Source organism: Trifolium pratense, linkage group LG6, assembly GCF_020283565.1.
Source record: "Trifolium pratense cultivar HEN17-A07 linkage group LG6, ARS_RC_1.1, whole genome shotgun sequence".
NCBI classification, from domain to species: domain Eukaryota; kingdom Viridiplantae; phylum Streptophyta; class Magnoliopsida; order Fabales; family Fabaceae; genus Trifolium; species Trifolium pratense.
Window position 1 is genome coordinate 1655292 of NC_060064.1, and position 244563 is coordinate 1899854.

The 244563-nt window shown below is 32.6% G+C and overlaps 30 protein-coding genes, 3 non-coding genes and 1 pseudogene across 51 annotated transcripts; 17 read left to right on the forward strand and 17 right to left on the reverse strand.

Moving 5' to 3' along the window:
* Nucleotides 1–510: 510 nt before the first annotated feature.
* LOC123890843 (benzyl alcohol O-benzoyltransferase-like) lies at nt 511–3295 on the reverse strand. Its single transcript, XM_045940547.1, has 2 exons — nt 2833–3295; nt 511–1689 (listed from the first exon to the last, which is right to left on the reverse strand). Exons 1-2 carry the CDS (start codon nt 3280–3282, stop codon nt 745–747), a joined length of 1395 nt encoding a protein of 464 aa, XP_045796503.1. The 5' UTR covers nt 3283–3295; the 3' UTR covers nt 511–744.
* A 1886-nt stretch (nt 3296–5181) lies between these two features.
* On the reverse strand, nt 5182–8556 carry LOC123890844 (benzyl alcohol O-benzoyltransferase-like). The gene is made up of 2 exons (XM_045940548.1): nt 7943–8556; nt 5182–6586 (listed from the first exon to the last, which is right to left on the reverse strand). Exons 1-2 carry the CDS (start codon nt 8381–8383, stop codon nt 5648–5650), a joined length of 1380 nt encoding a protein of 459 aa, XP_045796504.1. The 5' UTR covers nt 8384–8556; the 3' UTR covers nt 5182–5647.
* A 12569-nt stretch (nt 8557–21125) lies between these two features.
* LOC123890845 (benzyl alcohol O-benzoyltransferase-like) lies at nt 21126–25406 on the reverse strand. Its single transcript, XM_045940549.1, has 3 exons — nt 24868–25406; nt 22909–23884; nt 21126–21166 (listed from the first exon to the last, which is right to left on the reverse strand). Exons 1-2 carry the CDS (start codon nt 25306–25308, stop codon nt 22937–22939), a joined length of 1389 nt encoding a protein of 462 aa, XP_045796505.1. The 5' UTR covers nt 25309–25406; the 3' UTR covers nt 21126–21166; nt 22909–22936.
* Nucleotides 25407–27537: 2131 nt separating this feature from the next.
* LOC123890846 (uncharacterized N-acetyltransferase p20) lies at nt 27538–28395 on the reverse strand. Its single transcript, XM_045940550.1, is given in 1 exon segment — nt 27538–28395. A coding segment is annotated over 1 exon segment (546 nt). The 5' UTR covers nt 28223–28395; the 3' UTR covers nt 27538–27676.
* A 1966-nt stretch (nt 28396–30361) lies between these two features.
* LOC123893390 lies at nt 30362–30521 on the reverse strand. The gene has a single exon (XR_006803487.1). It is a non-coding gene; the product is annotated as a U1 spliceosomal RNA (small nuclear RNA).
* A 656-nt stretch (nt 30522–31177) lies between these two features.
* Nucleotides 31178–32033, reverse strand: LOC123890847 (perakine reductase-like). Its single transcript, XM_045940551.1, has 2 exons — nt 31604–32033; nt 31178–31481 (listed from the first exon to the last, which is right to left on the reverse strand). Exons 1-2 carry the CDS (start codon nt 31698–31700, stop codon nt 31303–31305), a joined length of 276 nt encoding a protein of 91 aa, XP_045796507.1. The 5' UTR covers nt 31701–32033; the 3' UTR covers nt 31178–31302.
* A 2439-nt stretch (nt 32034–34472) lies between these two features.
* On the reverse strand, nt 34473–34633 carry LOC123893378. Its single transcript, XR_006803479.1, has one exon. It is a non-coding gene; the product is annotated as a U1 spliceosomal RNA (small nuclear RNA).
* Nucleotides 34634–36309: 1676 nt separating this feature from the next.
* LOC123890848 (protein translocase subunit SecA) lies at nt 36310–39669 on the reverse strand. Its single transcript, XM_045940552.1, has 5 exons — nt 39328–39669; nt 39095–39243; nt 38727–38888; nt 37403–37518; nt 36310–36793 (listed from the first exon to the last, which is right to left on the reverse strand). The coding sequence occupies exons 1-5, from the start codon at nt 39536–39538 to the stop codon at nt 36775–36777; spliced, it is 657 nt and encodes a 218-aa protein (XP_045796508.1). The 5' UTR covers nt 39539–39669; the 3' UTR covers nt 36310–36774.
* A 1271-nt stretch (nt 39670–40940) lies between these two features.
* On the forward strand, nt 40941–51553 carry LOC123890849 (WD repeat-containing protein 48). 2 transcript variants are annotated; one of them, XM_045940553.1, is made up of 19 exons: nt 40941–41200; nt 42106–42212; nt 43229–43387; nt 43963–44028; nt 44143–44232; nt 44399–44704; nt 44890–44987; nt 45360–45395; nt 45479–45599; nt 45728–45964; nt 46770–46865; nt 46989–47054; nt 47184–47222; nt 47349–47483; nt 47939–48297; nt 49214–49307; nt 49532–49729; nt 50436–50558; nt 51037–51553. In XM_045940553.1, the coding sequence occupies exons 2-18, from the start codon at nt 42114–42116 to the stop codon at nt 50532–50534; spliced, it is 2298 nt and encodes a 765-aa protein (XP_045796509.1). In that variant the 5' UTR covers nt 40941–41200; nt 42106–42113; the 3' UTR covers nt 50535–50558; nt 51037–51553. The 2 variants fall into 2 exon arrangements, with proteins under 2 accessions (XP_045796509.1, XP_045796510.1); XM_045940554.1 differs by lacking the exons at nt 40941–41200; nt 42106–42212; nt 43229–43387; nt 43963–44028 and having other exon boundaries at nt 44145–44232; nt 44385–44704.
* A 1015-nt stretch (nt 51554–52568) lies between these two features.
* On the forward strand, nt 52569–58458 carry LOC123890850 (acyltransferase-like protein At1g54570, chloroplastic). The gene is made up of 13 exons (XM_045940555.1): nt 52569–53345; nt 54565–54616; nt 55240–55295; nt 55678–55836; nt 55935–56039; nt 56172–56278; nt 56376–56497; nt 56655–56763; nt 56940–57073; nt 57181–57550; nt 57649–57762; nt 57856–57941; nt 58037–58458. The coding sequence occupies exons 1-13, from the start codon at nt 52916–52918 to the stop codon at nt 58338–58340; spliced, it is 2148 nt and encodes a 715-aa protein (XP_045796511.1). The 5' UTR covers nt 52569–52915; the 3' UTR covers nt 58341–58458.
* Nucleotides 58459–67661: 9203 nt separating this feature from the next.
* On the forward strand, nt 67662–68759 carry LOC123889010 (aspartic proteinase nepenthesin-1-like). Its single transcript, XM_045938180.1, has one exon. The coding sequence runs from the start codon at nt 67662–67664 to the stop codon at nt 68757–68759; it is 1098 nt and encodes a 365-aa protein (XP_045794136.1).
* A 1385-nt stretch (nt 68760–70144) lies between these two features.
* Nucleotides 70145–74003, forward strand: LOC123890851 (double-stranded RNA-binding protein 2-like). 2 transcript variants are annotated; one of them, XM_045940557.1, is made up of 4 exons: nt 70145–70407; nt 71209–71487; nt 72195–72414; nt 72545–74003. In XM_045940557.1, exons 2-4 carry the CDS (start codon nt 71242–71244, stop codon nt 73633–73635), a joined length of 1557 nt encoding a protein of 518 aa, XP_045796513.1. In that variant the 5' UTR covers nt 70145–70407; nt 71209–71241; the 3' UTR covers nt 73636–74003. The 2 variants fall into 2 exon arrangements, with proteins under 2 accessions (XP_045796513.1, XP_045796512.1); XM_045940556.1 differs by having other exon boundaries at nt 70146–70407; nt 71240–71487.
* Nucleotides 74004–76314: 2311 nt separating this feature from the next.
* On the forward strand, nt 76315–81115 carry LOC123890852 (probable serine/threonine-protein kinase At1g54610). Of its 2 annotated transcripts, none has more exons than XM_045940558.1 (7): nt 76315–76982; nt 77373–77657; nt 77777–78094; nt 78488–78715; nt 79309–79409; nt 79811–79928; nt 80569–81115. In XM_045940558.1, exons 1-7 carry the CDS (start codon nt 76659–76661, stop codon nt 80893–80895), a joined length of 1701 nt encoding a protein of 566 aa, XP_045796514.1. In that variant the 5' UTR covers nt 76315–76658; the 3' UTR covers nt 80896–81115. The 2 variants fall into 2 exon arrangements, with proteins under 2 accessions (XP_045796514.1, XP_045796515.1); XM_045940559.1 differs by having other exon boundaries at nt 76400–76982; nt 80572–81115.
* A 1567-nt stretch (nt 81116–82682) lies between these two features.
* LOC123890853 (protein HASTY 1) lies at nt 82683–92680 on the forward strand. The gene is made up of 22 exons (XM_045940560.1): nt 82683–83138; nt 83564–83668; nt 83757–83900; nt 84007–84087; nt 84180–84249; nt 86104–86174; nt 86249–86412; nt 86513–86584; nt 86677–86914; nt 87332–87394; nt 87489–87764; nt 88250–88363; nt 88490–88616; nt 88704–88873; nt 88959–89060; nt 89488–89591; nt 89688–89982; nt 90385–90593; nt 90809–91312; nt 91421–91715; nt 91871–92054; nt 92272–92680. The coding sequence occupies exons 1-22, from the start codon at nt 83037–83039 to the stop codon at nt 92349–92351; spliced, it is 3570 nt and encodes a 1189-aa protein (XP_045796516.1). The 5' UTR covers nt 82683–83036; the 3' UTR covers nt 92352–92680.
* A 3063-nt stretch (nt 92681–95743) lies between these two features.
* LOC123889011 (putative E3 ubiquitin-protein ligase RF298) lies at nt 95744–97431 on the reverse strand. The gene is made up of 3 exons (XM_045938182.1): nt 96493–97431; nt 96025–96396; nt 95744–95953 (listed from the first exon to the last, which is right to left on the reverse strand). The coding sequence occupies exons 1-3, from the start codon at nt 97429–97431 to the stop codon at nt 95744–95746; spliced, it is 1521 nt and encodes a 506-aa protein (XP_045794138.1).
* Nucleotides 97432–105336: 7905 nt separating this feature from the next.
* LOC123890854 (sodium/hydrogen exchanger 2) lies at nt 105337–110426 on the forward strand. Of its 2 annotated transcripts, XM_045940562.1 has the most exons (15): nt 105337–105584; nt 106011–106304; nt 106531–106649; nt 106798–106895; nt 107044–107103; nt 107188–107234; nt 107329–107523; nt 107768–107814; nt 108023–108089; nt 108177–108277; nt 108382–108483; nt 108565–108703; nt 108798–108860; nt 109283–109369; nt 109555–110426. In XM_045940562.1, the coding sequence occupies exons 2-15, from the start codon at nt 106149–106151 to the stop codon at nt 109912–109914; spliced, it is 1641 nt and encodes a 546-aa protein (XP_045796518.1). In that variant the 5' UTR covers nt 105337–105584; nt 106011–106148; the 3' UTR covers nt 109915–110426. The 2 variants fall into 2 exon arrangements, with proteins under 2 accessions (XP_045796518.1, XP_045796517.1); XM_045940561.1 differs by having other exon boundaries at nt 105358–105584; nt 108023–108277.
* Nucleotides 110427–111394: 968 nt separating this feature from the next.
* Nucleotides 111395–114466, reverse strand: LOC123890855 (superoxide dismutase [Cu-Zn]). 2 transcript variants are annotated; one of them, XM_045940564.1, is made up of 8 exons: nt 114148–114466; nt 113191–113279; nt 112991–113092; nt 112608–112703; nt 112474–112505; nt 112294–112369; nt 111955–112008; nt 111395–111704 (listed from the first exon to the last, which is right to left on the reverse strand). In XM_045940564.1, the coding sequence occupies exons 2-8, from the start codon at nt 113264–113266 to the stop codon at nt 111682–111684; spliced, it is 459 nt and encodes a 152-aa protein (XP_045796520.1). In that variant the 5' UTR covers nt 113267–113279; nt 114148–114466; the 3' UTR covers nt 111395–111681. The 2 variants fall into 2 exon arrangements, with proteins under 2 accessions (XP_045796520.1, XP_045796519.1); XM_045940563.1 differs by having other exon boundaries at nt 113191–113292; nt 114148–114287.
* An 870-nt stretch (nt 114467–115336) lies between these two features.
* LOC123890856 (coiled-coil domain-containing protein SCD2-like) lies at nt 115337–123444 on the reverse strand. The gene is made up of 20 exons (XM_045940565.1): nt 123182–123444; nt 122775–123095; nt 122460–122513; nt 122299–122352; nt 122136–122201; nt 121231–121628; nt 120698–120779; nt 120241–120282; nt 119712–119774; nt 119314–119363; nt 118801–118828; nt 118313–118390; nt 118124–118192; nt 117982–118042; nt 117503–117610; nt 117118–117303; nt 116954–116995; nt 116698–116738; nt 116433–116559; nt 115337–116009 (listed from the first exon to the last, which is right to left on the reverse strand). The coding sequence occupies exons 2-20, from the start codon at nt 123093–123095 to the stop codon at nt 115891–115893; spliced, it is 1989 nt and encodes a 662-aa protein (XP_045796521.1). The 5' UTR covers nt 123182–123444; the 3' UTR covers nt 115337–115890.
* A 1321-nt stretch (nt 123445–124765) lies between these two features.
* Nucleotides 124766–127467, forward strand: LOC123890857 (trafficking protein particle complex subunit 6B). The gene is made up of 4 exons (XM_045940566.1): nt 124766–125096; nt 125382–125499; nt 125573–125804; nt 127065–127467. The coding sequence occupies exons 1-4, from the start codon at nt 124945–124947 to the stop codon at nt 127091–127093; spliced, it is 531 nt and encodes a 176-aa protein (XP_045796522.1). The 5' UTR covers nt 124766–124944; the 3' UTR covers nt 127094–127467.
* Nucleotides 127468–129324: 1857 nt separating this feature from the next.
* Nucleotides 129325–134914, forward strand: LOC123890858. The gene is made up of 2 exons (XM_045940567.1): nt 129325–129587; nt 131097–134914. Exon 2 carries the CDS (start codon nt 131212–131214, stop codon nt 134368–134370), a length of 3159 nt encoding a protein of 1052 aa, XP_045796523.1. The 5' UTR covers nt 129325–129587; nt 131097–131211; the 3' UTR covers nt 134371–134914.
* A 2576-nt stretch (nt 134915–137490) lies between these two features.
* LOC123890860 (protein BONZAI 3-like) lies at nt 137491–143593 on the forward strand. Of its 2 annotated transcripts, XM_045940574.1 has the most exons (16): nt 137491–138054; nt 139465–139512; nt 139656–139804; nt 139928–139973; nt 140171–140227; nt 140434–140613; nt 140731–140865; nt 140958–141019; nt 141143–141239; nt 141326–141440; nt 141527–141603; nt 141723–141860; nt 142394–142561; nt 142800–142913; nt 143016–143112; nt 143295–143593. In XM_045940574.1, the coding sequence occupies exons 1-16, from the start codon at nt 137914–137916 to the stop codon at nt 143417–143419; spliced, it is 1749 nt and encodes a 582-aa protein (XP_045796530.1). In that variant the 5' UTR covers nt 137491–137913; the 3' UTR covers nt 143420–143593. The 2 variants fall into 2 exon arrangements, with proteins under 2 accessions (XP_045796530.1, XP_045796531.1); XM_045940575.1 differs by lacking the exons at nt 143016–143112; nt 143295–143593 and having other exon boundaries at nt 137755–138054; nt 142779–142900.
* Nucleotides 143594–146720: 3127 nt separating this feature from the next.
* LOC123889012 (protein BONZAI 3-like) lies at nt 146721–153091 on the forward strand. Its single transcript, XM_045938183.1, has 16 exons — nt 146721–146858; nt 147861–147908; nt 148034–148182; nt 148292–148340; nt 148483–148539; nt 150106–150285; nt 150521–150655; nt 150891–150952; nt 151078–151174; nt 151382–151496; nt 151583–151659; nt 151850–152002; nt 152112–152279; nt 152360–152473; nt 152679–152772; nt 152979–153091. The coding sequence occupies exons 1-16, from the start codon at nt 146721–146723 to the stop codon at nt 153089–153091; spliced, it is 1749 nt and encodes a 582-aa protein (XP_045794139.1).
* A 1110-nt stretch (nt 153092–154201) lies between these two features.
* LOC123890859 (protein BONZAI 3-like) lies at nt 154202–171052 on the forward strand. 6 transcript variants are annotated; one of them, XM_045940569.1, is made up of 18 exons: nt 154224–154572; nt 156089–156136; nt 156237–156385; nt 156476–156524; nt 156670–156726; nt 156818–157000; nt 157117–157251; nt 157495–157556; nt 157686–157782; nt 157961–158075; nt 158164–158240; nt 158373–158525; nt 158612–158779; nt 158894–159007; nt 159190–159283; nt 159399–159514; nt 159742–159747; nt 170851–170882. In XM_045940569.1, the coding sequence occupies exons 1-16, from the start codon at nt 154432–154434 to the stop codon at nt 159509–159511; spliced, it is 1755 nt and encodes a 584-aa protein (XP_045796525.1). In that variant the 5' UTR covers nt 154224–154431; the 3' UTR covers nt 159512–159514; nt 159742–159747; nt 170851–170882. The 6 variants fall into 6 exon arrangements, with proteins under 6 accessions (XP_045796527.1, XP_045796525.1, XP_045796528.1 ...); XM_045940572.1 differs by lacking the exons at nt 159742–159747; nt 170851–170882 and adding an exon at nt 159545–159676 and having other exon boundaries at nt 159399–159494; XM_045940571.1 differs by lacking the exons at nt 156089–156136; nt 156237–156385; nt 156476–156524; ... (11 more) ...; nt 159399–159514; nt 159742–159747 and adding exons at nt 167072–167119; nt 167211–167359; nt 167445–167493; ... (9 more) ...; nt 170250–170363; nt 170500–170593 and having other exon boundaries at nt 154202–154572; nt 170715–170998.
* Nucleotides 171053–174854: 3802 nt separating this feature from the next.
* LOC123889013 (glycosyltransferase BC10-like) lies at nt 174855–177065 on the forward strand. The gene is made up of 3 exons (XM_045938184.1): nt 174855–174882; nt 174976–175565; nt 176424–177065. Exons 1-3 carry the CDS (start codon nt 174855–174857, stop codon nt 177063–177065), a joined length of 1260 nt encoding a protein of 419 aa, XP_045794140.1.
* Nucleotides 177066–178013: 948 nt separating this feature from the next.
* On the reverse strand, nt 178014–183029 carry LOC123890861 (probable protein S-acyltransferase 17). 2 transcript variants are annotated; one of them, XM_045940577.1, is made up of 10 exons: nt 182817–183029; nt 182638–182731; nt 182348–182442; nt 182088–182255; nt 181934–182006; nt 181788–181840; nt 179980–180071; nt 179836–179888; nt 179603–179728; nt 178014–178683 (listed from the first exon to the last, which is right to left on the reverse strand). In XM_045940577.1, the coding sequence occupies exons 1-10, from the start codon at nt 182939–182941 to the stop codon at nt 178402–178404; spliced, it is 1161 nt and encodes a 386-aa protein (XP_045796533.1). In that variant the 5' UTR covers nt 182942–183029; the 3' UTR covers nt 178014–178401. The 2 variants fall into 2 exon arrangements, with proteins under 2 accessions (XP_045796533.1, XP_045796532.1); XM_045940576.1 differs by having other exon boundaries at nt 182821–183027.
* Nucleotides 183030–183902: 873 nt separating this feature from the next.
* On the reverse strand, nt 183903–186679 carry LOC123890862. 2 transcript variants are annotated; one of them, XM_045940579.1, is made up of 8 exons: nt 186539–186679; nt 186257–186490; nt 185872–186090; nt 185460–185546; nt 185226–185372; nt 184871–184897; nt 184660–184755; nt 183903–184551 (listed from the first exon to the last, which is right to left on the reverse strand). In XM_045940579.1, exons 2-8 carry the CDS (start codon nt 186488–186490, stop codon nt 184531–184533), a joined length of 831 nt encoding a protein of 276 aa, XP_045796535.1. In that variant the 5' UTR covers nt 186539–186679; the 3' UTR covers nt 183903–184530. The 2 variants fall into 2 exon arrangements, with proteins under 2 accessions (XP_045796535.1, XP_045796534.1); XM_045940578.1 differs by having other exon boundaries at nt 183903–184555.
* Nucleotides 186680–193779: 7100 nt separating this feature from the next.
* LOC123890863 (histone H2AX-like) lies at nt 193780–194606 on the reverse strand. The gene is made up of 2 exons (XM_045940580.1): nt 194326–194606; nt 193780–194169 (listed from the first exon to the last, which is right to left on the reverse strand). Exons 1-2 carry the CDS (start codon nt 194521–194523, stop codon nt 193948–193950), a joined length of 420 nt encoding a protein of 139 aa, XP_045796536.1. The 5' UTR covers nt 194524–194606; the 3' UTR covers nt 193780–193947.
* A 4001-nt stretch (nt 194607–198607) lies between these two features.
* On the reverse strand, nt 198608–199405 carry LOC123890864 (histone H2AX). Its single transcript, XM_045940581.1, has 2 exons — nt 199134–199405; nt 198608–198976 (listed from the first exon to the last, which is right to left on the reverse strand). Exons 1-2 carry the CDS (start codon nt 199329–199331, stop codon nt 198755–198757), a joined length of 420 nt encoding a protein of 139 aa, XP_045796537.1. The 5' UTR covers nt 199332–199405; the 3' UTR covers nt 198608–198754.
* Nucleotides 199406–202505: 3100 nt separating this feature from the next.
* On the reverse strand, nt 202506–206252 carry LOC123889014 (receptor-like cytosolic serine/threonine-protein kinase RBK2). Its single transcript, XM_045938186.1, has 9 exons — nt 206022–206252; nt 205529–205620; nt 205106–205411; nt 204624–204875; nt 204202–204359; nt 203200–203279; nt 202951–203086; nt 202717–202866; nt 202506–202586 (listed from the first exon to the last, which is right to left on the reverse strand). Exons 1-9 carry the CDS (start codon nt 206057–206059, stop codon nt 202506–202508), a joined length of 1293 nt encoding a protein of 430 aa, XP_045794142.1. The 5' UTR covers nt 206060–206252.
* Nucleotides 206253–208197: 1945 nt separating this feature from the next.
* Nucleotides 208198–212978, forward strand: LOC123890865 (sugar transporter ERD6-like 5). Of its 2 annotated transcripts, XM_045940582.1 has the most exons (20): nt 208231–208411; nt 208500–208683; nt 208762–208824; nt 208926–209015; nt 209103–209162; nt 210015–210080; nt 210175–210240; nt 210382–210457; nt 210541–210605; nt 210713–210805; nt 210913–210993; nt 211078–211162; nt 211280–211323; nt 211436–211498; nt 211581–211640; nt 211727–211780; nt 212064–212123; nt 212220–212334; nt 212444–212584; nt 212648–212978. In XM_045940582.1, exons 1-19 carry the CDS (start codon nt 208338–208340, stop codon nt 212572–212574), a joined length of 1530 nt encoding a protein of 509 aa, XP_045796538.1. In that variant the 5' UTR covers nt 208231–208337; the 3' UTR covers nt 212575–212584; nt 212648–212978. The 2 variants fall into 2 exon arrangements, with proteins under 2 accessions (XP_045796539.1, XP_045796538.1); XM_045940583.1 differs by having other exon boundaries at nt 208198–208411; nt 212444–212978.
* A 508-nt stretch (nt 212979–213486) lies between these two features.
* Nucleotides 213487–218381, forward strand: LOC123890868 (annotated as a pseudogene).
* A 144-nt stretch (nt 218382–218525) lies between these two features.
* LOC123890867 (sugar transporter ERD6-like 5) lies at nt 218526–227948 on the forward strand. Of its 5 annotated transcripts, none has more exons than XM_045940586.1 (18): nt 218526–218871; nt 218966–219028; nt 219130–219219; nt 219324–219383; nt 219666–219731; nt 219814–219879; nt 220018–220093; nt 220181–220245; nt 220529–220621; nt 220750–220830; nt 220908–220992; nt 221230–221273; nt 221388–221450; nt 221532–221591; nt 221683–221736; nt 222063–222122; nt 222206–222320; nt 222406–223053. In XM_045940586.1, exons 1-18 carry the CDS (start codon nt 218740–218742, stop codon nt 222534–222536), a joined length of 1404 nt encoding a protein of 467 aa, XP_045796542.1. In that variant the 5' UTR covers nt 218526–218739; the 3' UTR covers nt 222537–223053. The 5 variants fall into 5 exon arrangements, 3 of the variants coding, with proteins under 3 accessions (XP_045796542.1, XP_045796540.1, XP_045796541.1); XM_045940584.1 differs by lacking the exon at nt 222406–223053 and adding an exon at nt 227250–227948 and having other exon boundaries at nt 218603–218871; XM_045940585.1 differs by lacking the exons at nt 218526–218871; nt 218966–219028; nt 219130–219219; ... (13 more) ...; nt 222206–222320; nt 222406–223053 and adding exons at nt 223141–223917; nt 224000–224062; nt 224274–224363; ... (13 more) ...; nt 227044–227158; nt 227250–227948.
* Nucleotides 227949–230051: 2103 nt separating this feature from the next.
* On the forward strand, nt 230052–231881 carry LOC123890869 (protein FANTASTIC FOUR 1-like). Its single transcript, XM_045940588.1, has one exon. The coding sequence runs from the start codon at nt 230194–230196 to the stop codon at nt 230950–230952; it is 759 nt and encodes a 252-aa protein (XP_045796544.1). The 5' UTR covers nt 230052–230193; the 3' UTR covers nt 230953–231881.
* A 2266-nt stretch (nt 231882–234147) lies between these two features.
* Nucleotides 234148–234229, reverse strand: TRNAS-UGA. Its single transcript has one exon. It is a non-coding gene; the product is annotated as a tRNA-Ser (tRNA).
* Between the last annotated feature and the right edge of the window lie 10334 nt (nt 234230–244563).

Genomic DNA, 244563 nt, shown 5'->3' on the forward strand with positions numbered 1-244563 from the left:
CAACAAGAGTAATTTCGTTAGCTTTCCATACATATAAGTAGTATTAAAAAATGAGCTACAGGGTGAGAGGCATGACGAAAATACCAGTAGTAGTTTCATACAATAATTAATTTGAACAGACTTTCACTAAAACGCTAATTAATCTCTCTCTGTAACTCCAAATTTAGTGGGGTTTGATTTTGTGGAAAGCTAACTCAATTACGGTCGTTTCGGTATCAGTTTTATTAATTATTGATCCAAATTGAGTTCTGTGCGAAGCTTTGAACTTGAGGCTCAGAAGCAGATTTTGTGCAAAATTTTGGTGGAGGGCAAAATCCAACAAATTATAAAATAGGGGGGGTAAAATTCCGCATTTTTCAAAATAGGGGGATAAAACTACATTTAAGCCAAATATTTATTAGAATATATCAACTTTTTAAATATAACTCAATTATTTCGAAGGATTAATTTCTTCAATTGAACGTCGAGAATATTTTAGTTTAAAAATAAAAGAGCATAGACCCTTTAAGCTTTGATCACAAACTTTTTGGACTATAGGGTTTGTGCTTAAAATTTAACAATAATACCCAAAAGCGTTTGGATGAGATTACGCGAGTCTCTTCTAGATTAACCAAAGTTTTGGGTTCAATTCCTGACTTAGACATGCCCATAATTATAAGCCCACAACTTTATTTAACTTGAATCACATTTGAGTATTTACTACAAAAATGTGATTTACTAATCTAATATGGGAACGTCTCCGAATTATAAAGTAGACATCACAAAACTAGGACCAATCGTTGTAGGTTGATTTTGGTTACCAAACATCTTATCTAACTCTTCAGCAAACCTTTTCATATCTTCATAGGGCAAGTAAGTTAGTAATATTAAACCTTCTTCTTCTTTTGCATTCTTATGTGAAACTATAAACGTTGCTCCAGGAAACGGTCCAGCCCCGCCTTTTACCACTCCGCCATACACAGCATCGCCCCACCCAAAATTCACATTTGTGTACTTAGCACGGATCATGTCTGATACAACACAAGACCTTATGGTTGTATCTAAATGTCTTTCTTTAATAACCATAAGATCCGCCAAAGAATGCATGTATTCTTCAGTAACTTGGCCTTTTGCTTTTTTTATCAATTCCACCGCATAACATGGGTTTCCACAAATTAGCTTTCCAACACTAGTAACAGCTGCTGGGAAAGCAAAACAGTTACCATAATATCCAACAAGTGACGAATGGTTAGCACTCAACCTAGAACGTGCATTAACAGCACACATCATTCGTACTTCGTCCTCTGGCTCTAACTGCAATGCTTTTGTGCGACAACACCAAAAGCATGCAGTGATAAGATCGAATGTAGTGCATTGACGAAGATGAAGTGGAACCAAACAACGAAGTGCAGCTACGTGAGCACGTGTAAATAAGAAAGATTGATGGACTATGGTACCAATAGTATCTTCTTTCTTGATGGTATTTGGAGGAAGTATAATTTGTTCGAATTCACGATGGTTGCATGTAACGCGTGGTGGGATTCTTGCCATTAAAAGCTCTCTATGCCAAATAGGTTGAATGGAAGGTTGATGTGCTCCTCGAGCCATTTCTGCCCAAGCATTCATGAATTGTTTCAAACCAGTTCCATCACAAATTGCATGGTTCATATTTAAGGACAGAATAAAACCACCACACTTGAGACGTGTCACCTGTCATTTTAATTCAAATGTGAAATAAAGATAAAGATTTATCGTAATCAACTCAATTTGGCATATGTAATATACTGTATTGACTTGTAAAAAGTATCCAAATCCTGGTTGTTTAGGCTCTGTTTGTTAAAACATTTTACATTTTTATTTCTTAAAATTTGTATTAATTTTACTTGATAATTAACATGTAGTGAATATTAGACTCTGATCTTGTGCATTTTAGAGTCTGGATAATTCGTTTCAAGAGTTTTATTAAAGGTTAAATATTACATTATATATGCTGAACTCGGAGCATTCCACTTATTCGATCACTTTTAAAATGTGAAATTTTAGTCGATAGCTAAGCTACTTAAAAAATGAAATCAAAATCATAAGGATTACATATGTTTTTAATCCTCTAAAAAATTTCTTCAAATTTTAGACCCTCTACATTTTCAGTTTTCAATTTTAATTCCTACTTTTTTCAAAAGTTCACTTATCATATTTTAAATGACTTTTCTTGAAAACATACCATTATTAAGACTTTAAATATGATTAGTTTGATTATTTAACTATTTAATTTTTAGTTTAACAATTAAATCTTTAATTTGAAGTTAAAGATAAATTAACAAAAATTAAAGACTAAGTAGTTAAATTATTAAACTAATTATTTTAAAGTATTAATAATTACGTTTCCAAAAAAAAGCCCCTTAAAACGTGATACGCGAACTTTTGAAAAAAATAAGGGACTAAAATTGAAAATCAGAAATTTAGAGGACTAAATTTCAAAGAAATTTTTTTTTTTTTGGTCAGGAATTTCAAAGAAAATTTTATAGGAACTAAAAACGAAATTTAGAAGGACCAAAAATATATTGTTTAGCAAGTATATTGTGAAGAAGATACACTAAAAAGGCAAGTAAATTTATAAAATTATTAAATGAAAATAAATGTGTACAATATGCTTCCTAAATCTGTATAATTTTTTAAAAATATATTCTTTATAAAAAGGATCGGAGTCAATATATTGTTTAGGGTGACATAACTTTCATGTCTCTCTTGGCAATTGACCCATTTGAATTAGTTTATTTTTTAGCTTATAATAAGTTTTATGTTAAAATGAGGCCTATAATATTTCAAGATAAGAGAAATATAACATAATTAGACCTGTATGAGTAAAATGGGATGATCAATAATTTGTTGGGTTCCATGAACATCATCATCTAAGAGTTGTTGAAACCAAGGGAATGGAGGATGCAGAGAGTCACCAAATTGATCAAGTGTTACATCAGCTTCAGCTTCGACGAACATGACACCTTCACCGGTACAATCCACCATCAACTCGCCCCCAGCTCCCTCCCTAATCCTTCCTGCAAATGGATAGTAATAAACAAGTGTTTTTGAGAGTGCATGTCTAAGAACTTTAACAAGATCTTTCCCTATGATTGATGATGGTTCATGACGATAGATAAATATGAAAGGAATATTGAAACGTAGGCATTCTTGATTATCTATGTCAGATAGTAGTTTTATTTCATGGGGAGTAGGTGCAGCTGGTTGCACCAATTCTGGTTGGCACCTCTGCACTTTGAAGTTGAACATTGATGATGAACTCATTAGTGTTGTGTTTAGTTTGAGTGAGTTGTTGTACATTGATTGTCTTTGTTTATAAAGAAGTTTTTGAAAAGTCTATAGTTGAGAGTCAGAGTTCAATTTTTAGTATTTTATAATTCTTCCCGTCATTATTATAAGAAAACGTTTACTTTTTAGATTTATAGAATGTTTGATGTATCTAGTTTATAATATGGTCTAGATACATCAAACATTCTACACATCTTAAAAAACAAATTTTTTTCTTATAATAATTAATGACTGGTGAAAGTATTTATAAATAATTCGGTGGGAAAAAGAGATAACTAATTTTTTATACTTTACAGATTGTAAATAAATATAAAACTCTTGGTAACTAAGACATTCGACTCTATTGGTTAATAAGTCATTTCTAGAACGAATTATTCTGAGAGTCCGAGTTCGATTTTTATGAGAATAATTCGTCTCGATAAATTTTTTAAAATATTAAATTTTTATAATTTTTACTATTATTTATATAATTAAAATGATTAATCGTCAAAATTATACATTGATATGCGTGAAATAATCAGTAGGAGGAGGGAATACATTTTTGCACCAAAATGAATTAGGAAGCAACGTGGTCGTATAAGAGGTTCTGACGATGAATCGCTGCTTTTGTACAGTTGTTGTAATGAGGAGTGTACGTATAATTAAGACACTCCAATGACAACAATAAGGTCGTAAAGTAAGAGGTTTCTATAAAGAGATTGGATACTTTGAATCTTTTGATTAAAGGTGTATGTATGTCCTTGATGCATAGTCACGGTCATTAATATGAACTATATATGAAGACGAATGTCACCACCTCGATCTTACTATCCGGACTTAAGATCGACTAATTTGACGAGCCAAATTTTTTTTTTTACTCTGTATGGACTACAACACCGAAATTGGCACAAAGGAGAATCAAATCTGAAACCTTGAGAAAAGCATACTCCAAAGACTCAAACCAATACCACTAGACCAACCCAAGTAGGTTAACAACTAGAATACATTGATTACCGTTAAGCTAATCATTTTGATGTCGGCCACTACAGAAAGTTGTCTTCTGTGACCGTTGGATAGATGGACCGACACATTTTGAGTCTTGACGTATCCAAAACAATTGTATTATGAGTCATGCTGATGTGTCCATGGCATAAATTAAAGAAAAAAAAATTGTAATTAAAATATCATTTTTTTGTCATTTTTTAAAAATTGACTATATAAGTTCTAACACAATTTTATCATATTTTCCCTAAATTTCAAGAAATAATCTTTTGAGAAGAAAGAACAAAATAAAATCAGAAAATTGGGGACGGAAAACATTGGCATCAAGAATAAGAAGTAATACGGAGAGAGATGTGCCCTTGGCCGTGGTTGAGCGAGGAAGATGATGACAAAATACACTCCATCAAAATAATGTATGACGGTCAAACGGTGATACAATTTATTTATTTTTGGATTGTGATTGTGGTGGCACGTTGGTAAATGACGGTATATCTCAAGTGGTCGGCAGTGTACCACCCTCTTTTAGTTTAACGGTAGGTCTTTTGGAAGAAAAAGAGGAAAGATAGTAACATATTGAAAGGTGAAGGTTAGGTTTGGGTGAGTGTGTGCGCTCTCAAATTTTTTTATTTAGAGACGCACCCATGCAAGTCTTTGTCCATATACTTTTTTATTTTACTAACTTTTTCCGTATACTTATTACTAAATATATTGAGTTTATAATCCTCTTAGCATAGCTTAGTTAACACAGACAACACATAGGATTGAAATTCAAACTACATCAACTTATTCACCTAAAGATAAAATTCTATAGCCACAATATTGAGTCTATGGAAAATTTATTCAAATATGAACCTTACCTTTTTAGTACAAAATATATTTTATAACAATATAAAATAGATAACATATGTAATTTATATATAATTTTACTATTGTACATCTTTGGACCATATCCAACTTCTTCTTTATTATTCTTGCACACAAACACAACTTTTTTCTATAGCAAAGAGGGCAAAAGCTTGTGCACACAAACACAATTTTTTTTTAAGTAGTCTAATTGATAGAAATTTTACTCTTAAGGTGGATAAGTGGGAAGAACGGGGTTCAAACTCCGACCCCTTACATATATAATATAATATTCTTATCAACTGAACGAAGCTCACGGGACAAACACAACTTTATTTAACTTGACTCATAGTGATTATTTAATACTTCAATTTTAAACATAAGTAAAAATTAGTAAAAAAATAATTGATGATTTGAATCAATTTTTGAATCAAATACATCAAAAAAATTTACCAACATTTCCTTATATTTAAGATTGGAGAGAGTAGTTATTTGTTGGAATATCACAAGTTGTAAACTATATAGCAGATGTGACAAAACTAGATCCACTTATTGTAGCATGATTTTGGCTAGCAAGAATTTCATCTAACTCTTTGGCAAACCTCTTCATATCTTCATATGGCAAGCAAATTGGTAATATCAAACCTTCTTCTCCTTTTGCATTCTTATGTGGGACAATAAAAGTTCCTCCAGAAAAAGATCCAAGTCCACCCTTAGCCGCGCCACTATACACCGGTCCGCCCCATCCAAAATCAACTTCTGCAAACTTAGCACGAGTCCAATCTGACACAATAGAAGACCTTAAGTCTGTAAATGAACATCTTTCTTTGATAACCATAAGATCTGCCACAGAATGCATGTATTCCTCTGTAACTTGAGCTTTTGCTTTTCTTATCAAATCTACTGCATAACCTAGTGGGTTTCCACAAAGTTTCCCTGCGGTAGTGACAGCCGCGGGGAAAGCAATACAGTTACCATAATATCCAACAAGTGACAAGCGATCAGTAAACCTCGAACGTGCATTAACGACGCACATAATTCGTACCTCTTCCTCTGGCCTTAACTGTAATGCTTTTGTGCGACAGTACCAATAACATGCAGCGATAAGATCGAATGCAGTGCATTGACGTAGATGAAGTGGTACCAAGCAACGAATTGCAACTACGTGAGCAGGTGTAAAGAAGAAAGATTGATGGACTGTGGTAGTAGTATCTTCTTCCTTGATGGTATTTGGAGGAAGTGTAATTTGTTCGTATTCACGATGGTTGCATGTAATTTGTGGCGGGTCTCTTGCCATTAGGATCTCTCTACACCACACAGGTTGAATGGAAGGTTGATTTGCTCCTTGAGCCATTTCTGTCCAGGCATGTATGAATTGCCTTAAACCAACTGCATCGCCCAATGTATGATTTAAACTCAAGGCCAATATGAAACCACCACATTTGAGACGTGTGACCTGTCATTTTAATTCTAATATTATGTAAAAGTATGTAGAAAAAAAAGGTAAGTACAGAATTTAGTGTAAGATATATATTCTCTATTTTAATTAATATACGGTTAAATATTTTTTTTACAGAATTTTCATGCACATGTTTTGGTCTTTGCAGTAAATTCATCATGTATTTTTTAATTATTATTTTTGTAGATATTTTAAAAATTATAAAAAGTTTCTTTGCAAAAAAGGTTCGAGATTTGATTTCTCGGTCCCGATTTTTGCCAATGAACTTTTAGTAATATTTTAAACATATCTGGAAAAAAAATCGATCAAAATTAAAAAATTTAAGGATAACTAAAGAATTATATTTTTAGGAGACTCCGGATAGAAAATTTTACAATAAAGTGCTAATTTTGTCTTTCACTATAAGCTTACTCATAAGCGCAGAGGCGGCTTGCAGGCATGTGCGAGGTGTGTGACGGCATAAGGTCTCAAAATTATAATATTACTTATATATTATTTATACCTATAAAATATCAGATGTATATTAATAGATTAATTTTTAGGCCCTAAAATAATAATTATATATTGTTAATGTTCATAAATATCATGAGTATCAATATATTAGTTATCTATACTCGTAAATATAGTTCTAGTCCATTTTAATCTTTGCATAAAATTTAATCTTAGATTATGATGTTCCTTTTTGACGTTATATTCAAAGATAATTATTTTGTATTTCTTGTTTTATTTAATTTAATGTAAGATTTAATATTGATAATTTATATGTTTACAAGAATGTTTTTTTTTTTTTTTTATATTATATGCAATTTAAATCGATAATTTTTTAAATTTTTTTTATTAAGGGGCCACTTTTATATTTTGCACAGAGCCTCCTAAAACTCAGAGACGCCCCTTCTCATAAGCTATGAGTCTTTTTATCTGCAAAATATAAGTACCAGATAGAATAGTACAGTACAGTACAAGACAGAAAAGCACAGGACCATTTGATCTGTAAATTATAAATACTGGACAGACCAATACTGGACAGTACAAGACAGAACAGCACAAGACAAACGTTTAAGGTATTGAACAAACTTTGTGTTGTACGATGTTTCGTGAATAAATGATTATTTTGGTATTTTAGACAACTTGTGCAGAGGACAAAAAGTTGTCCAGTGGTTCTGTGCAGGACAAGAATTTTAGTTTTGTCATGTCATTTGGCCCCCAGTTTGTCTGGTACTAGGAACCGTTTTGAAATCAAATACAGTCACACACCCTATAAGTTCATTCATTATAAACTAGTTTATCGGTTATCGGCTGTTTTTTGACAGACAGAATCTTATTCAAGAATGCCTTAAGTATTATAAACTAGACCTGAATGAGTCGAATGGGACGATCAATAATTTTTTCTGAGCCAGGAACATCGTGTAGAATTTCTTGGAAACAAGGGAATGGAGGTTGCAGAGCATCACCAAATTGATCAAGTGTTATATCAGCTTCAGCTTCAATGAACATGACACCTTCACCAGTACAATCCACCATCAACTTGCGCTCAGCTCCCTCCATAATCCTTCCTGCACCTGGATAGTAATAAACAAGTGTTTTTGAGAGTGCATCTTTAAGAACTTTAACAGGATTTTTCTTTGTCATTGATGGTTCGTGACGAAAGACAAATATGAATGGAAGATTGAAACGGAGGGCTTCTTGATCATCTATGTCAGATAGTAGTTTAACTTCGCGAGGAGTGGGTGCAGCTGGACGCACCAACTCTGGTTGGGACCTCCGGACTGTGAAAATCAATGGAGATGAAGCCATAATATCAGAAAAAGAAAGAAGGATATTATATGATGCAACCAAATATAGAGAGTTAAGAAGTGTTGTGTATTGTTTGAGTGAGATATATATTTATTGATTTTGTGCTTATTTATAGATGGATGATTGATAACCCCGTACCAACTAGATACGATGCATATGAATTATGTCAAGTCATGAAGGCAAATATCATGCATAGACTATAAATTTTTGTATGGAGCTATAGAGTGCTCCACTCTAAACCGGTGTTTACAATTATTAGAAATTCTATAATAATTATTCACAAAAAAAAAATTACAAAAAAAAAATCACAATTTTTATAGTCTGTGCACGTCTAAAATAAGGTGAGACAACCTATTCTAAAACAATGACATGATTGACGTCAGTTTATTTCAAGTTATATTTTTATTCTTTGTTTTTTTAGTCGAGTCGATATCCATCAATTCATTATTTCAACTGTTAAAATGAGGATGATTATTAACTTATAATTTAAAACAACGGCATTTGGCATTAAAATTTTCAATATTTTATATATATTGATCCACGATAGACCACTTGTAGAGGTGATTCATATTAGAATTTCCTTTAATGTTTTATATAAAAATATAGCAATACATAAATACGTGAATCGGTTGTCACCTCTTCCACGCATTTAGGTTACAGTAGTCATTCGATTGATCAACATCAAACTATTTAAATTCAAGTTCACTATTTTAATTTAAAACATAAATTTTGCTTTTCTTTAAACTGTTAGATTGAAATCAAGCCCATATATGAGTGTGTTCTCACATAACAGTGACCGAAAATTTTTAAGCCACACATCATCAGAATTCATCATCATGTAGTGAGTGACTTGGTACTTGTGAAAAACTTATCCAAAATTATAGCTTCTCTTCCGGTCCTAGGTTTCTTTTATACTTTTCAAAAATTTCATTCTGTCTTTGAAATTATTTTGGAAGAATCCAAAGTTTTTTCAAAGTTTTTCTAGTGTAAATTCAAGAAAAATTTGGAAGACAAAAGCCGAAGTTTTTTTTCAAGGTAAAAAAAATTCAATAAATAGAAATCAAAGTTTTTATTTAAAGGCAAAAAAAAATTCAAAGGGGAGAAAAAGAAAACATGGGGAGCTGGAAGAGAAGCTATCATCCAAAATGAGAGTGATATATATTTCTATAGCCACAACTATAATTTAAAAGATTTTGGGCCCATTTAGATTTTTTTTATAATAAATTAGGCTTATTTTTAAGCTTATGATAATAACTTATACAAATAAATAAATTTTGTGTTAATTCATTAATACATAAAAATTTATTGATTTGCATAATTTGTTTTACATCAACTCAAAAATAAGTCAATTCAAATGGATACAGAGTCAGACACACTTAGAGAAAAGTAAAAAGAAAAAAAAAATCAATTTATAATAATTATTATTATTATTATTGAAAGTATTGATAATGTGTATTTTTATATGCGTGTTTAAATGAGTTTGATTTGTAACAAAAAAAAAAAGAGTTTGATTTGTATTTGTGATCATATAAAAATTATCCCTAAAATGAATGATTACACTAATAATACTAGTACTTTAGTTAAAGGATAGCTCTATTTCATGTAGGTTTTTTTTTTTTTTTTATTGTTTTATGTTATTAAATGGCTTAACTACACATTTGGTCCCTTACTTTTATTTTAGGTTTCAATTTGGTCTCTTACGTTTAAAAAGTATCAATTTGGTCCCTTACGTTTATTTTAGGTTTCAAGTTAGTCCTTTCCGTTAGTTTTGTCACTAACACCGTTTGAACAGTACACGTGTTAGCGTGTCCAAGTGCCACGTGTCAGTCCACATATGCAAATTGACTGCCACATGTGACAAAATTGACGGAAAGAACTAACTTGAAACCTAAAATAAACGTAAGGGACCAAATAGATACTTTTTAAACGTAAGGGACCAAACTGAAACCTAAAATAAACGTAAGGGACCAAATGTATAGTTAAGCCTTATTAAATTGAATATTACAATTTTTTTCGGTAGATTCCTCTTTTTCAATTTTTGTGATGTTGAGTTTATGCTGATTTTTGTATATTCTACGAATTTAAATGTATTAACATTTTTTAATTAAATTTTGTCAAAAAAAATAATTAAAAAAACAATTATCACGTGTAACAATGTTTAATTATATTAATTTTGTGTCTTGAAATAAAAAACAAAATGTGTATATTGATTTCCTTCGCATTTAGGACTCGGTCGGACTAGGGGTGCTCAAATCCAAACCAATCCAAATAAAAACCGAAAATCGATCCAAAAAAACTGAAAATCGCAAAAAACTGAAGCTTTTTGGATGTGTTTGGATGTTCTTTTGTGGAAATCGCTGGATCGGATCGGATTTCGGATTGATTTCTTAAAACCGATCCAAACCGAACCAAACCGCATACATATATTTTAATATTTATTTATCTTTTTATTAGTATAAATATATATATATTGCATTAACATTTTTTTTTCATTTTAAATTTTGTTAATACTATATGTTAGTTTAATCTAATCTATTTTTTTTTTTTTACTTTTTACATGTTTCGAATATAATTGGTAATTGTCATTCCAAAATATTAATTTTTAATATATTATATGTTATATTTTACATCAAACTTAATATTTATTTTGTCAAAAATATCAAACTATTATTTTGTAGTATTTTTTATAATATTTATATTTATTAAAAAAAATTACAATTTATAATTTGGATATCCAAAAACCGATCCAAATTAAACCGCATAATATTGGATCGGATTGGATCAGATTTTTTTTTATTTGTCATCCAAAACCGAACCAAACCGAACCGCGAGCACCCCTCTGGACCCAATTGATAGGCTGCGCATATATGGACCAAGCAATTCTTAGTTAGCTCTATTTAATCCTCGTACATTTTGACAAGACCTTTTTCTTCTGAAATTTGTTTTTTATATAAAAAAAAAATTATGAAAAGAAAAAAGACAAAAAAGGCACTGCGCATTTTTATTTTAGGGTACATGATAATGATATTGGTATGAAATTTTTATCACCGTTGACGATGACATAAGGTGGGTTTTTCATCCCAACTGAAATTTTTTCATACGCGTAATTCTATTATTATTATTATTATTATTATTACATATAATTTATATATGTAATTAATTTTTTTTAAGTTCATCTAATTAAATCAATTCATAATATCATTTTTTTCTAATCCTAAAGAAGAAGACCAAAAATTGAAGATTAATCCTTCTGCAGACGTGGTTAGTCACGAAAATGATTTTGTACTCCGTCCGTCCCAAAATATAAGAATTCATTGACCACTGCATGTATGCCAATACATAATTTTGATTACGAATATTTTTAATTGTGTATTAGTAAAAATTATAGAAATTTGATATTTTAAAAATATTCATTTGAAACAAATCAAACAAGATCTTATATGATAATATTTATATTTATATACTTTTAAAAAATACGATCAAAACAAAATATATGAATAATGCATTTAGTCAAATGAAGTCTTATAAAATGGGACGGGGGAGTATTATGTAAGAATAAAATTGATAGTGAAGAAATATTATACTATTAAGTCAAAAAAAAAAGTGAAGAAATATCATACTCTAATCTTTATAGAAAGCTCATTTAAGTTTTCTTCATTGCATCAACTCTAATCTTTTATTAAATGCATTAGGAATTTATGTAGTTGTATATCTTTAAGAGAGTTTATAATTTTTCCATGTAAAAAATTGTGTGACAAAGTTTGCAATTTTCTTGTAAAAACTGCAAGTCAAGTAGTAAAATTTTGATTGTGAGAAATGTTGATGTATGGAATATGGATAGAGTGTTGAATTATGTTAAATTTGAGTTGTTTTTTCTTTCTTTTTGCTTTTCGTTAGTGTGTTTCTGTTAATTGTGTAGAGAACTAGAAATTTCCAACATGTTGATGACAATTATATATTTTTGGATTATTTGTCTCCAACTTGTCAAAAACAAAAATTAACTTGGCATCTGGAAACGGATCATGTCTAACATGAAAAGGTGTTGCAATATTGATTAAAGGTCTTGTTGACGAATTTAAAAAATTTAAAACGTCTCATCTTCTAAGAGCATCCACAATGGAGAAATCAAATTTTGGGTACTTAAGTGGGTCCCACATGTACACATCACTCATTTATAATTTTTTAAAAATAGTATCTAATAGGTACTCAATCTCTCCAACCCAGCACCTCTTAAAAAATTCTAAACCGGTCCCACAAATAACTACACATTTCATCAATAACTCTACATATTTATAAATGGGTCCCACAAATTCTATTAAGTACTATGAGAGAGAGGGTGCTTATTTGAGAAGTGGTACCTATTTGGTACTAAAATGTGTTGTGCTCCAATGGTAGTACCTAATAAGTACCATGAGTACCTAATAGGTACTACACCATTGGAGATGGCCTAATTTTGTTAAGTTGTAAAATAAATTATTTACCAAGATATTTTTTTTTATTAAAAAAAATGTGTTCATTCATTCAAATTGAAAATATATACATAGATCATTACAAAATCAAGATTGCTAAAAACTGAAAAAGATGAATCTACAAACAAACTTGCAGCACTTACGTTAATAGAATACAACGGCATCATGAAAGTGCATATAAATATGACAAAATAAAAGTAACCGGAATATTCATACTCCCGGATATGCAACGTTGACGTCTAAGTCTTCATCAGATCTGTAATAAGTTGATGTAGATATGTCAATTTGAATCAACGAAACACCGTACTAAAATGAAAAACCAACAAATGCCGCACAAGACGACGATAAACACAACGCCGCACAAGACGACCACAAACCAACGTCGCACAAGACGACCACAAACTTAAAAAGTAAGAAATAAAAAACCAAATCTACGTGAATAATCACTTATTTGAATGAAAAGAAAAGCAAAAACAATTTAGAGGAGTAATACCAAGATATGTTATAATTAAACAATCCTAATATTCCACTCTTACTATTTATTTTTTACACACTCTTAATAGATAAGATGACTAATTATTTGATCTAGCTTGCAACATGTTGATCATAAATAAGATTAAAAGAATTTTAACTTTGAACACATAGTTGGGACTGGACTTATATCTCCAACCTCACTCTTATATATTTGAAGAAAATTTGCACTTCAAATTAGATCTGTCAAAAATCACTTTGCAATCATTCGATTCTTGTTCAAATCTTAATTCAACATGTTGTGAAGGATCGATTCCTTCAACTAAAACTTGAACCCTTGTTGGTGAGAAGAGTCTTTTTTTTTTTTTTTTTAACATGAGATAAATTTACGATATAAGAGATGGTGTTCCAATCTAAAGCAGAGAAAACTTAAATGCTAAAATAATATTTATAAATGTATTTAAATTTGCCTCTGTCTAAGTGGAAAGAGTCTTAAAATAAATGGTATTGCATTAATCAAATAAACACTATATAATTAAGAAAATGTTGAAAGATTTGCTGATTAGCTTGTACAGTAGTATTTCTTTAGAGTAAAAATTGTTATATAATGTTTATAGGAAAGGACAAAACTTATATTCATTTCTTTAGATGATGTTTTTCCTGTTCTTCTCACAAAAAGGTAGTTATTTATATTTTTTAATTAAAAAAAGAAAAAGAAAAATGCTTTTAAATAAAAATAATTTCCCCCATGTATCTAGCACAGTAAAAACTGTGTATATGGAACTGTACATAAGTTTGGTCCTATAGGAAATGGATGATTCTTTTTTATATTTTGTGAAAATTGGATTTTCTCTTTTCATTTTTTGTGTATCATATTTCTTATTTTTATTTCTCTCTTAATCTCATTTTGTATTAACTATATTTTTTTATTTCTTAATGAGGAGAGATATTGAGATGGGTGTGTTTGATTCGCAAAACAGCAAGTACTTGACAGAACAGTACATAACAAAATAGTACATAACAGAACAAAACTATACCGGAGAAAAATAGAACGATAATATTCTTTATATTCGAAAATAAAATGGGTATTTTTCATATCTTTTATAGTTGTACTATGGACAAAAAGTTGTCCCGTGGTATAGTAGAGGACAAAAATTCTTATTTTTGTCATGTCTTTTGTTACCTATTTTGTCCAGTTCCATAACTAGTTTCTGAATCAAACAGAGTATAACAAAAATTATCAAATTCAGTCCCTTATTTTGACAGAAATCGAGGTGTCAACAATCACTCATCCATTTATTTCTCAGTAATGTTAAATGTCGTGAGGGATAAGTTTCATGAACATCACAAACGACATTTAGAGGGTGTGTCCCTCCTGTCTCATGCCACAACAAAATAGAAAAGAGAAAAAATCAAGTAATAAATTACTATGCAATAAGAGGTTAAATAATGAGTTTTTAGTCTAGTGACTACTTAACAAACAAAAATACTTTGCACATGACATTCATAGAGAAAAACATAAGTAGTCTCATCACTTTAATTTTGTCATATTTATATATACTCTTTATTTTATACTATAAAATTGAATATTGTAAATTTGCTCATAAATTTATCTTTTTATAATTTTTTTTGTTAGATATAGTTGCTAAAACCCCACACTTGAGAGAAATGAAGAATCCAAGTTTCGAATTTCTGCCTCCTTAATAATATTTCTCCCAATTAACTAAGTTATATTTTCGGGACAATTTTTTAACATTTTTTATTAAGAAAAACAATTATCACGTGTAACAAATGTGTAGATTGATTTCCTTCACATTTACAAATGTGTATATATGAGCCATACAATTTAATCCGCTTACGGTCTTTGTCTATGAACTTTGGTGCCTTACGCAACATTTTTAAAATGTGTTTGCAGTCATCAAATATTTTCTTGGTAGCCTGTCATCTTCTAATTTTGTTAAGTTGTAAATTCATTCATTTCTTGTCTCTCTTTCTCCTCACCTATCTATTTTGCTATATTTAGGATTTATATTATTTATTATTGATCAGGACTTATGTTTTTGTTTTTCTATTATCGAGATGACTTATAAATCTAATGTCTTAAGATTTTAGATGAATATATGGTGTTAGACTTATAGGGAGATAAATGAACTAGTAGTTGGGACTAGACTTATATCTCCAAACTTAGTCTTATATCATCAATACCATCAGGTCGCTTTTATATCTTGAAAAAATTTATAGTTCGAATTACATTTGTCGAGAAAAACTTTTCAACTCCTATTGGTAAGAAGCGTCATATTCATTATAACAAATAAATGTGTTGTATTGATTAAATAAACATGAGGTTGGATTGCTCAACTAGTTTGAGTTAAGAGTTAAAGGAGATAGAGGTTGATCAAAGTCTAAAATTTAATGAGGAGAAAATACTAAGCATTGCCTAACAACCCTAGTTATAATTGACTAGTGGTGCGATCATTATCATGAATTTTTTATATTATAAGCTTGTATACACCAGCAAACCCTAAACCCTAATTTGTTTTCCCTGTTTTCCCTCCATATTGTCTTGCAATTTTTATTAAAAAATACTACAATTTTGTCTTGACTAGTATTCGAACCCGCAACCCTTAAGTGCAAGACAATATTTCCAACCACTATGGCAAGTATACCAATTGTGATTAAAATTGTGTGCAATAATTGATAAGCACCATCAATTTTAAAAGTATATCATATCAAAATTATTGTTGACTATATTATTCATCACGAAATATTTTTATGTCTTTCCTGATCAATGATTTTTTATTTACCGAATCATAAATTTAGAGATTAATTATCATGTGAGATTTGGAAAGTTATTATCACGTATGATTTGGAAAGTTATTATCAAACTCAATTTTGAAGGATATTTTCTTTTGATATACACTATAGAGAGCTTACGGTTGAGCGGCTTAATTATCATCTTGAAGATAAGCACACTGTTTTATTTGAAGATAACGAGCGTATTGAAGACGTTCTAAACAAACTAAAGAGTCGCGCATCAAAATTTTTGGCATGGATGGATGCAAACAAGAAATTTCCAAAGGCAAAAAATTTAACATATAGTCAATTCCCAACTAAGTTTGTGTGGAAAGAAAATTTGCATCAGTGGGCTCCAAGACAAAGAGGTTTTTCAATTGGAAGAGTTCACTTTGCACCACCTGGTGCGGGTGAAAGGTTTTATTTGAGGACGTTGTTAAACTATGTCAAAGGTCCTACTTCTTTTGATGAATTAAAAACAGTGGATAATTTCAAATATGATAGTTTCAAGGAAGTCTGTTTTGCAAGAGATTTGCTGGATGATGATAAGGAGTATATAGAGGCAATAAAAGAGACAAGCCACAAAGACTTTTTTAAGAGTAATGTTTGCAACATTATTGGTGTCAGATGAGCTGATCAGGCCAGAAATAGTTTGGACAAGTACTTCACATTTTTTGATTGATGACATTTTGCACAAACAGATACGCTTTCTTGGTGCTTCGGGTATAAAATATTTTCACCTATTTCTATAAAACCATACTTATTAGTTGTTTATTTTTTTACTCATGTAACCTTGCTTATATCACTTTTTAAATTATTTATTATGCAGTTTATTAAATTGTAGTTTTTTAAAACTGGAAAAAGAATTTTGTTAAAAAAAAAAGGAAAAAGAATTGATATTTTTTATAAATACCCTTTATTTTTACGTTAATGTATCCAAACATAAATCAATTCTGTTTAACTCACTTTTAACCAAAATCAAATCTATCAAACTCAATTTTGCTAAATCAATTTTTTTTGCAATACAACCAAACACAACCATAGTCATGTCACTAATCACATTCATTATTTTGATTTTAACATTGCAGATTTAATATTATCCGATGATCAATTGATACAATATGCACTAGCAGATATTGAGATCATGTTACGTAGTTGTGGGAAGAGTTTAAAAGATTATCCTCCAATACCTAGAGCAGACACATCATTAGTTCCTGATATACAAAATAGTTTAATACACGACGAATTAAATTATTACAGACAATCATTAACTGAGGAACATGTTAGATTGATGTCAACTATGACTTCAAAGCAATGTAAAGTATATGACACAATCATGACAAGAGTTAACGAAAACAAACATGTTGTGTTTTTTCTTTATGGTTATGGCGGTACAGGGAATACATTTATTTGGAGGGTCATGTCAGCCGCATTACGCTCAAAAGGTGAGATAGTTTTAACAGTTGCCTTAAGTGGGATCGATGCATTGCTTATACCTGGCAGTAGAACAACACATTCAAGGTTTTGTATTCCTCTAAATGTTAACGAGTTTTCAACATGTACCATAGTTCCTAAAAGCCCTTTGGTGCTATTAATACAAAAAGCAAAGCTCATTATATGGGATGAAGCACCAATGATGCACAAACACTATTTCGAAGCTGTTGATCAAACTTTAAAAAATATTCTCAAGTCTGTTGATGAAAAAAATAAACACATTCCCTTCGGTGGAAAAATTGTTGTTTTTGGCGGAGATTTTAGACAAATTCTTCCAGTAATACCCAAAGGTACAAGGCCAAAAGTTGTTCATGCTACAATTAATCCTTCGGTTCTTTGGAATTTTTGTGAAGTTTTAACATTGAGTAAAAACATGAGGCTTCTCGGTGGTGCTTCAAGTGCAGACGTTGAACAAAGAAGATTGTTTTCTGAATGGGTTTTGGGTGTTGGCGATGGAGAAATTGGAGATGACAACGACGATGATTTAGAACTTGACATTCCATCAGATTTATTGATTCCAAATTCAGGTGATCCTCTTGCTTCTATCGTTGAAAGCACTTATCCCCAACTTTTACAAAAATGAACGATATAACGTGTTTCCAAAATAGAGCTATACTAGCTCCTAAAAATTCAATAGTCGACACAAAAAATGATTATATGTTGGATTTAATTCCTGATGAAGAAAAAACATATTTGAGTTATGATACTCCACTAACACAAAATGTAGACGGTTAAACAGTGGATGATGTTCATACTCCCGGATTTTTTAACACGATTTCTACGTCGGGACTTCCAAATCACAAGTTGAGATTTAAAGTTGGAGTTCCAGTTATGCTATTAAGGAATTTGAATAAAAAATTAGGATTATGCAATGGAACAAGACTTGTTATTACGAGATTGGAAAAACGTGCTCTGGAAGGAAAAATTATTTCAGGAAGTAATATTGGTGATCAGGTTTTCATACCTAGATTTTCTCTGACACCATCTGACGTGAGAATTCCTTTTAAATTTCAACGGAGACAATTTCCTATAATGATTTCTTTTGCGATGACTATTAATAAGAGTCAGGGACAATCTTTAAAGCATGTTGGGATATATATTCCATTGTCAGTGTTTTCACATGGTCAGTTGTATGTTGCAATTTCAAGAGTTACTTCTAGAAAATGATTAAAAATATTGATCATCGATGACGACGGTGAAGATACGACTAAGACTTCGAATGTGGTCTATAAGGAAGTATTCCGTAATATAACATAATTTTCTTTGTATGAATATTTATCCAAAATTATTGTTGAACTATCGTTTAATGTTACTCAACTTTTTTGATATACCTTACATTATTGGAATTATCATATCTTATTTAATCATTATATATCTTATAGTTAATCAGACTCGTGCACCGCACGGGTCGATGTTCTAGTTCATGATAATTTTTATATAAGTAAATATGTATTTTAGTTATTGAGATGGTGCGTATGTCGATTTAGTTTTTTAAATATGGAAAATAGCAATTTAATTAGTCCTTTTTTTTGTCAAACAGTTTAATTGTTAGAATTTCACTACTTAAAGTAAATAAAGGAAAAAATTCATATTCAAATCTCGACCCATGTATATTACAATATTTCTATCAATTGAGATACGCTCATGAGAACATTTTAATTAGTCATTTAATTTTAAAAATATCGATCATTTTAATTTATTTTCCAAATTTTTGGCCAAAATTTTAAATGTTTTATAATTTTTTTTCCAAGTTTTATACTCCCACCGTTTCTTTTTATTTGTCGTTTTAGAAAAAAAAAAAACAATAAATTAAGAAAGTGTATTCTTGCACCTTGTCTTCATATTATACCCTTATTTTAATTTATTTACCAATAAATTTTTTTTTGCGCGCACTCTCCTTTTCCAATAAATTTAATATATTATGTACAAAAAAAATTAATGTTATGTACCAAAAAAAAACTTTAATTTTTCAAATATATATTAAATCTTTTACGGTTTCAACAACTACTCCAAAAAATATTACAGGAAAGTATAATAAACAAAGTATAACCTTAAATTATCAAAACGACAAGTAATTGAAACAAAATTATTTTTCTAAAATGACAAATAAAAAGGAACGGAAGGAGTAATTTTTTTCCAAAGTAAGATATTTTCCGAATGGGAATTTTGTTGATGCGAATTTGGATCATAACCCGAATTTTGTTTGGTGTAGTGGTTAAGAATGGCCTAAGATGGAGAATAGGGAATGGTTCTAAAATTAAAGTGTGGAAGGATCCTTGGATTAGAAATAAGGAGGGGCTGTTGTTAATTAATAATGAAACTAGCCGATGGAAGGTGGATATGGTCAATAGTTGTTTTGATCACCAAGTGGCAAATCTCATACTTCCTTCGTTCCAAAATATAAGAATTCTTTGACTCCTGCACGTATGTCAATACATACTTTTGATTACGAATATCTTTAATTCTCTATTAGTAAAAATTATAGAAATTTCATATTTGAAAAATATACATCGAAACAAATCGAACAAGATCTTTTATGATAATAGTTACATTTATATACTTTTAGAAAAATACGGTACATATGAATAGTGCATTTTGTCAAAGAAGGTCTTGTAAAATGGGACGGAAGGAGTATCATGGAAAGTCTAGTAGATAGTAGCGATCTTAGAGTTTCCGGTGATTGGATGCGAATAAGGAATATGAAAATCCCTCAAAAAATAAAAGTCTTTTTATGGCGTGAAGCGAGAGGATGTCTCCCAACAAGAGAAAGACTTCGAACAAGAGGAATTCAATGTACGGATCGATGCGTTCATTGTGAGCGGTCTTTTGAAAATGATTGGCATGTTTTTTCGGTTGTAACAAAGTTTAGGAGGTATAGCTGAAGCGGGGCTATGGAATTTTATTCGGGATAAGTTGGAAATTGCGCGCTTTTTTTCCAATTCGCATATTCCTTATTCACATAATCTTCATATTCCTCAAACATAATCCCAATTCATATTCTTCATATTCCTCAAACATATGAAAATCCCTCAAAAAAATTCCACAATCTTAGAGTTGTTGTCTCAACATAATCTTCATATGTTTGCAATGACCATGTGGTGTATTTGCAAGCGAAGGAATGATAAACTTTGGAATGGTATTGAGACGAGACCGGCTGTATCGATCATGTGGTGCGACAGAAAGCAGCAACACACAACTGCTGCCACAGGTTCATACAGCAGGGCAGGGCCATTGCACAGCAGTAGCAGATCAAGCGGAGAACACCAGGTACCGGCGAGGTAAAATGCAACGTATACACACTTTTTTTTTTTTCTTTTTATAATTAAAATTGCCGAGTTTGTCACTGAGGTGTATGCGTAGAGTCAATGACGGTTGAGAATTTGAGTTCCTCAGCATGATTCATTAAATATATAATGAACCTAAAAAGTGTATTTTTGCTTATAAAGTGTTACGGAAGAAGTAAATATTAGTAAAAAAATATTCGATGTAAATTTTGAATCAAATACATCAAAAAATTGGCCAACATTTATTTATATTTAAAATCAAAGGGAATACTGTTAGAATCAGAGATACACAAAAATAGGAAAATAGAAAGACGGCTAGGGTTTCATAGAATACCAATAGCTTAACATTACAAAAGGTTATTGGAGAGAATATATAATAAAACCTAATGGACTCTAAACTAATAGGCCCAATAACATAGACTATTATTTTATTATCTAACACCTACTCTCAAACTCATGATGCATTAACAAGAAGCATTATGAGTTTGTCAAACAAAATACGAAAATAAAATAAACTACCAAATAAAATAAACTTCTAACATCACCCCTCAAGCTAAAGCTTACTAAACTTTAAGCTTGTTACAAATTAGCCCTGACAATAAATCAACCCAACTAAGATCATGATCAACTGAGAGCAGCCATTCACAGTCAACAGAGAAACCATCAAAGAGAAGAGCAGCCATAAGTGCATCCAAACAGAAGAATCAACAGAGGAAAGTGCAATAGGGAGAAGTGCAATACAATCAGAAGAGAAGTGCAATAGGGAGAAGTGCAATGCAATCAGAGAGAAGTGCAATTGGGGGAGAAGTGCAATACAATCAGAAGAAGTGCAATAGGGAGAAGTGCAATACAATCAGAAGTGCAATGCAATCAGAATTGCAATACAATCAGAAGAAGTGCAATAGGGAGAAGTGCAATACAATCAGAAGTGCAATAGGGAGAAGTGCAATACAATCAGAAGAAGTTCAATAGGGGAAGAAGTGCAATATAATCAGAAGTGCAATAAGGAGAAGTGCAATAGGGGGAGAAGTGCAATACAATCAGAAGTGTAATAGGGAGAAATGCAATGCAATTAGAAGAACTGCAATAGGGAGAAGAAATGCAATCAATCAGAAGAACTACAATAGGGAGAAGTGCAATGCAATCAGAACCAATTGAAACTAAAATGGCAAAACATAATCAACTCCACCATAATACTTGCAACAAACTGAAATTGCATCGAGAAATCACAACATTTCAACCCAAAAACCAACTAAGTACATTGAGACAAAGAACCTATACATCCCGGAAAGCCGTTCCTGCAACTTCAAATTCATTTAACCAAAAGTCCAATTTGGCAAATGCATACAATTTTAATTCCAAACAACCTTTTTCTAGATATCACCATATATAAACTTTCATATATTCCTTCTCCACCTTTTAAAAACGAACCAAATCCCATCAAACTTACTAAGTCTCTCCATCTAATGTTGGTCGGTGGCTTTCAATAAACCAAATTCGAAAACCGAAGAACGGTGCAATTATGCAAACAATAAACTCTCAAAAACATCAATAAAGAAATAATATTACCAAGCAATAGATGGAACAAACCAAATTCTTCGAAAATCCAAAACACATGCCGTAAGAAGAGAAGCAAAGGGAACGAAATAAAAAAAAACAAAGAGAACTGATGCAGAAATCAAATACCACCGAAACAAAGAAAGAGAATCAACAAACACCTCTTATCGTCCAATATGACCAAGCAAGCATCAAACAAAAACTATAAACATATTCCCAAACTTTTGGGAATTCGACAGCGGAAGCCAACAGTTGATTCAAGCGGATCAAACCATGCTCTCGATACCATGTTAGAATCAGAGATACACAAAAATAGGAAAATAGAAAGACGGCTAGGGTTTCATAGAATACCAATAGCTTAACATTACAAAAGGTTATTGGAGAGAATATATAATAAAACCTAATGGACTCTAAACTAATAGGCCCAATAACATAGACTATTATTTTATTATCTAACAATCGGTTGGAACATAACAAGCAATAAACTACAAAGCACACATGATAAAACTAGAACTACTCATTGTAGGATGATTTTTGCTACCAAGCATCTCATCTAACTCTATAGCAAACCTCTTCATATCTTCAGAGGACAAACAAATTGGTAATATCAAACCTTCTTCTCCATTTACATTCTTATGTGGGACAATATATGTTGCACCAGGAAAAGGGCCAGCCCCGCCTTTTGCAACTCCGCCATACACTGCCTCACCCCATCCAAAATTCACTTCTGTAAACTTAGCACGAGTTTGATCAGAAATAATACAAGACCCTATAGTTGTAAATAAACATCGTTCTTTAATAACCATAAGATCTGCCACAGAATGCATGTATTCCTCTGTAACTTGAGCTTTTGCTTTTCGTATCAATTCCACTGCATAACCTAGCGGGTTTCCACAAAGCTTCCCTGCGGTGGTGACAGCCGCCGGGAAAGCAAAGAAGTTACCATAATATCCAACAAGTGACGATTGTTGGTTTGGAGTAAACCTCGAACGTGCATTTACGATGCACATCATTCGTACTTCTTCATCTGGCTCTAATTGCAATGCTTTTGTGCGGCAACGCCAAAAGGATGCAGTGATAAGATCAAATGTTGTGCATTGACGAAGGTGAAGCGGAACCAAGCAACGAAGTGCAGCTATGTGAGCAGGTGAAAAGAAGAAAGATCGATGGACTATGGTACCAGTAGTATCTTCTTTCTTGATGGTATTTGGCGGAAGTATAATTTGTTCGTATTCACGATGATTGCATGTAATGCGTGGAGGGTCTCTTGCCATTAAAAGCTCTCTATTCCACACAGGTTGAATGGAAGGTTGATGTGCTCCTCGAGCCATTTCTGCCCAAGCATTCATGAATTGTTTCAAACCAGCTGCATCACCACTTGTATGGTTCCAACTTATTGCTATCATGAAACCACCACACTTGAAACGTGTCACCTGTAATTTTAATTCTAATGTGAAATAAAGATAAATATTTGTCGCAATCAACTCAATTTGGCATATGTAATATGAGAAATTCTTAGGTGACGGGAATGAATTCTCTCAAGTGTAATTTACACTTGAGAGAATTAAATGTGGTTTACAAGAGTGGTACATCATATTTGCAGATTAAAATGTACACATATCTTAAAAATTGAAATCATAAAATATTTGACAAAGTAAGCAAAATCTCAATCATAATTATCAATCATAAGTATATTGTTTAGACTGAGATTAACTTTTTCTGCCTCTCTTGGGACCAAGTTCTCTAGTAGACTAGTATATATATACTCAAGGGCCAATATGAAACCATCACATTTGAGACTGTGACCTTTCATTTTAATTCTTTCTTTTTTTATTGATAGACGAAATGCCAAGTGGAGTGATGTCTAGAGTTCATACCCCAGTCCTAACATCCGACACTAGCAATTTCGACATTTTTATCATTTGAGTTAGGATTTGAGAACATTTATTAAACAAAACACCACACAGAGAAGGTAATTAATATCATGTAAAAGTATATGTATGTTGTAATCAACTCAAGGCATATGTAAGTACGGTTTAGTGCAAGATTCATGTTTTCTATTTTTTTTTTTTTGAACAAATTCATGTTTTCTATTTTAATATCATTAAACATATTTTTGTCCCTTAGAAATTTTTCATTCACGTACGTTGTTTTAGCCTTAGTTAAGCCAACATGTATTCTTTAATTATTATTTTTTGCAGACACATTTAAAATTATAAAAAGTTTTTTTAAAAAAATTGGACTCAAGATTTAATTTCCAGGTCTAGATTTTTATTGTTATTGAACAGTTCGGGGGAACTTGGAAGAAACAACAAGTCAATGTTTCATGACCAAAAAAGAGAGAGTCACCTCTCCTTAATTATATATCCACGAGACTTGTAAAATTTCGAAAATGCAAGAATTATTATAACTAGACCTGTATGAGTCGAATGGGACGGTCAATAATTTGTTCAGAGCCTTCAACGTCGTTTAGAAGTTCTTGAAAACAAGGGAATGGAGGATGGAGAGAGTCACCAAATTGATCAAGCGTTACATCAGCTTCAGCTTCAACGAACATGACACCTTCACCATTACAATCCACCATCAACTTGCCCCCAGCTCCCTCAGTAATTCTTCCCGCTAATGGATAGTAATAAACAAGTGTTTGAGAGAGTGCATGTCTAAGAACTTTAATAGGATCTTTCTTTGTCATTGATGATTCGTGACGAAAGACAAATGTCAAAGGAATATTGAAACGGAGGCCCTCTTGATCATCTATGTCAGATAGTAGTTTAACTTCGCGAGGAGTGGGTGCAGCTGGACGCACCAACTCTGGTTGGGACCTTCGAACTGTGAAAATCAATGGAGATGAAGCCATGCTATTAGAAAAAGAAAGAGGGATATATATGATATGATGCAACCAAATATAGAGAGTTAAGAAGTGTTGTGTACTGTTTGAGTGATATATGTTTGTTGATTTTGCGCTTATTTATAGATGCGCGGGTGTTTGATAAATAAATATTTAGGAAGTTACAAAAACTATACTTCAAAATTTAAAACACATCTACATCTATAGAAATTATAACGGCTCTGTAACCAAAAAAAAAGAAATTATAACGGCTCTCTATTGAGATTGTTGTATGGTTATTTTATTTAGAGAAAGTAAATAAGGTTATGGTCCCTCTATCCACGATTTTGATCTCTCTATTTTAAAATCAAATAGTTAATAAATCAAAGCTCAACTACAGAAATGCCGAAATTGCTTGTGTTGGATGTTATCATCGGGGTTCGAACTCTGGTCATTTCATTTTGTGTGTGTGAATTTTTAATGGTTTTGTCAATTCGTCTATTAACCAAAAAAAAAAATCAAATATTCATGCCCACTATTTTGATTTTTTTGCACTATCCTAATTTTCTCCATTCTAAAATCCAAATATCCACCGCAAAGATGTAGAGTTAAGAGGTGGTGGTGCTAGGTTTTCAAACTGCATCACCTATAACACCTCTGGGGTCATCAAGTTGTCATCGGCGTTAGATTGTGAAGGTTTTGGCGTGAAGGATCTTTCGATTTAGTGCTCGTTTCATGGGATTGTTTCCTTTAGGTTTTTTTTTCGTCGATTTGGGTCACGACCTCCTTCTAGTTCAGTTTTAGCAGCCTTCAACGTCTCTCCTCCACCGCGGCAAATTAAACTTGATTTCTATGTAGATTTGTTTGTCTTCTTATTTGTTCGTTCTGTGCTCCGGTGGCCATTTGACAATTTTCTAGATCTACGACGGTTGGTTGGCTTTTCTAATAATTAATGGCTTTTCTAACAATTTTTTTAGGAAACAATTAATATAATTTTTTAGTTAAACTAAGAAAAAACAATTTCTGAACCATTTCTTAAATCGTACGTGTGATTCTTCCACATGAACCATACAAATATTCAGTGTATGATTCCAATTATCAGTGTAATAGTGTGCATAATGATTTCCTTCACATTTACGAGCCGGTCGGACCCATAATGGATGAGTTGTGCATATATGAACCATACAATTTAATCCGCGTACAATCTTGGTCTTGGTCTTGTCTTGTCTATGAATTCATGACACTGTTTTCTCACAAAAATCTGATTTTACTCTTAAAAAATATTAAGACACAGTTTCAAAAAAACATATTTTGAAGTTTTTTTCAATGCAAAAAAAATTCGAAAAACGAGTTTTGAAATTTTTATTGAATGACAAAAATGAAAACGCATTTCAAATTAATTTCCTTCACATTTACGAACCGGTCGGACCCATACCGGTAGTACAATCACAATAATGGATGGGTTGTGCATATATGGACCATATATTACAATGATACAATTTAATACGCATACGGTCTTGTCTATGAATTTTGGTGCCTTACGCAACATTTTTAAAATGTGTTGGAAATCATCTTCTAATTTTGTTATGGTGTAAAATCATGCATTTGTTGTCTTTCTCCTTGCCTGTTTTGCTACTTTTGGGTTTATATTATTACATGTGATTTTTATCTTAACTAACTTTTTTTTATTCTTATCGTGAATTTGAGAAGAAGTGTTAAATAATAGGTTATTAGTTTTATGTTGTTGGCCTTTTATATTTATAAATTAGTAATTTGGTTCTTTTAAATAAATTTTGTTATATATTCTCCTTTATAATCTTATTTTTGTAAGTTATGATATTCTATTGAAATTTTAGTCTCATTTTGTTGTTTCTCTTTCTCCTTCTCCTATTCCATTTTTTTTCTTTTTCATTATTGTTTACAAAGATAACTAATTTATATGATCTAGTCTACATTATGTTGATGTTATAGGGAGATGGATGAACTTATAGTTGGGACCAGACTTTATCTCATATCACCAATATTATCAAGTAAAAATTCATCTAAATTTTGTATTTATTATAAATCCGAAGAAATAAATTTATCAAGTGACTATAAGCAACCAAATCAAGTTTCTCTGTATCATATATCTCATAACAAATTATATGAAGCAAGAGCTTACGGTGAATGATAATATTATTTTAAACTAAATTACAACACATTAAATGAAAATTCTGAATTCCCTGCAGTCACACAATTAGAGAATTGGTGACCGTCAATCGAACATTTCAAATAGTAACAGTTTTTCAAAATAAGATTACCAAGTTTTGACTAAAATGTATGCGTGGAGTCGAGAACGGATGAGAATTAAGGTTCCTCACTAAGATTTACCATTGACTAAAAAGTAACTTGAGGTCAACTAGTCAATCAAAGCCTCAGAGAAATTAATTTCATCTGTTGACAAAAAACTAAACACAGCCAAATCCTTAACGGTACCTTTGATAAAAGTATACTTTCTAAGAACACCCTCTTTAAGGAACCCAGCCTTTTCCAAAACTCTTTGAGAAGCCTTGTTCTCCACATAAGCAAAAGCTTGCAACCTTAACAAATCAGAAAAATCATTAAAAACTTGAGACAAAGCAATTTTGATTGCTTTTGTGGCTATCCCTTGTCCCCAATAGTTAGAAGCAACAGCATAACCTATATCAGCTTTGCAACTATCATCACCCGACCATCAATACACCGAAACAAAACCGATTGAACGATCGTCGAGACAAATCGAACGTCGCCATTGATGAGGTATACAGACATCTCTGATGAATGTTAGAGCTTCTTCCCTTGAATTGCATGTTTTCCATCTGAGGTTTTTGGTTACTTCATTGTCCCCTGCCCATAACAAGAAATCGTCAACATCTGTTAGCTTGAATGGTCTTAGAGATATCCTAGACAGATCCACTTTTGCCATATTGTTTGTTAGTCAAATATTGATGATTTGTTATTCTTGTTACCTACAACTACTAGTACCAAATCCATTATATATATTCAAGTATGACAGACAATTTTTTATTTTTATAATGAAATAAAGAAATATTGACCAAGTATAACCAACCAATTTCAACAAGAAGATTGTTTTTTACACTCAAATTGGACTATGAAATTGGACACCTGTATCATTCTACTTTTTTATTTTATCAACATTTATGAGAACAAGAAGATTGTTTTTTAGAAGACTCATTTTGGTCTCTAAGAAAAACTTAAAGATTCAATTGTCTTAAAGAAAAATAAAAATAATTTTTAATTCTTGAGAAAAATAAACCGAGACAACTTAATCTTTACCTAATTTTTATTTGTTTGGTTGATGAAGAAAATATAGAGGAAAGTAAAAAAAAAAATAGAGAGAATGAATAAAAAAATAAGATAATCATGTATTAACATGATGTCATATGAGAGAAAGAAAAAAAATTAATGATAGGAAAATAAACATGTATATCTATAAAAATCACAAAATAAATTCTGAAATTAAAAAAAAAAAATACATAATAAACTTTAATTCATACGAAAACATAAATTAAGTAGGAGTGGTGGTTCAAAATTAAAATTGTTTTTGCTTTTAAGTGTTTCATCATTCCTATGTGACCACATTTTTAGCTTAAAACTAAAAGTTCAAGGAGGCAATATGATCTTAAAGCTTATCTATGCCAACAACCCAATAAAATATGATAAATGGAGAATGTTGAAGCAATAAACCACCATACAAATATTTTTGTAAAATTATTATGATCAATATTATATGATGATAGAACACTTACTTGTTGAAGCCATGACAATTGATTCTTCAGAACACTGAAGTGTTGGACTCGGTCTTTCTTTGTCTGATCACTTGCTCCGGTCTTTGCAGTCTTTGATGGGTAAAACCACAAATGAGCGTATTATCGTTTTTCTATGTGTTTGTACGTGACGGCAAATGGGACCTAGCCAATCTTATATAAGATCACAACCCTAGTACCACCCATCATAGACTCTAAAGTTGGGCCTACACTTTGTTTCTACACAAATCAGAATTAGTGTTCAAGCCCATGATTACTGATCACAATTATCGGGCTTAAGCATCATCAAATGAATCACAACAACATCAACTCGTTTTTATTAAAACCAAAACTCACAATTGATAGCAGCCCACATAATATTGGAAAATATTCTAACAATTTTCACATAAAGAACTAAGATTTAAAGTTATGTCCCATTTGGATCGATTTATTTTTAAGCTTATGTAAAATAATTTAGGTTTAACTACGCATTTGGTCCCTTACGTTTATTTTATGTTTTAATTTGGTCTCTTATGTTTAAAAAGTATCAATTTGGTCTCTTACGTTTATTTTAGGTTTCAAGTTAGTCATTTCCGTCAATTTTGTTACATGTGGCAGCCAATTTGCATATGTGGACAGACACGTGTACTGTTCAAACGGTGTTAGTGACAAAACTAACGGAAAGGATTAACTTGAAACCAAAAATAAACGTAAGGGACCAACTTGAAACCTAAAATAAACGTAAATGGTCAAATGTGTAGTTAGCCAATAATTTATACAAATAAATAAGCTTTATGTATTATTTATAAGTTTGTCAATGTATTTTATAAAATAATAGCTTATGAAGAGACAATTTTTACTGGCGAGAATTTATGATTTATCATAAAAGTGAGAGTGAGAAATCAACACAACTATAGTAGATCGATTCCAACTTCTTCTACGGTTAGAGTCGTTAATTAGATTTCTCCTATTTGTACCACCACAAAGGACTTGTTTATTGTTTTCATAATTTAGAAATTAGGCTTGATCATTTTCCTCCATAATTTGTGATTGTTATTCTAGGTGGATAAATCCAAATCAATTTTTTATTTTTCTGCATAAAAAGAGGACCAAACCAACAGCTTTCATTCTGCCAAAGCATCGGCAACTCAATTAGCTTTCACTCTAAATTAACCACAAGTGTATTTCACAAGACTAATGAATGAAAGGAGATAGAGATTTTGTTAAATATTTAATGGGCTTAGCGTTTTGCAACGAATGTTAGAAATGGGCCACAAAATTTTAGAACTAGAATTGGGTGTGGGCCGCGCGAACGCAGGCCCACTCAGAAACAAATTATGATGTAGGCTCCACCACTTGGGTAGACCTTAGAAAGGCACCCCTCCTATGTGCAATGGAGGTCACCTTTCTAGGCCATGGGCCTTCATGATTACCCATTGACCCCATCCAGGTAAGTATGTTGCAATGTTGCTAATCCTTCTTTATTTATAACTTGTTTTCACATACCACGTATACAACTTCACCGATGTGGGACTATTATTATTTTCTACTTCATTTTTTCTTTCTTTCTTTCTCATATACTGCCTCAGTGCTTTGTCTGATCTAATCGATCTTTTCTTTCTATCTTTCGAGACTTTCTTTACATTTTCATAATATATTACACAATAACAACTATACAAATCAACTGAATTAATATTATCTACCTAGTATTTTGTTCTCATATATCTGCTTATCTTTCATGTTAATATGCTTCAAGTGTTTCATGACCTGTTTTCAAATCTGTTGAATATAAGTGAATTTAAATAATTGCATCCTCATAAGTTGATTAGAGAGTATGTTTCTTGAAGTTATAGATCACTCCGTCATCCTTCTCTTAAATTTTAGATAATTTTTCATCCGATGTCTTCCACTTGTTGCAGCAAATTGTTGCCATTTCTCAATAGCTAAAATCAGGATTTTTGTGGAATGTGGATATAGATAGATATAGTTTGTTTGTAGTTTGGCTTTAAATCAACTTTGCTAGTTTTATTTTATAAATTCAAACAATAGGTATATGAAAAAAAATCGCAGTTTCACATCTCAATAATTATGCATGAAACAAAATTCTGCTGAGTTATTCTTATTCGACTGATTACAATCGGTTTTGTTCATATTCATATGGGATTACATTTGCGAGTCATGTAAGAGACCAACTAGAAACTTTTAATTGCAAACACTGAGATGCAAAACTGGTCTCAAACTATGCTTTTGACGGAGTATTAGCAAACTTCCATGACAATTGAACAAAAGCATCGGGTGTCCGATTCCCTGCCACCTCAGATATTGGCACAGCCTCTTCGATCTCTTTCAAATCATCTTTGTTGAGCTTCACTTTAAACGAACTGATATTACTTTCAATATTTTTTATCTTGGTTGTTCCTACAACAAAATGAGAGGTCACGGAAATGTTATACTAGCAACAACAAAAGGAATCATACATAACGCGAGTAAGCTTCATAAGTGTCTAACTTGTTGAGGTCACGAAATGGAAAATTACTCACCAGGGATGGGCACAACATCGTCTCCTTGATGAAGAATCCATGCAAGAGCAAGTTGTGAAGATGTACATTCATGCTTCTCCTCTGCCAACTTTTCCATCCAAGAATACAATATTTTGTTCTTGTCTAAGTTTTCACCTTGTAACCTTGGTTGGATTGCTTGTTGAAAACATAGATGTTAGTGAAAACAACTTATAGCTTATTTGACCTTATCTAGTAGCATAAGTAAATACTTATGACTTGTGACACTATTTGGGAGAGATTATTAAAACCACGTATATCTAATATGAAAATAGTTTAATTTTAATTTATCTTTTATCATAAAAATAGCTTATACAGAAACACTTATATGGTAAGTGCTTATCCCAGCAGGGCTCAAGGCCAACAGTGACTGTCATTAGAAACAATTTGGATTGATTCCTGAGTAAGCTAAGTTAGGCCATATGCTCGATTTCTATATGTTCATCGTTTTTTAACAAAAACATTTCTTGAATCTTACTCTTTAAATCAGGAAGATAACTCAATTTGTCGATCGCTAATTTAAAATGCTCTTGGCGGCCTTCAAATTTCACAGAAAACAGAGGCGTTGATGATAAATAGTTGTCACGAACATTGGAAGAAAATGTCATCTCTTATAAAATAAACAGTGTAAAAAGTGAATGAGCACAAATAAAATAAAGAAGATGAAGTTAGTATGTGAAAAATGAAAGTGTAATATTTATAGAATGATATGAGAGTTGAATAAAAAAAATCAAAACACGTTCCCCATGCAGCAGCAGCGTGACAGCAGTCAATGGCATGACTGGCAATTCTGCCATCTCCCTAGCATGGCAAAACTCTGAATTCCGCCATCTCCTGCACATGACGTGACTGACATTTCCGCCATCCTGTTGTGCATGGCGTGATCCTCGATTCTGCCATCTTCCAGCACTTGCGCAGCTTCAGGTTTTGTCCAAAACAGGGGTATTACGATAATTATTTTGAAAACGGAGGTATTACGGAAATAAAGGAAAAAAGTGGGGGTGAAAAAAATCTAAAAAACTATCAAGTTCCTTGTATATTTTATGGAGATTTTCGTAAACTGTAAAAAAAATGTTTAAAAGACATGTAATTGGTTAAACTAGGGGTGTGCATCGGTCGATTACGGTCGGGTTCGGGCCAGAAATTACTCACCGATAGTCAACCGTAATGCATAAAACTCCAGTCATTTCCGACGGGTGGTGGGTTCAACGGTAAAGCGGTTGACTCGGATGGTTTGGTTCGGTTTGTATCTCTTGCATGAGGAGGTTGTTGTTCTTCTCCGAATCGTGCTTTTGCTTGCTTCCATAGTTCCACACCGTCTCCGCCATAACTGCAACATTCAAGTTTCAGTGTTTGCAACTCCTGTTGTTTTTAGCTTTTGCTTTGGCGTGTGAAAGATGAAGGAGTACCATTCTTATTTTACTTGGATATAGTACACGTGCTTCTTGTTAATGAAAGAGAAAACAATTTAATTTTAATTGAAAATATGATAGTATGTGACAAAGGCATGTGATAGTATCAGACATTGGACAATGTTTTGGTAGGGGAGTTTCCAAGAATTAAGATGGTCTCACACAATACTACGGGGTACATGGGAAACCGCTGGTTCTGCTTTCTTAAATCCGATTTCGTCCGTTCAAAACCATGTGTAACTGATTTTTTCACTTCTATCACCCGAAGCCCATGCAAATCCGACCGCCAAAGCAGATTCTCGTTACAGGTAAGTCGGATTTCAGTCAGATATCTATTTCGTGCACACCCCTAGGTTAAACGACTCTCGAGTGAGTGCATTCTACTTCATCAAGAATATTGGCTTCATTACTGCAACTATGATTTCAAATGGGCTAAAAAAAAAGTTTAAACTATGATTGGGTGTGGGGCACAAGACAGACAGGCCCATTGATCCCAGGAAAATATTTTTCTTTCTATATGTAATCTCACTTTTCCGCCCAAATATTTACACTGAGAACAAATTCTACAAATATTGTCCAGCATATTTTGAAAGACAAAGAAAAGATCACACGAAAGAAAGATAAAGCATCATCCAGGTTAGTATTTTACAATGATGCTAATCCTTCTTTATTTATAACTTGTTCTCACATAGTGTACACACAACGTCACCGATGTGGGACTAATATTGCACTACAACAAAAGGTACTAGGCATCCAATCCATGATACTACTACATACTGCTTCAGTGGTTTATCAAAAAAAAAAACATACTGCTTCAGTGCTTTGGCTAATCTAATCCATTTTTTCTTCTCTCTTACACATTCTCAATACTTTCTTTACATTTTCCATCAATTTTTACACAATAATAGTAATAACTATATTCAAATGAACTTGAATACTTTCTCTTCCCCAAGAGGCATATATAACTGTTATTTTATAACTATGAGCTGATGATTCAAGTTCCCATATTTCTGCTTATCTTTGATGTTATGTTTGAAGTGTTCCATGAGCTGATGATACAAGTTTCTATATTTCTGCTTATCTTTGATGTTAATATGCTACAATTCAATTCAAGTGTTCCATAACCTGTTTTCCACTTGAATATGAATACTACTAGTATCTCCAAAATATTGTGCAACAATAACTATGCAAATGAAGATTAGACAGTAAATAGTAGCCAACAGATTCAACAGCTAGCTAGTCTTTTGTCACTTGGTGGAATCAAAGATTAGAAGAACTAACTACTCCCCCATGAGGCATGCATAAATGCGTTTCAATAACCATGAGAAGATACTATTATTTCCAATATGTTTGAAGTGTTCCATGAGCTGTTTTCCAATTTGCTGAATACAAGTGACACAAAATTTCAATGATCTTTAAAATTTTGAAACTATAATTGGGTGGAGGCCGCGCGAACGCAGGCCCCCTCAGCAACAAATTATGATGCAGGCTCCACCACTTGGGTAGACCTTAAGAAGACACCCCTCCTAAGTGCAATGGAGGTCACCTTCTTAGGCCATGGGTCTTCATGATAACCCATTGACCCCATCCAGGTAAGTATGTTACAATGTTGCTGATCCCTCTTTATTTATAATCTGCTATCAGATTTCACCCGTACAACTTCACTGATGTGGGACTAATACTTTCTACTTTCTAGTTCATTTTTACTAACAAGGCACCGAGAGACATCCCTTGAACCTTTTATTTTGAGCTACATGAAAGGTCTTTAGCCGAACTTTTTCATCTCAAAGTAAAATGTTTTATGTGAAATTAAATTATTTGTGGTAGGAATTGATGCTTATAGACACCTTAGAACCGACAAAATATTCCATGATCAATCTCAAAGCTTGGAATAAAAGATGTGCAAATTTCAAAAGGAAACTTGTCATACTGCTTCAGTGTTTTGGTTGATCTAATCCATTTTTTATTCTCTCTTACACATTCTGGAGACTTTCTTCACGTTTTCCATAAACTTGGTCAATATGCTTGAAGTGTTCCATAACCGGAGTATTCATTTGGGGATGCATCATGCATGTCAACTGTTATTTACTTCAAACTTCCATTATGATTAATGCAGGAAATTTAAATGAGTGCAGACAGCATCCTCAATATATTGATTAATGGCATTGTAGTTGCAGATCATTCCATCCTTCCCTTAAATTCTAGGTAATGTTTTCTGCTTGTCGCAATAATTGTTGCCATTTGTTCCCCAAAAGCAAACTTGTCTTTATTTGGAGGTGTTAGTAAATATCCAGATTTTTGTATCAATACAGTCAATGATTTGGTTACTATGATTCACTCTGATTATGTGCTAAAAAAAATATTCAATGTGATTATAAAATAACTCTAGTTCTCATAATGTTTCAGAATATTGCAACTTGTATAACTGATCAATGCAGTGGACTTGAGAACAACACAAGTTCAGTTTTATCAACATATCATGTTATTTGGTTTTATATTCCTCCCATGGTAGTAAGTTTGTAACCTCTCGATTTACTGTATCATAATGGCTATGGAAGGGATGGTTACATATGTCTCGCCATTACGATTAGGAAGCCCTTATAAGCCACTCGATCTTGATCAATATCATTGATGAGAAAAGTGTGAAAAGATTTCACCAGCAGCAACTAGATTGCATTAACCTAGATTTTCATTAGTTACTTTCTTTTCTAACGTATAAGAGGTGGACATAACAGAAACAGACTCAATTTTTAGATTGCCAGAAAGAAAAAAGGAGATGGTTGTATTCCCAATTTATAATGATGGTTAATTTTCATATGCTGGAGGAAGCTCCAGCAGTGTTTAACCTAACCGGCTGAAGCATCAAGATGTTAACATGAACCATTACATGTTAACGATGTATGGCCTAGAGGGCCGATTTACAGAACGAGTACAATAGTCTGTTCCAAAAGAAAAATTGATGGCCCTTGTGCATAGTAAATATCATTTTCTAATTAAGTTCAATATTAGTGTGTCAACTATCGCATGAATCATAAGATGTTGTTGCTCACATCTTCTAGATGACATGCAGAGAACAGAGATGCACATTGCAGAGCCAATAAGGTTGCTAAACAATTTTGAGTGGATACTTTTGGCATCCATGGCTTGGACATCTTTGATCCACAGCATCATTTAATAACCATCGCTCAACCATAATTAAGCAGATGCTTAACTATGGTTTAATAAAAATGAAAGCAATTAAAGGAGAAAGTGCCTAAAAGCTTATAAGTAAACATATGAGTTGGAATTGAAATATGTTAATTTTCAAAACTAGTTTACACATTGGATCAACAAAAGACCAAAATGAGAGGACAGAGCATCAACATTAAATTATGCTTCAACAATTTTGTTCTTATTCTCTTGCCTATTAAGGCAGAAGGGAAAGAATAGAGCTAACTAATTACTCTTGAACTAAATTGTCAAAAAAAAAAAAAAAACTACTCCTGAACTAAACAAAAATATTGCGATTACTTCTGCCCAAATACACCTCAAAAATTGTAAAGACTAACAAACTAGAGCAACTATTTGGCAAAATATCCCATCCTAACATCAGCTTAGTTTGAGCATGTCTGCAGTCTAGTGCATTGGGCAGCTTCATCCGAACCAAATAAAACAGTACGAGTGTTGATCCATTCAACCATATGTGTGCACCTCTAATAGACAAGGCTTCCTTGAAGTCTAATACTTAGCTTCTGAATTCTTTCAATCCTTTCCACAGCACCTTCATAAATAAATATTCAGAAGCATAAGGTGATCAATTTTGAAAATATTTTCATAAAGAAGCCTCTAATATATTGAAAATCAAAACAATTAAGGGACAGAAAAAGGGCTTTCACTTTTCAATAGAAAAGGATTAAAAAGAAAAACAGAAAAATATCAGAGTTCTGTTTAAAAATAGACATGCAATAATAGTTTTCACACATACCTATTAAAACACCAAATCCGGTTTTTGAAAATATACAAAACAAGAAATTTAGCTTAATTAAAAGTGTCAGAGACTCAAGAAATAAACAAGTTACTAGGAGGCGAACTAATCCAATATCTATCAAAACAATAGAAATGCAGTAAATTATAGGTCATGAAGCACTTGTGTATTCTTTGAACCGATATGCTTATCTATGTAAATATGTATAATTGAGTTCAGCTACTGTGTAATTATATGTGAGAAACCCCAATAATTTTAGCAAGCAGAGATAGATGTAATATTTCGCTTTTCTAATTGATTAACAAGCAAATACTATAAAAAAAAAATTAAAATTAAAAAAAAGGTCAAGAATCAGCTTGTTCTCTATAGGTGTTATTTTTTCTGAACAGAAGGAGGAAGAACAACCTTTTATATCTCTTCTTTGAACCACATGGACAGGGGGCATTCCTGCTAACTTGTCCACTTTGAGCCAAATTAGACCTTGCAAGATCCAATGGATTTGTACCGACCAGCTTTTGGAGCTAGAGAACAAGAAACATAAATATGGATAGTTAACACATAAATTCAAATGCCCTTACAGGAACAGGAAAAGCATCTATACAAATTATTTGGTACAACAAAGTAATCTTCTTATCTTGTATAACACATATATTCATATAACTCACATATATCCTAGTTACCAAAGAAATTGATTATTGACTTAGTCTGCATTAGCTTAGATTATTTACACATAGACATCCAAATTAAACAATGAAAGCAATTCTGAATAAAATATCAATACCAACAAGGCAACAACAAAAGACAAAAGACAAGAAAATACATAACAGACACATAAACATGGTATTATTTATTTTTAAAGTCTTGCTAACAACTAACAAGGGGCACTTGTTAAAGAACTAATAAGGGAAATAAAAGAAAAGTTATGCATTGAAAAATCTAAAATTTAAACTTTTAAGGTGTTGACTACATAACTTTCAAGAAAATACTTCTAAACTTAAATTTTTAACAAGTGCCCTAGTAACATGAATAAAAATCAACCATGATGTTTCTGATGGATCTTAACAGAAGAACACAATGCATGTGTTTTGGGAATTGCAACCATCACAGTGTGACCGCGAGACACATTCAAGCCATGTGGGGGCATTGTGATTTGACCACTATCGCTGTAATTCCAGACATGCTATATAGTATATAGAATACTTCAAGGCTAACATAAGCAACTAATATTGAGCAGTCCAGCATACATAAAAATCTATGGGCTCTATAGTCTATTAGTCTATAACAATTCTAAAATTCTAAAACTAAATCCTTTTTTTAATTGGGGAATCGAGAAGGATTCATTAATAAAAGTGACACTAATAATCATTTTACGACCATCCCTGAGGGAAATTGAACTTTGTAGCTTGACATTACAAAGCTAAACTCTTACCACCGAGCTAATACTTCAATGTCAGTTCGTAAAGCCAACAATTCGATCATTAATTATCATTGAAAGTAAATCATGTACTTCACCCAAGGCTTAGCACCTAGCTTGTAATACGGAACACCAACTGTGCTAATTATACCAAAAGTACAAGTCTCAAGATAAAAATGCTCAAACCAGACCTATTTCGAAGTATAACTAATATAAAAACCAATATTTGTGCCTTTAATAATATGGTGAAGCATTTATCAAAAAAATAATAATATGACGAAGAACTTGAAGGCATTATTTAAGGAGGAAGATTACTTCAGCAATGCTTTTTGGCATGGGTTTTCCTTCTTTGTTTAACTCAAGAATCTTCTTCTGTGCTTCTTTAGCCCAAGTAAACTTTGCAAGTGCATTCTCCACATCAGCAATCGTGCAATTACAATGTTTCGCAGCTTCTTGTTTTTGACTGGTCTTCAGATTCTAAACATAATAAAACAAAATCATCATAAACCTAAAAAAACAATGTCACACAAATTAATACATACAATTACAGTTTAATCTAATAAAAGGCACGTAAGTCCTAGCTCAACTGACAAAATGCCGAAATTGTTACCGGTGATAAATCATTTGTATGTGTGAGTTTCATGTGATATTTATTACGTATAAAAGTAAAATAAAAAGAGTACCTCTCCGGTGTAATCGAAAGCAGCGAGATATCGAATAATAGCTTCGTATTTCTCAAATGCAGTAGTAAAAGTAACTTCACTGCTTCTTCCAACCATGTAATCTTTAAACGTACCAATTTTTCTTGCTTTCTTCATTTCATCAGCAAAATCTGTATGCAAAATTGAATGTGAGATGAAAATTGAAAACCTAGAAGAATGAATAAGAAGAAATTGAAATGAAAAAAGGAACTTACGGAGTAAGGTGAATGATTCGGAGGTGAATTGAGATGCGTCTACTTGTCCGCCGTCGGATTTTTGGCCTGTGAAGACGTTTTTGACCTTGTTTATCCATGAACTTTGAAGGTGCAGTGTAGTGGAAATTGAACGGTAATGGTTATCGTAGTTTTTGTTTAATAAATTATGATTACAGTTCCTAATCCTGTTTAAGATACGAAGTGCGGCCATTGAAATTGTTCCTGTGAGAGACTGGTAAAAGTGGAAACTCAGATCATATGACGAACTAGTGAAATTGGCTTCCCTCGAAATTCAGAACGCTGCTGAAACGACGTCGTTTACACGCACGCTCATTGTCCAAATCCAAAGTATATTAATCAATTTTAATTATTTTTTTTTGGATATATTCAATTATTTATTTAGTTTTGGTTAAGGCATAGTATTTGTTTGTCTTACCATATGATTATGATCCTACAACATTGTTAGGATTTTTTTTTTTTGGTTATCACTTTGTTAGGAAATTTTAGATAATTCAGACCTAAAAAGGAAATTTTAGATAAAGAAATCGTTTATGTAATAACTTCGTATAAAAATTCAAAATTGTTTGATACTTTTTCTAATAACTTCAATTGAACGTATGACAATCTTAAAAAAAAAAAAAACGTTGAATTTTAATACTCTGAATACATAATTACATTTTTTGAATTTTTATAAAAATTTGTGGAGTTGATTTACTCAATAAGATCTTTGAATTCAACTATTGAATTGAAGAAATATAATGTCGATATCGAGTTATTAAGCGGAGTAAGGAGTCAACGGATCTCTCCTCATATATGTATATGTATGTATTGTTTTTTGGATAAAAAGCGGGCTACCTAAACTATATTTTGAATATGTGCATAGTTAACTTTGATTTTTCGTATTTTAACATGCAGTGACGTTAATAAGAGTTTATTTGAAAAAAGTAACAAATAGTTTAATTGCTATTTTTTTTCACATATATTCAATCAAATTACACCACATTGTCACTTTTGTAAGCAAATTCTTAAAATTTCCACATTACGTGATTTAATCGAATATATGTTTAAATTTATTTTTCAACAGGGATGGTATATACAAATTAAATTCAAGTAACGGTTGGTGTGCGAGGGAGGAGCCTTTTTGAGTTTGATCAACATATTAGGCTAAAAAAAATCATCATACAAATAACTTTGACACCACAATTTCACCAAAAACCTCAAAAACATTAGATTTATAAGTCATCTCATTTATATGTTGTTTAACATCAACTATTTCAACCAATGCGGAATCATCTACATTGACTTTAGAGCAACTATATCATCTACACTGACCTTAAAGAACAATCATACGTTGAACACCAAATTTTTACTCAAATCCATAAGACATTAAATTTATATTATCCGATTTATAAAACACTCAACCTTCACTTTCTCTTAGAAACCAAAGAGTTATAAAAAAAAACGAATATAAAACTTAATATATCTCACCGATAAAGAATACATCTACTAATATTAAAATGAATTTATATAACTTTTGTTCAAGAAAATGAATTTATATTGAGAAACAACATTTTTATCGGATCCTTATATTTAGGGATAAAGTGATGAGTAATAAACAAAAATGACATTAGAGGAATCAACACGGTTTCTAGCAGCTATATATATATCACAAAGACCATCGTGCCCTAAAGTTAAAATACACAAATCGGGTCAAAGGATCTACCGGAATAAATTTTGACGCCCACTTTTACGCCCTCTTTGTTTCTTCTCATTTCTCAGCTCTCTCTCTCTCTCAACAGAACTTGAAACTCGAGCTTCGAAAGGAACCAAAAGCATACACAATCAAACTGCTTCAAATTCATCACTGATCACGGTTTGTTTCATCTCTTTTTCATCCACTTTTTCATCATCTCCTATAGTTGATTTCATTTCTTTCGATTTTTTCACTGCTTTTGATTCTACACAACGATAATTTCTTGCATCTCATTATAACTTCGGTTTACTTCATAACTCGTTGCAATTCGCTTAATCTTAATGATCAGAGTAGTTAATTTCCGTGAAGAATTTTGTTTGTTCAATTTTTCTTGACTTTTTTTTTTTTTTACCTTCTACTTTATTCGTGTTATATGTGTGTATTTTTAGGGAAGATTTGGGGTTCATCGAGCTCAGTATGATGTATCTTGTAGGTTTATGTTTGATGATTGATTCTGTCACTTTGGATTTTGGCTTGATTTTCATCGAATTCTTCATGATTTTTATATGCAATTGTGCTTTGACTGGTAGTTTTTATTCGGAGTGTGTGGAAAATTGTGATTTCCACTATACAAATACAATTGTTAAGAAATGAGTTAGTTGATCAAGAATCAATAACTTAGAATCGTATATTTTAGTTCTGCTGTTAACTAGATGGGATAGTAGAAAACATGATAATATTTAAAGAGAATTCTTAGTGATAGTTTATTTAATGTAAAGTGCTAATGGGATATGGGATTATGGTTAGACCATTCTTGTATATGGCTTCTTTGGAAGTGAAAGTTTTACGTCTCTCTATTGAACCGTGTACTTTTTTTTGTTGATAACGAACGAACTGTGTACTTTCTCCTTAAATAGATGGTTATATTTCATAAACTACATTATCTGAAGTTACTTTTTTTCCAAATATTATTTTCGATATTGTTGGAAATGTTCCGAAGTAGAATTCCTTAATTGGAATTATTTTCTTCAATTTATTCCCGGGAATATTATTCATACTATGTGATTTATGACTGTTATTTATAGTGTTTGCGATGCATCGCGTGGGTAGTACGGGTAACGCGAACAATTCAACTCGCCCTCGAAAGGAGAAGAGGTTAACATATGTGTTGAACGATTCCGATGACACAAAGGTGATCTTATTATTTCTTTATTTTATTTGTTGTAGGAAAACCGTTAAGTTTCATTATTGCTTCTTGTAGTTGCATCTCTATCCCCACTAATATTATATTGGCTTTGGTATTATACATACTTGTACAACTGTTGACTAGTTGAGACTGATTGGGCAGTTTATGACGAACACATGCAAATTTTGCTTAGTCGATGAAAACATAATTTACATTTTTTGAGTTAATAGCCAATTTCCTCTCAAAATATTTGTTTCAAGCTAAAATTTTGGTCCTTGAAAGATTATTGGCGTCAAGTTAGCCCTCAAATTGTAGTATTTGAATGACATTGATTTGTTCCTAGTAAACTGTATTTGGACTTTGTTTTATTGTTAAAAACCAAACATTTAAAAATCAGATTGATGTAATTATTTTTTGAAGATTATTTGAATTCCTAAAAGATATAATTAAGGTTCGAACGGAGGTTTTTTTTCTTTCTAAAATTCAATATTACCGATTCCATTCATTTGTAAGCGTAGTTTAAGGTAAGGACACACAAATTAAGAAATACAATTAATGTATCTGTATTGAAATTATTGTTTAATTTTCTAAGATACCCTTTATCTTTAATATTTTATCACTCGACAATTCTTTCTCTTATTAATTAATTAAGTGAATATAAGGGTATGATTCACAAAATAGTAATTTTATTATCTAAGAGGACAATTAAATATGAATGCAGGGAGTATTCTCTTTTTCAAAATTGAACCGAATTTTCGGTGCTTTGTGTAATTCCCCTTTATATTTAAACATTTATACAATATTTTATCTTATAATTAATCAAAGCTACATTTTTGGTTTATAGGGTATTTGACTTCTTTCAGCTCGGTACTTAACATTTTGCTTATAGAGGTGTCAAGTCATGTCAGATATTATATTTTTGCATTAACATCATTTGTTTAGGCCAAAACTCCTTCAATTTTGATAGTTTTTTAGTTGCTCCGTCTATTGTCTTTGAAAGTTGGTTGTTTTGTTTTCTATAGCATTGTGCAGGCATAAATTGTCTGGCCCTACTTACGCCCACAATACCCGATGGGTCAGATTATCTATTCACCGGAAGCCGTGATGGCAGGCTAAAACGATGGGCACTTGCTGAGGACGCGGCAACATGCTCTGCTACCTTTGAATCTCATGTGGACTGGGTAATCCTTTTATTTCTTTTCTTTTTCTCCCCTTCTATTTGTTTGGTAAAACTTATTTTGGCAATGCAGCAATATTTCTTGACTACTATTACTTGAAGCTACATCAGCATTTGCAATTATGTCATTTAGACATAGTGTAGGGCGAATGTAGCCAAGTGGGTCAAGGCAGTGGATTGTGAATCCACCATGCGCCGGTTCAATTCCGGTCGTTTGCCCATGAATCTATAGTTTTCTTGACCTACCCGAAGCTTTTCAGATGAGACATTCATGACCCATTTCTGCCCACCCACAGTTTTTGGTCTTTTCATACGTAGGGTATTTTGGTGACCATTGAATTAGATTGTTAACAATGCATGTTTCTAAACATCTCTAATGTTTAATCTCAACTTTAAATCAATCTTTGAATTTCACTTTTTTTATTAGCATATTTGATTTGGATGTATTACTTACACTATAAGAGGTCAGGAAATGTTGATTCCTTTATACCCGCAAAACATGAAACTAATGCAATTTATAACACGTGCACAACATTATAAGTTACAACTGAATACATAAATGTTATTCTATTCTTGCAGGTTAACGATGCTGTTCTTGTCGGTGACAACACACTTGTTTCCTGTTCTTCAGATACAACCCTTAAGGTTTGTTGATTGCTGGCTGTTATTCCTTCTAACAATCCTTACCCTTCTACAGTATTACCACACTGATATAGTTATTTAGTCCTTTTGATTTATTTTAATGTATTTTTGTGTTAGACATGGAATGCTTTGTCCACCGGAACTTGTGTTAGGACGCACCGCCAACACACTGATTATGTTACTTGCCTCGCAGCAGCTGGAAAAAATGTAATGTACTTCAAACTTCCTACAATTCTTATTAAGTGCATAAAAAGGGTTGATTTTCTTGTTTTAATATGCTCCACACTGAATCTAATAGATACTACTGTTCAATTAAAAGTTTGTATTATTATCAAATCTGTTCCGTGATCCTTTAATAGTGTCTGCTTTTTAGGGCAATATTGTTGCCTCTGGTGGCCTTGGTGGGGAGGTTTTTATGTGGGATATTGAAGCTGCGCTTGCTCCAGTCTCTAAGTGCAATGATGCTACGGTTGATGAATCTTCAAATGGTATCCATGGTTCTGCCAACTCACTACCTTCAACAAACTTACGTAATATCAGCTCAAGCAACAGTATATCCTTGCACACTACTCAAACTCAAGGGTACATTCCAATTGCTGCAAAAGGCCATAAGGAGTCTGTTTATGCATTGGCCATGAATGAAGGTGGAACAATTCTTGCCTCTGGTGGCACAGAAAAGGTACAATGGTGCATACACTCTGACTTGTTGAGGCTTTTTACCTTTGTAATGTTAGACAAGGTTTTTTTTAATGTTCACTTTATAAATTTCACTAGCTAGATTATGAGATATTGTCTCTGACCTAATAGCATGCTTTATTAGTTCTTTTTATTTTATTTTTTATATATTTTCTTGGGGTTCTCTAGGTTGTACGTCTCTGGGACACAAGGTCAGGATCAAAGAAGCTAAAGCTTAAAGGGCACACAGATAACATCAGGGCTCTACTTCTGGATTCTACTGGCAGGTTTATAGAATGAATATTTAAATTTAGATGCAGATTTTTAGTTGACATTTATATTTTTAAGTTTGTAAGTTTGCCATTTGTTGCCTTCCTACAACCTATATAGATAGATAACAATACACATGATAAACTTATAATACTTTTCTTAGAATTTGGACTAGGCATAACTCATTGAAAGTTAGCTCAAGAGGTTAGGATTTTGCCCAAGCCTTATAAAGACTAATTTCGCCATATCTCTAGTCGGTGTGACATTCCATCTGGGCTTTAAAAATGTGAAAACAAAGAATTCCTTCTGGGCATGGCTATTCCCTTAAAGTAACAGTCTTTTTCCACCAAACAAGTCAGTTGTAATACTTTTAGTGTTCATTATTGCAGGTTTTGCTTATCAGGATCTTCAGACTCTATGATAAGGTAATGTATGCATATGATGTTGTAAGAATTTCTATTTGTTTAGTTGTGTGGTGGACTTGTAATATTTCTATCTTTCCCTGTAGGCTTTGGGATATAGGTCAGCAGAGATGTGTTCATTCTTATGCAGTTCATACGGATTCTGTTTGGGCACTTGCCAGCACCCCGACATTTAGTCATGTTTATAGTGGTGGAAGAGACTTTTCGGTGAGTGCAACTTCCATGGAAATGACATCAATTTTTTATTTATTAATACGACTTGAGACGTCTCATTGTTCTGTTTAATAACTTGTGAAGCTCGTCCTTCCTAATGCCATATTCTTTTATGCCTCAAGTTATACTTGACAGATTTGCAAACAAGAGAGAGTAGTTTGCTTTGCACCGGCGAGCACCCTATTCTTCAATTGGCTTTGGACAACGATAGCATATGGGTTGCCTCAACAGATTCTTCAGTTCATAGATGGCCTGCTGAAGGATGCAACCCTCAAAAGATTTTCCAAAGAGGCAATTCTTTCTTAGCAGGAAACTTGTCCTTTTCAAGAGCAAGGGTGTCACTAGAAGGATCTACACCTGTAGGTTACATTTAGTTCTGAAATAATCACCATATTAATTACATATTATATTTTATCTTTGAAGTGTTGTGTTAAAGAAACAAAGTAGGTCACTAGAAGTATGCTATCGATTACTCTTTTAGAGTATTGGATAAAGAAACAAAGTAACAAGTAAAACATTTATTATCTAAATGAGAAAAACATTTAATTTAATACACATTTTTAAAAATAATTGATAACATGTAATACTTATATCCAACACTCCTTGACCCGTTCTCTTAGGGAATTTGTTTGTGAAAGACCCTAAGAGTTTGTTTGGGAGTTAGGAGGGGAAAGGAGGGAGATTTCTCACTTTCTTTGGGAGAAAATTTTAATAGAGGAGAACAATGGTTATGATAGATATTTTTTTTGTTTTAGAAGATTATAAAAAAAAACGAGGAAAACGATTTGGATAAATTTCCAAAACCCTCTAAAACCTTCACCCAATACATTTTGAGTTCAACCATATATAATAGAGTTTTAGTTTTATGGGGCAAAATAACCCCCTGCAACGTGGTGGTGGTGGTGGGGGGATATCATCCCTTTCACTCCTGCTTTCTCCAAAGTCCTCTATTCCCTTCGTCTCCTAACTCCCGAACAGGCCTAAGTAAATTTATAGATGAAGCATGTTTGTCCAGATATCCCATATTATTGCCTCCTATTTGCGGACATGACTGAGTTTGTCTTCTAAACAGTTTTTGTTGAAAATAAAATTTCTTTTGGGTCTTTCTGTTCTTGGGAACTAATCATTGCCTAATTTGTTTTTAAATTATGAATTTTTTTATAGGTTCCTATATATAAAGAACCCACCTTAACTATCAGGGGCACCCCTGGAATAGTGCAACATGAAGTTTTAAATAATAAGAGGCATGTGCTGACAAAGGTAATAATGGTATTCTCTTTTTGTGTTACCGTGCCATACATGCTAATATTGTCATTCATTCTGCTGTGAAGTTAATAGCCTTTGTCGGTTATCTGTTTAACTGACAATTGGCACTTGGTATAGGATACATCTGGTTCAGTGAAGCTTTGGGAGATTACCAAAGGTGTTGTGGTTGAAGATTATGGAAAGGTGACTAAGGGTTGATTTTCATTTGGTAACTTGCATCACATATTTGCTAGGAAAGGAGTTTCCCTTTATTGAATGATGTTTGCGAGTTTCAATTATAGCTAGCTCATGCTTTACTTGTGGACTATTTAGGTTTCATTTAAGGAGAAAAAGGAAGAGCTATTTGAGATGGTACGCTTAATGATTTACAGCATATATTTAATTTAAACTGTACTTTTTTTTTGTTACTAAAATATTATGAATTGTAATAGTTTATCAGCTCTGGCTAGTGTTTATTTTTCTCTTGTGCTGCTTTAGGTAAGCGTTCCCGCATGGTTCACAGTGGATACCAGGCTTGGAAGTTTGTCGGTCCATTTGGATACTCCCCAATGCTTTTCTGCAGAGATGTATTCGGTAGATCTTAACATCATTGGCAAGCCTGAAGATGACAAGGTATCGGCTGATTCGTCTCCATTGTCATAAGCAATTTACATGCTCTTATTTTAGATTTCATAGTATATTGAATTTGCTCCTAGTTTTTTAATATGCCGTAGGAATCAATATCAACTTCATGTAACTATTTGCTTGTTACTGTCAGCTATAATAATTGATGTCAAGTTTATACAATTGGTAACACCATCTGTCTCCCCATATGTGGGATCGAGTAACCCTCAAATTATAGGCCGCCACATTGTTCAATCTGAAATGATACCATCACGATACTAGTATCGTGGACATGGAATTATTCAAATGCCATATTTATGTTGAACTGACATTGGCTGAGTTATATTATGTGTTTGTTTCTATTCTTTCAAGAAATACGGGATCCATGCATACAATGATATTATGTAAATGTTTTCGGTAGTTTATGATCAACAATTTAAACCAATGCTTGTTATTCTGCACAGGTTAATTTGGGCCGAGAAACCCTAAAAGGACTCTTGACTCATTGGCTGAGAAAACGGAAACAAAGAAATGGGTCTCCGGCTCCAGCTAATGGGGAATTATCTGTAAAGGATGTTGCTTCTAGAAGTCTTATCCATTCGAGAGCTGAGGTTGATGTGAGTTCTGAGAATGATGCTATGGTTTATCCTCCATTTGAATTCTCAGTTGTTTCCTCTCCTTCGATCGTTACTGAGGGTACTCATGGAGGTCCTTGGAGGAAAAAAATTACTGATTTAGATGGAACGGAGGACGAGAAAGACTTTCCCTGGTGGTGTCTAGATTGCATTTTGAATAACCGGTTACCTCCCAGAGAAAATACTAAGTAACTTTTTACCTTCCTCTTCATTTTTTCCTCCCCTAAATATTGCATTAAGACATGGTTGATGGTTGTAGTTAAAAGGAATGAACCTTGATCATGAAAATTTGCATATCTTTTTACTGTACTTACCTTCCTCTTCATTCATCATCGCCGTTGTCGTTATCGTCAGCATCATCATCATACACTCGCGCGCGCACACACACACAACTTTGTTTGTGCCCGAAAATCATATATTAGGCAAGGCATGTTTTCCATTTCAAAAATCATCATCAACATCATCGTAAATGTCGTCATCATTGTTGTCATCATCATCATCATACATGCGCGCGCACACACACCTATATGTGTGTGCCCGGAAATCATATCTTAGGCAAGGCGTGTTTTCCATTTCAAAAATCATCATTATCATACGCGCGCGCGTGCACACACACAAATACGTGTGTGCCTGAAAATCATATCTTAGGCAAGGCATGTTTTCCATTTCAAAAAAAAACGGCAAGGCGTGTTTTGATGGTTTAAAATTGGTGTTGCGCTTGTGAATGATAACATGATTCTAGAGAGTTAAATGGAAGTATTTTACACTTGCATATTTTACTAAAAGAATGACAGTGCACAACACAACGTTTATACCTGACATCATTTTCTTTATGCTTAAGAAGTCTCAGGAATCTATCCTTTGCCAATGGTATCCGCTGCTTGGTCTATGTGTCGATTATCTTTGAACAATTTTTTTGTACTTTTAATGGTTTTTGCATGAAAGTACTGTTGTTTCAGTACTTTTGTAGAGATAGACAAGAAAACACTGTCTATTAATTCATTGTTCGAGTCTGATGGAAAATCTTTAGTATGATTATCATTGATCTTAGATCAGTTATACAGTGCTCTCTTTGATATAGATTCTTTTTTACAACCTCTGCAGATGCAGTTTCTATTTGCATCCATGTGAAGGCTCTCCAGTCCAGATCCTGACACAAGGGAAGCTAAGTGCTCCACGTATATTAAGAATTCACAAAGTAAGTTTTCATCTTTATATTGATTAATAACTGGGAATTATAATTTTGTTAAAAAACTTTGCATGTGTTGTTGACTTTGATCATGCTTAACTAATGATTGTTTTTGTTCATTTATATCTTTAGTTTGTGTGTTTTGTGGACTTTGGAGGCATATTTCTCCCAGGTGATCATGCATTTCTGAATGGTCAACTTAGTTACCTTCCCCTTTTATTTTGTTGGTTTAGGTTATCAATTATGTTGTTGAAAAGATGGTGCTCGATAAACCTTTGGATAACTTGCATGCTGATGGTAATTTTGCCTCTGGACTTGCTGGGTCACAGTCACAACTTCAAGCAGTTGGAGATGGATCTTTCCGATCTGGATCTGGATTCAAACCTTGGCAAAAGCTTAGACCTTCAATTGAAGTATTGTGCAACAATCAGGCAAGTTATATGTTTTCTTGAACAGTCTTGATGACATGCATATAGTACTGTTCTCTATTTGCGTGCGCCATGTTTAGCGGAAAGCTGGAAATTATCAAATACATCATATATCTTTGGAGTTGCACTTTATTTTGCATTGTAGTTTTAATTACAAAGCTACCAGACTTCTAGAATCACACAATAGAGGATGAATTCATAAAATCTTCAGCAGTAGCTTTAAATATGGTCAAGTATTCTTGGTTTGATTATCCCTAAAATTAGCTCAACATACCTTTTACCTTTGTTTTCAAATGATCGGTTGAAAAACTTTGCTTCAATTCAATCAACAATAAAGCTTCATTTATTTATAAAAAAATAAAATAAATAAAGCTTCATTTAGCAGAAACAGTTATAGTCATGCAATAGGTTATCTTTATCGTCACAAGTCTTCATACCTAATTCTTCTTCTACTCTGCTGTATGCCCTTAGTTTTAAAATGGACCACAGGAATTGTATTTGTCTGTAGTTTTAACTGTTCTCATGTGCTAAATTTTCAATTTCATATTTTAACGAAGTTTTTGAACCTACATCTCCTGAGTGTGACATCAAACATTGTTTGAGCCTAATTAACTGGAAGTTGTTTAATTTGATTTGCAATAGTCTTTTCTTAAATATGATGCTTTCTCATCTCGAAGTAATGTAGATTTAGCTGACTGTTAATTTTCAGGTGTTATCTCCTGATATGAGCCTGGCCACAGTGCGAGCTTATATATGGAAGAAATCAGATGACCTGGTCCTAAATTACAGAGTGGTTCAAGGCAGGTGACCTCAAATTGGATATGCATCAAAGGTTGGTAATCTTGAGCTTGCTTGGCTTTTATCATCTACAATGTCATATTAATGATTTGATCGTTCATTCCTGTATTTTTTTTATAAAAATAATATACTGCCATCTAGAAAGGGGACTTTTTTTTTAGTTGATGAAACCTAATCTTTATTGATACTTTTTTCTCTACCAAATTGAACGAAATTACTGTGTTCAAATGGTTAATATGGTAGAGCTAATCATAAGACCTTGTTTACTTTGTGAAAATGTTTTCTATTTTCATTTCCTAAAATTAGTGTTAATTTTATTTACTCTTTTAAAATCGACACATATTTTAGAAAATGAAAACAGAAAATGTTTTCACAAAGTAAACAGCCCCTAAAGTTTTTGTTTAATTGACTCTCCGTGCTGAATTTACCAATCTACTTGGGTGTGAAATATATACTTTGATTTGTGTTGTCTAAGCAAGAGATACAGACTTTATAATTATTAAAACTTGCAGGTTTTCTTGTGATTGTCTGGAAATACCTTTGAGCACCGGTTCGTCTTTGGTTGCGCCTGCACTGATCGGTGGCAATGTAAGAATGTTGTAAAAATTCTGAACTGTCACAAATTTAGTAAAATTCTCCTGACCCTCTTGGATAGTTTTTCTTTAGTAGATAGCTTTTGCTATAAATTTTGAATTATATCTAGCTGGAGTGAATATACTTTGCTGGACATGATGATGGAGTCATAAGTGGTCTGCATCTGGCACAATTAATCAGTTTTGTTGAGAACTACTGGGGATCATGCTAGCAAGCATATTGGGGGTGTTTATCAGGAATCAGCCTGTTAATTTGAGATGATATCGAAAATATTGTAAATTTGAACTGTGCATTAAATAATCTTATCGCCATAGAAATTATGCTCTACAGGTGTATGTTTGCACCCCTGTCATTTTAATTTTTTTGCTAATTGTTACTAATTGCTAATAATATTATTCTTGAAAGTTCAAATAAACTATAAACTATATTTTGATATATCTAGTTCTGATTCTCAGCCAGCCCTTATTTGATCCCGTGTTCTTCTCCCTTGCTATATGTATCAGGATTAATATTTGGAGTTTGGACATAAAAAAACTTGACACCGTATAAAAATACAATACAATACAATGTTAGTGTGTTTGGATTCTGAGGAGGAAGAAAGTATTTTAAATATAAAATCAGAAACCGTATATAATGTGATTATGATGTTAAATTAATTTGGATGTCTAATATTTATGTATATTGGAATGGAATAGCTGTGTCGTGGCCAGAGTTAAGCTACAACTCCTCCAAGTTTCAATTGAATGTGTGGCGAAAAATGACTTCTAAAGTAACTCACCTGTCTGTTTGTTTCCCAATCGCAAAGAAAGAAAGAAGGAAGTCATGTTAACACGTCACTCCTTTCTGTGGGCCAATTAGAACCACACTGTGTACCTGATGCTGAAAAGCAAAAATGCTTCTATCACCAAAAGTAAACAAAAACATTTGCTCAAGAAAATGTGTTTTTTTACCATAGTATCTGGCATACTGGAATGTTTAATTTGGTTCGGCTGTCAGTTCTGACATTAAGTGGTTTCAGATTCTTTCGATCGTAGTTGTGGGGATCGAACTGTAATTTTTCCTATTAAATTTAGCATCAAGTGGTTTCAGGTTCCTTTCTAGCATCAATTTGAACTAAATAATGATTGGTAAGAAAACATGTTTTATATAGAAGGAGAAAAGACAATGTATTACACCTTTTTAAAAATAAATATCAATGCGTGTGATATTTAAAAGTTTACAAAGAAGGAAGTTCCATTTTGTTGAACAAAAGGATAATTGTCGTATATGCCACCACTTTTTAGGTTTAGATTAAATTAAATAAGTAATATATCAACATTTTTTTTTACATAGATGAAAATAGCAAAACTATCATAATTAAACTTAAACATAAGTGTGAGAGATTTAGGATCCGAACCCCGATCATAATATTCAATTTAATAATTTCGGTATATTTTCCGATTGAATTATAATTAGTGGACAATATATCAACATACAATTATTTTATAAAATCTAATAAATAATTTTTGTTTATAACACAAATATAACAACTCCTTTCCATTTATGTATTTACCTCCAATTTCGCTTCTATCTCTCCCTCCTTTCCTTCCTCTGTTTCACTTCTCAAGCACAAAACCAAACACGTGATTCTGACAACATCCTCAAACACATACATGAAGACAACAACACTGTGTGTATGTATGTAACATCATAGATTCATAGTACTACTGCTATATTAAAAGAAGGAAGAAGAAAAAGCCAACTTTTTTCACTTGTTCCAAAAAAAGCCATTACATTTTCATCCTCCCTCCCTCTCAAATGGCCTCATCAATAATTGGTTTTGGGGTTTCATCCATACCATCCTCTCAAAGAAGACATAATAGCCATAAAATTCAAGTTCATCAACCTCGTAGTTTTGATGTGTTGTCTTCTGAATCTGATTCATTGAATGGAACTTCTTCTTCTTCTATTTTTGTTGAAACAAACCAAAATGGTTCTGGTTCTGGTTCTGGTTCTGGTTCTGTTCCTTTATTGATGAAGAAGTCTAATAATAAAGTTGTTGTTGATGATGATGATAAAGTTGGTTTGGCACCACTTTGGGATGATGGGTATGGAAATCGTACGGTTGAAGATTACTTTGTTGTAGCTAAAGAGATTTGTAAAGATGATGGTGGGCCACCACGTTGGTTTTGCCCAATTGAATGTGCTTCTCCTTACAAAGATTCTCCCACACTCATGTTTCTACCCGGTAACTAAACTAGTTTATCTCATCTCATTAATTTTTAATTATTTCTCTTTCTTTTGTGATAATAACACATTAATTAATGAATGAATACGGTGTGTGTGTTTCACAAAATCACATAACATTGGTACATTTTGTTCAAGTTCCATGACATGTATAGCTTTGCTAAAATTATGATTATGATGGATGAATGTAATTTTGTTAAGGAGCTAAATATAGATATATTTTTTTGAAATTTCTGTAATTAACTATTTTAAAATTAATTTTCTAGAATTATTTAATGTAAAATTTATTTATTTAAATACTTTAACATTTGCTCGACCCTTTTTTTTTTTTTTTTTTTGACAAATGCTTGACCCTTTGTTAAATTCGTCAAATATATTTTATATTGACTCTGGTTGAGAAGACACATTACTAGCTTATAAGCTCGTCCGACTCCGTTTGACCCTACTTATTTTCTACTTTTATACTTCTCCTTAAAAGAAATTGAAAAGTAGAAAATTGTATTCGAAGAATTAGAAAAATAAAGTAAAGAAGTAGATAATAAGGAGAAGTTGGGTCAAACACAATGTTTTACATTTTTACTACTTTTAAGGAGAAGAAAAAAAGTAGGGTCAAACGGACTTGTTTGGTAATCGTTTTTCAAAAAGAGCTTATAGCTTATTTTATTAACTTATAGCTTATTTTTTAAATGATATTTCAAGTAGCTTACAACTTATCATTTTTTTTTTTCAATTTTATCCCTGTCATCTTTACTTGAAAAAATTATTAATTAAACATATCTTTTTTATGTCATTTCATACTTATAAGCTAGTTTAATAGCTATTTTTACAAAACACTACAAATCCAATCAGGCATCTTATTCGCTATAAGCTAAATTTGCTATAAACTCATCCACTATAAGCTAGTTTACGAGCTTTCCGCTATTTTTTTCGGACAAGTTATTGCCAAATATGTGTATTTTGTGTCTAAATATAAACTTTTTGTTGACTATATCAAATGAATTACGAAAGTTTTTAGGAATATTATATTTTTTACAATTGATATTATTTTTATAATTTTACTCTTAGTTTATGTTTTTATATGTTGTGGATAAAAATGTAACTTTAATTGAGAGTATCTTAGTAACGAAATAATTAATTCAAGCTTTGGTCTTATAAAAAAGGATATGTTATTATATTTGAATGAGTTAAACATGTGCAGTGTTTGGATTTAACTATTGCAGGGATGGATGGCACTGGATTGGGTCTATCTTTGCACCATCAAGCACTTGCCAAGTATGTTGTATTATATTGTATTTTATTCTATCGTGTGTATTTTTTAATACCCAAATGAAAACAATAGGAGTACCATATAACTGCATTAGTTTAATTCTATAGGATTAAAATTAGTGAAAAGGTGTGCCGTGAGATTGGCAGGGACATCATATTTTATATACAAACGTTGAAGTTCGAACATGAGATTCTCCACTTATTTATTTCAAGGGATAAATTTCTAATGACTAGGTCTAGGCTACTTGACAAAAGGTGTCTCCTAAGTACCCCAGTAGCCGCATAAACGCTGATTTCATACCCGAGATTTCATACTGCTCCACATTTAAAATGCGAGGTTAATAAACTGAAAAAATAAAAATAAAAAATTAGTCTAAAGGTCCGTAAGGCCTAACTTAATCGATAATACTGATATTGCTAGGTTGGATACCTTGACTTGGGTTCGAACTTGGGATGCTTTCAACAAACAAAAACAAAAGTTTGTCAAAAGAAACATGCAGGATTAGAATAAGTGCTTTTATAATTAATTGTATGTTTGAGATATTAGTCATTTTCACAATTCTTGCCATTGAAAGTTCTAATTGAAGGTTACTTGCAATAAGAGGCTCTTTTTACTTTGTGTACAACAGGTTTTTTGAAGTTCGTTGCTTGCACATTCCTGCTCTTGACCGAACACCATTTGAAGGTCTTTGCTTTTTAACGTATGCTTTTGTCAACTTTCTGAAGTTCATTATTGTTGCTCTTGATGCATTTGAATTAAAATATTACAACATTTGGTGTGTGTTTAGATTAGTTTATCTTGTGTCTAAAATAAGGTTTGGGACTCGGGCACTTTTAAGAAGGTGTCAGGTTCGATCATTGACTCTTGCGTAAGGACAAACCTCGGTTAGAAGGAGAGTTTCACATTGTGCCTCCAAATATTAATCAAACATAAACATGCAATTGATTGTAGAATGTTTTAGCTGTGAATGAATGAATTTAAATATTTAAGCCATGATTACTGGGTACGTAGTATTATCTATACTTGGACTGAAACTTTTCCTTTTTGTTTTTATGATTTTATGAAGGATTGGTGAAACTTGTGGAAGAAGCCATTAGACTTGAGCATGCTCTATCACCAAAGAAACCGATTTATCTCGTTGGTGATTCCTTAGGTGGATGCCTTGCACTCGCTGTTGCCGCTCGTAATCCAACGGTTGATCTAGTACTTATTTTAGTCAATCCTGGTAAGTCTATCAAAATTTGTTCACATAATAATTTGGTAATGTTTTGTGAATAATTTACTTTAGTATGATAATAATTTTTTGTTACCTTTCAACCACAGCTACATCCTTTGGTAGATCACAGTTGCAACCTTTGTTACCTATCTTGGAGTCTTTTCCTGATGAACTTCATGTAACTGTTCCATTTCTTCTTAGTTTTATTATGGGTAAATAATCTCATTTCTCAACACTCTCATTCCATTTACATTTCTTGATGATCGTGGATTGTGCCGAAGAAATAAAATCATCGATGCCATTATTAAATTGAGAAAAAAAAATGTTTTTATGGTCATAATCAGGTGATCCGGTGAAGATGGCATCGGTCAATATTGGAAATGGGCTTCCTCCGACAAAGATAATCGAACAACTGTCATCCAACCTTACTTCATTGCTGCCATATCTTCCGGTAAGAAGCCTTTGCTCTATTTGCTAGACAAATTCGTACAAGTTCATACAATATTGCATTATGTCGAGCTGCAACTAAATTTTACTCGTGTGATCAGGAGCTGGCTAATATTATACCAAGAGCCACTCTTCTTTGGAAGATTAAACTTCTCAAATCAGCTGCTGCGTATACTAATTCGCGTCTACATGCTGTCAGAGCTGAAGTACTTGTGCTTGCTAGGTTCTTATCTCTCTAGATTTGGTGTTTCATACTAATATTGTGTATTTTTCGGACTCTTGTGTTGTTATAATTAACATGCATTATGCATATACTATACATTACTTTTAAGTTGGTGCTCTCAAATCGGGTGTTGAGATTGACGAAGTTTCCTTTCTAGTGCCAAGGATAACATGCTTCCCAGTGTAAATGAAGCTCAAAGACTTGCCGGTTCATTGAAAAACTGCAAAGTTCGTATCTTTAAGGACAACGGACACACTCTTCTTTTGGTAAGCTGACATTTTTTGTGTCACACCGTCAAACACTGCATTATGGGGTTTTAACTTGTTAGCCTTTTCTTACTTCACGGTTTTAACAGTATTAGTTGCCGATTTACTGCCTAGGTAATTTTCTGTGATAACCGCTGTATGTTAGTTGATTAATTGTTCTCTGCATGGTAGTGTAGGAAGATTCTATTGGTCTGCTAACAATCATCAAGGGGACTTGCATGTACCGTCGTTCAAGGAGGCATGATTTGGTCATGGACTTCCTTCCCCCTAGTATGACAGAATTCAAATATGCAATGGATCAAGTAGTCGGGTAATTTTATTTTGGAAATATTATGCTTGCCACATTGTTTTTATTAGAAATCTATTAGCTACATTAATTGCTAACATTTTATTGACTTGACGTAACGTGCATGACAGATTATTTCGTTCTGTTACCGGATCTGTGATGTTCTCTACACTGGAAGACGGGAAGATTGTAAAAGGTTTGTCTGGTGTTCCGGATGAAGGTCCCGTCTTATTCATCGGTTATCACAATTTGTTGGGATTCGAACTAATTTCACTTATAGAAGAGTTTATAAGTCAGAAGGCCATCGCTCTTCGTGGAATAGCCCATCCAGATCTGTTTACAGGAAAAATAGAGACTTCTTCTTCTGAGTTTTCTATGGTTGATTGGGTTAAGGTATTTGGTGGTGTGCCTGTTTCGGCAAGCAATCTTTTTAAATTACTTTCAACAAAATCACATGTTCTTCTATATCCTGGTGGTGCACGCGAGGCTCTTCATTATAAGGTTCGTCAACTTTGTTTAACCATATTTTCAATCCGCAGTTGAAATTTTATTAACTGTTATGTGATGAGTGTTCTACTACTGTGCTCCTACAATGGCAGGGTGAAGAATACAAGTTGTTTTGGCCTGATCATCCGGAATTCGTGAGAATGGCAGCACGATTTGGTGCTACTATTGTTCCTTTTGGAGCTGTAGGCGAAGATGATATAGCCGAAGTAGGTTTCTGCTTTTCATTCTACTTGAATAAAGTGATATAACATTTTATTGTACATGTCTTTTTATTGGAATTTTCTATTTGACTTTTACAGTATGCTCTCGACTACAACGACTTAATGAAGATTCCTGTAGTCAACAATTACATCAAAGATCTTAATCGAGACTCGGTTAAGATTAGGTAATTAATCTTCATTTCATTTCATGAAACGCGATTTTATTCAATATATCAGATAATGTGATACTTATTACATTGTGATATTTTTCAACCTTCAGAGATGAGAGAAGTGGAGAGGTGGCAAACCAAAACCTGTCATTTCCGGTGCTTCTACCGAAAATACCGGGCCGTTTTTATTATCTATTTGGGAAGCCTATAAAACTGAAAGGCATGGAAAATATACTAAAAGACAAAGAAAATGCCAACCAATTGTACCTGCAGATTAAGTCTGAAGTTGAGCAAAATTTAGATTACTTGATCAAGAAGAGAGAGGAGGATCCTTATAGGAATATAATTGGTAGGAAAATGTATGAGGCATTGAATGCTTCTGAAACTGATCAAGCCCCCACATTTAAGCCCTGAAAATTTGTAGATATCATACATTATATTATTATTTACTTATTTTGAATAACATACATAATAATAATAATAATAATAATAATAATAATAATAATAATAATATTATTATTCATTTTTATGTAATCATAATTATTTTGAAGCTGATATATTTATATATGGATGGTCTTCATCATTATAATTTATAATAAAAAAAATGATGCTACCTTTAAGGTTTTGTCTGCAGTTTTGGACTTCTTGGAAAATAAAAACTAGTCGTGAATATCATTCGTTAACCAATCGAATTTGCATAGTTTAACGGATATCTACGGATCCATTATTATACTTTTATATGGGCATGCACAAGCTAAATTTATGTTGGTTCAAAAAAGAAAAACTAAATAATGAGAGTTTTAGTTTTATCCAACACTAAAGAAGAAAAAAAAAAGCTCTTAATTTATATTTAAGCTTTAGTGTGAAGTTTATTAGTACATGACAATCAAATCATGCTGGCCATAGCTTAGCTTAGACTACTTTTTTTTTCTTTTTTTTTTTTTTTTTACAATTACTACTTCCTTATTTTTACTTTGCCACTAATAAAAATAATAAAATAATAATATCTTGAGTTTTTTACTGTCCCCAATTTTTTTATTTGGACTTCCCTTATTTTTTAAATAAATATTCCCAATTTATGCTCATATGCTTTCTTCTCATGTAGTACTAGTAATCCAGAAATAGAAAATAAGGACTCTATACACAGCTAATTAATTACTTTAAGTGCTTTGTATATTATTGGAATTTGGCAAACGTGTGAAAATAAGGTCAAACTTAAGTAGAAGTAGAAAAATACTCTTTTTAATAAAAATGGTCCCTGTTTTTCCTTTAAAAAAGAATGAGCCCCTTTCCCTCATCAAATAAAAAACAATGTGAACTTTAAGATTATAAATAAAAAATTATATATAATGAAACTTTTTATTTAAATGAATTCTTGTAGTTTAAAAAATTCCATGGCTTATTTTATTTTTCCTTATAAAACTGAATTAGTCATTACTTTCTTTTTACTTTTAGTAAATCACATGAATTTATTGAGAAATATTAAAATAAATCAAGATACATAATCAATTATACTATTGATCAAATAAATCTCTATGTTTATTCGAATTTTCCAAATAAATCACAATAATTTATAAAGAAGAAAAAATTAATATTGAGGTTGATTTCTTTTATAACCCTTTCCTTTCAATCACATTGAGGTTGTTTCTCAAAACTGTTTTTGTTCACACCTTAATTTATTGCAATGAATTCAAAAGAGGGGTGAGAATTAGGAAATAGCAAAAAATATTGTAAAATATAAGTATGACCAAAGACATGATGAAAATGAAAGAAACATATAAGTAGAAATTATAAAATGAATGCAAACATGACAAACTTGCATCAGAAAGTTGAGCTTGTTACAAGTCAATATCAAAATTAATTAGGATATATAATTTGAGATAGTACTATGAAGCAAGTAAGGAAAAAATAGAAATAGGGAATAAAATGAATATACTGAAAAAAAAGGGAAACAAATTTTCTACTAAGACGCTGTAATCAATATTAGCCGTCCGATCTAGAATCAACAGCTGAAATTATTTTATTACAAAAGGCATAATTTTCAATTTTATTCATCCGATCTAATTTCAACGTCCGAGATAAAAAATTGCATATAACTGCATTAATATTTTACTACAGGCAATCTACATCCACACACCAAAAAAAGTTAGGGTAAGTTTAATGTCAATGTCATCACAAGACTCAAAGAATATTCACATTACATGCATAATGTGTGTATATAAATGAGAAAGCTCACTTCATAATCTCATCATCACAAAAAACACAAATCAAAATCAATGTTATGAAAATGGCCTCATCATTTTGTTACCATAGTTTCTTAGCACTTTTTGTTTTATTATTTTGTGTCTACATGCCCCTAGGAACCATGTGCTTCACAATGGAATTGATCTCAAGAATGGACATTGATCCAATACTCTTTCCCAAAAACATTTCTGAAGAAGAAAAACACAATAGAATACTCCAACTCTCCAAAATTCATGCCCTTAATCATCTTGAGTCCAACACCAATAATATTACATTAACCTCAAAAACTTTTCAACCATTGGTCAAAAATATTGGTAACAGCCTCTTTGTTGTTAAAATGATGATTGGTTCACCAAAACCATACCAACCTTTCATGTTACTAGACACTGCTTCTGATGATTCATGGGTTCAATGTGATGGATGCAAACAACCTAATTGTTTCCCAATCCAATATGGAAATTTCAAGTATCATGAGTCACAAACTTTTAAGGAAGTTTCATGTGATGACCCACTTTGTGTCCCTAAAAAATGTTCCCATAGAAGATTACTAATTGAAAGAAGGTCAAGGTGGATTTATGTTTGACACTTTTAATGAAAAAAGCTTATGATGAATTGGAAAAAAATGTTATTGCTTATTTTGAGCAAAAAGGTTTGCATCCTTATAAGGCACCTCGAAAACTTCCCTATAATATTTGTTATCTTAATGTTCCAAATAATTTTGTGAAGCCTAAAATGGTTTACATTTTTAATGGAGCTGCTAGATTTGAGGTGGATCCTAACTCATTGTTTGTGAGTTTAAAAATAAATGAAGGGAATGTCTTATGCTTAAGTGTTTTTCCTACCAAGAGTGAAAAAGGAGCAAATATAATGGGAGCACTTCACCAACAAAATCATATCTTACTCTTTGATGATGAAAATAAACAAGTTTCTTTTTCTCCATTTCCATTATACATACTTGTACTATTTAGTATTACTATTAGTGTGTGTGTGTGTGATCAATGTTATATATATGAAGTACAATTTGCAATATTACTATGTACTTTAGAATAAGTACTTCAAATTAATTATGAATTATAATAAAATTGTGTGATTGACTCTATATTTCCTTTTATTTATTTTTTCATTTCTTTTATTAATGGATGAGATTTTTTTTTTGTTTCTACTTAATTTCTAACTAGTTCTTTCCGCTGCTAAAAAAATGCAAATTAGTGACGGAAATTTGTGAGGGAACCAAATCCCTCACTAATTGTGACAGAATTAGTTACGGAATATTGTAATTTTAAATCTGTGAGGAACCAAATCCCTCGCTAAATCCGTCACTAAATGTGTTTGCGACGGAAATTTGACAGATTAGTGATGGATTTCGTCCCTCTCTAAAGTTAGTTTTTCTAGTAGTGTTCTCCCGTGCGATGTACACGGGGTATGTATTGGATACAAATATCGACTATATTTTATAGTAAGAACAATTTTGTTAGAAAATTAATAAAAAAAATATTTCAAGTTTCATGAGTCTCAAACTATTAAGGTTGTTTCGTGTGATGACCCACTTTGTCTCTCTAAAAAATGTTCCCCAAATAATCGGTGTCTTTATTGTTGGATATTGTATATTGGGCCTAGAATTATGCAAGCCCAATATCAAGTGTTTGTACTTTAAGCCCAATGCTTGTATATGGCACATTGCCTATATAAAGTATGTGTGGTGATCATTAGTAATCAATGAGAAAGATCCCTTAATCATAACAAGTGGTATCATCACCAAAGATCCAAGGACCTAGTGGTGGTTTTGCAAAACCACCATCAAAAAGTTAGTTACAACCGTTTTCAAAGTGTTTCTTCTTCAACAAACTTCTTTCTTCTTCAGTTTTTCAAAGATCTTGCAGACTCAATCTGCATCTTTCTGCAAATTCATCAGTTCTTTATCTTTCTTGCGCATCAAGCATGACAGAGAATTCAGATTTTCTGAAACCTTCAATCCCTAGGTTTGATGGATTTTACGATCACTGGGCCATGTTGATGGAAAACCTGCTGAGATCAAAGGAGTATTGGTCATTGATAGAGAATGGAGTTACAATTGCGCCTGCAAATGCAACAGAAGAGCAAGTCAAAGCTGCAGCTGCAAGCAAGATTACTGATATGAAGGTAAAGAATTACCTGTTTCAATCTATTGATCGTGCCATTTTAGAAACAATTCTTGCCAAAGATACTGCAAAGGATATTTGGGAGTCAATGAGATTGAAGTATAAGGGATCAACAAAGGTGAAGAGAGCTCAGCTTCAAGTTTCTCGCAGAGAATTTGAGGTAATTGAGATGGGTGAAAGTGAAACTGTGACTGAGTATTTTGCAAGAATCATGGCAATTGCGAACAAGATGACTTCTCAAGGTGAAAGAATGGAGCAAGCAACCATTGTTGATAAAATCTTGAGGTCTATGCCAGAGAAATTCAACTATGTCACTTGTTCAATAGAAGAGTCCAATGATGTGACTACAATGTCTCTAGATGCACTTCAATCCAACCTGATAGTGCATGAGCAAAAGATGAAAAGCAAGAAAGTGGTGAACCACGATGAACAAGCTCTCACAGTCTCTGGTGCAGGGAGAGGGAGAGGAAGGAATGGTTCATCAAGAGGGCGTGGCAGAGGAAGAATAAGCAAAGAAACTGTTGAATGTTACAAATGTCATCAGTTAGGCCACTACAAGAATGAATGTCCTACTTGGGAGGAAGCAAAATATGCTGAAGCAGACTATGAAGAAGAGTTTCTTCTTATGACAGGCAAAGATTGTGAGGAATTTGAGACTGAAAGATGGTATCTTGATTCAGGTTGTAGCAACCATATGGTTGGCAACAAGAATTGGCTCTATGAATTTGATGAAAATTATAGGGACACTGTGAAACTTGGAGATGATTCAAAGATGAATGTTGTAGGCAAGGGAAATATCAAGCTAAGAATCAATGGTAGGGTACATGTTATAACTGAAGTGTACTATATTCCAGGCCTAAAGACCAACCTTCTAAGCATTGTTCAAATTCAACAGAAGAATGTCACAATCATCTTCAAGAATGATACCTGCAAGATCTTTCATGATGACAAGGGTTTGCTGTTCACCTCACAGATGTCAGGTAACAGGATGTACACTTTGACTGCTACAGTTATCTCACCCAAATGCTTAACAGTTTCAAAAGAGGATTGGTCACAGTTATGGCATGATAGATATGCACATTTGAGTGTTAAAGGCCTAAATGTGCTAGCTAAAAAGAATACGGTAGATGGATTACCAGTATTGAAAGAAATTGAGTACAAGTGTGAAGATTGCTTGACTGGCAAGCAACACAGAGAAGTCATTCCTAAGCAAGCTGTGTGGAGGGCAAATGAGAGGTTGGAGCTGGTACACTCTGACATATGTGGTCCCATAAACCCTACAAGCAATGGAGGCAACAGGTACTTCATTACTTTCACAGATGATTTCTCAAGGAAGACTTGGATTTATTTTTTGAAAGAAAAGTCTAGTGCATTAGATACTTTCAAAACATTTAAGGTGCTAGTTGAAAAAGAATCAGGTTGTGCTATCCAATGTCTGAGAACTGATAGAGGTGGTGAATATGTCTCCACTGCTTTCAATGATTTTTGTAGCAATCAAGGCATCAAAAGACAATTAACTGCTGCTTACACTCCACAGCAAAATGGAGTTTCTGAAAGAAAAAATAGAACATTGATGAATATGGTTAGAAGCATGCTAGCTGGTAAGAAAGTACCTAAAGTGTTTTGGCCTGAAGCTGTGAAATGGGCTACTTATGTCATGAATAGAAGCCCTACCCTATCTGTTAAAAACATGACTCCTCAGGAAGCTTGGAGTGGGAAGAAGCCTAATGTACAGCACTTTAGGGTTTTTGGGTGCTTGGCATTTGTTCATGTACCAGACAGTCAGAGGATTAAGCTGGATAACAAGAGTGTTAAATGCATACATCTTGGAATAAGTGATGAATCCAAGGCCTACAAACTGTATGATCCAGAGAAAAAGAAAATTCTAGTCAGCAGAGATGTAATTTTTGAAGACAAGAGACATAGTGAGTTTGTTGATGAGCCTGAAGAAGAGAATAGTGAATCAGTCAATGATTTAGACAACAATGTAGAAGATGATGGAAGTAATTCAGATGCAAGTCTCCCTTCAAACCCTATTCAAACTCCAAATGACTCTGAAGATGATGATCTTGATGTGCAAGCCTCAACTTCATTAGGTCCAAGAAATAGAAGACCACCAGTTAGTCACAATGACTATGTATCTGGTAGTGAATTAGATAATGATGATCTGCACAACTTGGCTACTTATACACAAGCTGAAGATCCAAAGACATATGCAGAAGCTGAGAAACAAGGTGTATGGAGAACTGCAATGGATCAGGAGATGGAGTCCATTAAAAGTAATAACACTTGGGAATTGACAACCCTACCTGCAGGATCCAATGCAATTGGAGTCAAATGGATTTTCAAGACTAAGTACAATGAAAAGGGTGAAATTGAGAAGCATAAAGCTAGACTGGTTGCTAAGGGATATACTCAGAAGCATGGAATAGATTACAATGAGGTTTTTGCTCCTGTAGCTAGATGGGATACCATAAGAACAATCCTTGCTCTTGCTGCAAAAGAGAGCTGGAATGTGTTTCAATTGGATGTAAAAAGTGCTTTTTTACATGGTGACTTAGCTGAAGACATCTATGTTGAGCAACCTCTTGGATATCAGATGGGAAATAAGAATAGTGTGTATAAATTGAAGAAGGCCCTCTATGGTTTGAAACAGGCTCCAAGAGCATGGTACAACAAAATTGAAGGGTACTTCAATGATGAGAAGTTTGAAAAATGTCCTCATGAACATACTTTATTTGTGAAGTATGATAGAACTGGTAAGATTCTGATTGTTAGCTTATATGTTGATGATTTGATATGCACTGGAAATGACTTGCACATGATACAAGCATTCAAAGAATCTATGAAAAAGAGGTTTGCAATGACTGACTTAGGAAAGATGAAGTACTTTCTTGGAGTGGAAGTTATTCAATCTAAGGAAGGAATATTCATAAATCAGCACAAATATGCAGTTGAGATATTGAAGAGGTTTGGCATGGAACATTGTAATGAGGTTTGCAGTCCTATAGTGCCTGGATCCAAGCTTGTCAAAAATGAAAATGAAAGTGCTGCAGATGCTAGAGAATACAAGCAGATGGTGGGTAGCTTGATGTATCTGCTAGCTACCAGGCCTGACTTAGCTTTCTCTGTGTGCTTGGTTGCTAGATTTATGGATAGACCTACTGAGCTTCATGTCACAGCTGTTAAAAGAATAATGAGGTATTTGAAGGGTACTCTTGTTGATGGAATAATGTACAGTCATAACTCAGATGAAGCCAAATTGGTTGGATGGTCTGACTCTGATTATGCTGGAGATTTAGATGATAGGAAGAGTACTTCTGGATATGTGTTCATGATTGGAACTGGTGCAGTCTCTTGGTCTTCAAAGAAGCAGCCCATTGTAACTTTGTCCACCACTGAGGCTGAGTATGTTGCAGCTTCACTATGTGCTTGCCAAGGATTATGGTTAAGAAATGTCATGAGTCATTTGAAGGTTGAACAAAGAGAGGTAACTGTTGTCTACTGTGATAATAGTTCATCCATAAAGTTGTCCAAGAATCCAATTATGCATGGTAGATGCAAACATATTGATGTTAGATTTCACTTCTTGAGGAATCTTGCAAAGGAAGGCACAATTGAGCTCAAGCACTGTCCATCTCAGGAGCAGCTTGCTGATATAATGACAAAACCATTGAAGATTGATGCATTCTACAAATTGAAGGCTGGTTTAGGGATGAAGAATACAGTGAAATGATAGTGTGAAGTGTGCTTGTGGAATTGGTCAGGCTGTCTGTGTAGCCTGCAGCAGTTGGCTGTGTGCTTGACTGGCCTAACCAGCTTGCAGGCCTGCCTGTTGGCCTAGGCGCGCGCGCAGTTTTCTTGTTTTGGCTTGCTAGTGTGTTTGCCTTAGCTTGGCCTAGCAATTTCCTCTAGTTTTTGTATAGTTTGCTGTTTGTTTTTGTAATTGTAGGGTTATACAATTAGGGGAGGATATGTTGGATATTGTATATTGGGCCTAGAATTATGCAAGCCCAATATCAAGTGTTTGTACTTTAAGCCCAATGCTTGTATATGGCACATTGCCTATATAAAGTATGTGTGGTGATCATTAGTAATCAATGAGAAAGATCCCTTAATCATAACATTTATGAAATAAATTACTTAGGTGGTGCAAGTACTAATGGCATTGTTTTATCTGAAAATTTCACTTTTCCTGATCCTAATTAATAGTGAAAATGTCAACCCCTTTGTAAGTTTAATACCAGTTGTTTTTGGTTGTGGTCTTGCAAACCAAAATATTAATTTTGATGGAGCCATGTATAATACAAATATTGTAGGCAGAATATTTGGTTTAGGGACAGGCCCAATATCTTTTCTTAGTCAATGGTCGGGCGAAACCAAAATGCGTTTCTTTTATTGTTTTAGCTCACCACAAACCAACCACAATTGCCAGAACTACCTAGTTTCATGTATTTTGGCTACAAAAGTAAAATAAGCGGAGACTTCAAAACGACACAACTTTTGTCAAAATTAGGCGACGGCAAATTAACAAAATGCTAGGTTACTTGCACCGGAATTAGTATGTCGGGGACAATACCCTCAATACCCCCTGAAATTTTCGAATTAAAACCGGGTAGAAAAGGTGGATTTCTCTTTAACTCAGGAAGTTAGGTTATAGTTTTAGTGAAGAGTACGTATGTTTATCAAGTATTGAAACAAAATGTGATTGCTTACTTTGAACAAAAAGAAATTGTTGACAGGGTTGTGAAATTGATTTAATGAAAATAGTTATTGGTTAAGAAGCAAAATTTTCATGCTTATTTTATGAATGAAATATGTCCGAGCCCTTAAATCAATCCAATGGTTCAAGTTGTCCGAGTAAATCCACAATGCGATAATATTGTTAAGTTGAACGCTTTTATCGGTTCGAATATTAAATCTCACAGTTGTATAAATTATTTTAATTGTGTTTGTTATTTCATCTACAAACAACTTTTTTTTTTATCAATCCATCGTCTAACTTGTAGGAGTCAACTATTTACACCTCTGAAATTTGTAAATAGAAAATAAAATAAAATTGAGAATAAGGTTAAAAGAAGCAAATAATAAGCTTATTTTTCTCTTTGAACCCTTTCATTCCATTCCTTGTGCTACTCAGGTTGTATCACAAAAATGTTTTCGTTCACACCTTGATTATTGTGATGAATTCAAAAGAGGGATAAGAATTAGGAAATAGCAAACATGGTGAAAATGAAAGAAACATATAAGTAGAAATTATCTTGAGTCCAACACCAATAATATTACAACAATAACCTCAAAAACTTTTCAACCAAATATTAGAATATCTATTGGTAGCTTGCATGTTGTTGAAATGATTGTTGGCATAAAACCAAGACTATACCCTACTTTCATGTTGCTAGACATTGGTTCTGATGACACGTGGCTTCAATGTGATGGATGCATTCAACCTAATTGTTTTCACATCATAAATGGAAATTACAAGTATCATGATTCTCAAACAATTAAGGGTGTTACATGTGATGATCCACTTTGTGTTCCTAAAAGATGTTCCCCAACAGGTAATAAGTGTGTTTATTCCATAGAATATGAAGGGGGTGCAAGTAGTAAAGGTTTAGTTTTATCCGAAACTTTCACTTTTCCTAATCCTAGTGATAAAAAAAACCCCTTTGTAAGTTTCAATGGAGTTGTTTTTGGTTGTGGTCTTATAAACAAAAATATTGTACTATTTGGTAAGAGTAATGAAAATAAGATAGGAGGAATATTTGGGTTAGGGACGGGGCCGAGATCTTTTCTTAGTCAATTGTCAGCCGAAACTAAAATGCGTTTATCTTATTGTCTTAGCACACCAAAAATACCACCACAACCTAGCTACTTGCATTTTGGTGACGATGCTAAAATAAAAGGAAACTTCAAAACAACACAACTTTTGACTAAAAATGGCAACGTCAAATTGACAAGATATTATGTTGTTTGCACTGGTATTAGTTTGTCGGGGACAAAGCTCGCTATAGACCCGAAACTGTTCGAACTAAAACCGGGTGAAGCAGGTGGTGGATTTGTCTTTGATTCAGGAAGTGATGTTACGTTTTTAGTTGAAGGTGCTTTTAATGTGTTGGAAAAAAAGGTGATTGATTATTTTGAGAAAAATTACAAGTTGCATCCTTTTAAAGGACATAAAACAGGTTTTGAACTTTGCTATCATAATGTTCCAAACAATGTTGTGAAACCTTGGCTTGTGTACCATTTTAAAGGAGGTGCTGATTTTAAGGTAGATTCTAACAAATTGTTTTTGAGTTTTGATGAGAAGAAATTATTATGCTTGAGTGTTGTGATTTTGAAGGATGCAAAAGTGCCAAATATATTGGGAGCTCGTCACCAATCTGACCATGATATCCTCTTTGATGTTCAAAAGAATGAAGTTTCTTTTTCCCCAATGCCATATACTTAGTGAAGTGTTACTATATAGTGTGTGATGAATTATACTACTAGTATATGTTTACAATAAGTACTTTAAATTATGAATTAATAAAAGTGTGATTGGCTCATTTCCTTTTAATTTGTTTTTCATTTCTTTTATTAATGGATGCGAAAACAAGTTTTTTGTCTAATTGTTTTTCTACTCTCTACGTTATTTATGATTTTTATATGTTTTTTAGATTAATTTATAAGTCACTAGTTCAATTGAGAATAATAATATCGTTAGATTGAAGTTCATTTGAGTTTGAATTCAAAATCTCACAATTATGTGTGAGAGTTTCGAATTGTACTTGTCATTTTGTCTACACAAAATAATAATAGTTAATATGAATAATAACATAACTCTTTTTTCGTCAAAAAAAAATAACATAACTCTTTTCGCAAAAGCATGAATTGCGAAAGAAGTTTTTTCGGTTAAAACGCCGTGCGACTCAGAGGACATAAGACTTCTTGGTCAAGCCAAAAAGATTGCCGGCAGAATGCTCCTACCCCACCAAGCCTGGCCCTTTACCTTACCTTAAGAATAAGGGGATATGCAGCGTGGGAAAGAATAAAAGAAGTGTCTGATACAACATGTAATCACATAACCATATATAATTATGGATTGTTTAAGATTAACATAAAATAATAATTCAAATTATTTTTTGGAATTGTTTGTGTGAAGTAGAAACCAAAATATACTATGTTGAATTTAATTAAAAAAAAAATCAATTATTTTCCATAAAATTTAATTTATTTAGATGTTTTTTTTATAAAAAGCTCTCATTTTAATTAAAATCATTAAAATAAATTAAATAATTAATATGAAATATACGGGCTCTAAGTTTATTTTTTCCTTTTATGTTAAAAAAGTTTAATTTTCTCAACCAAGGTCAGGTTGGGTGGAAAGTTCTAGATTTTATTACTCACATGCTTTATTTGAGAGTTTGAAGAGGAGAGAAGGAAAAGTGAGTAAAATATATATATTTTTCTTAAAAAAATAACCTTAATGGAAAGTATGTTTTAGATATGAGTAATATTAAAAAAAAAAAAGTATAGTTTCGTGAAGTCAGCGTAGTTTGTAGAAATTTTGCATTATATGTGTAGGGGGTTGAAATTCGAACTTTGATCATCCCACTTATTTACTTAATGTGAAAAAAATATTAACAATGAGTATATTATTTGAAAAAAAATACATTTAACAATTTATATAAATCATTTTTGTGACATAATTATTTCTTATTTTTTTGGTTACATGTGACATAATTATTTTAAAAGGAACTTATAATTTTTTTTTTTTTTTTTTTGCCTTTTTGTCAAAAGAAGAAAAAGCAGAATAGAGGTAACTTTTGCCTTTGCTTATCGAAGCAGAAAGCATGAATGCATTGAACAGTTTATAGCCTATAGTAGGCAATAAATAAATCATAAATTATTACTATTAATTATTATTATTATTATTATTATTATTATTATTATTAATTAATTAATTATTATTATCCAGTTTCCTCCTAATTTTCCTTCATTTTCTCGGGAAAATTTTGTGAAATGAGTTAAATTAAAATTTGACGCCTAATTCTCCTTGCTCCTTCACACCACACCCAGATCCTCTCACACTGCCATTTACAGACTTGTTTGAAGAGGTTTGATTCCAAGCTTCATACTTTCTTACTTAACATTCTTTTACTTTTATCTTATCAATGCAATTTGCAAACTGTTTTTCTATGAATTTCTCATAAATTAGATCTCATCATTGTGAATGTTGTGTGGATAATTTGCAAGCTGTTTTTCTTTTTCATGATGAAGTTACTTCACTTACTGTTACAAGGTTGAATAAACTTGATTATTCTGTAGTTGCCGGTGGAATAAATTTGTTATTTAATTAATTTTATTATCACTTATGTAGTATCGTCACTTCAAATTGAATGTGTGTCTGATGTCCGATACATTCGAGCACTTTGATATTATTAAATTGTTATCAGTGTTTACCTGTTAGCATCGTATCTGGTGTCCGTGTCTGTGTGAGTGTCGGTGTTTCATATATTCATATAGATCACGTGTTTATGTTTTAAATGATGATATCTTACCAAAGAATGTTAGGCTGATCTGAGTTTTATGCTATTCAATAATAGAGAGAAAGAAATGTAGAGGATAAATGTGAAAAATTCCTTGCCATATATTCATACAGTATCTTTATCATATTTTATATTATTACTATTACCTATGAAACACAAACACCAGACACGGACACTGACAGGTCAACACCGATAATAATTTGAGAAAATGACAATTCAGTGTAATCATAAGTGTCAGTGTCATGCTGGTGTCCAAGTGCCAACACCAACGTGTGAGGAGTGTCCGTGCTTCATAGATTATCCAACTAGTTTAACATAAGTGTAAAACTCTCTTGCATTATGAAGGAAAAAAAATTCGTTTTATCTTAGGCTGCCAAGTTCATTTGTGTACACTGTGCAGACATGTATAAGAATCGGTTGCAAGAATTGGCTCAAAGAAGCTGCTTCAATTTGCCAGCCTATTCATGCATACGTGAAGGGCCAGATCACGCTCCTCGTTTTAAGGTAACTGTCAACTTCAATGGAGAGACCTTTGAAAGCCCTACATTTTGCTCTACTCTTAGACAGGCCGAACATGCAGCAGCTGAGGTAGCTCTGAACACACTGGCAAATAGAGGTCCCTCGAGAACTTTGGCAGCTAGAGTTCTGGTGAGAAATTTGGAATTTTTCAACATTTCCTCAATATCACTGATGTTCTTATATTTCTTCTAAGTTGTAATCACTTAATTGACTTTTCAAGTGGCTAATTGCTATCTGATGCATAATGGTTTTGGTCCCACTGTTGTGTCAATTGATATGAATTATGAAGTTGTGGCTTAAAAATTTTAGCTTGATATTTTCAATTAAATGAAATAACGGTTAAAAATTGATATGGTTCAATGTTAGCTTATATGAGAAATTCATCTTATAAAAATAACCAGCAATAGAATATTAATTTTTGTTTATACTGGTCTTGCTGTATCACAGAGGTATAAAACCATGAAGAAGTTTATAGCAGCATTGATAGCTCTAACTTCATAAAGCTGATATAAAACCATGAAGAATGTAATAGATATAATAGATATAAAACCATGGTTTACGAATAGTCTGTGCATAGATATAAAACCCATGGTTTACGAATAGTCTGTGCAACAGTGGAAAATGCAGTTCCCAGAGGTATACTCTGGTCAATGTAATTCAATCATCCAATAGTCATCATTACTGAAAGTTTGAAAGCTGAGTTTCCATATTTAGCTTTTAGGTGGGGAGAGAAGAACTTGAATGGGATGCATTATGGTCACCGCCATATTAAAATTCTTCTATTACAATGTTGAATATATTTTGAAAGGTAACATCTGTTGTTTGGATTTTTACAGGATGAAACAGGAGTATACAAGAATTTGCTCCAGGAAACTGCCCACAGAGCTGGACTGAATCTTCCTGTTTATAAGACTATTCGTGCTGGACCAGGTCATGTCCCTAACTTCTATTGTACCGTTGAGATCGCAGGAATGCATTTTGCTGGAGATCCAGCTAGGACCAAGAAACAGGCTCAGAAAAATGCGGCAATAGCTGCTTGGTCTGCATTGAGAAAATGTGAGCATTTTGCTGATGAAATTATATATTTCTTATACATTTCCGGTTTAGAGTCATGAAACTTTCTCTGTGGTACTACACTACAACCTCATTTTGTCTGGTTTCCAATTTACCTTGTCTTTCTTTCCAGTGTCTGAGAATCAGTTATCTTCTTCAACTTCATCATCCTCATTGTCTTCCGAATCTAAAAGCAACAAAGAACAAGAACATGTCATTATTGCTCAGGTCCTTGCAAGTTTGCATTCGTCTGGTGCAAAGAACTTTCCAGAAAATGATCATCAACATAGATGGCTAAAGTCCACCGCAGCCTCATTGGTGTCAACCCAGCCAACTTCTCCAGGGATGTATCCTATGCAATACCAGCATTGTGAATTCTCTAATTTCTCACCCGAGTTGGCTCTTTATCAGATTTGGCAGCAAGAACAAATTATGCAGCAAATGTTGGCACTTACCATTCAACCAATTATCCCACCTGCTCCGCAGATTTATCCGTTAATGCAATCTGTGCTCCAGCCAGATCACTATCTTTATTTTCCAGCTAAAGAGTTAGCATCATTCCCTGGAGAACCAAAATTCTCTATTGCTACACCAAGGCCTCCATTATACTTTTCAAACCAAATGGTTCCTGAATTAAACAGCGGGAGGTCAACAGTAACCATTAGAGAGATACAAGAGGAAAAAACAGAAGACCCCTCAGTTTGCAACTTTAGCAATGAGACAAGAATTCCATCACCAGCTCCAGAGAATGATAGACAGAAGCATGATGGCTCTAGAAGCAGCAGCAGTAATAGTAGTAGAAATGATGAACACAATGGGAAATCTGAGTGGGATTCTCTTAGGAGCATGGGATATGCACACATACCAGTTAACATTGAAATGCAAAACCCATCCAGGATTGCCATAGGACATTCACAAACAAGTTCCAACAGATATTTTAGACCGCCAGCAGCTTCATATTCCATGGTGAGAACCATGGGCCCTACTTCATCATTGGGTTCCACGGTGCAACATAGGGAAGTACCTATGGCTGTTGCTTCAACGTTGAGAACTTGGGTCCCACGAAGTCCGGGGATGATAAGATCGCCTACTCCCCGGTTCAATATGGCCCCAGCTGTGAGAATCAGATCAGTAGTTCCAGTCTGCTCAGCTCCTCCAAGGAGGTCCATGGCAGAGACGCCCAAAAGCAAGGAAAAAGAAGATTCAAAACCCGAAGACAAATGAGGTCTCAAGAACAGACTCTGAGCTTGGCCATCTTAATTCTCAGATATAAATATTGATGTGAGTATAGAGTATAGAGGTTAAGAAGTGTAGTAGTTTGTGCCAAATAATATGTTGGTTACCTTTATAGATATGGTAAACAAAAATTCTACAAATAGGTTTCCAACTTAAAACTTTGACAAGAGATCCCGATTTAATCGGGTTCCGGAATTGGAGTCGGGTTTACCTGACTTCAACTTGTAATGGTGAGTGGATTCGAAAATGTGAATCATCACCTAAATTATACTACAGTTTAATTATGAATTTTAGATTACATGGTTCTAGTTCTAATGTTATAGTGCTCTTAATAAATATTCCTTCCTTCCCACAAATTCTCATTTTATGTATAATTTTACAATATTAATGAAATATTAATTTTATTTTTTTACAATTTTGGTCCCCTTATATTTTTTGCTCAATCACGAAATCGGTCCCCTCATTTTAAAATCACCCAATTTTGGTCCTCCTTCATACTTCTTGTCACTAAACATGGATATTTAACATTTTCCTACCATTTCTACATTGATGATCACTTCTTGTCAGTAGAATGGTTTATTTTTTATATTGTACTCCCTCCGTCCCAATAAAGGAAAAAATTTCATTTTTTTGGTCCCAAATTATAAGGAAAAAAATCATTTTAAAGAATATTTTTTCCTTATTCTCATAAAATTAAATGCAAATTGCATTTAATTTTCCCTCTCTCCTCTTTTATCAATAAACAACAACCAATAAAAATTGGTTTTACATCTTCGTATGCAATTTATTTCAAGAAAAACCCACAAAAACATATTTCAAATTATCATGTTTTACTTTTTCTTAATAAGTGTGGTTTTTATTTTCCCCCCTCAAAATTTGGGATGGAAGGAGTATCATAAGTACAAATGATCTGGGTGATGTAACAATTGTTTTACACTGTATATCAAAGATTTTCTTATTTGGGTAGAGGTTAACAAATAGTGACTTAATTTAAATTTGGCTTAGTAAAATGGTCCCTTAAAGACATTTTTGGTTTCAGATTGGTCCCTTAAAGAAAAAAAATGTCCAAATAGGTCCCTTAAAGAAAAAAAAGTCTGAATAGGTCCCTTAAAGACATCTCCGTTAATCAGTTTGGTCCCTAAAAAGAGGTATAAATAGGACTAAACTGATTAACGAAGATGTCTTTAAGGGACCTATTCGGACTTTTTTTTCTTTAAGGGACCTATTTGGACCTTTTTTTCTTTAAGGGACCAATCTGAAACCAAAAATATCTTTAAGGGACCATTTTACTAATTAAGCCTATAAATTTGCAGAGCTTATAAATTCAAAATTATCAGTCTTCCCTATTTTGATATGACAAGAGAGACTAGAATAATGTGATCATATTATTTCTCTAGAGTAATGTGACAAAGAAAATGATTCCCCGTCTATTTTATTCATTTTATTTTACAATTTATTTAATAATTTGTTTAAACATAACTTTGATGGTACGCTTATCGAAAGAGATTACGCGGCTGAAGAAGGAGAAGTAGACTGAGAAAAAAACATATTACTAGTAACCATAACGACAAGTATATGGCTCGAATATCTAGCTAACTGTTTTGAGCTTTGCCATATTACATTTGGAGATTTTGAGAGCGTCGTTGAAGAAAGCTCAATTTCCTAGAAGTTTTTATTGAACAAACATTGTATTGTGTAATCAGAAGATGATGATTTAGAGTGGGTGGCGGTGGTCGAATTTTGAAACGCTTACCTTGAACCTTTTGTTAACCTCAGTTTGCTACCGCTTACACTTTTTTTTTTTTTTTTTAAGAATTAATAGAATCTTTCCCATTATTCTTTGTACTACAAATATTGTAGTACATACTTTATTATCATATTTGTCATTTAGTTTAGTGTTTTTTTTTTCCATTTTAAAAGGGAGTGTTTATGTCACGTAGAGGGCCTGATTTCAAAAAAATACTACGTCGTATAGGGGCTTTACCCGGACTAACTAGTAAATGACCTACTGTTGGAAGCAAACTTAGAAACCAATTCGCCTCCACCAACTAAAACTGTTGATTAGTTTTCCAAATAAATCAACAATCTCTTCATTCTTACCCATGCCAGTTCTGTAAATATTCAAGAAAATTCATTGCTTGTTGGATTACGGAAGGAAAAATAAACTTTTTTTTTTTTTGACAAAAGGAAAAATAAACATTTAAAATCAAAAGAAACCAAATAAGTGCTTATATTTAGAGTCATAAATAAAAGTATGATCTCTTTTTTCAACTCCAAAGTCTTACACTACATACATTCATTCATTCGTATACAAAGTCGGTCGGTTATGTGTTAAATGTTAAATAATTTCATGAAAGGAAAAGAAAAGAAAAGAAAAACTGTCCTCCCTCCCTCCCTCCCAGCCAGCACAATGAATTAGGTAAGGACGTAAAAAGCAATAAAAATGCATAAAGATTGTGAATTACTCCCTACTTAGGAATGAATGATATAGGGTCCGTGCCTTAGGTGTTACGTTACGTTACGTTATAAAAACCGCAAAAATAAGTAAAATCCCAACCGTTGATTTGATGAGCTTGTTTGACTTGATCTATTCTTTCAAAATCAGAGTGTGCGTGCGTATAACAAACAAGATCTCAAATCCTCACTCCAAACAAATTACTACTATTTACACCCCCCACAACCACTCTCTCTTCACTCTCACTCACTCACTCACTCACTCTCTTTTTTCTAATTTTTTGCTTGCCTTCATTTTTTAATTTTTTTTATATAATTAATTAATTAATACTATAATACTACTATTTCATCTTCACTTCCTTTCTAACCGGATCACTGAATCTCGATGGATGGATGGATGGATAAGTAAAGCTACATTCATTTATTCATTCATAAAGTTTTTCATTAATTAATTAATTAATTAATTAAACCGGTGATTAAATTTGGTAATTATTGTGAATTAGAAGCGATGTTATTGTTAAGTGATAATAATGAATGAATCATCATAGATTCAAGAAATGGGATGTGTGATTAGTCACCAATCCAAATCTGGAAGAATATCTCAAAACAAAGTTGATGGAGGATCCACGTCGACGGTGAAGAAGAAGAAGAAGAAGAATGGTGTGAGGGACAATGCTGATGATGATAGGGTTCAACAACCGTCTCAAGGTGGCGAAACTAGAAGAAGATCAAAACCGAATCCAAGGTTAAGTAATCCACCTAAGCATTTACATGGTGAACAGGTTGCTGCTGGATGGCCACCTTGGCTCACTGCAGTTTGTGGTGAAGCTCTTAGTGGTTGGATTCCGCGAAAAGCCGACACATTCGACAAAATTGATAAGGTTGCTAATTATTTTGTGTTTATGTTATTTAATTTGCATCAATTTAATGAATTATTATGCTATATATGTACATTTGGTTTGTCGTCAGTCAGTATACTTCAGTTGGTAGGGACATTGTAATATGTAGGGACGGAGTTCCAACTCAGGATTCCCCACTTATTATTTACTTTAAGGATGAAATTTTAACCACTAGACTAGACTACTGATTATTAAGGATGTGGCTATCGTGTTGTCAAAAGTTAAATTCATGATGAATTATTGATTTGTTTGTAATATGTTGGTACAATTAACTTGAATTGAATCCTTGTATTTGCATTATTTGAGTATGAGCCTAAGAGGAACTAATGAATCTCACATTAAGTTATTTTCTAAATGTTGCATTTGTTTTAGATTGGGCAAGGAACTTATAGTAATGTGTACAAAGCTAAAGACTCGTTGACTGGTAAAATTGTTGCTCTGAAGAAGGTTCGATTTGACAATTTGGAACCTGAGAGTATTAAATTCATGGCTAGAGAGATTCTTATTCTGCGAAGGTTGGATCATCCAAATGTTATTAAGTTGCAAGGTTTAGTTACATCAAGGATGTCCTGTAGTTTGTATTTGGTGTTTGATTACATGGAGCATGATTTAGCTGGACTTGCTGCAAGCCCGGTAATCAGGTTTACACAGCCTCAGGTTAGACCAGGTTTGCCTTGATAGTTTAATATTTGCTTAGGTTATTCTTTTGTTATTGGTACACTTTCTTTCAAGCAGTAGTATTTGACGTTTCCATAAAACTGCACCTTCAATTGCAGATAAAATGTTACATGCGTCAGCTGTTATCGGGACTTAAGCATTGTCATAACCGTCATGTACTTCACCGTGATATTAAAGGATCAAATCTTCTTATTGACAATGAAGGAATACTTAAGATTGCTGACTTTGGATTGGCATCCTTTTTCGATCCAAACCATAGGCATCCGATGACTAGTCGTGTAGTAACACTTTGGTATCGGCCTCCTGAGTTGCTTCTTGGTGCCACAGATTATGGTGTGGGTGTAGACCTTTGGAGTGCTGGATGTATTCTAGGAGAGTTACTGGCTGGAAAACCAATTATGCCCGGCCGTACAGAGGTGACAACTTACATATCTCATTTTGTTGGCTTTATGGATTTTTCATTTTCCTTGTTTTCTGTGTCACAATCACAACTATCTAATTTCAGAAATCTCGTTTTGATCATAGTTTGGATTTATGAGGATATAGAGGTTCTAGTGATGATAAGGATATTAATAGTAATTTCATCTCAGTTACTTTATTATGCTGTGTGGACCAATAACTACCAAATTACATTGTCCACAATGTACACACATTCATTATGTTTTTGGTATATTTCCCTTTTTAAGTGGTATACTAGATCATATGTTTAGTTATATACTTATATCATCCGTAGTTAGTAAGAATTTCAAATTTCTATAGCATGGTAAATTATTTAAAACCCCAATTTTCCTAACTCCTTACTTGCGTAGGTGGAGCAATTGCATAAGATATACAAACTATGTGGTTCACCTTCTGATGAATACTGGAAGAAATCAAAGTTGCCCAATGCTACCTTGTTTAAACCTCGAGAGCCATACAAGAGATGCATAAGAGAGACATTCAAAGCTTTTCCACCGTCTGCTCTACCCCTTATTGATAATCTTCTTGCAATTGATCCTGTAGAACGGAAAACTGCATCGGATGCTTTAAGAAGTGAGGTGGGCTTTATTAAAATTTCCTAGCTTTGTAGTCATACCACTTAGAGTCTTAGACTGATCTATTGTTGGTGCATATAGATATCCTTAATGTATATGCATACTTGAAGATCTGTTTGGTGATATGTATGACTAAGCTGCATATTGAGAAAAATGAAGCCCTAAAACACATATGAAACTTTGCTTGGTAGTATGTATGGTTAGGCTTCGTATCGAGCTACATGAAGCCCTATAATTGTGAGGCTATATGATCCCTGACAACATTCTTAGCCTTCTTGTTTTGGATGTCATATATTAACATGTACTTGAAGGTAACAACCTGCTGCTATAGAATAACTATTGTCCTTCAAATTTTGAATGCAGTCTTAGAGGTGATGCTCATTATGCAAACCTTTTTGTGGTATCTTTGGAATTAAAATTAAATGTGATCCCTGCATGGAACAGATGACTAGTTTAAATGGTCATGATAAATATAGACAGTCCAAAATCAATGTAATATCGGCCTATCCATGTATGAAAAACTATCTTGAATCTGATTCAGGTGTTATCCTTGTTGAGTTACATCTATTTTGCTTGTCTGCTCCTACATTTTGCAGTTCTTTGCCACAGAACCGTATGCTTGTGATCCTTCTAGTCTTCCAAAATACCCCCCAACCAAAGAAATGGATGTTAAAAGACGGGATGATGAAGTGAGGAGGTATTTCTGCTCTTAAGTTTCCATTCTGCATATTGAAAATATTTGAATATATTTAAATAAGATGTCATCTGGTGATTAGGAGGGAGAAAGTAGAAGGAAAGTGACAACTGTGAGGACTAAATGTAGGGTGTTGACCGTGATATTATCTAAAAATTATTTTTTATATTATCTAGATTATTCAATGGTATTTTTAAGCTTCTGTTACTTAACAAATATGCTCTTCCAACACCCATGCACAACATAAATTCTACAGTATAAACATACTCACACAATGACATTTGTAGTAGTCATTAGTGAAAAGTTTTCCCTTTTTGTTTTGGGTAATGTCTGCTTGTTATGATTTAGCAAACCTGGTATGTGTAATCATGTCTAAGATACTTTTTGTCTCTATAAATGTTCAGACAAAGAGCTGGAAGCAAAGCTCAGGTTGATGGTTCAAAAAAGCATCGTATACGTGAATGTGTTGTGAAAGCTATGCCTGCTCCCGAAGCCAACGCCGAGCTTCAATCCAATATTGATGTATGTTCAAACAAGTTACTAATATATTGCTAATCACTCACATATGAGTTATGCTTTGGTTTATACAATTGCTAAATGATTAATGTCTTTAAGAATGCTTAAGGAATGAAAAGATTGTGACTAAGTAGAAAGGACAATGTGTCAAAAAAAGAAGTAGAAAGGACAATTAGGATTTGGCAACTGAACTTTCTCAATCCATATCAAGTGTGGTAGATGATCAATGGTACCTTAAGACATTTGAATTTGTCTCAAGTAATTTGAATCAAAGCAAAGCTTTTATTATCTTATTTCTGAATGAGCTTTAGCTCAAATGGTTTCCTACATCATAATTATGAATCAGCTCGGGCCTCTCTCTTATCCTGGATTTGTTACTGCTTAAATATCAGCATGTTTGGAGGCAATATCTTTTTATTATAGTCATTGATTTGATGACGGCTTCATCTTGGTATTTAGGATACACATGTAGAGATATCAAAATTCTCTTCTGTATTAGTGCCTTTATATTTCTGTGCATCTTTAGCTTCTGTGCTTTGTTGGCTACGTTCTAATAATAATAGAAAAAATCTGCCTGATTATGATATTGTGGCTTAAAAGTTAAAAGTAAAGTCAACTAAATTTGTTTATATGGTTTTATGTATAGCAGAGAAGACGTCTAATCGGTCATGCAAATGCCAAGAGCAATAGTGAAAAGTTTCCTCCACCACATAAAGACGGACAATTTGGCTTTCCTTTGGGATCTTCGCATCATATTGATCCAGATACCATTCCTACCGACGTATCTTTCATTTCAACCAGATATACCTATTCAAAGGAACCATTCCAAGCTTGGTCGGGTCCAATTGGTAATGCTGCTGATATTGGAGTGCCGAAGCGGAAGAAACACACTGCAGGAGAGGCATGGGATTTATCAAAACCACAAAAAAGTGCCTCCAAGGATACATTTAAAGGAAAAGGAATTATAGTTTAGATATTTAGTACATTCTTATAGAGCCAATTTAAGAATCTGCCTCTGCTTCCTCATTTTTGGATGCCTACCCACTTGCTGAGCAAAATGTCCACTTCCTGAGTATAAGATAATTGCTTATCAGGTAGTGATTTTTTTTTTTTTTTTTTACAGCCATCAGCAAATGATGATATAAGAATAATATTTCACCGTCTTTAATTACATCTTCAAATTATACCCCATAGTTTCTTTTTTTAAATGAAGCTTTTTTCTTCTGTTCAAACTGATAGTATGGTGAGAGAATGAATTACCATGATGTACATCTTTGATTTTACTAAAGGAGTTTCTTATTAATATCTAAATTGTGTTTAATTTGCTGAGAATTGTAATAGATTCTTGAGGCTATTTCTGTGTCCTCATTTCAGCAAAGTTAGTGGACGAAGTCATCAAGGTATGATTCATATGCCACCTACAGCCACCATCTGCAATTTTGCCTCAAACCATCTTTCATTCACTTTGTAAATATAAATGATTAACGGCTCAACTTATTGTTCGTTTATTTTTTATACATGTGTAATTATTTTGAAAAGTTTATCTAGGATTACTAAAAAAATACTAAAATTTAGCAGATTAAATTTTGACTTTGGATCCCCTACATACAACATGTACTACAACAGTTGTGGACTTGTGGGGACCTTTAGTCAAAGATACATGTGTACTAGTACAGCAGTTGTGGGGTCTCGAAATTTAGTGAGAGAAATTTTCAGTCTCTAAATCTAACGGCCTCTGCGAGAGTTGTTGCATCATACCAGCTGTAGTATTTGATTTATTAGACACCAAATTAATAAAAAAATTTAGAATCAAATGAAATTGAGCAGTCTAAATTCAACTGTAATTTATATTTAATGGTCACAAAGGAAATCAAATTACAGAGTTAGTAACTATTTTTTGACCACCTGTTATATCATATCAAATGAAAGCTTCTCCCCTGCTAATTCGAATTATGAAGTGAGGATTAATTTTTCATGAGTTTGGTTATTGCTCTCTTTGTCTCAAGATGAACTAGTTACAAAATCACCTTGAAATATACGGAAAATTTTGATGCTGATTATGAAAAACGTAGTCACATAATTCTATGTCCCCTTGCGAAGCACAAATTGGTACTACTCCCTCTTGTCCTTATTTATTTTTTTAGATTCATAAAATATTTGATCTATTTAGATCATATGTTGAACTAGATATATCAAATGTTCTATTAATAGAAAAAACGTTTCCGTATAATAAGAACAAGAGAGAGTATTACACAGTTTATAAAGAGCAATGATTTAGAGGAAAAGATAAAATTGAATCTAAGGATAATTAAAGATATTTTATGTTTGTAGTTCGGATGTTATTGAAAGACTACTATCACTCTATATTTACTATTTGATTTGATATGAAAATGGTGAAGCAAAAAATAGTAGTTTGCGGTTGACCGCGCACCATAAATCATTCGACCGTGGTTTCAAATATACCATAAATATTTTTAAATCTCCGATATTATATTGACTTGAAGCTTCTGAATGTAGTTTTGAGAATAACAAGACTTCAATGATATTTCTAACATACTTGTACAATAAAAAAGTGCAAATAAAACTCAATTTTTTTGTTTGTTTAAAATGGAATTGAGAATGGAAATCATGATCTCTAGGATCACCCAAATCTTTCACTACTAGACCAAATCATGGATATAACTCAATTTGTTTTGATTAATTTCTTTCTTCAAATTAAAACATGCATTTTAAGATCATCATATGTTCCTCTTTCCACATGACTAGCCTAACATTAATTTATTAATTAATTAATTATAATAAAAGATTTCCACTCCGACCAATTTATGAAGTATATAGTCCCCCATATCAAAAAATTAAATAAACATTGCAAAAATTGAAAATTGCGAGAAGAAGGGTAACACAGCGTAATACACAAGCAGTAGTAACGTTATAAAAACCGATGAACAAATTCAAGCTTAGTGTGTGGACTTAGAGAAAAAGTGATTACTCAAAAAAACCCAAACAAGACTTGTGTTGACAAAAAAGCGATTCTCTCTTTTCTCTCTGCGAAAGCAAAGGTTTCTTCTAGTTACAGCAGAAGAAGAAGCAGTTACATTCAAGCTTCAACGAAAAATGGATGATAGTGTTAACAATGTCGCTCAAGCCATAGCCACCGCTCTCAACTGGTCTTCTACTCCCGATGCTCGTCAATCCGCTCTCTCTTTTCTCGATTCCGTAATTTCTTCCTCATTTTCTCGTTCCCTTTTTCAATTCATTTTTCATTTCAGTTTTTTTTTCAATTCACTCGATCATATCAAATTTTGTATTCAATTACTTGAATCTTTGTTCACAAGAAACCCTAATCACTGTCAAACGTATAATTCATAATTCATAATTAATTGCTGTATGTATTCACCTTGATTGTAACATTTTATGCAGTTTAATTGCTTTTTTGTTTATTTTTTTATTATTGATGATAATGACCTAATTAAGTTTAATTGATAGATAGCTTTGTTTGCAACATTTTGTGCAGTTTAATTGCTTGTAATCAATCATAATTTTTTACTGCTACAGCTTACTAGTATTGCTACTTTACGGTGGTGATGATTGGTTAACATTTGAATATTTGCTCAAGACTAATCGATTTAAATTTTCTTTAGATGAAAACAAGTGGTGATATAAGGACATTAGCAAACACATTGTTCCTTTTGGTGAAAAAGAATTGGTCAGCTGAAATTCGGTTGCATGCTTTCAAGATGCTGCAGGTTGAAGTTTATATGATGTTACTACTTTCTTTTGGTGTTTTTTAGTGATGTATCCTTGTGTCTTATGTGAGAATATATTTGTATACAGCATTTGGTGCGGTTGAGGTGGGAAGAATTAAACCCGGAAGAGCACAAGAATTTTGCAAAGCTCTCGATTGATTTAATGTATGAGATTGCAGATCCTTGTGAAGATTGGGCTCTTAAAAGTCAGACAGCTGCTCTTGTTGCTGAGGTTTTCACCATGATGATCTTCATTTTTATTTACATTGCTTATTGTTTTGTCACAATTACAATTTTGCTTGGTATAAAACTATATTTGTTTTTTGGTACTTTCACAGATAGTTAGAAGAGAGGGTCTTGTTCTATGGCAAGAAATGCTTCCATCTTTGGTTACTCTATCCAGCAAGGGTCCAATACAAGTAAGTTTCAAGTTTTTGCTATTGTGGCATTTTTGTGCTTGGTTTGTTCTACTTCTATACACTGTTTTTTAATGATTTGAAATTACATACAGGCTGAGTTGGTTTCAATGATGCTGCGGTGGCTTCCTGAGGACATTACAGTCCACAATGAGGACTTAGAAGGTTTGTAATGTCTTGAGATTTTCTCATCTAGGTTTTAGTAAGTGGGGCTCATATGTACAAATTGAGTTAAATAATCAAACGTGCTCCATCTGTGTTAGACAATGGAGAAATATGAGTTTTCTAGCAATAATTTTGGACACCCAATATTAATAAGCAAAGCAAGGGGAGGGGACACATTAGTATGGCTTGTTTATTACATTATCTCTCTGAAATGTTTTCCATCTGATACCATGAAAAATTGAATGTGTGTACCATGGTAGTTAAAATCCCGATTTTAATCCTAAAATCTTACGATTTTACGATTATGTTTGCCCTCAGCGATTATGAGTACACGTATAATCCTATTCTTGTGGAATTAGGTGGAATTCCGATTTGAATAGTAAAATCTTACGATTTTGCGATTATTTTTGGCCTCAACTATTATACGTACACACATAAATCTTCTAGCAATTTAGCGATTATGCTTGCGTCTGGCTGAAAAAAAATCTTCTCCCTTGTCATTCTTCTGTTTAATTTCCAAATGGCTTCAAACTCTCATGCTAATAAATTTACATTTACATAGTATTCAAATGTGATTTAAAGTTTTCCTTGTCTTATGCAATTTTATATGCATATATATATGGATTTATATGCATATATTTGAGTTTTATGAATTTTGTATAATCTTATGATTAATGTTACGATTTATGATTTCACTTCCCCTTTCCGATTTTACGTAAAATCCCGATTTTAACTATCTTGGTGTGTACGTGGGTGAATAGAAAGCAGACAGTGAATACATAGAAAGAGGAAGAGGTTGATGGATGTAATGGGATCGGCTAACTTGGTGATTGTCAGGATCCCTGTCTACATTACTAATAAAATAGGTGTTTTACTCGGTACCTAAAACGTGATGTGGATCGTATCGCACGATTTCACAATTTTTGATCCCCAACCATCCAGATCTTGCGCAAAATTGCAGCCAGCCAGGAATTAGGTATGATTGCCACTCAAACTAGAAAAATCTGTAAAAGCGGCAATCTTGAGCGAGCTGTGATTTTGGGTCGGATCTGTGACCCGTTTAGCTTAAAAAGGGTTCCTGATTGAAAAACCTGCAACTGAAGGTTGTTCTCTGCTGAACTGAAGTTGCTTTCCACTGGTTGTCTTGTTCGTTCATCCACTGTGCACAGCCTGCCATGGATGCTGCTTGCAAGCCCCCCTCCTCCCATCTTGCCGCTGGACATGTGTACTTTAGACTCCACTGCCGAGACAGACACGCATGTGGTCACTTATTGTGTTTTCCTTTGCTGTGGTTTGTTTAAATTTTAACTAGAACTGGGATTAGGGTTTTTATGGGCTTGTGGTTTGAGCCCATTTATGTTTTCTCTTTCGGCTAGCGAGAGAAGATTTAAACTCGTTTGGACCAGAAAAATAGACTAGGTGAAATGAAGTAATAAAAGGAATGAGTAAAGTTAATAAAAATTAGTTTTCATATAAGGCATTCTGTGTTTTGAATTTAGTTAAATGCTTGTATGATTTAATTGTTTTTCCTTATTTATGTTATTTTATATACTTAGGCACGTGCGCACGCACGTGTTTGTTTTTTTTATAGAATTTTTTGTAGGATTTTACAATCCATGTTATGATACGATTTTGATTGCCCTTCCTGATCCTTACATAAAATCCAAATTTTGACTAACTTGGTTGTACTAGTAAAAAAATACAAAACATGAAATCCGAAGCCGAAATTCATGACAGGCACTAGTAGATTATGACTGGTTGCACTTGTAAATAATGAATATTTATTTAGTCTTGAGTGAATATCTGTATGTGAAATGTTATGTGTCCGTCTTACTTGAAATATTGATGCTTCAGGTGACCGCCGGAGGCTACTTTTACGCGGGCTAACTCAATCATTGCCTGAAATTTTGCCACTATTGTACACTGTATGTTTCAGTTCTAAACCTCATTACAAGTTATTTGTTAAGCATTATTGTTAATGTTGTGATGCTTGGTGCAGTTACTAGAAAGGCACTTTGTAGCCGCACTAAATGAAGCTGGTAGAAAACAGACTGACATTGCCAAACTGCATGCTGCTGCAGTAACAGCTACTTTAAATGCCGTAATTGCATATGCTGAGTGGGCTCCATTGACCGATCTTGCTAAGTCTGGTATCATTAATGGGTACGTATCTTACCTTGTTTACTAGCTCAGTACAATATTCTTGCATAATCACACTTGTTTTATGTTTCTGCCCACCTTGTGTTTCTGTGACTCCCAACAGTTGTGGTTTCCTACTATCTGCTCCAGACTTTCGTCTTCATGCATCTGAGTTTTTCAAACTTGTTTCGTCGAGGTATGCATTATAGAGCCCTAACGGTTGATATATTCTGATGACATTATTTTTCTTTTTAATTGATGAATAATATTTATGAATTGTGATTGTAGGAAGAGATCTGTTGATGCATCTGCTTCTGAAATTGACCAAGTTATGAGGGACATCTTTCAATTATTGATGAATATATCTAGGGATTTTTTGCACAAATCTGGTTCAGGTCCCAGTTCTATAGATGAGGGTGAATATGAATTTGCTGAATGCATATGTGAAAGTATGGTGTCACTGGGTTCCTTTAACTTGCAAAGTATTGCTGGAGATAGTGGCATACTTTCACTCTATCTAGAACAGGTAATTAATGTATAATATAATATTAGTAATACTAAGTGTGTAATATTGTGCAGCTAGGGTTAGGGAAGTTTGACTTAATACGGCGTATATTAATTGTGGTTTTGGTTTCTCTTTGGTAATTTTGTTATAGATTTTTTTAATCTCCATATCATTCATTAATCTCTTGGCTTTTGTGCTGAATAAACTCTGGAAGAGATAATTGCAGATGACAGAATATCGTCGATTCACAACAGATCTTGCAATTTTTCTCACATAACTTTTTTGCCAAATCACAACTTGATTTTCTTTTGTTCAACTCATGTTGCTATCATATGCATGGATGGAAATTTTTGCTGTTTCAGTTTATTTCTATTTTACATGAACACATGTAAATCTTGCATTTCATCACTTAACCATTTCATTTTATTTCCTCTCCAGATGCTAGGATTTTTCAACAATTACAAGTTTGCAATTCATTTTCAATCCCTGCAATTCTGGTTGGTATGTTGCTGTTGTACAAAAGTACTGTCTGGTGGTGCTTTTTTTCATCATATTGTCGTATCTCCCATTTATTGCCTCAAATCTTTACTTGCAGATGCTAATGAGGGATATAATGTCAAAGCCAAAAAATTCAACTCATTCAGCTGCTGACAGTTCAGCTGTTAGTGGCTCAGGTTCTGAGAATGCAAAGAAGAAGACTCTAAGCTTTGTGAATGATGATTTTTGTGGTGCAATGTTCGATACTTCTTTCCCTCGCTTGCTCAAACGAGAGAAAATTTTGCCTGGAACTGCACTTTCTTTAGGGGCATTGGAGTTGTGGAGTGAAGATTTTGACGACAAGAGTAAATTCAGCCAGTATCGTTCTAGGCTGGTATGTCTCATAGCCATATACAAAGTCGCATATTATTGTCTATCATACATATTATGTTTCCCATTTGCTTACAGGAATAATTCCTGTTATGGAACATCTTTTAAGGAAGTTTCTACTTCTGAATTTATTCATAATCTGTATTTGAAGTTCTAAGATAGTATTTGGAAAGTGGCTTGATGCTTGCAATATTTCATTGGTTGATGTTATAGAAGAGAGTGTTTGTGTAATTCACCATTTGAATGTGTAAAATGGAAGTTAAAATGCAAAGACTCTCCCTACTCTATTTATAGAGATAAGAGGAGAGGAGCCTGCTGTAACTATAGTTAGTTAAAGCTGTACAAAGCTATGAAATAACAACAATCTAACAGAAAGAAAAATACAACACGTGAAAATACAAAGTAAAATTAAACTCTCATACCGCCTTATTTCTATTTGATTTAACCCTTTTGAAACATTTTTTACTGACGAGTGGTTTCTATAAACAGTTGGAGCTGATTAAATTTGTTGCTTCGTACAAACCCCTGATAGCTGCTGCTAAAGTTTCTGGAAAAATTGATACAATAATCAAGAGTTTCTTGGTTTCACCAGCGCCAACTCAGGTTTAATTGTCTTCTATTTAATTTTCAATTTAATTTTACGATTTCAGTCTCTAAGAAATGTCAGCTTCTCACCATCACTTCATGCCTATGTGTTGATTGTTGTTGGTTCTGCTTCTCTCGTTGTAGGACTTAGCTGTGTTGGAAAGCATGCACTTGGCTTTAGAGAATATTGTAAATGCTGTTTTTGACAGATCCAGTGATATTGCCGAGGCAAATGCTGAAATTCAGTTTGCTTTATGTAGAACATTTGAAGGTTATTTTAGTTAATTTTCCATATTTTGCTGTTTTTGAGTTTGTCTAGTTGGACCTTTGTAATGATTCTGGTTATTGTGTCTTGAAGGTTTACTCCAACAATTTATTTCCTTGAAATGGACGGAGCCTGCACTTGTGGAAATACTTGTTCGCTATTTGGAAGCAATGGGCCTCTTTTTGAAGTATTTTGCAGATGCAGCTGGCAGTGTTATCAATAAACTATTTGAACTTCTAACATCTCTTCCCTTTGAAATGAAGGTTCCCTCAACAACCCCTTTTTCATTCTTACTTTCAACTGTTGAGAAATTATATGGCAAGTAAAAGTTATATATTCTCTTTGTAGGATACGTCAACATTAAGTGCTCGGCATGCAAGGTTGCAGATCTGTACATCATTTATTCGGATAGCAAAAGCTGCTGACAAAAGCATCTTGCCTCATATGAAGGTGCATTTGTTAAAATATCCATCGTTGAACAGTTGCAATTAAATGGTTATGTTCATAGAACTTCACACACTGGACAAGAAAGTTTGTTGAGCTATATAACTAACCTTGATCTAGTTATCAGTTAAATATTATTTAAGCCAGTTTTGAGTCGTAAGTCATAACATAATAGAAATAATACAAATATGAAAATTTGTTTTCTCAAAAAATCTTTGCTGTTATGGTATTAAATTATTATATTTGATGATTCAATTTTTGGTTTGATTTGTCAACATGTGTTTCATTATTGGGTTTCAATTATTAAGCTTTGTTCTCACCAGTTTGGGTTTCATTATTTTGTACACTTGAGTACAAGTTGAAAGTGCCCCACTGCATAGAGTGTAATTTGGGAGGCGATTTGGTATATTCACCTTTACAAGTTTGTATGTAGGGCATTGCTGATACCATTTCTTGTTTGCAAAGGGAAGGTCGTTTACTTCAGGGCGAGCATAATCTTATAGGCGAAGCTTTTCTTATTATGGCTTCTTCTGCTGGGTAATGATAAAAAAGAATAGATCATTAGTTTTTGATATATACTCTGTCAAAATTTATTTATCCTTATCTCACTTGTTATTTCTTAATTTGACACAGGATTCAACAGCAGCAAGAAGTTTTAAAGTGGCTACTAGAACCTTTGAGCCAACAGTGGACACAACTGGAGTGGCAGGATAGATATTTGTCTAGTCCACATGGTTTGGTTCAGTTGTGTTCAGAAGCGCCAGTTATGTGGTCAATTTTTCACACAGTTACATTCTTCGAGAGGGCACTTAAGAGGAGTGGGTTGAAGAAAGCGCACGGACTTTTAGAAAACAGCTCAACATCAGATTCGACTACTTTAAATCCAATGGCCTCTCATGTATTATGGATGCTAACTCCTCTCTTGAAAGTATGCATAATTCCCTGAAGAGTCTGGCCATGTGTTTGGTCTAGTATTTTAAATCAAAATGGTTACTATGTTTTCAATCTTGTCTTTTCATGAACCAACTGTCCAAGAAAGCTTAAGCTATTTGGTGAAGTTGTTGATTTTTTATATTATATGTCTAACATGTCCCCTCACTTTAGTGCCCTTTGAGGTTGAATAGTCGATAATGAACAATCCTGCTCACTTTGTTGAAATTGAATTTTTTATTAGAGAATAATGGAGTTGGATATGTTTAAATTCTAGATCACTTGATTACAGAGGCTTTTATACAATGTCATTAACCATCTCAAAAGTTTAAACTGTTAGGAATGGTTTTATATTTTATTTTTAACAGTATTAATAATGTAGTATGTTTTTAATTTCCAGCTACTTCGAGGCTTACATTCTCTTTGGTCTCCATCTATAATTCAAACTTTACCTGGAGAGATCTCGGCTGCAATGGCCATGAGTGATTTTGAGAGGTTCAGTCTTCTTGGAGAAGAGAACCCTAAATTGCCAAAGAACCCTAAGGAAGGATACGGTGAACAGAATGAATCAGACATACGAAATTGGTTTAAAGGCATCAGAGACAGTGGGTAAGCATGTATATTCAATTTTTATTTTTTATCTATAACTTATAAACTGTTCCATATCTGGTCGCTCCTCCCTGTCAATTTTGTTTTTGCACCAAACATCAATAAAGATCAAATTAAGTCCCTGGTTAAAATAAGAATATTCTGCATCTATGACATCTTCATTGTTCTTTATTTACGTCTCCATACCTTACTAAATGCGTCGTATGTATTAATAGATATAATGTATTGGGCTTGTCAACAACCATTGGGGATTCATTTTTCAAAAATTTGGATGTACACTCTGTTGTCGTTGCCCTAATGGAGAATATACAGTCAATGGAGTTCAGGCATTTGAGGCAGCTTGTTCATTCCATTTTGATTCCTTTGGTTAAACACTGTCCTGTGGATATGAGGGAGATTTGGCTGGAAAAGCTTCTGCACCCATTATTTGTTCATATTCAGCAAGCTCTTAGCTGTTCATGGTCTAGTCTTCTGCAAGATGGTAGAGCAAAGGTTCCTGATATCTGTGGCTTTCCTAGTGGATCAGACCTGAAAGTAGAAGTGATGGAGGAAAAAATCTTGAGGGATCTCACACGTGAAATGTGTTCACTCCTCTCTGTGATTGCTTCTCCTCCCCTAAACACAGGAATCCCTTCTTTGGAACAGTCTGGGCATATTATTCGTTTTGACATGTCTTCTGTGAAAAGCTTGGATGCAGTTGCATCATGCTCTTTGGTTGGGTATGCTTTCTACTTGTTATGGAATATACTTTATCTTTAGTCATTCTTTTCTATTTTTAACTTCAGTTTGGAAGTGTTTTTTTCTCATTATGTCTTTACACATGACAGTTTCCTTCTAAAGCATGAAGGTCTTGCCCTTCCAACACTAAGAATGTGTTTAGAAGTTTTTACATGGACGGATGGTGAAGCCGTAACAAAGATTTCTCCTTTTTGCTCTGCGGCGGTAGCTCTTTCAATAGTAACAAACCATACTGAACTCATAGAATACGTTTCGAGAGATCTTTTTACATCGGTTATTCAAGGTTTATCCCTAGAATCAAATGCAATAATCAGTTCTGATCTAATTGCCATTTGCCGAGAGATATTTGTATATCTCTCCGATAGACACCCAGCCCCCAGGCAGGTTAGTTGTTTTCTATGATTTGGTTAGTTTTCTTAGTACATTTAACTTTTGGAATACACTTCAACACTTGCAAAGAATCCTAGACCTTGGGTATTGAGTAATATCATATTAGGTTTTATGTTCATATTACTAATATGCATTCACTCTTTTTTTAGATTTTGCAGTCTCTCCCCTTTATTACTCCTCATGATTTACATGCCTTTGAGGAAGCTTTAACAAAAACGTCAAGTCCAAAGGAACAAAAGCAGTACATGAAAAGCTTGCTTCTATTGGCAACTGGCAACAAATTAAAAGCACTTGCAGCACAGAAAAGTGTGAACATCATTACAAATGTTTCTAGTAAGCAATAACTTTTAATGCATTTTGTTCTTTTTATATTTTACTTCTCCAACTTTTGCAATGTACAGTTTAGCATTTATGTGTTATCAATTGTTGAAGGGTTCCCAGGAGTGTGGTAGCTTCCATATACCGCTATGTTTCTCGGCTGTTATTAGGAGACATCTAATTTTCTAGTAATATTTTCAAAATTTTAACCTTTTCTGCTTCTGTCATGCAGTGAGACCACGCAGCTCGGCCAATGCTCCCGAATCCAATGTTCATGATGGTGATGTTGTTGGTTTGGCAGCCATTATCTGATTTTATTTAGTGCTCATGGAAGGTTTTGTGTACAGGAGTGAGCTCATATTGAGAACATTTGGCTTTTTATTAGTATTTTACCAACATGGTGCTAAATCGTCTCTTCCCCTACAACCTTTGACTGAATGCGAAATCGGGTGGGAGTACAAATATTTGCATGTCCTTCCTCTGCACTTAGCAACATGTGAATCTGTTACACAGTATGCAGATTTTTTTGTTAGTGTATAAGCTCCAGTAAGCGTAGTAGAGAACCACAGTTGGCAATTATTCAGACCATTGTAATTCAAATTTCAATTAATTTTTTTAGAATATAGATTAAATTTTTATTACATCTCTAAATACTAAAGTTACACAAAGCGCTGGTTAACTAGGATCTCTAAACCTTTGTGATGAGGGAAGACTTTTCTTCAAAGTCAAATCTTAACTGTTATTCCATCAGATTTCATCTCATGCCTGTATACTAAGGCAGTCATACTTGTTTCAACTAAGGTGATTTTGAGTTGAATTTAGACTATGATGTGGAAAGTACACTAAAATAATTGGGAGAACCAGATTGAATATGATGCTATTATTTTAAACGGTAGAAGTATTTTATTTTCACACTTTTCCAATTTTTTGGTAGTTTTAACAGAGAAGCTTAAAATTTTGATGGAGATTTTAATTGTAGAGGTTTTTTTTCCCATGTTTAATGGTAAAGAGATATTCTTACATGGTCATGTGATAAAATAAATTACATTTGGTCACACTCGCAAAAACTATTATATCATTTAATAATTTAAAAAGTAAATATTATTTAATTATTTTTTAAAATACTTATTTTACTTTTTGTGTGTGTGATCAAATACAATTTATTTGGTCACGTAACCATTTAAGAATATCTCAAAGGTAAAAAACTTATTTTCTCTGTACACAATAGCTAGAGTCGAACAATGATTATTTAAAGAGTCAAAATTTCGTACCACTTGAACTTGATTTATTGCGAGTATATATAGGACTTCATTACATTTTTTTTTCTCAAGGGGTTTCTAAATTTCTTGGGTCTCGGTGCCCTTTCTTTCACACAAAAAAAAAAACTAATTTCTTTTTGACCATCAGTGTCCAGCTCATTGGATCGTCTAATTTGATTTTTGGGTTTCCAACCAAATTTAATAATTATCCATCTTCAATTTCAAAGACTAATTTACTAGTTTTGTAAATTTCAAAGGCTAAATTGTCTAATTCCTATAAAGTTTTTAAAATAGGAAGTTTGTATTGGAACTTGTGAATTTTATATTAAATATATACTCCATCCGTCCCAAATCTTTAGTCTTTTTAGCTTTTTAATTTTGTCCAAATTTTTTTGTCTTTTTAAGAAACCAATGCACATTTAATGATACTTTACCATTTGTACCCTTACAAAAGTTAAAACATTAATTAAATATATTTTCTCTTTCTTAATAAAGTAAGGATAAAAATGACTTTACTTATCATTTCTTAATCTCCGTGCAAAATTCCAAAAAAATTAAAATTTTGGGACGGAGGGAGTAACTTTTTAATAAATAATCGTTGTTTTCAAATAGAAAGTCACTAGTTTTGGTTGCTCATATTGCACGTGTTAGACCTTCCTATAATTACAAAGTAACTTTTTGTATAAATAATGAATGGGTTTTTCAGTACAAACTTCGAATATAATAAGAGTTTAAGGGCCTGTTTGGTGCACAAGATAAGAGACAGGATAGGATAACTGTATCATATCCTGCCGCAATTCAGTGTTTGGTGATACAGCAGGATATGATAAGTTAATCCTGAAACTTATCATATCCTGTCTCTCTAGTTATAATTCTTATCCTGAATTTGAGCTGGGTTACCAGCAGGATAGGATAAGAAGAAAAAAAAATTACTGATTTATTTTATAAAATATATTTTAAAATATATAAAATAAAATATATAAAATATAAATAATAAAATAATTAATTTTAAATATATATGTAATTTTCTCACAGGGGTAATTTTGTAATTTAAATATTCTAAAAAATCAAAATTTTACTAAAATTACAATATTTTAAAGTAAAATGATTATTAAAAAATTGACAAATAGGGATATTAATTTAAATTTTATAAAAAATTAAATATAATTCTTTTGCAATAATAGTTTTATTATTTACGTATGAGATATATCATATATTTATTTGGCTTATCCAACATGTATATATTATTGAGTTATTTATTTGATCATGATTCATATAAAAAATTAAACTTGATTATTTTCTCATGATTTTTATTTTAAATTATATAAAGTTATTTGATTACTTATTTATATTTTTTATTTATAAAATTCAAAGTATTACAAAATAATTTAAAAAAAATAACAATTATTTTACAAGAGTAATTTTGTCAATTATATATGTTATATATCTTATCATATTATTATGAGCAATTATGTATTTAAAACAAAATATAATAGTTATCATATTTGTTATCCTGTGTGCACCAAACATAGGATATGATAACTGAGTATAACTGTTATTCTGCTGTTATCATATCCTATTCTTATCCTGTTTTATATCCTATCTTGTCACTATGCTATGCTGCGCACCAAACGGGCCCTAATGGAATTGAAGATTGAAGAGAAATCATTCAAGCATACGATCAAACGGTTTTTCAGTTTTCTAGAAAAGATGTAACCAACATTTGCATCTCCAAATAAAAATTAAGGAATACAACTAAAATTTGTAGTTAAGAAATAAAATAATCAAATGATTATAATACAATTAAGGAAATTAAAATTTGTAGACGGTTTTCGAGGGGTTTCTAAATTTCTTGGGTCTTGGTGCCCTTTCTTTCACACACAAAAAAAAAAAATGGTTTTCACCATTAGTATCTGACTCACTGGACCGCCTAATCTGGTTCGAAAGTCTCCAATCAAATTTAATAATTATCCATCTTTAATTTGAAAGATTAATTTACAAGTTTGTAAATTTCAAAGACTAAATTGTGGATGGGTTTTTCTATCACATGTAAATTTGCACGACAAACCCTTACTATAATTACAAAGTACAACTTTTTGTATAATAATGAAAAAGAGAAATCATTCTAGCATAGAAGCATAAGAATAACTGGCTAGCAATTTTTAGTGCTACTACATCCCAAAAAGAAAAAATATCCAAAAACGATTCATTTCAACTATCCAAAGCACAAATTTCTTTTCCCTTATTCAATCCGTTATGGAAAAGACTAAAGTTACATCAAAAACATTAACATGACAAGAAGGCATCATCTGTATTCCGCGGGCAATAAAGTAACCTAGCATTACTATTCTTTTGAGATAAACCAAAGTATCCTCCGCGCACAACATGTCAGTGCAAAGTCAAGTTAAATTCCTTACCACGGCGGAAGAAGTACTTGTTTTGAAATTAAATTTTAGTCTTAATCATCAGCATATCCATCTCCTTCTCTATCTTTACAATGCTTTCCACATATTCCTGTATTCCACTAGCTGCCCTCTTTCCAATGGCATCGACTTCAGCCTTCATGAGTGCTTCACACTTTTCTCTGTCTTTTACAATGAATGAAGCCAATGCAATAAAGTTTTCTGTTTTAGCTCTCTCCTCTTTCACTTTAGCCTGCAATGTTTATAATGTTTACAACTTTTAAAATTAAACTACTCAAATATATCTTACTCAGTTCAACATACCTCAGCATAGAATAGTTGATTTTCGTCTTTTTCTATCTTCTCGTGCAGCTTAGATAGTTTCAGCTTCTCATTCTCAAGTTCCTCTTGAACCAAATCTATCTTCTTTGCCAATGATTCAGCTTCTTGAATAGCCTTATCCTCTCTGTCCTGTGCTTGTTGACACGGTATCTTTAACTTTTCTTGACGAGCACGTATATCCGAATTCCACTTCTCAATATAAGCACCAGCACGGCTAATAGCGGTATCCAGCAATTCACGTTCTGTCTTCATGATATTCTCCAACTCACTGTCCCTTTCTGATATAAGTAATGCAGCTTGTGTTTTTCCATGCATTTTCTTTATTTCCTTATCTCTTTTCTTTTTCATTTTAACCTGTAATGTTTTCAACATTTAAGTAAGGAAATTGATTGAGAAGCAACAAAAAGCAAATATATTTTAATCAAATATGTCATATTTAATTCCACATACCCAAAACGGAGCATTGAAATTGAAATCGTTACGTTGCTTAATCGCTTCCTCAATTTCATGTTCCATGCAAACCTTTTTTGCTGCTAATGATTTGGCCTCTTGAATATTTTCCTGATTTTTTGCTTGTACTAGTTCATTTTCTGCCTTTGCCTTTTCAGCCAATGACTCAGCAACCTCTCGCGTCTTCTCTAACCACAACTTTTTCGTCTCTAGAATTAGTATGGAAGAAGCACAACTCCCAAGTTTCCTTTTATTATCATCTATGGCATTCCCAAATTTCCTTTTATTATCTTCCATGACCCTCTCTAAAGCTTTCCTTTCATTTCTATATATTTCCGCTTTTTCTTTCAGAGATTTAGATTCAGCCTGAAACTTGTGAAGCTTATCAGTTACCTGCATGAGTTTCTTGTTAGCCAAGTTATTCCAACTTTGTACCTCATCCAACAATTCTTGACCTAGAGATGTTAATTTCGACATTTGTTCTTCGTTATCATCTTGTGGGACATGGCTTGGCTCGCAAGAAACAATGCACCTTGGTTTATCTTCTTCTCTGATGACCCGTGCAACATTTAAGTCACGTGTCAGCGACTCCATTGCTTCATTCAATGTTGTGGAAAGACTTTGTTCGAGAAGTTTGCCGCTCATTTCTTCTAGTGTAAACTGCAGTAATTGCCGTAAATTTTGAAATACAAAGTTGGCAGAAGTTTCAGAAACTGCTCCCTTCAAATTCTTCAGTGTGCCATTAACAATAGTTGCGTATAACGACTTTCTTGAATCGGCCATGTCAGTCATTTCTTGCTCGTAGCTTAAATCGACAACCTTCTTGATTGCATCACTGATAATTGCTTCCATACTAGTCATTATTAGAGATTTTCCGGCATTAGTTGCCGAAGGATCCTTTGAATCCCAATCCACAGTTTTATCCATTTTTTCAGCCATTAAAATACCTTTTGCTATCAAACCAATCCTCTATCTACAAATAAATCACAAATGGTGGGAATAAGTGATTAAGAAATAGTATCATGGAAGAGGGAATAAAGTAAAAACATTTGGACACAAAAATTGGGAACACAATGATTTATAAAACAGTTGACAGTTGACACCAATGCAAAATACAATCTGATCGAGTTAGAAATGGAACAGAATTCAAAAAATAAAAAGAAAAAAGAAAAAATTCAAAAAGGAAAATGCTAAGGTTAGGATGTTAGGATTTAAAAACGGTTTACTAGTGCCGGAAAAACCATATAGTAGTGTCAGTTACTATTTATTTTTCTTTTGGCTTTCACCACCAGTTTAATCTGGTTCGGGGGGTCAGTTCTGTGGCATTAAGTGGTTCTAGTCCCCTCCGATCGCAGTTGCGGGGATCGAACCATGGTCCTTCCTACCAAGTTCAGCATCAATTTTCACTGAACCAACTAACAATTGGTAGTATCTGTTACTATTTATTCCCCTTTTGACAAAGTGAGCAAAAATCAAAGAAACTACCATGATAAATCACCGCGACAAAACTCTCTTCTGGCCGTAACCTGAATTCATTAGTGTTTCATTTTTTTAAAAAGAAACAAACACATTATGAAAGGAAATATTGTTATGAAATTATGAAAAAACAATGAATGTTGTGATTAATTCAGACCGCGAAGATCACAAACCTTAAACACATACCTAACAACAAAATCGCAAAATTTTTAACGGAACCTTGACCGGTATTTAAAACCTTGGAAAATACTAAAAAGAATTTGGAATCAATCAATATTGGATTAAGGAAGCAAATGTACCTGATGTTGTTTGAAGATGTGAGCAGAAGGATTTGAAATGGCAGTCACTCACTCACACACTTACTTAGGTTTATACCGAATCCGCCTAAAACAAGTATCTTTTTCAATATTCGAGTATCATTATTTGCTTCCTCAAAAAAAATGGAAATATATGATCTAATTAAATGCAAAAACTTTGCAAAGTCATTAATATACCTAATTACCCGCCTAAAATATGATCTAATTATCCGCCTAAAATATGCATACAACAATCAAAGTCATTAATTAAAAACTTTTCAAATAAAAAAAAGAGCCCAGTAGAAAAGTAACATAGTATAAAAAATAACAAGTGTTGTTGTCCCTAGCTCAGTTTGCATGAATATTGCATGTTATTGTAGGATCGAGATTCGAACTCCGGTACTTCCACTTATTTACCTTAAAACGTAAAATTTTAGTCACTAGGTTACTTGACAAAATTTTTTATTTTTTTTTTACTTTTGTGACTGTTAAAAAGAATTACAAATGTTTTTTTTTTCAGACTAAAAAGTTACAAGTGTTAGGGTCCGTTTGGTTCGGGGGTTTTGGAGGGGAGGGGAGGGGAGGTGAGGTGATATTTTTAATTTTTTATATTTGGTTCAATTTTTTAGGAGGGGAGGTGAGGGAAGGGGAGGGATTCAAAACACATTTTAGACCACTTTTTGCTTCTCCCCAAATTGGGGGGTTTGGAGGGGAGGGGAGGCCTTAAATGTTATTACAATTTTAATTATGTTGACATAATTATCCTTATATTTATTTTTAAATACCAAAATCATCCTTACTTGCATTTTTAATGTTATTAACTTGCTATTTTTTTTTGTGTCAAAAAAAAGACTTGCTACTTTTTTATTATAAAAAAGAGAACTTGCTATTTGTTTAGGTTTTTGCTTACGTTAATTATTATTCACTCACATAGATATATATAATTTGATTTCAATTTTTTTTTTGGATTCGTTGATATTTCTTATTTCCACACAATTTTCAATCTGTTGCATCGAATATACAATTTTGTCATATAAGTGTTTTGCCTAGGTTTATATTTTGTTACATGTGATTAATTTGTTTTATATAACTTTTTGCCTTTGCTTATTACGTTATATATATATATATATATATATATATAGGGGGCTGCTAATTTAGACCCAGTTGGGTCTAAATTAGCAAGGTGCACCTTTTGAGTTGGACAAAAATACCCTTTCTTTTTTTAAAAAAAAAAAAGAAAAACATATTGGCGCTGATCCAGTGTCGCGCGCCTACCGCAGGACCACCGTTACAGACCGTTGATTACCATCAGACGGCCAAGAGATGATCTCATCATGGCTGTCGGATCAATCAGACAGTCCAGATCATCCATCTCCATGATAAGCCAGCGCGTGCACCACACTAGATCTGCGCCTGGAGAGAGAAAATTTCATTTTAAAAAAGCAGGACACGTGTCAACTGCTGGGTGGTTGGCGTGTTTTTTTTTTCATTTAATACTTTAAACTCAATTATTTCGTTGTAAATTAATTTTTTATTTTTTTATTTTTATACCAAAATTCATAATTTTTTTTTGTCTACAAATAGAGACTTGGTTCGTTTGATTTGGACACAAAAAAAAAAACTCAATTTTTCACTACCTTTAATTATCTTTATATAATACTGTGAAACAATTTAGCTGGTAGAATGGTTTCACAGTATAACTCTCTGAAACCATTTTACTGGTAGAATGGTTTCAGTGAGTAATTTCTTAATTGTTTGCTTCTGAAACCATTCTGAAACCATTTAGCTGGTACAATGGTTTCAGAGCGTTGTACTTTGAAACCATTTCACTGATAGAATGGTTTCAGGGGAGTTGATTTTTAATTGTTTGCTTCTGAAACCATTTTACTGCTAGAATGGTTTCACAGTATAACTCTCTGAAACCATTCTTCCAGCTAAATGGTTTCAGAAGCAAACAATAGTTTTTAATTACCGTTTTATCTCATTTAATTAACGAAAAATAGTTTCAGGTCTCAAAAAATTTCATAAAATAAACCAAAAGTTCCAGAATATTATCTAATATTTTATTAGAAACAAATAAAAAAACAATTGGTTTCAGAGTACAAATCTATGAAATTATTATTATTATTTGTTAAATGGTTTTAAATAATCAGCGGAATTTGTGAAAATAATTTCATGACTTGAACTAGGGAGAGTGAGGTACACAAGAGGGTTCTAAATAATTCATAGTACTTTACATAAAATTTTGGAAATTTTTTATGGAATTATAATATTTTTAATTACCTTTTTACTCATTTAATTAACTAAAAATAGTTTCGGGTCTCCAAAAATTTCATACAATATACCAAAATTTCCAGAATATTATCTACTATTTTATTATGAAAAAATAAAAAAACATAGAGCCTCCCTGAGGCCGCACGCGCCCCCACGCGCCGCCGGTGAGAGTGGGCGTGGGCGACGCGCACTGTTCATCGTCCCTCCCACCCGTTTTATGCAGAAACGGGTCGTGCGACCCGGTTTTTGACCCGGTTCGATCTCCCTCAATACTCAACGAAACTCGACGTTCCTTATATGGATTTTGATCGTTTTTCAATTTTACAAAGGTTTCCGGTATTAGTTTTTGAAATCGGCGTTCGATTCGCACGTAAAATGAGGTCGAAATTTGGAAGAAATTTAAAAAATGTAATAGTTGTTCTATTGTTTCAAAAAAAAAAAAAAGGGTATTTTTATGATGCAAATTACATACATGCCCCAGTTGCTCTATTGTTTCAAAAAAAAAAAAATGGGTATTTTTGTCCAACTCAAAAGGTGCACCTTGCTAACTTAGACCTAACTAGAGTCTAAGTTAGAAAACCCCATATATATATATATATATATATATATAATTTTTTTTATAAGATTAAATTTTAAATTTTTGTGTGTAGATTAATTTTTATAAATTATTTATTAGATTCAATCAACCATCAAGATAAAAAAAATTAACATCAACAAATAATTACATTTATGGAGTTTCGAGTCTATTGAGTTCTTATATTTAAATATTTATAAAGTGAATAATTTTAAAATTATGAGACTCTTATAAATTATAAGGATAAAAAAGTAATTTAATTATATCATCCCTTCCCTCCCCCGTGAACCAAACATATTTGCAATTAAAATCTCTCTCCTCCCTCTCCCCTTTCCTCTTTTTAACCAAACACATCTGCAATTAAATTTTTTCCCTCCCCTCCCCTTTTACTCTTTTGAACCAAACAGACCCTTAGTAAAAAATCATGAGTCAGGATCCGTTGACACCGGGTGTCAAAATTTAGTTTGACACCAAATCTCTACATTTCGTTTTATTTAATCTAAAGGTCTAAAACAATCACTAAAATAAATCATAAATTCAAAAATCATGTGATTAGTCTCACAATCTTTCCTTAAATACAATATTTGATTTGCTCAATCTCTTTTTTTGTTTGGGTAGATTGCCCAATCTCTTTATCTATCATCTACACAAAATTAAAATAAAATAAACGTAGGTTTCTATATAATCCTAAATTCATAATTATCATTACATTGTTTGTTTTCTCTTGTAAGTATTTGTCAATCAACATATGGTTGATGTTTGGATGCTTCATATTTCATGAGCGTTCAACGATGTCTACAAGTCCATGCTTTTTTTTTTTTTACGAAAAGTCCATGGCTATATCCTTTATGTTTGTATCAATTTTGTGTTTTATGTGTTGATTCAACTTTTTATTAATAAGAATGTGTTAAGTTTCAAATTAAGATATGATTTTTTTTTAACAAATCCGATGATAGAAATGTTACACGAGAGTGGTGTTAAAATATAGAGGGATAAAATTGCAGAGAGATTTGTAACAAAATTGTTTGCAGAGATTGACGAATAATTATAATTTTTTTTTATCAGACGAATAATTATAATATTAAAACAATAATCTTCATTGTTTTTGGGACATATTTAGAAATATAAAATATAAAATTAATGATGATGCATAATATTTTATTTAGGGAAATATTGTGCACATGATCTTTGAATTTATGAATTATTTTAGTGATTGTTTTAGGCCTTTAGATTAAATAAAATAAATGGTAGAGAATTGGTGTCAAACTAAACTTTGACACTTGGTGTCAACAGATCCTGACTCAAAAATCATTGCTAAAAGGGGTATTATTAAAATTTTTTTTGGCTTAAATGCAGTTTTGCCTCCCCTGTTTTGATTAAATCGGAATTTTACCCCCCCTGTTTTAAAACGCGGACTTTTACCCCCCCTGTTTTATAATTTGTTGGATTTTGCCCCCCCCTAAAATTCTGCTTTCGAGTCACAACTTTAAAGCTTCGCACACAACTCAATTTTGATCAATAATTTACCAAAAGGATACCGAAATGACCGTAATCGAGTTATCTTTCCACATAATCAAACCCCACTGAATTTGGAGTTACAAAGAGAGATTAATTACCGTTTTAGTGAATGTCTGTCCAATTACTAATTCTGCAGAAATCTACTTGTGATCTTCAAATTCAACATCGTCTACCGAACACATCGTAACTCCAAATTCGACGAAATTGAAATGCCAACAAGGGTAATTTCGTTAGATTTCCATACATGTAAATAGTATTAAAAAATGAGCTACAGGGTGAGAGGAATGACGAGAATACCAGTACTAGTTTCATACGATAATTAATTTGAATAGACCTTCACTAAAACAGTAATTAATCTCTCTCTGTAACTCCAAATTTAGTGGAGTTTGATTCTGTGGAAAACTAACTCGATTGCGGTCGTTTCGGTACCACTTTGGTGAATTATTGATCCAAATTGAGTTCTGTGCGTAGCTTTGAACTTGAGGCTCAGAAGCAGATTTTGTGCAAAATTTTGGTGGGGGGGCAAAATCCAACAAATTATAAAATAGGGGGGGTAAAATTCCGCATTTTAAAATAGGGGGGTAAAATTCCGCATTTTTCAAAATAGGGGGGGTAAAACTGCATTTAAGCCTTTTTTTTTTTAAAATTCACATCAACTGAGATAAATTGACCGGTGGTAATAAAAATTTGAAAAGTATTTATCCAACTAACAACAGAAAAAACAACTAAAAAAAATCCCTTATCTAATTACACAATCCAAATGATTGACAAACCATTACAATGAATTTGTCCTAGGGTCTTGTTTAGGTCTACTTATTTGAATTATCAACTACTCCCTCCATCCCAATTTGATTGTCACAGTTGACTGTTTCACGTATATCAATGCATAACTTTGACGATTAATATTTTTAATTGTATAATGGTAAAAATTATAAAAATTTGATATTTTGAAAATACTCATCGAGACAAATCAAACAACATCTTATATGCTAATATTTATTTTTGTTTATTATTAGAAAAATAAGGTCAAAACAACATGTATGAATAACGCACAACAATCAACTGTGTCAATCAAATTGGGACGAAGAGTAACTTAACTTAAGTATTTGTGAGATCATTTTCAGCTTACTCTTATAAATTCTCACTATAGTTGTACTCCGCATTAAACATGTTAGCAATCAGTCTAATAATGTTGCTATAAGTATGATTAATACTCTCAGCAGTCACCAATAAATACATATCCCGCTATAGTTGCTGAAATAAAGATGGAACAGCTCAACATTATCATATACTGTACGCTTATCGTACACCATGGAATCTGGTTCTGGCTACGTGTGTAGTCTACAACGTTGTTTTTTTCCTTTTTTGGCTACGTGTATACTGTACAACATGGAAACATAGTACTTATTATGTCCTAAGGTCCATGGAAAAGGAAAGGTTTTAAACATTAACACTTAATTGACAGCGTTGAGTAGTGAATCGAAAGGTTGAAGTTAGGTAGTGCAAACGGTGTAATGCTCAAGTCAGTAAGAAAATGTGAACACCTTAATTATATAGAGTGGCATGCAAAGCCATTGAACATCTTATACTAGATCAATTGGGCCTGTGTGTTTTGGGATCGAGGTGAGTTAGGCGAGGGGAGCTACTTTTGTCACCCTACTGATTACTCGCGCGCCCTATTTTTACACATCCGTTACTTCAGTAGCAGATGTGTAAAAATCAGAAATTTTGGAAAAAAAACCGTCCACTACTTAAGTAGCGGACAATATTTAAGTAATCAGTAGAACGGCAAAAATAACTTCCATAGACTAGTATGAGCATTGGTCCAATCCAAAACATTAAGAGATATAAACTACTAACCACTTAGACCGTGGTATATATATACCTCTTGTGTGAAAAAATAATTAATACTACTATTTTGAGAATTACATGATTTATGATAAGTATATTTATTTTATTTCAATCTTAATTATTAGTCTTTTAGGAACACGAAAATCATTTAAAAGAACATGAATTAGTTACGGGTTTTGTTTTGTTCTATGTTTTGTATTAACAAGTTGATACTGCTGAGTGCTGATGATGTTTTGGTACCGGTGATGGTTCTCTGATATCACCGATGTTCTTTTCATTATTTATGGCTGACTCTATATAGAGCTAAAAAAACATAAATCTTAATATTATCTTATTTTAGCATTATTATACGATTGAAGGAGCCACTTTCTATTAGTATTTTTTTTAATCATTAGTATACGCCCTATTGGACTGTCTAATTTGGTTCGGATCGGAGGTCAGTTGACATCAAGTGGTTCTAGCTCCACCCGACAGTTGCGATAAATCGAACTGCGATCCTCCCTAATAAATTCAGTATCAATCACCACTGAACTAACTATCTATGCGTAGTGTAAATCTTCTCATTTTTACGTTGTGAAACCACTATATATTTTCTAACTTTTTTGCATTTATGAATGTGAGCCCAAATAGAAATAGCTAGTTTGAAGTTGTGGTCGAACAATTATTCCTCCAAGTAGCTTTATTATTGAATCTGGTTGGTCCCATGCATGCAACGTCAATCTTAAATGTTTAGTAGTAATGATCTATCCAACGGCTGTAGTTATTGAGCTCAACATAAGGTAATGATAGATTAGCGAAGCTCAGTTCTTATTTTGTTTTGTATTAATATATATGTGATTCCCGCGTTATACGGTTATTTCTCTGTCTTCCATTTTTCTCCGATCTTTTTTCTCTTCCTCTTCCTATTCCTTTTCTGTAATAATATTAATCATAATCAATACCTCAAACTTTCTCTTTCTAATTTTATTTCTTTTTTCGATTTCGATTTCGATTTCCCTTCCCAGAATCATTGTACGAAGCTGAATAAATTATTGCAATTCGCGGTGAGGAACTCGAACACGAGAGTTTGGTTCCTTTGCTCTTCCAATTCCATTAACATTTCGGTGAGAGTTTTTTATTCACGTTTCTACATTTGGCTCGATCCACCTTCTAGTTCGTTATTCTTCATTTCATGTTTTGCATTCTACCTGTTTGTTTTGTGTTTGTATCTATGAACCACATACACGGACACCAGACATGACACGGGCATTACAGGTTGACACCGATAATAATTTAAGAAAACTACATAATTTTCAGTATAATCATAAGTGTCAGGTTGGTGTCCAACATGCGTGTCCGGTCCGACACCGGACACGTCAGGTTGGTGTCCAACATGCGTATCCGGTCCGACACCGGACACGTCAAATCTGATGAGTGTCTGTGCTTCGTAGGTTTGTATGATTATGATGAAAGAGAAACATGTGTGTCGTTTTTTATTAGTGTTCATTGTGGAAAATTTTACACAGATTTTTGGTTTTTTGTTATTGCAGGAACCGTGTGTTTGATTAAGGTTAAGGTCAGAAGGTTATGAGAAGAGAAGAGATATATGGAATTGGCTTGTAAATTAAGTGAATTTGGACTTTATAAACTGTAAATATTGCCTTGTTTTGTTATTGAGGATTGAGAAAATGGCTCTTCATTTATTTCAAATGCTAAAAACTTCGGATTATGCATCCGTAATATCTATGAACCTATTTGTGGCATTGCTATGTGCTTGTATAGTTATTGGCCATCTTCTTGAGGAGAATCGATGGATTAACGAGTCTATCACCGCCCTTTTAATAGTAAGTATTTCTTAATTTGCCATTGATTTATATATTTTGTAAAACAATGTTTTAAAAATCGAACCAGACATCAAACCAGCGAGACTGCTTTGAACTAGGGTGAAACTATAAACGGTGCTAGTTCACGGTTCAACTGGTTGAATCGTCTAGAATTTTCAGTTACTAAAACAAAATGAAATGATTGGTATAGTGGTGACTAAATTTCATGTGGATTTGCTTTGATCAGGGTCTATGTACTGGTGTGGTGATTTTGTGGATAAGCGGTGGTAAAAGCTCGCATCTACTCGTATTTAGTGAAGATCTTTTTTTTATATATCTTCTACCTCCCATCATCTTTAATGCCGGGTAAGTTTTTGCGCCGTATGCTCTATTTATGTTTGCTTGATAATGGTATATGGGATGTTCTGAATTTGTTTTTAGATTGTTTCAATATAAACTTTACATGATAGTTTATGAAAATAGTTTAATCATACAAAAATGTAATTTATTTCAGGTTTCAGGTGAAAAAGAAACGGTTTTTCGTTAATTTCATCACCATCATGATGTTTGGTGCTATTGGTACATTAATAAGTTGTAGCATCATATCTTTTGGTAAGTATTTTCTCTTTATATGGATATGGATTCTTAGGTTGCTTTCTAAGATTTGATAAAAATACTAACAAAATTTGTCATTTGTCACTAACCTTAATGTGAATAGTCTAATTCTGATCTGACTAAATTTTTTGAAGCATTGTTTCAGGTGTGATAGAAATTTTTAAGAGATTGGGTATTGGTACGCTGGAGCTAGGGGAGGCTCTAGGTAATTACTACATTATTCAATATCACCTATATATTTAGCAATTATCATTCTATTTGTGACTCACTTCTTAAAACCAAATTTCAGCAATTGGTGCAATATTTGCCGCAACGGATTCTGTGTGCACGTTGCAGGTTTGTAAAATATAATTCTGTCTCTTTAACTTTTTGCAACTATAAGGTGTCAATGATTAGTACTAAACTTGAAATAATGATGATGATGATGCAGGTGCTAAACCAGGATGAGACACCTTTACTATACAGCCTTGTATTTGGTGAGGGTGTTGTGAATGATGCTACTTCAGTGGTTCTTTTCAATGCAATCAAAAGTTTTGATCTTGAACAACCTGGCCATGGAATTGCTTTGCAATTTTTTGGCAACTTCTTGTATTTGTTTATAGCAAGCACCATGCTTGGATTTTTGGTAACTGTCTTGTTCTCTTCGATTCTCTCATGTATACAGTCACACACTTTCACACGCTTGCACACATAAAGACAAGCTATCTATATCATGGTTTTAAATTGTAGTTGCAATTGTGATGTAGCTGGAAATATCTCAAAATCCTTTATATCGTGGCCGCAATTTGAAACCATGATCTATATCAACACGAGTGTACTCATGCATATGTTTTGTGGCTATGGTGTGATGTGTCTTCATTGCCTTGCAGGGTGGTCTACTTAGTGCATACATTATCAAAAAGCTCTATTTTGGAAGGTATTATATTTGAATTTAAGAAGTGTTTTTGACATTTCCATTTTCATTCAGCAGACATTAATTTATGTTAGTATTCTATTGATTTATATTGCATACATATTCAGTTTCTTCAAAGAAAAATCATGATAAACCCAGTTAGTATTAGTAATGCTATTTAGAATTTAGAACAATATTTTCAGAAGTTGAACAAATTTGTCACTCATTGCAGGCACTCGACTGATCGTGAGGTTGCTCTGATGATGCTAATGGCATACCTTACCTACATTTTGGCTGAAGTAAGTTCTAAAGAACTTCAAAAGTTTTTTTTAGCTTTGCATATTCCATCTAATCTTGCGTCTTACATAAATCTACATGTTTTGCAGTTATGGTTTCTTAGTGGCATCCTCACTGTATTCTTTTGTGGGATTGTAATGTCTCATTATACATGGCATAATGTGACTGAGAGCTCAAGAATCACTACCAAGTACATCTTCTAAACTCTTGAAACTATATATAGATCCATTTGGGGTAATAACACTATCCATTTCAATTACATATATTTAACTGCTTTTTGTCTTACTCTTACAGACATTCTTTTGCAACCCTGTCATTTGTTGCTGAGACATTTCTCTTCCTTTATGTTGGTATGGATGCATTGGACATTGAAAAATGGAGATTTGTTAGTGATAGGTTTGTGCTGTGTCCCCTCTTAAGACTTCTCTTAATATTAATGAAAGATTGTTGAATCTTATGCATCGTAATCTTATGCAGACCTGGAACATCTGTTAGTGTGAGTTCAGTATTATTAGCTCTAGTACTCGTTGGAAGAGCAGCATTTGTTTTCCCCTTATCCTTCCTAATGAACTTGACTAAAAAGTCAGAAAATGATAAACTAAGCTTCAGCATGCAGGTATGACTAAAAATTTCTGTCAACAAGTATTATTTTTCAGGATTTCTTAAGCTGTAAGTTATCATCAAAAGTTTTCTATTATTTCTTGTTTTAGGTGATCATTTGGTGGGCTGGTCTTATGAGAGGTGCTGTTTCAATGGCACTTGCCTATAATGAGGTACGAGCACCTTCCTCATTATGAGTTGACTTATCATTTCTTACATTGCAAAGCCTTGTTTGGATAAACAGCTTATTTAAAAGCCATAAGCTGTTATCATTTAGGTGTTTATGTATTAGCCATTTCTATAGCTAAAGATAAAATAAAATCAAACTTTTTTTGTTCAAGTTATAAGTTTTCATAAGCTATCTTGAAGAGCTTATGAAAATAAGCTTAAAACAACTTATGGACATGTTATACGTTATTTCCATAAGCTCTTTCAAACAGTCCCGTATATTCTTATGCCAGGAGATAAACTCAAATAAGTCAATCAAAACAAGCCGGATTGTATCACAACATCAAATGATGGTGTCCACAAATTGAAAACATTAGATTGAGTCTCAAAGTTAATGTTTAGATACTAACACTTTTATGAATTGCAGTTTTCTAGTACATCTGGGCATGCTCAACTGCGATTCAATGCTACCATGATCACAAGTACTATCACTGTTGTGCTTGTCAGTACAATGGTAAGATATCTGTTTCCTTGTTGCTTCCTGTCATCTTATGTCAGTGCTAATTTTATTTATCACCCAACATAAAAAAAACACAACTTTGAATTTCTAAAATATCTAAAAAATCATTAAGTTGCAGTGCTCTCGCAAAAAAATGACTCTCATCCCAAAATAACTGACCTAGTTGATCAATTTCTCAGGTGTTTGGTATGATGACAAAGCCACTAATAAGGTATTTACTACCCTTTCCTCCTCCTCCTCCAAAACGGAAAAACAGCACTGTAAGTCTTGATGAATCTGCTTCACCTTCACCAAAATCAATCACTGTGCCGTTCCTTGGAAGTAACCATGATTCTGAAGTTGAAACTGATGCCACTGATTATCAACGTCCCAGCAGCATTCGTGATTTACTCACCACTCCAACACACACTGTACATCGGTTATGGCGTAGGTTTGATGATGCATTTATGCGTCCGGTTTTTGGTGGTAGGGGTTTTGTTCCTTTTGTTCCTACCTCGCCAACCGAGTGCAGCGGTCAACCGAGTCCCGAATGGGATTGAGGAGAAACTAGGCCAAGAAAACATGTAATATTGTAATTGTTAAATGAAAAAACATTTTGAAGATAGAGCAGGATATATGTGTAAGAATTAAGAATCACATATAGTTAGGTGAGGTGTAGCTAGCTCTATGGGAAGTGAGAAGGTTGTTTATCACATATTCTGTATCTAACAACTGCGAGATCTTCTTTTGCCGTCCTACCTATTTCTTGCGCTACCTACACATTTCCATTTTTACCTTTCCGCTAAGTAAGTAGCTGACGTTATAAAAAACAAATCTGGTAAGGTGTCTTTGGGGTGTATCCGCTACCTAAGTAATGGTTGGAAGTATTTTTGTAAATTCGTAGGGCGCGCGAGAAAATAAGTACGATGGCAAAAGAAAATCTCAACAATGGCAAACTATATTAACAGGTCATCGAAGTGCTTCGTCCGTTTGTAAGAAAAAATTTGAAAAGTGAAATGTGTGGCAAAAAAAAAAAAAGAACACTAACAAAGTGATTCATTGTGGAATGATACCTGGAAATTGTTTTAAACTCTAACATCAACTCACCATCTTTTGAAAGTAAAAGCTGATGGCCCTTCACATCCTCAAATTGAAATGGATTAAAACTCAAAATATTTATATTTTTCTTGTTTTAGTCAAACCGATATTGATGTGATCAGTGTCTCAGCAATAAGGATAGGACGAGATCGTGAGTTTCTATTTTCAAGGGTTGTCAATTAGCGTTAGAGTGTTAGATCATTTTAAGGACATGAGATACAAATTAAACAAGAAAGGGCATTTTATTCCCTGAGTTAACATCGTCAACTACTAAATACTCCCTCCGTAACAATATATAAGCAAAAATCATCTTTTTAGGTTCATTGCATATTCAATGTATCTGGTCTATATTATAGGTCAAATATACTAATTATGCAATGAACCTAGAAATGTGATTTTTGCTTATATATTGTCACGGAGGGAGTAAGCAATTTTATAGGAACTAATATATCTTGGTTTAAATTTCTCAAGGATTAATCAACTTGGGGTCTCCCGTATTTCCCACAAGCCACTCTCACCATAACCACTCCACTGTCTTTTTCATTTCAGATGTGAGGGGAAAAAAAAGTACAAGAATAAACATTAGAATTATGACGGACTACCTTGATTTTAGCAAAACTACACTTTAAACCTTCAACAAAATAACACGGTGCCACAACAATTTTGTCGATCTCATTGCAAATTCAAGCATATACTGAATTGGGTAGGTAATAGTAATAGTAAAGATTAAAAAGATTTTTACTCTCCTCGCTTCCTTCCTATTTCACTCGTATACCAAACTAGAGAAATGCACACTCTCTTCTCTATTTCTCTTCTATGGTCAATTTCATTGATAACAAACTGATCATAAACACTTGTCCAAATTCTTATTTTGATAACAGTGATAAGAGCTTTTAATCAGTATTATCCTCGTTCATAGAAGATGATTTAATATGAAAGATGTCATTAAAACCTCTCATTTCATTAAGATCGTTTACTGCAAACTGAAAACAAGCAAGGCAATAACCACAAGCAGACTTCAGGTAAAGAAACAAATGAAGTATCAAGTGGAGTCATATAGCCATTAAGATTTTGATGAGCAAAAACACACAATTCAACAGTACAGTACAGAACAGACCTAAACAAGCAAGAGATGAGTGTAATTTATTCTAATTTATTCTTCTAAAAGCTTGACACATCATCACGCACATCTCCAACTTCATGTATCCCGGAAGTTGAGAATAATGATTTTATCCTTGCAATCCAATAATACCTACAACAAATGGGGAACGAATGAGACCCATACAGTCAATATAGCAACTTAAGGGGGAAAAAAAGAATCTGGAATTTGGATAAATTGTTAGAACCTACAAAACAATAACAGAACAAAGTTTCTCACTGTATAGTTAATATTTCTCTAATGATCTTTTGAACCTTAATTTTTAACATCACAACCATTTTGTTTATATTGTACAGGGAATGTCTTAAAGAAATAAGATTTACTATCGAATGTGTATGCTTACCACAAGCTATTCTGCCACCAGCATTTCCAGTAGATTTGCTAAGCTCATGACCACCTATACAGCAGTACCGAGATGAAATGTTATTCAGAATTTTTTCATAAAATAAGAAATATCTGTAACATGCGAGGAAGGTGAAACACAGTAGTGACATAACATGCTAAGCTTCTGCTGTTAGCAACACAATATTTTGAATACACTCTTGATATGGTAACGATCACTTTACAAGGCAATTACATAAACTTTTTAAAATATTAACCACAAAGATTGTTTCCAAAAAGTGAGTTAAGATCCTGCTATAATAAATGGGATGACTGATGACTCGGATATGTTTTTCAGTACCTTTCCCAAGATCATCAGGATCAGCATGAACAACAACAGCCCTTCCTATGATAGAGTTTGGTCCAGTGAGAGGGATCTGTAAACATTTAGTAATAACTAGTTAAAAGTTGAAACTCTCAAGTCTTGTAGTCAATTTAGCATAATTCATTAGAAATTGTGTTCAAGAGATGAGTAACGCACCTGAGAGTCAGTAATAGTGAAGCTTACAGTTCCTGAGTCACAATCAGAGGAAACCATTTTAAAATATGAACCAAAAAAGCACATTTTAAAAATACTGTCGCGAAAAGTAGATAACTATAAGAGCAAAGCCATACCATCATCACCAACATTAATATTTCCTAAATCACCAGCATGACGAATCTCATCCTCAGGGGCACCATGTTCCTTTCCATTAGGATTGAAATGTGGTCCTGCAACAAAACATGTTCAAAAGATGAAGTTTTGTAATTTTATTATTAAAATATAGAATCTCAGAAGTTTGAATTTGGTCTCTCCTAACATAAATAATTCTCAGCTTGGAACTTTGAAGAATATAACTTATGAAACATATACAAATTACAGGGATAAAATCGCTCTAGCAGATGTTCCAAAAAAAATTCATTAAAGCAAAGCGAGTGTTCAAAATTTATTCTGACTCATACTCAATAGTGCCTCGAGAGTATTAAAAATGAAACAAATTATTGTCCAAGGAATTTACCAGTTGACAAGCAACCATTTGTGGTGTCCCCCAAGGCATGGATATGGAATCCGTGGAGGCCAGGCTTAAGACCAGAAAGATTTCCAGTTACAGTGGTTGGACCTGCACAATTCACAATACATATTATTTGATTCGGCTTAGAACAGTATGGTGAATTAAAAACCTAATATTCACGGAGACCATACGCTGTTGAAACTTACCATTTCCCTCCTGACTGAAGCTAATAGCACCAGAGACATCATTACTGTTACCAAGAACTGCCACAGCCTTCACCATTGTTCAATGTGATCTGAACAAAACAACTATTTAGAACAAAACAACTAGGATTATAAATATAATGTGAGACAAATTTCATTTATTAGGATAAACGATAGAAAAGTATCAAAAGTAAGCTGTTGAAGAAAAATATTAAAAAAATCTAAAAATCTTGTAAACCCTTTAAAGCTTATAATCAAAATACAATTATGTTAACCAAGTGATTGGACTCAAGAGACTCCCCCAAGGAAACTTGAGTTCAATTCCTAGGAGGAACAATTTTTTGTCAGACTTTACTTCCCTCGTGACTGAACTCTGGCTTACTAGAACCGCAGGGTTTACGCCCAAAAAAAAATACAATTATGATCAATTGCTAACGCATTTCATACAATTATGTTCGATTATTATAAGTTAACACTGCAAAATAAATATGATTAACAAGTAGAAAAGCAAAACCTCGAAATTCAACCCACAGTGTAGTTAACAGTTGAGTAGATAAATAAGTCAAATTAAGACTAAACAAAACAACCAAATCCAATTCTTCCAAATTCTAAAGGCATGCATGTATAGATTCAATTCAACAAAATCAAATGAAAATTTAATAAATCAAACAAAACAAAACAGTTACTCTAAAACTAATCATTTCTCGGAATAAAAAAAAATACAGATCCACGAGACTGATAGCTAGGTTTATCAAATAATCGAATCAATTTGAAGAGAAGTGATTAATCAGCATCTTATAATAAGAAATTAAACAAACTGCAAACGATTGATCGAAAATAAAATACGAAACAGTAAAATATAATTAAACAATAAATCAGATAGAATCTAAATCTATGAGAAGAGGAAATAGAGATAAAATATTGAAATAGGAATAGATTGTTGAGAAGCGATGCATATACCTCAGGATACCCCTAGCAGAGAAGTGAAAATGAATAATCTAGAAGCGAAGTGAAGTATGCGATGAATGAAATGAAACGAAGCAGTTTGTTTGTTTTAAATATGCGAGGAAAGAAGACCACGAGTTCTTACCTTCACCTACCCAACTGCCACCTCATCACATTATTACCAGTCCACTCTACTTTCCTTGTATTTTTTCGGTCTCATCCAAAATTATTACAGAAAAAGAAAAAAAAATTTACATTTTTACTATAACAGAAAAGAATTATAGCAGAAAAATAAATAAGTTAAGTGCTGAACTTATATCTCCATTTAATAGGGACGGAGTAAACTCTTGAAAATTTTATGTATATTGAGTGTTAGTTAGATTAGTAGTGAAGCTATTTTGGTAATTTCATGATGTGCGCGAGAAAATTCAGGAGATCCATGTGTTCAATGATAAAAATATTTATCTGGCCCAATTTAAAGTTTCTTTGCCTACCAAGCCTGGACGGCTATCATATGTTCTCATGTTCTCGTCAGATAATAACGTCCTTGGGACATTCAAATGTGTCGTAGCACGATATTGATGAGTGTCGTCTTGTAACGGTGTCACTTCAATGTTCCAACAACTTCAACATCTCTTTTATATAAAACGTGTTCACCTTTAACATCACGAAATATGTAATTCTAATCATGAAAATCTCTCATTTCACGTTCTCATACTAGCTTGAGTGTCCGAGTGTTTGCAGGTACTTCACAATTGTTTATAAGTTAACTCGTGGCTTATATACCAAATAAGCTATTTAATTGAATTTGTAGTATTTGATGAAATTAACAGTCGAATGAATTTATAAATATAATGAAAACACAAAAAATCTTACTAAAAAAACACACAAAAAAATGAGATGAATTACATATTACATATACCAAACATATCATTTTCTTTTATAAGTTATAAGCTAATAAATTATGTCTCTCATCAAAGAGGCCCTTAATTGTAGTAATAAATTGGTCAAAATCTAATGTTATTTTTATATAGTTAACTCTACAATGATGAATATCATGCATGAGAGAAATATACATTTTTTAATAGTACTTTTAATAAGGGATGGAGCAAGTTATAACAATGAAACATGCCGGTTCCTTGAGTGGTTTGTGGTTTCTACTTCTACCTTCAATCACTCTGGTTGGAAACCAGCATGGACAACATTATGCAAGAAAAATAAAATATGAATTTATTCTATTATTAACACTTTTTTTTTTACAATATCATAATAATGGAGCACATTGTTTCTACAAAATATTATACACTAAAAATAGGCTTAATCTAACATGCATAAGTGAAACAAATGTTGTACATGCATAACCTTATTTTTACCATTGGATTTAACAGTCTAACCATATATAGTAGACTGTCTACAAAGTATCTTTTTTCATCCCCTCCAAGTCACTTGTTTTGCCTCCCGAGACTGTAATAGGCTGTGTCTGTAGTCTGCACATATACATGGCCAAGATAGTCACAAACACTTCCATCACTTCCATTTTTGACCACCTTGTCTACTCCTTTCCTTTCACATATCCACCACAGTTTTTGAAACCTATGATGCCATTTCCACTCTTACCACATCTAACTTGTGAACATCATACCTCAACATGAAAATATAGCTTTCTTATCCAATTCTTTGTGGCTGACAAGTTCACTTTAGAATGGTTTGTGAAAAGGAGAAAAATTGAAAGAAAAAACATACTTTAGTTGTCTATCATCAAAAGTCAGAACGACCGGGTTTGGAATTGTCAATATCTAATTCTAATTCTTTGCGAGATTCATCCCACAATTGTGTTTCAATACCCAACTTCCTTATCTCTGCAAGTCCGCGTTCAACTGCAGAAGGGGCATGTTAGAAGAGAAAAATTGACTCTAAAGTAGATAAATACATGTATACAGAAACACGATCAATTAGTAGAATCGGCCAATTGTGCCTACGTTTCGGACAATATAGTTTTTTTTTATCATGCAATGCTTAGTTACAAATTTATCCTAAATCCGGAGTCCAAATACATGTAATGGATAAACACATGTAATTTTTTAAATACGGCAGTCCAAATGCTTAAATTTTTTTTATCATGCAATGGATAAATACATGTAATTTTTTAAATACGGCAGTCCAAATTACAAATTTATCCTAAATCCGGAGTCTTGATTTTCATACAAAAAAAATGAAGAATATGGTGGAGCCTATATTGTAATAGTGCACAAGATTTGCAGGAAAATTACAAGAGATAGAAGGAATGAGATTGACAGTACCATCAACTGCATCTTGTGAGCTCGGTGTCGTAGAGTCATGACTGATCCAGTACTGCAAACGCTCATCTGCTATCTCGGGTTCTATTTCGTGCCTTTTTGCTCTTCTCCATATATAAGTAAGCCAGGCCTAAATGAAAATGATAGATAAGAACACATCAATTGTCAAGAAATATAGCGAAGATAAAAATAGGATGTGACTGAGTGGCACATACATTATATAAGAAATTACAAGAGCAAAAACCAATGATTACATGTTTGCATGTACCTGCTTAAAAATTACATCTTCAGCCTCCTCCTCGCTCAATTCTGAAAGTAAAAATTATTTTTGGAAGAGTTATAACATTGTCAATATCACTGTTTTACTTAATGCTAGTTAAGGTCCCAAAGTAATGTAAATGTTAATCAAGCAACATACATGATATATTGGTATTAAACATTATTACAACTCGACCAACATTTTATCTATGTTTTTTACCACATGATGATAATGGAAAATGACAAGGCTGACATGGAAAACTTACGGAATGCATCACAATGCCCTTCCACCGGTAGCTTCAAGTGATCTATACCAAAAAAATTATGACAAGAAACCAGTGAGTTACGTTTCTATAAAAGAACCGGTACCTTATGACAACTACATTTGTAGATAAAAAATTATCGCGCATATACTTATAGAACTTTGCACCTGAAAAACCAGCTTTCAGTGTACTTGGTCGCCGATGTTGAGCCAATGCAACTGCTAATGCTTCTTCTACCTTTAGGGAAGCCAGTTCTCTCAAACCTTGCTCAACAAAAAGCATGCTCTCGACATTTCCCTCTCCAGAAAGATCATTCGGGTCACGTTGATCTTCTGTATCCTCTAAATCGAGGTCTGTAGTGTAGAAATCGGGAAAAGTTAATATCACTTAAAATTATTTTAAATAGCTATATAAGTTATAATTATTCATAAATTGGTATATAATAATTTAATAAAAACATTTACAAACTAGTTGATAAAAAAACCGTATACACCAACCAATAAACTAAAATAAGAAGACGGAAAAAATTCCTGCGTAATATGTAAACATTACTTGCTTCCTCTTTAGCTTTCGCTCCAGCAGCCAATACAACATCAACTGGATTAGGGGAGAAAGTAGACCAGTAATTCCATTTTGCTTCAGCGATCTCAGCATGAATACCTACCAAATATTTCCTTGCCATTAAATGGAGCATAAACAATTTTCCCTTTTCATTGTTCATTTCCATTAAACATATTTTTTTTACTATCAGTTTATATTCCAATCACTATCACTAATTTATGTGGGTTTTACATAAATTTTTGTCAAGAGAAAAATGTGTTAATAAAAGTATGTCAAATAATGTGCTGCTAGCAATATTATGTTATATAAAATAAAGGCAATTCAAATAAGTTTCACTTGAGATTTATCAAATATATTCAATGAATATTCGCAAATTATATGCAGATAATTCAGTTTTTTAAAAAAATATTGAACAAAGAAAATCATACATTTCATGTCAGTATATTTTAAAAACTATCATATGACCTTACCATGTTTAAGGCATAAATTCCAATACCGAGCTAGCCAACATCTCTTCAAAACAACCTCTTCCTGTGAGACATAAAAGAAAATCACATAACTAATGAAGATTGTTAAAATGAATACATTGTTATTATCAACATTAAAGACAACCATTTCTTCCGGCGTAAGTATCATTCGTTGAGTTATAAGTCGAAGCTTCTCCAATGCAGATATTGCTTCCTGCACATAATACGAGATATTTAAATTTAATTTATGAGCATATATACTATTTTTTGCATTGAAGTGGGCTGAAGAAATTGAAACAAAATAATAGAACCTACAAGGTGAAATGCTGGATACCTCAGCATCCGTCTGATGTGTTTTAATGCCATGAGGACTTCCATGATATGGATCCTTTGAAGAATTTTTCAGAAAAGCCTAGAAAAGAAAGTGATGTTAGCCATTCTACCACATAATGGTCGGGAAAATTAGTTTAAATTTCTTAATATGCCCTATACAGAGTGAATTCTTATATATGTTCATGGAATTCAAGTGATTCTTATACAGAGTGAATTCTTATATATGTTCATGGAATTCAAGTGATTCTTATACAGAGTAAATTATTATTAAAATACAGGTATAACTAGGAGTGTTTTATAGAAGCACTTATAATATGTTGAAAAGGGCACAATTGCAATTTTATACAGCTTTACTATATGACTATAATTGTTTCTCTGATTATTTTTATTTATTTGATAAATTGATATGCCATTAATAAATGCATAATTACTAGGAACATAAATATACTATGGTCCTATAAGTGTTAATGAAAGGAAAAGTAGATAAACCTCTTTTTGTTGTAGTGCTGCCTCCTTCCTGGAAAATAAAATGAACAACACATGTTAGAAAATAGAAAAATGTTTAGGAAAACAAAACTTATTGGATCACTTTTGGTTCTACTTAAGTTCACCTTGCTATCTAGTGTTATACTAAAACACAAACACGTTCATGATCAGCTTGACCATCTTCGTTCTTGTTAATATCAGCTAATATTTCTATTGTAGGTGATCATTTTCTTAAAGAAAATACTTTTTGACCAAATTGTTATGATGGATTACAATGAAAATTTCAATATATTCATTGAAATTGATTCAATAAATAGTGTAAATAAGGTATAACGAATGGAAGAAAAAACATATTAAAAAACTGAGAACTATAAAGTATAAAGGATTTATATAATTACATAGACACAATGAAATCATATATCCAAATGGTAAGCTGATTGAACTGTATTCAATCAAACCACAAATTTTGAAGTATGTCATCTTCCTAACAAATTTATGTCATATCCATAAACTTGCCTGCTTAATAGGCGAGCCTCCATAGTTACTCCATCTCTAAGATTAACAATCTGTAGGAAATTACTGAGAAAGTTAGAGATAATTGATGTTAATGTTCGTGTATCGCAAACTGCACAATACTGTTTTGTCAAACTCGAGAACTTGATGCACTTTATTTATATGTTTGTAGAATATAGATCAAAGTTGTAAAAAAGGAATATTTTAATGCATTTTGTTCTTGGCTGGCATGAATATCATATTTTTGTTTGGTGGTACTATTGCATACTTAACCTTATCATCATGGAGTAAAAATAGTTTATGGTCATTAATTCATTTGCAGTATGGTTTAATTGTGCATTAAAGAGAGAAATATTTTCAAAGAAAGATGCATGTATTTACTGCTCCCTGAAATGTATTACCTGTTGCTCTAGTTGTTTAACTCTCGATTCAGCTTCCTCACATCTCTCCTCTGCAAGTCGAAGCTGAGGATACACATGTCAATATGGCATACCCAAAAAGTGTGGATGCAAAACATAATCACAACTAAGAATGAAGAAAATTTTGATGTTATAATCAACAATGTTTCAACGACAGTGCTAAGTTGGTTACATATCCAATTTAGACCAAGTCTATTGACGCACAAGTGACACAATCTTTCACCATGCACAACCTTGTTTTCATAATTGGATCAAATGAGATGTGGTATGACATATTGATCCAATGGTGAGACTTATTACTCCAATGATAAAAACAAATTTGTACATGATAAAAGATTTGTCTCACTTGTGCATATTAGACAAAACCTCCGATTTAATCCAAATTTATACGAGATTCGTTCTTCAACATTGTCATGTTACAAATTTACAATTATCAGCACCGCAACTAAAATCTGAAAAACCAAAGTGTCCATATACAGAACTAATTACTCAATTTGTTGTATTTTATCACCTTTTCAATTAAATTGTCGTTTTCTTCTTGTAGCATATCAAGCTGCATTGAAATTTACATCTCATTAGTAGATTCCTAAAAAGAGATGTGGATAAGGCAATTGAAGAATAAGAAATGCAATGCAAGGTCTCTAATATTAATGGGGGTTGAAGTGAGAAAGAATAGAAATACATGGTGGTTTACTATATATTACTGTATTAATAACATTGAAATAACAAGATTTCAAATAGTTGAGTATAATAATAACAATGTGAGACATATGTTACCCTTTGATAAATTGTGGATAATTTACGCAGCAACCAATAAAAATTAGCCACATGGATAAATTTTATGTGACTGATTTTCATTGGTTGTCGAGTAAACTACCCACAAGTCTTTAGGGGTAATCTAAAAATACTAACAATAATAACAATAACAGTATTTACTAAAATTTCTTTATAAGTTATATTGGTCATACCTCATCCTCAAGCTCAGAAGTAGGACGTTGCTGCTGATTGGCATTTTCTCTTACTTTCATACTCCCAAGATCTAGTGACAGTCTACATGCTCATCATAAATTCGTAGCATTATATATATATGTGTTTGAAGGTAAATTTTGGTTATTGATAAAGAGTAAATTTTGGACCTCAATGTCATCTCATATTTTATTTTATGCATACCTATTACTAAAAAGCAAAATGTTAGATATAAAAGAGGGCTGCATGTATGGATAAGAAAATTATGCTGCTATAATTTTTAACTGCTTCCATATTCAAACCATTGCCCTTATTTTTTGACATATAAAATGTGATTGCTTCATCACTTTGCATTTCTCGTTTCCCTCGATTAGAACAAATAAGGAATATGTCAAAAATGTCATCTTAACATATTTGTTCATCTAGTATACTAACTGGCATTAAAAAGAGTAAATAAGTAAGATATAGAAAATAACCAAGAAGAAACATACAAATCCACAATGCAAAGAAGAACAATAACAATATATGATTTTACCTTCTATCTTTTTTATTAAGATCTGTAAGAGACTCCGATGGGGGAATGGTAACTGAAGAGGTTGGCCTGAGTGTGATAGGTACACTGGACGGAACCAAGGGAACCACCTTAGAAAGTCCACCAGGACGCCCTGAGTTTGCTCGAGCAGAAGGAGGTTGATCATTGTTCACAATACTTGATTGAGATGACCGAGAATTGGCTAAACTGCGTGCAGAAGGAGACATATCAAAGGTTCTATTTGACGTTGTTGAACGAGCTGAGGGTGGTTGTTGCTCCCCTTGATTGACATTTGTGGCGATTCGTGGCGGAGTTTGCTCAGCAGCATTTCCAGAGAAAGAAGATCGAACACTCGATACTGTTCTTAAAGATTGGGGTTGTTCTTGAACTGAGCGAACTGACTAATATTCACAAAATCAAAATTCCATAAATTTGTTCCAATTAAGCAACATTTAAGTTCAAAATATATCAATTTTTGCTTTCATTCTTGTTTTGTTTTTACATCATCTGATTCTTTCTTTTTTGGTCAAGTTACAACATTTGATTCTATTCACTCAGAAATGAATTAGGTGAAGATTAAAAATAAATATTACACATATTATAAGGACCGAATCCAATATAGTCAATTTTTATGGGAATTAAAAAAATGGAAACGAAGCAAAAAACATATAGTATATTATAAGGACTGAATCCAAGAACGAGATCATAATCTTATTTGGAAATTAAAAAAAGTGAAGTTAGTTTTTATGGAATTGATGAATTTAATATGTAATTAGTCTTTTTGAATGATCAAGCAAGTCTCTCAGTAACATATAGATTAGAAATGAAGTTTCCTCTGAACTTAAGTCAAGGGAGATTGTGCACTTGGGCCATTATTTAAATAAACTAAGGTTGAAGAAGCCAATTACCACTGGTGCTGGCGCCGGGGAACGTGATCTTGCAGATGGAGGTTGGTCTTGTCCAGAGCGAAATGTCTTCACAAAAACAACAAAACAAAGGTTTCAAATTTTCAAACAAATAACTACTATGATCTAAAATTTCAAAGACTCTATTTGTGAAGCAAAATTTTACCATTGGTGACCGTGATCTTGCAGATGGAGGTTGGTCTGGAGTAGATCGAACTGTCTAATAGAAACAACGTATAAATTAGAGGTTGCAAATTCTCATACAGTTTTCAAGATCAAAACACTTTGGTCTAATAATAATTTCAAACTTTATGAAGCTAAAATTACCATAGGCGAACGTGATCTTGCTGCTGGAGGTTGTTCTTGAGTACTCTTGACGTTCTAAGAGAATACAACAGCAACAACATCAAATTGGAAGAGCATTCAATTAAATTCAATATACTCTCTCCCTCCGGTCGCTTTTACAAGTGATAATTTACTTTTTAGATTTAAGATTTATAGCATAATTGATGTATGTGATTTATAATATAGACTAGATACATCTGAATGAATCTAAAAAGTGAATTATCTCCGGTAAAAAGTAACCGGAGACTGAGTATAGAAATATAAATACATTGAATTGAATGAAGCAGCGATGGTTACCATTGGAGAGCGAGGTCGCACTGCTCTTCCACCACCACCGAGTCCAATGCTTCTAGTGCCACTGATTGCTGAATAATCAAGAGGCATGTCATCATCATCTTCTTCTTCCTCGATTGTTTGATTCGACATAACTTGTGCAAGTCTCTGAGCGGCAGCTTTTTGGGCGGTGCTTTGCCCTCTCCCGAGGTTAAACGCGGCAGAACCGGTGGAACCTGCACGTGCATGACGGTTTAGTGGCGACATCGACGTCACCGGTGAAGAAGGCGATGTCGGCGTCCCCGTTGAGCTTTGTTGCCTATCATACATTCTCCGCCGATCCATCTACAAAAAAAAAAAAAAAAAAACCATCGCATCATCATGATATCTCGTTTTTGGTAGAATGTAATGATTTGAATCTAATTAATTACCTTAGAAGCGATGAAAGAAGAGAAAATGAGGAAAAAAAATGAGATAGTGGAAGAAATTGAAATGATGAAGGTTAGGGAAGGGAGCTTGAAGTGGTGTCCTTCTATTGTGGAAGAACAGACTCACGGAGGATTCGTTCGTTAACAAAATACCATTGGTTGAGAAGTGTGACGTGGAATACTTGCATCTTGTATGTAACGGTCTCCGAACTTCCTGAGTAATTTTAGTACCACCATTAGCAGTTTAGCACAAATTGTTTCTTTCTTTCCTTTTCTCTTCACTCATTACCATTTTTTTTTTTCTTCTTAATTGCACATTTGTTCTTATATTTTCTAAATTGTAGTAATTTTCTATTTTTTGAAATTGAAGTCATAACCATTTTTTTATGATGGGACATGGTAATGAAGTGTGGTATTTCGACTTATTTTTGAGCTTATACAAAATAGTTTATAAAAATACAATTTCGGTCTGTGGAAACTTATGAATTAATATAAAATATTATTTATTTGCATTAATTAATCTAAGTCTGAATAATTTATAAATATCTTGACCAGAGTCAAGTCGAGCCTAACCCAAGAACATTTAGATGAGATGACGCGAGTCTCTTCTAACTAACCACGTTCTTGGGAGAGTTTACCACTTATTTGGATTCCACAAGAATCGAGATATTAGTTTATGCAGTTGCACGAAGAGAATACCCGACTTTCATTAACAACAAAAAAAAGAGTCTGGTTGAGCCTAGTTCGTCTAAACTCTTATCAGTTAATTAACTCGAACTTTAGTCAAATTCAACGTAAACACTTTTTTCACCTCAATTAAGCTCATTAAGATTTTCTTAACCAAATAGTTTAATGATTAAAAATTTAGCTTTAAAATGAATAAACGGAATGATTGTGGTTCAATACCCTCTCTTGTTGCATATAAAATGTGACGTGACCTTACCAACTCAAGTAAATTTATAGGATAACTCATTAATTTAAGGGTTGTGTTAACTTGTGCCCTAAGGGCACATGTTAAGCTACCTAAAAATAGAAATAGAGCATTTAATGATAGAAAACATTTAATGTTTAGAGAATTGAATACACCACAAGTTCAATAAATTTTTTCCACATTTATCTTCTTAACATGTGCCCTTAAGGACACAAGTTAACATTCTCCTTAATTTAAACCAACTCATTAAATCAAATCACACGAATCAATAGACAAAATGATTCTCTTTAAAACTCAAAACGAAATTCAACACTAACGATTTGTGTACTTTGTAGCGAGAAATATGTAAGTATATCTATCAATACTCTTTAAACTTTTAGATTTCCTAATAAATTTTGAGACTCAACTAGCCTAAATTTTATTCATCCAAAAAGATTGTTGTCGGAAATAAAATATAGTTTTTGAAAGTTATCAGAGACGTAATTGAAGCGTCCAAGGTTTGAACTTTATAATTTTCACTTATTCACATTTAAAGTGTCTGAATCTAGCTATTAGGCTACTTGACAGCAAGAAAATAGAGGAAAGTTGAAGGTGCAATTAGTAAGAAAAACGGGTGCTAATAGATACTCTTCATAATGAAGGTCCAAGCCCAGTTAAAAATTAAACATTGAAGCCCGTAATCACATTTGGCAACAATGCGTGGATCTGGAAGATGCAAGTGAAGCACGATGATGAACACCGAATTATAGTCAGATTCAGAATCAGAGTTCAACACAAGCTAATTCAGTTTCTTTCATTTCATCCATAGATTCAGAGCGAGAGATAAAGAGAGAAAATGGTGAGGGAAGTTTCAGAAAGTTGCGTTGATAGCTTAATGACGGAGATGGTTGCGTGCTATTGCAATCGATTCTATGCCAACAAACCTGAACTCGCTGCCCGTAGGATCGAAGCCATTGGTTATCAGGTCGGTCAACAGCTCTCTGAAAGGTTGTTCTAAACCCTAATTCTATACTCTATCGTTTCATTTTCATTTTACTTCTTACTCGAGATCTGTGATGAATGATACGCCAGAGTAACATTGATCTTACTTAGTTTACGAAATTAGGTTTAGTTGATTTCTTGAGATTGATTATTGATTAGTTTTGGTAGGTTAACTTAGCTCTGTAGCGCTGTTGTATCTAATTGTATGTTATTATGGATATCTGAAGTGAATTATCATGAAATTGTAATGAATTGATTAGAATGTGGCATTGTTGTGTGTCGGCGATTTAGATATACGATGGAGCGGCCTCGGTTTGGTGATCATTTGGAGGCAATCAAGTTCATTTGCAAGGATTTTTGGTCTGAAGTATTTAAGAAGCAGATAGACAATTTGAAAACTAATCATAGGGTGAGTTTAAAGATGAGGTATTTTGTTTTTTGATTTGGATGGTTGTGTTAATTTTTATTTGGTTCTGCTGTAGGGCACCTTTGTATTGCAAGATAATAAATTTCCCTGGCTTGCACGGATGTCGGTTGATCCATCTGCTGATAATGTTAGTTCAGTTGAGGATTATTCTGCACCTACAGCTGAAACTAAGGCAGCACATGCAATGAGCATGCATTTATATTTCCCGTGTGGGATCATTAGAGGAGCTCTTTCCAACTTGGGAATTCCCTGTGCAGTTTCTGCAGACATATCAAGCCTTCCAGCATGTGCGTCTCTCTCTCTCTCTCTCTCTCTCTCTCTCTCTCTCTCTCTCTCTCTCTCTCACACACACACACACACACACACAAACACAGATAAGGGGAGTCTTTTTTACGGATAGAGAAGAGTTTTGTTCCATTTTTAATGTTTTCCCGTTGCACAATTGCTTGTGAGAAGTATGATGTGAATAATTTGATCTGTTTGCAAAAGTTTAAATAGGTTATAGACTAGTTCATACTCAATGGCTCACACTGAGAAGTTCAAGAGTGTAAGAGCATTGTTACTTTTTAAAGTTCCATCGTTAGATTTTGGATATAGTTTCCTCGATCAAATTTAGGTTGGGTGAAGTTTTTGTGTGTGTGTTATAATTATGTCCAAACTTGTATGCTTTTGTAAATAGATGAATCATTCTTCAGTTTTGACTGATTTGCAAATAGATGTTCAAACTTGGGACAGCTTAGGCCTTAGTGCATGGGGCTTCCAGTATTGTGGAATCTGGTGTGGTGTGATTAGAAAAGTATTCAGCTTGTGCCCCATGAGGAAGACCTGAGAGGCTCACACGACTGTCTCTGTGATGAGGAAACATCAGCCTTTCTGATGCCCCATGCACCAAGTCTTTTTTTTTCATCATTCTTTTAAATGTTTTAGTTTATTTAAGTTATAATCAATGATACTCATGTCATTAAGTTAGTTCTCAAATTACTTGTGATCTATATAACTTTCTGTTACGGAATAAAATCATTAAAAAGGTGCTGATGGTAAAGTGGAATACTACGATTCTACCAGTCCCTGCATTGGTTGGTTCAGTATAGGAAGTTTAGTTTTCTCTTTAGTAGAACGTTTATCTTAATCTCTGTTAACTTACAACAATTCAAACAATTTTTGTTTTTACACATTAGAAGGTATAGACATTTATAGGTTGGTCTATGCTTTTCATATTTATATATTAAAGCATCTCATTAGCCAGGTCTGTGTTCAGTAGATCATGAAATGAACATAATTTCACAATGGCAGGCTAATAATATTATCACTGATTCAGCTTGATCTAAAACTTCAATCTATTTCTGGAATACCAGTTATTGCCGTTTCCCCTACTTATTTATGATAGGCTGTTATCATTGCAGCATGAAAATTCCTCCATTTTGTGTTAAATATTGTAATTCCAAGCATCTTTCTATTTGTTCTGAAGTTGTCAACCACTGCATGAGAATTTCTCTTGTTTGGATGTTTTTCTCTAATCAATCTCCTTTTACAACATCATTGAGCAGGTTCATTTGTGGTCCGCATAAAAGCTTGAAAAGTTCGATTGTATTACTGTTGGGAAGCATGAATGTTGTTCAGAATGATCATATGATGTCTGCAACTGTGGTCTTGTCTCAAATTTGCTGGAGTGGGGAACGTTACTTTATCATATCATATTTAAACTATCATATACTATTGACTTGATTGTATAGAAAGAGCTCCTGATGAAGTGTTTCGATAAACGAGGTCTTGGTTCTTTTAGATACAGATTCATTGGAGATTATGTTAGCATGGTGTTTCAGTCACATACTATGGTGAATGGTAGAAAGACGATGAGAATTTCAGTCATTGTAATGTTGTTGTTATTCCTCTTGTATGGAATGAATATGCTGCCATTTATTTGAAAACTTTTTGTTCCTTGATCATCAATTTGCTCGACCAGGTCTCTTTATAGTTATACCAAGAATAGGATGAGCTTAAATATTTTCTTTTGGCTCAAAGGATGAGCTTAAATTTTATATTGGAAATACTTGATTAGGGTGAACTTGATCTGATATTTTTTCTAAATGAATTATTTATGTCCTCGATTTTGATCATTGATGAACACAATCAATGGTTGAATGTATTTGTTCAAAGTTGATCCGTCAATTCGAATAAAATGAACACTATAACAAGACAAAAAATTAAATGAATGCAACATAAGAAAATCAAACAATGGCGCACTGAGACAATAAAATCACAAAATAATGTAAAACACATAAGAAAACTTATCCACGTAAAAGAGAGAAGAGAGAAAAACAAAAAATACATGGTTCGGGTCGGGATCAATAAAACCAAAACCATATCCCCGTTTCTATATCATGTCATTAAAATGAAGTAATTTAACGATGGTCATAATATATATCTTTTACTGTATTTATTTTATTGAAAAATGCTAAACAATATTCGAGACACTAGTTAAACTTATTAATAAGAAAATTTTATCTTGTAATTTATGCATTTAATATCTTAAAAGTGTAAAAAAGTTACGGTACTCTACAAATATTAATTTTATCATTTATTTCTATCATTTATCTACTATGATGGAATCATTAGTTGGTTCAGTTGTGATTGACGCTAAATTTGGTAGGGAGGATCACGGTTCGATCCCCACAACTGCGATCGGGAGGGGGAATTTGATGTCAGAACTGACCCCCAAACCAGATTAAACCGGTGGTGAAAAAAAAAAAGAAAAAGAATAATCTCTTTTACTCATTAAAAGTATTTAGAAGTTTCTATGCATTGGGAGAAGAGAAATCATTCTTAACTAGACGATTAGCCGTGCGATGCACGGGTTTTATGTGTTGTTTTATACTATAACATAAAAAAATTATTTGTATATGTAGTAAATCTAAAATCGAAAAATAAGTATTATCAAAATAATAGTAACAATAGAAGTTATCTAAATGTATGTGATATAGATATTAAATATGTGTTTATACATTTAAAAAAAAGTTATTTATAGTTATACACTACATTTGAAGTCACCTTGGTATATTCTTTATTAACATTTGTTAGCAATATCTTTAATTCATTCTTTAAAATAACTCTAGAAATTACTAACATATAATTGACCATTGAAAAAAAATTGATGTTGGAACATAATAATTTTTTTGTATTATAAATTTCATCGGAGGATTCTGAGTTGGATAAACTACTTCATTATCAAATCGGTCATTTATATTTATTTGAAACATATTGAGGCAAAGATAAACCAACTTAACCGAGTACTCAAAATTGAATATGATAAAAATCATGAACAACATACAAACAATCCGTAAATTTTATTTTATCTATTTTTTTATTAACACTTCAAATTGATTTTTATTTGGATCAACCAAAAGAATGTGACGATGAATTTGCGTACCAAAATCATCCGTAAATAGTCTTGACAATCGACCAACTAATTATATACACAAAGATTGAACAAAAGATTATTAGCAAAAGCATAACCTATTATGAACCAAAAATAATAAAATACACAAAATAATAAAATGAAGAAAAAAATTAAAATGATTAGTAACCCAGAATAATAAAAATAATAATAATAATAATAATAACATTTAGTACCACACATTAAATGAATGTAAGTGAGTGATATGGCTAAATGAAAGGTTTTCATTGGTTTAAGTGGGTGATGTGGATTAGGGTTTAGATAGTCAATTGGACATCTATCTAGAATTTATATATATATATATATATATATATATATATATATATATATATATATATATATAGGCAAATTTCAATTTTCAAGGGTTCATTCCTTTGAATCAAACCTTCAATTTTTCACTTCCCGCTTAATGGGCAGTCTCTTTGTCTTTAGCACATTAAATAATTAAAAAATACATATAAAAAAAAAACAAACTATATTGTACGCATTTAGGAGGAAAAAAAACATTAATAATAAATAAACAATCAAACAAAATAATAACTCAAGTGCCATAATCTACGCAGAAGAGGAAGGAGGACGAAGATAAAAGTACAACAACCTCGCAGCCACGGTGCAAGTAAGTTCGTTTCCCTCTAATTCCTTCAATCTCTCTGTCCGTTCCTTTCTCAGATCGCAATTTAGGGGTTTTCGTCAAACTTTTTTTTTGTTAATTGAAATGGATTTGAAATTAGGGTTTATATTATGCTATGTGATTCATGACCTAGCTTCCATTTCAATGCCTAAAATTTACGGTAATTGTTTATATTATTAGTAATTATGAGTATTATTGTAGTAGTAGTTGTTGTTTTTATCGTTAGTTCATGAGCTGAAAATGAATCTTTAAACTTTCAGGTAGCATATATATTTTGCTTTTTAGCTTTTGAATCTAAATAGCTGATTTTAGATCATTTGGCTTTTCATGTGATTCGTTCAAGTTTTTTTTTAGTTAATGTTTAGATCTACTTTTGTAGTTTTGTGTCAAATTTGGATTTTAATTTGCAGTTTTTTTTTTTTGGTTTCTTGTTGAATTTGTTTTCTCTTTCCAAAGATTTGTAAAGGAGACTGTGAAAATAACTTTTTTGAAAGCATGGTTGTATTTTTCTAATTGAAAAGGAAATAGATTAAGGGAAATTTTCTTTTTGATGCCAAACAGGTACTGGCTCTGTTTCCCATTTTATTGCATGGTTGGTAAAGTTGTTATCACTCCTATTAGACTAAGCGTCTGTTTGCTAAAACTATGTTGTAAACTAGCTGATAGCTGAAAAATTAACTGTTTGAAATTGAAGTGTTTGGTAAAATCAGTTGTTCAAATTAAGTGATTGATAAATATAAGTTTTTTTTTTTCTTTCTAGATTACCAGTTGTTAGTAGTTTACCCAACAATCAATCAAAATTAGCCACATAAGCAAATTTGTAAGTGGAGTAAAAGTTAGTTTGCGGGTACTACTTACAAATTTACTTATGTGTGTGGTTTTCATTGGTTGTTGGGTAAATTACCTACAATTCTTCAAGGGGTAACATATGTCTCACCTATAAATAAAATGACACTGAAGTACTTAATATATTTATTTTTAAATATTTTAATTTTATTTCAAATCATTTTTCATCTTTAAAATAGAAAATGTGCTGTATGATTTTTTTTGAATGAAAATAATTTTTGTCATCTTTAAAATGAAGCTAGCTTATTTGTATTATTACCAAACAGAGCTTAAATTATCAATCACTTATAGAAAAAGAATTATCATAGTTTTTTCTAAAAAAAGAATGAATTATCGTTGCGGAAAATATTGAAGTTGAATGCAAAAGCATGGATTCTTGAGCCAAACTTGATTTTAAAGAAAGATATCGAAACAAATGATTTCTAAGCAAAATCACATTTGTTTGTATTTGAATGGGATTTTGGTTGAGCATATGTCGATGCAAACATGCAATAAGTCTTATTACAAACTTTACTTTTGATATCCACATTTCAGCTAAAATTAATGCTTGAAACACCCATTTAGCGCACTCAATTTGTTTTGATTATGCAAGCAATTCATGTTGTTCTTGTTTAATGGTTCATTGGGGGTTTGACTTGTGTCAATCAGGTGAAAATGTTGCACTGTGTCTGGGTGTCAAATTTGTGAAAAGGAAGAAGTTTCCCATCTGTGTGTTGTATGATTGAGGGAACTACAGTAATTAAGTTTTGATTTCATCTTACTCATGGAGTGCAACAAGGATGAGGCTCTGAGGGCGAAACAAATTGCTGAAAATAGAATGCAAAATGGCGACTTTGTAGGGGCACTGAAGTTTGCTAGAAAAGCTCAACGACTGTTTCCTGAGATCCAGAACATTACTCAGATCCTTACTGTCTGTGAGGTTCACTGTGCTGCACAGAACAAACTCTCTACTTCTGATATGGACTGGTATGGAATACTTCTGACTGATAAATTTACTGAAGAAGCAACAATAAAGAAACAGTACAAAAAGCTTGCACTGCTACTTCATCCTGATAAAAATAGATCCGCTGGGGCAGAGGCTGCTTTCAAATTGATTGTGGAAGCTAACAGGGTCTTGAGTGACCCAACAAAGCGTTCTTTATATAACGCGAAGATTAGCCGCCTTGTTGGAATTACAGCATCACAGGTTCCATCCCATCACACAGATAGGAGTTATTTTGGGGTGAAAGTTGATGAAAATGCTAGAAATTACCATAATAGTTTTCATTCCCATACTCATAATTCAAATCAACAGGATGAACGGCCTACATTTTGGACATCATGCCAACACTGTAATACTAAGTACCAGTACTACAGATCCATTGTAAATGCCACCGTGCATTGTCAACAATGTTCTAGACCCTTTAAAGCTCATGATATAGGGTTCTATGTACCAACAGAACATACATCACAATCATTTAACAGTCATAAATATCCTCCAAACCATGTGCCGCCAAAAGAAGCATCGAAAAGTAATGGCAGAAAACCTTATGGTAAAGGACCGGAGGAAAAAGTTGTGCCTTCTTGTCCTGTATATATGGCAAAATGTAGTGCTGGAAATGGTGCCTCTTGTAAAGTTCGGAAGAGTAAAGACGGCCATGGGGCTGCAGGAGTGACAAAGGCTGGTGCTGGAACATCCAATGGTGCAACATCCAAAGCCAAGCAATCACAAATCCCAACAAATGTTGGAAGTAAGAGAGCAAGGCAGCCAGCATCAGCAGAGTTTGAGAGTGCCTCCAAAAGGCCACAACAAGATAAATCATTTAAGTCTGTTAAAGTGGAGAAACAAGAAGTACCTGGAAATGGTGGGTTCAATAACACGAATCCAGCTAGTTTTACTGCCGATGTGGTTGATCAGAATGGAGAGATAAGAAATAAAGCAAATGCCCAACCCGAAAAAACAGATTTAAGGAAACAAATGAAATCGAATATTGATGATACAAAGGCCAAAGCTGAAAATTCTCAACTGAAATCGAATCTCCCTCCTGATGATGTTATTAGCTGTCCTGATCCAGATTTCAGTAATTTTGACAAGATAAAGACAGAGGATTCATTTGCTGATAATCAATTCTGGGCTATTTATGATGATACTGATTGTATGCCAAGATTCTACGCTCACATCAAGAAGGTGCACTCCCCTTTCAAGCTGGAATATACTTGGCTGGAACCTAATCCGAACCACAAAGATGAGATTGATTGGTATGATGCAGGTTTGCCTGTTGCATGCGGTAAGTACAGACTCGGTCATTCTCAGAAAACTAGAAATTGCGGTATGTTCTCTCACCAGGTGCATTGCACAAAAGGAAGTGCTAGAGGTTCTTATCTGGTATATCCCATGAAGGGAGAAACTTGGGCAATTTTCAGACATTGGGATATAGGATGGAGTTCCAATCCAGAAAAGAATTCAGAATATCAATTTGAATATGTGGAAGTCCTATCTGATTTTGATGAGAAAGATGGTGTTAAAGTTGCTTATCTCAGGAAAGTGAAAGGGTTTGTTAGTCTCTTTCAGCAAACTGTGCAGAATGGAATTGGCATATTTTGTATTCCATCTAAGGAGTTGTATAGGTTTTCACACCGGGTTCCTTCATTTACAATGACTGGTAATGAAAGGGAAGACGTTCCAAGAGGATCGTTTGAACTTGACCCTGCTGGCCTGCCTATGAGTGTTACTCGAGTTGAAGTAGGCGATCCTAGTGATGTGAAGATGAAGGTTGAAAAGTTAAACAATGTAGTCAGTTCTTGCCAGGAATCCTCCAAGCGTAAAGTTGAACAGGCAAAGTCAAATGAGCGTGTTCACAAAGCAAAGTTGCGAGAGAGTAAATGTACTGAAAGAGTTCCACCAATCATTAGAAGATCGTCAAGGTCAAATGTGAAAAGTATGGACAATGGTCAAGCAAGCACTAGTCAAAATATGGTCAGAGAGGATGACAAAAACAATAGCCAAAGGGACTACAGTCAACCGGAAGGAAGTGAAGCTGCTACAATTCAGACCAATAAGAATTTCAAAACACCAAAGAAATCTGAGAAGAGAAATTATCATGGAGAGACATTGACAGTTCCAAGATCACCTATAGATTTAAGAAAAAAAATTGATGTAGGAGGTGCTGGTGAATGTGCAACTGGCAAGTTGACTGATGATCATTCTAACACTAGCAATAATATTAAGGAAACTGTGTCTTCTCGGTCTGTGGGAAATGATAGTGCACGTTTGAAAAAAGATTCTGGAGTTGTGGGAGCATGTTATGACTTTAATAAGGAAAAATCTAGGGAGATGTTTCAGTGTGGTCAGATATGGGCAATATATGGTGATAGAGATGGTATGCCTGATGTTTATGTTCAAATCAAGAAGATTGGATCCACCTCTAATTTAAGGCTGCATGTATCTGAACTTGAACCCTGCTCGCCACCAAAAGGCTTGAAACAAACAATATCATGTGGCTCCTTCAAAATTAAAAAAGCCAAACTCCAAATTCTCTCTCCCTCTGCGTTCTCTCATCCACTAAAAATTGAACCCATGGAAAATAGCATATATGAAATTTACCCTAAAAAAGGTGAGATTTGGGCACTATACAAGGATCAGAACTATGAACTTACTTCTTCAAACCAGGGCAGAGGTGAATGTTATATAGTAGAAGTATTAGCAGAAAGTGACAAGTGTATACAAGTTGTTGTTCTGGTGCGTCTTAACGGATCTCAGCCAATTTTCAAGGCTCCCATTATTCGGCGATCTAAGACCAGTATACTTGAAATATTAAGAGAAGAGGTTGGTAGATTTTCACATCAGGTTCATGCTTTTCAGCCCAGTGGGAAAGATGATGTTCATCTCAGTGGATGTTGGGTGGTCAATCCTTCCTCAATTCCTGGTTTTTCATACACTTAGACTGAACTATAGCCATTTTATTTTATGACTCCATTTTATGTAGTTAGTTGTGAATTTGTGTTTTGTTGTACCATTTAACCAGCTATTCTATGAAGTAAGAGGAATATATGGAAATGTGTTAAAGAGACTTCTTCGTTCCATATTTTGATAGTTGTTTTCGTTAAAGCTGCTGTTTTTATCTTCGTATCTGTTTGTTATCATCGGTGAATGCTTGATTCGGCATCGGCACCAGATCTTGTGTTGGCATTTAACACTTCTGCCCTATGATGTCCTGATTTATCCTTAACAGTTTACTATGAACTTGCATCTCTCAAGAGCAAAAGAAAAGTATAGGACATCTCATGGCATAGTGAAGGGGATCTGTCATGGCAATTCGTTTCTATCCTTAAATAATTGTAACTGTACTCCTTTTGAGTTTTGAATTGTTTGTTGACAGGGTCCGTTTACAACATTTTATTCATTTTGGAGGAGTTAAATTTTCCTTTTAACCACAAATTCTACTCATTGTCACGTTTCTGGAAATAAAACCACTGATTTTTCATTATTCTTTTCCTCTACAGCTCTACTCTTACTGTACATCTTTTTTTTTTTTAACGAACTCTTACTGTCCATCTTAAACTGCATATGTTTGTATATTTATTATAGTACACACTTTTTTTTTATATAGTTTTATGTTATTAGCCCTCTGGTTCCTAGGGAAAAGGAGTCATGTTAATTCAAAGTTCGGCCACGAGATAAGTAAAGTTCGACAAAAAATTGTTGTTTTTTATATAGTTTATGGTGTGAATGTTTAAAAAAAATAAAGGGCATTGTAAACTATTGTAAGTTGACAGCATATAGTTTATTTTAAGCAAAATTTGTTGTAGACTTGTAGTTGTCAAGGATGTATATGAGCTTTTGGTTATGGTGGAATCCTATTCTTTTTAAAATTTATTTTAAAAAATAATTATTCAAAGAGTTCAACATGCATGTAATCAATGTATAATGTAAGTCACCATGCATGTGCTTATAAAAGTAAGTGTTGGAGGTGTCGTTAAAATGTGGGGTTGACTATAATACAACAAAAATTTGCTGTGAATTGATTCAGGGATCATACCTATTTGGCTGTCCCTATCCAAAGTCATATTGTTAGTTGTTTAACTAGTATTATTTTACTAATCATGCCTTCGAAGATTTAATGATAGAGAGTTTGTTTGTTTTCCTCTATCCAAAACCCTTAACATGTTGTGAATCATTTACAACTTACAAGGATATATATAGTGAAGTCTAAGGTGGCTTTTAGCATAAAAGTATGGTCAAGGATTGCCACATCATGCTTCTGATAATATATGAATATGTCATCATGGACTCATGGTGAGGACTGAGGAATGTTTCAAGAGTCACACTTCTTTGGTACATCTTTGTCAATATAAATAAGTTGACGAGTTAAGGTTGGTATTTATAAAATACATTACAAAATTATTTATAATTAGACTATATATTTTTTTAATTAGACTATATTTAATTAATGACCATAGAGTGGATCTGATGATAAAAATAAAATGACCATGAAGTCTAGTCAATTTAATATATCCATTTACTATAAACAAAAAAAAAATCCATATCCATAATCTCTCTAAGGGTCCCTTTGATCCAGCTTTTTTTAGAATTTATACAAATAGCTTATGCAATATAAATTAGATTTCATGTTATTTTATAAGTTCACACTAGTGAAAATTGTAATTTTATAAGCTATTTTATCATAAACTATCTTGACAAACTTATAATAATATATAAAAATTGCATAAGCTCTAAAAAAAGCTAGGTCAAACGAGCGCTAAGTACCGAGCTTATTTTCATCAACAACAAAAAGAAAATACTACCTACCAAGCTTATCTTTTACTACTACTAACACTAAATTCCTGGCTCTTTTCTTTTCATTTTGAGCATAAACTTCCTAGCTATTTCAAAGGGATTTAAAATTGTAAATGCGGTCAACATTGTTTATCCAAAACGGAAGTATACTTTGAGCCTTTGCAGGTTTCAAAAATATTCAATTGTTTTACTTGTAACTTGGCTGACCTAAAGACAATTGAAAATGATTGTCTTAGCTAGAATTTAAATTTAAATTCTCTTGAATATAATTCATCTTTAACTTAACTCAAGTTATTTAATCATTACGTAATTGCTCATTTTTTTATTTAGAGATTATTTTCCTATGTCTCACATCACAATAGGTTTCATTTGCAAGTTTCCTAATTACTTCCTTCGTCCCAAATCATAAGGGGAAAAAAATGAAAATCACACTTATTAAGAAAAATCAAATCATAATAATATGGAGTATGTGTTTTTCAATATATTTAGGCACACTCATCTATATCTATACCTATATATAAAAAGAATAAAACAAATTTTGGTGTAGACTTTTTATAATACAAACAATATCCTTGATTTATTTTTTTTTACAACAAAAATCTCTTATTAACAAACTCACCATAACATAAGACATGTTTTTTTAGCAGCAAAAATATTTTATTAACAAACTCACCATAACATAAGGCATATTTTTTTTTGTTTTTTAACATAAATTTACATAATAGACACGAACAGGCGCGGAGCGCGCCCTGTCTTGCCGCTAGTATAAATAAATAAAATTAATAAAAAAATAATTTAGTCACATCATTTTATCTATTTTGTGTGCCTAACACCTCAAATTTGTACCTAATATCATTTTATCTATTTAGGATTAGGAAGAGAGAGATATTATTTTATATTTTTTCTCTCTTTATTTGTTCTATCATTGATTTCCACATTTATATACACATATACATACATTTTTTATTTTTATACACAATAGTTTTTCTTGTGCAACAAGTATTGCTTACCGTTCACCCCCCAAAGAAAGAAACGCAATAATAATGAATATAATTTGTTTGTTAATATATAATAAAAATTTGGTGAATAACTTTCTACCAAAATAAAAAATAAAAAATTGGTGAATAATTAATATGCATCTTCCGAGTTACTACTACTGCAACAACCTGTACTGTACTACATTGAAATTCGATAAGATCAAAGAAACGAAACGCGTGCGTATTGTTCGAGTTGAGTTTAAATAGAAACTACTTAACTTAACTACGTAGTACGTTTCTGAAATTAATTAAACTCACCAAATTCTCGTGTTATTAATTTCGTAAAGAGTCCTAGGGTTTTCCGTTTGAGTTTAATTTTTTTTTTTATAAGCAAAAGTAAACATCAGAAACAGCGTCGATGTAAATTTTTTTTACATATATAATGAATCATGTATTTTTAAATATCATACATGATGTGTTGGTATATTATATGTGTAAAATAACTTTACATTAACTGTGAATATAAATTAAATTGTTTAGGTTTTGTCAGATAAACAGAAACAGCCTTATTATAAATAACAAACAAAAAGATTTTTCTGTCAAAAAAAAAATAACAACAAAAACTATATAAAAGCATTTGATCGATCGATTTAATCGCTGATTGTTTCATTGAAATTGAAAAATTGAAAAAGAAAATTAGTGTTTAAGAAAAATGGGAGGGTGTTTCTCAGATATGAAAGGTGCGAAACAAGCAGTGGGAGGTGCTCTTCCTCAAACTGCACCGAACAACAATGACGCCGTCGATTTCTTCTATACTGCTCAAGGTTTTCAGCCATTGTTCACGCAAGTTGAGGTACCAAGGAAGATACACTTTCAAATTCTTTTTCTTGTTTATCTTTAATTTATTTCTGCAAATGTTGTTTATACCGATCTTTCAAGAAATTGGACTAAAGATTAAGTGTGTTTGTGTTTGTGTTTGATTCTGCTGTGACTGAACTTGATTCTGTAAAACCGATTTTAGTTAAATGTGTGTGTGTGTGACTAAAATTGATTTTGAATGAGTTGATTTTGTAAAATCAGTTTTAGTTAAATGTGAGTTCTGGTGAGTGTGATAATCACGTTTGGAGTTTTGATAATCACGTTTGGAGTTAAAAGTTAGAATGTTTGAATTTTTTTTTTGTTTTTTGGTGTTAACCATGTGGTTCTCAGGATAGTTGGGCTGCCACTTGGGTTGGTCCGGTTATATTGGTTTGAGACCCGGGAGTGTGCTCCTCCTTAAAGTGTTAGGTTCGATTCTCTCTGGTGCCGATTCTCTCTGGTGCCAATTTGGGTGGGATAATTTAGCTTCTTACAAAAAAAAAGAAGTAAAATTTAGTCAAGAATTGTTATTCCTAATCCTGGGCATTGAACTCGATTCTCTCGAACGATTCGTCTTAGGGGACATCATTAATCACTTGAGCACAATGTCTTGGTTAAAGTTAGAAATTCTAACTTCTAAGTTATAATCAAACACACACCGAATTGGTGAGATCCAACAAATGTTTGCTTGTATATGAGACCGGAGGAGTTCGGATAAATTAATTAAGTTATTGTTAATAATTTGAAGTTTACAACAAAAAATAACTATTTGACATAAAATAAAGATATCAACTTAAAAAAACAGAGTATGATGACCAGAAAGTTTAGTTTCACGATAAATTGGAACAAGGGAACATTTCTTTATTGACCAGCGTGGACCCGGCATGAAGATTCTTATTGCTATGGGTATATTTGTGAATACGAATCTTAGCAAACAAGGGAACACAACCACTGCTTCCACCTTGTTTGGTGGAAATTCCAATTCTTAATTTTTATTTTTTTTTGATAATCCAATTCTTAATTCTTTATCATGAAAAGGATTGTTTAATTGTTATCTTTCACCTGGGGTTAACCATGATATTTATGTACTATTGCTTATAAATATTCCTTTCTATATTTTTTTATATAATTTTGATAAACTAAATTAATTTTTTCATAACAGAATAAGTAAAAAAATAAATTTTTAAAATTCATGTTTTCAAAAGAATTGCTTAGTCCCTGACATTACATTTCTGAATCTGCTTGTTGTTTTATCACACTATTTTTGCCATTTAAGAATATGTTTTGAAGTTTCATTTGTTTGATATCCTATATTTGTCTTTCATTTTAGTTATTTCAAATATATACTATTTGTCATTGTTGGAATTTGGACAATTACTTATGGTCTTCTAATCTTTTGCTGCAGCTATCTCTTTCAGCATGTAACTTGCTTGATCTGGACATTACATCAAAGGTAAATTTCCTATACATAAGAATGCATATGTTTTGTATGTAATGGTTCATGGTTGCCACCTTTTTTTCTCCCATTTATCTACCTTGCTAAAACCACCCTAAAACCATTACTACTGTCTGATGTTTTTAATGTTTTAATTTCAGAGTGATCCTATGGTAGTGATGTATGCAAAGAAAGGAGATGGGAAATTGGAAGAATTGGGACGTACTGAAGTCGTAATGAATAGTTTGAATCCAGAATGGATAGAGAAAATTAGTATTGCATTTCATTTTGAGATGGTGCAACCACTTGTGTATGCTATCCCTGATCTATATTTCATGTTATTGTTCTGCATAAATGCTGTGCTTTGCTTATATAACAAATGAGATTACATGACTTCTTTCTAATTTATCTCCCTCATTTTGCTTTCTTTCAGATTTCGTGTGTACGACATTGACACAGCATATCATGGTGACCCCAAGGTTTGTAAACCAACCGTATAATAAAAGTTAATCAGGATTTCAATATGAAAAATTTAGACTGGGGTAAAAGACAGGGACAACTTGTAACCTGCTAAAAGAACTTCAGCTATAGGGTATTTTAGATTGCAATAAAAAGTTGTGACGGTGAAGTTTATATATTTGAAAACTGAAAGTTTGAATATGTTATTCTCTTACAGTCACTTAAACTGAATGATCAAGAATTCCTTGGAGAGGCAAGTTGCACTTTATCAGAGGTCAGTCTAATTACTTATATATTATCCACTACAATATTTCATTTGTTTGTATTCATTTTCTTTTATCGAAAACTACCAGTTCACATTTTCATTGGTGGGTTTTTCACCTGGTAACATGTGATATGTCTGTTCTCCACCCATATTAATTTAAATTCGAACACAGAATTGACCCATGGTTTTTCCTATTTGTGTGTACCATGGAACAGATTGTGACCAAACCAAGCCGGAGCTTAACCTTAAAACTTCAAAACAAAAGAGGGAATAGTGGTCAAAGAAATCAAGGGGCAATTACCATTCATGCTGAGGAGACGGTTGCTGCAAGGAGTGCTGCTGAGATTATCTTCCGTTGTTCTCACTTGGATAACAAAGACAAATTTTCTAAAAGTGTACATATTCAATACCCATATACATAATATACATATATGTTCCATAACTAAGTGCACAATTATTTATTTGTTTATTTATTACATTTGTAAAAATTCTCATCTTGTTTTTTCTTGTAGGATCCTTTTCTAAGGATATCAAGAATAGTTGAAAGTGGAGGTTCTGTTCCTATTTGCAAGACTGAAGTTATAGACAACAACTTAAATCCAAAATGGAAACCAGTTTGTCTTAATTTCCAGCAATTTGGAAGTAAAGTAAGCTTGCCATCTTTGGACACAACAAATCGGATGTTTCATCATACCATATAGATTACTTGACATTTTTTTTAATTACTTTTTCTATGCAGGAAAATCCATTAGTTATTGAGTGTTTTGATTTCAATAGCAGCGGCAATCATGTACTTATCGGGTAAATGTTGAATTATAGTTTTTTAATTTCTATTGAGCCTAAACTGTTTTAGGCTTTTCATTTTCTAGTTCGTACTTTATAGATGCAAAATAGTGACATGACATCAAAGTTTGTGGCCAACAGTAAACTGCAGAAATCAGTAGCAGACCTTGAAAAGCTATACCATGAGAGAGCAGGCGCCAATTTTGTCATGCCATCCACACACCACGGACAACAGAAGGTGTTTATCGACCGATCTATGCAATTGATTTACATTTTGGCTCTGATTTGATTCACCTCACACCTGATATAATTTCTTCATTACAGGTTTTGAAGGGTCAACTCTTTGTGGATCAATATTGTGAAAAGGAACAATTCAGCTTTATTGACTACATATCTAGTGGATTTGAACTAAACTTCATGGTTGCAGTAGATTTCACCGGTAAGTGTCAGTTGTGCTATTGCTTAAGGTGAATATTAGTACTAATTTTATCGTTTAGTTTGTTAAGTGCTTCAATATTTGTCCAGCTTCAAATGGAAGTCCTCAACAGCCAGATTCTTTGCATTATATCGATGCATGCGGCCGGTTAAATTCATATCAAAAGGTAAGCTTGATACTTGTCAATGGAAGATTCTGAATTTTTTAAATCATCAACTTGTGAAACATATCATACATCTTTTTAACTTCTTTTCAGTACTGAATAACATAGAAAAATTTGTGTAGGCTATAATGGAGGTTGGAGAAGTTATTCAGTTCTATGATTCTGATAAGCAGTTTCCTGCTTGGGGTTTTGGGGGAAAGATACCTGGTGGAACTGTATCTCACTGTTTTAATCTGAATGGAAGTCCAACTAGCTCTGAGGTGAGAAACTGTATATTTTTTTTTTATGGTACACTGATTCTTTCTCTATTATTCACTGGAGAAGGTATAAAATGGTGCAGCAGACTGTTTATTCTTGGAAAGGTGGAAAACTATTAATGTTTTCATTCTTTAATAAACTCAGTTTAACCAGTCATCAAATTTTATGATAATAACATTCATATCGAGTATAAGTTCCATTAGAAATCATAGAGTCTATTATGGGTGAATAATGATCAGTCCTCATCCAACTAAATAACATATGATCCTAAATAGTTGGATGGATACTGATAGCATGAGTGATGAGTGTCAGAACGGAGTGAATGAGTTTTTAAAATTTGCAGTAAAACATCTTGCTAAAAAAGTTACATCTCCATGTTTTCTCATTGTTAATTTTGGAGCAACTCATAATAACAACATGATAACAATTTATTATGCAAAACAGTTCTTTGAAGGTCTTTTACCATTTTGCTCATTGATCATGAACATATACATTCTTATAAAAAGAGTAAGATATAGTTTTCCGATGTGTTTAGGTGGAAGGAGTTGGAGGCATAATGGATGCTTATGCTAGTGCTGTACGCAATGTCAACCTATCAGGACCCACTTTATTTGGCCCAGTTATCAACACGGCTGCAAAAATGGCTGCTGAGTCCCTTGCATCATATAACAGCACTAAGTACTTTGTGTTGCTTATCATAACGGTGAGAAAGACAATAAATTTGATACACTTTCAATATAAAACTGTTTACATTGTCGAACAATCACAGTCAATCAATCATATGTATGTATGTGACTTTTAAAATAGTTTTGATTAAAGTCAAATACTTTAATCATCGGATGGTTATAATTGATTGACAGTGTAAAAAAACTTTACACTCACAGCGCATACTAATTAAATCTTTAAAAATAATCAATCAGATGTCTGTGATCTTCTCGTAGGATGGAGTTGTTACTGATCTTCAAGAAACCATAAATGCTTTGGTTAAAGCATCTGATCTTCCCTTATCGATACTTATAGTTGGTGTTGGAAGTGCTGATTTCACAAGCATGGAGGTCTTACTCTTATATCCTTGCCTAAGTTTCTTTTCTTTAGCATGGCAAATGTAATGCTATGCTTTGTTATCTAAGATAATAACATAATTGGCTTAATTACAGGTATTGGATGCTGATAATGGACGTCGCTTAGAAAGTTCTACTGGCCGTATAGCTACACGAGATATAGTGCAGTTTGTCCCCATGAGAGAAGTACAAAGTAAGTACTAGTTGCTTCATGTTAACTTGTCTAATAGTCTTACAATTATATCTCCCCTTCGTTTCATTAACATCAATCTCTGTACCATTAAGTTTAAAGTTGTAAACACAAAACAAATATTTATTACTTTTTTACATTTCTTCGTTTCATTTAACCGAAATTCATTCTTGTGTTTTTGGCAGGCGGACAAATCTCTGTTGTGCAAGCTCTTTTGGAGGAACTACCTAATCAGTTTTTGACTTTCATGCGAAGTAGAGATATCAAACCACTCACTTCCCGTTTCCCTAATGCACCCTCTATTCAATAGATTTTACAATTAGAGACCCCAAGCTTATATCTCTCTATAGATAGTTGATGCACAAAACTCCGTTGATTTTAAGTGGTACTTTTTTTTTGTTGGGTGCAGATGGAATTTTAGGTCTCACAATATATTTGGCATTTTTCATTTAAATGAACTGTGAATAGAGGCATGAATCTCCAACATATGTAGCAAACTTGATTAGAGGAGTTAGATAGTAGTTAATAATGCGCTACTTCTATTTTATATTAATTATAGCTTTTAGTTTACATTTAGTGATTTTAGCTTCAAGTTGATCTTCATTTCTTCCATGTGTATATAATTGATCTACTATTCATTGTTGGAAGCGAGAACGCTTTTGCTTTAATATTCATAATTTGGTATCGGTTGCAAATAATAATTCTTCTATTACCTTCATCTCACTTCTTTGAAAACCTTTTCCTTGTTTGGAAATCTTCATTCATGGCTGACTTAACATTCACATGTTGATACTCATTCAATTATGACTAAAAATTAATAGTACATTTAATATGAACCTCTAAAATAAGGTCCAAAGTACATGTACTCGCCAGAATATTCATAATGATCTTCAATTTAAACAAATTTCTCATTGTTATCCCATATTTTAGTCGAGCTAAAATATGCATTTATCTTTGGTTCAAAAGATGTTGACTCTATTCAAAAGTTCATTGATGTTGACTTTCATAAAGTGGGACATAAATGTCGTCAAGAACAAGAGAGATTATATTTAATCATCTCATTTATGAAACCAAGGGTAATGGAAAGTATATTTAATCATCTCATTTATGTCTTTAAGAATAAGAGAGTTTTAATGGAAAGTATTTGAAAGTATGGATTCGTTGTCCTATTTTGAAGTCGAAAAGGCAAAAGATGAAGAAATAACTTAGTTTCTTTTGTTATAAGAAATATTGCCTTTCGATCATTTTTGTTTCGACTGCAGTTATTAAGTCGAAATATTAATGATTATGGACTGCAAAAATCTTCTCATTTTAGAATGCAGTTCGATTTCAAGTAACGTTTCATTTCAAACGAAGGAGGATGCGTGACAGAAGATTATTAGTATAACGTTAAGTAGCAGTTACTTATTTCTGTCTATAAATACTAGTTTTCTAGTCGAAATAATGGTCACAATTCGCATACACAAACTCTCACAAACTCAAAGTACCCATGCTAAAGCGAGAAATGAGTGCAACGAGAAACATGTAAGAATCTGTGAACCATTATCCTTTATTTGTAAACATTTACAATTCAATGCAAAGTTAAATTTCTGCAAAGTCTTTATTTACGTTTAACTTGCAATTTACATGTTTTTCTCGTAAACTTTACCTTTCAAATCTTTTACAATCATTTGTATTTGAACCTTTTTGCATTAAATAGTTCTTTATAACAAGTAAACGTTGTATTCAATGATGAACATTCAAAACTCTTTTAATCCAACTCACAAACACTTGTCCCGAGATTTACTAGCTGATCTCTCAAGTAATTAATTTAAACTAGCGGTTGTTTATCAAAAATCAGCGTAAACACTCATATAGTCAGGTCCCAATTCTCAACATAATTCGTTAAACTCACTATCATTCATTTCATTTTCATCGTATGAATTTCCAACATAATTTTGATCTTCTACGATCACATGTTCTCTCATTCCATCTTCACCAGCTCCCTATTTTATAAATCATGATCACCCTTAATATATGGTTATGTACTCTAAAAATATAAGTTATCTATTTCAAAATAAATGTTGTGTAGGGCTTTTACATACATATTAAAAAATTCAATACACACAGGGAGAATAATTTATTGTAAAAAAAAAAAGAAAATAATTTACAAAATTATCATTATTAAGAATTTGGCTCCTCTAAATTAATTATTGATGTATTTTCCACTATTATAAAAATGTTAATATACATAATAATTAAGGGTACATTTGAAGGGGGAAAAACATTAAAATTCGTATTTTTTTTGTTACTATGTTATGTTATAAGTACAAAGTTTCCAACATCCTTTAGCGTCTAATCTTTATCGAAAAACCTATGACGTACACAAGGTGGATTCTTCCGTCGTTTTTGAATTTTCTCCACGCACAGGAGTCAATGACCGAGCCATGACCACATGCTTATGGAGTCCAAAACTTTTACTACTTGAACAAATTCATTTTAAACCTTTTTTTTTGTATTAACGCTCTGATTTCCAACAAAAAAGGGCTACGAGAATCCAGAATTCGGTCTATAGGTAAATATATAAAATCTGACCAATAATTATTTCTACCAAAATCAATTTTAAAACTATTTTTCTATTAAAGCGATATGCTTCTAAACAAGGCTTTGTGAGACCCAACTAGATGACAAACTCAGAGTTTTAACGTTGATGTATACCCAAAACAAATATTGACGTTAAGTTAAAAGAGACACACGTCATCTTATCTAAACGACGAAAGAGTATTTAGTAAATAGTACAATGAATACAATTGCAATTGAGCATTTAACGAACAAAGCTAAACCCACTTGGGTTGGTCTAGTAGTGTTGGTTTGAGTCCTTGGAGTATGCTCCTCTCAAGGTCTCAAGTTCGATTTCCTCAGATGTCAATTTCGGTGGGCTACAGAGCAAAAAAAAAAAACTCAATGGGATTGGTCCTCTTTGATTAGTCGGTCCTAAGACCGGATACTAAGTTTAAAAAAAAAAAAAAAGACCAAAACTGAGTCATGTATTACTATTAAGTGTGAAGCAGCAACATTTCTATTCAATTTCGTGCATTATTTCTCAAGTATGGTACTTTTCTTATTCTATGGATTCCTAAGACCAAAAATCACTAGTACGATTCAGCTTTTTCTTTTGTTTTAATTTTCTTTATTCTTCCACATCTATCTATACATATCTTCTCCCACAAGTCTCATATATAGTCCTCCCTATTATTAATTATTAATACATAAAATTGGAAAATATCATACTCGTCAATAAACATTGATTTAATACGTAGTTTCCGAGTTACTACTACACCTTTTATTTCGTGAATTCAAAAGGGATAAAGATTAAGGGATGCAGTGTCAAAACTAATCGTGAGATTAATTCGTTAATTTGTATTTAGTACTATTGGTTTGTTTTTTTCGTGGAAATAAGAAACAACATTATATCTTCTTTTTTTTTTAAAAAAAAAAGATAAAAAATTAAGCAATATATATATAGATGACGCGCACACACAATGCTATAAAGAAGAAACAAATAAAAGGCATTGAATCAATCACTGTTCTATTGAGATTGAAAAAAGAAAGAAAATTAGGGTTTAATAAAAATGGGAGGATGTTACTCAGATATGAAAGCGAAAGAGGCAGTGGGAGGTGTTAATCAAAAGGCAACAAACAATAACAATGATGCTGTCGATTTCTTCTACACTTCTCAGGGTTTTCAGCCATTGTTTACACAACTTGAGGTATTTTCTACAATTTCCTAATTGCTTCATTTTTTTCTCCATGTTTAGACTTTAGATTCATCCTAAATTCTATTTTTACTGAATAATAATCTTGTAGTTTTTTTAATATAAATTAAGAACGCAAATTACTTTTTCTTTTTTTAGATAATAAATTGATGTTATTTATTATTAAATTATTATATTTCTTCCTTAAATAAATAATAAATAATAAATAGTTATTATGTCATTACGTCTATTTTTTCTCTTTGCTTTAAATAGTTAAAGAGGAATAACATGTGAACAACCGATGCCAACAACTACACATTACATATATTAATACAGTGTGACCATAGTGTTAAATATGTTCGGATCTTTTCCCCAAAAACTAGTTCATGGGGTGAGATTGTCCTCACATATTTATGCACTTCACATTCTCGGAACTAAGCAATGTGAGACTTTAACAACATATTCAACACACCCTCACGTTTAGCGTAGTTCTTGGTCAAATACCCACATTACAGTCCTTAATTAAATCATAGAGAAAGAGAAAGACCCTTAACTTAGGATCTCAATGGAACGAACAAAAATTGGAAACACAAGAGTTACAATAGCAGCTCTCATAGTAATACACAATCATATAACAGAATCTGAGTCATAGGGTGAGATTGTCCTCACATATATGGTTTGTCGGTCTACAATGTTGGAATATCAGTGTTCAAATAGCAGCTCTCATAGTTAAATATGGGTCGATTAATTTGCAAAACGATGAATACCAATAAGAGGACGTATTATTAAGTTATCTGACAACTTTTATCATGTACTATATGTTTGGTGTACTAAAATAATAGATTTGGATCCTCTAAAGTTATTAAAGTGTAACAACATTATAATTTGTATGTACCTACTATATCTATATCTATCTTTAATTTTCCTTTCATTTTATTTATTTCAAATATATAGTTACTTGTTTGTTATTGTTGGAACTTGAACAATTATTTATGATCTTCTAATATTTTGGTGCAGTTATCTTTTTCAGCATGTAACTTACTTGATATGGACATTACATCAAAGGTAATTTTCCCATACATACATAAGATTAAAAATGCACTAGAGTTGGTTCTCACCTTTTATTTTTATATATTTCTAATTTATCTATACCTACTAATTTCCTATGTTTTTTTTTTTTTTAATTCTAGAGTGATCCTATGCTTGTTGTATATGCAAAGAAAGTAGATGGCAAATTTGAAGAATTAGGACGCACTGAAATCATACCAAATTGTTTGAATCCAGAATGGATAGAAAAAATTAATATTGCATTTCATTTTGAGATTGTGCAACCACTTGTGTAAGCTATCTTTCATGTGTAATTTTTTTTGTTATATATCAAACTTTTGTCTAATTAATATGACTTATAATATATATAATTCCCTCTTTCTCATTGTGGTTTATTTCAGATTTCATGTGTATGACATTGACACAACATATCATGGCGTTTCAACTAAGGTTTGTAAACCAATCATATATACTAATTTTTGTCTTTACTATTTTATTGTATTTTCATTTAAAAGTACTACTATAATGATCTTTGAAATTGTAAAACTTTAAGCAAAATTGTCATTTAATTGAATGTGTTATGTTCTTGCAGACAATAAACCTGAAAGATCAAGATTTTATTGGAGAGGCCACATGCAATTTATCAGAGGTTAGATTTGATCGATAACTATGATAATTTGGTCTAATCTAATACTCATTCATTCTTATATTAAATATAAGAAAAAGTTATTAAGGCAATAAAAATTTAAATATTTAGTCTAAAATTTTGGATCAAATACATCACCCAACTTTCTTTTATAGTTAATATCGGAGCAAGTATTTTTTTTGTCAAGTAGCCCAGGGGCGGACCCAGACACAAATAACTGGTGGGGCTGAAAATTTTAGGCACTTCTCGAAAAAAAATCATTGATAATTCAGTCGAACAACAAACAATATATGAGATTTACTAATACAACATGTATATCCAAATAAAGAACAACAAATCAACGAATTATAAAATTTCTTTTAAAAAAAAACAAACATAAAAAATAAAACCACAAAATTTCTATTCGAATAAGAAAAAGACTATAATTGTTAAATCATGCATATCACTTTTGTTAGAGTCTTCACAAGATCCTACCTTGGACCAAAATATATAGAACACAAAATTATACTAGCATATAGTTTATTTTGATAACTTATCAATTAGTTTATAACTTATTAATTTTTATTTCAATTTTACTCGTATTATCTTACTTCAAAAAATTAAATATTAATTATGTCATTTGATATTTATATTCCGGTTGAATTGTTAATTTTACCCAATACTACAAACTCAATTAGTTATTCACCTTTTTTTGCCAAACAAAGTTAAAGTTAATTGTTATAAAATTAAACTATATATAGCTTAAAATAATACTTTACGTATAATGAAAGACTTGAAATCATCAATAATAGACTAGAAATTAATATTTGCACTAATACTTAAACTAATATATGCACGAGAGACTTACGGTTATCAATAATAAACTCTAAACTAATATTTACATTAATATTTGTACGAATATATATACAAAATGACTTAAAATTATTTATAAAATATTTATTTATTTTTTTAGAAAAAAATTGGGCTGGGCTGGCTAGCCACATCAAGCCTTGAAGAGGTCCGCCCTGAAGTAGCCTATTCCTAAACTCGCATATGTCAGATGACTGATTATCCCAAAAGCTTAAGCTGTTAGGAGTCACATCAATGGTTTTATATTATTTCTAACACGCCCCCTCACGCAAGAGCCCACTTGGGCTTGAAGCGTGGATAATGCATAGGTCCACCTACCATATGCTTAAATTCCACTTTTTTTTAATTAGAAAGTGAGGGAAGCAGGGATCGAACTCTAGACCACTTAGTCATAGAGGCTCTGATACCATGTCAGATAACCGATTATCCCAAAAGCTTAAGCTGTTAGGATAGAGCCACATCAATGGTTTTATATTATTTCTAACAGCATACTTTAAGTGAAATTTTTTGCCGTTGTTATGTTCAATACTTACATTTTGCAGATGAAACGGATGATGTTACTCTTATTTAAAAGTTCAACTGCATTACTTAAACTATCTTTCATCTCATTTTAATAGATAAAAGATAGTGGACATTTAACTTGAAAAAGTTGACAATATTTTTTGTATAAGATTATGGACTTTGTGTGTGTGACATTAGTGTCTTGTTTGTGTGTGACAGATAGTGACAAAACAAAACAGGAGCTTAAACTTAAAGCTTCAAAGTAAAAATGGGAATAATGGTCAAAACAATTTAGGAACAGTTACTATTCGTGCTGAGGAGACAGTTTCTTCAAGGAGTGCTGTTGAGATTTTCTTCCGTTGCTCTCACTTGGATAACAAAGACACTTTTTCTAAAAGTGTAAGTACACAATACTCACCATATCTATGTATATGTTCCATATTTACTGATAGTTAGTGTAATATATTTTTACAATGATAGTGTATACGATTTATTTCGTATATACTGTCAAGTAATTATAATCGTCAGATGATTATAAAATGTTCGACTTTATTCATAAAGTAATTCATTTGATTTGTTGTAATCTTTTTGTTTTGTACATGTGTGAAACTTTTCATCTTATTTTTTGTTGTAGGATCCTTTTCTAAGGATATCAAGAATGGTTGAAAGTGGAGGTACTATTCCTATTTGCAAGACTGAAGTTATAGACAACAATTTAAATCCAAAATGGAAACCAGTTTGTCTTAATTTCCAGCAATTTGGAAGTAAAGTAAGTTTGCCATCTTTCGACACAAGTCTGTCGCTAAATCATATGTTGTCGGTGTAAAACTATTTATGCTGTCAACCAATCACAAATCAAATATTTTTAATAATTCAACTATATGATTGATTAACAGTGTAAAATATCTTTACTCGGTCATATCAATTACATTAAATCATTTTTTAATTACTACTTACTCAGATGTTAACCAAGTTTTTCAAAAATTTCAAAAACTTCTGTGCAGGAGACTCCATTAATTATTGAGTGTTTTGATTTCAATAGCAATGGCAATCATGTACTTATTGGGTAATGTTGAGATAATTATAGTTGTTTTAATTTTTGTGAGACTAAACTTCTATATCCTTTTTTTCAAATTCTAGCTTACACTTTGATAGATTCAAAATATTGACATCAAAGTTCGTTGCCATCAGAAAAATGCAGAAGTCAATTGCAGACCTTGAAAAGCTATGCCATGAGAGAAAAGGCGCAAATTTTGTCATGCCATCCAAACGCAAAGGACAAGAGAAGGTGATCATTGATCCATGCAATCAAATTACATTTTGTTTTTAATATGCTTTAATAAGATTTTAGAGAAGGAAAAATTTAATTAACGGTCACACTAGTGAATATTTTACGACAGTCTTAAATGAGATTTGAATTTCGTCCATTCATATTACATAGTACGTTTTTTATATGATTAACCTCACACTTGATAGAATTATTTCTTCAATATAGGTTCTAAAGGGTCAACTCTTTGTGGACCAATATAATGAAAAGGAACAATTCAGCTTCATTGATTATATATCTAGTGGATTTGAACTGAACTTCATGGTTGCAATAGATTTCACTGGTAAGTGTAAATTGTTTTATTGCCTAAGGTGATTAGTGAACTAATTTCATCTCTCTAGTTTGTTAAGTTCTTCACTATTTGTTCAGCTTCAAATGGAGATCCTCAAAAGTCAGATTCATTGCATTACATTGATGTGTCCGGTCGGTTAAATTCATACCAACAGGTAAGATTAATACTTATCAATGCTCCATTAGTTGAAAATGATCCAAGTCTCTTTCTCTACAGTTATTCTAGGTTTAAGGTTTTCTTTTAATAAAATTTTGTATCTGCGTTATGTGCGTCCATACTGCGTATCTGGACTTCATAGCATGTTATCAATGTCTTGCCTAATGAACATAGTAAAATTGGTGTAGGCTATAATGGAGGTTGGAGAAGTTATTCAATTCTATGATACTGATAAAATGTTTCCTGCTTGGGGCTTTGGAGGAAATATACACAAAGGTACCGTATCTCATTGTTTTAATCTCAATGGAGCTCTAGGTGTTAACTATGGTGCTAACTCTGAGGTGAGATATTCTCTGTTTTGGTACAATGACTTGTGCAGCAAGCAATGATGCTAATTTATCATGAAGTTGCTATGTTATTTGTAAATACATAGTTTTTTGTTTGGTTTAGGTGTTTGGAGTTGAAGGAATAATGGATGCTTATTCTAAAGCTTTAAGAAGTGTGACTCTATCAGGACCAACTTTATTTGGTCCAGTTATCAACACAGCTGCACAAATGGCTGCCGAGTCCCTTTCGTCATATAACAGTACTAAGTATTATGTGTTGCTTATTATAACGGTAAGAATGATAACAAATTTGGTTATGTTGTCTTCTAGTCCTCTTGGTGCTCACTAATTATGTTCATGATCTTCTCATAGGATGGAATTGTTACTGATCTTCAAGAATCAATAAATGCTGTGGTGAATGCATCTGATCTTCCTCTATCGATACTTATAGTTGGTGTTGGACGTGCTGATTTCACGAGCATGGAGGTATACATACTTACTTATATCTTTGTGTGCATGTTTGATATCACGGTAAATTTGTCAAAATCATAATGAACCATGGTGATTCTGCAAAAATGATTTTGATACCAAAATTCAATAAGTAATGTTTTTCCCTAGCAAGGGAATGTTATGCTTTATTATCTGAGAGTACTGATAAGAAACGCGTACTTGGCTTAACTTTATATTACAGGTACTAGATGCGGATAATGCTCGCTTAATAAATTCTACTGGTCGTGTAGCTGCACGAGATATGGTGCAGTTTGTCCCCATGAGAAAAGTAAAAGGTAAGTACTAGTAGTTGCTTCTTCTAATGTTAACTTGTCTAATAATAGTCTTTGAATTCTTAGAACTATTTTGGTTGTGATATATAGATGCTTTCTTAATAAAATTAACTTTTACTTTTACATTTACATTACTAATTAATTAACATGTTAACAAATTTTTATAATTTAATTTGATTAAATTAACCTGATTCTGGTGTTTTTGACAGAAGGACAAATCTCTGTTGTACAATCTCTTTTGGAAGAACTACCTGATCAATTTTTGAGTTTCATGCGAAGTAGAGATATCAAACCACTCTTTTCTCATCCAAAAATGCAATAGATTACTAAGTTTTGTCCATATGTAGATAGTTGATCCACATATATAATTTGCTTAGATTTTAAGTAGTACTGTACTTTTTTGTGTGTGTGAAGGCCAAATTTTAGGTCTCACAATATATTTGCATTTTTAATTGGAATTAAATATAGACAATTAATTAAGCTTGTGGCAATAAAATGAATAATATAATTGCAATTGGGCATTTAACCACCAAAATTGAGTCATGTACATACATTTTTTTTGTCATTAGTAATTACACTTTCTCCGATGCTGATACCACTTTGGTATCATACATTATTAAGAAGTGGTCCTTACAATGTCAAGTAATATTTATGCAACTCATACCTATTTTACTCTAATGGTGATATCATTTTTTGAGTATCATATATTAATGACAAACGGTAATGTTTTGACATATATGGAAGCTATTAAATTGGATTTATATACGAAAAATAATAATAACATTAAATTGATGATATGATACTTTATTTAAGGTACTGGTATCATCAATTTTGATACCCTTTGTGCCACGTCATGGAACTCCAATGATCAAAAAGTTAAGGTACTGTATCATTAGTCTATGAAACTCTCTTAGATACCCTTGTTGGAGATGCTTTTTTTTTTTTTGGTCTAGAAACAATATCGTTTCTATTCGATGTTTCAATTCAATTTCCTGAATTATATTATATATGGCACTTTTCTTGTGATTCTATGGATCCCGCACAAGGGAATTTGATTTACGCGTAGAAATTACTAAGTATATATATATAGGATAGCCGGATAGGAGTCAACTTTTTTTTTTTTTGAAAGATAGGATTCAGTTTTTTTTCTTCAAGTAGACTAGGAGTCAACTTTTAAGTGAAGTGTCCCGAATTCGAATCTGAACTTCTGCACATATAGTGCGATGTCCCTACCAACTGAGCTAAGCTCATGGAGACGACATAATTCAGCTTTTCATATATACATAGAACTTTCTTCCCCGAGAAGTCTCATATATAGTCCTACCCTATCAATATACCTAATGGTCAATAAATAAATAAATAAATAAATATTGGTTTAATACGAAGGAAGCTTCCTAGTTACTACTACACATTTTATTTCATGAATGAATTGAAAAACGATAAATAAATTAAAAAACTAATCATGGGAATAATTTGTAAATTTGTTACAGTACTACTAGTTTGTTAAAATATATATGAGCGTTTTTCGTGGAAATAAAAAACATATTTCATATTATTAAGATAAGAAGAAACAATTGAATCATCATCGATCGATCACTCACACTCACTCATCACTATTCTATTGAGATTGAAAAAGAAAAAGAAAATTAGGGTTTTATAAAGATGGGAGGATGTTTCTCAGATATGAAAGGTGCAAAAGAGGCAGTTGGAGGTGTTAATCAAAAAGCAACAAACAACAACAATGACGCTGTTGATTTCTTCTACACTTCTCAGGGTTTTCAGCCATTGTTTACACAAGTTGAGGTACGTTCTACAATTTCCTAATCTGGTTAATTTTCTCTCCATGTTTATATTCATCCTAAATTCTATTCTATTTTCGGCCACATCACTTCACTTTATGATTAAATTATGAATTATGAATTTAATTTATATACACCAAAGTGTAAAGTTATTTTATGTATGCACATGCAAACATGATCTGTTTGTTTCGAATTAGATGGAAGGAATGTGAGGTGAGGGCAGAGGTATTCGTAGTGCGGTTTAGTTCGGTTTTGAGGATAAAAGTCATCCTAAAGATAAAAATGCATGCAGTTTGGTTTGGTTGGTTTTTAAAAAGTCATCCAAACCAAACCAATGTGGTTAGAGTTGGTTCGGTTTGTGCGGTTTATCATGATATAAAAATATGACAATATTTTCAACTTGTTACAAAATAAACATAAGAAATTTTAACTTATTTTTAATACCAAAAGTATAGTTGGATATATGTTTTGACAGCCTATTGTTTTATGAACTCAATTTGGATTGATTGCTAATAGTTGATAGAACTAAGTTAAGTATTGCGGTTTGGTTTGGTTTGATGAAATGGAATCCGCAAACCAAACTAAATCGTGCAGTTTAGAAGAAAAATGATCCGTGTCTATATATATATATATATATATATATATATATATAGAGAGAGAGAGAGAGAGCGGGGGGGATCCGATGACTTCAGGAGTAAGTCTTCATTGACTTACTCCACTTAATAACTCGATATCGACATTATATTTCTTCAATCCAACCATTGAATAATTCAAAGTTCTTATTGAGTAGATCAACTCCACATTTTTTTTATAAAAATTCAAAAAATGTAGTTATGTATTCAGACTATTGAAATTCAACGATTTTTTAAAAAGTTTGTCGTACTTTTAATTGAAGTTATCAGAAAAAATATCAAACGGTTTTGAATTTTTATAAAAAATTGTGGAGTTGATCTACTAGTTGGATTGAATAAGTGGAGTAAGTCAATGAAAATTGTGGAGTTGATCTACTCAATGAGATCTTTGAATTCAACAGTTGGATTGAATAAATATAATGCCGATATCGAGTTATTAAGTGGAGTAAGTCAATGGAAACTTATTCCTTGAGTCGACGGATCCCTCTTTATATATATATATATAGACACACATTCTACAAAAAAAAAAATATATAATATTTGAGAAGTAGAGTTTCTACAAAAAATAAAAAAATTAATAATTGAGAAGCTCTGATTGAATATCACCTCAAATCTCAAATATTAATTTTATGAATATTTAATTAGTACAAGAAAAATTCACACCAATAACTAAAAGTTTCATATTTTTCCTTTCGATTTATTTATTTCTTTTTTGGTTACGATGGAGTCAGAGAGGATTGAACCTAGGACCTCCAGCATACTACTCAAACCCCTCACCACTAGACCAAATCCAGTGGCTTTCGATTTATTTATTTATTTCAAGTATATACTATTTGTTATTGTTGGAATCTGAACAATTACTTATAGTATTCTAATATTTTGGTGCAGTTATCTTTTTCAGCATATGACTTACTTGACATGGACATTACATCAAAGGTAATTTTTCCCATACATACATAAGAATGCACCTGAATTGGTTGCCACCTTTTGTTTTTATTCTTCACTAATTTCCTATTTTTTTTTTTTTTAATTCTAGAGTGATCCTATGCTTGTTGTATATGCAAAGAAAGAAGATGGCAAATTTGAAGAATTAGGACGCACTGAAGTCATAACGAATTGTTTGAATCCAGAATGGATAGAAAAAATTAATATTGCATTTCATTTCGAAATTGTGCAACCACTTGTGTAAGCAATCTTTCATGTATAATTTTTTTTTTTTTTTCTATATTAAACTTTATTGTGTAGTGACTTCTTTCTCATTGTGCTTTATTTCAGATTTCATGTGTATGACATTGACACAACATATCATAGTGTTTCCACTAAGGTTTGTATGATCGATCGGATGGTCCGGATGTGTTACAGTAGGATGCTGTAACAGCATCAAATGGTTACATTACATTGTTGATAGTTTAAAATTGTAAAAAAATTAACAAAATTGTCATTTAATTGAATGTGTTACGTTCTTGCAGACACTAAAACTGAAAGATCAAGATTTCATTGGAGAGGCGACGTGCAATTTATCAGAGGTTAGTTTCAATTGATCGATAACCATCTTAATTTTGTACAAGATTATGTACTTTGTGTGGCATTAGTGTCTCTCTTGTTTGTGTGTGACAGATAGTGACAAAACAAAACAAGAGCTTAACCTTAAAGCTTCAAAGTAAAAATGGGAATATTAATGGTAAAAAAAATCTAGGAACAGTTACAATTCGGGCTGAGGAGACGGTTTCTTCAAGGAGTGTTGTTGAGATTATCTTCCGTTGTTCTCACTTGGATAACAAAGACATTTTTTCTAAAAGTGTAAGTAAATCATAATCGTCAGATGATTAAAAAATGGTCGACGTTATTCATAAAGTCGTTCATTTGAATGTGATTTGCTCACAACATATTAATTCTTGTTTGTTTTTTACATGTAGGATCCTTTTCTAAGGATATCAAGAATGGTTGAAAGTGGAGGTACTATTCCTATTTGCAAGACAGAAGTTATCGACAACAATTTAAATCCAAAATGGAAACCAGTTTGTCTTAATTTCCAGCAATTTGGAAGTAAAGTAAGCTCGCCATCTTCGGACACAAGAAGTCTGTCGTTAAATCATATGTTGTCGGTGTAAAACTATTTATGCTGTCAACCAATCACGAACCAAATATTTTTAATAATTCAACTATATGGTTGATTAACAGTGTAAAATATCTTTACATAGTCGGTGCATATCAATTACATTAAATCATTTTTTAATTACTACTTACTCAGATGTTAACCAAGGTTTTCAAAAATTTCAACAACTTCTGTGCAGGAAACTCCATTAATTATTGAGTGTTTTCATTTCAATAGCAGTGGCAATCATGTACTTATTGGGTAATGTTGAGATAATTATAGTTGTTTTTATTTTTGTTGAGACTAAACTTCTATAGGCTTTTTTTTTTTCAATTTCTAGCTTACACTTGATAGATTCAGAATATTGACATCAAAGTTTGTTGCCATCAGAAAAATGCAGAAGTCAATAGCAGACCTTGAAAAGCTATGCCATGAGAGAAAAGGCGCAAATTTTGTCGTGCCATCCAAACGCAAGGGACAAGAGAAGGTGCTCATTGATCTGTGCAATCAAATTACATTTTGTTTTCAATATGCCTTAAACTTGATACTAGTGTGAACATTTTAAGACTGTCTTAAATGAGATTTGAATTTCGTCCATTGAAATTACAAAGTAAGGTTTTTATATGCTTAACCTAAAACTTGATAGAACTATTTCTTCAATATAGGTTTTAAAGGGTCAACTCTTTGTGGACCAATATAATGAAAAGGAACAATTCAGTTTTATTGATTACATATCTAGTGGATTTGAACTGAACTTCATGGTTGCAATAGATTTCACTGGTAAGTGTAAATTGTTTTATTGCCTAAGGTGATTAGCGAACTAATTTCATCTTTGTAGTTTGTTAAGTGCTTCAATATTTGTGATCAGCTTCAAATGGTGATCCTCAAAAGTCAGATTCATTGCATTACATTGATGTATCCGGTCAGTTAAATTCATACCAAAAGGTAAGATTAATACTTATCAATGATCTAAGTCTCTTTCTCTACATTTATTATACATATAAGGTTTTCTTTTAATAAAACTTTGTATCTGCGTTACTTGTGTCTTGCCTAATGAACATAGTAAAATTGGTGTAGGCTATAATGGAGGTTGGAGAAGTTATTCAATTCTATGATACTGATAAAATGTTTCCTGCTTGGGGCTTTGGAGGAAATATACACAAAGGTACCGTATCTCATTGTTTTATTCTCAATGGAGCTCTAGGTGTTAACTATGGTGCTAACTCTGAGGTGAGAAATTCTCTGTGTTATTTTTTGGTTCAATGACTTGTGCAGCAAGCAATGATGCTAATTTAACATGAATTTGTTTGGTTTAGGTGGTTGGAGTTGAAGGAATAATGGATGCATATTCTAAGGCTTTAAGAAGCGTGACTCTATCAGGACCAACTTTATTTGGTCCAGTTATCAACACAGCTGCACAAATGGCCGCAGAGTCCCTTTCATCATATAACAGTACTAAGTATTATGTGTTGCTTATTATAACGGTAAGAATGATAATAGATTGGGTTATCTCGTCTTCTAGTCCACTTTGTGCACACTAATTATGTCCTTGAGCATAACCAAACAAATTAATGTCCTTGATCTTATTCTTCTCATAGGATGGAATTGTTACGGATCTTCAAGAATCAATAAATGCTGTGGTTAATGCATCTGATCTTCCCCTATCGATACTTATAGTTGGTGTTGGAAGCGCTGATTTCACCAGCATGGAGGTATACCTAGTTACTTATGTCTTTGTGTGCATGTGGTAAATTTGTCGAAATCAATAAGTCATTTTGCAAAAGTCATTTTGATACCAAAATTCAATAAGTCATTTTTTCCCTTAGCATGGGAATGTTATTCTTTGTTATGCGAGAGTACTGATAAGAATGTGTACTTGGCTTAACTATTACAGGTACTGGATGCTGATAATGCTCGCTTAAGAAATTCTACTGGTCGTGTAGCTGCACGAGATATAGTGCAGTTTGTCCCCATGAGAGAAGTACAAAGTAAGTACTTCTATGTTAATTAACTTTTACTTTTACATTACTAATTAATTAACATGTTAACAAATTTGTATAATTTAATTTGATCAAATTAACCTGATTCTTGTGTTTTTGACAGAAGGACAAATCTCTGTTGTACAATCTCTTTTGGAAGAACTACCTGATCAATTTTTGAGTTTCATGCGAAGTAGAGATATCAAACCACTCTTTTCTCATCCAAAAATGCAATAGATTACTAAGTTTTTGTCCATATGTAGATAGTTGATCCACATATATAATTTGCTTAGATTTTAAGTAGTACTGTACTTTTTTGTGTGTGTGAAGGCCAAATTTTAGGTCTCACAATATATTTGCATTTTTAAATCGAATTAAACATAGATCGAAACACCAATCTCCATGACATGGAAAGTAGTTAATTATGCAACTTCTATTTTATGTTAGTTTGCATTTAGTTATTTCAGTTACAAGTTGATCTACCATTCATTGTTCAAGTAAGATGTTTTGGTTCAATATTTCATATGATATTTGTTGCAAAATAATTCTTCTGCTACCTTCTTATCCTTTCTTCCTTAAAAACGATTCGAATGCAACTTTTCTGCAAGAACTTCCAACGTTGAAACTGCTTCCACTTTCAAGGAGGTATTTGATGAATTATCAAGTACTCTAAGAATTTCTAAGCATGTTTTATTAAGTGATTCTTGAGAACTTTCATCCATATATGAAGCCGAGGAAAACTTGACCTTGCCTTGAAGCTTTTTTTTCCAACACTATTATAAATAATTAGGGGCACATTTGAAGGGGAAAGATCATGATTCATTGTAAACTGAACTGAAAGTCACATTCATTTTTTTAAAACAATTGTTTTTATGTTATATATATGAAATTTATATAATACTCCCTCCGTTCCAAAAACGTCGGATTTAGCGTTCTTATTTAACTGTTCATCTGGTGTTTGGTGTTTTAATTGTACCCTTTGTCAATTACTCTTATCTTTTTCAATAAAACTAATTAATGTTATATATTTGTAAAACTAAAGGTTTTAAAAAAAAATTGGTACATGACATATTAATTTTTTTTACATAGTATATTAAATTTATTTGGAAAGAGAAAGTTAGTGCAAACAAATAGGAATTTATTGGTGGATTAAATTTGGGTATAATATGAAGATAATGTGCAAAAATATATTTTCTTAATTTTGTGTTATTATTCTAAAAAGACACTTAAACAAGAATGGAGGGAGTCCTATTTAACTGTGAATAATCTCTATTGAAAAAATCTTATGAGATACATTGGGTTCTTCCATCGAACTACCAATCACTTGCTTATGAAGTCCAAAACTTTTACTACTAAATCAATTCATTTTAAAACTTTTTTTTTATTAATCCTCTTATTTTCAATAGAATGAAGTTCTAGTAAACAAAGTCCGGCTAATAATTGCTTCCTTCAATCCCTAAGAGTCAAAGATTAAACCCAAATAATGATTAAGTCAGAAGAAACATGTCTAATATAACAATTTATACATATAATTAAGATCATTTATAATTTTTTTTTTATCAATTTTCTAACAAAATTGTTCTTACTATAAAATATAGTTGATATTTGTATCCAATACATACCCGGTACATCGCACGGGACGGGAGAACACTACTAGAAAAACTAACTTCAGAGAGGGACGAAATCCGTCACTAATCTGTCAAATTTCCGTCGCAAACACATTTAGTGACGGATTTAGCGACGGATTTGGTTCCTCACAGATTTAAAATTACAATATTCCGTAACTAATTCCGTCACAATTAGTGAGGGATTTGGTTCCCTCACAACTTTCCGTCACTAATTTGCATTTTTTTAGTAGTGGAAAGAACTAGTTAGAAATTAAGTAGAAACAAAAAAAATCTCATCCATTAATAAAAGAAATGAAAAAATAAATAAAAGGAAATATAGAATCAATCACACAATTTTATTATAATTCATAATTAATTTGAAGTACTTATTCTAAAGTACATAGTAATATTGCAAATTGTACTTCATATATATAACATTGATATCACACACACACACACTAATAGTAATACTAAATAGTACAAGTATGTAATGGAAATGGAGAAAAAGAAACTTGTTTATTTTCATCATCAAAGAGTAAGATATGATTTTGTTGGTGAAGTGCTCCCATTATATTTGCTCCTTTTTCACTCTTGGTAGGAAAAACACTTAAGCATAAGACATTCCCTTCATTTATTTTTAAACTCACAAACAATGAGTTAGGATCAACCTCAAATCTAGCAGCTCCATTAAAAATGTAAACCATTTTAGGCTTCACAAAATTATTTGGAACATTAAGATAACAAATACTATAGGGAAGTTTTCGAGGTGCCTTATAAGGATGCAAACCTTTTTGCTCAAAATAAGCAATTACATTTTTTTCCAATTCATCATAAGCTTTTTTCATTAAAAGTGTCAAACATAAATCCACCTTGACCTTCTTTCAATTGGTAATCTTCTATGGGTACATTTTTTAGGGACACAAAGTGGGTCATCACATGAAACTTCCTTAAGAGTTTGTGACTCATGATACTTGAAATTTCCATATTGGATTGGGAAACAATTAGGTTGTTTGCATCCATCACATTGAACCCATGAATCATCAGAAGCAGTGTCTAGTAACATGAAAGGTTGGTATGGTTTTGGTGAACCAATCATCATTTTAACAACAAAGAGGCTGTTACCAATATTTTTGACCAATGGTTGAAAAGTTTTTGAGGTTAATGTAATATTATTGGTGTTGGACTCAAGATGATTAAGGGCATGAATTTTGGAGAGTTGGAGTATTCTATTCTGTTTTTCTTCTTCAGAAATGTTTTTGGGAAAGAGTATTGGATCAATGTCCATTCTTGAGATCAATTCCATTGTGAAACACATGGTTCCTATGGGCATGTAGACACAAAATAATAAAACAAAAAGTGCTAAGAAACTATGGTAACAAAATGATGAGGCCATTTTCATAACATTGATTTTGATTTGTGTTTTTTGTGATGATGAGATTATGAAGTGAGCTTGCTCATTTATATACACACATTATGCATGTAATGTGAATATTCTTTGAGTCTTGTGATGACATTGACATTAAACTTACCCTAACTTTTTTTGGGGTGTGGATGTAGATCGCCCGTAGTAAAATATTAATGCAATTATACGTAATTTTTTATCTTACCGTTGAAATCAGATCGGACGAATAAAATTGAAAATTATGTCTTTTGTATTAAAATAATTTCAGTTGTTGATTTTTGATCGGACGGCTGATATTGATTACAACGTCCTACTATTACACTAGAAAATTTGTTTCCTTTTTTTTTTATATTCATTTTATTCCCTCTTTCTATTTTTTCCTTACTTGCTTCATAGTATCTCTAATTATATATCCTAATTAATTTTGATATTGACCTGTAACAAGCTCAACTTTCTCATGCAAGTTGTAATGTTTGCATTCCTTCTGGGACAAAACTTAGATATAGTTCCTTAGGTGCTGTTTTTACTGTTTCCACTTAAAATTTGACATCTGTCCCAATCTACCACACAACTTAACTCTATTTCAACTTTAAAATAATACTCCCTCCGGTTCTTTTTATAAGGGCAAAAAATTTGGTCCTTTTTATAAGAAACTTTCACCAATTTTCAAATGTTTTAAATGTTCAATTTCACTTATGTCCTTATTTATTATGAGAGAGAATTTAAAAATAAGTAAATTAGTTGAATAAAGAGTAATTAAATAAGGGTATATATGAAATAAATTTAAATTTATAAGATTATTAAATGAAAATAATTATGTTAAATGTGATTCTTTTCTAGTTTTTTTTAACCCCACTTCTCCATTCTCTCTCTGCTTTCATCACCTTTCCCTTCTTTTTTGTTTCACTACTCTTGACATATGTTTGAAGTAAGACATAGATACAATATCAACATCAACTATGTTGCTGAGAGTAGCAGGCGATAGTGCCATGAGAGAGGATGATGATGGGAAAAACTAACAATCAAGCAATTGAGAAATTTATGTCGGTCGGAATCCCAAGTGAAGAAGTGAAGGGGGTGGTGGTTGTTCAGGGAGTAGATAGTACGGGTGAGGACAGAATGAGCAGGAGAGAGTGATGAGAAATTGGTGGCATGGAATCAAAGTTTTGATTCAATGATTTGGGAATCGTCGAAGAGGTTGAAGATTTAAGTGAACAAGGGAGACGTTTTGTTTTGACGTGGCTAGCTTCACATGGCTGCCATGGTGAAAGCCTTATTTCTGGCGAGGTTGTTACACTGTCACAAGCCAATCCTGATCCTCATTGATAGGATACCAGAAACAGAGAAAAAATTGATTTGTCTATGCAAAAAAAAAAAAAATTGATTTGGCATTGGCACTGTGTGGTGGTGTGGTTCTGACTAAAGTTAATTAACGGCGTTAAAATGAGTAGTGGATGGGTACACGTGTCGGATTTTAATTGGAAAACAGCAAAAACAGGACATATGGCACTGTATCTAAGTTTTACCCTTCTCGGCTTAATCAGACTCACAAATTTTAATTTTTCATTATATTATCTTAACTATTTCATAAATGAGTTAGGATCCGTTGACACCAAATGTCAAAATTTAGTTTGACACCAAATCTCCACCCTTTATTTCATTTAATCCAAAGGCCTAAAACAATCATTAAAATAATTCATAAATTCAAAGATCATGTGATTAGTCTCATTTTTCCCTAAATAGCATATTTGATTTGCCTCATCTCTCTTTATCTATCACCTACGCAAAATTCATTATCATCACCATTCTTTGGTTGTTTCCTCTAATTTTGTATCAGCATCCATGCCTGCCAGTTTTTTGTTTTGGAAATTGATTGCTGAATTTTCGGTGCAAAATTCTGGTTCTGGCTGCGGTTGGTTTCGCTGCTGTTTTGGAGCTTTCTCGGCCTATTTTTTTGCTACTCTAGTTTGTTTGGCTGCTTTTGTTTTGGGGAGGTGATGAGTTTTAGTGTTGTTGCTTCCTCTTTTGTTTTTCTGGCGGGGGTTCTCTTTGTATAAAAAAAAATTAACATATCGGATGATAGAACAAATGTTACACGAGAGTGGTGTTAAAATATAGTGCTGGGATAAAATTGCAGAGAGATTTGTAACAAATATTTTTGCGGTGATTGGCGAATTATAATGTTAGAACAATAATCTTGATTCTTTTTGGGACAGATATTGGAAAAAATAAATAAAATTAATGATAATGCATAATCTTTTATTTTGGGAAAGATTGTGAGACTAATCACATGATCTTTGAATTTATGAATTATTTTAATGATTGTTTTAGGCCTTTGGATTAAATGAAATAAAGGGTGGAGATTTGGTGTCAAACTAAATTTTGACATTTGGTGTCAACGGATCCTAACTCTTCATAAATAATCAAAATAATACATGAGTATCTCCATCTAGCCACGTGATTTTCTCAGACAAGACGATCTAGGTCAGCTGTGTGCCGCCAGATGCAGTGACAAATTCAAGGGGTGGCAACAAGGGTGGGCTTTGCCCCCTCCCTCCCACCACCAATGTTTTATATACTATATATTTAAAGTTGTTATTTTATACATAATTATTATTAATTGACTATAATTTCTATGTATAATCATAGTGTAAATTAACTCTGATAAATAAATCAGTGTAAAATAGTTTTATATCGGTATAATTTGATCTCTATTTATATAAATTACAATTAAATTTTATTTAATATTTATTAAAAAATGGTCAGCCCCCATTTGGTTAGCTTTTGGATCCGTCCCTGGACGGATGAATACATGCACTATAAATTATTCAATTTCGGGTATTAAATAAGTGATTCCAACCTTCTCTCAATCGCAGTTGCAGGGATCGAATCAAATTGTGGTCTTTCCTATCAAATTCAGCGTCAATCACCACCGAATCAATTGATATTAATATTTCAGGCATTAAATTAAGATAAGAGTAAGATTTCCATATATATGCGTTTTTCGTGCCATGTATGGCACTTTTCTTATTCCATTCCATTGATTCCGCACAAAGGGAATTTACGCGTAGAAGAAATTACTTGTAGGATTCAGCTTTTTCTATACATATAGAACTTTCTTCCCCCCACAAGTCTCATACATATATAGTCCTCCCCTATCAATACCTAAATTTGTGAAATATCATAATGCTCAATAAATATATTCATATTGGTTTAACTTTAACACGAAGCTTCCTAGTTACTACTACACGTTTTAATTTAATGAATTGAAAAAGTATAAATGAAAAAAACTAATCATGATTTCTATTGAGATTGAAAAACAGAAAAATTAGGGTTTAGTAAAAATGGGGGGATGTTTCTCAGATTTGCAAGGAGCAAAAGAGGCAGTGGGAGGAATTAATCAAAAGGCAACAAATAACAACAATGACGCCGTTGATTTCTTCTACACTTCTCAGGGTTTTCAGCCATTGTTCACACAAGTTGAGGTTCATTTTCTAATCCATCATCATTCTCGCTAATTATTCTTTACTTTCAGATACCAAATTTGTTCTCTGCTTTGCTTAATTTTCTCTCCACTCCTAAATTCTACTTTTAAGCAAATTACATACTCTGTTTCTTTGTTTAGATAATAATAATAATTTTACAAAACCATCCATGAATCGGTATAAGTAGTAAGGGTCTTGTCCCCTTAAGCTGTTAAGCATGTGATCAGGGTTCAATTCCTTACTCCCAGAAACTTGGATCAATATCATGATAACAAAAACAAAAATCGCCATCTCACTTCACTTCATCCCACTTTTAAAATATAACATTGATAAATTGATAATTTTTATTGGATAATCTTGTAAAAGTGCACCTACCATAATACAGTAAGTTGTTATTTATGATTAAATTATTTTGTACCAAAACAATTATTTACATTTCTTCCTTCTTTTTATTTTTTTAATATAACATGATAATTTGACTAATTTACATTTCTTATAGAAAGTTTCTCATTTTTTTTTTGACAATAACTACTATTATTATTAAGTTATTTGACAAATTTATATGATATCCGGTTGTTTGAGAACTTTTTAATCATGTTTGGTGGACACTTCACAACATAAACAAAAGAGAAAATATTTTTTCCCCACTTCATGTCTAGTGAAATCTGGACCGTTCCTTTTCCTTTTTTGTACGCAGATCAAAGCAACAAAAAACAATGTATGGCTTAAATTTTCACTAGAATTCCTCATGTGAATATTACACGGGAGTTACTCATAAATAAAAGAGCTGTGTTATTTCAACACAAATTTCCAAGCTGCTATAGTTGTTCACTCATACCTAAGCAAATTAAAAAATTATAAAATGATATATTTGTCAGCTTTGTGTTTAAAATTTGTGTTTACATAACATTATTATAAATAAAATAAGGATTTATGAATCTAAATATTAATAGACGAGAGGGAGATGGGTAGAGTTTAGAGAGAGATCAGAGGGGGTGGGGGAGGGGGTGTGGATTGGCTGCAGTCATAAAGTCAGGTTGTCGGGCATAAATTGGACAATCCTATTCATAATCAATTATTTTTAATTTAAATTTTTCGTAACAAAATATTTAATTAGTACAAGAAAAATTCACACCAATAACTAAAAATTTTAATTTTTTTTTATTCTAAATAAAAAACAAACAATTTCATATGTTTGGTATTTTATATTTTTCCTTTCGATTTATTTATTTCAAATATATATACTATTTGTTATTGTTGAAATCTGGACAATTACTTATGGTCTTCTAATATTTTGGTGCAGTTATCTTTTTCAGCATATGACTTACTTGATATGGACATTACATCAAAGGTAATTTGGTTGCCACCTTTTTTTTCCTTCCAATATTTCTAATTTATCTACCTAAACTCATTGCTAATTTCATATGCTTTCTTCATTCTAGAGTGATCCTATGCTTGTTGTATATGCAAAGAAAGCAGATGGCAGATTTGAAGAATTAGGACGTACTGAAGTTGTGACGAATTGTTTGAATCCAGAATGGATAGAAAAAATTAATATTGCATTTCATTTCGAGATTGTGCAACCACTTGTGTAAGTTATCCTTCATGTATAATTTCTATTTTATATATCAAACTTTATTTTGTAGTGACTTCTTTCTCATTGTGCTTTATTTCAGATTTCATGTGTATGACATTGACACAACATATCATGGTGTTTCCACTAAGGTTGGTAGTACCATGTCAATTTAGTCTTTGAAATGATCTTTAAAATTGTAAAACTTTTAACAAAATTGTCATTTAATTGAATGTGTTATGTTTTATGTTCTTGCAGACACTAAAACTGGAAGATCAAGAGTTTATTGGAGAGGCGACGTGCAATTTATCAGAGGTAATTTTCAATCGATAATTAACCATCTTAAATATAAGAAAAAGTTCAGTGAACAAAAGTTTATATATTTAGTCTAAAGTTAAGTTGAAATTTTTTGTGTAAGATTATGGACTTTGTGTGACATTAGTGTTTCTCTTGTTTGTGTGTGACAGATAGTGACCAAACAAAACAGGAGCTTAAGCTTAAAGCTTCAAAGTAAAAATGGGAATAATGGTAAAAAAAATCTAGGAACAATTATAATTCGTGCAGAGGAGACAGTTACTTCAAGGAGTGTTGTTGAGATTATCTTCCGTTGTTCTGACATTTCTTCTAAAAGTTTAAATTGTTGGGTTTCAAATGTGAGTGTTTAAATCTCACATCGAATATATATGGAAAGAGATGTGACTCATTAACCTAATGGTCTTAAGGCTTTTGGTGTTAATGGGTCGCCTCTCTTATAAACTCAATTTGTGTACTAAAGTCAAACATTTTTAATGGTTTAATTATGGTTATAATTTACTGACGCCGTAAAATATTTTTACAATGAGTATATACGATTTATTTCGTATATACTGTCAAGTAATCATAATCGTCAGATGATTAAAAAATGTTTGACTTTATTCATAAAGTCATTCATTTGATTTGTTGTGATTTTCTGACAACAAATTAATTCTTGTTTGTTTTTTTACATGTGTGAAACTTTTCATGTTGTTTTTTATTGTAGGATCCTTTTCTAAGGATATCAAGAATGGTTGAAAGTGGAGGTTATATTCCTATTTGCAAGACTGAAGTTATAGACAACAGTTTAAACCCAAAATGGAAACAAGTTTGTCTTAATTTCCAGCAATTTGGAAGTAAAGTAAGTTTGTCATCTTTGGACACAACAAGTCTGTCGTTAAATAATATGTTGTCGGTGTAAAACTATTTATGCTGTTAACCGATATCTTTACACGGCCAGTGCATTTTAATAACATTATACCATTTTTTAATTAATTACTCAGATGTTAACCAAGTTTTTCAAAAAATTCAACAATTTTTGTGCAGGAAACTCCATTACTTATTGAGTGTTTTGATTTCAATATGAGTGGCAATCATGTCCTAATTGGGTAATGTTGAGTTAATTATGGTTGTTTTAACTTTTGTTGAGCTTAAACTACTATAGGCTTTTCAACTTCAAGGTTATACTTGACTTGATAGATGCAAAATATTGACATCAAAATTTGTTACCATCAGTAAAATGCAGAAATCAATTGCAGACCTAGAAAAGCTATGCCATGAGAGAAAAGGCGCAAATTTTGTCATGCCATCCAAACTCAATGGACAAGAGCAGGTGTTCATTGATCCGTGCAATCAAATTACTTTTTGGTTTTGATGTTTTAAATAGAAATTTTAGAACGAAAAATTATTATTGATAATGGTGACACTAGTGACCATTTTACGAATATCTTAATTGGGATTTGAATTCCGTCCCTTGAGATTACAAAGTATGATTTTATATGTTTAACCTAACACTTGGTATAATTATTTCGTTATTGTAGATTCTAAAAGGCCAACTCTTTGTGGACCATTATTTTGAAAAGGAACAATTCAGCTTTATTGATTACATATCTAGTGGATTTGAACTGAACTTCATGGTTGCAATAGATTTCACTGGTAAGTGAAAATTGTTCTATTGCCTAAGGTGATGATTAGTGAATTAATTTCATCTTTGTAGTTTATTAAGTGCTTCAATATTTGTTCAGCTTCAAATGGAAATCCTCAAAAGTCAGATTCATTGCATTACATTGATGTATCTGGTCGGTTAAATTCATACCAAAAGGTAAGATCAATACTTGTCAATGCTCCACAAGTATTTTTTTGTAAATTGTGATCACAAATATCATTATAATTATACATGAATGAGGCATATCAATAATACATTCATTGAAAATTATCTAAGTCTCTTTCTTTACTTTTATTCTACATCCAAGACTTTTTTTAATAAAGTTGTATCTACGTTACGTGTGTCCATACTGCGTATTTGGACGGACTTCATAGCATGTTATCACTGTCTTGCCTAATGACCATGGTAAAATTTGTGTAGGCTATAATGGAGGTTGGAGAAGTTATTCAATTCTATGATACGGATAAAAGATTTCCTGCTTGGGGCTTTGGAGGACATATACACGGTGGTGCTGTATCGCATTGTTTTAATCTGAACGGAGCTCGAGGTGTTAACTCTGGTGTTAACTCTGAGGTGAGAAATTCTCTGTTGTATTTTTTGGTACAATGATTTATGCAGAAATGATGATGCTAACTTATCATGAATTTGTTTGGTTTAGGTGGTTGGAGTTGAAGGAATAATGGATGCTTATTCTAAGGCTTTAAAAAGTGTGACTCTATCAGGACCAACTTTATTTGGTCCAGTTATCAACACAGCTGCACAAATGGCCGCAGAGTCCCTTTCGTCATATAACAGTACTAAGTACTATGTATTGCTAATTATAACGGTAAGAATGGTATTAAATTGGATTATCGTCCACTTGGATCCCCGCCAGCTGCACGCACGGTTTAGCAGTTGTGAGTATCGTTAGATTTAATAGAGAAATTAATGTTTGTGATGTTCTTCCCATAGGATGGAATTGTTACGGATCTTCAAGAATCAATTAATGCTGTGGTTAATGCATCTGATCTTCCTTTATCGATACTTATAGTTGGTGTTGGAGGCGCTGATTTCACCAGCATGGAGGTATACCTACTTACTAATAGTTATATCTTTGTTTGCCTATTTGGTATTAAGGTAAATTTGTCGAAATCATAGTGAATCACCGTGATTTTGCAAAAGTCATTTTGATAAGAACGTGTACTTGGCTTAACTATTACAGGTACTGGATGCCGATAATGAGGTCTTAAGAAATTCTACTGGTTGTGTAGCTGCACGAGATATAGTGCAGTTTGTCCCGATGAGAGAAGTACAAAGTAAGTACAAGTAGTTGCTTCTGATAGAAGTAAACTTTTACTTTTACATTATTTAACATATTAACAATTTTTTATCATTTCATTTAATCAAACTTCATTCTTGTGTTTGTCTTTTTGACAGAAGGAAATATCTCTGTTGTGCAATCTCTTTTGGAAGAACTACCTGATCAGTTTTTGAGTTTCATGCGAAGTAGAAATATCAAACCACTCTTTTCTCATTCAAATGCATAAAAATGCAATAGATTTTACTTGATTAGTTAGAGACCACTAAGCTTTTTTCTGTATGTAGATAATTTATCCACATAAATTGCTTAGATTTGTGTGTGTGAAGGCCAAATTTTAGGTCTGACAATATATTTGCATTTTGAATTCAAATTAAATATAAGTCTCGCATAAAGTGGTGAGATACACAACAATTTCATCTAATAAACGATTAGTAATAGCAATATTCAACCAACCAAATTTGATTGCGCGCTTTCAGCATATTAATCTAGGCTTGTTTAATATGGACAAACAAAATGGTCTTGCACCATACACAATTGTCTATTTTACTATTCATTGTTGTTAAAATCGCATTTTAACGCATAAACTCATTCGATTTTACGTTTTCAAGTATGGAAAACGTGTTAAATCGGATGTAAACTCATTTTCTGGTAAACTCGGGAAAAAAACGAGTTTACACCAAGTTAACTCGGTCAAACTCACTGTAATCGTGTAAACTTGTCACACGAGTTTACTTGTGATTGCGACTTGCGAGTTTACCTTTAAAAGCTCATTTTCATTTTTTGGTCCAATTTTTTTTTTTTGTCTAACTGTCAAAATAAACAACTTTTCTCGACTCCACCTTCAATGAATTTGATCTTTGGTTCTAATATTGAAAATTCTTTATCATATGGAAAAAAATTTGATGATTTTGGAGATGAATATATCAATGAAGATATGATGGTGTAGTCTTCTAGTAGAATTGAACTTTTGAAAAAGTAACTCTAGTTTTTTAACGATTTTAGAAACTTACGAACCTTGTTATCTAGATTGTTATTTTGACGTTTATATGATTTGCTGGGATAATTGTATATTTTAATACATGTTTATGAAGATAATGCTATTTTGGTATATTTTGCCTTTATAATTAAGTTTATATTTTGAAAAATTGACGTTTTTATAGTATTACTAATATATATATATATATATATATATATATATATATATATATATATATATATATATATATATATATATCTTTTTGACAAAATACTAATATATATGTTAATATATACGTTATGTACATAATAATTTTAATATTATTTTAATTTTGGTAAACTCGTACGATTTTATGAGTTGAGTTTACGTGTCGAGTTTACGTGTCGAGTTTACTTGGGTAAAACGAGTTGAGGTAAAAACTCGATTCTGACAACCTTAATTGAATCAATAAGCCACATCATATCTCTCATTTAATTTAATGTTATGATTTATTGATCCAATAGTAAAAATTAACTTATGCATTGTACCAAAAAAAAAATAACTTATGCATAATGCAAAACATGTCATACATGATACTGGTGCAGAATCTGAATTACTTTTCTATAGTTTAGTGGTTAATTTCATTCTTAAGGTTAATTTCATCTGACCTTTAGTGTTTTAATCTCAACCCTTCATTTTAAATCTAATGGTTACAATTCATTCTCATATAACTATATCATTCCCATAGTATACATCCTCTCTCTCTCTCTCTCTCTCTCTCTCTCTCTCTCTCTCTCTCTCTCTATATATATATATATATATAACGAGAAGTAGGTCATTGTATAAAGCAAGAGTACTAGTAGTACACTAGCCAAAAAACTAACAAATAAAAGAAAAATAAAAAAAGCCGAAATGATTGAAAACCGCTAAAATTGTCCATTGCCGCCAACAGAAAGGAGAAAAAAGGAAAACCAACTTAATACAAGAATCACCTTGTGAGAGCCAACTCAACCAAATCCAATAATAGACAGAGACAGGTAAGTCATCCACCATATCCTATCAGGCCCAACGCATAAGAGGTTGCATCTCCCACTCAAAAAAAGAACATGACCTAGTAGGATTTTTGCCTATAAGCCATTTCCAAGAGCTGAGTTTCACCCTATCCAACGCATTCTCGACCCCTGAAGACCTTCCGGCAAAGATAATATCATTTCGAAAGGTCCATCCCTTAAGGGGACACAAACTCTCTCCTAACCACCTAGATATAAGATATCAAACTCGGGAAATCCTATCACAAATGATAAATAGATGATCAACCGATTCTACCCCTTCCCCATAAATGCCCCTACGTACCAACACTCTTCTCTTAAGCAGTTTTTGGCCCACGACTTTTAGACCCTAGCTAAGTGGGTGGAGCAATGAACCAAATGAGTCTTATCATATCTTCTTCTACCCTCGATAACCGAGTACGCGGATTTTTATAATGTCATATATCATATTAATAATTGAGGAATGTTATCTAAACACAAAATTTTGGGACATAAAATTGACACACCTTTTTACCACTCACATGCACGGAAATCGATGCACGCAAATAATATTAAAAAAACAAAAAGTGTATATTTGTTGTATTTTTGTTTGAAAATTGTGTTGGAATATAACCCACACGTAGACTATACACCTTTTAATTAATATAACTAATCTAATTTATAAAAAATAAAAATAAAAAATAAAAAAAACATAACTAACCTAATTATTTAGTCAAAAAAAAAACTAACCTAATTATATTGATGCCGGTTATTCACCAATATATATTTTTTGTTTTCACCACAGTATTCAGCTCACTGGACCGTCTAATTTGGTTCGGAGGTCAATTATGACATCAAATAGTTTTAGCTCTCCCCAATCGCAGTTGCCGGGATCGAATCATGGTCCTCCCTACTAAGTTTAGCGTGAATCATCTATGGATCATATCAGCTAACTATTGATCAATAATATTTTTATTTATTTTTTAACTAAAGGTTATTCTCCAGACTCCAATATTGTCATGAATCATTCATTACTCATATGCAAGTTACATCTCACATGACTTTTCCAAAAGAATTTGAAAATTATAGTAAGGGTACAATTGATATTTCAAACAAAGCGTGCACCCAAATCGTACACTTCATTTACTATTATTTAGTATCGTTTGCTGCATTGCATTGCATTGCATTGCATTGCATGTACGTACCCAACAACAGCTCAGCAAAAATAGAGTATGCCATATCTCTCTCTTCATTTTCCCTTTATATTATCCCTTACAAAATCAAAAACATATTTAAACCTCTTAATTAACATAACTACAGGAGTAACTAACCTAATTATTTATACAACTAATCAACTTAATCATATTAAACTTTGGAGTTTAATTAAGAGTTATAAGAATTTTGATCAAAATTAGGAAAGAAAAATCTTAGAAATCAAAGAAAGTGTTTGTGGTGGGATGCGTAACTCAACTGGTTAAACTAATTGAATTAAGAGTTAAGAAGTTGTAGATTCAGTTTCAAGTCTTAGCAACGAGAAAAACTACTCTCTCCGTGACATTTTATAAGTTCATTGTATATTTAATGTATCTAGTTCATAATATAGACCACATACATTAAATATACAATGAACTTAGAAAATGCATTTTTGCTTATAAAGTATCACGGAGAGAACATAACAATATACTAATAATTAACATTTTGCCATTAAAAAAGGTTGATATCTCTCTCTCCATCCTATTCTTAGCTAACGTTCTCTCTCTTTCGTCTGATATTTCTCTTTCTTCAATTTTTATTTTTGGACTAATTCCTTCAATTGTTTCTCTTTGTTTAACAAAACTATTAGAATTGTTTTGGTATCGTATAAAAAAAAATTGGACTAATTTAAGTATCAATTTAAGGAAAGAATAAAGCTTCATCGATTCTCTCTCACAGACATAAGTGTTCATAAAAACTCATTACTTCCACTACTACTATACTATACTGTAATACACATAACAATATAATATCAATACAAATTGATATATTTATGGGAAAAGCTGATATGTGCCATACTGGTATATGTTAATGATTCAAATAAAGAAATATTTTATTCTAATTGTACATTTATTTGACTTTTTAAATATTTCTCAAATTAATTGTATAAAATTTAAGAGAATATTTCTACTTTTTTATTCTTGTTAGCAATAATACCCTTTATTTATCCTTGCTAACAAATTCTCTTCCAAATTCCATCTTTTTACTTTTTTCTTAATTTTTATTTTTGTGCCATGACCATGAAGAGCAACAATAAGGATCAACAAGGTATAGGTATAGCCTCAACATATCTAAACTTTTTCCATGCTCAACATCTTTTCAATTTCTTTGGTCATATTCTAGTATTTTTTTGTGGTATAGTCATAGGTATCACACTCACTTTTAGTGTCAAAAAATTTTCATTCAACTTACAATTTCAAGATCCATCTTTTAGCTCTAATCCACCACCTCATTTTCCTCCTACACCTCCAATCTCATCAAACATCTCAAATCCATCAAATAACCTAACAAAAATTCCTATCAATCAAAATAATTTGGTTATTACCAATACTACACCTCCAATCTCATCAAACATCTCAAATCCATCAAATAACCTAACAGAAATTTCTATCAATCAAAATAGTTTGGTTATTACCAATACTACTAACCCTAGTTCAAATGGGTTGGAAGAATTTTTGAAGATTCCAATGGCTATGCATAATATGAATGAAGATGAATTATTTTGGAGAGCTACTTTGATTCCTATGATTCATAAACCTCCATTCAAACAAACACCAAAAGTTGCATTTATGTTTTTGACAAAAGGTGCTGTTTTATTGGCTCCACTTTGGGAGAAATTCTTCAAAGGTAATGAAGGGTTATATTCAATCTACATTCATCCAAATCCTTCTTTTGATGAAACGGTTTATGATCAAAACTCTATCTTTCATGGCCGCAGAATCCCTAGCAAGGTATGATACTACTTGACTTATTTTATTTTTTATATAGAAAATTCTTGACGTTTTGTTAAGGACTATTTAATAGGTCTTTGATTTTTCAAGGTCAAATTTGGATATTTACCTTACATATTTACCATTTAAAAAACTTTTTTTTTTGTTTTAAAACGTTTTATATTTTGTTTTTTTTATTTTTGGCACATAGAACTTCTTTACTTTCTTTTGGTACAAAAGAACTTTACATTTTATTAGGGAATATTGGATATTCAGTTATTTACCATTTAAAATACTTACAAATACATGAATGGAAAAATTAATTATTAAAATAAAATGGTAACTGTTTACGTTGGAACTTAATAATCTTTTTCTCTCTAATAAATCGATTTATAAAATAAAAATGAATTAAAGGAACAAAATGAAATCAATAAATAAGTTATGAAATCAATAAACGAGTCTAAGAAACTAGGTTTGGTCCAGTGGTGAGGAGTTTGGGTAGTACGTTATAGGTCCTGAGTTTGATCCTCAGCTCATTGTAAACAAAAAAAAAAAAAATCAATAAAAGAGCAATTTAACTTAAAAACGTTTATTCTAGGAAGACAAATAAGAGGTTAAAATATTATTTTTTATCTTTAATGTTTTGATTTTAGTTCGTATAATATTGAGTTCATTTTTAAACATTTTCTTCAATACATAAAACATATTGATGTTGATTTTTAGGTCCTTATAAACTACATAAATTTTAGTTGACTAAAAAAATTAGTCTTCGTATTTTTGAACAATAACTTTTTCTATATTTTGAAGATTAAAATCAATATGAATTTTTCACATAATGAAAGTCAAAATATATAGTAAACTTTTCTATTGTTCATGCAGGAGGTAAAGTGGGGTGAGAATAGCATGATAGAGGCGGAGAGACGTTTACTAGCAAATGCATTACTTGATTTCTCAAACCAACGTTTTGTACTACTTTCAGAAGCATGTATACCATTATTCAATTTCTCCACAATCTACAATTATCTAATGAACTCAAAGAAAACTTTCATTGAAGCCAATGATATAGTAAGTGCTGTTGGACGTGGAAGATACAACTACAAAATGAAACCATTGATTGAACTTTCACAATGGAGAAAAGGGTCACAGTGGTTTCAAATTGATCGTAACTTAGCACTTCATATAGTTTCTGACAACTTATATTTTTCTGTGTTCAAGAAATTTTGCAACCCTCCATGCTATAGTGATGAACATTATTTACCAACATTGGTTAGTATCAAATTTTGGAAGACAAATTCTAATAGGACATTAACTTGGGTTGATTGGTCAAAAGGTGGAGCCCATCCTGCAAAGTTTATTAGACCACATGTGACTATTGATTTTTTGGAGAGGTTAAGGTTTGGAAGCACTTGTGAGTACAATGGGAAGACAACCAATGTTTGTCATTTGTTTGCAAGGAAATTCACTCCTCATGCTTTGGATAGATTGCTTAGATTTGCTCCAAAGTTGATGCAATTCAATTGACTTTACATTGTAGATATGTACTTTGATTTTTCATTGATCATATTCATTTGTGCTACTTTTGCCACCGTAGCTGAACCATCATATTTTTTTATTTATGTAATAAATTTTGGGGAACTTAGAATTTTGCCCTTTCTTTTTCTAATTGGTTGGAGTTTTTCTTCTTTTTCATGGTGTGAATATATTATTCTTTGCAGAAATTGTTTATTTTGGAATAAGCATAGATAACAATGAATTGGTGATATCATAGCAGCAGCAAACAACTACAAAGTGCAAACATATTAACACGTCTCATATTGACTATTTGTGTTGTTGTTGAAGATTCGGTCATTATCACGGCCGACTAATTCAAGGAACATCAATCACACCGTCTACTAGCGGGAGTGCATTTAAAGCCAAAGTTAGCGGGAGTGCGTTTAAAGCCAAAGTTATTGTGTTTTATGCACTGATCCAACATAAAAAATTGACATCAAGCGGATTCAAATTAAGACATTAAGGGAAGTACACTCCAAATGTCTCAAATTTTCACCACCAGGTCAACCCATGTGGGTTGTATCAGACTGACTATTAATTAGTTAAGTGCATCATGTTTTGTATATCATTATCATTAATTATAGGTTTTTTCTACATTACCTTTATAATTTGAGGTATTTCTCCAACAGCCAATGAGAACAAATCATATATATGTATGTGAAGTAAAAGTCGATTAAAAGTCAGTTGTGAACACTACATGCAATTCTATATATGTGGCTTACTTTTATTAGTCGTTGAATAAATACCTCCAAATTATCAAGAAGTATGGTAGGTTTCATCTTAATTATATACTGCATTTGTTATATTTATTTATCATCTTATATACGTTTTCTCTTAAAAAATAATTAAAATCTGATACACGTTTGTTAAACAAATTTAGACACAATTATCAACAAACAAAAAAATAGACACAAAAAATTCAAGGTATATCTTTAATTTCATGGATATAAGTCTTAAAGAAGTGTTAAAAGACAACAAGGGCAGAGAGACGTTTACTATTTGAAATGAGAAAGATCCATCGTTACAAATATAAAATGCACTGTGTATACCTTTCTACTTTTGCTAATATGAAACAGTACAGCACAACCAACACATCCGCAGACACAAAAACTATCAAATAATCAATTTTTCAATCTACAACTAGTCCTGGACTCTTTCAACATAATTAATATCATGTCTTTGGCTTTCACAATGATTTATGGGGTAGTCTGAAGAACTGTAGAGACATACCCATTCAAAATTATGTGCAACTAGCCAACCACCAAGACCTTCAATAGCTAAAAGGAAACGCATGTTCTGAGCATACTCAGCTGGATTTCAACTTTGTTCGTTTAAAGGACTGTCTTGTAGAAAGAGGGGAAATAACCTCCTGAATATTGTGCAAGAAACCTTTATTGTAAACGTTATTCTTAACAACTACCACATCTTCTAGAGGTGATCTTCGGAAGAATGCTCTCCATTTGCTGCTCGACGAGGGCTGTTTTTTCTCACTGTTTATTCCACTGACACTTTGTCTTAGCGCAGCAGCACTGACCTGTGCTTCTTTTAACTTTATTTGCCAGTCCATGTACTCTTGCCACTTAAAGGTCTGTGATACATGAAGAAGCCATTAGTTGCATTGATTTCCACGGTATTTCTAACGCTTCAGATAAGTACACAATTTTCCAGCTATATAAGCGACTAATGCCAAGATTGGATAACGATAAAATAACAAGAGCAATGAATGGAACTTGAGCAAATTTGCATTCACAAACCAGCAGAACTGTCAAGGTGGCCCTGTCTGAATTCAGGTATGGCACCTGAACTATTTTCTTCTAACAAAGAAAACTGACCACAGTTTCTGCAGGGTTGTGAAAGCAATGATTCTGCTACTACTGGACAAATGAAGATACAGAAAGGGAAACACACACACATAGATCAAATAATGTTATTCTCAAAATTAATATAATCACCCACAATTGACATTCCCTTGGCCAGTTACAAATTGTAGTGGATTCTAATCATCATATATTCTCAGAGATACACAAGCATGCCACAAACAGTCACATAGAGCCAGTGAGCCACTTAATATATTTTTTAACCAGTTACTAAGGTGTTTTTATCCTTCTAGTGCAACCTAACGATAGACACATATGACACAAGCCATCAACATCAAGTTGCAGCAGGATTAAAACTGGAAAGCTCCAACAAAGCTATCCGTTTTTCTTAATGTAAATATCTTTCTATAATATCAACAAACAAAAAAAAGTTACATTATATCATCTGAGTTCATGCCAACTTCCAATCATGTATGTTTAGCATTTTCTTACAAAAAATGGACACAGAGGTATCCATATATATTTAACTCAACTAATTATAGGCATAGTAATGAGATCCTTGCTGTTATGGGGATTTTTGTTTTACATGAACAAAAGAAATTATAGCTTGCTATTTTCTGGCTCCTATTAATTTACTAGAAGTTACTTACATAACCATTTCAAGTTCGCGTGTAGAAACTAAAAAAATACCTCATTAGTGGTAGTGTTGCTAAGGCAAAGCTTTGCATGGTAACCAAAGAATCCGGCTAACAGCATCCCAATAATTGCAAGGAACACTATAAGAAGAATCTGAGTATTGTAAGATCCCAACAACCACTACATGATAACAAAATATCATTAACCACTAAAATGGAAAATAGGAAATCAAAATAGAAATAGAAATAGAAATACATGACAAACAACAAGAAGTAAAAAAACCTCACCTGTACAACATGAGGAACTAAATCCCAAAAAGAATTGTCTATTCCATAATAAACTGCAAAATTAAGATATGAAAAGAAGTTTCAAAAACAGTAAAAGAAACAATTTAATCTTAAAGATAAATATTTTGTGTAAATCTATATTACCTGTTAGAATATAGACAACTTTTAATTCTTTTAATCTTCCAGCAAGAATTAAACCAACGGCAACTGTGCCATACATACATAAAAGAAAATGCCTACAGGACATGAAAAAATCAAAAATAAGAAAGGGGATTAAAATGAAGAATGCATGACGTATTGCATATCAACGATTCAATGCTAAGCAAAAATCAGCCACTAATATTTGTAATACTATGAGAAACTAGAAAGAGTTTAGATTTTTAATATCTATTTTACGTATTATAAGGATGGGAAACAATTTAAGTAAAAATAATTTATGAGCCAAAATAACATAATTAAAAGTGCATGTTCATAATGTGTTAGAACTTGGAACAGCAAATGGTCAAACAGAACACTAGTACAGAACATATACTATGTAAGTAGCATGCGTTTTGAAAAACACGTTGAGGAAAAACATTAATTTTATTTATCCCACAGCAGTTTCAATGGAAAAGAAACACCCTTAAAGATGTGTGCATTCTGTTCTGACAAAGTGCAACAAAGGACTAAAAAAACTTAGCATCATCACAGATTTCTAGCCCTAGGATTAAGACCAGTGACCAAGTAAAGTTTCCATCCAGATCTATGTTGTTAATATCAGATAGCGGCGCGTAGCGCCGACCCTAAAAAAATGCTATAGCGGTATAGCGGGTAGCGCTATAGCAGTAATAGCGGCCATGTACAAATTAAACATAAATTCCAACAACATACATAAATATTAAAAAATAGAAAAATACACAAAATTAAAAGGACTTTCTTACTTAATAATTATACTAAATATTGTCATTTACCATCAAAATAGGTTCTAAATAAAGACTAAAATACCCCTCACTTGATGATTTATTTCCAAAATAAGGGTTTTTATAAATTTTTTCCCTCCAAAATGCAAAAGCAGCCAAATAGCGCTACCGATCCGCTACGCCACCGTTATTATCCTGCAAATAGCGGCCGCTATTTCCGCTTCTCTATATAGCGGATAGCGGCCTTATAGCATAGCGGAGAGGTGGTTTGACGCCACGCTATAGCGCCGCTATTAACATCATAGATCCAGATATTCGTTAACTTGTCATCACCCAGACTGAACAAATCCCGTGATTGAAAAGAACGGTGTCAAATGTCAATAAGAGAAAAATGAAGCACCCCATTCATTCCAACATAAATATGCTAGCTTAGCGCTAAATTACTCAGTGCCATAACAAAATAGTCTTTGTCTCTCTGATGGAACACCCCCCAAACTTTTAGGTATAGATTGAATATTAAATGGAAAAAAAATTACTAATTAGACACAATAAAGGACAAGATTTGAAGGCTGCCACAAGATATGAAATTTGACAGAACTCATATTAAGAGGATTTGCCGGTCTCAAGAAGTTTCTATTTGAAGCTCGAGATACCTCGTTTTTAGTAAGAATGTCAGTTTGTCGGTGGTATTGAGGTAGCTCCTAAACAATGAAGTGGAACTAGACCCAAAGAGCGCCATACTTTAGGAGTTAGTTAATTGCGCATAGAGCGTCGTCATACTTTAGGCAGTTATATGGTAGGAGTAGGATAGTTATTTAGTAGTTAGTTAATTGCGCATAGAGCGTCATACTTTAGGAGTAAGACAACTATGTAGTATTTATTTAATTGTATGTGGTGTAGTCACAAGGAGGACTTGTGACAGGAGAACCTTGTCTCTGAGGCTGGAAAGAAGTTCATCTACTAGATTTGTGCACTCTTTTTGTGGAGTTCTATGAAGTTTCTGTTATAAACTCTATCAACATTAAACAGAAGTAGCACATATAGAACACTCACCATAAAAGAAAAGCCATGAAATATCTGGTGTTTCTTTCCCCTATGCAATTATTCTGCAAGTAAAACAACTTTTAGTACAATACAAAATAAGCAGATGATTTACTCAAGTAACCTAATAAAGATGGAAAATTTCAAAGACTACTAACCATCCATCCACAGTGATGGTCAAAGCGTGCAACACAGCGATCACAAATACTGCAATGCTTTGATCTAGCAGGTCTGCAAACAAAATTAAGACAATATTATTATATATAGATTCAACCAATATTTCACCAAACTCGACAATAGCAGCAAACTCACTTTGGGATTTTGCAAGTGGAACATTGTTTCTCTGAAAAAATGATATTATCATAGGGATAAGCAGCAAGATACTGAGAAACATTGTCAGCCTTTATTACCCCGGGATCAGTACAGCTAGTGAAAAGAAACAGCAGAATTCCAACAGCAACTGCTAAGAAGCTTGTGTACCTAAGGTCTGAAAAATTCAGGATACAATAATGCTGTAGAAAACAAAAAGCATAGAAAGAAAGAGTACAATAATGGTTTATCAGGTACCCTACTTGTGAGTTTCACTTAAATAGTAACCGGGGATATACGTAAAGGAAGAGCTGGCAACAAAATAATATGAAAAGCTGATTATCACAAGATATATGATCTGCAATAAACAAAAATCAAGAGATAAGTTCAAATAAGTCAATCCAAACAGATCCTTACTTACTTACACAATTTGGTGGTATGGTATAATAAAGCATCAATTTAGTCCCTAAAGTCTCATTCTCTCTCTCTCTCTCTCTCTAATTACATCCTAAAGAAGTATATGAAAATTCATAAAATGAGTATCAATGGAAACCTGTAATAGAGGATTGGGACGATCGCAGCAATAAGATTCAACAGAGAGAACAGCATTGGTACACTTAGAGCCAAAAACAGCACCGACAAAACGCCTGAGAGATTCAGAGAGAGAGAGTGAGATTCAGAGAGAGTAAAAATTAGTTAGTTAGTTACAGAGAAAGAGAAAGAGTTAGTTACAAACAAGAAGTAATCGTAAGCGCCGAAAGTGAGGAAAAAGTGAATGCGTTGAATGAAAGTGCCTTCGAAAATAGGCCAACGACCGCAGAGGAAAGAGACGACAACCAGAGCAGTGAGCAATCCATGGCACGCTAATAACAAACCTACCCCCATTACCAAACTCTGATTCTTTCTACGATCAAATCTAATTCAATTCTCCGCCATTTTTATCTTACTACTTCTATTTTATTTTATTTAATTAATTAATAATTTAATTTAATACTATCCTCACTTGGTCAATTCAATTGTTACTTACTTAAACCCTTTTCTTTCTTTTTTTTTGAATCAAGTTAATTAAATCCTTAATACTACTAGTTTTACTATAATACTAGTAGTACTAGTATTACTATTTTTCTTTTTTAATATAATTGTATGTCATTATAAAAAACAAATAATAATTGTATGTCTTTATTCTACAATTACATTATATTTAAATTTCATTATTATTAGCACTTATTAGCAACAAATCTGCAAATGTAATTTTGTTTCTTATTTACTTGTAATTTTATATATAAAAAAAATATATATTAATCGTTATTTTATCTATTATACTATGTTTTGAGATATCTATTATACTATGTTAAAAATGTCAAAAATCGGATGTCATGACTGGGATTTGAAATTCGACTCATTGACTTTTGTGTGAGTTTCCAATAGCTATTTATAAAATATATGATACCACCAATCAATCATGCCTTGTGAAAATATTTTGTCCAAAAAAAAAATGAATATTGTCCAACCAATGATGTTTTTAATGTGCATAGTTCTTTCAAGGCAAAGGGTAGATACAGGAAAACATTTTTCTCTTGTTATCATCATTTAACTTCTCAGTCAAGTAGGATACAACAAAGAATCCCAAAATTATACTCCCTCTGGTCCCATATATGATATATATATATATATATAGGCAAAAAAAAAAAATATATCAGATTCATTGAATAACCGATGTATTTGGTTCAATGAACCTAAAAAAAAGGAATTTTGTCTATATGTGAGACCGGAGGGAGTAAGATACAGATTACACAGTACATGTCTAACATATGACCATTATGGCAATGACAGTGTCTCAGCTACATTCTCAGAGACTGAATTTCTTTGGTTGAAATGTTCAGACAATGGTCAAGCTCTTTCCGATACATATAACCATATAGGAATATAAATATGTTCAAAAGAGTTACATCACTTTATATACAAGTTTACTTATCCTTTAAAATTAAACCTACTTTGCAGGGTTACATCACTAATCCTTTTTTTTCTCTCCATAAACGATCCTTCACGCACACAGTCTCCGAAATCGCTAGCCAGTATACTCAAGAACTGCACTGATTCATTGTTTTCCACTGTCACAAAATCGATTCACATTCTGCTTGCAGAAGATTTGCCCAGCGTAATGCCGAATGAAAGTTTTTTCTAAATTTGAACCAATATACCACAATGCAGGAGTATAGTGTAGAAGTGGTGAAGCAAAAACATCAAGGGGGTCCAGCTTCGGCCTTCAGTTGTAGATCTGAAACATCGATAGAACTCTCTATAATGTCAATGCAGGATCCTACCGAACTTCCCATAGACATGGCCTCAGCAAGCTTAGCTCGAGCTGCTTCATGCCGACGCAAGAGTAAGACTGTATTTAGCACAGACCATCTAACTTGAGAATCCGCCTTCTTCTGTGTAAAGCCTAGCCCATTGAGCAAAGAATCTAACTATACACAATTTAGAAAATTATATTCATCAATGTCAATAAGTCATTACCCTGTGAACATTCAATTTGTCGACTTGTTGTGACAAAACATAGCAAGTTACAAACCTTTCTTATGTCATCCAAACCTCCTTCAGAAACTCCATATATAAGATACTCGGTGCATACCCCAGCCAAAGCTATACATGAAAATTTGTTCAATGTCTAATAACAACATAAAACAAAGGATTTGTCAGATAATCAATCTTCATAATCTGCACATCATCGATTAAAGCAAAAGAAGCGTTGAAAATTACATGTTTGTAAGACAGAAACATACCGTAGATGATACTTTCCCTGCATTAACCTGCATGACACGAAATGCACTAACAATCAACATATATAGTTGTCAACTAACAGCAGTTCATAGTCTACTCGATAAGCAAAATGTTTAAAGCGGGTTGAAACAGGTATTCTATCAATTACATAAATGTTATGGAGTCAGTCGACCAAAATAGACACGAAAAGACATGGTCTCTTGCTGCTAAATTGTAACAACGGTCAAAGCCATGTTACTAGGACAGGCATTAATTCATGCAAACGACACATCCCAAGTGGATACTCTTTCTCTCTTTCTAGTACCTTGAAAGTAAAATGCATTAAATTAAATATATGGAGCAAATAAAGAAACCAACTTCTTCGAGGAACTCAAAATCGACAAAGGCTGTGCCTGCTTGAATATTGAAAGAACCCTCCTTCATCAGACCATCCAAACTAGAAATTGTATATCCTTTAGGAAGTATTCCAACCAGATAAGCAATTAAGAAATGCCCAGCTTCATGCTGCAAAATTAAATTTTGTTCTAGTTACATGATGGAAGTTATATGAAATAAAATTATTGCAAGTACTAGCAATAAAATGAATCTGACTTGAATAACCCGGTTGTGGTATTTCTGACTGAACTTGTGACCAATTGTATCAACAACCAAGCTACTAAGACCTCCACCGAAAGAGACCTGCAAACATTCAATTTGACGAGCATAGTTAAGAAAAAAACTTCCTTCACAGTCAAATTGTAGCATGTCGCCGAAAAAACATGGATGTAACGGGACTTTAACTAACAGCTAACGATGATTGATAAATAAACTTGGTCATAATTTTCATAGTGCAGTGAATCTTAAATACTAACAAAGTAACAAGGTTGTTTTATGATAAAAAGACAGTATACAGGGATGTTAAAAACGAGAAATTAACAAGTTCACTTCATTCGCGTAGTGTGTGTTTTGATATAGTGAAATGAATGCAGTAAATTACAGTCCAGGTGCAAGTAGAAATAAATACCAAGTCAAAAGTCCATAGAAACAGCAATCCCAAGGATATATAGAAGATTTGTTGTTGGGAAATTCCAAAGACATTGGAAGCAGCAAACCCTCCAACAATGGCAACAATCAACAAGTTCCTCTCAATTGAACCAAGAGTTGTATCCACAGGTGATAGTAGAGACATAGCTTCAATTCCATTTAGCTTCAATTCATCCAATGTATAAAGCCTTTGAGGAACCTAAACATCCATAAATGAAACAAACCACAATCCTTAATCTTTCAAATATACTCCTCCTAATCCTAACTAACTTGATATATCTCAAAGTTTTCAAATTCCCTCGGAACAGATGTAAAATGATGATTATTAGTGTCTGTCTGTCACTTTAATTAATTAATTAACGAACCTGTCTAGCTGTGCCGAAACAACGAAGCCCCCCATTGGGGTTTCCTTGTAAATCCTTGACAAGTGCAAGAGCAGCTCTATCATCTCCTTTTGTTAACTCTTTGTCTACACTTTCAAGTAATTGTTGCCTACAGCTACTCACTCCAACCTTGTTGACGCATTGGATTCTTCTCAACTTTGCAAGTTTTGGTTGGAAGAGAACCACGCCACCGTGCATCAAAACCAAACCGCTCATTTAATCAAATTATTTTATTTTATTTGATGAGTAAATAAAACCGCCCATTAATCTGGCTGGCTAGCTAGCTATCATAATATCATTTGATTATTACTTACTGTATTTTGTTTTCCATGCCACACCTCTGAAGGCTGCCGTTGTTGTTTTTCCATTCAATTGGTTCTCTTCTCCACCACATAAATAAAATAAGAGATATAACCATTTTTTTAATAAAGTTAAGGGAGAAGAGATCTTTTAAAATAATTTAAGGGGGGCCAAAGAAATGTTTTAAGTCATTATTTATAAAAATTCACAAAATGTCATAATTATTATTTAAAGACATCAACAAATGTCATAAGTATTTAAGCGAATCTTGTTTAACATTTACCAAAGAGTAATTTTTAAATAGGCATAACCCTAAATATAATTTTTATTCAGGTAAACACAAAAAAAATTTGAAAAAATTAATTGAAAAGATGATAAAGTAATACTAAATTATATGACTAAAATATTTTACAATAAAATTTTTTATTTGTGTGTGTGCACCAAAATAATTTTTATTTGGAGTTGTAATTATACAAGAATTACTTTTACCAAAAAGATTTAACCATTATTTTTCAACTTTTACCTTAAATATAATCAAAAGATTTTTTACAACTTTGAAGAAATTGATGCAAAGGCATTCTCAAATACCAATGACAGGAGGCATGGCAATAGGGCGGGGCGGGGACGGGTTTTGCCCTCCCAAACTCAAACCCATAAAGTTTGGGTTTCTCCAAATCCATCCCAAATTTGAGTGGGGATAAAAATGATAACCCCAAACCCATACCCAACGGGGATCGGGTATCCCCATCGGGTTTCGGGTATCCCCATTACGCCTCTTTCCACATGAATTTAGATTATATTTTAGTATTTTTTTATTAAAAAAAAAGTTAAATGTCCAAAATTATTTTCTCTCAACAATATTTTTTAAAATAAAGAATTTTTTTTTTTGAGAAAATGGTTTGTTTAATACTAAAATTAAAATAAAAAATAAATATATAAACGTAATTTAAGAGATTGTTTAAGCGTTTCTAATTTAAAAGAGGTGAAATCTAATTCTTATTATAAGCGGGGCGGGTTCGGGGACGGGTTCGAAGTGGGTATCAATGTACTCATTACCCGCCACAAACCCATCTTTTGAAATCGGGAAAAACTCAAATCCAGTCAACTCGGGTTTTCCCCGTCAAAGCGATTATGGTTTGGGTGGGTACCTGCGGGTATGGGTTTTATTGCCATGCTTAGGAGTTCCTTTAACTTTGTACTTTTTCAGTACTACGTTCTACTAACTCATTGTGTGTGTGTGTGTCATTACTTGTTTGTGTCATTATTTTCATATTTCTATCATGCTTAGGACAGGGTCGCCAAAGAATTCAGAAACTATCAAGAATACATAGTGTATAAAATTCTAACAAGTTCAACTTAAGTGAATAAAAGTCAAACTAAATTACCATAAAACTATCAAGAATTCAGAAATTTTGAAGCAAAGAGCAAACACACAATAAGTTAGGTAGAATACATAGTGTATAATCAGTAACTTCTTTTTGCATAATCAATATGTTAGCTAGAATAAGTAGTGCATAATCAGCTCCAATTTCAACAGATGCCTCTAGTAAATCTTTTCGTGACAAATTTTGGACTTGTTAAAGCTTGTCAATTGGATTCAATCTAAATATTGATTTTGTCAGCATACAACCTCAAGTCATTTCTACCACGATCAACCCATCTAATAGCTTATACCATCCCAAGAAACTCAATTATTTGGAATATTGAAATATAAACAGCACTGTATCAATCGGAATATGAATAATATCTAAGCTTGTCAATTGGAATATTGCAACATTTTAGTAAAGGCACACACAGACCAGAAAAGAAATAGAGTAGGGTATGCCTAACAAAAATAGGACAATGTTGCTACAGAAAGGGAAAACCCACAATTCTAAAGAAAAAATAAGAAATTGCATCTTTGTTGGAACAAATAGTTTAAAATCATTATAGACATCTGAAATTATAAACCCTAATCAAGATTTTGAACAAAAACTTATCGACGAGAACTGAAATTTTAAATTTACTTCAGCAAGATAACACAACACATGCAAGAAACGGAAAACCCACAATTCTAAAGAAAAAAAAATAAGAAATTGCATCTTTGTTGGAACAAATAGTTTAAAATCATTATAGACATCTGAAATTAGAAACCCCTAATCAAGATTCTGAATAAAAACTTATCAACAAGAACTGAAATTTGAAATTTACCCTCAAAGAAGAAACGGTTAACCCCTTCTTTTGAAATCTAGGAATTTCTCTGAGAATTTGAGTCCATTTTTTGCACCATAATCCGACACCGCCTTGACTAGTAGTTTGTTTTCGTACAGAGAGAGTGTAATGAACTCCCTGGTTTTCTTCGGAGGAGGAGATTCTTTGTTATGTTGTTGTTCTTCAGACATTTTCGTTGTTGTTCTTCAGAAACTTGATAGAGTGAGGAAGAAGAAATCCCAATTGAAATTTTTTGATGTTTTGATCGAGTGAAATTGTGTTTTGAAATTGTGATGTGTTTTTTTGCTAGCCGTGAAGTGAATTCAACTTTTACATAACCCTAATATTATATATTAATTCAATTTGGTGTTTGGGCCCCAAGCCCACTTATAAATAAAGTTATGTGTTACACTTTTCCCACCCTACCAATTATGGGTCGCCCTACAAAATTATCAAACTACCCTTATTCTCTACTTAAAGTCGCAGAATTTTTCTCGTGGCTTAAGCAGCAGATGTGTAAAGAAATTTAGATTTCGAATGGTGACACTTATATATACAAGTGACATAAGTCTTTCACTTGTGCATATAGACTTGGTTGCATGTAGGTAGTACTAATGGGACGGGGGAGGCCCTCACATAGTGCAGGGTGTCATAAGGTGTCACACGTATTTTTTTTTTACCTCAAAAATATTTTTATATGGTAATAGCTCTCTTAAAAAAAAATGATGATTCAAAAAAATAAAATAAAAATTTCCAACATTTTTTTTTATCTATTTTTGTTTGCCCAATCTAAAGTGGCTAGGTCTATTTTTCAGCAAAATAAAATAAACAGAAAAAGGTTTGTCATGTCTCAAATACAAACATAAATGTGTGGATGTATTTTCTCCTTCTACATCCTACCGCTAGAAGAAATGTTTTTTAAGTAGTTAGATGAGTTTTTTTTTTGTTATTGATTAAAATATAACTATTTTGTATGTTGGTTGCAAGAATGACTATTGTTTATGTTATTGATATTATTTACAATTTAAATGAGTATTATTTAATATTCGGTATTAGGCATCTAATTGCTAATGGAGTACTTTGTCTTAGTTTGCAATCCACTCTTTGTCAGACTACCATTAAAATTTAAAAAGGAGGAGTGCTAGTTGTAACGGCACTTTCTTTCTAACACATATACACTTACTCTCTAATTTGAAGAAACTTGTATTGGTTTATGTTTTGCGGATTAGGCCTAAAAATTCGGGAAATCTTCTTCCCCAAACCGTCGAGCTCGGCTCAAGTGTTGAAGGTCCAAAATCGTTTGTCTCTCGTCAAAGGTCTAAGAAGCGCCCTTGCCTTCCGTAACGGTTGTTGTAAAATTGGACCTAGAATCATCAAAATAACAAACAATGTATAAATTTAAGTAATCAAACAAATAAGAATCGGAATAAAATTAATGGAGTTCATACGACTTATCTTTTTTGAGCATAGTAATTTGATGTCGACAACCGTGAAGTATGCAATGTTGGAACAAAATGTGTTTTTTTTTTGTAGAAATCTCTTAATGTTTTGATGATAACAAAGTATTAAATGGACAATTCTTTGTTATGTTGTTGTTCTTCAGACATTTTCGTTGTTGTTCTTCAGAAACTTGATAGAGTGAGGAAGAAGAAATCCCAATTGAATTTTTTTGATGTTTTGATCGAGTGAAATTGTGTTTTGAAATTGTAATGTGCGTAAATTAAGAGATTGTTTAAGCGTTTCTAATTTAAAAGAGGTGAAATCTAATTTTTATTATAAACGGGGCGGGTTCGGTGTGGGTATCAATGTACCCATTACCCGCCCCAAACCCATCTTTTGAAATCGGGGAAAACCCAAACTCAGTCAACTCGGGTTTTCCCCGTCAAAGCGGGTATGGTTTGGGTGGGTACCCGTGGGTATGGATTTTATTGCCATGCCTACTTTTCAACCTCAGTCAGAGAAGTCAACTAAAAAGAGAAAGTAAGAAGATTTGTGTTTTAGTCTACTGTGTGTCTGTGCATATATTCCTTTTTTGACAAAAGCTGTATGATATTCCTTAGCTGAATTCCTTTTTTGACAAAAGATATTCCTTAGCTGTATTCCTTTTTTGACAAAAGTTGTATGATATTCCTTAGCTGAATTCCTTTTTTGACAAAAGATATTCCTTGGCTGTATTCCTTTTTTGACAAAAGCTGGATGATATTCCTCCATGTTTCTTTTATCCCCTCTAAAAATCAATGGATTTCATGTTTTGCCCTTCGTTAAAAAATTTCGGTTTTTACGTACCGAAATTTTAGATTTTATGTTTTTCTTTAAAATAACTTTAAAGTATTAGGCTACATCGGGTAGGTGATGATGACCAAAATTATAAATCGACACAAAGTCTCTTGTAAATTATTTTCATCACTTAGGTAATGTTAGGTTTACTTCTCATATCCATTTTAGGATATTAATTATTGATTGTACTTTTTGCTTACATGTCTCTTTCGTATCCGAACCAATCCAAAAGTAAAACCGCAAACCGAACCAATTCAAATCGAAACCGTAAAAAACCGCATTTATTTTAAACCGCGTGGTTTGGTTTGCGGTTTTATTTTAGAAAATCGAACCAAACCGCAATACATAACTTAACTCTATCAACTAATAGCAATCAATCTATTACATAGTCAAACTTAGCAAGCCCAGCCCAAATTAAGTCCATAAAATAGTAGGCTATCAAAATATATCATTTAACGCGATCTAAAACTATACCATTTGTATTAAAAATAAGTTTTTATGTATATGGAATTTATGTTTACGCATATTATATCATGTAAACAATAAATAAATTAGAATTTCCAGTGTTTATTTTGTAACCAGTTGGTAATATCGTCATATTTTTTATATCGCGATAAATCGCACAAATCGAACCAACCCTAACCGCATTGGTTTGGTTTGGTTTTGATGACTTTTTAAAAACCAACTGAACCAAACCGAACCGCATGCAATTTTTTTCTCGCGGTTAGGATGACTTTTATGCTCTTCTAAACCTTCTACAATCTCCCTTAGATGGTGTAAGTCACTGAATAGAGATACGAGGCTTAGGGAACCAAAACAAAGGATTGCACTCTATTAATAACTTTTGTCCATCACAAAAAATATTTTTTTACGCACAATCATAACTGTCACACTATCTTTATGTGCGGTTACTATATTTGAGGAAAAGAATAAAGACCACAATTTAGGCTTAATGAATAATTACCAAAATGTGATAGATCCAACACATTATTCCTATGACATATATCTATGTATATAGACACCATAATCATCACGAAAGATACATTTTTTTTATATATAAAATACACATGTTCCATAAAAATAACGCACGCAAGAACAACTCTCGAGATTGATGATGAATTGTGTGACTTCAGTTACCTATTAAGTATTGATGATTTTGACAGAGTCGGTTCTATTTTTCCTAGAAGGTGACTACGCCATGAGATCCCTTATCACCTTGTTTGAATATCCTATGAGTATGTCATGTGTTGGGAATGAGAATATATTTGGGACTTTTATCACTGATTGGGAGGAGAAAAAAAATCATGTTTTCATATACCAAAGACCACATTTGGAAGAAGATGAATTCTTCGAGAGAAAGATCTTTGTTAAAACTAAGGTAAAAAAGTGAAGATTAAATCTGTTATCTAAGCCATTCCATCTTATATTATCACTATGTATTTATTACTACCTACAGGCTACATTGGAGATGATATTGAGAGGATGCTGAATATTTTTTTGGCGGGGGGCGGAACTAATAATAAAGAAATATGATGAATGTTGTGGGTGAGGTTGACATGTCTGAAATCAAAGAGAAGTATGGGATTCTATAACTTTCAATCTTTTAACTCGACGATGGTGGCTTAGCAAAGATGAAAAATAATAGAGAGATCGGATTCATTAGTGGCAAAGATATTTAAAGCAGAGTACTTTCCTCATATAATCTTTGTCATACTCCTTGTTTTGCACTGCACGAGTAAGTATTTGAAAATCTAGACAAGTTCTTTTACATAGCTATAGATGGAGGATTGGTGATGGCTTGAATATCAAAGTTATCCAAGGTTGGTGGATCAAATCCCCTCAAATGCAAGGTGTGTATAACATTTTTGTTAATGATCATTTGATGATGGATGGTGATAAAAATAAGGGATACTAACAAAATTCCCAATTTATTCCTAGTCAAAGTTGCGAATACTTTTTTGAAAACTCCTCCTTTTAAATCGGAGCAAGTGGATAAACTTACATCGTTTAGAAGATTGGAATGGAATTTACTTGGTTAAGTTCAGATAATCTATTTATAAGGGACATTTGTTTTTATGCTGAAGGAGACTAGAACCATGTTGGGCAATTACTTGCTCCGCCTGAAACTAAAATATTTGATGGCATATTTGTAGAGATTGTATACCGACAACAAGAGTAAGGTTGTTGCAGCAAAGTGTTGATATTCCAAGCAAAGTGTTATAATTTCAAAGCAATAATCATCATAGAATAGATATTGCATTTGCGGCACTGCACTGCTCCTTTGCCTGAATTCCCCACCCCTCCCAATATTCCGTGCCAGCCACAACCCTGGTAGGGGTTGCCGCTGCTTCAACCACAAATTATCCCACCCCATCGCAAATTGCATTCTCCCACCAACCATCGCAAATCGCATTCTCCCACTTGCAGTCTCACAGTCTAACAAGGGTTGCTACTGCCACAATTTCATGACAATAGAGTAGAAATTTGAATCTTTAAGGTGCACAGATTGTGAATTTTCTTTATGGGTTGAAATGCAGAAGTCTCAAAGCAACATTTATTTTCAGCAATTTTATTCCTATCCATTGATCTATCATTAAACAGAATAATAAGTTGTCTCCAGATGACACAATCCATTCCACTTAAATTTGAAGACTTAGTCCTAGTTTAAACATTTGTTTTATCTAACACGTGATTTTTGTGATGAACACTTCAAGGATAGTTTCAGATGCGAAAAGACAGAGGCATAACACTAATAATTTTTCTTAACTTGATAGAAACAAGTGAATCGATTAATAAACCTTTGTCCTTATAAAATTGAAGCAGTTAATAATCAATTAAACATGTATGTTCCGTTACCACTGCAATATAACAAAATTAAGATCTATTCAGAACAGAACACATAAACCCTAAAATTCTTGAGAAGCAGATCCAATATCGTCTTTTCCCTTTCCAGTCTTCTTAGGGAGCAAAACCTGATTAATATTAGGCAAAACACCACCATTAGCGATGGTTACAGAACCCAAAAGCTTGCTAAGTTCTTCATCGTTCCTTACTGCAAGTTGAATGTGTCTTGGAACAATACGATTCTTCTTGTTATCCCTAGCAGCGTTACCAGCCAATTCCAAAACCTAAACCACACAAAAAAAAAGTAGATAATTAAGTTTCAATTGTTCCGATTTTCAAATAAAAAAAAACCCTAAAATTCAAAATCAATTAGATCTAATTCGACCTAAAACCCTAAATTGAACCAAAATGAAAGGAAAATTGGAAAAAAGAAAACAAACCTCAGCAGCGAGATACTCAAGGACGGCGGAGAGGTAGACCGGAGCACCGGCACCGACACGTTCAGCATACTTTCCAGCTTTGAGGAATCTAGCGATTCTTCCGACGGGGAATTGAAGACCGGCCTTAGATGACCTGGAAACTGATTTAGCGGCCTTTGGTTTGCCCCTTCCGCCCTTGGTTGTACCGGTTGAACTCATTCTTCTGATCGGAGAAGAAATTGGAAAACCTAAAAGTTGATTATGCGATTCAAAAGACTGTTAACTGAGAACAAATTTGATTTGATGAGAAATTTGGTGGAATGTTGTTATATAGGAGCGACGTCTCAGCGCTTATTGGTCGATAGGGTAAGGAACGGATTGCCAGCGTGGAATTCTCACTCAGATACGCGCCAAACTATTGTATTTTCGATTTTCCTTTTGTTTTTCATTTTGGGGCATTTTCGAACTATCTAACCGCGCCATGTTATTTGCAATGCTCCGCTTTATTTAATTTTTTTACTGAAAAAATTAAAAAGATTTAATTCGGTTTTCGTGAGTTTTACTATAAGGACATACCGTGCGATGCACGGGTCATATGCGTTATTGTATACTATAACATCAAAAAATTATTTGTATAAATAATAAATTTAAAATTGAAACAATAGCTATTATCAAAATAATAGTAACAATATAAGTTATCTAAATGTGATATGTATGTTAAATATGTGTTTATACATTTAAAAAACTTATTTATACATCACATTTGAAGTTACTTTAGTATCTTCTTCGTTAATATTGATAGTAATATCTTTAATACATTCTTTAAAATAACTCTGGAAATGATCGATAACATATAATTGACAATGGAAAACAATTGATGTAAACATAAGTTTTTTTTTATATTATAAATCTCATTGGAGGATTCTGAGTTGGATAAACTACTTCATTATCGAATTTGTCATTTATATTAATTTGAAACTTATCGGAGCAAAGATAAACCAACTTAACTCATACTCAAAATCGAATATGATAAAAATCATGCAGGGCATACGAACCATTAGTAAACAAAATTTATCTAATTTTTTTTTACTAATATTAGAAAGTATAGTCCTGACAATCGACTAACTCATTATATACACAAAAATTAGAAAAAAGATTATTAGCAAAAACATTAACTATTTTGAAAAAAACAATAAATACACAAAATAATTAAAATGAAAAATAACCCAAAACAATAATAATAATAATTATAATTAGTATCACACATTAAATGGATGTAAGTGGATGATGTGGCTAAATGAAAGGTTTTTATTGGTTTGTGGATTAGGGTTTAGATAGACAATTGGACAACTATCTAGGAATTATATATATAGATATGTAAAAATAATAAAAATATTTAATATTAATTTTATTTAAAATTTATAAAATAAATTCTAAAGGTTAATTGTTAAGAAATAATAACATATAAAGTTATGGGCCCGTTTGGTGCGCAGGATAGCATAGTGACATGATATGATATAAAACAGAATAAGGATAGGATATGATAACAGCAGGATAACAGTTATACTCAGTTATCATATCCTGTGTTTGGTGCACACATGATAACAAACATGATAACTATTATATTTTGTTTTTAATACATACTTGCTCATAATAATATGATAAGATATATAACATATTTAATTGACAAAATTACTCTTGTAAAACAATTGTTATTTTTTTAAAATTATTTTGTAATACTTTGAATTTTATAAATAAAAAATATAAATAAGTAATCAAATAACTTTATATAATTTAAAATAAAAATCATGAGAAAATAATCAAGTTTAATTTTTTATATGAATCATGATCAAATAAATAACTCAATAATATATACATGTTAGATAAGCCAAATAAATATATGATATATCTCATACGTAAATAATAAAACTACTAATGCAAAAGAATTATATTTAATTTTTTATAAAATTTAAATTAATATCCCTATTTGTCAAATTTTTTAATTTTGATTTTTTAGAATATATAAATTACAAAATTACCCATGTGAGAAAATCACATATATATTTAAAAATTAATTATTTTATTATTTATATTTTATTAATTTTATTTTATGTATTTTAAAATATATTTTATAAAATAAATCAGTAATTTTGTTTTTTCTTATCCTATCATGCTGGTAACTCAGCTCAAATTCAGGATAAGAATTATAACTAGAGAGACAGGATAGGATAAACTTCAGGATTAACTTATCATATCCTGCTGTATCACCAAACACTGGATTGCGGCAGGATATGATAGAGTTATCCTATCATGTCTCTTATCATGTGCACCAAACGAGCCCTATATGTATTTGGTTGTGAATTATCTATGGTGTAAGATATTATATGGGTATAGTTTATTAATATTAAACTCTTTGAAAAAAAATTCATGATTACTGGACCTAAAAATCACTCGAGGCTCGTCACACAAAAGCTCAATCCACGACATCTTCCCATCAATCTTGAATCGTCTCTGATTCATAACATTTTTTTGATATTTTTTCTCCGGGCCCCCCATGTATCTTTTATACTCCCCAATATTCCAATTTTGCCCTTGATAAAAACTTCGGTTCGCAGAAACCGAAGTTTTTTCTAGTTCAAATTCAGGGAAATTTCGGTTAACAGAAACCGAATTTTATTTTCAAGGCAAAAAAAATTCGATTCGTAGAAACCGAAGTTTTTATTGAAGGGCAAAAAAGTAAAATCCAGAGGGTGAAAAAGAACCATGGGGGGCCTAAAGAGAAAATATCCATTTTTTTACTTGTAACGCCTCAATTGTAAATAGATCCAATCATATTATTAGTGGGGAGCACGACCGATCCATCAATGATTAACAACTCCTCTCTTGGACCTTATATAAATGACTTCTCACAACTTATTAAGATATACAATTGTTATTTTAAAAATGTCTCGCATTATGCTATCATACTCATTTGAGTGTCATAGTGAATACAAGTACACCCGACCATCCACTTCAACCTTAACGGTTCGTTGCTCCACGTCTGACTACTTCTTCTGATCGTTTCAGATAAAAAAAATCATAAAAATAATTACACATTGTTTTCATTCTTAAATTACGTGTAAAAATTTATTAAAAAATTATGAGATTCAATTTTAAGTTATCTATAAGTTCGCCAAAAAAGAAAGTTAATTATAAGTTCATACTAAATCAAGTATTAGCCATACTTATGTGGTCATAACCAATTAGGCGTCATATTTAGAGACACACTCACATATTTAAATAAAACGGTAGAAAGAAAAAAGAATTTAATGTTTATTTTTAAATAATTATGTGATACATGTTTAAATGTGTGTGTCTAAATTATGACTATGTAAGTACTTTTCGATCAAGTATACAAGGGTATATTCACGGTCAATGCAATATAGTAGATTGGCAAAGTAATGATTCTTTGGTTTTAATATCTCCAAAAACATGTCATTTCTTTTCTTTTTCTTTTTTTAGCCAAAAAAATGTCATTTCAAACTATGTGCTTTATGTAATATTTGGGTTTTGACCATTTAATTCAGAGTTCAATCTCTATGCATATGAAAAAATATTTGTTGAAAATAATAATCTCTTGAATAGAATTCAATTACGTCAAAATATTAGTGTTTACCATTATCCCCAAATGATAGCTTAACTTCATTAGAAAGTGCAATAGGGTTTTTTAACAACAAAGTTACATTGTTGGTGATGTTTGTATTAAGGGTGAAAATTGCGTATTTCAAGCTTCACGTAGTACTTAGAAGTTAACCTTAAATAGTCAAACTTGAAAGTTAAAAAACAATCACTTTGTTGTAAAAAATTGTGATTATTTTAAATAGCTTTTATACAACAAAGTGATTATTTTTTCTTATAACTACTCCAAAAACAAGTTGTTCACAAACCATAAAAGTTGAATTTTACAAGTTGTTCACATAGATCCACAGTTTAATCATATTGGTCTCTAGCAGTGAGTATCAATTTATCAAATAAGTTGAATTTTACTTTAGATGGAGCAAATGAGCCAAAAAAAATGAAGAGGTGTGTAATACATTCATCAATTAAGGTGTAATACAGCAAATCATAAAAAAGACTTATTATGTGTTTATGACTCAACTCATAGCCCCATATGTCAATTAGATTTGTTCAATCATGCTAGAATTTCACATCTTATAGACTAATCTAAATGAAGGTTGGACAATGGACTAATCAATATCACAAGAACAGACCAATGAAACAGGCCAAATAGATGGGTTTCGTAAAATTGAGAATAAAATCAACCTTATCACACATGATATATTAAAACAAACAAATCCATTGGTAAAACTTTATCCTTTCAATAATAAAAGTAATCAACTAGAAATTAAACATTTATGTTACAACTGCAGTAAAATAAACTAAGATCTATTCGGAACAGAACTCATAAACCCTAAAATTCTTGAGAAGCAGATCCTATATCTCCTTTTCCCTTTCCAGTCTTCTTAGGGAGCAGAGTCTGATGAATATTAGGCAAAACACCACCATTAGCAATGGTTACTGCTCCCAAAAGCTTGCTAAGTTCTTCATCGTTCCTCACTGCAAGCTGAATGTGTCTTGGAACAATACGATTCTTCTTGTTATCCCTAGCAGCGTTACCAGCCAATTCCAAAACCTAAACCACACAAAAAGTAGATAATTGAGTTTCAATTGTTCCGATTTTCAAATACATCAAAAAATAACCCTAAAATTCAAAATCAATTAGATCTAATTCGACCTAAAACCCTAAATTGAACCAAAATGAAAGGAAAATTGGAAAAAAGAAAACAAACCTCAGCAGCGAGATACTCAAGGACGGCGGAGAGATAGACCGGAGCACCGGCACCGACACGTTCGGCGTATTTACCAGCCTTGAGGAATCTTGCGATTCTTCCGACGGGAAATTGAAGACCGGCTTTAGATGATCTAGAAACTGATTTGGCAGCCTTTGGCTTGCCTCTTCCGCCCTTGGTAGTACCGGTGGAACTCATTTTCCGATCGGAGAAGAAGAAATTGAATTTCAAAGAGCGAAGATTATGAAAAGATTGAGAAGAAGGAGTGAGTGAGTATTGTTAGGTTTCTCGGTGGAATGTTATTATATAGGAACACAGGCTCTGTGCTGATTGGCTGAAAGGGTGAGGCACAGATTGCCAGCGTGGCATTCCCACTCATATTCGCGGTTAATTTTTGAGAAATAAAAATTAAGTTTGAAGTATGCGTCAAAAAAAAAATTAAGTTTGAAGTAGTAGGTGTGACGCGCCAAATGATTTGCATTTCACGGCTGCTATTTTATTTTTAATAAAAACTTTTTTTTTTTTATTCAAAAACAACGATATTCATTCCATGTAACAAAAAAAAAAAAAACGATATTCATTCTTTCATTCAAATTTATAGATCGAAATTATTACAAATTAAATTTTGCTAAAAACTAATAAGAATAAATCTGAAAACATGTTCACTGCATTCGAGTTAATAGCATAAAACGGTCTAATGTCTAAGACAAAACCTACAATTGAGATGAGAAACTTCAAATGTCCGAAATAATCATGTATTTAAATTTGCAACGTTGGGAAAACACCGTACTAAGATGGGGAATCAAAACAAAGACTCCGCACTAAGACGTGATTAAAACAACACTAGATAAAAAGTCACAAAAGAGAAAACTCGAATAAAACCCAAGAAATATGTAGATATTAGTTATTTAAATAAAAAAAATAAAAAATAATGTAATTTCTGCTCTATTTTAATTTGTTGTGTAATATACACTACTAGAATTTCGGTATTTTCCCGCGGTAAAAAATTTTGTAGCTATTCCCAAGGATTTACCTACGGTTTTGGTCAATAAACATGCAAATTTTCAGTTTTCAGCAAAGAATAACTGTAAATTTTCAGTTTTCAGCAAAGAATAACTGTAAATTTTCAGTTTTCAGCAAAATTCGCAGGTATTCCAAAGAATTTTCCTGCGGTTTTCGTCACTAAGAAGATTTTTCTGCAGGTCTGAAGCTTTCAGGAAAATTCGCAAGTATTCCTGAGGATTTTCCTACGGATTTTGGTTTTGTTTTCTTCTTAAAAATTAAAAATTTAAATTCTAATATCTGAAACATTAAAATAAATATAAAAAATTAATTTTTTTTAAAAAAATCACGAACAAAAAATCACACTCCAACAAAAAAACGCTAAAATCACTCGTCACTCATGTTACAAAAAATAGCCCAATAGTTTCACTTATATTAGCACAATAGTTTCACTTATATTTTAACAATATTATATAACAATTTTTTTAAAATATTTTATATAATTTTTTTAACGTAATATAATGAAAAATTTAAATATCAAATAAAAGTCAATGACATGTGCGAATGCACCGATCTTTAAACTAATTAAATCAATTAAGTTATATGTAGCTTGTTATTTGTGTGAACGAACTTGATGACCTCCTGTAGGCTTGCTTCAGACCTGATCCGAGACTTTAATTGGTGCCACAATATGCTTAATACGGATCCTACACCTCCTCATGTGCTTACCTGGAAGAAACCTTCTACAAATTGGTTGAAGTGTAATGCTGATGGAGCTATTTTCATGACATAAGGGAAATTTGGTATCAGTATATGTTTTTGTGATAGTTTGGGTTCCTTGAATGTGAAGCTGCCGCAATGAAGCATGCTCTCGCGCTCGCTTTGTCCAATGACTTTGAGAGAGTTATCTTCGAAAGTGGCTGTCAACAGGTTGTGAATGCTTTGTGTAATGACTATTTGTATGCGAACGAGCTTTGCACTTTGCTCTCAACTTGTAGTTCCCTTCTCAATTCCAGTGCTAATTACAACATAGCTTATGTTAGGAGGCAAGCCAATAGAGTCGCTCACAATCTTGCTAGAGCGTCTTTATTTCAGTGTAGCTCCGGTGTTCCTCATTATTGAATGAAATGCAATGAGTTCATTTTGCTTTAAAAAAAATTGTGTGAACCAATGTTTTTTTTATTTAGGTTAAGCAAGTGTTACTCTAAAATTTGGTAACAATTAGAAGGCGATTTTGATCCAAGTCCAGTCCACACCAGTTCACTTTGTTTCTGCAGACCGAAAACTCATATATATCCATCTGCGCTGCCGCATTGCCCTTGCTTGCATCAGAAACAAATAACATAACATGGCGGAGGAGATTAATCATGGTCCTGACTTAAAACATTTTATTCCTGTTGTTTCCTCTTGTGACCGCGAATACTTTACCCCCATCGACGAAATCTAGCATGTATTCCTTATATTTTATGTTTTTTATTTTATTTTAGTCACTTATATTATTCATTCAAACCCTATATATCTAGTGATCTTAAAACTATTCATTCATTCATTCATATTTGCTTGCAGCTCTATGATCTCCCTACACATCCAGACACCACCGACGAAACCAAGAACAAGGTATTCAAGAGTACTCCTCAGGTAATTAGGAATTCAACAATCTTTTAATAAAATATGTTTGTTTTAAAATCTATAGATAGATTGTATGGTCTAAGCTAGGCAGTGATTGTATACTTTGTTTGCAATTTCTGGTTTATGTAAATTTAAGAGCCAATCATTGTAGGAGGAAGCTTCCTCCACAAATATGTCTGCAAAGTTGGATCATATGAGAAGCTTGTTGCAAGAGTCAAAGGAAGAGTTGGCTGAGTGTAGAATGATGTTGATGAGCTATGCTAGAAGAGTTGCTTTGTTAGAAGAGGAGAAAATCACCCTCACTCTGCAATTGGAAGCATTGAGCAGGAGCAGTGGATTAGAGAAACAAGAGGAAATTGTTTTAGACGTTTGAAAGACATCTTTATGAATGTTAGTGTGTGTTCGGATGGAGGAATGTTTTGAGGGTATATTGTTGTGTGCTTAACTAAGTTAGTATAATTTGTGCTAGACTGTGTGGATGAGAGTGTCTCAACACAATTTGTTTCAATATGTTTTATATTGACCTTGTTTCTTATTAATGAATACACTCTTGTTTCCTATCAAAAAGAAATATACCCATGGATTTGGTTGGGTGCAAAAGCTAAAAATATCAAATTATTATAAACAAAATTAAAGGACTTCATAGCTAATATTGTTTAATATTTCACAGGCAACTTGCTTATGTTCTTTCTATTGAGATTGATAAGTTAGTTTGTTGATTTGTAATATTGGGTTCTATCATCACTTCTCTGAGAATGTTCTTTGGAGGGATTGTCTCTGATATTCTTTTGCACATTCATCACCTTTTAGCAGTATTGAAACCTGCACCAAACAGTGTACATGTGAGTATGTGTGACCAATCATTTTTTTTTGTCCGGTAGTCTAGTTTATCCGTAATAGCTAACTAATTGCATTGGTTCAAAATCAAATTGATTGTATTCTGTATACTTGCCTGACTCATACGGGGGCGTAAGATAGGAGAGTTCTCAACACAAAGAGATGCAGTCAAAACAATACGATCCATTTGTTCTTGGTCATAATCACCTCCAAGAGAAGGATCAACAAGGTCCTTGATGTTATTAGCATCAAGCAAAGGCTTTGCCTACAAAACAAGAAAATTACAATGTGTTGATCAGGCCTCCAATGCATGATATATACTATTTAGGAAAATGATTAACTTAATTACCCATAACACAAGACTTTGGTGCAAATGATCCAAAACTCTACGCCCGGTTATAATCTCCAAAAGCAGGACACCGAAGGAGTAAACATCGGTTTTCTCGTCTACTATGCCATGCAGCAAATATTCAGGTGCAAAATACCTATCAGACAAGTAGCAACAGGGGTGTAAGTAGTATAAATCATGAAAATGTCACCATTACCAAACTACTATAGTTTTAGTACTTTGCATATACTATAATATATGTTTGCGTACCCGAATGTGCCTTCAGATTTCTGTACATTATGGTGGCTACATTGTTCTGGTAACCACTTTGCAAGCCCAAAATCACAAATCTGAAGAAATTCTCAAAGAGTGGTGAATTAAGTGAAATGTTATAGGCGATTCAAACATAAATTGTCTAGCAGGAAGCTGTTATTTAGAGAATTCTACAAGATTTTTTCGAGCAATATTGTTCACATGGCTCTTGTATTTTTCCAAAAGAAACAAATACATTTAAAAGATTTTTTTTTTGCAAAGAGTTAGTCTTACGTAGTATATCAGGCGTTTGTCATGCGTTTTTATTCGTATTAAGAATCATTGTCGTTTCTATTTTGAGAAACAGAAATGTTACCTGTCACTTTAAAGTGATTCGCGACAATATCACAAACACGTAATTGAGAATCTGACACAATAATACAAATATTCACTTACCATGTTTTTGGTCAAGAAATAATTTGATTGATTACCTATAATTCGTGAGCTTTTCGTGAAGAAACATTTCGTGGTAAATAGATTATAGAACCAAAGAATGATCCTCAATGGTCAACACTCCATGATATTGACCAAAACTCCATTTGAATTGATGTTGATTAGCAATGCTATTCTTTTCGAAGAAGAATCTGTCAATGGAATGCAAGAACGTAAACGTGGCATATTTTCCTTTCTTTTTATCAAATATTAATTAAATTTAAAATATGAAACAGTTTTTGGCGAAATACACCATCGTGCTGTTTTAACGAAAATCCAACGATCAATATTTCTCTGTGATTTTGATCCCGTAATTTCAAACCTTAAGATAATATATAATTATACTAGCTAGTAGATTCGCTTTTTAAGAGAGCATGGTCCTATAAACGTGGGACATGAAGAGACACGAAGAAGTAGTAGTAAACTTCATTGCATGAAAATACATCCATGAAGCCTTTTCAGATGCCAATACAGAATGTACTACTATATTTCAATGATTCTCTATAATGACAATTAATTGATAAATACCTGAGGCTCAAAATTCTCTGTCAGCAGAATATTCTCTGCTTTAATATCTCTATGAATGATTCGCCTTTGACAATACTCATGAAGATAGAGGAGGCCGTCGGCTATCCCCACCATAATTTTATACCTTTTACTCCAATCTAATTCGTTTTTGTTCGAACCTAAATGTATATGTCAAGAAAAAGTAAGTATAGTAATTAGACAAGTGCATTTAAACAGCGAGTCAAGTTTTCACACAAGATAGTATTGTCAATCGCAGATCACAGAAAGTAACGGTTCATTTAAATTCCACAACACGACAATGCTATAGCGTCACCAAAGCCTCTATTTGCAAACACTTTGTACAATATAGTGTATCGCAGAACAATAACTATTTGTTCAAATTCTGTTATGGTATAGCACTATATTTGAAAATAAATTCTCACCATGAAGAAGAGAGTCTAAACTTCCCAATGGAGATAGTTGAAAGACAAGGTGCATTTCTCCTTCTACACCGCATCCAATAAGCTTGGCAGTGTTAGGATGGTCTAGATGAGCAATAATGCCAAGCTCAGATAGAAAGTTTGACGTTCTCTCATCCAAAGTCCCTTTATTCAGTCGCTTAACCGCTATCAGCTGTCCATCTAGAAGGCGACCCTTGTAAACCTCCGCGAATCCCCCTCTCCCAATCAAATTTTCTACCAACAACCAAATCAGTAATAATATATATGGAAACTAATCTTAAAAAGTAATTTAATATTTGAAAATAATCTTATAATTGCAGTTGCAGTTGCAATTACAGTTACGCTGCCAACCTTCCTATACGTTGCAGTAAAATACGGACAAAGGCGGCCACACACAGATGACAAATAATATCAATGAGTATATTACTATTTAACCGAAAAGAGAAGCCATTGGCATTACACACCTTTGCTAAAATTGTTGGTTGCAATTCTGAGGTCAGAGAGAGTGAAATTCACCAAAGAAGATCTGAAGTTGTATAAATCAGATAGAGTAGGATTTTCTCTGAAGCTTAAGCTTTTAGACTTTGTTGAGTTTGGTATAGGCACACAAAAAGAAGGGAGGGAGGATGTGTGATTAATTGATCTTTTCTTCCATGTCTTAAAAGCCTTGTCCAATTGAAATCTCGCCCTTAAGTTTGAACAACCGGTTACCAATTCGGATTGTTTATCAGCATCAAAGTCAGTAATGCAATCTTGTGTATGGTTCAAGTCTACAAGTACAAATAAAAATGAAAACAATGATGCTATTTAGTACCACTTATTCAATTTTGGTGACAACGAAGATTATTGAAATGAAAATTGTAAGCATAGGAACAGAGTAAAAGAACCTTGAGTAGAAGCAGATTTGTTTTTATGATTAAAAAAAGCATCTTTCATTGAGATCTTCTTTAATCTGTTAGCCGGGCTTGTTTTAGGGTCCCTGCATAAGTTCAAATATTCAATTGATTAATTGATTATAAGTAGCAAACATAAGAAATTAAAAAGTACTATTGACAACCCTAAAAAACCGGCTTGTAAGGTGATAATTTCCCCCACACCGGCTCTCACATCATCTTCAAATTTTGGGTCCCAGCTCAATCCCACAAAACCGACTTGTAAGGTGAGGATTGTCGCCACTTATGAACATATTTTTAGACCATCTCTCATCTAATCTGAGACTCTTAACAATGATCAAATTTCAGCAAGAAGAGTACTTTTTATTGATTAGGACATGATCTTACATAGAAAAGGCATCCCCAACGAACATATGACAATTTGGGTAAGTAAGTAGAAAAAAGAATAGCAATAGCGTAAGGAAGAAGTTAAAAGCAATTAGCTTACCATAGACAATAATCTTTGTGGTGATCGTGATTAGCCATTGCAAGAGGATGGATATAGTAGCTAGAAGGCTAAATGAACATTCTAGACAGTATGTGTTGTTGTTGTAACTAAAATTGAGGTGTGACAGAAAATTAATTCAGAAACTACCGTTCATGTTTGGATTAATTAATTCAGAAACTACTTGCTCAATTTACATGCAAGCCACTTCAGATGGTAGTAGGTATCATCATGGATGGGAGCGGAGCGTTTCCGTCCGAGAGACAAAAGTAGTAGCTAGAGACAAAGCTCACAAGTTTATTTATTTATTTATTTATTTTTCAAAGTAAAGTTTACCTTTATTCTCCGTATTTTAATTTAAGAGTTTAATTGTTGTACACTGTCGATGTAAAAATTCTTGTATGCATGAGAGTTTATTTTACATGATGTGTCGGTGTATTATTTTACATAAGATTTTTTTTTGTTTTAGTAAAATTATTAATTTAAACAAGTTTGTTATTGCTACGAGTGTCCCGGATACTCTTTAAGCCATATGAAATTGTCTGAAATCAATCCATTGAAAATTGAAATGGTTAACATTTTAAATAAATAATTTTTTAAATAAAATGCTAAAAGAGTGCCACAGGACACTCGTTATCATTTTCCTAAAAAGTTTTGAAAAATATAGTAAGTAATTAAACTCATAAATAATAACACATTATTATATTTATAAAACTTTAACAATAATAATTTTTTTTACGAATACAGTAATAAAAAAGATAAAATATGTTTTCATTTCTTATTTTTATAGGGAATTTTGGTTTTTTCCTTTAAAATAATAAAATCACTCGTTTTAAGTCACTAATATAAATAGAAAAGGTAAAAAAAATGCATATTATAGAAAGAAAAAAAAAAAATGCAGAGAATCTTCACATGTGAAGACTGGAGAGATTCATATCATACTAGAACTTTGACCCATGCGGTGCATGGCCGCATGGGTCTAATTGGGTGTAATATGTAATAATAAAAAATAAAATATAAAAATTCTAAGAGCATTTTCAATAAGAGTAGTATGAGAAATTTCATGGACTAATTATTCTATATTTATTTATGTGCTTATTTTATATTTTATATATTTTTTAAATAATTTTGGAACCCATCGTTTTGTTTACTTATTAAAAAAAAATTACTGATAACTAAAGGTTAAAAAATTGATGATAATTAAAGGTTAAAAAAAAAATTAAAGACATAATCAAGAACATAAACTTAAGTAGACATCCATAAATAAATAAAAATTGTGATTAATTCCGCCGTTCAAATTTATTGAAAACAGGGTTAACATATTAGGATTCCTAAATTCTTTCATAATTGAAGCACATGTTTTAGCGGTTGAAAGGTTTTATTGTAAGTAAGGGATGCAAGTTCAATGACAAATCTGTATTTTGTTAATAAAAAGCTGCAATAAAAAGAAAGAGAAAATGAGAGGGGAAAAAATTTGGTTTAGGGTTAGCTTATGTTAGCAAGCTTATAATATATGAGATTATCGGTTTTTAATTGTTTAAATTGTGCAATGAAAATTGATGGTGCTTAATTGTCGTATGAAATCTTTCCTATGAAAGTTGATGGAGCTTAACACTTTGTGGACATAGTTTAAATCACAATTGGTCTGCTAGTGCATATTGTATCAATTGATCATCGGTTAATATTAAATATGCAATGTTAAAATCAAAATAATGAATGTGATTAGTGACATGACTATGGTTGTGTTTGGTTGTATTGCAAAAAAATTGATTTAGCAAAATTGAGTTTGATAATAACTTTCCAAATTACACGTGATAATAACTTTCTAAATCTCACATGATAATTATTCTCTAAATTTATGATCCGGTAGAAAAAAAATCATTGATCAGGAAAGACATAAAAATATTTCGTGATGAATAATATAGTCAACAATAATTTTGATATGATATACTTTTAAAATTGATGGTGCTTATCAATTATTGCACATAATTTTAATCACAATTGGTATACTTGTCATAGTGGTTGAAAATATTGCTTTGCACTAAAGGGTTGCCGGTTCGAATCCTATTCAAGACAAAATTATATTATTTTTTAATAAAAATTGCAAGATAAAATGGAGGGAAAACAGAGAAAATAAATTAGAGTTTAGAGTTTGCTTGTGTATACAAGCTTATAATATATGAAAATTTAACAGGGATAAAACGTGCACGCACGCCGCACAGCGACAAATACTACTACGTCACGGTGCGGAAAAAGCCCCCCGATTAGTAGATATCTATCCATCCACCACGGCCGGTCAGCGCAGCCGCTGAGCTGGACATGCAAATGTCTTCTTCTGTTCAAAGCAACAATATCCAAATTCCCACTTGCAATTTTGGTCAACAACGCCATTGGTAATTAACTATATAACTATTTCTCTCATAAGTCATAACTGCATAACTCCTCTATTTTTCAACTCTCTCTAATCTGAATCATGGACAGCAAAAGCACCGAATCTTCAACTCCTCTATTATTCAGAAGGAACGTTGAATCACAACGGCATGATTCTGATGATGATGAAGGAAACAAACAGAAGCAGAACGCATCTTCTTCTTATTTACCACCACCTACTCTCATACTTAGCACCTTTGTTGCTGTTTTCGGTTCTTACGTTTTTGGCACTGCTGTAAGTTTTTCATCATTTTCTTAAAAAAGTTTATAAAATCTATTAAATTGTCTGAATCACAACTGATTTTGTTTTCAGATCGGCTATTCTTCCCCTACTCAATCTAGAATCATGATTGACCTCAATCTCGGTGTTTCTCAGGTTTCAATTTCAACTAACTAACTAACTTTCGTGTAATATTCATTGTTAATTTTAGCTTATCAATGATTGATTGATGAGTCAAACTCTTTGTGCTTATGTAGTTTTCAATTTTCGGTTCAATATTGACTATTGGAGCTATGATTGGTGCCATTGTCAGTGGTACAATAGCAGATTATGTTGGTCGTCGTCTTGTAAGTTTTGCTTTTTTAAACTTATCGAATGTTGTTAGTCGTATTCGGCCTTAATTAATTTTGGTTATTTTGTGTAATGCTGAACAGGCCATGGGATTCTCACAGCTATTCTGCATTTTGGGATGGCTTGCCATTACGTCCGCAAAGGTTTGCCATTCATTTCTTCCACTTCATTCACAAATTTCATTGTTTTCTGTTATGACTTAACATAAAGAAAGTCCAACCTAAAAAGACCATCAATAGGTGCGAGAGACTCATAGCTTAAGTATCACATTATGTGAGATTTATGACATTTTATTTATGTTGATTGTGTACTTATTAATTGAACATGTCTAATATAACTTATATTAATTCCAAGGAAAGGATTTATTTATTTTAACTATTGAAAATTTGAAGTATAAGCCATTATATTAACTAGGGGAAATTGCACTTAGCACCCCTAAGATATGCTATACACACACACATACACACACACACACTTATTTGTTGAAGAAATTGCACTCCCCTCCCTCAAGTATGTCGAAATGACACCCTTCTACTCAGTGTAATTGAGGGGACATCAATGTCATTGACAAAATAGAAGGACTATATGTATCATTTAGACATTATCATCCCCCTCGATTAACAACGAAGCTTATTTGGCTGACAAAGAAAACTATTTATTCTTATAACAAGAGGTGATATACTTTTGAAGTGACTCATTGTGATGGAGAGAAGATAAAATGTTAGCTAGGAATGATGCATTTCTGGAAATAATGAAAATAGTTCTTTTGCCATTTCATTGTTTCCAAAAATGCAAGACAATTGTTCACTTCAAAAGTCAATATTCTTGTTAACAAGTAAGACTAACACAAATTTTAGGAAATAAAATAGAAAATGTTTTCGCAAAGTAAATGGGCTCTAAGATTCTATAAGTCAAATGTCCTCATTTCCACGGGGTTTCCCCAAGTTCAGTTGTTGATATCTAAACCTTTGGTGTGCTTGTTTCTTTGTTTGAAGGATGCTTTGTGGCTATACATTGGAAGACTATTGGTAGGATGTGGGATTGGTCTGCTATCTTATGTGGTAATTTTTCTGACGCGTTATTTGTTAAAATTGCAATTAAAATGATATTCATTCACCATAGGAATACAATTAAACACTTCCCTTTGCATAATAGGTACCAGTTTATATAGCAGAAATAACACCCAAGAATCTTAGAGGTGGATTCACCGCAGTTCATCAGGTGAAGCAACATTGCATATAATGATATAATATCAATTCACTTTTTTCTTTTTGTTTTTCACTTTGTATTTTGCATACGTCATCGCATCACGTATAGTCTTAGAGACGTATTTCAAATCTCTATTTGGTATTATTTGTACAGTTAATGATCTGCTGTGGGATGTCATTAACCTATCTCATTGGAGCATTTGTGAACTGGCGGATTTTGGCTGTAATAGGTAACATTCTTTTTTTTCGGTGTTCTTTTCACAAAACAAAGTGTGTGATGTTACTCTCAGAATCCTTTTTGTCTTTATCTCAGGAATTGTTCCATGTCTTGTACAACTTCTGAGTCTTCCCTTTATCCCTGATTCTCCTAGATGGCTGGTGAGTTGTTCATGAGTTGATTGTTTGGGAACTGAAGTTTTTTCATCATTTTTTGTGTGTGTTGGAGTCAAGACATGTCACCGAGTGATACTTGCGATCTTTTGCAGGCAAAGGTCGGTCGCTTGAAAGAGAGTGATTCTTCTTTACAGCGTCTTAGGGGGAAGAATGCCGACATTTATAAAGAGGCCAATGAAATCAGAGTATATAATTACTTTTTTTCTTCATTAGAATGCTACTCTTGTGTTGCAAAAGGAAGAAACCAAATGTATTAGTATATCATCTTATGAAATTGTACTTTTATTTGTAGGATTATACAGAAGAACTTCAGCAGCAAACAGAGGCTAGCATTATTGGCTTATTTCAATTGCAATATTTGAAGTCACTTACAGTGAGCTTTCTAAATTAGTCTTATTCATGCAGCATATCTTCAATATATTTGCAGACTCTTATGATATTAAGTTACTTTGGTTAGGTAGGACTCGGCTTGATGATACTACAACAGTTTGGAGGGATTAATGGCATTGTTTTCTATGCAAATTCTATATTTATCTCTGCTGGTATGTGTAGGTTCTTTTGTATGCTAATGCTACTTTTACTACTATATGACAAATGTGAGAATATTAGATTTATGATGACATGATTCACACAACTGTGAAATTTCTTATCTATGACAGGGTTCTCGGAGAGTATTGGAACTATAGCCATGGTTGCTGTTAAGGTTATTAATTCTCTTCACACACAATTTCATAATTTATGTTGGCTTAATTCTGTATAAGGTGATAAATGCACCCTTAATTATCTTCACACAATTTCATCATTTGTGTATATAGATTCCAATGACAACTTTAGGAGTATTTTTGATGGATAGATCTGGAAGACGACCACTTTTACTGGTAATATAAGTTTGAGCTTTTATCACTTCATACTTTGCTGCGTTTTGTAAATTCTGAATCCGAAATTTTGACTCTTAAACAGTTGTCTGCAGTGGGAACTTGCATAGGATGCTTCCTCGCAGCCCTATCATTCTTCTTGCAGGTTCTTTTCATACCAGAATATATGCTCTAATAAATGTTTTCCATGTATGGATTATTACTAAGATCGGTTATACTTTTCTTATGCAGGACATACATAAATGGAAGGAAGTCAGTCCTATTCTGGCGCTTGTTGGTGTACTGGTAATGCTTATGCAATCATCCCCGCATATGTCGAATCTTGGACTATTGTGTGAAATCTCATAAATTTAAGCTCTAAATGATGGAGTAAATTGTTACTCTTTTTTATGAGCCATTAAAAATCTCAAGTCAATTGCATAATACTACTGGCATTTCTAGTATATCTAATGAAATTCTTCAAATCTTTCACTGGCCTTGTATTTCCCTACATGGGCTATAATTGCGTTAAGACTTGAATCTGTTGGTAAATAAATGTAATTCTCTTTTAAATTTTGTTAATGGCCAGGTCTACGTTGGATCTTACTCGTTAGGCATGGGAGCAATTCCATGGGTTATAATGTCTGAGGTAGCTTAATCTTAATATGTCTGAACTCATGAATATAAAAATCCAAGCATAATAAATCCTCAGAATGATGATGAATGGTTATGTTTTATTTTTCAGATATTTCCTATTAACGTGAAGGGTTCTGCTGGAAGCTTAGTAACCTTGGTTAACTGGTTGTGCTCTTGGATTATATCATATGCTTTTAATTTCCTCATGACTTGGAGTTCAACAGGTATGTTTGCTTTTAATATTCATATCCATCGTCTCCTGAATGATTTTTTATTTTATTATATAGTACATATATAAGAAATAAAATTGATTATTATGTTATGTTCGGCCAGGAACTTTCATTGGATTCGCTGTTACATGTGGCTTCACTATTCTATTCGTAGCAAAACTAGTTCCTGAGACCAAGGGGCGTACACTAGAAGAAATTCAAGCTTCGTTGAATTCAAATTCAACAAAGAGATGAATTCCATGTACAAAAAACCCAGTAAGAAGTTTTCAAAAATGGCAGATTATAAAGGTTTCATGAAACATCGTAGCCATAAAAAGATGGAAAAAGCAGGAAAATTGCATTTGGGAAGTCTCAGTAATTATTGTATTGTAATAGTCTGTTATTTACACTTTTGTTTTTGTTGACAGAACGTGATTTACACATCCTTAGAAATAGGTGTTTATACCATAACATCTTCAGTTGTTTTTCAGGAATTTTATTTGGGGGACCGGATTGTTAAGACAATACTAGTATTACATGTAGATTTGGATCTTTGATACTGTACTCAACTAGTTCTTACCTTGTGTACCTTATTTTGGATTTTTGTTGTATTATTTTTCATTTCAATAACTTTATTGAAGAAGTATAGGACAAAATAATATCAAGTCTCCTCTCATCTAATTTTTTTTCCTCCACAAATTTTGATAGCATGTGCAAAATATGGTATATATTATCTGTCTTTCTATATCATAGTAGAGGTATTCTTCTATAACACAAACGTAAAAAATTAAATAAAAAATAAAATTGTCACATCAATCAATATCAATTTAATTATTTTATCTTTAACTTTTAATCTTGATTGTGAATGTGCCTAAACTAAATTTATTTAGGCTTGTGTCTATAGTAGAATTTTTCATCATAGTATTTCTGATGTGAAACTTCATATGAATATAGCTCCAAGTTTTTTCACCGTAAATTTGTGCGCACACACTTGAAAAAAATTTAAATATAAAATAATTTAATCACACCATTTCATTATCTTTATATTAAGTTTGTGTGTCCGCTAACATTTAGGTTTGTACTTAAGCAGTAATAATTAAAATCAAATAAAAATATAAAGTAACCACCGGCACGTGACCGGTGACACTTGTTCTCACCTCCACCGGTCGCTATCTTTCAGCCAAAATAAAAATGGTGCACCATCGTTGTGGTCTCTACGGAGAGAGCGCACCGTGAAAATTAATGGCTTCAAGAAGGTGCCATGATTGATTCCTCCTCCCATCGCACATTCGCACCAATTGAAAGGATTTCAAATTTCGTCATTTTATTCATCATTATCAATTTTTGTTCTTTTTTGGATTCTATTGCCGATTTTTTCAACTTGCAGGTGGGGTATTCATCCCCTGCTCAATCTGGAATCATGGATGACCTCAATCTTGACGTAGCTGAGGTCTCAACTTTCTTTGAAAACAACCTAAGTAACTGCACATAAGTGCTTATCATATAATTATAAGTGTTTATGTATAATCTATTTATATAACAAAAGATAAAAAAAAAAGTAAAATTGTTTTGCAAACAAGTTACAGTATAAGCTGTTTCTTAAGCTACACTGCAGAGTTCATGGAAATAAGTTGATATGCAAATGTCATAAGCTGTTTCCATAAGCTCTCCCAAACTGTGTCACAAGTGCTTATCTATCGGATTAGTTCAACAAAGCCAATCCAAACTGGTTATATATCTATTACTGGCTTCGATTGACTACGAGTGAGTCTACCTCAAACCTGTTGAATTTATGCAGTATTCAGTTTTTGGTTCAATACTGACGATTGGAGCAATGATTGGAGCCATTGTAAGTGGTAGTTTAGCAGATTATGCAGGTCGCCGAGTTGTAAGTTTCTTCAATTATGTGTGTATTTCTCAAAATTTGACTAGAATTGATATTAATTGAATGCTTTATGTTATAGGCCATGGGGTTCTCCGAGCTTTGCTGCCTCTTGGGATGGCTTGCTATAGTTTTCTCGAAGGTTTACTATTTCTTACTTTCTTTGTCTCCCATTCCCAAGTTCTCTTTGTTGCTTACATTCTGGTCGCATGCATCCTAAGACTTAACATAAGTACATAACTATATTTTAAGGAGGGAGAAAAAACCTGCATGAAATGAGCTTAATGCATGCGTGGATTTAATTTACTTATTAATCTTTTATGCAAGATTCCAAGCAAAATTTCTTTAAAAGACTACTCAGATTATCAGTTCAATGACCTTATCCACAAGATTCAGTAGTTGATATTTGATGATTGGTTTTTCTTGTTTGAAGGTTGCTTGGTGGCTTTATGTTGGAAGACTATTGTTAGGATGTGGAATGGGAATTCTATCTTATGTGGTACTAATTGTTATGATTCTCAGTTTCTCATAATTACAGTTTAAATGATATTCATGGATAATTCCCTTTGCATTTTAGGTACCAGTTTATATAGCTGAAATAACAACCAAGGATCTTCGAGGGGGATTCACTGCAATTCATCATGTAAATCAAGAACACTCTATTATATGGTATGAAGTTTCAATATCATACTACTCTTTTTGTGTATGACTTACCACCTATGCTTTACATATGATACATATAGGCTTATTTTAAATCCTTATTTGGTATGATCTTGACAGCTAATGATTTGTTTTGGGGTATCATTAACTTATCTTATTGGAGCATATTTGAATTGGAGGGTTTTGGCTCTAATAGGTAAAAATGATTTTTTGGGTTTTCTTTTTACAAAAATAAACTTAAATGTCTTTGCATCAACTTAGCTTTTTCTTTATTTATTTCAGGAACTATTCCTTGTCTTGCACAGCTTCTGAGCCTATCCTTTATTCCGAGTCTCCTAGGTGGCTGGTGAGTTGTTCACAAGATGCTATAAGTTTATTGCTTGGACTAGTTGTTTTGGATAACATTCAAACAAGCAACTAATTTTTTTCATAATTTTTGTCAAATAGTTGGAGTCAAAACTTGTCATTAGAAAAATACAGACACTGTACACAACACCAATATTGACAATACATATAGGCACTGTTAATAATTTGAGAAAATAGAAGTTATTGCATGTAATCACAAGTGTCAGTGTCGGACACACCTTCAATATAAAGTATCAGTGCTACATTCACAAATATTTGATTAGTTGCAATATTCTGCAGGCAAAGGTTGGTTGCTGGGAAAGGAGTAAATCTGCTTTACAGCACCTTAGGGGAAAGAATGCTGATGTTTCTGAAGAGGCCACTGAAATTAGAGTATACAATGAGCGTTTTTTCGTTGTAGTCTTGATTTTTCAGTTATAATAACACTAGGAAGCAAGAAAAGACAAAGGAAGAAACCAAATGTATCAGTATATTATCTTATGAATTGTACTTTTATTTGTAGGATTTTATAGAAGCCTTTCAGCAGCAAACAGAAGACAGTATCATGGGATTATTTCAATTGCAGTATTTGAAGTCACTTACAGTCAGATTTCTAGTCTCATTACATGCATCTTATCTTAAAATTTTGCAGATTTTTATGGTATTTAGTTACATTGTAGGTGGGAGTTGGCCTGATAATATTACAACAGTTTGGAGGAATTAATGGCATTACTTTTTATTCAAGTTCTATATTTGTCTCTGCTGGTACGTGCAATTTTCATTCATGCAGGTGTCAGATGTCCGACATTGACACGATTCAATTGTTCTATTTTCAAATTATTGTCTGTTTCGGTGTGTCTGTACTTCATAGCATATGCCATTTAAAGAAGGGATTGCAGTAACATTAGTTCATAATATGATTCTCATGAAAGTGAAAATTCTTATCCATCACAGGGTTTTCCAAAAGTATTGGAACAGTAGCATTGGTTATTATTCAGGTTCTTAATTCTCCTCATATAATTTATTTGTTGATGTCTTCTTAATAATGAGTAAGAAGAGTTAGACGCCAATTTTGACGAGTCTTCATTCCTGAGTTTCTTAACAATTTTCACTCATTTCTGTTTTCATAGATACCAATGTCAGCTTTGGGAGTAATTTTGATGGATAAATCTGGAAGAATACCACTTTTACTGGTAAAAAAGGGTTGCACTTTTGTGCGTTTCCTATTCATTCTATTCTGTAAATTCTGAATCCAAAATGTTTTCATTTATACAGATCTCTGCATCAGGAACATGCTTAGGATGCGTCTTTGCATCCCTCTCATTCTTTTTGCAGGTTTTCTGAACAAAATCTGTTATGTTAGGTTGTTTTTCACATTAGTCCTTTCTAAATCAATAGATTGTTTCACTTGCAATATACAGGACTCACATAAGTGGATGGAATTCAGTCCCATTCTGGCACTCGTCGGTGTACTAGTTATGATCTGTCTGATCCTTTCTATTAGATTTTTTAGGTCTAACTCTTCGTACGAAAAGGATTTATAAGGTGAAGTTTGTCCTTTATAAACATTTTTTAGGACGTATCTATTTCAATTGCGGGACTTGAGTTATACTTTAACTGTTTTTTCACCAAACTTAATATTTGTGGTCATAAAATAGATTTTGTTTAAGAAAACCGCGATGCCTGATTATTATTCATTTTCACCGTTTAGTTATGATAATAACCAGGTATTTATTGGATCTTTCTCACTTGGCATGGGAGGAATACCCTGGGTTATAATGTCTGAGGTACTATTCTCCTTCCATGCCTATGAAAATTTTGATCATTATAAGTAGTACTCATCTTGACTAGATAATCATTTTTTTTACCAGATATTTCCCATAAATGTGAAGGGTTCTGCTGGAAGCTTTGTAACATTTGTTCACTGGTTGTGTACTTGTGTTCTTGGATTGTATCATATGCTTTTAACTTCCTCATGACTTGGAATTCTGCAGGTGGTTCCCATTTACTCTAGAATTAGTCGGGAATGGTTATTTAGTGTAGAATAAGTTCATTATTAAATTGTTATTTTTGGGCAGAAACTTTCGTGATATTCTCTAGCATATGTGGCCTCACCATTCTATTTGTAGCAAAACTAGTACCAGAGACCAAGGGGCGTACTCTCGAAGAAGTTCAAGCGTCTCTTAACAGAATATCCAACAGAGATTTGAATTTGGCATGACCATGTTAACAGAATTGCATGCATAATAAATCCAAGATGGTGCATAAAGGTTCTGGAAATAAGCTTCACTGTTCTATTCGTAGCAAAGCTATTTTCTGAGACCAAGGGGCATACACTAGAAGAAATTCAAGCTTTGTTGAATTCAAATTCAATTCAACAAAGAGATGAATTCCATGTACCAAAAACCCAGTAAGAAGTTTTCAAAAATGGTTGATTGATTGTAAATGAAGGTTTCATGAAACATCATTGACCATAAAATGATGGAAAAAGCATGAACGAGATAATCTTAAGTGTTTGGGCACACAATTTAGGCACACTCACAAATAAAAAAAACTAAAAATAAAATAGTCACATCAATTAATGTTACTTTAATCCCTTTCTATTTAATTTTTTTAGTTTAATGTGAGTGTGCCTAAGAAATATTTATTTAGGCTTGTGGCCATATAAGTATTTCTCAATAAGTAACATTGCATTTGGGAAGTCTCCGTAATTATTGTATTGTATTGTACTAGTCTGTTATTTACACTTTTTGTTTTGACAGAATGCGATTTAGAAATACATGTAGATTTGATTCTCTGATATTGTACTCAACTAGTTCTACCTTGTGTAGCTTATTTTGGATTTTTGTTGTATAAAATATCATTTCAATAACTTTATTGAAGAAGTAACGGGCAAAATAATATCAAGTCTCCTCTCATCTAATTTCTCCTCCACAAATTTTGATAGCATGTGCTAAGCATGGTACAGTATATATTATCTGTCATTCTATATGATATTTCTGATGTGAAACTTCATGAATATAGTTCCAATTTTTTTCACTGTGGATGAATATGTGATCTCTCTTGGATAAAATATTTCATAGATATATAAAAAAAAACTAAAAAATCCTTAGGAAAAAGAAATGAGATTAATTTCCATGCACCGTAAAAAGTTTTATAATGTCATTATATCACATTAATTCATGTGTGTGACTTAATAGTCGTTATGATAAAAGTCAAATATTTCTAATGATCCGAAGACTATGATTGATGTGTAATTTTTTTTACATTGTGTGTCAGTGCATATAAATTAAATCAAAATGACATGAAAGAGTGAAGACCCCATACGTGGCAGTGGGACAGGGTTACTGCATCATCATTCCTCACATTTAAGATAATATACAAACATAGAAGAAGAGTGAAGACAGCTTCAGAGTTATTTATGATAACAATAGAACACCTTCACAACAAAACTAAGGCACAACTCGTACACTCTATTCTTAAAGCTTCTGTGTAGCTTATTTGTTGCTTCTGAGTTCTGACTGTAGATTGCCATGGACTCTAAAAGAAAATTTTCAACTCGTCTACTTTCTTCTATTCGCGAAGAAGCTAGATCAGTACCAACTAGAGTTCTTATACTTACCACCCTTGTTGCTGTCTCTGGTTCTTATGTTTTTGGCTCTGCTGTAAGTTCCCACTTACATTTTTTTTCTTATTATGAAATTCATCATATATATCAGAATTCAATTTAGAATGACAATTATGACTCTCATCTTGCAGGTGGGGTATTCATCCCCTGCTCAATCTGGAATCATGGATGACCTTAATCTTGATGTAGCTGAGGTTTGAACCGAAGTTTTTTTTGAATGTTTGAATCATATAAACGCTTCTTTATCTAATTTGCCTTCATTTCTCTCTAAGTCAAACTAGTTGAATTTATGCAGTATTCACTTTTTGGTTCAATATTGACAATTGGAGCAATGGTTGGAGCCATTGTAAGTGGTAGTTTAGCAGATTATGCAGGTCGCCGAGTTGTAAGTTTCTTCAATTCCCTGCGTATTTCTCAAAATTTGTCTCCAATTAATATTAATTGAATGCTTTTTGTCTTATATATCGTTCTTTCAATTTTGTGTTATAGGCCATGGGGTTCTCCGAGCTTTGCTGCATCTTGGGATGGCTTGCTATAGTTTTCTCGAAGGTTTACTATTTCTTACTTTCTCTGTCTCCATTCCCAAGTTCTCTTAGTTGCTTACATTATGGTAGCATGCATCCTAAGACTTAACTATATTTCAAGGAAGGGAAAAAACCTGCATGGAATGAGCTTAATGCATGTGTTGATTTAATTTACTTATTAATCTTTTTTGCAAGATTCCAAGCAAAATTTCTTTAAAAGCAACTGGCTACTCAGATTATCAGTTCAATGACCTTATCCACAAGGTTCAGTAGTTGATATTTGATGGTTGGTTTTTCTTGTTTGAAGGTTTCTTGGTGGCTTTATGTTGGAAGACTATTGTTAGGATGTGGAATGGGAATTCTATCTTATGTGGTACTAATTTTTTTGATTCTCAGTTTCTAATAATTACAGTTTAACTGATATTCATGGATAATTAATTTCCTTACCATTTTAGGTACCAGTTTATATAGCTGAAATAACAACCAAGGATCTTCGAGGGGGATTCACTGCAATTCATCAGGTAAAGCAAGAACACTACTATTATATGTTATGAAGTTACAAGATCATACTACTCTTTTTGTTTGTGACTTACCACCTATGTTTTACCTATGATACATATAGGCTTATTTTAAATCCTTATTTGGTATGATCTTGACAGCTAATGATTTGTTTTGGGGTATCATTGACTTATCTTATTGGAGCATACTTGAATTGGAGGGTCTTGGCTCTAATAGGTAAAAATGTTCTTTCTGACTTTCTTTTACAAAAAGAAATTTAAAAGTCTTTGCATCAACTTAGCCAGTTTTCTTTCTTTATTTCAGGAACTATTCCTTGTCTTGCACAGCTTTTGAGTCTATCCTTTATTCCCGAGTCTCCTAGGTGGCTGGTGAGTTGTTCACAAGATGCTATAAGTTTATTGCTTGGACTAGTTGTGTTGGATAACATTCAAACAAGCAACTAAATTTTTACATATTTTTTGTCAAATAGTTGGAGCCAAAACTTGTCACCAGAAAAATACAGACACCAGACACAACACCAATATTGACATGTAGACATTGTTAACAATTTGAGAAAATAGAAATGATTGCATGTAATCACAAGTGTCAGTGTCGTGTTGGTGTCGGACACACAAAGGTTGCAAATAACTGATAAGTTGCAATATTCTACAGGCAAAGGTTGGTCGCTGGGAAAGGAGTCAATCTGCTTTACAGCGCCTTAGGGGAAAGAATGCTGATGTTTCTGAAGAGGCCACTGAAATTAGAGTATATAATGAGCATTTCTTCGTTATAATGTTGATCTTTCAGTTATAATCTAACTAGGAAGCAAGAAAAGAAAAAGGAAGAAACCATAAGGTCTTAACATATTTTATACACTGGTGTGCTTTTTGTAGGATTTTACAGAAGCCTTTCAGCAGCAAACAGAAGACAGCATCATGGGATTATTTCAATTGCAGTATTTGAAGTCACTTACAGTCAGATTTCTAGGCAAATTTAATGCATCTTATCTTAAATTTTTGCAGATTCTTATGGTATTTTGTTACATTGTTAGGTGGCAGTTGGCCTGATAGTATTACAACAGTTTGGAGGGGTTAATGGCATTGCTTTTTATGCAAGTTCTATATTTGTCTCTGCTGGTACGTGCAGGTTTCGTTCATGCTTCTATCACATGCCCTATGTAGCATTGACACTTCAAATTGAAGGTGTGTCAGATGTCCGACATCGACACAATTCAATTATTCTATTTTCTCAAATTATTGCTGGTATCAGCGTGTCAGTGCTTCATAGGATATGCCATATTTAAATAAGGCGATTACTTTAACATAGATTTATAATATGATTCTCATGAAAGTGAAAATTCATATCCATCACAGGGTTTTCAAAAAGTATTGGAACAGTAGCAATGGTTATTGTTCAGGTTCTTAATTCTCCTCGTATAATTTATTTGTTGATGTCTTCTTAATAATGAATAAGATGAGATAGATATCTTGACAATTCTCTTGAAACTATTCACTCATTTCTGTTTTCATAGATACCAATGACAGCTTTGGGAGTAATTTTGATGGATAAATCTGGAAGACGACCACTTTTACTGGTAAAAAACGATTGAGCTTTTTTGCGTTTCCTATTCATTCTATTTTGTAAATTCTGAATCAGAATGTTTTCATTTATACAGATCTCTGCATCAGGAACATGCTTAGGATGCGTCCTTGCATCCCTCTCGTTCTTTTTGCAGGTTCTCTCTTAACAACAAAATCTGTTATGTTAGGTTGTTTTTCATATTAGTCTTATCTAAATCAATAGATTGTTTCACTTGCAAAATACAGGACTCACATAAATGGACGGAATTCAGTCCCATTTTGGCACTCGTCGGTGTACTGGTAATGATCTATCTGATCCTTTCTATTAGATTTTTATATGGGGTCTAACTCATCTCACAAAAACGATTTTTAAGGTGAATTGTATCCTTTATAAACTTTTTTCAAGACTTAATGTATTTTAGTCATGGCACTTGTATCCTTTATAAACTTTTTTCAAGACTTAATGTATTTTACTCATGGCACTTGAGTTATACCGTCACTGTTTCTTAACCAACCTTAATATTTGAATTCATGAAATAGATTGGTTTAAGAAAACCGCGACACCTGTAAGGTTAAAGAGTATATGATACTACAGATTTTCACCATTTAGTTATGATCATAACCAGGTATTTACAGGATCTTTCTCACTCGGCATGGGAGGAATACCCTGGGTTATAATGTCTGAGGTACTATGCTCCTTCCAAGCCTATGAAAATTTTGATCATAATAAGTAGGACTCATCTTGACTAGATAATCATTTTTTTACCAGATATTTCCCATAAATGTGAAGGGTTCTGCTGGAAGCTTTGTAACATTTGTTCACTGGTTGTGTTCTTGGATTGTATCATATACTTTTAACTTCCTCATGACTTGGAATTCTGCAGGTAGGTTCCCATTTACTCTAGAATAAGTCGGGAATGGTTATTTAGTGTAGAATAAGTTCATTATTAATTCGTTATTTTTGGGCAGGAACTTTCTTGATCTTCTCTAGCATATGTGGCCTCACTATTCTATTTGTAGCAAAACTAGTACCAGAGACCAAGGGGCGTACACTCGAAGAAGTTCAAGCGTCTCTGAATCCATATCCAACAAATATATGAATTTAGCATGACCATGTTAACAGAATTGCATGCATAATAAATCCAAGATGGTGCAAAAAGGTTCTGGAAACAAGCTTCACTGTTCTATATGTAGCAAAACACTAGAAGAAATTCAAGCTTATTCAACAAAGAGATGAATTCCATGTACAAAAACCCAGTAAGATGTTTTCAAAAATGGCAGATTGATTGTAAATAAAGGTTTCCTTCCCTAAAAAAAGACGGGAAAGCAGGAAAATTGGATTTGGCAAGTCTCACAGTCAATTATTGTTTTGTAATAGTCTGTTATTTACACTTTGTTTTGACAGAATGCGATTTAGAAATAGGTGTTTATACCAAAACATCTTCAGTTTTTTTTCAGAAATTTTATTTGGAGGATGATATTGGTAAGTTACTATTACATGTAGATTTGAATCTCTGATATTGTACTCTAGTTCTTACACTGTGTACCTTATTTTGGATTTTTGTTGTATTATTTTTCATTTCAATAACTCTATTGAAGAAGCCACCGACATAATAATATCTAGTGTCCTCTCATCTAATTTCTCCTCCACAAATTTTGATAGCATGTGCTAAATATGAGTATAGTTCCAAAACATTTCACATGTCATTCAGTCATTCTATATCATATTTCACATGTGAAACTTGAGTATAGTTCCAAAACATTTCACAGTAGATGAATATGTGATCTGTCTGGATGAAAATTTTCATAATTAAAAAAAAAACTAAAAAATCTTTAGCAAAAAGAATTTAGTTTAATTTTTATGCACCGTCTTTGTAAAAAAATTTACACTGTTAGCACATCACATTCAATCACGTGTCTGACTTAGAATTGGTTATTATAAAAGTCAAATATTTCTAATGATCTGAATGATTGATAGTGTAAAAATTCTTTGCACCGTCTATCACTGTATGTGTGTTTGGGTGAATCTTTGAAAAACATAATATTGAATTTGCAAGTATGATATTATGATGTTGATTTATTCTTACTGCAAAGATTCCATCTATATCCTACATCATGAACTAACACATTGTTGTATAGGGTGGTAGTGGGACAGAACACATGGAAGACTGAAGGACCCATCTTCGGAGTTCTTAACATTTTCTTCGGCTATTATTTATGATAACAACCGAACACATCACATTCATGTTTTTCTTTTATTGATTCCTTTTCATATAATTCTGTAATAATAAAACTTAAGCCACAACTCCTACACTTGCGTAATTCTTGTTTCTGAGTTCTGATATTGCCATGGACACTGAAAGAAAAATGTCAACTCCTCTACTTTCTTCTGTTGGCGATGAAGCTAGTTCGGTACCAACTAGAATTCTTATACTTACCACCCTTGTTGCTGTTTTTGGTTCTTATGTTTTTGGATCTGCTGTAAGTTCTCATTTGATTTACAAAGTATATGATATGTATCTGAATTCATTTTAGAATGAACACTCTCATTCTCATCTTGCAGATCGGGTATTCATCCCCTGCTCAATCTGGAATCATGGATGATCTCAATCTTGATGTAGCTGAGGTTTGAAATTTCTTTGAAAACAACTTAACTAACTGCTTATAGCATAAACTCTTATCATAGAAGTGCTTATGTATAAGCTATTTATATAACAAAAGTATAATACAAAGTAAAAATTGTTTTCAAACAAACTATAAGTTGTTTTCATAAGATACTTACTGGCTTCAATAGACTTTGAGTGAGTCTAAGTTACAAACTAGTTGAGTTTATGCAGTATTCACTTTTTGGTTCAATAATGACAATTGGAGCAATGATTGGAGCCATTGTAAGTGGTAGTTTGGCAGATTATGCTGGTCGTCGAGTTGTAAGTTTCTCCAATTCATTGTATATTTTCTCAAAACGTGACTACAATTCATATTGATTGAATACTTCTTGTCTTATTTATTGTTCTTTCAATTTGATGTTATAGGCTATGGGGTTCTCTGAGTTATGTTGCATCTTGGGATGGCTTGCCATAGCATTCTCAAAGGTTTACTCTCTATCTCCATTCCCATATTCTCTTAAAACTTAACTACATTTGAAGGAAGGGGAAAAAACCCGAGTTTAATGTAGGGATCAAACCACGTATCTCTTTCATAATACTTCTTCAAAGTCTCAACTCATACCACTAAGCTATACCTTCGGAGATTTAGTTTACTTATTAATCTTTTTTGCAAGATTCCAAGAAAAATTTCTTTAAAAGCAATTGACTACTCAGATTTATCAGTAATTGATATTTGATGATTGGTTTTTGTTTGAAGGTTGCTTGGTGGCTTTATGTTGGAAGACTATTGGTAGGATGTGGAATGGGAATTCTATCTTATGTGGTACTAATTGTTTTGATTCTTATTTTCTCATAGTTAAAGTTCAAATGATATTCATTCACTCCAAGGAAATACAAATGGATATTTACCTTTCCATTTTAGGTACCAGTTTATATAGCTGAAATAACAACCAAGGATCTTCGAGGGGGGTTCACAGCAATTCACCAGGTAAAGCAATACTATTATCGATACCTATATTTATATGTTTTACATATGACACATATAGGCTTACTTAAAATCCTTATTTGGTATGAATTATGATCTTGACAGCTAATGATTTGTTTTGGAATATCATTAACTTATCTTATTGGAGCATACTTGAATTGGAGGCTTTTGGCTGTAATAGGTAAAACTGTTCTTTCTGGTTTTCTTTTTACAAAAAGAAATTTGTAAGTCTTTGCACGCATCAACTTAGCTTTTTCTTTATTTATTTCAGGAACTCTTCCTTGTCTTGCACAGCTTCTGAGTCTATCCTTTATTCCTGAGTCTCCTAGGTGGCTGGTGAGTTGTTCACAAGCTGCTATAGGTTTATTGCTTGGATTATTTGCGTTGGACAACATTCAAACAAGCAACTAAACTTTTTCAGAATTTTTGTCAAAACGCCTTCAATATATAGTATCGGTGCTACATTCACAAATAAGTGATAAGTTGCAATGTTCTGCAGGCAAAGGTTGGTCGATGGGAAAGGAGTCAGTCTACCTTACAGCGCCTTAGGGGAAGGAATGCTGATGTTTCTCAAGAGGCCACTGAAATTAGAGTATAATAAGCGTTTGTCAATTATAGTGTTGATTTTTCGGTTATAATCAAACTAGGAAGCAAGAAAAGAAAAAGGAAGAAACCATAAGGTCTTAACATATTTTATACACCTATGGTGTACTTTTTGTAGGATTTTACAGAAACTTTTCAGCAGCAAACAGAAGACAGCATTATTGGATTATTTCAATTGCAGTATTTGAAGTCACTTACAGTCAGATTTCTAATCTCGTTTCATGCATCTTACCTTAAAATTTTGAAGATTCTGACGGTATTTAGTTACATTGTCAGGTGGGAGCTGGCCTGATAATATTACAACAGTTTGGAGGAGTTAATGGCATTTATTTTTATGCAAGTTCTATATTTGTCTCCGCTGGTACGTGCATGTTTCTTTTAAGCTTCTATCATATGACCTATGTACCATTGACACTACACATTGAAGGCATATCAGATGTCCGACATTTACACGATTCAATTGTTCTATTTTCTCAAATTATTGCTTGCTTCCGCGTGTCGGTGCTTCATAGTTCATAGCATATGCCATTTGAACAAGGAAATTACAATAACATTATATTTATAATATGATTCTCATGAAGTGAAAATTCTTGTCAATCACAGGGTTTTCCAAAAGTATTGGAACAATTGCAATGGTTATTGTTCAGGTTCTTAATTCTCCTCATATAATTTATTTGTTGATGTCTTTTTAAAAATGAATAAGATGAGATAGATGCCAATCTTGATGAGTCTTCATTCTTGAGTCTCTTCACACTATTCACTTATTTCTGTTTTCATAGATACCAATGACAGCTTTGGGAGTAATTCTGATGGATAAGTCCGGAAGACGACCACTTTTACTGGTAAAAACCGGCTGAGCTTTTGTGCGTTTCCTATTCATTCTACTATGTAAATTCTGAATCCATAATGTTTTCATTTATACAGATCTCTGCATCAGGAACATGCTTAGGATGTGTCCTTGCATCACTCTCATTCTTTTTGGAGGTTCTCTCTGAACAACAAAATCTGTTCTGTTAGGTTGTTTTTCACATTAGTCATTTCTAAACAATTGATTGTTTCACTTGCAATATACAGGACTCGCATAGATGGACGGAATTCAGTCCCATTCTTGCACTCGTCGGTGTACTAGTATTGATCTGTCTGAACCTTTCTATTAAATTTTTATATTAGGTCTAACTCATCTTACAAAAAGGATTTATAAGGTGAAGCGTGTCCGTATATGATAATATTCATTTTCACCATTTAGTTATGAACTTATGATAATAATCAGGTATATACAGGATCTTTCTCACTCGGCATGGGAGGAATACCTTGGGTTATAATGTCTGAGGTACTATGCTCGTTCCATGCGTATGAAATTTTTGATCATTATAAGTAGTACTCATCTTGACTAGATAATCACTTTTTTACCAGATATTTCCCATAAATGTAAAGGGTTCTGCTGGAAGCTTTGTAACATTTGTTCACTGGTTGTGTTCTTGGATTGTATCATATGCTTTTAACTTCCTCATGACTTGGAGTTCAACAGGTAGGTCATTAAGTGTTGAATAAGTTCATTTCAAATACAAAAAATGTAGAATAAGTTCATTATTAATTATTTATGTGTTATTTTTGGGCAGGAACTTTCTTGATATTCTCTAGCATATGTGGCTTCACCATTCTATTTGTAGCAAAACTAGTACCAGAGACCAAGGGGCGTACTCTCGAAGAAGTTCAAGCGTCTCTTAACAAAATATCCAACAAAGAAGATTTGAATTTGGAATGACCGTGTTTCAACAGAATTGCATTCATAATAAATCCAAGATGTTGCATAAAAGTTCTGGAAACAAGTTCTGAATGAAGGAAATAACAATCAACAAGTCTCTTTGTTGGTGACTGGTGTGACTATGCATTGCATTGCATTGCATTCTATTCTATTCAATGTTAGTATCTCTTTATGGGATTTACTTTTTGCCATCCAGCAGTTTCTCACGCGCCTTACATATTCCCCATTTTACCCTTCCGCTACTTAAGTAGCGGACGTTATAAAGGTAGAGTGTTTTGGGGTATCCGCTACCTAAGTAGCGAACGGGAATATTTTGATAAATTCGTAGGGCGCGCGAGAAAATGAGTAGGGTGGCAAAAATAAATCTTTTTATTTATATCTTTGTTGGTTCGAGTCTGGCCTACAATGATCTATAGGTTAAACAGACCAATCCACAGCCAATAACAAAATAAATAAAATTTTTTATTTGTAAAAGGAAATAAAGAGATCAATATTATATAGAAATTTTTTTTTTTTTTTGAAAAGCTATTAAAATTTACTATATTGTTGATAATTTTATGTTGTAAGTTATTATAGCTACAAATGAGTTGTATCTAACTAGTTATGAACTCCACTTTTTAGATCTTACCATAACAATAAAGTTGGATAGAAATTTTATGGTTTAAGTGGTGCTCAGCTCACAACCACAATAATCATTTTCTAAAATGCCCGTGAACTTACCTGCTGGAAGGAAATCCCAATTATTTTCCATTTATTGTTGTCATTTTTTTTTTAAAACTTGGTATCCGGCCTTAGGACCGACTAATCCAAGGAGACCAATCCCACCGCCCACTTGCGGGGGCCCCATTTAAAGCCAGAGTTTTGTTTGCTCCGTATGAACTTAGCCCACCAAAATTGGCACCAGTGGGAATCGAACCTGAGACTTTGAGAGGAGCATATTCCAAGGGCCCAAGTCAACACCACTCGACCAACCCCAAGTGGGTTCATTTATTGTTGTCATTGATATATATATATATATTATAGTCAAATCAGATTAGCACGACAATATTCTCATTAAAAACAATATTAGCACGAGAATATACAAATTTCCATTTTTTTTCCTTTTCCAAGTAGTCTACCTATTGACTAGTATTTCAATTTTTTAATGTGAAATAAGTGGATGTACTGGTTTAAATATTGATCCATACATATTATATATAATGTCGTTAAATTCACGGGACAAAAACAATAAACTCTATCTAAACTAGTGTTTATCACTAGAGAAATTCTAATATAAATTATCTCTACAAATAGTCTATTGTGGACGGGTATTTAATTTTCTTTTTAAATTTTAATGACGCCATACATTATTGTTTAGAAGTATAAATTAGTGATATTTTCATTTTATGATTAAGTAATAACTTAATTTCTTTTGGTTATGTGAGAAAAGGAACAAAATGAATAACTAAATTTTTGAAAAAGGATACGCACATGACATAACTTCATTAAATGTAATAAGATGGTCAGAACTATTAGCTTCTAATTTAGCGAGAATATAGGCACATGAATTCCTCTAACCTCTCTCGAAGAATATGATGAATAGAAATAGTCCAATCTTTAGCAAAATAGTTCCAGACGAGTTTCAAGAGATTTGCATAGTGATGAAACCTTGTAATGTCTTTCATCACCAATTCTACCACATGAAGAGAGAGTCAGAGTAACACATAAACTTTCTATAATTTGTCTCCTAGCACAACTTTATACCAATCATTAGAGTTTGAATCTCAACGTCTAGGATATCCGAGATCACGACCAAGTTGAAAACTTCCATCGTGCTTACAAATTAGTCCACCATGACTCGTCTTTCGTCAGTTTGTACTCATCCCCAAGCTACCAACTCACCATCCATGGAGTATGAATGTGGCCAAAGAATCATTACCAAAAGCCTGGTGAGCCAGATGAAGTTGAAAATATGGATGCAATCGTCAAATGTATATTTGATTGGATGTTGTCAAACACTAACTTGTTTTTTGTACATCAAATGTTTCACATAATCAAAGGTGTAAGAATCTCAATATCGCTCACTATTTTGTGGATTACCTTACCTATATTATCCATATCCAAACGAGAACAAGGAAACTGGATTCTGGATACCACAATTACTCTTCTTTTTTTTTTTTTTCCTTCCGGTCAAGTAATATAGTGACTAAATATTTTAACCTTAAAAGAAATAAGTGAGTTGTTCATATTCGAACCTGACCCAATACAATGTTTCTAATAATTGATAAAATCTCCTAATAACAAAATAAACCAAAAAAAATCTCCTAATAACAATATTTATTTGTTCTTAAAAAAAAAACAATATTTATTTTTTCAACCAAAAAACAAAAAAAAAATGTTTTACGCACGATAATTATATGCTGAAAATAGTCAGATTTTATCAAAATCACGCATAACAAGAGTTAAGAGATAAAGACAAAAAACTGTAAAAAAAAAGAGATGGATTAAACTCATGTCTCATACTGCAGTGCTACATTAGAGAGAGGTTAATGTTATTGTTAAATTTTAACCCATATAGAAGTAAAACTGATTAGCAACAAAAAATGCTAATTAAAGGAAAAAGTCATAGTATTAATCCAACGTGGGACCCACCACCGTTTACTCATTCATTCATCCAGCTCATCATCTCCATTGCCACCCCATCATCATCATCTCTAACTACATAACACCATTCTTCTCTTCTTTTCTATTTTCCATATATCTCAAACACATAAAAAAATAAATAAAAAAAAACTCTGTCATGTTTTTAAATTTCAACAATGACAGATTCAACTACTCTTTTTTTGTATTATCCTATTTCTATTATTCTTTCTTTTTCTCTTTCTTTTATTTTTCCTTCTCTTATTAACTTGTTCAAGAAAAATCTTCACTCTGTTTCTGGTTTGGCGATCGTAACCGCCGATAACAGAATTGATCCGGTTCCGATGTCGAATTCGAAGCCGGATATTACGGAAATTACTATTCCGCCGCGGATCGGATTTGTCTCCGGAGATTGTACTGAAAGTCTTGGATTCGAGAGTTGTGATGAGAGGAGAATTAATGATGATGATGGAATGAATGTGAATTGTGATGAGAATGAGAATGATGAGATTTGGAGGAGGAAGATGATGATGAAGAAAGCTGAAAGTAGAGGAAATTGGATGAGATCGTTTCCACCGCCGTTAACGTCATTGAATCGGAATGGTAAACCTAGTTTTTATCTTCGGCCGGTGAGGAAAGATGGAAGGTTGGAATTAACGGAAGTTAGAATTCATCGACCGGATATTCTTCATGCTTCTCGACATGATGGACGGTTGACATTGCATCTGATACCAGATCCAGATCAAGAAGAAGAAGATGATGAAGAAGATGAACAACAAGAGGAACTTGAGGAAGAAGAAGAAGAAGAAGAAGAAGAAAATAGAGGAATTCGAATGGTAGTTGGAAACAGTAACGAAGGGTTAAAGAGGTGTCACGAAATGGTGAATCGTGTTCATGGAAATCATCACCTTCAAATGTGTGGAATAAGCATTGTGTGAGAATTTATGAAGTACACGTGGCGTTCGTGTTTGCAATTTTCTATTTCTTCTACATTTTCATTCATTCACACAATCACAAGCTTAAAAATGAAAGTGACAAGGTAGGATTAACATGTGAATAAATTAAACTCTAGTCTTTCTTAAATATAAAAGAAAGTTTCGTCGTCAATAAAAATCAATGTATCTGGTTAAATTTAAATTGGATATATTAATATATCAGATACATGAATTTTTGTCGACTTAACTTAATCTTATATTTAAGATCGGAATGAGTATTATTCGGCTACTAGCTAACCCATTGGAGGAGGAGATGAAAAAGGTTTGATGCTAGCTAGCTGTATGAGCTTGTGTTGTGTGTTGTGTGTTGTGCATGCCCAACCAACCACAAAAGAAATAAAAGATGCGGTGTTGTTTGCTTGTTTGGAAAAGGACAGGAACAGAAAGTGGAGGCAAAAAGGAAATGCAACAAAAGAGGAGAGGGACAGAGATAGTAGAGGTGGTGAGGTTATATGAACAAGCTATAATTTGAGTGTTTTCTACTACTCTGTTTATTAATTACCAAATTTTGATCAAGTATTGTTATATTAGAGAGGAAACAAAATTAATTGAACATATTAGGCTATGTTTCCTTTTGTTAATTTACTTTAGCATCTAAATTGGTGAACCTCTTTTAGGTTGATTAAGTGATTCTTACCATGCCATCTCATTTTTTAACAACTCATTCATTTTTTTAACTCTCAAAAACTTAAAATGGGAATCACAATTTATCTCACATTTATAGTATTTTCTTCCACCCATCAAAAAATTCTCTTTTAACACTTGTTCAAATCATAAGGTCCATTGTAAATGTCAATATTGTTAGGCATATTGTTAGATGGAACATTTTTAATGTGTTTTTGAATCTATGTTATGACAAAAAGAAAGAACTTCAAAAATCTATTAATGTTAAGAAGTGAATTTTTTTTTTAACCTTTCAATTCTTAGAGAACACTTAGTAATCTAAAGTGTTTATAAATAAAGACAAAATAATTCTTTCATGTAAAAATTCAACTTGAATTCTCTTAAATGATTGTCTTATGGCGAAGTTCATTAATCACTTGAATTTAATGTCTTGAGATGACTTTTTTTCCTTTTGTTTTTTGGTATTAACCTTATGATTTTCAGGGGAAGGCTCTGGTAATTGATAGTTCGGCCGCGAGATAAATTAAGTCTGATAATAATCATTTCCACCACCAATCGATATGAGTTCTCTAAAATAAGGAATTCATTAAACACTGATTTATTTTATTGATTGATTGGAGCATGTTAAATGTGATATAATTAAACTTGTCAACTTTTAATATTGTGGAAAAAGAAAGAAAAAAAAAAACTGAGAGAGGAGATCCACTCAAAATGATCGGTCATTCTCAGACCGAAGGGATTAATCATAGACAACACTAGTGGGCTTATAAAAAAAAGGCTTAAATGCAGTTTTACCCCTCCTATTTTGAAAAAATCGGAATTTTACCCCTCTAATTCACTAAAACGATAATTAATCTCTCTATGTAACTCCAAATTTAGTGGAGTTTGATTCTGTGGAAAGTTAACTCGATTACGGCCATTTTGGTACCAATTTAGTGAATTATTGATCAAAATTGAGTTACCAAAATTGAGGTACCAATTTGCTTATGAGCCTCAACTTCAAAGCTTCGTACAGAACTCAATTTTGATCAATAATTCACCAAACTGCTACAAAAATGATCGTAATCGAGTTAACTTTTCACATAATCAAACTCCACTAAATTTGGAGTTACATAGAGAGAGATTAATTACCGTTTTAGTGAAATAGAGGGGTAAAATTCCGATTTTTTCAAAATAGGGGGTAAAACTGCATTTAAGCCAAAAGACAACACTAGTGGATACTACTAATTTAATTTGTATCATGGTTAAAAAAATGAGATGGTCAATTTTGATGATGATTGGTTAATTATGTATGTTTGAATGTGGCATTTTCTGAAACAATAATTGAATTTTGTGAGGTCATTTGATGTGTGCGTATTAATCAATTTTCAAAAATAATTTGAGAGGGACATATTCAAATTATTAAGATGGATGGTTGGCTGCAAGAAAATGTACTTTCAAATATCAGAAATTGACAAACACGGTGTCAAGAAAAACAACTAATCAATACAATAAAAAAAAGGAATCAATCAATATAGCGACCAAAGAAACAACACTCAAGAATTTGATGACGACTGTTAAAGCCTAGTTGTATGTATCTCTCACTTGGTTCGGAAAGTTTCACACACTTTTCCTTCATCCCAACAATTACACCATGACTTTTCAAAGAACCTCATTTTTCTTCTTCTACATTGTCCTTTGTGTATGTTTTCTTCTTTCAAGTTGAGACAGTTTGTTTTGGCTCAGAAATTTACTCTGAGGAATATTTCTTTTAATAAATGTATTAAACTCAAATCAAAGACTCGCAATTTTATGGAGATAAGTGAAAAAAATGTTCGTCAGACAATGACATTTTGCCTGAATTCATGTCAAAGACAGCGCTTGATGGTTGAGGTATATTTACAAACACTAAGACCTTTAAGTTAATATATATCATTTGAGGTGGGTGAGAGGTTTCGAATAATGCATATCTTCATAAATGATGGTGTGTGGGTTACATAATCTAAAATGTGAGGTATTGTGTCCAGTATGAAACAATTGCCATTCAAACCTAATTAACAGAGTCCTTTGATGGTTTGAGGTCAATATTTTTGCAATTGTGTGTAGTTGCCATAGTTCCTTTTTGTAGTATAACCGAGTACATAGGATTCTCACGTATAAAACTAATGTTCTTAATCGAACTCAAAGACTCATAATGATTATGGCAGATTGGTTGAAGAAGTGCTCCTCAGCTAGTGACGTTTGACCAAAGGGTACGTAGAAGATGTCACTTGATAGTGGTGTGTACTTGCAAACGCTCTAGCAATTAAGTTATTATATTGCTTGAAGTGAGTGAGATGTTTAAAATAATGTATAGCTTGATAGTGAAGTGTGTACTTGCAAAATCATGCTACTTTAGCAAAAAAAATTGGGAAACACAAGTGTTATGTCAAAAAATAAAGTGTCGGAAAGTGTTAGATTCCAATTTCCGAGTGTGAAACAATGAAGTCCCATGCGTACCTTATGAAATTAAAATTCCAGCAAAAAATTAAAAAACGTCGACAACAGGGTTCGAACCTGCGCGGGCGAAGCCCAACAGATTTCAAGTCTGTCTCCTTAACCACTCGGACATATCGACGACTTGTGAAATTGAGGCAACTAAATTTATATGACCTTCTTTGCATGAATCTGTCGCTGGTAATAAATATTTTAATGATATCATGTGCCATCTTTTACTAGTAAAAGAAAGGTTGAATTGCTTCTAGGCCTTCATTGTGATGATGTGTCACTCTAACAAAATGTTTTCAATCTTTGTTAAAATCTTAATATTATCTCTTTTAATTTATTAAATTAAATCTAAAAAAACTAATACATTATATTAAAAGGTAATAAATATTGCTAATGACATCAACTTAATGAAAAAAAATACGGAAAATCAATCTACCCACACCTTATGAAATGAATACATAAATAAGGTCAATAAATATAATTGGGAGGTTATTATGCTATATGACTCAAAGAATTCCAATAATAAACATATACGTTCATAAAATTAAGAAACCATAGACATAGTAAGTATATATAGATACTAGCTAGCATGGAGATTTTATCATATATATATATATTGAGACTTTTGCAAAAACAGTCATACATGTTTAGGTATTCAACTATTCATATTGTAGGTTTTATTTGGTGTGTTTTCAAGTTTAAAGCTTATTCTATTTTTAATATCCATGTCCATTTTTCTTACTTTGTTAAGGTTCAAATTGTTCAAAGATAATTGTTCAAAGATAACAATGGAACAAATCTTGGGGATGTGAATTGTGATGATTTAACAATACGTCAGTTTATACGTAAGTAATTTAACTATACTTGAACTAAGGGTTTTGTATATGTAATGTTAAAAAAAAATAACACATATTTTTGATTTATGAATCCATCAATTTAGATGACACCCCTTTTCAGGGATGGATCGAAGGGTTATTTTTTTTACTTCACAAAAGAGCATGCTGGATCATGCATATATATACGGATAGAGAACTAGACCAATAGATTCACACTGGATATAATTGCAAGCAATGAAAGGTGGAACGATGCATCATGTTATTGTTTTAATTGCATTGCAATATATTATTAAAATATATATTGTATGTTATAATTCCTGCAATTGAAAACAAAGAATTCTTGGAGACACTAATATTAAATATATAAATTTAGCTAATTATCAAACACATGTTCTATATAAAGTTAACCCAAAAGCTAATTTTCACCACCACCATATCTGGAAGTCTACGTTCTATGTTTTAACAAAATTTAAATTTATCTATTTCATGGCAAAAACTCTATGGTTTCTTTGTCTAACATCTCCATGAGAAAAAGTTATGCATCTTCACATTCCATATGTTAAAGTTACACATTATAGTGTCTTGAATTGATTTTGCATATATATAGTTACATCATAAGTATATTGATTTTTGTCCTTGGTAGGTGATGATGTCTAACCTCTTAGAATATCAGGTATGTATACATGTGATTGATTAAGAAATTGATATACATATACGTGATAGTTGCCTATTAATATGTTTGTAAATTGTTCGTTATATTTTGGGGGCAATGTATGCAAAGTCGATTGACAATGCAACATTGCTCCATCTGTTGACTTGTGTGTTGCAATCCTCCTTTTATGGAGTAGCATGCCCAACAAATTTTTCAACTTTATGCAAATTATATTAATAATTACAATACTCATGATCAAGTATATATGGAACATATATTGAAAGACTTGATAAAGTTTTTGCCTCTTGTGTCCCGGGGTTATTCCTATTTAATACATGATATGCAATGGCTCTTTCAAGCCCTTTTATACCGATTCCAAATGTATTTTGAAATCTTCAAGGAATGTCTAGATCAGGGAACTTTTGAATATTTGGACCATGTACTAAGATGTGCACACCTTATAGTTTTAGTCGGGTCATCCAAGGTGTTTGGTGACAATGTGTTAAAGTACTTCATGGTGTTGTTTAGCAACTTTCCACTCCATCCATACAACACCATGAAGTACTCAGACACATTGTCACCAAATACCTTGGATGACCCGGCTAAAACTATAAGGTGTGTACGTCTTAGTACATGGTCCAAATATTCAAAAGTTTCAAAAGTTTCCTGATCCAGACATTCTTTGAAGAATTCAAAATATATTTGGAATCGGTATAAAAGGGTTTGAAAGAGCCACTGCATATCATGTATTAGGTAGGAATAACCCCGGGCACAAGAGGCAAACACTTTATCAAGCCTTTCAACGTATGTTCCATATATACTTGATCATGAGTATTGTAATCATTAATATAATTTGCATAAAGTTGAAAAATTTGTTAGGCATGCTCCTCCATAAAAGGAGGATCGAGGTGCAACACACAAGTCAACAAATGGAGCAATGTTGCATTGTCAATCGACTTTGCATACATTGCCCCCAAAATATAACGAACAATTGTTTTTTTTTTATCTCTGTGTAATCCTGCAAAGCAAAATAGTAGATTTTATTATGCAATGAACAGTAAGAAATAAACTTTTTTTTTTTTAATTTAAAGTGTATAATCACAAAATGGTAACTACCTCTTCAGATGATGCCGATTCATCATGAATATGCACTTCACTTCGAGTCATGTAACATTTATTATTCTGCATAGATAGTTGCAATGAGTATTAAATAGACATAGACTTGAAAAGTAACTTAAAATTTAAATTTGAGATCTTCCAATACCGACCAAAAGAATGGCAGCAGCTTCGTAGATCTTATAGACTTTGTCCTCATATAACCCATCTATTCCAATCAAATTCTACACAAAAGTAATAAGAACAATGTAAAGAGTAATAAAAATAGAAATCTGCAAAAGTAACAAAATCAAATTGTAATGTTGCGCAATAAATTTTATTTTATCATAATGAATGATGCAGAGTTATATTCTGTTGGTTTATGGCAGAATAAAGTCGAAAACTAAAGTATAAAATATGTTGAAGAGGGAGAAGTTATTATACATAAGTGTAATCCTTATGCATGGTACATAAGTCAATAACATCCATTAGATTGAGCATCCACATGTAATAATCCTAGCCAATCTCAACTCACACACTCACACCTAATCTCACACCCCCCAAATTACTCGCGCACCCCCAAATTTTCTCGTGCACCCCCCAAATTTCTCATGCACCCCCCCCAATTTCTCGCGCACCCCCCAAATTTCTAGCGCACCCCCCAAAATTTTTCACGCACCCCCAGATGACTTGTGCGCCCAATTTTTTTTTAACCCCCCATATTTCAAGCCTAAACCATTTTGCTGTGGGAATGGTTTCAAAAATATACACTCCAAAACCATTAAGTGCATAAGATGGTTTTGAAGTACAACCTATAATTAGAATCATAATTGTTTTTTTTTGGTACAATTATAATCATTATTTAAAACCAGTTAAATGGTTTCAGATAGTTATACACTAAAACCATTTGTATTGTAAAATGGTTTTATGTGTGTTTTTATGGTTTCAAAAATTCTGGAAACCATTATGCTGGTTAAATGGTTTCAGATAGTTATACACTGAAACCATTTGTATTGTAAAATGGTTTTATGTGTGTTTTTATGGTTTTAAAAATTCTGAAAACCATTATGTTGGTTAAATGGTTTCAGATAGTTATACACTGAAACCATTTGTATTGTAAAATGGTTTTATGTGTGTTTATATGGTTTTAAAAATTCTGGAAACCATTATGTTGGTTAAATGGTTTCAAATCACAATTATTGTTTGTATTCTAATTATAGGGTTGTACTCTAAAACCATCTTATACACTTAATGGTTTTGGAGTGCATATCTCTGAAATCATTCTCACAACAAAATGGTTTAGCCTAGAAATGTGGAGGGGACCAAAAAAATAAAATTGGGGGGCAAAAGTCATATTGGGGGTGTGCGAGAAATTTTGGGGGTGCATGAGAAATTTGGGGGTGCATGAGAAATTTGGGGGTGCACAAGTAATTTGGGGGGTGCATGAGAAATTTGGGGGTGTGCTAGTAATTTGGGGGGTGCACAAGTAATTTGGGGAGTGCACTAAGTAACTTATGCATGGTGCATAAGGATAGCTTATGTATAATAACCAATCCCTGTTGAAGAGAATAACACTGAGATGAAATAGGTAAATTCAGTTGACTGCGGCAATACAGATGAAATAGGTAAATTCAGTTGACCGTAGCAATACACTAAATAGTGTTTTTGAAAAATCAAAACAGAACACAACCAGTCACCATAAAATTAGGAATGTGGGATAACAAAAACTACTTTCTCTCCTAAAATGTAGGAACCAATTATTGACAAGAATAAAAACTGAAACAATAGAAAATAAAGATAAAACAGCCATAATACAGTCCAAAAGCAATAATTAACATATTAACATATTAACATATTCAAATAATAAAGTTAAACCTGCTTTCTCTAGGATCAACATGCAGGTAAATTAAATATCCCCACATCTACAAGCTTTTTCACGTCTCCGAAAACAATTCCTTGTGATATCACTGCAAACTTTTAAAAAAACATAACTAAGAATGAAAGCATATACGATGATGATTATACCATTCTTGATTTGTTAGAAACAAAGGTGAATCAAAGGTGATTTATAAAATATTTGTATTAAATTGCATTAATTAGTCAAATTGTAACGTTGGGCATTAAAGAGTAATAAAATCTGCAAGTAAATTCTCCTTAATTGGAGACACTTATTACTTATATTATATATGTATTTATAAAAAATATGAATCAAAATTAACATGTATTGGGATTGGGATTTATAAAAAAAAGTGAATCAAACCTAAAAGTATATATATATATATATATATATATATATGGGGTTTTCTAACTTAGACCCTAGTTAGGTCTAAGTTAGCAAGATGCACCTTTTGAGTTGGACCAAAATACCCATTCTTTTAATTTTTGAAAGAATAGAGCAACAGGGGCATTTCTGTAATTTTACATAAAAAAAAAAATAACAACACGCGCCCCACCTTCTTAAACAATTAATAGACGTGGATCCAGTGTCGCGCGCGTACGGAAGGACCATGGTTACAGACCGTTGATTTCCATCAGACAGCCAAGATGTGATCTCATTAAGACTGTCTGATCAATCAGACAGCCCAGATCATCCTGATCTATCTGATCATCTTGTCTGCGCCACACTAGATTATATGCTGGAGAGAGAAAATTTTGCTTTTGAAAAAGGCAGCCACGTGTCAGCATATGAATGGGTCTGCGTGATTTTTTTCATTTTATACTTTAAACTCGATTATTTCGTCGTAAATTAATTTTTTATTTTTTATTTTTTATACCAAAATTCATAATTTTTTTTTCTCTACAAATAGAGACTTGGTTCGTTTGATTTGGACACCGAAAAAAAAACGCAATTTTTCACTACTTTAAACTCGATTATTTCGTCGTAAATTAATTTTTTATACCAAAATTCATAATTTTTTTTTTCCTACAAATAGAGACTTGGTTCGTTTGATTTGGACACCGAAATCCTTCTGAAACCATTTATATGGTAGAATGGTTTCAGAGAGTTGTAATCTGAAACCATTTTGCTGGTAAAATGGTTTCAGAAGCAAATAACTAATAATCAACTTACTGAAACCATTTTACCAGCAAAATGGTTTCAGATTACAACTCTCTGAAACCATTCTACCAGATAAATGGTTTCAGAAGCAAACACAATTAATAAATTACTCACTGAAACCATTTTGCTGGTAGAATGGTTTCAGTAAGTTGATTATTAGTTATTTGCTTCTGAAACCATTTAGCTTGTAGAATGGTTTCAGAGAGTTGTAATCTGAAACCATTTTGCTGGTAAAATGGTTTCATAAGCAAATAACTAATAATCAACTTACTGAAACCATTTTACCAGCAAAATGGTTTCAGATTACAACTCTCTGAAACCATTCTACAAGCTAAATGGTTTCAGAAGCAAACACAATTAATAAATTACTCACTGAAACCATTTTGCTGGTAGAATGGTTTCAGTAAGTTGATTATTAGTTATTTGCTTCTGAAACCATTTAGCTTGTAGAATGGTTGCACATAGTTGTATTATGAAACCATTTTACTGGTAGAATGGTTTCAGTGAGTAATTTATTAATTGTGTTTGCTTCTGAAACCATTTATCTGGTAGAATGGTTTCAGAGAGTTGTAATCTGAAACCATTTTGCTGGTAAAATGGTTTCAGTAAGTTGATTATTAGTTATTTGCTTCTGAAACCATTTAGCTTGTAGAATGGTTTCAGAGATTTGTACTCCGAAACCATTTTTCTGGTAGAATGGTTTCAGTGAGTTGATGTAAGGTAGTGAAAAATGAGATTAAGTTAGTGAAAAATTGGGTTTTTTTTTCTGTGTCCAAATCAAACGAACCAAGTCTCTATTTGTAGAGAAAAAAAAATTATGAATTTTGGTATAAAAAATAAAAAATAAAAAATTAATTTACGACGAAATAATCGAGTTTAAAGTAGTGAAAAATTGCGTTTTTTTTTCGGTGTCCAAATCAAACAAACCAAGTCTCTATTTGTAGAGAAAAAAAAATTATGAATTTTGGTATAAAAATTAAAAAATAAAAAATTAATTTACGACGAAATAATCGAGTTTAAAGTATTAAATGGAAAAAAATTAACGCAGCCAATCATTGTGTGACACGTGGCCTGCCTTTTCAAAAAGCTTTCTCTCTCCGCGTCATCCTGTCCACCACGCGCACCTGTCGGCGCGTGTCATGCACGCGCGTGATTTTTGTCAAATGAGAAGCTGCCACGTGTCCTGGGGGGGGAAAAAGAAGTGGGGGCGCGTGTACTGTTGCATAAAATTACAGAAATGCCCCTGTTGCTCTATTCTTCCAAAAAATTAAAAAATGGGTATTTTTGTCCAACTCAAAAGGTGCACCTTGCTAATTTAGACCCAACTGGGTCTAAGTTAGCAGCCCCCTATATATATATATATATATGATGTTACATATTTATGATGTTTGTCCATCACACATTAGTGAGCTGCAATAACTAGGTTAAAAATGGTAACGTTGCGCATTAGAGTAATGAAATCTGCAATTTAATACGATCTAATTGCAAACTGTGATTGTGATTTATTTATTTATTTTTTGAGCCCACTAAAAAGAAGAAAACAAGCTAAACACTGATCAATCTAGGGGTGTTGTTCACCTGCAGATCAGCATTATACAGCTCACTAATGTGTGATGGACAAGCATCATAAATATGTAACATCATAACTAAGAGTGCATCCTAAATTAGCCATCCCGTCCGCACACTTGTTTGCTTCGCGGTACGTATGAGAAATCTCCACAATCCAGTCCCTCATCAACAACTTCCTGATGTGCTTCAGCAAGGAATACCCAACATGCTGTTTGAGGTTCCATTGTTAAGCACACTCATCACCGCTATCGAGTCAATGTGAAGCTAATGGCCCAAAAATCACACCAAGCTTCTCTTCCTCTCCAATGGATGTTGTTTATGTTCATACTTATCCAATGTTGCAGATCGCCCATGTAAAAAATTCCTCTCAAATTCACAGGAACTACACATGACCACACTCCATTGCTTTAGGACAATCCCTCATCACATGAAGGACAGTTTCCTCTTTATCACCACAACACACACATAGAACGACTCAATCCCATCTTATTCTTAAGTGAGTTTGTGAGTAGTCTATTATGCATAATCATCCAAATTAATGAACGCACTCTCTCAGGAACTTTCAATTTCCATGCTTTCTTCCATATAGTATTATAATCCTCCTCTTTATAGCCACAAATATTGTTGTACATACTTGCTACAGAGAATCCACAAGCATTTTGTCCTATTCCAACTCTCTATCATTAACATATTCATCTTTAGGGGGGAATAATGGCTGCAATTTTCATCAGTATCTCTTCAGGAAACAACCTAGCTAACAGGTTCAGGTTCCTCTTTCCCTCACTATCCAACAGCTCACAATGATTTATAAAAAAAAAAAAAAAAAAAGTGAATCAAACCTAAATACACACGTTAAATTGCATTAACAAGATCAAAAACTGTAACGTTGCCCATTAGAGTAATGAATCTGCAATTTAATACGATCTAATTGCAAATTGTGATTGTGATTTATAAAAAAAAGTCAATCAAACCTAAAAGTGTATATACATTAAATTGAAATTGCATTAACTAGGTCAAAAACTGTAACAATCAACTCTACAACTTAATACGATCTAAGAATCATGATGATGAGCGTAGAAAAGCAATAATCTAAAAGGAAACAGAGTAGAGATAAGATAAATACATTTGTTAACATTTTCGTCTTCCCAGATAAGTTGCTCTTGAACTTGTTGTTGCTGTTCGAACATCTGTAACTGGTTAACAGAATCTTCAGATCTGAAAAAGAATACCAAACAATTAGTCCATCAAATTCTGCGAACTGAAATTAGGGCTTAGAGAAGAAGAAAAAGGTAAGAATCTGGGACTAACGAGGGCATTGTGATTGTGATTGTGATTGTGAAGTGTGAAAATGAGAAAGGGAGAGGAAGAGAAAATGAAAGATGACGAATGAGTGAGAATGAGTGAAATTTGAAAGAATTTGGAGTGTTTTGTTGAGCGGCGAAAGAGAAGTGATTTCACGCGTTTTTTCTGAAGTGATTTCATGCGTTCATTATGAAGTAGGGTTTTAACTAGCAATTCAATTTGAAGAAGGGTTTTAAGAAAAGGATAATACTTCTTATCACGAAAGCTATAAAAACGAAATCTACGAACAACACTAATCACGCCCTGTTTTCCACCAAATAACTTTTTTATGATTTTTTTAATTAAGTAAAACTTTTTTTAGACTTTTCTTAGTATAAAATCACTCTTAAGAAAAAGACTTTTATTTTTGCCACCCTACAAATTCTGGGGCGCGCCCTACGAAATTATCAATCTACCTTTGTCCGCTACTTAAATAGCGGAAAACTGTCTGTGACGGACATGTTAAAATTGCTTAGTTTTGAACCAATTAGCGCTCACGCCCTATCAAATGCCACTATTCTGTTTAGTCGTCGGCTACATATGTAGCGGATGTTCATTTGACAGTAAAAAATAACAAACTTAGAGATTTGTAACAAATTAAGATAACATATAACATACATATTTTTATTATAATATTACAAATCATTACACTCAATAATAGATAATATAACATATATTAAAAAAATATATTTGAAAGAAATACAAAAAAAAAAAAAATCGAATAACCATAATGATCAGTCTTGGGGTGGGGGTTTCCAACCACTTTTGGGCAACCCCGTAAAAGAAGTCTACTCCTCCTCCTCCTCCATAACCCCCACCACCTCCTTTGTCTCATCCTAGGGGTAAAAGTAAACAAGGTTGGATTCATTTCGAATAATCATAATGATCCTAATAGGCCTCAAAAAGTCCTTCTTCGAATAATATAATGATCTCAATTGCCGCCATCAAAGAGCATGCGTAAGATCATTATGATTATTCGACGATGGACATTGAGGTCGTTTACGCCTAAAATAACAAAACTACAAAAATTGTAAACTAAAAAAACACTAAAACAATATGAGAGAAATGAGAATGAGAAGAGATGAGAGAATAGGAAGAAATTAATTGGAAGGCTTCAATTTATAGAGTTTGAGCTTGAATTCCATTGGTTGAATCAAATAATCAGCCACATTGACTACCAATCAATGACAACCACCGCTCTTGACCATTGACTATCACAAAGACCACAAAAATTATGACTACCGTCCATCCGCTACTTAAGTAATGGACGTATTGCGTAAGGTGTCTGCAACTTACGTAGCGGACATATATTTTCTGTATATACACACCAGCACGTGTATAAATAGGCATTTGAGGTTGTTATTGAATTAGAAGATGAAGTTGACATTCAAGTTAATGCTAACATAGATGATGAAAATGATAGTGAAGATGAGGAGTATGTTGACTTGAACAGTGATACGCGACTACTAGGGATCGTCTTGAAAAATAGGTAAAAGGAACTTGATCCTAACTACGACCTGCCGGTAGAACCAAAGTCATCAAGAAAAAAAAAAGGAACTTGACCCTAACCGCGACCTGTCGGTAGAACCAAAGTTATCAGACAAAGTGCGACCCTAACCGCGACCTGCCGGTAGAACCAACACTATAAAGTTCTTATCACAAGAACAAAGGAAAAGTTTTCACAAGAAAACTCTCAAATTGATAATATTCAAGTTGTGCTTTGAGGGGTACATGAGAGCCCTATTTATATATAGTTTATCCTTACATTGTAGGATTTATTGTTCACTACCATACATTCATGTTAGGCCTTAGAAAATGACGACTAACTTGCTTATAAATTCCCACTAGGCACTTGAGGAGCATATTAATGAGACTATTGATTACAATGGTAAGGGGAAAAGAAAGGCATTTGA

Excerpts from the sequence above, each read along its gene's own strand:
- LOC123890843 (XM_045940547.1), bottom strand. The coding sequence starts at position 3,282 with ATGAGTTCATCATCAATGTTCAACTTCAAAGTGCAGAGGTGCCAACCA. Across the intron at positions 1,690-2,832 it reads ATCCCATTTTACTCATACAG|GTGACACGTCTCAAGTGTGG; the intron begins GTCTAATTATGT and ends TTAAAATGACAG.
- LOC123890844 (XM_045940548.1), bottom strand. The coding sequence starts at position 8,383 with ATGGCTTCATCTCCATTGATTTTCACAGTCCGGAGGTCCCAACCAGAG. Across the intron at positions 6,587-7,942 it reads GTCCCATTCGACTCATTCAG|GTCACACGTCTCAAATGTGG; the intron begins GTCTAGTTTATA and ends TTAAAATGACAG.
- LOC123890845 (XM_045940549.1), bottom strand. The coding sequence starts at position 25,308 with ATGGCTTCATCTCCATTGATTTTCACAGTTCGAAGGTCCCAACCAGAG. Across the intron at positions 23,885-24,867 it reads GTCCCATTCGACTCATACAG|GTGACACGTTTCAAGTGTGG; the intron begins GTCTAGTTATAA and ends TTAAAATTACAG.
- LOC123890847 (XM_045940551.1), bottom strand. The coding sequence starts at position 31,700 with ATGGAAAAGTTGGCAGAGGAGAAGCATGAATGTACATCTTCACAACTT. Across the intron at positions 31,482-31,603 it reads CGATGTTGTGCCCATCCCTG|GAACAACCAAGATAAAAAAT; the intron begins GTGAGTAATTTT and ends ATTTTGTTGTAG.
- LOC123890848 (XM_045940552.1), bottom strand. The coding sequence starts at position 39,538 with ATGGCCGCACTTCGTATCTTAAACAGGATTAGGAACTGTAATCATAAT. Across the intron at positions 39,244-39,327 it reads CGAATCATTCACCTTACTCC|ATTTTGCTGATGAAATGAAG; the intron begins GTAAGTTCCTTT and ends TTTTGCATACAG. Across the intron at positions 38,889-39,094 it reads CTTTCGATTACACCGGAGAG|AATCTGAAGACCAGTCAAAA; the intron begins GTACTCTTTTTA and ends TATTATGTTTAG.
- LOC123890849 (XM_045940553.1), top strand. The coding sequence starts at position 42,114 with ATGCATCGCGTGGGTAGTACGGGTAACGCGAACAATTCAACTCGCCCT. Across the intron at positions 42,213-43,228 it reads ACGATTCCGATGACACAAAG|CATTGTGCAGGCATAAATTG; the intron begins GTGATCTTATTA and ends TGTTTTCTATAG. Across the intron at positions 43,388-43,962 it reads TTGAATCTCATGTGGACTGG|GTTAACGATGCTGTTCTTGT; the intron begins GTAATCCTTTTA and ends CTATTCTTGCAG.
- LOC123890850 (XM_045940555.1), top strand. The coding sequence starts at position 52,916 with ATGGCCTCATCAATAATTGGTTTTGGGGTTTCATCCATACCATCCTCT. Across the intron at positions 56,498-56,654 it reads GAAGTACTTGTGCTTGCTAG|TGCCAAGGATAACATGCTTC; the intron begins GTTCTTATCTCT and ends TTTCCTTTCTAG. Across the intron at positions 56,764-56,939 it reads ACGGACACACTCTTCTTTTG|GAAGATTCTATTGGTCTGCT; the intron begins GTAAGCTGACAT and ends ATGGTAGTGTAG.
- LOC123889010 (XM_045938180.1), top strand. The coding sequence starts at position 67,662 with ATGATTGTTGGCATAAAACCAAGACTATACCCTACTTTCATGTTGCTA.
- LOC123890851 (XM_045940557.1), top strand. The coding sequence starts at position 71,242 with ATGTATAAGAATCGGTTGCAAGAATTGGCTCAAAGAAGCTGCTTCAAT. Across the intron at positions 71,488-72,194 it reads CTTTGGCAGCTAGAGTTCTG|GATGAAACAGGAGTATACAA; the intron begins GTGAGAAATTTG and ends GGATTTTTACAG. Across the intron at positions 72,415-72,544 it reads TTGGTCTGCATTGAGAAAAT|TGTCTGAGAATCAGTTATCT; the intron begins GTGAGCATTTTG and ends CTTTCTTTCCAG.
- LOC123890852 (XM_045940558.1), top strand. The coding sequence starts at position 76,659 with ATGGGATGTGTGATTAGTCACCAATCCAAATCTGGAAGAATATCTCAA. Across the intron at positions 78,095-78,487 it reads TTATGCCCGGCCGTACAGAG|GTGGAGCAATTGCATAAGAT; the intron begins GTGACAACTTAC and ends TTACTTGCGTAG. Across the intron at positions 79,929-80,568 it reads AGCTTCAATCCAATATTGAT|CAGAGAAGACGTCTAATCGG; the intron begins GTATGTTCAAAC and ends TTTTATGTATAG.
- LOC123890853 (XM_045940560.1), top strand. The coding sequence starts at position 83,037 with ATGGATGATAGTGTTAACAATGTCGCTCAAGCCATAGCCACCGCTCTC. Across the intron at positions 83,669-83,756 it reads ATGCTTTCAAGATGCTGCAG|CATTTGGTGCGGTTGAGGTG; the intron begins GTTGAAGTTTAT and ends ATTTGTATACAG. Across the intron at positions 91,716-91,870 it reads GACACCCAGCCCCCAGGCAG|ATTTTGCAGTCTCTCCCCTT; the intron begins GTTAGTTGTTTT and ends CTCTTTTTTTAG.
- LOC123889011 (XM_045938182.1), bottom strand. The coding sequence starts at position 97,431 with ATGGCTGAAAAAATGGATAAAACTGTGGATTGGGATTCAAAGGATCCT. Across the intron at positions 96,397-96,492 it reads ATTTCAATGCTCCGTTTTGG|GTTAAAATGAAAAAGAAAAG; the intron begins GTATGTGGAATT and ends AAAACATTACAG. Across the intron at positions 95,954-96,024 it reads ATCAACTATTCTATGCTGAG|GCTAAAGTGAAAGAGGAGAG; the intron begins GTATGTTGAACT and ends TAAACATTGCAG.
- LOC123890854 (XM_045940561.1), top strand. The coding sequence starts at position 106,149 with ATGGCTCTTCATTTATTTCAAATGCTAAAAACTTCGGATTATGCATCC. Across the intron at positions 107,104-107,187 it reads GGAGCTAGGGGAGGCTCTAG|CAATTGGTGCAATATTTGCC; the intron begins GTAATTACTACA and ends ACCAAATTTCAG. Across the intron at positions 107,235-107,328 it reads ATTCTGTGTGCACGTTGCAG|GTGCTAAACCAGGATGAGAC; the intron begins GTTTGTAAAATA and ends ATGATGATGCAG.
- LOC123890855 (XM_045940564.1), bottom strand. The coding sequence starts at position 113,266 with ATGGTGAAGGCTGTGGCAGTTCTTGGTAACAGTAATGATGTCTCTGGT. Across the intron at positions 112,506-112,607 it reads TATTAATGTTGGTGATGATG|GAACTGTAAGCTTCACTATT; the intron begins GTATGGCTTTGC and ends ATTGTGACTCAG. Across the intron at positions 112,370-112,473 it reads TCACTATTACTGACTCTCAG|ATCCCTCTCACTGGACCAAA; the intron begins GTGCGTTACTCA and ends AAATGTTTACAG.
- LOC123890856 (XM_045940565.1), bottom strand. The coding sequence starts at position 123,095 with ATGGATCGGCGGAGAATGTATGATAGGCAACAAAGCTCAACGGGGACG. Across the intron at positions 122,353-122,459 it reads CAAGATCACGTTCGCCTATG|ACAGTTCGATCTACTCCAGA; the intron begins GTAATTTTAGCT and ends TGTTTCTATTAG. Across the intron at positions 120,283-120,697 it reads CTTCTGAGCTTGAGGATGAG|CTTGATATGCTACAAGAAGA; the intron begins GTATGACCAATA and ends ATTTCAATGCAG.
- LOC123890857 (XM_045940566.1), top strand. The coding sequence starts at position 124,945 with ATGGTGAGGGAAGTTTCAGAAAGTTGCGTTGATAGCTTAATGACGGAG. Across the intron at positions 125,097-125,381 it reads GGTCAACAGCTCTCTGAAAG|ATATACGATGGAGCGGCCTC; the intron begins GTTGTTCTAAAC and ends TCGGCGATTTAG. Across the intron at positions 125,805-127,064 it reads CATATCAAGCCTTCCAGCAT|GTTCATTTGTGGTCCGCATA; the intron begins GTGCGTCTCTCT and ends ATCATTGAGCAG.
- LOC123890858 (XM_045940567.1), top strand. The coding sequence starts at position 131,212 with ATGGAGTGCAACAAGGATGAGGCTCTGAGGGCGAAACAAATTGCTGAA.
- LOC123890860 (XM_045940574.1), top strand. The coding sequence starts at position 137,914 with ATGGGAGGGTGTTTCTCAGATATGAAAGGTGCGAAACAAGCAGTGGGA. Across the intron at positions 141,240-141,325 it reads CACACCACGGACAACAGAAG|GTTTTGAAGGGTCAACTCTT; the intron begins GTGTTTATCGAC and ends TCTTCATTACAG. Across the intron at positions 142,914-143,015 it reads CTGATTTCACAAGCATGGAG|GTATTGGATGCTGATAATGG; the intron begins GTCTTACTCTTA and ends GCTTAATTACAG.
- LOC123889012 (XM_045938183.1), top strand. The coding sequence starts at position 146,721 with ATGGGAGGATGTTACTCAGATATGAAAGCGAAAGAGGCAGTGGGAGGT. Across the intron at positions 148,341-148,482 it reads ATCATGGCGTTTCAACTAAG|ACAATAAACCTGAAAGATCA; the intron begins GTTTGTAAACCA and ends ATGTTCTTGCAG. Across the intron at positions 151,497-151,582 it reads GGTTGCAATAGATTTCACTG|CTTCAAATGGAGATCCTCAA; the intron begins GTAAGTGTAAAT and ends CTATTTGTTCAG.
- LOC123890859 (XM_045940571.1), top strand. The coding sequence starts at position 154,432 with ATGGGAGGATGTTTCTCAGATATGAAAGGTGCAAAAGAGGCAGTTGGA. Across the intron at positions 169,289-169,377 it reads GGTTGCAATAGATTTCACTG|CTTCAAATGGAAATCCTCAA; the intron begins GTAAGTGAAAAT and ends ATATTTGTTCAG. Across the intron at positions 169,872-169,956 it reads ACTCTGGTGTTAACTCTGAG|GTGGTTGGAGTTGAAGGAAT; the intron begins GTGAGAAATTCT and ends TGTTTGGTTTAG.
- LOC123889013 (XM_045938184.1), top strand. The coding sequence starts at position 174,855 with ATGAAGAGCAACAATAAGGATCAACAAG. Across the intron at positions 174,883-174,975 it reads CAACAATAAGGATCAACAAG|TCATAGGTATCACACTCACT; the intron begins GTATAGGTATAG and ends TTTGTGGTATAG. Across the intron at positions 175,566-176,423 it reads GCCGCAGAATCCCTAGCAAG|GAGGTAAAGTGGGGTGAGAA; the intron begins GTATGATACTAC and ends TTGTTCATGCAG.
- LOC123890861 (XM_045940576.1), bottom strand. The coding sequence starts at position 182,969 with ATGGGGGTAGGTTTGTTATTAGCGTGCCATGGATTGCTCACTGCTCTG. Across the intron at positions 182,732-182,820 it reads GGCGCTTACGATTACTTCTT|GCGTTTTGTCGGTGCTGTTT; the intron begins GTTTGTAACTAA and ends TGAATCTCTCAG. Across the intron at positions 179,889-179,979 it reads AGTTGTCTATATTCTAACAG|TTTATTATGGAATAGACAAT; the intron begins GTAATATAGATT and ends TTAATTTTGCAG.
- LOC123890862 (XM_045940578.1), bottom strand. The coding sequence starts at position 186,490 with ATGAGCGGTTTGGTTTTGATGCACGGTGGCGTGGTTCTCTTCCAACCA. Across the intron at positions 185,373-185,459 it reads ACCACAACCGGGTTATTCAA|CATGAAGCTGGGCATTTCTT; the intron begins GTCAGATTCATT and ends TTAATTTTGCAG. Across the intron at positions 184,898-185,225 it reads ATTTTGAGTTCCTCGAAGAA|GTTAATGCAGGGAAAGTATC; the intron begins GTTGGTTTCTTT and ends CGTGTCATGCAG.
- LOC123890863 (XM_045940580.1), bottom strand. The coding sequence starts at position 194,523 with ATGAGTTCAACCGGTACAACCAAGGGCGGAAGGGGCAAACCAAAGGCC. Across the intron at positions 194,170-194,325 it reads TTGAGTATCTCGCTGCTGAG|GTTTTGGAATTGGCTGGTAA; the intron begins GTTTGTTTTCTT and ends TGTGTGGTTTAG.
- LOC123890864 (XM_045940581.1), bottom strand. The coding sequence starts at position 199,331 with ATGAGTTCCACCGGTACTACCAAGGGCGGAAGAGGCAAGCCAAAGGCT. Across the intron at positions 198,977-199,133 it reads TTGAGTATCTCGCTGCTGAG|GTTTTGGAATTGGCTGGTAA; the intron begins GTTTGTTTTCTT and ends TGTGTGGTTTAG.
- LOC123889014 (XM_045938186.1), bottom strand. The coding sequence starts at position 206,059 with ATGGCTAATCACGATCACCACAAAGATTATTGTCTATG. Across the intron at positions 205,621-206,021 it reads CACAAAGATTATTGTCTATG|GGACCCTAAAACAAGCCCGG; the intron begins GTAAGCTAATTG and ends GAACTTATGCAG. Across the intron at positions 202,867-202,950 it reads ACCAAAGTCTTGTGTTATGG|GCAAAGCCTTTGCTTGATGC; the intron begins GTAATTAAGTTA and ends CTTGTTTTGTAG.
- LOC123890865 (XM_045940583.1), top strand. The coding sequence starts at position 208,338 with ATGCAAATGTCTTCTTCTGTTCAAAGCAACAATATCCAAATTCCCACT. Across the intron at positions 209,016-209,102 it reads ATTATGTTGGTCGTCGTCTT|GCCATGGGATTCTCACAGCT; the intron begins GTAAGTTTTGCT and ends AATGCTGAACAG. Across the intron at positions 210,241-210,381 it reads GATTCACCGCAGTTCATCAG|TTAATGATCTGCTGTGGGAT; the intron begins GTGAAGCAACAT and ends TTATTTGTACAG.
- LOC123890867 (XM_045940584.1), top strand. The coding sequence starts at position 218,740 with ATGGACTCTAAAAGAAAATTTTCAACTCGTCTACTTTCTTCTATTCGC. Across the intron at positions 219,384-219,665 it reads TTGCTATAGTTTTCTCGAAG|GTTTCTTGGTGGCTTTATGT; the intron begins GTTTACTATTTC and ends TCTTGTTTGAAG. Across the intron at positions 222,321-227,249 it reads CATGACTTGGAATTCTGCAG|GAACTTTCTTGATATTCTCT; the intron begins GTAGGTTCCCAT and ends ATTTTTGGGCAG.
- LOC123890869 (XM_045940588.1), top strand. The coding sequence starts at position 230,194 with ATGACAGATTCAACTACTCTTTTTTTGTATTATCCTATTTCTATTATT.